At 34.9% G+C, this 288358-nt stretch overlaps 1 protein-coding gene across 3 annotated transcripts; it reads left to right on the forward strand.

Annotated features, from left to right (window-relative positions):
• The first annotated feature begins 2592 nt into the window (after positions 1 to 2592).
• CCDC178 (coiled-coil domain containing 178) lies at positions 2593 to 242543 on the forward strand. 3 transcript variants are annotated; one of them, XM_079943528.1, is made up of 18 exons: positions 2593 to 2667; positions 8330 to 8419; positions 17099 to 17238; positions 36435 to 36457; positions 41992 to 42074; positions 44136 to 44336; positions 52460 to 52680; positions 60380 to 60522; positions 71721 to 71871; positions 92884 to 92979; positions 93194 to 93330; positions 106968 to 107151; positions 128159 to 128221; positions 129370 to 129531; positions 131097 to 131210; positions 135386 to 135531; positions 138531 to 138690; positions 241521 to 242543. In XM_079943528.1, the coding sequence occupies exons 2-18, from the start codon at positions 8404 to 8406 to the stop codon at positions 241806 to 241808; spliced, it is 2328 nt and encodes a 775-aa protein (XP_079799654.1). In that variant the 5' UTR covers positions 2593 to 2667; positions 8330 to 8403; the 3' UTR covers positions 241809 to 242543. The 3 variants fall into 3 exon arrangements, with proteins under 3 accessions (XP_079799654.1, XP_079799656.1, XP_079799655.1); XM_079943529.1 differs by lacking the exons at positions 2593 to 2667; positions 8330 to 8419; positions 17099 to 17238 and adding an exon at positions 33940 to 34088; XM_079943530.1 differs by lacking the exons at positions 71721 to 71871; positions 92884 to 92979; positions 93194 to 93330.
• The last annotated feature ends 45815 nt before the right edge of the window (positions 242544 to 288358 follow it).

Genomic DNA, 288358 nt, shown 5'->3' on the forward strand with positions numbered 1-288358 from the left:
CTCAGGCAACATATTCACTAAAGTGCATTTCATGGCAGCATCACTTATTTACTTGTATTAAGATACTGATAATGCCTTAATTTTTCTATGTATTGTTTTTCATAATGCATCCTTTCCATGTAAAAGGCAGAGACTGCATAATATTGTTTTTTTAGAGAATAGCACCTTTCTATGTTGAAATAGGAAATATTTCATACATGTAAAAATATCTGTAAGGTATATGTAAAGAACAAACACTGACAAAATCGAGTGTCTGTGCACTCATAATGCACATTAAGAAACAGTACAGTGTTCTCTCATCTCTTCCAAATCACATTTAGTTTTATATATTATATGTAAATATGCTAATATACCTTTATTATAGTTTTACATATTTAATCTCATAAGTTTAACTGTCATTAATTCACTAATATTAGACAATCTGAAAATGAATTAATATTTTTACTTTCTTCTATTGTTTAGTCTAGATCCTTTAGTACTCTGTTAAATGTAGGCAATAAAAATGTGCTCACTTATCTCCCTGTTCCTGATTTTTAAGATGAGACTTTTAATGTTTCACCACTAAATATGATTTTTTTAGTATTTTTATAGTTTACTATAAACTGTGAACATGTATTGAATTTTATTTATTTCATTTGGTTAAACTTTACATGTATTGATACAATATTGTTAATAATGTTTTATTTTTATATCCTCTGTATGCAATATTTCTGCTTTACATTCATAAGTTGTATTTGTTTCTTCTGTTTCTTCTCTTTTGTCTTGATCAATTTTGCCAGATGTATTCATTGGTGCTATATTTTTCAAAGTGGTAGTTTCTCACCTTTTAAATAATCTCTAGGGTTGTTTTCTTGTTGTTGTTGGTTTGCTTTCTGTTAATTTCAGATATTATTGCCCCCTTATCTTCCTTCTACTTTCTTTGGGTTTGTTTTCCCATATATTCTTAATTTGGATGCTTAAATCACTAATTTTCAGCCTTTTTTCTTTTCTAATATAAATTTCTTAAAGTTACAAATTTCCCTTCACATATCATAGAGATAATAAAAAGGACTGGATGTCAAATCAGACTCACATGAAAATTGACTCATCATGCAGAGATTCACTCAGCATGTGTAGCTTTATTCAGTGCTGGTATCAATAATACTGTATTTAACTTTAAAAACTTGAATTATAATTCATACGCTACCATAGAAATTCACCTCTTTCAATTGGGTATTTTCAGTATAATCACAAGGTTGTGCAACCATCACCATTATCTAATTCCAGTACACTTTCATAACCCCAAAAAGCAGCCCTATACCATTAGCTGCCACCCCCCCACCCCAGCCCCTGGCAACCACAAAGCTACTTGCCTTTCGGTAACATCGTGGGCCTGGTGGGTGTCGACCAGTTCCTGGTGAAGACAGGCACCATAACGACCTTTGAGCATGCCCACTACACGCACGTGATGAAGTTCAGTGTAAGCCTGGTCTTCAGGCTCGCTGTGGAAGCCAAGAACCCGGCTAACCTGCCCAAACTGGTCAGGTGGAGGGGCTGAAGCTGCAGGCCAAGTCGGATCCCAGGGAGCAGTGCATCATCAAGCAGTCGGGGAGCACATCACTGCAGGTGCCGTTGAGCTGCACCTGGTGATCTGCCTGAAGGACTACACTTGCATCCCCTATCAAGAAATCCAACCATGTCATCTGGTACCGTGAGACCGTCTCCGAAAAGTCGAATGTGCTTTGCCTGTCCAAGACCTGCAACAAGTGCACTCCGTTGCACATGGAAGCGCGGCCCTTCCCCAATGACCTGGCGGTGGACAGCAGGAGCGCGGTGTCCACCCACCAGGAGGTCAAGTATTGGCCTGGCCAACTACCTGGAAGAGAAGTACGAGTGGGATGTGGCCTAGGCCCGCAAGATCTCGTGCGCCGGCACCAGCCCCGATATCCCCACCGACATCACCAGGGGTGTGCAGTCCCTCAACGAGATCAAGTACAGCGTCGTGGCCGGCCTCCAGTGGGCGCGCTGTGCCAAGAGAACACGCGGGGCGTGCGCTTCGAGGTCCTAGATGCGACGCCGCCCGGGATGCCACTCAGATCGCCCCCACCGTCCGCCCGGCGCCGCCTCCACGCCGCAGGCTGACAGCCAGCGCGGGTTCCTGGAGCCCAGTACCTTGCGGAGAGCCGGGGTCAGGAAGAAGTGCTTGGTGGCGTCCTGTACAGAAGCGGGGCCGCGTCTTCGAGGAGTCCCGGGTGGCCCGCACCCCCATGTCGTGAAGGCCTACCTGCCCGTCAGCGAGCCCTTTGGCATCACCGCCAACCTGCGGTCCCACACGCGCGGGCGGCCAGGTCTTCCCCCGTGTGTGTGTGTGTGTGTGACCACTTTCAGTCCTGCCCAGAGGCCCCTTCGCCAACACCAGCGCCCAGCCAGGTCGTGGCGGAGACGCGCAAGAGCAGAGGCCTGAAGCAAGGCAGTCCAGCTGCACAACTTCCTGAACAACTCACGGAGCACCATCTGCTCCGTCGTGAGTGACTGCAGCATCGAGCCGCGAATTCTCCTCAAGATACCGCGAGAACGTCCGGACGCAGTGATGCTCCGCCTACGGGATTTTAGGTTCCACTCGGTGCCACCTCTCAACGTTAACGCCTGATAACACTTTCTGCTGACATTTATATCAGGACTTCCGAGGTAACAGAATTGCCCTCACAGCAGGGATTTATTTGGCAAGTGGAGGGTGTGGGGAGGGGGGATGGGAGACCGTTTTGGACTTTTCATAGAAATGAATTGATAAAATATTTGGCATTGTGTGTCTGCCTTCTTTTAAACTGGAATTCTGTCGAGATTATTTTTTTGTGGTGGAGTAATATTCCATTGGATGTATATTCCACATATTGTGTTTTGTTTTTTTTTTTTTTGCCGTACGTGGGCCTCTCACCGCTGCGTTCTCTCCCGTCGTAGAGCATAGGCTCCGGACGCGCAGGCCCAGCGGCCATGGCCCACGGGCCCAGCCGCTCCGCGGCAGGCGGGATCCTCCCGGACCGGGGCAGGAACCCGCGTCCTTTGCATCGGCAGGCGGACTCTCAACCACTGCGCCACCAGGGAAGCCCCCCACATATTGTTTTATAAATTCATCAGTAGATGGGTGTTTGGGTTGTTTCCACTTTAGGACTATTATGAATAATGTTGTTATGAATATTCAAGTACAAGTTCTTATGTGGACGTCTATTTTCATTTCTGTTGAGTCTACACTTTGGACTGGAATTGCTAGGTCATTTGGTAACTTGATATTTAACTTTCTAATTGCCAATTTTTTTCCAAAGCAGCTGCAGTGTTTTATGTTCCAAATGGCAATGTATGAGGATTCTAGTTTTTCTACCCCCTTGTCAACACTTATTAAATTTTGTTATTTTTTTAAACTTTATTATAGCCATTTTAGTGGGTGTGAAGTGGCATCTTATTGTGGTTTTGATTTGCATTTCCCTAATCACAAATGATGATCAGGATTTTTAAATATGTTTACTGTCACTTGTATGTGTTCTTTGGAGAAATGTCTCTTTAAATCTTTTGCCCATTTTTAAATTGGGTTATTAGTCTTTTTCTGTTCTTGAGTCATAATAATTCTTTATATCTTTTAGAAACTAGACCTTTATTAGATATGTGATTTATGAATGTTTTTGCTCACAGTAGGGGTTGTGTTTTCTCTTTTTGGGGGAGTTTATGTGAGTTTTTAAAAATTGAGCTACAGTTGATGTACAGTGTTTCAGGTGTACAGCAAAGTAATTCAGTTATTTTCACTTTCTTGACAGTGTCCTTTGCAGCACAAAAATTTTTATTTTCATGAAGCCATTTAATTTTTTAAATTGCTTGTTCCTTTGATGTCATATTTACCCCTTCATTTTCTTATAAGAGTTTTATAGTTTTAGCTCTTGCATTTAAGTTTATGATCCATTATGAGTTAATTTTTGTACATGGTTTGAGGTAGAAATCAAAATTCATTCTTTTACATTCATATATTCAGTACTATCTGTTGATAAAAAGACTATTCTTTTCTCATTGAATAGTCTTTGCACCCTTATAAAATTCAACTGACCGTAAATATGGGTTTATATCAGGAATCTCACTTCTATTTCATTGATCTACATGTTTGTCCTTATGCCAGTACCACACCATCTTGATTATTTAGATTTGTAATAATTTTTGAAATCAGGAAGTATGATTCCTCCAACTTTGCTCTTCTTTTTCAATATTATTTCAGCTAATCTGGGTCCCTGGCATTTCCATGTTATTTTTAGGGTCAGTTTGAGAATTTCTGAAAAACAGCAACAACAAAAAGCTGCTGGAATTTGATAGAAATTGCACTGAACCTATAGATCAATTTGAAGAGTTTTGGTGTCTTAACAAAATTGTCTTAGAATCCACTAATACAGGATATTTTTCTATTTATTTAGGTATTTAATTTTTTCAACAGTTTTGTAGATTCTAGTGAAACTTGTTTAACCAAACAAGTCTTGCACTTCTTTTGTTAATTTTATTCCTAAATATTTTATTCTTTTTGATGCCTTTATTAAATTGTATTTTGGCTGCCTTTAATTTTCTTGCCTAATGACTCTGGCTCCAATCTTCAGAACAGTATTGAATAAAAGTGGCAAAGTGTAGCTATGATTATCTTTTTCCTGATCTTAGGGGAAAAACTTCATTCTTTCCTGTAATATCTGATGTTAGCTGTGGCTTTTTCACCTTTGTGAAGGAAGTTTCCTACTGTTCCTATTTTGATGAGTGTTTTTATCATGAATGGGATTGAATTTTGTCAAACACTTTTTCTACATCTATTGAAATGTGTGGTTAGTATTGCATTGATTGACTTTCATACGTTGAAACATTTCTGGAATACATCTCACTTGGACATGATGTATAATTCTTTTTATATGCCACTAGATTTGGTTTGGTAGTATTTTTGAGGATCCATGTGCATAAGGAAATATTTTGTGTATAATTTTATTTTCTTATAATATTTTGTCTGATTTTGCTGTCAGGATAATATGGGGCTCATAGAATGAGTTGGCAAGTGTTCTCTCCTCTTCTGTATAATTTTTGGCAAAGTTAAAGAAGCATCAGTGAGGCATTCTTTAAATATTTGGTGATATTCACCAGTGAAGCCATTTGGCCAAGGCCTTTTCTTTGTGGGAGGATTTATTATTACTGATTTAATTTCTTTACTTGTTATAGTTCTGTTCAGATTTTCTGTTTTTTCTTGAGTCAATTTTGATAGCTAGTAGCTTTCTAAGAATTTGTTCATTTCGTCCAGGTTATCTAATTTATTGGTAGAATCTTGTTTATAGTATTCCCTTATAAACCACTCTGTAAGATAGTAATACCCTTCTTTCATTCTTGGTTTTAGTACTTGGAGTACTGTCTTTTGTTTTGTGTTCCCTTGGTTAGTACTCATGGGAGAAATGGCTACTCAGGTCCTTTGCCCATTTTATAATCAGATTATTTGTTTTACTGCTGGTGAATTGTATGAATTCCTTGTGTATTTTGGATATTAACCCCTTATCAGATATATGGTGTGCAAATATTTTCTCCCATTCTATAGGTTGCCTTTTCATTATGTTGATTGTTTCTTTTGCTGTACAGAAGCTTTTTTATTTATTTATATATATATTTTTAACTTTTTATCATTTATTTATTATTGGTTGTGTTGGGTCTTTGTTGCTGTGTGCAGGCTTTCTCTAGTTGCGTTGAACGGGAGCTACTCTTTGTTGCAGTGCACGGGCTTCTCATTGTGGTGGCTTCTTGTTGTGGAGCACGGGCCCTAGGCACGCGGGCCTCAGTAGTTGTGGCACATGGGCTCAGTAGTTTGTCACACGGGCTTAGTTGCTCTGTGGCATGTGAGATCTTCTCAGACCAGGGATCGAACCCATGTCCCCAGCATTGGCAGGTGGATTCTTAAGCACTGCACCACCAGGGAAGTCCCTGTGCAGAAGCTTTTTAGCTTGATGTAGTCCCATTTGTTGATTTTGTTTTAGTTGGTTGTGTTTTTGGTGTCATAGCCAAAAGGTCCTTACAAGAACAATGTCAAGGAGCTTTTTCCCTGTGCTTTCTTTTAGGAATTTTATGATTTCAGGTCTTACTTTTAAGTCTTTAATCCATTTCAAGTTAATTTCTGTGAGTGATGTAAGATAGGACTCCAGTTTCATTCTTTTGTATGTAAATATCCAGTTTTCCCAGCAACATTTATTGAAGAGATTATCCTTTCCTCATTGAGTAGTTTTGGCTCCCTTGTCAAATATTAATTGATTGTATATGCATGGGTTTATTTCTGGATTCTCTGTTTTGTTCCACTGATCTATGTGTCTGTTTTCATGCCAGTATCATATTGTTTTGACTGTTAGAGCTTTGTAACACAGTTTGAAATAAGGAAGTGTGATGCCTCTAGCTGTATTCTTCTTTGTCAAGATTGCTTTGGCTATTAGGAGTCTTTTGATGTTCCAAATGAATTTTAGGATTTAAAAAAAAATTTCTGTGAGAAATGCTATTGGAATTTTGATAAGAATTGAATTGAATGGACATTTTAACAATATTTACTCTTCTCATCCATGAAGAGTAACTCTTTCCATTTGTTTGTGTTCTTCAATCTCTTTCATCAGTATCTTACAGTTTTTGGTATATAGATGTTTCAATTCTGTGGTGAAATTTATTCCTAAGCATTTTGTTCTTTTCATGCTATTGTAAATGAGACTGTTTTGTCTGATGTAAATATATATGAGGTCATAAGATATATATATATGATCAGCTACCTCTGATATCTTTTGGTTTCCATTTGCATGGAATATCTTTTTTCATCCCTTCACTTTGAGCCTCTATGTGCCCTTAAAGCTGAAATGAGTCTCTTGTAATAGGATATATATATATATATATAGTTGAGTCTTGTTTTTTTTATAATTTGCTCAACTACTCTGTGCCTTTTGATTGGAGAGTTTAATTCATTTACATTCAAAGTGATTATTGATAGGTAAGGATTTCCTAATGGCATCTTGTTGATTGTTTTCTACCTGTTTTGTAGTTCCTTTGTTCATTTCTTCCTCTCGCTATCTTCCTTATCGAATATAGCGGTATACTCTGACTCCCTTCTTTTTTTCTTTTGTGTATCTGTAATACTATAGGTTTTTGCTTTGTGGTTACCTTAAGGCTTAAATGAAACATTTTATAGATATAACAGTCTGTTTGGAGCTGATAGCATCTAAATTTCAATCACATACAAAATCTCTGCCCTTTTATACCCCACCCTCCACATTTTGTGTTTTTGATGTCACAATTTACATCTTTTATATTTGGTATCTATTAATAAATTACTGCAGTTATAGCTATTTTAGTACTTTTGCCCTTTAACTTTTATACTAGGGTTAAGTGATTAATATACCACTGGAGTATTCTACATTTGAATATATACTTACTTTTACTGATGTGTTTTATATTTTTATGTTTGTGTGTTGCTAATTTGTGTTCTTTTAACTTGAAGAATTCCTTTCAGCATTTCTTGTAAAGAAAGTCAAATGATGATGAACTCCCTCAGCTCTTGTTTGGGAAACTCTTTCTCCTTCAATTCTGAAGGACAACTTTGCCAGCAAAGAAGCTGAGGTCCTCTGCAGAGCAGGCCACTGTAAAGCATGATCACTGCTGCTGCATGACTGATACTGGTAGCCTCTGCCATTCTTCCTTGTGCCAAGCCATCTTTATACTTCTCAGCTTTGCTGATCTCTGCGTGGGATGAAACCAAAGATGGTCCTTTGTGCAGTGCCCCAAAAGGATGGGGAAGCTGGTTGCTCACCCTTTCCTAGTGAGAGGAACTATTTCAGACCAGAGAGTTACCTCTTGGCACTGAGCAGTGTGGACCTAGGGGATGGGATAATGCAGACAAAATGAAACTGTCTTCCTTTCTTTTTTGTGTGGTTATTCTCTGTTGTTGTTGTTCCACTGTGTTGCTGAAGTTTTTTAAGTGGACTCTTGAGCTCTCCCAGAGCTATTTTTGTTTGTGGATAGCTGTCTAATTGTTGAAGTTTGTTGGATGGAGCCTAGGGTCTCCTACCCCACCATTTTGGTGATGTCACTCTGGATGATCTCTCTGCTTTTAACAGCTGCATGCTATTTTGAATACCTTCTTGTGAGAGTTAAGCCAAATGAAAATCACGGAAAACATCTAAAGATATTCTACTGTGGGTTTTGTTTAATATCAATATTTTAGTTGCTTTTTCAAGGACAGCACTTTCACAACATAGTTTTGTACATTATTTTGCTTATTTTAAAAATGAATATTAACTGTTCACTGAAATTTTTGTTTTCTTTTAAAAAGATAATGCCACATCACAAGCTTTGGTTTTATTTGGTGCCCCTAAGGAAGCTGTTGAGATTATTCATGAAAATAAAATGACAAATACTGAAGGTAAGGACTGAATCTAAATTGTATAATAACCTATATAAGCTATATTTATATTCACTCATTAGTTTGTAATGTCAGTATTAAATTTTTATTAAGAAATACACTGTAAATATCATTAATAGTTAACAGAGTAATGATATATAAGAATATAATATTTTAATAAATTTTATTAATAGTATATTGCTAATTAAAATTTGGTTCATAAGAATTGTTTACAATTTCAGAAATGTATGAATTTTTGAAATAAACATTTTCTTTATCCTTCATGCCAGGACTGGCAAGTGCTAGAAGCTTTCTAGTTCATTGAGGATATGTTTCTTAGAAGAAAAAGAATAAGGACTAATGTTTTTGGTGTGTGAAATCCAGAATTAAAAATTGTTCATTGAAAATCCATGAAACATTAGCTCAGAAAGTGTTTCTGGTATCTTATGTTGTAAGAAGTAGAAAGAGATGATGAAATGTATACATTTTATGTATAGAGTTTCATATTTGTTTCTTCTCAGATCATTCTGGTGGAGAACTCCATATTTATTAAAATATTTAATCTAAATTTTGGTAAATCTCTGCTCTGCAGGTTGTTAGTTTGACAGGATAAAATTGGTATAAGTTACCCTTCTGATTATTTATCTATTTCTGTTCAATAGAAATCTTGAATAGAATTTTAATGTTCTGGCTTAGAGTTTATTGCCCAATGTTAGGTATGGGCCACAGTTAGTTTTAGACAAATTTTTTAAAATATCAAATTATTGATTTATTAACCAATTAATTCAAGACACTGGAATATACATGTGCTATTAGGGTGCAGAGATATTTAAGAAATGATTCTTATATGGAATGTATAATCTTGCAAGCCAAATAAAATATAATTATACACCAATTAGTACAACACAATAGAAATGGATGGTTGTATAGAGTAACAACAAAGATGACACAAAGTATTTAAAAGGTTTGCAGCCAATTCCAGTTTGTGACCATGGGGTTTCCCCACCACTAAGCCATTCTTGGACACCAGCTGGGTGTCCTACAATTCAGCTCAATCCTAACATCAGCTACCCAGAGATAGTGTCAGATCCCATAGGTTAAGGGCTTAGTCCTACAAGTCTACCCCTTGCCCCACTTCAGATGCCAGTCAAAAGCCCAGTTTGTCACCTGTGCTTCTGACCAACCACTATAGATTGGTGGTTCCAATTACACCCCTCCCTGCCTTGGTTTTGAGTAATCTGCTAGAGTGGCTCACAGAACTCAGAGAAACATTTTATTTAGTAGATCACTGGTTTATTATAAAAGGATATAACTCAGCAACAGCAGATGGAAGAGATGCGTAAGGCGAGATATGGAGGAAGGGCACAGAGCTTACATGTCCTCTCGAAGTGTGCTGGTCTCCCCAAATCTTCATGTGTTCACCAGCCTAGAAGCTCTCCGATGATCCCTGTCCTTTGAGTTTTTATGGAGTCTACGTTACATGGGCAAGATTGATTAAATCATTGGCCATTGGCTATTGATGCACCCTCCAGCCCCTCTCCCCTCCCTAGAGGTCGGGGCGGGACTGAAAGTTCCAACTCTGTAATCACAAGATTGGTTCTCCTGAGTCCCCATCCTTAGGTGGGGTCTGAAAGTCACCTCATTAACATAACAAAGGACACTTTCATTGCTCTCATCAGTTAGGAAATTACAAGGGTTTTAGGAACTCTGTGCTACAAACACATGAAGACCAAATATATATCGCTTATTCTAAATCACAGTATCACAGTAGTGTATGACAAATGAATACTGTGGACAAGAATCTTTAGTGTTTCGAGTAACACCAGTTTGTATGGCCTCTAAGAATTAAGAGGATTGTTAATGGATAAGGACGGATTTGAACTGAATCTTGAAGGATGTATTTGTATATGAAAAGAAACGTGAGGAGGGAAATTAAGCAAGAGCCACAGAATGAGTCAAATAATGTGATGAAATAACACAAAATACGGAAAAAATAGATTACTTTGACTATAGCATAGGAAAGATTCAGAAATTTAAAGATAATTGGTTAAAGTAAAGCTAGAAATGATTGAGGGGCAGTCAAGAAGCATTTTGAATTTCAGGCTCAAAAGTGTGAACTTCATTATTGCTCAGTCTCTGGTCCTATATAGATTCAATTGGAGATATTATGTTACCAAATTCTTTTCTTGAAAGTATGAGTCTGAGTGCACTATGCAGAATTATTTGGTTACAGAAGGAAATATGGAAACTATTCACCTAAACAAATAAGCTGCTGGATAGTTCTCCAGAAAAGATAGGTTTATTTGGGGTCAGCAGATTTGGGGTGTGAAACCACAATGAGCCATGTGCAAGTTCCCCCAAGGCAAGAGAAGGAGAACTCTTTTATATAAGGGAAAAGGAAGTTGGGAGGGCTATAGTAAACAAGGAGCCCATGGCTTTTCATTGGCTGAGTCCTTGCCAGGAAGGAAGAGGAGTCCTCCTTCTTGTTGGGCTCTGTTATCATCGCAGGGTGTGAGAACTCTCCCTGCTGGTCTCTTGACTCTAATTGAGGTTTCTGTTTATTAATTGCTATAAAAATGATTATCTTATTATGGTTTGTGCTTAAGGTAATAAGGGTTTGATCTATGAATGATAAACAGATATGAAAGATAGGAATTAAAGAGATTACAAAGGAATTGTTAAGATTTGGTAAACCGACTGGGTATATTGTTACAGGAACTTGAAAAGGAGGATTCAACAATGGTTTAACTGTTGCAAACTTTGATAACGGGAACAGAGAAGTAAGAAAGGAAAGGAATGGAATGAAGATGAATTTAGTTTTAGGAATACTGGCTTTGCGAATGGGTTTGGTCCTTTTAAGACTACCTCTGGCTTGCTGTCCTTGACAAAGTCCAAATGTTTAATACCAAATATATTGGAGATGGGCCTGAAACCGAAATTTTCATCTTGGTATGTCTTTACTCTCTCATCAGTCTTTTATTTGCCAAATAGTTCCTGATTATTGACTCTGTGCCAGACACCATGCTCACTGCTTGGAATGTATCAGATCCCTGCCACCCTGCCACCTCCCTCTGTACATCTCTGTAATCTTCTCCAGCTCTATATCTGGTCATACAAATGTGCTCATTTTCCTCTGTAGCCTTTCTGACTTTGGCATTTTAGTTTACTGATGTCATGAATTTATTTCCTTGTTTGTGGTATATCAGTTTCTCAAAGAGTACATTCTAATTTTACATTCCCATACTGCATAGGATCTAGCAAGTCCATCCTTCCCTTCCTTACATTCAGTGCTAGGCTTGGGCTCTAGGAAGGACAGGTTTTGGAATACATTTGGCAAGGAGTTCAGTGTAAAGTTAAGTCTAAAGATGTTTACTTAGGAGTCAAGCACTCAGAGGAGATGACTAAGGGAGAGAATATAAAGGGGAAAGATTATTTCTTACCAAGTAGTCATGATTAAGGAATATGAGGAGAAATAGGCAATGAGGAAGTAAAAGAAAGCTATTAAAGAAGAACATTTCAAAGAAGTATTTTCTACTATATTCTGTATAATGAGTTAAAAGAGAAGGAGAGTGGTACAAGGTTATTGAATTCTGTCACTAGGGAATGGCTGGTGGTCTTTGTAATCAAACAAATTTGTTGAGGTAAAATTTAAGTATAATAAAATCTACTCATTTTAAGTATACAGTTCAATGACTTGACAAATGTATACATCCATTTAACCACCGTCTTAAACAGGATATAGATACTCGTTTCAGAAAGTTCATTCATGTTCTTTGTGGTCACTGTCTCTTCACTCCACCCCTCATATCCACTGATATGATTTTAGTTTTAACATTTAAAAATTTTAAATAAGTGGAATCATTCCATTTGTGCTCTTTTGTGTCCAGTTTCTTTCAAAGACTCAGAAAGAGGTCTGTGAGATTCATCCATGTTGTTGAATATATTAGTAGTTTCAATGTTGCATATATTAGTAGTTGTTCATTTTATTACTCGGTATTATTCCCTTGCATGAGTGCTGTATAGTTTATCTATTCAACCATTGATGGAAATTTGGGATTTTCTAATTTGGGGCTATTATAAATAAAGCTGTTATGAATATTTACACACAAGTTTTTTTATAGATGGATTTTTATTTATCTTGGGTAAATACATAGAAGTGGAATGCTGAGTCATATGATAAGTGTATGCATAACTTTTATAAGAAATTGCCAAACTATTTTCCAAAAGTCATTTACAGTTCCACCAGCAATATATGAGTTATAGTTGTTCTATATCCTCACTAATATTGGCTTTGCCAGTCTTTCAAATTTTAGGCATTCTAGTGATTGTGAAGTTGTACTGCACTGTTAATTAAATTTGCATTTTTCTGATGATTAATGAAGCTGAGCATCTTTTTACATGCTTATTAGTCATTTGTGTATTGTCTTTTGGAAGATTCCAAGTCTTATGCCCATTCTTTAGTGGGTTGTCTTCCTATAGAAGTTGTAAATTTTCTCTGCACATTCCAGATATAAATCATTTGTTGGATATATACATGTTTTCTCCCACTCTCTTGCTTGTTGTTTCATTGTTTCATATTGTAGTATCTTTTTGAGGCATGATGAATGTTTTGACTTTGATGAAGTCAAATTTATTTTTTTAATGTTTCTCTCTCCCCTCCCTTCCTTCCTTCTTTCTTGCCTGTATTTTAAAAATACTTTTCTATTATGTCCTGGCCTATATTGTTTCTGATGGCAAATATAGCAGTTATTCATATCCATGTCCCCTATATGTAATGTGTCCTTTTGTTATCTGGCTGCTTTACAGATTTCCTCTTCAATTGGTTTTCAGCAGTTTGGCTATGATGTTCCCAGACATAGTTCTCTTTATATTTTAATTGTATGAGATTTGTTGAGCTTCTTGGATGTGTGAATTGATGTTTTTCATCAAAGTTTGAAAATTTTTTGGCTGTTATTCTGTTATTTTTCACTCCAAATTTCATTCTCCTCTTCTTGCAGAACCTCAACTTCACATGTGTTGGACTGATGGATTTTTTCCTACAATTCCTTGAGGATCTGTTCTTTTTTGTTCATTTTTCTTTCTCTTCTTCAGATTGGATAATTTTTTAAAATTTATTTTATTTGTTTATTTTTGGCTGCATTGGGTCTTCGTTGCTGCACCTGGGCTTTCTCTAGTTGCGGCGAGTGGGGGCTTCTCGTTGTAGGACACAAGCTCTGGGCATGCAGGCTTCAGTAGTTGTGGCACACGGGCTCAGTAGTTGTGGCTCGCGGGCTCTAGAGCACAGGCTCAGTAGTTGTGGTGCACAGGCTTCATTGCTCTGCGGTATGTGAGATCTTCCCGGAGCAGGGCTCGAACCTGTGTCCTCTGCACTGGCAGGCGGACCCTCAACCACTGCGCCACAACAGAAGTCTCTAGATTGGATAATTTTTATCAATTAATCGGCCCATTCATTCTTTACTCAGGGAAAGGTCTCCTTCTCCCTTCCCCCACCCCCAGTGTATAACAAAACTAAAAGGAACTTTGTTTTTCACAAAAAAAGTTAAAGGTACTTTCTGTTTATCACACAGAGGCTTTGCAAGGAGAAGAAATTATTGCTAAACTTAAGAGCACTAGCTTATTCTACATTTTGGGAAGAAAATCAAGATGTTAAAAGGGATAATCAAATGTGGAAAAGAAATCTGTGTTCAGATAAGTTTTTTACTCAGAGTGCTGAAGTCAGATAAAGGAATGATACAGTAACTGGGGTGATGGATGTAAAGGAATTACATATTAAAATCAGAAGAGAAGGAAGGATGGTAGTGATAAAATCTTAAATTATTGGGCCTGTGTGAGTAAATTATGTAAGAATCAAGTTCATCGAGCAAGGAGAGTTGACAGTTAATGAACATAAACTGCCATTTGCCCACACAATCAGGCTGACGGTATTTTTTCTCAAACGAAAGTTTCATGTTGCAGTCTCAACAAACCTCAGCTCTGGCCTAGGTCCAGCAGGATCTTGCCCTTATGCATTGATTCTGAGCGAGGAAATTGGAGTTGGGCAGATTTTTAGAGCGAGTGAGTGTCCTGCCTGAGCTTAATTCTTGAAATACTCACCCTGATCCTTTGTGCACAGGCTTCATGAGGAGGAGCTCTATCCATTTGTGTTTAACTGAAACTGTGGCTTCATTGTATCATGGAATTTTAGGTGAAAATGATCTTATATAACACCCTGCCAACTAGTTCATTTATTCAGTGAGAAATCTGAGGTTAGCAACTGAGTAGTTTTAGCTTAAAAAAGCACAGTTACTTATCAGTCAAGTTGAAAAATGAGTGACCATGGACACCTAGTTTTGTGACCTAAGTGTATCTATAATGTAGGCAAAATTAAAAAGAAGTGGAAAGGAAAGTTTTAACTTACACTGTGCATGTATTAGAATAAAGCAGTAATAAGAACTCCTGAATTCTTGTTCTTTCTTGTGCTGCTTGTGATGCCATGTCTTCTATAGACTTTCAGTGCAAAATTTAACTTCACAGTATTTCATTTTCCCCACTTAACCATATGTAAAATGTTAATCCTAAACCATGGAGTGTGGTGGAAATTAATTAATACTCACCTAGTAGGTTGAGAATGGCACACGTAGAAAAATGTTAAATGAGTCATTGCTATCCTTGTTTTCTCCACATTTAATGAAGCAAAACAATGCTTTTGAGTATAAGGGCAACTGCCTGGTTGCTAAATGTGCTATATTAAAACCTTATTTCTTGGGGAAGGGCAACATGCCCTTATCAGGACGTTTGGATAAGAGATTAATGTGTACTTTTTACCAGCTTATTTTTTGGTCCTTTGTTACAGAGATGAAAAAAACTATATATATATATATATATATATATATATATATATATATATATATATATCTGTATGAACTAAAGAGGTAAAATGGAATATAGCACAAAAAAAGTCATACTGAGTATATGCGTTCACTATGGTCAAAACATAGTAAAATACAGTAGAATATCAGCATTGATATCTTGAAGGAAAATTTGAATTTCAAAAACAAGTGATATGTGAAACTTTTGAGAGGTGCCCTGAAATATATTTTAAGAACTGCTTCTCTTTATTTTGCCACATTTAAAAAAATATAAAAACAACCTTCATGGTATTGCTTACACTCTAAAGCCAGAGAGATATAGTTCAAGTCCCAGCTCTCCCACATCCCAGCTCTGTGGAATAGGGCACTTTATATAACCTCTCTAAGCTTTGATTTCCTCACATGTGAAATCAAGAGAATAATCTCATTTCATAAGATTGTTGTGAGGATTAAATAATATGTGGCATCAAACATACTTAGCACAGGGCTTCCCTGGTGGCGCAGTGGTTGAGAGTCCGCCTGCCGATGCAGGGGACGCAGGTTCGTACCCCGGTCCGGGAAGATCCCACATGCCGCGGAGCGGCTGGGCCCGTGAGCCATGGCCGCTGAGCCTGCGCGTCCGGAGCCTGTGCTCTGCAACAGGAGAGCCCACAACAGCGAGAGGCCCGCGTACCGCAAAAAAAGAAACAAAAAACAAAACTTAAAACAGTTCCATGTTTGACACATATTTTAGTGTTCAAAAATGTTTATATATATATATATTTCTATATGGGCTATTATTTTATATATGGGATAGAGTAAACACTTATAAATTAAACACATGCCATTTTGACAGAGATTGCATTTTTGGAGGAGGATATTATGAGATATCATTTAAAGATATTTAAAAGATTGCAGTTTAAATGAAGCTATCTAAAATATTTACCATCTCTATGTGTTGACATTGAAACAAAAGGCACAGACTGGAGGCAACAGCGTTACTCTGTGTTCCTCAAGGTTAACTGCAATGAGGACATCAGACTGTTCTCGTTGAGGCACTGAGCCTATTCTGTGTCTTGCATTTAAGATCAGTGATTGCAGCTGTAATCCAGACCAGTAGAGTTCTTAGAGGCAGAAGACTGCAAGTAAGCACTTTGGTGGAGTCTTCACGGACAACATTGCTGTGCTTCTGTAACCTTCAGTTGATTCGGAACATGCCAGGATTAGAATCACTGAGGCACATCAGACTGAGTGGATTTTATGATGAGTACAACTTGAATGCCATAGTGAGCACATCAGTCACTCTTCACATAAGACTTCAATTTTTAGAGATGGAAGGTAGAAAATGAGGTTATTGTGAGGACGATAGGGACCTGCTTTTACTTTTTTTTCAGCAAGAGAAACCATGCTGGATTTAAGGAAGAACTTCTTCAATGCCTGAGTGGTTAGATATTATTTACATTGGAACATGTGGGGTCTCTAAGGGGAGAATTTAAAATACATGTCAAAGTCATTTTTTAAGTGATTCAGGATCTATTTAGAAAAATGGATTAACTGGTTTCTACCTTTTTTCTTTATTTTTTCATGATGCTGTGGAACACTTTAACTTTTTAACTTGCTTGAAGTTTTATTCTTGCTTCTTAGATTTATTTTTATTTGTTACCGTTTAAGTTATAAATGATCATTTTATTTTAGCTTTCAGATTATTTGAAGCTTAATTCTATAATTCTCTGACATTTATCAATCTGTTGATTAAAGAAAATTTGAGTGTTAGTACTAGTAAAGCAGAATACTTTTTGTACATTCTGAACATCAGGGTTTACTATTCTGTATATGACTGTGAACTGATGTCCTCTGTCTGCTTTATCTTTAGGGGTGAATGCAGGCATTTACTTTAGCCACCCATGCCGACGTAAAAGCTGTGCTTTAGTAAACATCCCAGCACCATGTGTCAACAAAGTGATTTCACACATTGAAGATGTGGAGTCTAAAATACAGAAGCATCTGAAAAAGGTAAGTGATAATTAACATGCTAACATTTTTGTAAGCTCTATAAGGCCTATAAGTGTCTGTTACTTAAAGAACCCGGGGAATTATTATTTTTTTTAATGATTCTTGGACTACTTTATAGAATCTTGGCTCAGTTACATAATTTACTAATCTAGACATGTTTTTGATAGTGTCATTTCAGAAGGGTGAAATGACCTTATTAAATAGATTTTTTTTTCCCTACGTGTTTGTTCTTTATCCACAGGCAATCATGCTAAGTAGTAATTTCCATAGCCAACTTGACTAGTAAATAAATAGCATTTACATCCTTTTTAGGGACACTAAACTGATTAGATGATTAGCTGAGTACATTGGTGTATAAAAGGACAGAATGCCCTCTTTAATGAGTTATTTTGTTCTAAAGAAATACTCAACAGGTCTGTTAAAAGAGAATATAATGATTCTTCCTTTGTCTTTTTAAACTGATGAAGTTTGCCTTTATTATTCTGAAGGGAGTTCAATCTTGAAATTACTGAAACTTTCAGTTATTTTCAAAGGATGATTTAGGAATGATTAAAAAACCTTCTCATACATTTTATTAATATTATGTTTCTAAGCAATTAATGCACAACTACGCTGCCCAAACAGGAAGATAAGTTTGTCAGAGATTTGTGCTATTTCCCTTCCTTCACCGCTGTTACTGGATCTGGCTCTGAGAGAGTTCTGATGGGCCCTCATCATGCTTGATCTAGGGTGTAGTTTCCTTCCAGAGGCATTAGAGTGCCGTCTTTAAGATCACAGCCCTTAGAGCCATATATTCTGTGAACTTAGATGGGAATCGTGATAATAATTTTGTGTTAGATAAAGTGCTAGCATATGATATTAGCTATGTGTATTGTTATTTCTACAATATTATTTATATCATTCTGTATTAGTATTATATTTATCTCTGTTGCTTTTTTGTTTCCCCAAACCAGAATACCCCTTCACAGAATGCTTCGCAGGTCACAGGTCTAATGGTGGCGTGGGCCTTGAAGAGTATATTAAATAGATAGAAGAGAATTAATATTAATTAATATGATACACATCACATGTGTTTTAATTAACAATTATGCATGTTGTTAAAAATGATGAAAATAGATTAATAGGTATTTTAATAAACAATTATAGTAACTGTACTATAATAGCTATTATAAACCATTGTAATAACTCAAAACTGTTGTTGAATTGTTAATGTTATGTCTAACTGATAGATGGGGAAATAATAATTTAAAGTAGTTGAGAGTCTTGTTCAAGGTCATGACAGAATTGGGATTTGAACACACTCCCTCTTTAACAAAGCCCATGTTCATTACCCAATCCTGCTTGGGATTCTGAGCAGTTAATGAACTGTTAAACACTATGGATAATGCGCCAGCTAAAATATTACCTTAGATAAAAGTAATTCACAAAATAAGCTAAGATATTTTATAGCTTATCTTCAGGAAAACTGAAAAACCAGCCTTTTTGTGTAAATATATTATGTAAATGAGCCAGCTGCTATTAAGTTTGTTCATCCACTCATAGACGTTTAACTGCAATTCTGAATCTTGAAAAGAAAATTTTTCAGAGTAGAGTTACTGTGAACATTTTATCTATACTCCTTTTTGCAAAGAATGAGAAGACATGGAAAAATGATGGAAATAATCACCTGGATAACTTCCTATACAAATAAGAGTTTTGGTTTTATTTTTCTTCCACCTGATTCTCCCAGACTCCTAGAATAGAGATAGTTTTATTTAATTTGGAATGATCTCTACTAAATTGAAAATTTCTTCTGCATTTGATCAATATAAGTCATTAAGATGCTACTATGATTTAAAAGAATGGCTTAGAGAGAAAGTATTTAGAAATCATTCTTTAAAATATAAAGAATATATTGTACAATAATAATAACTGTATCATTAATAACAATGATAATAAAGATAATGTTTATTAAGTGCTTACTGTATATCATAGGCTGTATTAAACAATTAATATGCATGATTTTATTGAATCTTTATGGAAACCTTGTGAGGTAGAAAGTGCCATTATCCCCAATTATGGATGAGGAAAATGATTGCAAAGGTTGATTTCTCCTTTCTCCCAGAGCTAGCATCCACACTACAGATACACACTAGGTGTATCTGAGACCTATGACCACTCTGTTCACCACTGTACTGAGTCACCTCTATGCCTGAAGGTATGTCAGCTATGAGGACCCAATAACATGAATGTTAAAATGCTTATACTTGGAAAACGTTGCTTTGCTTACACCATTTTGTATCCGTTTTTAACTCCGAAACCTAATGTTTGATCATCTGACCTTCTTGACCAAATACTTTGAGTTCTCTCATTCTGTTAATTCTATTTCATTTGAAACTTCAAACCTGACACATCTACCATTTCCCATTCTATCATACCCATTTTCTTTTACTTCCTTGCCTAACCAGTTCATCTCTTAAAACACTCACCAATTGGTATATTTGGTCCTTTACTTCTTTATCCTGCCGTCCTTTCAGTCTGACAAAGTGCCAAATCTAATGAGCTCTCTCTGATGGTCAGCCATCTTCACTCCTACACCCAGGCGGCTGAATAGTGATGGAGAGCATTACACAATAATCCAAATCTGAGATATTATGCACTCATGGTTTCCAGCCTCAATGGGACCTCTCATAGTGCTCTGATATTATTCTATTTGTCAATCAGAACTTTCCCTAGTATTCTTTGGTGGCTACTCTAGTCCTCTCTTTTGTTCAGGTTTCCAAATCCTCCACCTCACTACTCAGTCATCTCTTACTTCCCGAAGAAAATAGGAGATAAAATAACAGAAATGCCTCAAACCCCTGTTATCTCACCTATGCACGTCCTTGAATTCCACAAACATAATTCCCTTTGTCCTTCCATGGAAGATTCCCCCCCCACACACAATGGCTCTCCCTTCACCTGTGTTCTGTCTTGTGCCTTTGCAAGGATCTTGTTCCATCAGGCGTTGTTCCAACCATCCTGTGTTCCAAATCTCCTTTTTTATTAACTCACTCCTGTCAACGTTTAAAATATTGACATTTGTCCTGTTTTCAAGAAATTTTTTCATCCCATACATCCCTTTAAATATATCCCCTTTTCACTTTCTCTTCTCATTCCGTGAGACATCTGAAAAGAGTTGCCTAAATTTACTATTTCTGATCCCTCACCTCTCAGTTACCCATTTATTCATTGCAATCTGTATTTGGTCCTCATTATTCTAATGAAAATATCTTCAGAAAAATAACCACTGTTTTTTCTGTTATCTATTGCTACAAGCGTGTGCACGTGCACACACACACAAACACACACACTCTAAAACTTCCTGGCTAGAAGAAGCATTTATTTGGTTACCATTGAGCAGTTTGTTCTGGGCTCAGCTGGATAATTTTGTTGGTTCTTGCCTGGGGCCGATCATGTGGCTGCACATATCTGCTAAGTCAACTGGAAATAGAGATAAGAATGGCCTCGCTCACATGCCTGGTGGTTGGGAGAGTATTTTAAGAGGACAAATCTCAATGGGTAAGTGCTTAGTAAAGCTTTGCTTGTGTTATGTTTGCTCAAGTCCCACTGGCCAAAGCCAAGCCTATAATCAGTCCCCCTGTTAATCCAGTAGAGTATTAGAGAAAATGTGGATGCCAGGAGACATGATTCTTTGGGAACTATTTATGTAGCAATCTATTAGCTAGTCCATTGGCAACATGATGAACCGTCCATCCAAATGCAAACTATAATCACCAGCTCTCCAAAAGTTTTATTCCATAATGGTATCATGCAGACGTCCATGGTCACACATACTGCAAAAGATCTGACGCAGGCAGTATTTCTTAGGTGCATCTTCTTTTTGACCCAGAAATATATGAATTAAAATGAGAAGTTAAATACTGTTCCTGCATACTTAGCATACAGAATCATCACAAAAAACATTCTCATTTACATAAGGGGAGGAATGAAAGGCACATAGCTTTCACTAATGCATAAAATTTTGAAATTTATCAGAGCACATGATGTTAGGTCTACCACACCTGGAACCAAGGAATGTTTCTTGGTTTAGGACTCAGTTCTGCTTCCTGGGAATAGTTTCTGAATTTGTTGTTCTCCTTGTCTCTTTCATCTACTATCAGAGCTCTTTGCTCTTTGATTTTCATAATAGACCTGAATAGCTATCTCAGGCTTTTTCCTGTATTAGTCTGCTCATGCTGCCATAACAAAATACCATAGACCTGGTGGCTTAAACAACAGAAATTTATTTTCTCACAGTTCTTCTAGAGGCTGGAAGTCCAAGGTCAAGGTGCTGTCAGTGTTGGGTTCTATTGGGGAATCTCTTCCTGGTTTGTAACCAGCCTCCTTCTCATTGTGTCCCCACATGGCCTTTCCTCTGTGTCCATATGTTGAGAGAGAGCTCTGGTGTCTCTTCCCCTTCTTATAAGAACACAGGTGTTATTGTATTAGGACCCCACCCTTGTGACATCATTTAACTTTATCTGCTAATATAGTCACATTGGAGATTAAGGCTTCAACATACGAATTTTGGGGGCAGACAGCTCAGTCCATAACACTGCCATAATAAGCTGGAAGCTCAGAAGCTTTTTTGTATTTTGAACTCTCTCTTGTTTTTTAGGCCAAAATGTTTCAATTCTCCTAAGAACTTCAGGGTTTCATATTAATCTCATTGGGTTTAACCCCACAACTTAAAAGCTGTGGCCATATTCTTTTTTTTTTTTATTTAACATAATTTCTTTTAGTTAGGTAATTTTTTATATTCTCCTAAATAGTATTGGTTTTTTAAAATAAACTTTATTTTAGAACAGATTGAGACATCTAGAAAAATTGGGATGATGATACAGAGATTTCATATATACTTACATTGCATAATCTCTTACATTAGTGCAGTACATTTGTAGTATGGTACATTTGTTGTAATTAATGAACCAATATTTGTACATTATTACTAACTGTAGTTCATACTTTATTTTAATTTCTTTAGGCTTATTTGAGATGAAATTCACGTAACATAAAATTAACCGTTTTAAAGTGAACAACTTGGCAGCATTTAGTACATTTGCAAAGTTGTGCTGTCACCACTTCTATCTAGTTCTAGGACATTTTCACCACTGCAAAATAAAGCCTCACACACATTAAAGATTTAATCCTCATTTAGCTCTCTACTCTGGCCTGGCAACCACACTCTGCTTTCTATTTCTATGTATTTACCTTTTCTGGAGTTTTTGTATAAAGGAAATCATACGTGATCTTTTGTGTCTGGCTTCTCTTGCTTAGCATAACATTTTCAGGTTCATCTGCATTGCACCATGTATCAGTACTTCCTTTTTTATGGCTTAATAATATTCCACTGTATGTATATACGACAATTTCTTTAACTGTTCATCTGTTAATGGACATTTGGGTTGTTTCTACCTTTTGTCTATTGTAAATATGGCTGAAATGACCTTCATATACAAGGATTTATTTGAGCACCTGTTTTCAATTCTTTTGGGTATATACCTAGGGGTAGAATTACTTTGTCATATGGTAGTTGTATGTTTAACTTATTGAGAACCACCAAACTCTTCTTCATAGCTCAAATATTTTTGTTCTTGAGTTGTGAGAGTTCTTTATATATTTTGGATTACTAGACCCTAATCAAATATATGATTTGTGAACATTTTCTCCAGTTACGTAGGTTGTCTCACTTTCTTGATCATGTTCCCTGATGTACAAAAGTTTTTAATTTTGACGAAGTTCAGTTTATCTGTTTTTTCTTTTGTTGCTCATGCTTTTGTTGTCATATCTAAGAATTCATTACCAAATCCCAGGTGATGAAGATTGACCTTTATGTTTTCTTCTTTGAGTTTTATGGTTTTAGCACTTATATTTAAATCTTTGATACATTTTACGTATAGGAGACATGTATATCCTTGGAGTCAATGGTAAGATAATGGTGGATTAAAAATGACTACCCTCCTCCTTTATACCTCCTTCCATTGACAGTCTATTCTCTCAACCTTTAAACATAGACTGGACTTGTGACTTGTTTTGAACAAATATGTCAGAAGAAATGTCATATAACTGCTAAGCAAAGTATCAAGAAGCCTTGAAGCTTCCGCTTTCACTCTCTTGCTGCTGTAAGTTCCCCAGGTAAAGAAGCATAATCTAGCCTCTTTGAGGATGAATGACCAAGTAGAGAGACAGACCCAACTCACAGCAAGCACAAACCATCAGACTTTTGAGTGAAGTTGTTTTGAACAATTCTATCCTAGTCAAGCTGCCAGATGACTGCATTAGTTTGAGGTCACATTAGTGACCATAAAAACCACACAGCTGAGCCCATCTTACATGGTGACTCACAAAATTATGAGCAAATAAAACGGGGAATATTTATAGCCACTAAGTTTAAGAGTGGCTTATTATGCAGCAGTAACTTATGCATTGTTGAATACGACACTGAAATGTACAGGCACCTGTGCGTATACACCACATTAAAGTGAGTAAAATGGAAAATTTTATTCTGTGTAGTGTTGAAAATGAAACTGTTGACCACTTTCTCCTTCTGGAAAAATCCCATTTCTATTTTTTTTTTTAAATGTCTTTTGCTAACTTGACTCTAACAGGCTTTATTCCTATTTTGGTAGATATTCCCTCCAGTCTGTATGGCAGATCATTTTTCCTCTGACCATATTGAAAATACTCGTGCTCCCCAGACATGTCCTCTTCTCATTTTACTCTCCCTTTGGATAATACCATTTGAATGTATGTTATTTTATTTATGTACTGTATGCTTATACCAATTTGAGATTCCCAGCTCAGATTTCACTTTTTTTATAAGACCCGTATACCCAATGCCTACTGAACATCTTTTTATATATATCTTTGAAGCACCTCAAATTCAAAACATATGAAAGTAGTTATTTCTTTCTTCTGTGTTCCCAGGTACAATTAAAGGAACATTATTCACCCAGTAACCTAAGCCAGAAAGTTGATTAATTATAATGACTGTTCACTTTTCCTTTATATACAATTACTAATTTTTTGGTTTTTTAAATTTAATTTTATTTTTTATACAGCAGGCTCTTATTATTATCTATTTTATACATATTAGTGTATATATGTCAATCCCAATCTCCCAATTCATCACACCACCACCACCACCCGCCCTGCTCTCCCCTCCTTGGTGTCCATACATTTGTTCTCTACATCTGTGTCTCTGTTTCTACCTTGAAAACCAGTTCATCTGTAGCATTTTTCTAGATTCCGCATATATGCGTGAATATATGATGTTTGTTTTTCTCTTTCTGACTTACTTCACTCTGTATGACAGACTCTAGGTCCATCCATGTCTCTACAAAGGACCCAATTTTGTTCCTTTCTATGGCTAAGTAATATTCGTTGTATATATGTACCACATCTTCTTTATCCATTCGTCTGTTGATGGGCATTTAGGTTGCTTCCATGACCTGGCTATTGTAAATAGTACTGCAGTGAACATTGGGGTGCATGTGTCTTTTTGAATTACGGTTTTCGCTGGGTATATGCCCAGTAGTGGGATTGCTGGGTCATATGGTAGTTCTTTTTCTAGTTTTTTAAGGAACCTTCATACTGTTCTCCATAGTGGCTGTATCAGTTTACATTCCCACCAACAGTGCAAGAGGGTTCCCTTTTCTCCACACCCTCTCCAGCATTTGTTGTTTGTAGATTTTCTGATGATGCCCATTCTAACTGGTGTGAGGTGATACCTCATTGTAGTTTTGATTTGCATTTCTCTAATAATTAGTGCTGTTGAGCAGCTTTTTATGTGCCTCTTGGCCATCTGAATGTCTTCTTTGGAGTAATGTCTATGTCTTCTGCCCATTTTTTGATTGGTTGTATTTTGTTTAATACTGAGCTGCATGGAGAATGTTTTGTAGTAAGAATCAACCAATTACAGCCCATGGGCCAACTTCAGCCCAAAGCCTGAATTTGTAATGCCAATGAGCTTAGAATGGTGTTAACATTTTTAAGGTTTGTAAAGAAAAACAGAAAAGAGCATGTAGCCTGTTGATCTATAAAGAGTAAATATTATATGCTTTTGAAAAACAATATTGAGCTGCATGAGCTGTTTATATATTTTGGAGATTAATCCTTCGTGCGTTGATTCATTTGCGAATATTTCCTCCCATTCTTAGGGTGTCTTTTCGTCTTGTTTATGGTTTCCTTTGCAGTGCAAAAGCATTTAAGTTTCATTAGGTCCCATTTGTTTATTTTTATTATTATTATTTTTTGCGGTGCGCGGGCCTCTCACTGTTGTGGCCTCTCCCGCTGCGGAGCACAGGCTCCAGACACACAGGCCCAGCGGCCATGGCTCATGGGCCCGTCCGCTCTGTGGCATGTGGGATCCTCCCGGACTGGGGCACGAACCCGTGTCCCCTGCATTGGCAGGTGGACTCTCAACCACTGTGCCACCAGGGAACCCCCCCCCCCATTTTGTTTTTATTTCCATTACTCTGGGAAGTGGATCAAAAAAGATCTTGCTGTCATTTATGTCAAAGAGTGTTCTTCCTATATTTTCCACTAAGAGTTTTATAGTGTCCAGTCTTACATTTAGGTCTCTAATCCATTTTGAGTTTATTTTTGTGTGTGGTGTTAGGGAGTGTTCTAATTTCATTCTTTTAAATGTAGCTGTCCAGTTTTCCAAGCACCACTTATTGAACAGGTTGTCTTTTCTCCATTGGATATTCTTGCCTCCTTTGTCATAGATTAAGTGACCATAGGTGCATGGGTTTACCTCTGAGCTTTCTATCCTGTTCCATTGATCTATGTTTCTGTTTTTGTGCCAGTACCATAGTGTCTTGATTACCGTAGCTTTGTAGTATAGGCTGAAGTTGGGGAGCATGATTCCTCCAGCTCCATTTTTCTTTTTCAAGATTGCTTTGGCTATTCGTAGTCTTCTGTGTTTTCATACAAATTGTAATATTTTTTCTTCTAATTCTGTGAGAATACCATTGGTAATTTGATAGGGATTGCTTTGAATCTGTAGATTACTTTGGGTAGTATAGTCATTTTCACAATGTTGATTCTTCCAATCCAAGAGCGTGGTATATCGCTCCATCAGTTTCTATCATCTTTAATTTCTTTCATCACTGTCTTCTAGCTTTCTGCATACAGGTCTTTTGTCTCCTTAGGAAGGTTTATTCCTAGGTACTTTAATCTTTTTGTTGCAATGGTAAATGGGAGTGTTTCCTTAATTTCTCTTTCAGATTTTTCATTGTTAGTGTATAGGAATGCAAGAGATTTCTGTGCATTAATTTTGTATCCTGCTACTTTGCCAAATTCATTGATTAGCTCTAGTACTTTTCTGGTAGCATATTTAGGATTCTCTATGTATAGGATCATGTCATCTGCAAACAATGACAGCTTTACTTCTTCTTTTCTGATTTGTATTCCTTTTATTTCTTTTTCTTCTCTGACTGCCATGGCTAGGACTTCCAAAGCTATGTTGAATAATAGTGGCGAGAGTGGGCATCTTTGTATTGTTCCTGATCTTAGAGGAAATGCTTTCAGTATTTCACCATTGAGAATGATATTGGCTTTGGGTTTGTCATATATGGCCTTTATTATGTTGAGGTAGGTTCCCTCTATGCCCACTCTCTGGAGAGTTTTTATCATAAATGGGTGTTGAATTTTGTCAAAAGCTATTTCTGCATCTATTGAGATGATCTTATGGTTTTTATTCTTCAGTTTGTTAATAAGTTGTATCACATTGATTGATTTGTGTATATTGAAAAATCCTTGCATTCCTGCGATAAATCCCACTTGATCATGGTCTGTGATCCTTTTAATGTATTGTTGGATTCTGTTTGCTAGTATTTTGTTGAGGATTTTTGCCTCTATATTCATCAATGATACTGGTCTGTAATTTTCTTTTTTTGTAGTATTGTTGTCTGGTTTTGGTATCAGAGTGTTGGTGGCCTCGTAGAATGAGTTTGAGAGTGTTCCTTCCTCTGCAATTTTTTGAAAGAGTTTGAGAAGGATGGGTGTTAGCTCTTCTCTAAATGTTTGGTAGAATTCACCTGTGAAGCCATCTGGTCCTGGACTTGTGTTTGTTGGAAGATTTTTAATTACAGTTTCAATTTCATTACCTGTGATTGTTCTGTTCATATTTTCTAATTCTTCCTGGTTCAGTCTTGGTAGGTTATAATTTTCTAAGAATTTGTCCATTTCTTCCAGGTCGTCCATTTTATTGGCATAGAGTTGCTTGTAGTAGTCTCTTATGATGCTGTGTATTTCTGCGGTGTCCGTTGGAACTTCTCCTTTTTCATTTCTAATTTTATTGATTTGATTCCTCTCCCTCATTTTCTTGATAAGTCTGGCTAAAGGTTTATCAATTTTGTTTATCTTCCCAAAGAACCAGCTTTTAGCTTTATTTATCTTTCTTACTGTTTCCTTTGTTTCTGTTTCATTTATTTCTGCTCTGATTTTTGTGATCTCTTTCCTTCTTGTAACTTTGGGTCTTGTTTGTTTTTCTTTCTCTGGTTCTTTTAAATGTAAGGTTAAATTGTTTATTTGAGATTTTTTTTGATTCTTGAGGTAGGATTGTATTGCTTTAAACCTCACTCTTAGAACTGCTTTTGCTGCATCCCATAGGTTTTGGGTCGCTGTGTTTTCATTGTCATTTGTCTCTAGGTATTTTTCGATTTCCTCTTTGATTTCTTCAGTGATCTCTTGGTTATTTACCAATGTATTGTTTAGCCTCCATGTGTTTATGCTTTTTACATTTCTTTTCCCTTGTAATTTATTTCTAATCTCATATCATTGTTGTTGGAAAAGATGCTTGATATGATTTCAGTTTTCTTCAATTTACCGAGGCTTGATTTGTGACCTAAGATGAGATCTATCCTGGAGAATGGTCCATGTGCACTTGAGAAGAAAGTGTAATCTGCTGTTTTCGGATGGAATCTCCTATAAATATCAATTAAATCTATCTAGTCTATTGTGTCATTTAAAGCTTATGTTTCCTTATTAATTTTAAGTCTGGATGATCTGTCCATTGGTGTAAGTGAGGTGTTAAAGTCCCCCACTATTATTGTGTTACTGTCAATTTCCTCTTCTACAGCTGTTAGCATTTGCCTTATGTATTGAGGTGCTTCTATGTTGGGTGCATATATATTTATAATTCTTATATCTTCTTCTTGGATTGATCCCTTGATCAATATGCAGTGTCCTTCCTTGTCTCCTGTACCGTTCTTTATTTTAAAGTCTATGTTATCTAATACGAGTATTGCTACTCCAGCTTTCTTTTGATGTCCATTTGCATGGAATATCTTTTTACATCCCCTCTTTTGCAGTCTGTATGTGTCCCTAGGTTTGAAGTGGATCTCTTGTCAACAGCATGTATATGGGTGTTGTTTTTGTATCCATTCAGCAAGCCTGTGTCTTTTGGTTGGGGCATTTAATCCAATCCCATTTAAGGTAATTATCGATATGTATGTTCCTATTACCAATTTCTTAAATGTTTGGGGTTTGTTTTTGTAGGTCCTTTTCTTCTCTTGTTTTTCCCACCTAGAGAAGTTCCTTCAGCATTTGTTGTAGAGCCAGTTTGGTGGTCCTGAATTCTCTTAGCTTTTGCTTGTCTGTAAAGCTTTTGATTTCTCTGCCAAATCTGAATGAGGGGCTTCCCTGGTGGCGCAGTGGTTGGGAGTCCGCCTGCCGATGTAGGGGACGCGGGTTCGTGTCCCGGTCCGGGGGGATCCCACGTGCCGCGGAGCGGCTGGGCCCGTGGGCCATGGTCGCTGGGCCTGCGCGTCCGGAGCCTGTGCTCTGCAACAGGAGAGGCCACAACAGTGAGAGGCCCGCGTACCGGAAAAAAAAAAAAAAAAATCTGAATGAGATCCTTGCTGGGTAGAGTAACCTTGGTCGTAGGTTCTTCCCTTTCATCACTTTAAATATATCATGATACTCCCTTCCGGCTTATAGAGTTTCTGCTGAGAAATCAGCTGTTAACCTTATGGGAGTTCCCTTGTATGTTATTTGTCATTTTTCCCTTGCTGCTTTTAATAATTTTCTTTGTCTTTAATTTTTGTCAATTTGATTACTATGTGTCTTGGCATGTCTCTCCTTGGGTTTATCCTGCCTGGGACTCTCTGTGCTCCTGGACTTGGGTGGCTATTTCCTTTCCCATGTTAGGGAAATTTTCAACTATAGTCTCTTCAAATGTTTTCTTGGGTCGCTTCTCTCTATCTTCTCCTTCTGGGACCCCTATAATGCAAATGTTAGTGTGTTTAATGTTGTCCCAGTGGTCTCTTAGGCTGTCTTCATTTCTTTTTTTTTTGTGTGGTATGTGGGCCTCTCACTGTTGTGGCCTCTCCCGTTGCGGAGCACAGGCTCCAGACGTGCAGGCTCAGCAGCCATGGCTCACGGGCCCAGCCGCTCTGTGGCATGTGAGATCTTCCCGGACCGGGGCACGAACCTGCGTCCCCTGCATCGGCAGGCAGACTCTCAACCACTGCACCACCCGGGAAGCCCCATTTCTTTTCATTCTTTTTTCTGTATCCTGTTCCGTGGCAGTGAATTCCACCATTTTGTCTTCCAGGTTACTTACCTGTTCTTCTACCTCAGTTATTCTGCTATTGATTCCTTCTAGTGTATTTTTCATTTTAGTTACTGTATTGTTCATCTCTGTTTGTTTGTTCTTTAATTCGTCTAGGTGTTCTGTAATTCTTCTAGGTCTTCGTTAAACATTTCTTGCGTCTTCTCGATCTTTGCCTCCATTCTTTTTCCGAGGCCCTGGATCATCTTCACTATCATTTTTCTGAATTCTTTTTCTGGAAGGCTGCTTATCTCCACTTCATTTAGTTCAGGTTTTATCTTGTTCCTTCATCTGGTATATAGCCCTCTGCCTTTTCATCTTGTCTATCTTTCTATGAATGTGGTTTTTGTTCCACAGGCTGCAGGATTGTAGTTCTTCTTGCTTCTGCTGTCTGCCCTCTGGTGGATGAGGCTATCTAAGAGGCTTGTGCAAGCTTCCTGATGGGAGGGACTGGTGGTGGGTAGAGCTGGTTGTTGCTCTGTTGGGCAGAGCTCAGTAAAACTTTAATCTGCTTGTCCTCTGATGGGTGGGGCTGAGTTCCCTCCTTGCTGGTTGTTTGGCCCGAGGCAACCCAGCACTGGAGCCTACCAGGCTCTTTGGTGGGGCTAATGGTGGACCCTGGGAGGCTCATGCCAAGGAGTACTTTCCAGAACTTCTGCTGCCAGTGTCCTTGTCCCTGCTGTGAGCCACAGATGCCCCCCGTTTCTGCAGGAGACCCTCCAACACTAGCAGGTGGGTCTGGTTCAGTCTCCTATGGGGTCACTGCTCCTTCCCCCTGGGTCATTATGTGCACACTATTTTGTGTGTGTCCTCCAAGAGTGGAGTCTGTGTTTCTCCCAGTCCTGTTGAAGTCTTGCAATCAAATCCCACTAGTCTTCAATGTCTGATTCTCTGGGAATTCCTCCTCTCGTTGCCGGACCCCCCAATGGTTATGGGATTTGATTTTATTGTCATTGTGCCCCTCCTACCATCTCATATGGCTTCTCCTTTGTCTTTGGATGTGGGGTGTCTTTTTTGGTGAGTTCCAGTGTCTTCCTGTCTATGATTGTTCAGCAGTTAGTTGTGATTCCAGTGCTCTCGCAAGAGGGAATGAGCGCATGTTCTTCTACTCCACCATGTTGAACTAGTCTCCTACTAATTTGTTTTGATTCCACCTCTAGAATGTGTCTCAAATGCAGACAGTTCTTCCCATCCATACTGTAGGATCTTCATTCAGGCCATTCTCATTTTTGCCAGTGTTACTGTAAGAGCCCTTCACTGGTACCTCTGCTTTAGTCATTTCCTCCTCCCTTCCTTCTTCCATAAAATAGGCCATATGCCTTCTCTTTTCTAAATGTATTGTTGCCAGTAATCTACCTAAAACCCTCCTCTGAATGTCTCATGTCACAGTGCTTATTTCATATTCCTTGACATGACATAAATGTCCTTTATAAAATAATATTTACTCTTAAGCTTCATGTCCCTTCATATACTCTATTTTAGCTTTGATTAACTCTCTTAACCCTGGACCTTAACCCATGCATCTTCTCTTATCTCTGTTTAACCCTCATTTCTTCCCACAAACTACCTTTGCCCTCCAAAGCTTTGGATAGCTGTCTTCCCTTGAATCTCATATGACATTTTACTGATCAAATTAGCAGTGTATTTTATTTGTTTCTTCATATCTCTGTCCTATGTGATTGAAAGATCTAGGAAGTTAAAGTCTATTTATAAGTCACCACTAACCATAGTACCTACTAAAACCTGGCAGATTATAGGCATTAAATACTTCTGAATGAGTGGATTCAGGAATGATTTTTTAAAAATTGTGTCAGGTTTTGCACGTGCTTTTAAATGCATGGGAAGGATGTACTTGTTCTTAAGTTTAAAAATAATTTGGTGTGGTGTTTGATAAATATTGCCTGTGCTTTTGAGATGATTTGGACTTTTGAATAGGGTAATTATAGGAAACCCCCTATTGACTGTGAGTTTAAAGGTATGAGTAGTCTTTTCAGATGAAAGTAGGTCACAGTTGTGGGTGATAGTATTCAGCGTTAGTACTCGCATCTACAAATATTTTACAGTAAAAGGGAGATTCCCAACATGAAGTTAATTTTTTCGAGTAGAAAATATTTAGAAGGTTTTATGAATACTTTCTTTGTCTCAAGAACTTAAATAGCATTTAAATATTCAAAATATTTGGTAATAATTTCCAATAAAAATATGGAGTTAAAAAATCAGGGTCAGTTAGAATGTTACATGTATCAAGCAGGAGTTTGTGGGCAATGTGGTTTAGAGCTATAAGTAAATAAAGTATTTTATTTCACCCATAATTTGATGACTCTTAATATCATACATATTTAAAGTATGTCCAATTTGACATTTTTAGTCCCCCCCTTTTGTTTCTCTTTGCTCTTTGAAAGAGACAGAAATAGGAAATGCATAGGATTTTGTGGTTAGTTGGATAAAATTGATTATAAGTCGTAATCAATATTTCTAAATATCTCAAATATTTATGGTGGTAAGTAATATTCTAAGCTTAATAATAACAGAAATTTTATTAAAAATAATTTAAAGTGACTTCGAGAGATTTCTAAGACTTGTCTAAATATTTCAGATAGGAAGCTATACATGGGAAACTCAAATTTTCCTCTGGTATTGTAGGCCTTCCCTATGTGAACCATTTAAGTATCCTGATAATTTGATTACTAGGTACCTGAAATTTTGCCTTCTACCATCAGATCAAAAACCGATTAAAATAATTTTTCTTTATTGCTTTATCACTTACCTCTACAAAAATGTTGTGAGGGTCAAGACTTCCCTGGTGATCCAGTGGTTAAGACTGCCTTCCAATGCAGGGGGTGTGGTTTCGATCCCTGGTCGGGGAGCTAAGATCCCACATGCTTCGTGGCCAAAAAACCAAAACATAAAACAGAAGCAATATTGTAACAAATTCAATAAAGACTTCAAAAAATGGACTATATAAAAAAAAATCTTTAAAAATAAATGTTGCGAGGGTAAGTTTTTCATCTTAATATATTTCTCCGTACCAAATATAACTCTATTTCTAAAAATTTAGGTAGCATGTTTTTATCATTATAAAATACATCATTTTCTATATCATAGAAAATGTGCTATAAAGAGGATCAAACAGAATATTAATTAAGCATTACTCACTCAATTAAGCATTATTCACTTTAAAATTTGGGACAGTTATGTCACAGTACATTAAAATGTCTCTTAACCAATTTCCTTTCTTGTGATACTTCAGCTTCAAATGGCTTCTTAGAACTAGTATCACATAAGTTAGCCTGATTACAGGTATCTGCACTGTGTAGGACTCTTGAGTTTCCATAATCAAGTGATGTCATTTTTCCCAATTATTAATTAGTTTAGCATCTATTAATATACTCATCAAATGTTCATTCTTTTCTCTGCCTGTTTATCATTTGCCATTTTCTTTCTGGTTTATTTGTAATTTCTTATTGACTTGTAGGAATAAATGATTATCTTTAGTTTGTTGTGTAGATTTTAAATATATTCTCTTATTTGACTTGTCCTTTTATGTTATCTTTTATTAAAAAAAGTTCTTAATTTTAATGTACTTAAATTTATCATTTTCCCTTTATTTTAAGTGTTTTGGAACTTGTTTAAGAAATCTTTTCACTATTTCTTACAAAATTTTTCCTTTATTTTAAAATTTTGAAGTTTTTTACTTGAGATTAATTGTTTAACAATGTGAATTTATTTTGTGTGTGAGAGAATGGAATAGGTAGGTATTTTCATTTGTAAAAATATGGAAAATTATTTTTATCAACATCAATTTTATTGCAAAATCCAGTCATTTCTTAGAAATCAGCTATATCACATCAATCATATATCAAGTTTTTATATATGAGTATATTTATTTCTGGCTTCTTTGTTCCACTGGTTAATTTTATCTTTCTATTATAATACCTCATTTTACTAATTTACAATACCTCATTTTACTAATTTACATGCTTTATAATATGTTTTGATACTTGATATGGTAGTTCCCTCTGTTCTTCCTTTTTTAAACTTTGACTATTCTTGGTACATATAAATTTTAGAATAAGCTTGTTATGTTACATGTAAACACCCACTGAGATTTCAAACAATTGCATTCATCGGTTTTTTCTTATGCAGGTGAATTTAGTCTCTCCAGGGTTTTTTTTAAGATTCCATTGAGTCTCTTGTACTGTTGGCCCAAGAAAATTCCGGCAGTATAGCAAATACCAAAATCTGTTTAGAAGAGAGAACTGAGTAGGAGGTAATGGGGAAAATGGACAAATTGACAAAAATTTCATGCTAAAATACTAGTTTTGTAACATATTTGTATATATAGTATTCATTTAATGTATATCTGTGAGTATATAACTGTGTCTATAGACATAGATAAATATATGGATAGATCAAGTGTCACATATAAGTAGAACATCTTATCCTTTCTGCCCATTTGCATTAATTTTTCTGTTATTTGTTGTTCATGTAGTTTTCCCAATTTTTTTCTTGTATTGTTATTTCTTACATATTTATAGAAATATTGATAGATATCTCTTATCTTTTGTATAAGTTGTAAATTGTTATTCTGCCTGTACTATTTTTTTAACTTATTTATGGTAGCTTTTTCATAGAGATATTAGTATGTAGACCAATCTGTTATCTTACAAATTCTGGGACTTTTGTAATGTTTTAAAAATTCTTCCTCATATTAAGATTATTAAGATTTTTAATTATTTCTAATCCTTTCTTTTACATTGTTTCTTTAACCATCTGAAGTTTATTTTTTTTATTGCATGAGGCAGATATACTTTTTTCTTAATTATTTGAATTATCCTAATATTATTCATTGATTGTCCATCTCCATTTTAATTTGAAATGGAAATTTTGTAATAAACTAAACTCATATATGGGTAATAAAATGATTACTTATTTTAGCCTGTTTTATATTTGGATAATGACATTCATGCTAAATTTCATTTTTCTCTTTTTTAGTATTGTGGAGAAAAGATATATATGCCTGGAATTTATTATTATATTCAGTATAAATTTTCTTATTTTTCATACTATAATCTTTCCTCAAATATTTGGATACTCTTTTTTGTCCTTGTATCTATAAATAATGGACCAGACTGATTACTCGTTGCTAGCATAAGTTTTTGTTGTTTTTTGTTGCAGTTATTATTTGTTTGCTTTTTAGAAGTTGTCAGGGTCTGCTTACATTGAGGGTTTTATGCAGTGTATAAAAATTTTACTCAGGCTCTTTGTAAATAGGAGGTAATATGCTTAGGCAAGAAAGTTGTGGGCCTTTTCTTTTGCCTTAATAAGCTTACTTTTGAGTTTGTAGCCCCTTAGAATCTTTTCCCTCATTGATAAATCTGTTTTTATTTTTCCTCACTCACCTGTTTGGGTCTATGTAAGATTCTGCTAGTTATGTAGGCCCTGTTTTGTTTCTCTCTAGAACCATAACTTCTATTCTTAGATAGCCTCTCCATCTTAGGCAGATCTCCAATGTGGTTAGAGAATTCTTCTCATGGCAATGACTAGGAGGTAACTTCTCAGCCATGTATTCTGGATTCTTGGGATAGAAAGTAGTAAGACTGGACTGGCCCATCTCATCACAGGCAGCCCTTTAATTATTTACTTTGCCTATCACCTGGTTATTCTCACATACTGGGAATTTCTCGTGAATTCCACACAGAAGCCTTTTACCTCCCCTGAAATGGTCTCCACTTGTCTCTTCTGAGTTATACTTTTCTGTCCTCTGTTTTGACTATCAGTCTCATCTGATTACTCTGTTTCTGGGAATTCTTCTCAAATATACGTTCCAATGATTTTATTGACATACCTATATATTTTTTCCAAGAAATTTTGGTATGATATGGGAATTGGGGAAAAGTAACCATGTATCTTCAATTTAAATTCTTGAATTGGAGATTGTCTATGAAACGCACAACATTCTGACTGTATATTCCTTGTGTTTTTGTTAATTTGTGCCCCTTAGAGCCCAAGGTAGTGTTAGAATATATCTGTAGAACATGACTCCTACCAAGGAGTTCATAGTCCAGAAGAGGGATATTACTCTGAAAAACTAAATATTTGTGAACTTACATGTAATTATGTGTTTCCAATTTTTGGTAATATATTAAATATCATGCACTTACGATTCTGTGGAAAGTCTTTTAGGAATAAATGGCATTTGAAGTGACCCTTGATGTAAAGGTAAAATTTAGAAACAGATAAAAGGTGAGAACAATTAGGTGGGAGTAATAATAAAAGGACTAGCTAAGGTAAGTATATAGCTGTTGTGGAAACAACACAGTATAATTTGACAAAAATATAATGCGGAATGTGAAGTAGAGTATTTGTAATTTTGTCAGTGAGTTTAGGTGTGAGTTAAATTTACTACTGTCTTTTTTTTTGAATTTTATTTAATTTATTTTTTTATACAGCAGGTTCTTATTAGTTTGGAGGTGGTGGTATGATGAATTGGGAGATTGGGATTGACATATGTACACTAATATGTATAAAATGGATAACTAATAAGAACCTGCTGTACTATTGTTTTTAAGATGTTAAAAATTTGATTTTTTATTGAGATCTTTTATTTTGACAGTTTGAAACGTCTTTGGAAGAATGGTAAGAACCTTTCGTGCTTCTTTTATATTTTTTATGTTCAAATTTTGATGATTAATCTGCTGTAGATGAGTTTATTTCAAAAGAAAAGGGAAATTGAAAGCAAAATTTTTATATTAGACATTAAAACTTATTTTTAAAAATATAAGAATTAGGATGTCTCTAGAAATGGCAGAATAGGGATTTCCAGGGCTCTGTCCTACCACAAAAACAACTGTAAAGTTGGTAAAACTTGATGAGAATCAACTTCTGCAGAAATGCGGGATCTGGTCCAAAACTTACAACAACAAGGGAAAAAGTTAAGGAAGAAAGAGTTACTACATTGCATGAAAGAAGGACTGTGGCTAAATTGCCCACTTGCCATCCTCCAGCCCTCAGATCAGTGGTGGCCATGAAGCAAATAGCCTGACTTGTGGTGAAGATTGCTAGTGCCAGAAGGAACAGTATGGACCTTATTCTCAAAGAATTATGGTTCAGTGTTTTGATAAGTCTGATGACTCCCTGAAGGACCAGCACAAAGGATTGTCTTTGTTTTTTCCTGACTAAGAGCAATCACAGAGCTAGAACCACTTCCAGGCAGTGTTTGCTGAAAGTATTTGAAGTCATATATTTGCCAGCAATGTCTGAGGCTGTGGATTGGTCAGGACAAGCATTAAAAAGATCAAAATGCCTGGGAATAAAGAGTTTGGGAAAAGAGATACATTGGGGAATAGGGTTTTTCAATGCTCTCATATATACTACGGAATTAAAAAGTGCACACATATGAACAGTGTTGGACACATGCTCAGGAAGGACCAAGAAAACTTAATCTTTTACCTCTGGCTAGCCTTTAGTATCTGCACAGGTAAGAATTGAAGGTAGAGGCAGAGTTGTAAGCAGCCTGGATAAACATTAAAGGAGTACTCCAACTCCGAGCCAGTCTGCTAAGATTGGGAGTGTATATTTTTCCTTTTTTCCTTTTTGTTTTTTTGGGCCCCAGGTATTTAAGGTAACTTGGACAAAACTCAAGATCACCAGTAAGCTAATGAAACACTTCAATGGCCACAAATGAAAAGAATATAGATATTACAGTAAGTGTTTAGAAGAATCACTAAGCAAATAAAAACCCACCACAAACAACAAAAATAAACCCAGTAGAGGGAGGGTAATTTTATATCCATATCACATTAAAATACTCAAAATTTCCAGGTTTTTACAGAAATTATGAGGCAGGGAAAGAATAAAAGAAAATTTGCCCCATTAACAAGGGAGAAAAAAATGAAGGAAACTGGCTCTGAGGAAGCCTAGACATTATGCTTATTGGACAAAGACTTTAAGTCAACTGTCTTAAGCATCCTCAAAGAGATAAAGTAAACTATGGACAAAAAACCCCAACAAAACCAGGAGAGTAATGTCTCAACAAATATAGAATATGAATAAAGAAATAGAAATTATGAGAAAGAATCAAATAAGACATTCTGGAGCTAAAAGGTACAATAACTGAAATGAAAAATTAGAGATGTTCCTCAACAGATTTGAGTAGGAAGAAGAGAGAATCACTGAATTTGAATATAGTTCAATTGAGATTATTCAGGCTGAGAAACAGAAGACAAAACAATGAAGAAAAATGAACAGAGCTTGTTAGACCAAGGGACACCATCAAGAATACAAACATACGCATAATGGCAGTCCAAGAGTGACAGGGGAGAGAAGAAGGGCGTGAAAGAATATTTAAAGAAACATTGGTTAAAAACTCCCCAAGTTTGATGGAAGAAATGAATCTGTACTTCCATTAAATTCAGTGAACTCCAAGCAGGTTAAACTCAGAGATCCACACTAAGACATATCGTAGTAAAATTGTTGAAAGCCTGGGACAAAGGTAGTATCTTGAAAGCAGCAAGAGAGAAGTTACTCATCATGTACAAGGGATTTTCAATAAAATTATAAGTGATTTTCTCATCAGAAATTATGGAGGACAGAAGGCAGTGGATTGACATATGTAAAATGCTGGAAGAAAACAACTTGTCAGACAAAAACTCTGAATCCTGCATAAGTGTCCTTCAGAAATAAAGGAGAAATTAATATATTCCCAGATAAACAAAAACTGAGGGGCTCCACACATTATCAGAGCTGTTCTATCAGAAATCCTATAGGTAGTCCCTTCAGGCAGAAGTGAAAGGACACTAGACAGTAACTTGCAGCCATATGAAGGAATACCAAAAGTAAAGGTAGCTATAAAGATAAATACAAAAATTAGTATAATTGCATTTTTATTTATCTATTTTGTTTTTCTATCTAATTATAATTATATAGATAAAACAATAATTATAAATCTATATTAATGGGTACACAATGTATAAATGTCTGGTTTGTGAAAATGACAACATAAAAGGAAGAAGCAGATCTGTAAAGGAACAGAATTTTTAATACTGTTGAAAATACGTTGATTTTAATTCAAACTTAATTTTTGTGAAGTTAAGGTGTTAGTTGTAACATCTAATCTCCAAGGAACCACTAAGAAAAACTCTAATAAAACAAACAAATAAATAAAAAACACAGAAATCCAATAGAGGGAAACTAAAACAATAAAATCAACTAACCACAAAAGAAGGGAGTTATGGAGAAATTAAAGAATAAAAAGATAATATAGAAAACAAGTAGCAGAATGCCAGAAGTAAGTCCTTTCTTATCAGTAATTACTTTTCATGAAAATGGATTAAACTCTCATATCAAAAGGTAGAGAGTGGTGGAATAGATAAGAATACATTCTCCAACTACATGTTGTTTATAAGAGACTCATTTGATGTCCAAAGACACAAGTAGGTTGAAAATGAAAGGATGAAAAATATATTCCAGGAAAATGGTAAACAGAAGAGAGCTTGAGTGGCTATACTAATATAACACAAAATAGACTTTAAGTCAAAACATATTCAAGAGACAAAGAATACTTGATATCTTGATAAAAGGGTAACACCATCAAGAAGACATAAAAATTATAAACCTATACATACCTAAAAACATAACCTCAAAAGCATGCAGTAAACTGACAGACGTGAAAGAAGTAGACAATTCTATAATAAGTTTGAGAATTCAGTACCCCCACTTTCAATAATGGATAAAAGAACCAAAAAGATCAATAAGGAATTAGACTTGCACAGCACTAAAACCATCTAGGCCTAACTGACTTATATAGTACCCTCCACGCAGCAACAGTAGAAATCACATTTTTTTCACATTCACATTGAACATTATTCAGGATAGACTGAACATTATTGAGCCACATTTAAAAATCTCAAAAATTTAAAAAGATTAAATTCATACAAAGTACCTTCTCTGACCCAATTCAATGAAACTAGAAATCAATAACAGAAGGAAACCTGGAAAATTCAGATATGTGTATAAATTAGACAGCATGCTCTAAACTCAGTGAGTCAATTTGTAATCACAGGAGATATTAGAAAATAAGTTGAGATGAATGAAAATGAAAACACGTGGTACCAAAACTTATGAGATGAAGTAAAAGAAGTTCCCAGAGGGAAATGGATAGCCATAAATGATTACATTAAAAAGAAGATTCCAAATCCAATAACCTAACTCTATAGCTTACAGAACTAGAAAAGAATGAGTGTGCTAAAACTAGCAAAAGAAAGGAAATAATAAGGACTAGAACACAGATAAATGAAATACAAGTAAAAAGAAACCAATAAATAGTATAAATGAAAAAAGTTGTTTCTTTGAGAAGATCAAACAAATTAACAGACCTTTTAGACTGACAAAAAAAGAGAAGACTTGAATTAAAAAATTCATTAAAAAATTGGGGACATTACTATGGATCTTGCATGAATAAAGATTATAAGATAATACAATGAACAGTTGATAATACTATGAACAACAAATTAGATAGCCAAGATGAAATAAACACATTCTTTAGAAACAAACTATCAAAGCTGACTCAGGAAGAAGTAGAAAATCTGAACAGGTCGGTAATGAGTAAAGAGATTGAATCAGTAAAATCACCCAACCAAAGAAAAACCCAGGACCAGATGGCTTCACTGGTGAATTCTACTAAACGTTGAAAGAAGAATCAATAGCAATGCTTCTCAAACTCTTTCAAAAATTAGAAGAGAAGGAAAAACTTTGTAACCCATTCTATGAGGTCAGCAGTACCCTGATACTAAAGCCAGATAAAGACATCACAAGAAAAGGAAATGTAGACCAATCACTTTGAATATAGATGCAAAAATTCTCAACAAAATATCAGCAGCATGAATCCAGCAACATATTAATAGAATTATATATCATGACCAAGTAAGATTTATCCCAGGAATGTGAGAGTGGTTCAGAATACAAAAACCAATCAATGTAATGTATCACAGTAATAAAAGGAGGTGGGGGGAACTCGTGTGAACATCTCAATTGATGTGGGAAGCATGTGGCAAAATCCAACACCTTTTCATAATGAAAACACTCAAAAACCAGAATGGGAAGGGAATTTCCAAAACATGGTAAAGGACATTTATGAGAAACTCTTGACTGACATTACACTTAATGGTGTAGACAGAAAGGTTCCAACCTAAGATCAGGAATAAGACAAGGATGCCCATATATTGCCACTTCTGTTGAACATTGGAACTCTCGTGCTGTGCTGGTGGGAATGTAAAATGGTTCAGCCACTATGAAAAACAGTTTGGTGGTTCCTCAAAAAGTTAAATCTAGAATTACCATATGACCCAGTAATTTCACTCTGATGTATATACACAAAAGATTTTAAAACAGGTGTTCAAAAAAAAACTTGTATACAAATATTTGTATCATTAGTATTTACAATAGCCAAAAGGTAGAAACTACCTGAAATCCTTCAGTGGACTCATAGATAAATGAAGAGTGGCATATCTGTACAGTGGAATATTATTCAACCATAAAAAGTAATGAGGTTCTGATACATGCTACAACATGGATAAAATGAAACTTCCTGAAACGTACTTCTTCTTCAGTACAGTGAAAACTAGTCTAGAATTCAAGAATTGGACCAGAAGAATACTGATAATGAGAAATATTTCATTATTGAATATATAGAACTTTAGCTAGAAAGATTCTTTAGAAAAAATACATTTTAATTTGGACATTTTTCTAAAACCTTAATAACATAAAATATGAAATAGTAGTTTTACTCCTTGCATTTTATATTGTCTCCTCAGAAACTGCTAAACTGAAATTAGAGAAATAACTCTCAAATTATTTTCAGTAAACTTTTTTTTTTGATAGCAACACTCTCTAGAAAAGACTATCATTAAAACAGTATTGGTTTACTATCCCCTCAAAAAATTTCAAATCATTTGAAACAAATTTTAAATTTCTCTTAATTTACCATGAAGTATAAAACCCATTTCCTATTAGAATTTTGCTATGTTCATCTCTTAGACAGTACCATTAATATGTATAGTAAGTTTCACCACAAATATTTAAAATTCAATGTTAAAACATCACCTAAAATTTGTTTTACTAACTTTAAGTACAGCCTTCCTTTATTAATTGATTGTTTCTTTCCCGTCATAAAGGAGCAGAACTTCTTTCACAAAAGAGCTGAAAGATCTGAGTGTTGCTACACCAGTGAAAGAGGTCATACCAGAAGAATTGAGAGGTAAAGTTGTACCTCATACTAGAAAAGTATAATTATATTTAAAAGCTCATTGGCTTTTCATTTATACATTTCTCATTTTCACAAGAATCATGTATAAGTGTTTTGTAATCCTTATGAGTGACTAATAGAGGAAAGAGTCTCTGTATTGTTTGATTAAATATTTATTCAACAGATATTTATTCATTACTGTACTGTACCATATACTGCTCTAGGTCCTGAGTATATAATTATCCCTGCCCACTTCTCAAGAATGTAACTGTAATTCAGTGCTGTCCCATAGGACTTTCTGTGATAATAGAAGTGTTCTATGTCTCACTGTCCAATAGGGTAGCTACTAGCCGCATACAGCAGTTGAGCACTTAAAATATGGCTAGTGAGACTGAGAAATTTAATTTTTAAGTTTAACTTTAAGTTACATTTAAATGTAAATTAGTTACATGTGGTTCATGGCTACCATATTGGACATCACAGCTCTTCTATATATATAAATTAAGACTAATATTCTTGTCAAAATTTCCAAATGTAAATGTATAATAATTTATATACTGGTATAAAATTTGTGTTAAAATTACTTCAACATATTTGTCTATATCCTTGACATTAAACACTTCCTCCTACCTTTGCCACAAAAATTTGTTGAACACCTTCCTTTAGAGAAGGATAACCAATAAACTTAGAACTTTTCAGAAGCATGAATATTTTGTCATTTACTGCTGTCATTCATAGTGAGACTCTGTTTTTACTATTTTCCATTTATAATGAAAATGAAAAGCTGATTCATTACTTCTTAATTTTTCAAATGACAGATTCTAGGAGAAAATATCAATGTATTAATGGTCACAGTAACAGTTAAATAAACTACAATTATGTTTATTATAAACATGTATATTTGACTCTAAAATACAAGACAGCATCAGGATGAGGAAGATTTGTGGTAATTAAGTGTTTATGCTAATAAAAAATGCAGGTGGTTGCTCACTCCATATGAAACAGTAAAACTAATTGAGATGGTATTCTGCAAAAAAATTCAGAGAGATATTAAATAGAATGAATTGGAGACACCTTAAGTTATACACAAAACTTTCCATTTTCCAATGGAAAATTAATGTCTTTATTGTCCAAAAGTAATACAAAACAAAATAAAACAAAGATCTGTCAGCCACCTTTCTTCTTGATCCAGTTTCACTGTTTTACCTCCAGCCCCAGCTCTTTGGAGGCTTTGCCTTTTTTGACACTTTGTGTTTGTTTATGTCTTCTTGTCATGTCACATTTTGGCAAAAGCCAATGTTCACAAGTTCACAAGTATAAATCTCACCAGAATGGGACTCATATCCGTCTTTTGTACTGCTCTACCTCCAGGGAGAGAGCATACTGCGTAGAACATAACAGGCTCTCTACCCATTTCTTGCATAAATAGATGAATGAATACCCATGTTAATCATTTTGTTAATATTAAACCATATCATTCCAGAGCTGTGAACCAAGAATCACAAATATCTCTCATAAGGGAGTTAATTTGTATTGTAACTGACTAAATACAATTTGGAAATGATGATGAATTTCTGGCAAGGCTAACTAGGGATGTTGTTATCTGATAAGGTAAAGAACATAAAGTGTCTTGTTTCTAGGAACCTCTGAGGATTTTCAGTATTTGTCTGATAAATATTAGATAAATATTAGATAAAGCATTATGGTTTGCTTTTCTCATAGAATGGGAGGAAACACAAGCATAATTTCAAAATAAAGCTCTATAATACAGCTTGTGAATAGAACATGTGTTTTTCCCTCAGAGAAAAATGTGCATGAAGATATTGTTTGAGACTTAGCTATTTTAATTATTTTATAAAATATTTATTTCAAAATCTGTCTTCAAAGGTTATAATTAATGTTATGATTGTATTATAATAAAACTGTCTTTAAAAGGCTAATTCACTTTTCTACAGTTCTCATAGTAAATATATAAATATTAAAAAGATGGCAACACAGCTAGTACCCCTGTTCCCACCATCCAGCTTATCGGCTGATTCATTAACCAATGTGAATACATATTTCTTTTTTAAGACGAAAAGTGTCCAGAATTAAAGCAGGAAATGGAAAGATTGCTATCAGAGGCCATCCAACTCATTAAAAGTCTAGAAACTGATCGTGCAGAAGCTGAAGAAGCTTTAAAACAACAAAAATCAAGAAAGAAAAGGATTAGCATGCAAATTGATTCTTGGTCAATCTGGAAACGTCAAGAAATCCCGTTAGCTGTACAGAAAGGTAATAATAAGAATTTTTCATATTGCCGTTTACTTTGTTGGAGAGGCGTGGATGATTAATTGAAGCTCTGAATTTAAAAATTACCTCTGTTTAGAGTGACCATATTATTCTGCATGCAAATCAGTGCATATTTGAAAGATACTATTAATAATAATGCTGAGTTTACAGACATAAATTGGGGCTGCACTGAGCAAACCTGGACCTGCTGTCATTTGGTGTTTGTTGGAAATGCCATTGAACTTGTGGTACCCAAGGGTCATGCAAACATTTGGTACATATTTCCCATAATGACTACAATATTTCAGTCACTAGAAATTTAGAAATTTAAAGTGATTGCCAGTTGGTGACATCAGCCACATCTTTAAATCTCGGAAAATTTGAGAATTCTAAGTGATATTTTAGGAACATGCATCTTCTTTTGAGAATTCAATAGTAAATTTGCTCTGGGAACTTCTAGCAGGCAAAGAAACTTAGGATGTTTCCAAGAGTCATGCAGGTAACATGTTTAAAAAGGAAACTGTCTTTTAGATTACAGAATGGAGGGACTTGTGGTCAAGTATTAAATAGTCTAAAGGTGTTGGATTTTTCATTTCCAAATACTGGTTCATCAAGCATGCCAGACTACCTGATCCTACCTGAGGCTGGAAGCTTTTTATGTTATCATAGGGTAACAATTTTAATTCAGGATTCACATGCTTTAGAAATGGGTTATATTAGGGTTCCCATATAACCCATGATTTAAGCCAAGACACCTTTGAGAGAAAAAAGGATGCTATTAATTATTATTCCGGTACAATAGCCATTAATTCAAATTATGTCAGACTCTACCCATATACATACCTTTATTATAATGTTATAAATCTTCTAAAGCTGTAGTCTCCCAAGTATAGTGTACACATTTCAGGGAGCTGCAAGAAAAGATGAGATGGTTCCTCAATTATGGTCTTTTAATAAAAGAAATTAAATGTAGGTTTAATGCCTGCTTCCACCTTTTAAAGTAATATGAAGCTCACAGCTTAAACTCTCCCTTTGTTCACTCCCTTCTGGAGCTCAGAGCTCAAGAAGCAGAAAATGGGCCCAGAGCCTAGGCTGGGACTAAATTTAATTCAACCTTTGTCTATGCTCTCTGTCACCCTTTACTAAAGAGCTCTTTATAAAGAGCTAACTATATAAAAATTATGCAAAACTCAGGTAACAGTAGACCTTTTTCTACCCACATTTAAAGTAATGTATTTTATAAAATATTTGGTGTCAACAGCTGTTTATAAAGATAAATAATTCATTTGGGCTTGGAGTGAGTTTGCTCTGATTCATAAGGGTTTTGAATAGGATTTGTGATGTGCATATGCTACTAATGTAATAGCATAGGTATATAATTTATAAGTGTGTACATACATACATATATATTGGTGTTTTAGAGGCAACTGAGGCTGCAGTAGGGTCAGAATAGTCATCAGGATCCCAGTAGATTGTTGAGTGGATTCATATTCACATCCACAGAGAGCCATCTGCCATTTTCCTAATTGTTTGAGAGGCTCTTCCTTGTCAATAGTAGTAGAAAAGTCGGGGGTAGGGGAGGGATAAATTGGAAGATTGGGATTGACATATACACTACTATATATAAAACAGATAACTAATAAGGACCTACTGTATAGCACGGGGAACTCTACTCAATACCCTGTAATGGCCTATATGGGAAAAGAATCCAAAAAAGAATAGATATATGTATATGTATAACTGATTCACTTTGCTGTATACCTGAAACTAACACAACATTGTAAATAAAAAATTATAAAAAAAATAAAAATAAACATAAATTAACCCCCACCCCAAGAAAATGAAAGTCAATGTTGAGGGCTGATTTTCTTTAATTTTTTGCCAATCAAGTTATATGTAATCTCATATACCCCTTATAAGAGTGCTTAGATATTATAGTTTGGGGTCTATATGGAGTTCTACTTAAGGATTTACCAAAATAAAATTGAGATACATGCCTGCACATTCTAGGAGCCTAATAAATGCATTTTGAACGATGATGTATACCCTTGCCGTTGCTTATAATTTATTGTTTGAGTTGCCTTTTATTCAATATTAGTAAAGATCTACTTAAAAATCTGAAATGTATGTTCATCTGCTTTATTTTATTTAAGTAGCTAACGTATGCAATGAAATTTAGCTTTATTATCACTGTGTGTTTCTTAAATGCCTTCTGTTTGTAACATATTAGTGAAAAGTTTATGTGCTTTCAGGAATATGCTGCAATTATATTGATATATTTAGGATATAATCTCTAAATATTTTGAATTTGTTTACAAACTATAAATTTATTTGTTTTTACAGTCTGTTTAGATTCTCGAAGTCTCTAGCATACGTGACAGGAAAAACTTCTAATTTCCATGACAGCCTTACCATTAAGTACAATGTGTGTAAAGGTTTTGATAATTTGGGGGGGTAACTTTACGGAAATTTACTTCTTTCTAGATGTCTTGTGGTTCCTCCTCCAGATCCATCCACCCCCCTAACTACCTCACCCATGCTTGTGACTTTTGTTTTGTGGCCCATGAGGCTGATTTATAATAGACTGCATAAAAGATATCTTTTGCACTCTGTCCTCCTTCTGGGTTCAGGCAATGGAAATCAGGGGCAAGAGACCATAGGAGATGATGGAGAAGAGTAAGGCTGAGGTATTGTACCTCTGACTTCCTTTCTGCTTGGTCACTGCACCCCTTTCCCAAATGACAGCCCTTGGCACTCGATATGCATCTAATGATAGAGTAAGTGCCTCTTCTTTTCCCTACCAAAAAAGATAACCAGAAATAAGTTTTTCATCATGAATTAGGTGCTGTATGAACCTATAAATTTTAAAATTGGATGTGCATAGCAATGTTTCCTTATAAAATAAGAATACATATATTATACCCAAGCAGCATCTGAAGGCACAAATAAACTAATGACTCAGATTCACCCGGTACTCCCATTGTTCCTGCTTCTGTAAATTCCCTGTCTTTTCCTTAACTTACATGTATGGCTCCATGTACTTCCTTATGACCATCTAATGGGAGAGAAAAACAATCACAGCCCTGGTTTATGAAAGGTTTGAATGGTATGTTGATATAATTTGGGGAGCTACTGTATTACAATCTCAGTATGGAAAAGGTGGAGGCAAAATCACCTTGAAGAAGAAATGGCCTGAGGTATAGATGGGAAGTGGCAAAAGGGATTGCATAGTGGTCAGGGACTTAGAAAGAACATGAATGTAAGATCGGTGGAAGGAAGTCTATGAGAGTTTTGGGGATTAACGTTTCAAAAGGATGGGATGTGAAGATAATTGTGTCCCATATAAATGCTCACAAGAGTGCCTCTGCTATGGAGGAAGATCCGAGTAGTTAACAGAATGTTAAATATTCTGATTTTGGTTTTTTTAGACATTGTTTTGTCATGTGAATTAATCAGCTATTACTACAACAATTATTTGTAACAAGTCACTTTGGAACTCAGTTGCTTACAACAATAATGGTTTTTTTTTTTTCTACTCATGGGTCTGTGTGTTGGCTAGGGAGGATTTCTTCAGGCTGCAGATCTAATGGGCTTGACTCAAGACTGTGTTGGGTTCAGGTGAGCTTCATGTTTCTCTCATCCTCACTGGCTAGCAGCTCTGAGGGCCATGGTTTTCACGTGGCAAGTGAGGAGAGTACAACATAGTGAGTAAAAAGATAGGATGCCCCTCAAGATGTTAGCTCAAAACTGGCATACTCTCACTGTTATTCGCATCGTTTAGTCAAAATAAGTACCGTGTCTGAATCACAAATGAGTGTGACAAGAAACTACCTTTAATCCAAGGGGGAGGTAGTGAGCAACAGTTTGGTCTGTCACAGCTTGCTTCTGATGACTCTCCCTGATACTGAGTTGTTTTTTCTGTGGTTTCTACATATTTTATAGAGAACTCATTTTCCTCTGTTTGTATTATATTTTCTATGGAAGTCAGTAATCCTTTGACTGCTTTTTTGCCTCTGTTAGGATCCTAGAAGTTTTATTGGTTCTTGACTAGTAAATTAGACCATACTAATTTCTTAGCTTGAGTTTGATATCTAAATCTTCATAAGTTTCAAGTTTGGCTTTTTTATTTCTTTGAAGTCATTCTTTTTCTATCCAGGGCCCAGTTAATGAGTATTCTATTCATGGCATCCAAGTCCAAAGTTGTCAACATATTTTTAATAGCTAAATCAATTTATTTAATGGTTTTGGGTCTCTTTTCTCTATCTTCTTGAGTCAGTTTTGATAATTTGTGTCTTCTAAGGAATTTGTCCATTTCGTTTTAGTTGTCTTATTTGCTGGCCTAATCTTGTTCCTAAAATTCTCTTATAATTTTAATTTCTATAATAGCAGTAGAGACAACATTTCTTTCATTCTTGATTTTGGTAATTTGTACTTTCTCTCTGTATTTTTCTTGGTCTACCAAAAGTTACATCAATTTTGTTGATCTTTTAAAAAAGTCAATTTTTGCTTTTCTTGATTTCTCTATTGTTTTTCAGCTTTGATATAATTGATTTCTTCTCTGATTCCCTTTCTCATGCTTGCTTCGGGAATAATTTAACCTACTATTTCTCTTTTCATGAAGTAGAAGCGTTGATTATTTTTTTGATACCTTCTTTTCTAGAATAGGTATTTAAGAACTGAATTTACTTTTAAGAACTGTGTTAGGGCTTCCCTGGTGGTGCAGTGGTTGAGAGTCCGCCTGCCGATGCAGGGGACACGGGTTCGTGCCCTGGTCCGGGAAGATTCCACATGCCGCGGAGTGGCTAGGCCTGTGAGCCATGGCCGCTGAGCCTGTGCGTCTGGAGCCTGTGCTCCGCAATGGGAGAGGCCACAACAGTGAGAGGCCCGCGTACCGCAAAAACAACAACAACAAAACAAAAGCAAAAAAAAAGAACTGTGTTAGTTGCATTTCATAAATGTTCATATGCTGTGAGTTTATTTTTAATTAGGTAAAAAATATTTTTAAAATTCTTTTGTGATTTCTTTTTGGACCTATTATTTATTTAGAAGTTGCTATTTAATTTGCAAATATTTGGGGATTTTTCGAATTTTTTTCCCCAATTTTTTTTGTCGATTTCTAATTTAATTTTTTGTGTTTAGAAACATTTCAATCACATTAAAATTATTTAGAATAAAAATTGCCTAGCATTTTATCTATCTTGGAGAATATTCTGTGTGTGGTTGAAATTAATGTGTATTCTGCTTTTGTTAGGTGCAGTGTCTGTAAATGTGTTAGGTGAAATCCCTGAAACCCTAATATCCTTTGCTTCCCATTTTGATATATCTGTTTGGTATAGGAGACTGGGGAGAAAGCCTAAGGCTCACCCAAATGACAAGTCCAATAAGAAGTCATTACATGAAGCTGAGGATCCAAAGGTTTCCATCCCCAGCATAAATAAGTGTGAATCATGAATAAACCTATTGCTCAGATTGAATAGTAAAGAAAGTTGCTTGTTTCACTTAGCAGAGGAAAGCAAACAGTATTCCAAGAATTCTTAATGTACTGATTCAAATGGATTTGTGACTGAAATTCCTGCTGTCTGTGTATCTGAAAATACACAGTGGAGAATGTCATTTAAATGTTCTGTGGGTTGGTAGTAAAGCTAGGCATCTTCAGGAGCAAAGACAGATTTTTTTCTGGAAGATTGAAAATTCAATCTAGATATCAGGGAACTTTCTCAGATAGGGTTTCAAGATAAAAAATAGCTCAATATCAAATATCATAAAACACAAAGATGCAGATTCAATGAGTGTGAGCTGGTAAAAACAGCAGAATCTTACTCAAAAAGTTTTCAGATATTGAACATGAGATTATAAAATGAGTATGTTTACTATGTTTCAAGAAATAAAAAGAGAAGTTTGAAAGTAAAAACAAGGACTAAGAGACTAATTTTAAAAGAAAGCAAAAGTGGAAATAAAAAAGACTTCCTAGAAATTAAAATATATTATTCAAAATTAATAACACAGTGGTTGGTTAAATGGTTTGTTAGACTAAGGAAGAGAAAAGTAATATCTGTGAACTTGGAAGAATTTGAATGGAATGCATCACAGGTACACAAGGAGAAGGAAAATATAAATAAAATATTTAAAAGCATTGAGTATAAGATGAGAAAGTATGATGAATATCTAATAGAAGATCAGCATGGAGATAATGATGGTAATACTTAACAAGATGGTGACTGACTTTTTAAAACAAAACTGCTACTGTTGGGCTTCCCTGGTGGCGCAGTGGTTGAGAGTCCGCCTGCCGATGCAGGGGACACGGGTTCGTGCCCCGGTCCGGGAAGATCCCACATGCCGCGGAGTGGCTGGGCCCGTGAGCCATGGCCGCTGAGCCTGTGTTTCCGGAGCCTGTGCTCCACAACGGGAGAAGCCACAACAGTGAGAGGCCCGCGTACCACACAAAAAAAACAACAAATGTTACTGTCTAATTAGGATAAACAAAGTAAAAGGGGATGGTGTCAAATATTGCACAAATTCAAGAAATTAGAAAACATTTAGAACTGTATCATTAAATCTTACTAAAATTATCTTCACATGAGTGAAAAAAGCTAAATTATTATTTAAAGGAAAATAAATAGCTTTTATAATATCAGAAAAGAAGATGGATTCATAGTTATTGAAATATATGACTTCAGAATTTAGAAAAATAAAAGTAAAATAAGTACAAAGGAAAAAAACAGAAAACCAATTACAAAATTGTTAAATAATGAAATATATATAATTCCAAAGATATGCAGAACTACATGTTGATAAATAAAAAAAGAATAATAAAAAAAAATGGAAAACCAGTGGCAAAATTAATCAAGAACACAGAGAAAATATATGAATAAATCCAATTAGAAATTAAAATGGTATCTAAAAATGTAGCAGTGATTAATAATAAGGAAGATATTCAGAACAAATCTCTTAGAATATTATTGAAATTTTGAGGAACTAGATAAATTCACAGGAAAAATGGATTGATGAATAAATAGATAACCAAAATATACATATACGCCTTTGACTTAATAACTAAAAATCCTTCCCTGCAAAATGTGTACATATATACATACATACTAGGGCAATAGAACTTTACATGCAATTTCAAACTTCCACAAGATCACAGAGAACAGAAATAAAAGAAACTACAACTGATATAAGAAGCTAGCATAAATAATAAAGCAAATTAGACGAGGACAGTACAAATATGGAAAATTATAAGCCCAAATCACGAGTATATATGCAAAGTATCTTCAGTGAATACAGCAGCAAAACCCACCAATAAGTTTATTTTTAAAAAGATGAAAAGAGCCTCAAGCTAGCCAATGTAATTTTATTCCAAGAGTTCAAGGTTAGGCTAACCTTAGAAATTTAACAGCATAAGGAGGAAATATTTTATATAGTTTCTCTAAAATTGTCCTAGTCTGTTAATTGACATTTAATTTAATTTATAATTTATATTTATTTTATTTGAGGGAAATTTCCATATTTATTACTTCAAATATTTTTATACAAAACAGAAAATTTTTATCCATTTATTCAAATTCTCTTTTCTATTGTTTGATAGCATTTTGTCATTTTCTTCCTATAGGCCTTGCACAACTCAGGTTTATCACTAGATCTGTCCGTTTTAATTTGTTTTAATTTTACTGTTGTGAGATTATTCTGTTTTCAACATAATCTTTATTTTTGTGGATAAACTTTATTTTGTATATTAATTTTATATGAATTATTTTTATAATTTTCGGTGATTTTTATATAGTTTAATCCCTTTGATGGTGAGTGAAGAAAGCAATATATTTTTAGTGCAATACTAAAATAACTTATTTTAGGGACTTACCTGGCGGTCTAGTGACTAAGACTCCATGCTTCCACTGCAGGGGGCACAGGTTCCATTCCTGGTCAGGGAACTAGGATCCTGCATGCCACACGGCATGGCCAAAAAATAAAAATAAAAAAGTAACTTATTTTAGATTTAGTAAGATTCACAGATAAGTAATTTCTGAAACTAAAATATTTCATATTTATTATCAAATAAAGATGTCCTTCTGGAGCTTTTGTTTTAAAATTTGATTTTCTTTTTTATTTTATCATCATATGTCTAGAACACGAGGCCTATTTGAAAGATATTGTAGAACTACGATGGCACCTTGAAGATAAAACTCATCGACTAAAACGTTTGGAGGAGGAAAAGGAGAAATTAGAAGAAGCCAATGCAAAGCTTCAAGCAGACATAGACAACGTGATTAAACATCGCCCTCTACTGCTTGCAAAGCGAGACCAGGAGCTTGTAGCTCTGAAGGAACATTATCAGAAAAAAATTGAGGTAAAGGAATAAATGAATGGATTTGCATTTTACAGATTGTTTCTTAGTTATAAAAATTTCAACTATAAGAAGTTAACATATCTTTCAAGGGTTCATTCTCGTTGAAAATTGACCTGCTATTTATTTTCTAAAGGAATTATCAAGTGACACACAGTACAGTTGATTGATATTCATTTAAACTTTTCCCATACTTTTAAACTTAGGAATATTAATAATATTTAGTAGTCTACTAATACGATTTTGGAGATTTAACACATTATGGTATTATTTGAATCCGTAAATCAAACTTAGAAAGAATGTCATCAATTTCATTGTTGATGAAAATATGTAACTGACATGAGCAGCCATGATCATGTTCCTCTCTATGTACATGTGAATTTTTCTTGGCTGTATATCTAGTGGAGTATCTACTGAGTCATGGGTTATATACATTTTCAACTTCATTAGATAAAATCACATTGCTCTCCAAAGTGTCTCTGACAGCTTATATTCCTAAAGTAGTAGCAGTGCTGGAGACGTCCCATTTCTCCACTGTGGAAAAGAATTCTAGTAGTATCATTTTTTCTTAATAGTAGCCCCCTTATTTAGTTGGATGGCAATGTGTCAGGCTAAAAGTCATCCCCCATATTGCCTTTACTCATGGTATTTCTAATGAGATGTAGGTAGGAGTTATATAGGGGTTTTTTTAGGAAAGCTTCTTGAAATGGACTGACTCACTCAGAAGTAGCACCCTTAGCCATCTCCTGAACTTACAGCAACCCAGATATGACAGCTGCAGCTCTGATTTGATTTTATAGCACAAAGCAACCTTGGGAATGGAACCCAGATCCAGAATGGCTGAATAGAAAGGCAGAAGATACCTTGTATCTATTTCTGGGAGAGAAAAATAAACTATAATCTTGTTTCTTTGACTTATTTCTGCTATAGCCAAACCCAGTCCTAACTGATCCACCTCACATTTTTGTCAACACTTTTATTGTCATACTTTAAAGTTTGTCAATAGGTGTGTGAATTGGTATCCCTTTATTATTTTAGTGTGTTTTTCCCCGATAGTGGACATAGGCATTTCTGAGTCAGGGGTAGCAGGGTTGTTGAGCAGCTGGAAGACCATGCTTGGTAATGGGAGGAAAATATGAAAACACATTCTAGCAGATCAAGAAAATAGCAACCTTTGCGTAGAGCTTATCAGAGTCACTGCGATGATTAATTTTTTGAGTCAACTTGGCTGGGCCAGGATGCCCAGGTATTTGATCAGACGTTATTATAGATGTTTCTGTGAAGCAGTTTTTTGGATGAGATTAACATTTAAATCAATGGACTTTTAATAAAGCAGATAGGCAAGAAAAATAAATAAAAGGCATCCAGATTGTAAAGGAAGAAGTAAAATGATCTCTATTTGCAGAGGACATGATCTTACATATAGAAAATCATGAAGAATTCACAAAACAAACTATTAGAGCTAATAAACAAGTTTAGTAAAGTTGGAGGATGCAAGCTCAACACACAAAACTCAGTTGTATTTTCATATACTAGTTTTGAACAATCCAAAAATGAAATTAAGAAAACAGTTCTACTTAATACCATTAAACATGATAAAGTAGGAATAAATTTAATAAAGTGCAAGACTTTTTCACTAAAAACTATAATATTTTGCTGAAATAAATTAGACCTAAATAAATAGAAAGATAATCCGTGTTCACGGATTTGACTTAATATTGTTAATATGTCAATGGTACCCAAAGCTATCTTCAGATTAAATGCAATATCTGACAAACTCTCAAGATCTTTTTGCAGAAATTGAAAAGCCTGTTCTAATATTGATACGGAATTGCACGGGATCCCAAAAAGCCAAAACAGTCTTGGAAATGAAGGACACCTTAGAGAATTCACACTTTCTGATTTTAAAACTTAGTACAAAGCTGTAGGAAGCAAAAAAAAAAGTGGCATTTGCATAAATACAGAAAAGTAGAGAGTAGAATTGAGATTGCAGAAATAAACCCATTTATCTATGGTTAATTGCTTTTGACAAGGGTGCCAAGACCATTTGTGGGGAAAGAGTAGTCTCTTCAACAAATGGTGCTGGGACATTGGATATCCACATGTATTCAAAAGAGTAAAGTTAAGACCCCTACTTCCCAGCACATACACACGTTAATTAAAAGTGGATCATAATTCTACATGTAAGAGCTAAAACTATAAAACTCTTAAAAGAAAACTTAGGGGTAAATCTTCATCACCTTGAATTTGGAAATGGTTTTTTTAGATATGACACTAAAAGCATAAGCAACATAAGAAAAAATAGAGAAATTGGACTTCATCAAAATTAAAACCTTTTGTCCATTACAGTACACTACCATAAAAGTAAAAAGACAACTTACAGAATGAGAGAAAATGTTGCAAATTATATATTACAAAAGGTGTAGTATGCAGGATATATAAAGAACTTTTATAATTCAACAACCAGAAAAGACAAACAACCCATTTAAAAATGGGCAAAAGACTTGAGCAGACATATCTCCAAAAGACATAGAAATGGGCAGCAAACACATGAAAAGATGGATGCTTAACATCATTAGTCATTAGGAAAATGCAAACCAAACCCACAATGAGATACCACTCATACCCATTAGGATAAAGTTAAAAACAAAGTGTAAGATAACCAGTTTGGGTGAGGATGTGGAGAAACTTGAACCGTTGTACTCTGCTGGTGGGAATGTAAAATGGTAGAGCCACTGTGGAAAACAGTTTGGTGTTTCCTCAGAAAGTAAAACAGAATTACCATATGCTTTAGCAAATCCACTCCAAGGTATATACCCCCAAATAATTGAAAACTGATGTTAAAAAACAAACAAAAAGGGCTGCCCTGGTGGCGCAGTGGTTGAGAGTCCGCCTGCCGATGCAGGGGATGTGGGTTCGTGCCCTGGTCCGGGAGGATCCCACGTGCCGCGGAGCGGCTGGGCCTGTGAGCCATGGCCGCTGAGCCTGCGCGTCCGGAGCCTGTGCTCCGCGGCGGGCAAGGCCACAGCAGTGAGGGGCCCGCGTACCACAAAAATAAATAACTAAATACATAAAAAGCAAAACACAAAACCCTTGTACGTAAATGTTCATAGCAGCACTGTTCAGAACAGACAAAGGTGAAACTGTCCAGTGCCCTTCAACTGATGAATGACTAAACAAAATGTAATACATCCACACGATGGAATATTATTCAGCCATAAAAAGAAATGAAGTACTGATGTATGTCACAACATGGGTAAACCTTGAAGCATTATGCTAAAAGAAGCCAGGTACAAAAGATCACATATTATATGATTTCATTTAGCTGAAATATCCAGAATAGGTAAATCCATAAAGATGGAAAGCAAATTCATGATCGCTGGAGGGTTGGAGACGTGTAAGATAGTGTTTTGTTTGTAATATAGCTTTGTTTTGTTTTGTTTTTTATTCTGCTGTCTTGACTGAGGTCCTGGCTAAAGGCCTGCTGAAGCAACCCAACAGCTTAAATAATGCAAGACCTCTAGCCAATGTGCTTGAGCCTTAATACATTGCTACTTGCAAACTAAGCTCAAAGGCTCAACGTGACCTTCAAATTCTACAAGCAGCTCAGTCTCATAACACTGTTATGAGAGCCACAAAAATATTATTAACATCAACCTAGGAGAGTATCCATGTGGGAAGGTTGTACCAGTCCCACACTGAGCCCGTCCAAGGACTTTCCTTGGAGATGAATTTGCCTCATATGACATCACCAATGCCCCCAACACTGACACCACCACCCCAGCAATACCTACGGGACAAATTGGACACAGGACATTATTTATTGCTTTTCTTCCTTTGATAGTAGAAATTCTATTATGTTTCCTGAGCCTTTGTTTGCTTATCCCATCATCTTGGTATAATCCTGGCTCCCTGCCAAAGTCTCTACCCCTACATTCCTGTGCCTAAAGGAAAATCTTGTAGAGGTTACTAATATCTGTGCTATTCTAGAAATTAATGGGCACGTAGGGACAGTTTTATGTCCTCCCCTTCCAAATCTGTATACATTTTGCTGTATTATATTGCCTCTAGTAAGGCTAGGACCTTTGCTGGCTGAGATCTCCACTACAATGCTAGAGGGAGTAATATTTGGCATCATTGTCACATTCCCAGTTTCAAAGGGGAAGAATTAATAAATTTTTTTCTATTAAGTAAGATGTTACATGGTGCTAGACTTGATTTGCTAATTATTTGTTTAGGGTTTTAAATCTAAATTCATGAGTAAGAAGGTCATATAATTATTTAATAATGTCCTTGTCAGGTTTGGGTTTTAAGGGTTTGCTAGATTTTTAAAGGTAACTTGGGAGTATTTCTTCTTTTCCTATTATCTAGAAGAGTGCGAAAGACTAACATTATTAATTAGCATTTACTATTGAAGCCATCTAGCTAAAGTTTTCCAGTTTTGTTTCTTGTTTGTTTTGGAAAGGTTTTTAATTACAAATTCAATTTCCTCAATAAGATTGTTCAGTTATTCTGTTTCTTCCTGTGTCCATTTTGGTTAGTTGTAGTTTTCTAAGAATATGTCCATTTCATCACAATTTCAAATTTTGTTGGAAGACTTTCTTAGTATCCTTTTATCTTTTCTATAGTCTATAGAATATGTAGTGCTTTCCTTTTTCATTCCTGATATTTACTTGTGCCTTCTCTTAAATGTTATATATTTATATAAGTTTATAACATGATATATCTTCTTCTGTATACACGATAACCATCCATCACCATACAGTTGACCCCCTTTACCCACTTCTCCCTCCCCTTCCCTTCTGGTAACCACTACTCTGTTTTCTGTATCTACATGTTTCTTTGGTTTGGTTTGGTTTGTTCACTTATTTTGGAGTTTTTTATTTGTTTTTTACGTTCCACATATGAGTTAAATCACACGATATTTGTCTTTCTTCATCTGACTTATTTCACTTAGCATAATACCCTCAAGGACCGTCCATGTTGTCACAAATGGCAAGATTTCTTTCTTTTTTTATGGTTGAGTAGTATCCGTTTTATATATATATATACATGTGTGTGTGTGTGTGTGTGTATATATACCACATCTCTTTATCTCTTCATCCATTCATCCCTTGATGGGCCCTTAGGTTGTTCCATATCTTGGCTATTGTAAATAGTGATGCAGTGAACATTGGGGTGCATATATATTTTCAAATTAGTGTATTCATATTCTTTGGATTAATACCCAGAAGCAGAATAGCTGGATCATATGTTAATTCTGTTCTTAATTTTTCTGAGGAATCTGCATACTGTTTTTCATAGTGGCTGCATTCCCACTAACAGTTCACAAGGGTTCCTGTTTCTCCACATCCTCTCAACACTTGTTATTTCTTCCTTTTTTGATAATAACCATTCTAATTGGCATGTGGTAAAATCTCATTGTGGTTTTTATTTTCATTTCCATAATAATTAGTGATGTTGAATACCTTTTCAAGTATGTGCCTGTTGGCCATCTGTATGTCTTCTTTGGAAAAAAGTCTATTGCTGTACACCTGAAACTAACACAACATTGTAAATTAATTATACCCCAATAAAAATTTTAAAAAAAGAAACAGGATGGCAGGACGCCCCCCCCCCCCCAAAAAAAAGGTCTGTTCAGCCCCTTTGCCCATTTTTAAAAATTGAAGTATAGTTGATTTACAGTGTTGTGTTAATTTCTGGTGTATGGCAAAGTGATTAAGTTATACATACATATACATTCTTTTTTATATTCTTTTCCATTATGGCTTATCACAGGATATTGAATATAGTTCCCTGTGCTATACAGTAGGACCTTGTTGTTTATCCCCTTTGCCCATTTTAAAATTGAGTTGTTTGGTTTTTTGTTGTTGTTGAGTTGTATGAGTTCTTTATATATTTTGGATATTAACCCCTTATTGGTTATATGATTTGCAAATATCTTCTATTCGGTAGGTTGTCTTTTTGTTTTGTTGATGGTTTCCTTTGCTGCACAGACTATGTAATTATGTACACATAAAATCTAGACAAGTCCACAGATGAATTACAGTTGCATACAAAGGTAAAATTTTAAAATCCATACATTACTATATACCAGCAACAAATCTGAAAATAAAATTTATTTTAAAATAACATTTGTTAGAGCATAAAATAAAACATATCTAGGAATAAATGTAACAAATGATATGCAAAGCCCCTATTCAGAAAACTATGACTATTACTGAGAGAAATTTAAAAGTGCTACATAGATAAATATGTTAATGTATTAGAAGGCTAAATTTTGTAGCATTCGCTCCAAATTGATCTGTAAATTAAATACAGTCACAAAATCTCAACAGGTCTCTTTGTGGACCTTGACAAGCTAATTCTAAAATGTATGTGGTATATGTATACAATGGAATATAATTCAGCCTTTAAAAAGAAGGAAGCCTTCCATATGTGACAACATGGAGGAACCTGGAGAACATTATTGTGCTAAGTAAATAAGCAGGTCACAGATAAATACTGCATGATTCCACTTACATGAGGTATCTATAATAGTCACGCTCATAGAAGCACAGAGTAGAATGGTGGTTGGTAGGGGCTTGGGGAGGGGAAATGGAGAGTTGTTTTTCAATGGATATAAAGATTTAGTTATGTGAGATGAATAAGTTCTAGAGATCTGCTGTACAGCATAGTGCCTACAGTTTACTGTGTTGTACACTTAAAATTTTGTTAAAAGATAGATAATCATGTTAAATGTTCTTATCACAATAAAATTAATACAATGAAATAAAAATTAATGAAAATTACTGCTGTTTTCGGGAGGCTACTGCCTCATATAGATCCACCACTCGGCCCCTGGGTAAAGGACTGCTCCCTCCTTAGTACCTTGTTCTACTCCTCTCCCTCCAACTTTCCAACAGGACATCCTGAACTGGAGTTCCTTCCAACCATGACCACTACAACCACCCTTTCCCTTTAGTCTGATAGAGAAGAGAGGCCGGGAGAGAGAAGGGAGTATGTTTATGATATCTAATAATTAATGAAAACAATAAAAATGGAATATTTTGGGCCCTTGCATTAAGATAGTAATGGTTATTCATGAGTGAGAAGATTATAGGTAATTTATAAAATTTTCTTTTTTCATCTGTGTTTTCTGATTTTTCTACAATATTTGAACAATAAAAAGTCATAGTTTTTGTAGGTAAAAAAATAATGATTTTATTTTGGTCATGTTAACTGGGATATTAAAGTCATTTTCTTCAGTAACTTTTCTACATCTCTAGTATTGATGCCTCTCAGGGTAAAAGAAACCTGAAACTACTGTGCTAAACAATAGACTAAATATGGAAAGAAAATTGATATAAAGAACGTTTATAATCTAAATCAAAACTACTTTAGGGGCTTCCCTGGTGGCGCAGTGGTTGGGAGTCCGCCTGCCGACGCAGGGGACACGGGTTCGTGCCCCGATTCGGGAGGGTACCACATGCCGCGGAGCAGCTGGGCCCGTGGGACATGGCCGCTGAGCCTGCGCATCTGGAGCCTGTTCTCCACCACGGGAGAGGCCACAGCGGTGCGAAGCCCGCGTACCGCAAAAGAACAGAACAAAACAAAACAAAAAAAAACAACTACTTTAACTCCCTTCTCTGATCTTTCTCTTGTCTGATTATTTTAATTAGCCATTAAGTGCATATATTAGCACACATATTTTTATTTCTAGGTAATGGAACTATACAAACAGGTTCATGGAGAACATGAAGAAGCTGTAGAAAATCTTGAAAAAGTCAAATTCAAAGCTAAACAAAGTAAAATAGACATGGAAAATGATATTCGTGATGATGAAATAACCATAGAAGCCTACAAGTAAGTATTTTTCACAAATGTTACTTATAGCATTTAGAAGTAAAATATTAATTAAAATGTAATATATATTCCTGTATAAGAAATTCAGATAAAGAGAAAGGGAAGAATCTAAATTGCCACATCTATCTTGTTACCAAGTTTATGTATAAATTAACATGTCTTTTACATATGTAAACTAGTTGTGTATAAATTCCTAAAGCAGTATTTTTCGGTGTCATTTTAAAGCTCTTGATACATGTTGCCAAATTGCCTGTGGCTATGCTATAACAGTATATATCCCTGCTAACTATGTGAAAAAGTAACTCTTTGAAAAAAGATTCCAGCATGGGATACTATAAAAAACAAATTATATAGCCTTGTATTAATTATAAGCATAGCATCTAATTAATTAAACTCATTTTTTTGATTTCTAGTAAAATGTAATATTTTAAATATATATAGATTAATTATATTTTGCATATTATTGACTTTTTATTACATTTCTGATGTATTTATATTTTATGATATTCTTCTGCTTCCTCTTGTTGGTTTTAAATTCTTCATGTTTCTGTATGATATAAAATTTTTATTTATTCAAACTGATCAGTGGTTTAGTACAGAAAAAGTCATACTCACTATGGAGCTAGAGTCAAGTAAATATAAGCAAAATGAAGAGCAAAAGTTTGTACCTCATCCTATGATCTGGATAACATGCACTTATTAAGATATTTATATTTCCTCACATCTGATGTCTATTTCAACATGTGCTTAAACATTTTTTTAATTGAGATATAGTATAAGTACAATATTATATGTTATAGTTATACAACATAGTGGTTCACAATTTTAAAGGTTATACTGCATTTGTAGTTACAAAATATTGGTTACATTCCCTGTGTTGTACAGTATATCCTTGTAGCTTATTTATTTTATACATAATAGTTTTTACTTTTAATCCCCTAAACGCTTTCGTGCCCTCCGCACTTCCCTCTCCCCACTAGTAACCACTAGTTTGTTCTCTATATCTGTAGGTCTGTTTCATTTTTGCTGTATTCATCAGTTTGTTTTAGTTTTTAGATTCCACATATAAGTTATATCATACAGTATTTTTCTTTCTCTGTCTGGCTTATTTCACTTAACATAATACCCTCAAAGTCCATCCACATTGTTGCAAATGATAAGATTTTATTCTTTTCTTTTTTATTTTTGAGTTTCATTTATTTTTTTATACAGCAGGTTCTTATTAGTCATTCATTTTATACACATCAGTGTATACATGTTAATCCCAATCTCCCAATTCATCACACCCCCACCCCCCACCACTTTCTTCCCTTGGTGTCCATACGTTCTCTACATCTGTGTCTCTATTTCTGCCCTGCAGACCAGTTCATCTGTACCATTTTTCTAGGTTGCACATATAGGCATTAATATACGATATTCGTTTTTCTCTTTCTGACTTACTTCACTCTGTATGACAGTCTCTAGATCCATCCACGTCTCTACAGATGACCCAATTTCATTCCTTTTTATGGCTGAGTAATATTCCATTGTATATATGTACCACATCTTCTTCATCCATTCATCTGTCAGTGGGCATTTAGGTTGCTTCCGCGACCTGGCTATGTAAATAGAGCTGCAATGAACATTTGGGTGCATGTGTCTTTTTGAATTATGGTGTTCTTTGGGTATATGCCCAGTAGTGGGATTGCTGGGTCATATGGTAATTCTGTTTCTAGTTTTTTAAGGAACTTCCATAGTGTTCTCCATAGTGGCTGTATCAATTTACATTCCCACCAACAGTGCAAGAGGGTGCCCTTTTCTCCACATCCTCTCCAGCACTTGTTGTTCATAGATTTTCTGATGATACCCATTCTAACTGGTGTGAGGTGATGCCTCATTGTAGTTTTGATTTGCATTTCTCTAATAATTAGTGATGTTGAGCATTCTTTCATGTGTTTGTTGGCAGTCTGTATATCTTCTTTGGAGAAATGTCTATTTAGGTCTGCCCATTTTTGGATTGGGTTGTTTGTTTTTATAATACTCAGCAGCATGAGCTGTTTATATATATTGGAGATTAATCCTTTGTCCGCTGATTCATTTACAAATATTTTCTCCCATTCTGAGGGTTGTCTTTTCATCTTGTTTATGGTTTCCTTTGCTGTGCAAAAGCTTTTAAGTTTCATTATATCCCATTTGTTTATTTTTGTTTTTATTTCCATTACTCTAGGAAGAGGATCAAGAAAGATCTTGCTGTGATTTATGTCAAAGAGTGTTCTTCCTATGTTTTCCTCTAAGAGTTTTATAGTGTCCAGTCTTACATTTAGGTCTCTAATACATTTTGTGTTTATTTTTGTGTATGGTGTTAGGGAGTGTTCTAATTTCATTCTTTTACATATCACTGTCCAGTTTTCCCAGCACTACTTATTGAAGAGACTGTCTTTTCTCCATTGTATATCCTTGCCTCCTTTATCATAGATTAGTTGACCTTAGGTGTGTGGGTTTATTTCTGGGCTTTCTATCTTGTTCCATTGATCTATATTTCTGTTTTTGTGCCAGTACCATGTTGTCTTGATTACTGTAGCTTTGTAGTATAGTCTGAAGTCAGGGAGTCTGATTCCTCCGGCTCCATTTTTTTTACCTCAAGACTTCTTTGGCTATTTGGGGTCTTTTGTGTCTCCATACAAATTTTAGGATTTTTTGTTCTAGTTCCGTAAAAATGCCATTGGTAACTTGATAGGGATTGCATTGAATCTGTAGATTGCTCTGGGTAGTATAGTCATTTTCACAATGTTGATTCTTCCAAGCCAAGAACATGGTATATCTCTCCATCTTTTGGTATCGTCTTTAATTTCTTTCATCAGTGTCTTGTAGTTTTCTGCATACAGGTCTTTTGTCTCCCTAGGTAGGCTTATTCCTAGGTATTTTATTCTTTTTGTTGTAATGGTAAATGGGAGTGTTTCCTTAATTTCTCTTTCAGATTTTTCATCATTAGTGTATAGGAATGCAAGAGCTTTCTGTACATTAATTTTGTATCCTGCAACTTTACCAAATTTGATTAGCTCTAGTAGTTTTCTGGTGGCATCTTTAGTATTCTCTCTATATAGTATCGTGTCATCTGCAAACAGTGATGGTTTTACTTCATCTTTTCTGGTGTGCATTCCTTTTATTTCCTTTTCTTCTCTGATTGTTGTGGCTAGGACTTCCAGAACTATGTTGAACAATAGTGGTGAGAGTGGACTTCCTTGTCTTGTTCCTGATGTTAGAGGAAATGCTTTCAGTTTTTCACCATTGAGAATGATGTTTGCTGTGGGTTTGTCATATATGGTCTTTATTATGTTGATGTAGTTTCCCTCTGTGCCCACTTTGTGCATAGTTTTTATCATAAATTGGTGTTGAATTTTGTCAAAAGCATTTTCTGCATCTATTGAGATGATCATATGGTTTTTCTTCTTCAATTTGTTAATATGGTGTATCACATTGATCAATTTCCATTTTTTGAAGAATCCTTGCATCCCTGAGATAAATCCCACTTGATCATGGTGTATGATCCTTTTAATGTGTTGTTGGATTCTGTTTGCTAGTATTTTGTTGAGGATTTTTGCATCTATATTCATCAGTGATATTGGTCTGTAATTTTTTTTTTTGGTAGTATGTTTGTCTAGTTTTGGTATCAGGGTGATGGTGGCCTCATAGAATGAGTTTGGGACTGTTCCTTCCTCTGCAATTTTTTGGAAGAGTTTGAGAAGGATTGGTGTTAGCTCTTTAAATGTTTGATAGAATTCATCTGTGAAGCCATCTGGTCCTGGACTTTTGTTTGTTGGAAGATTTTTAGTCACAGTTTCAATTTCATTACTTGTGCTTGGTGTGTTCATATTTTCTATTTCTTCCTGGTTCGGTCTTGGAAGGTTAGACCTTTCTAAGAATTTGTCCATTTCTTCCAGGTTGTCCATTTTATTGGCATAGAGTTGCTTGTAGTAGTCTCTTAGGATGCGTTGTGTTTCTGTGGTGTCTGTTTTAACTTCTCCTTTTCCATTTCTAATTTTATTGATTTGAGTCCTCTCCCTCTTTTTCTTGATGAGTTTGGCTAATGGTTTATCAATTTTGTTTATCTTCTCAAAGAACCAGCTTTTAGTTTTATTGATCTTTGCTATTGTTTTCTTTGTTTTGATCTCATTTATTTCTGCTCTGATCTTTATGATTTCTTTCCTTCTGCTAATTTTGTGTTTTGTATGTTCTTCTTTCTCTAGTTCCTTTAGTTGTAAGGTTAGATTTTTTTATTTCAAATTTTTCTTGTTTCTTGAGGTAGGCTTGTATAGCTATAAACTTCCCTCTTAGAATTGCTTTTGCCACATCCCATAGTTTTTGGATCGTCGTGTTTTCATTGTCCTTTGTCTCTAGGTATTCTTTGATTTCCTCTTTGATTTCTTCAGTGATCTCTTGGTTTTTTAGTAATGTATTGTTTAGCCTCCATGTGTTTGTGTTTTTTACGTTTTTTTCTCTGTAATTGATTTCTAATCTCATAGCGTTGCGGTCAGAAAAGATGCTTGATATGATTTCAGTTTTCTTAAATTTACTGAGGCTTGATTTGTGACCCAAGATATGATCTATCCTGGAGAATGTTCCATGCACACTTGAGAAGAAAGTGTAATCTGCTGTTTTTGGATGGAATGTCCTATAAATATCAATTAAATCTATCTGATCTATTATGTCACTTAACACTTGTGTTTCCTTATTAATTTTCTGTTTGATCTGTCCATTGATGTAAGTGAGGTGTTAAAATCCCCCACTATTATTGTGTTACTGTTGATTTCCTCTTTTATAGCTGTTACGGTTGCCTTATGTATTGAGGTGCTCCTATGTTGGGTGCATATATATTTATAATTGTTACATCTTCTTCTTGTATTGATCCCTTGATCATTATGTAGTGTCCTCCCTCATCCCTTGTAACGTTGTTTAATTTAAAGTCTGTTTTATCGGATATGAGTATTGCTACTCCAGCTTTCTTTTGATTTCCATTTGCATGGAATATCTTTTTCTATCCCCTCACTTTGAGTCTGTATGTGTCCCTAGGTCTGAAATGGGTCTCTTGTCGACAGCGTATATGTGGGTCTTGTTTTTGTATCCATTCAGCAAGCCTGTGTCTTTTGGTTGGAGCATTTAATCCATTCACGTTTAAGGTAATTATCAATATGTATGTTCCTGTGACCATTTTCTTAATTGTTTTGGGTTTGTTTTTGTAGGTCCTTTTCTTCTCTTGTTTTTCCCACTTAGAGAAGTTCCTTTAGCATTTGTTGTAGAGCCAGTTTGGTGGTGCTGAATTCTCTTAGCTTTTGCTTACCTGTAAAGCTTTTGATTTCTCCATCAAATCTGAATGACACCCTTGCTGGGTAGAGTACTCTTGGTTGTAGGTTCTTCCCTTTCATCACTTTAAGTATATCATGCCACTCCCTTCTGGCTTGTAGAGTTTCGGCTGAGAAATCAGCTGTTAACCTTATGGGAGTTTGCTTGTATGTTATTTGTCGTTTTTCCCTTGCTGCTTTCAATAATTTTTCTTTGTCTTTAATTTTTGCCAATTTGGTTACTATGTGTCTCAGCCTGTTTCTCCTTGGGTTTATCCTGTATGGAACTCTCTGCGCTTCCTGGACTTTGGTCGCTATTTCCTTTCCCATGTTAGGGAATTTTTCTAGTATCCTCTCTTCAAATGTTTTCTCTGGTTCTTTCTCTCTTCTCCTTCTGGCATCCCTATAATGCAAATGTTCTTGCGTTTAATGTTGTCCCAGAGGTGTCTTAGGCTATTTTCATTCTTTTTTCTTTATTCTCCTCTGCAGCAGTGAATTCCACCATTCTGTTATCCAGGTTACTTATCCGTTCTTCTGCCTCAGTTATTCTGCTATTGATTCCTTCTAGTGTATTTTTCATTTTAGTTATTGTTCATCTCTGTTTGTTCTTTAATTCTTCTAGATCTTTGTTAAACACTTCTAGGATCTTCTCGATCTTTGCCTCCATTCTTTTTCTGAGGTCCTGGATCACCATCACTATCATCATTCCGAATTCTTTTTCTGGAAGGCTGCCTATCTCCACTTCATTTAGTTGTTTTTCTGGGGTTTTATCTTGTTCCTTCATCTGGTATATAGCCCTCTGCCTTTTCATCTTGTCTATCTTTATGTAAATGTGGTTTTTGTTCCACAGGCAGAAAGATTGTCATTATTCTTGCTTCTGCTCAAAATTGTATTCTTTTTTATGGCTGAGTAATATTCCATTTTACATATATATATATATATATATATATATGTATATATGTATGTATATATATATATGTATATATATGTATATATATATATACATATATATATATATGCAAGCCATATCTTCTTTATCCATTTATTCTACTGGTGGAACTTAGGTTGCTTCCATATCTTGGTAATTGTAAATAATCCTGCTATGTATATTGGGGTGCATGTATATTTTCCAATGAGAGTTCTTGTATTTTTCAGATATATACCCAGGAGTAGAATTGCTGGGTCATATGGTAATTCTATTTTTAGTTTTCTGCGAAACTGCCATACTGTATTCCACAGCGGCTGCACCAGTTTACATTCCCTCCAACAGTGTAGGAGGGATCCCTTTTCTCCACATCCTTTCCAAAATTTGTTTTTTTTTTGTTCTTTTTGATGATAGCCATTCTGACAGGTGTAACGTGATAGCTCATTGTGGTTTTAATTTACATTTATCTTATGATTAATGTTGTTGAGCATTTTTTAATGTGCCTGTTGGCCTTTTGTACGTCTTCTTTGGAAAAATGTCTGTTCAGGTCTTCTGCCCATTTTATGATTGTGTTACTTGTTTTTTGATGTTGAGTTGTATGAGCTGTTTATATATTTTGCATACTAACCCCTTATCAGTCATGTCATTAACAAATATTTTCTCCCATTCAGTATGTTGTGTTTTTGTTTTGTTGATGGTTTCGTTTGCTGTGCAAAATTTAAGTTCCTTTTTTTTTTTTGATTTTATTTCCCTTGCTTTAGGAGACAGATCCAAAAATATATTGCTATGATTTATGTCACAGAGTGTTCTACCTATGTTTTCTCCTAGGAGTTTTATGGTTTCTGGTCTTACATTTATGTCTTTAAACTGTTTTGAGTTTATTTTTGTATATGGTGTGAGAAAATGTTCTAATATTCTTTTACATGTAACTCTCTAGTTTTCCCAGCACCACTTGTTGAAGAGACTGTCTTTTCTCCATTATACATCTTGCCTCCTTTGTCATATATTAATTAAGTGTGTGAGTTTATGTCTGGGCTCTTTGTTCTATTTCATTGATCTATGTGCCAGTTCTTGTGCCAGTACCATACCGTTTTGATACTGTAGCTTTGCCATATAGTCTGAAATGAAGGAGCGTGAATCCTCCAGGATTCCTCCTCTTCTTTCTCAAGGTTGTTTTAATTATTTGCAGTCTTTTGTATTTCCCTAAAAATTATAAAATTATTTGTTCTTGTTCTGTGAAAAAAGCCATTGGTCTTTTGATAGGGATTTCATTGAATCTGTAGATTGCTTTTGGTAGTATGGTCATTTTTACAATATTAATTTTTACATCCAAGAACACAGTATATCTTTCCATCTATTTGTGTAGTCTTCAATTTCTTTCATCAGCATCTTATAGTTTTCTGAGTACCTGTCTTTTACCTCCTTAGGTAGGTTTATTCCTAGGTATTTTATTCTTTTTGATGAAATAGCAAATGGGACTGTTTCCTTAATTTTACTTTCTGATAGTTTGTTAGTGTAGAGAAATGCAACAGATTTCTGGATATTAATTTTGTATCCTGCAACTTTACTGAATTCATTGATGAGCTCTAGTAGCTTTCTGGTGGTGTCTTTAGTATTTTCTATGACTACTATCATGTTACCTACAAACAGCGACAATATTACTTCTTCCTTTCCAATTTGGATTTTTTTTTTTTTTTTTTGCGGTTCGCGGCCCTCTCACTGTTGTGGCCTCTCCTGTTGCGGAGCACAGGCTCTGGACGTGCAGGCTCAGCAGCCATGGCTCACAGGCCCAGCCGCTCCACGGCATGTGGGATCTTCCCGGACCAGGGCATGAACCCATGTCCCCTGTATCAGCAGGCGGACTCTCAGTCACTGCGCCACCAGGGAAGCCCTCCAATTTGGATTTTTAAAAATTTCTTTTTCTTGTCTGATGCTATGGTTAGGACTTCCAAGACTATGATGAATAAAAGTGACCAGAGTGGGCAACTTTGCTTTGTTCCTATCTTAGAGGAAGTGTTTTCAGCTTTTCACCAATCAGTATGATGTTATCTATGGGTTTGTCATATATGGCCTTTATTATGTTGAGGTATATTCCCTCTATTCCCACTTTAAGAGTTTTTATCAAAAATGGATGTTGAATTTTGTCAAAAGCTTTTTCAACATCTATTGAGATGATCCTATGCTTTTTATTCACATTAACTAATTTGTGGATATTGAAAAATCCTTGTATCCCTGGGATAAATTCCACTTGATCACACTGTATGATACTTTAAATGTTTCTTTGGGTTCCATTTGCTAATATTTTGTTGAGGATTTTTGGATCTGTGTCCATCAGTTATACTGACCTGTAATTTTCTTTTTTTGAGATATTTCAGTCTGGTTTTGGTAACAGGGTGTTTCTGGCCTTGTGGAATGAGTTCAGAAATGTTCCTTCCTCTGCAGTTTTTTGGAATAGTTTGAGGATAGGTGTTAACTCTTCTCTAAATATTTGATAGAATTCACCTGTGAAGCCACCTGGTCCTGGACTTTTGTTCACTGAGAGTTTTAAAATTACTGATTCAATTTCATTACTGGTAATTGGTCTGTTCATATTTTGTATTTCTTCCTGGTTCAGTCTTGTGTGATTGTACATTTCTAAGAATTTGTCCATTTATTCTAGATTGTCCATTTTATTGGAATATAGTTGTTCATAGTAGTCTCTTATGATCTTTTGTATTTCTGTGGTATCAGTTGTAACTTCTCGTCGTTCATTTCTTTTTTTTGGTGGGGGGAAGGGGACCCTCTCTCTTTTTCTTGATGACAGAAGAGAATTTTTTTCATTAATCTATTTGGCACAAACACATGTTTGTCCATATTAATTACAAATACAACATTATCCATCTTGTACCATTTTCTAAAATTTTTCCTTCTCAATTTTGAATTAGCTGGTGATTTTTATAATTAATATTTAGATGGACCCAAAGGCATATTATTATTACTTCCGTTACTCATTATTATTTGTTACACCATATAACTTACTCGTTAATTTTCTTCTCATTTACGTACATTTTCTAGAAGTTCTTTTATAAGCATCAGTGGAGTCATAAATGCTTTATTAAATAAAATTTTAAAGATATGTTTAATTTTCCTTCACTATTTTTTAAGAATTAACAGACATATAGAAACATGATTATGTGTGCTATCAAATGTATACATTTATGATTTTTTATGTATATGTATATACACTCATGTCACCATGCCCCAGGTTAAGATATAAAAAGTTTCCAGCATACTAGAAGTTTTTTCTTGTTCTCCTTCTCAGTCCATACCATTCTCCTAAAAAGTCATCTCCATTCTCACTTCTATCACCATGGTTAGTTTGGGCTGTTCTTGAATTCCATATAAATGGAAACACACAGCATATATTCTTTGGTGTCTTGATTGCTCTACTTTATAGTAATTCTTAACAGGTAAAATGATTCTTCCCATTTTATTCTTCTAAATTTATTCTGATTTAGCAGATACAAGAATGATGAAATCTAAAGTACCAGTGTGGGCAAACCTAGTAATCAAAGTTTTACACTGAAAAATTCTTAGAAGGCTGAGGAATTGGTGGCAGCAGTTGATGCTTCAGGAAATAGGGATGAGGAGATAACTAAAATAATACTTAGCTCCTGCATTCCATGACACTGGGCAATTGCTCACTTCTTAGTCAAAATCTAGTTTATTATCTGGACTGGGGAAATGGATACCACTGAGAGAAGAAAAATTAACTTCATAAGGAGGAAATTTAACCAAACATGTACATTTTAAATGCTCAGGCCCCCAATCTCTCATTATTGATCTGGCTTCTAGAATTCTGATAGGAAGCCTGTACTCTCCAGATATGGAAGGGTAAAGGACAAGCTTCTTGCCTATTTGTTTGTTGCTTTAATTTTCATTTATATTGTGAGATTATATCTTTCAGTTTCAGTTATATCTTTCAGTTCATTTGACCCTACTCCTAAAATCAGGCTTATGCATGATAGCATAGCCTGGGCAAATTCAGTAAACACATCATATATTTATTGGCCATTGGCATTTATTTTCTTGTGAATTCTTGTTTATCTTCTCTGCTCGTTTGTCTCTTGGGTAAGTTTTCCATTCCATATTGCATTGTAGGATTTTATTACACACAAATGATTTAATCTTTGATCTCTTATATGGGTTTCAGATAAATCTCCCACTCTATTATTTTGTTTATGGTGTCTTAAAAAATTGGGCTTATCTGTATTACTTGCTAATATTTTATGCAAGTTATACTTTTGTCATTTTCTCACTGTACTTTTTTCATATATTAAACTCTAAGACCATGCTTTAAAGTGACTTTTATATTTGGAACTTGTTTTCTACCTACCAGATAAGATAAGGGATTATGTAGCTTTACAGATTAGCACTGGTCTTTTCTGTGACATGTCACATAGGAAAAAGATCCCCTTGGCAACTACTTCTCTTAAATAGGCCCCTTGTTTTCCTAAGCTGTAGTTTACCGCTTTTTAGCTCTAACTGTGAGGGAGATAAGATAGTACACCAGAGCTTTAGTAATGTGTGATCTTTCCACTTTTACAGCTTCTTCTCTTCTCTTACTTTTTTCCTCTTTCTTTTTTTCTTTCCTTTCCATCCCTGTACTACCCAACCTCTGAATCAAAGGTGCTTAGGTCTCTCACCTGGAATCAAATCAAAAGGTGGTTTATTTTAAATAATTTACAAATCACTTTTCTCTCAGTTCCTTTCCATCAGAAACAAATTGAAGTTTTTTTCACTACTTACTGTTTATATCTAAGTAGTACTTTTCAGGAGTTTCTTTGGGATGGGAAAAATTTTAGGAATAGATAAATTGCATTAATCTACATGGTTAAGTCAGAAGCTAATTCAGCTATAAGTTAAAATATAATTTCCCCTTCAGTGCGGATAAAATCAACTGTTTTTTCTCTTAGGAAAGAGATAGATAAACTTAACAGTCTGTTTAATCTCCACTGTACATCAATACAAGAAGTTAATATTAATATTGAGAATGAAGAGGCAATGATTAAATTATTGAAGGAAACAAGGTCATCAAGAAAGGAATTAGCTGCTTTATCAAAAACGGTGAGTTTTCATAATTAAAATTTTTAAAAATACTGACATTAGCTTTGTGCCATGGCTATCTGAACTTACTCTCTGTTAATAATTAAATGACAGTTAGCCAGTTTCTTTCTATATTGGTTTTCTATTGCCTATTACCAGAAATTTAGCAGCTTAAAACAGTACCCAGTTATCATGAAGTTTCTCCGGGTCATAGCTCAGCTAGTTCCTCTGCTCCAGATCGTTCCTGATTGAAAGCAAGGTGTCATCAGCCCTGCATTTCTTTCTAAAGACTCCAGGATGAATCTGCTTTCAGGCTCATTCAGTTTTGGCAAAATTCACTTCCTGTGGTTTTAGAACTGAGGTCCTTGTTTCCTTGGTGGCTGTCAGCCTGGGATCATTCTCAGCTTTTAGAAGCTACCTGCATCCCCTGGCTGGTGGTTCCCTTCAGGAATGGTGAGCTGAGTCCTCTCACACTTGGTGTCTCACTGATCTTCCCTTATGACTCATCTTTTCTGCCTTCCTCTCCTGTTGCATCTCATTCACTTTAGTAAAAGGAAGCACTAGTAAAACGAAATAATAAAATGATGAAAAGAAATAATAGTTCAGTAAAAGGCAATAATATACATATTCCTGTACCAATTTGCATTCCTACCTAGAGTTAAGAATGGGTTTTTTGCGAGTTTCTATTATAAGGCTCTTGAATTATGTTTTCATTATGGCTTTTTAAATTAATCTATAATTAAGAGTGAGACTGAGCATATATTTAATGGCTTTTTTGGGGGAGGGTCATTTGTATTTCCTTTTCTGTGAAAAACCTGCTCATGGTTTTTACCCTATACATTGATCGATGTTTTTTTTTTTAATTGATTTATAAGAATTTGTTTTATGTTACAGATTCTAAATATTTTAAAGTTACATATTAAAAATATTTTCACCCAATCTTCTTTCGTTTCTTTATGGTAACTTCTCATAAGAGAAACTTCAGTTTTACTGTAGTAAGATTTAATATTTTCCTTTGAGCTATGTTTTTCTGAACTTTTAAAATAAATTTTTTATGCCTTTGAGTCAAAAAATATTCTTTGGTATTTTATTCTAAATGGCTTGAAATTTTGCTTTTCATGTTTACATAATGCTTTTAGATTAAATATGTTTAAAATATTCAAAAAAATGAATTTTTTCTCATTCTATTACTTACAAGTTTAGAAGAAATAAACTATCTGCAGAATTTTAGGAATGCATATTTTACTTGCCAGATATGAAGCATAATCAATTTGAAATTCATATATTGGTATGGTGTGAAGTGAGGTGCCAATTACATTTTTCCTTATATAGAAAACAAATTGTTATAACTTACTGTATTTACTTATATATTAATATTTAGAATCATCTCTCACATATGGGGCTTCCTTATTTGTTTTGTGTGGATCTCTTTTTCCATTCTCTTTTTAATTTGTTTGGTCTACTTAACATGTTTATCTCCATACCTAATGTCAACATTAATAAACTTCTATTATGAGCTTTGATTATCTATAATGATGAATCCCCCAGTCTTACAGTTCTTTAAGAGTTTTATGCTATTCTTGACCTTTGTGCTTCCATTAAATTTCAGCATTTTCTTGTTCATTTCCTTCATAAATTTTATTGGAATTATGATTGGAATCTCATTCATTTATGTATTATATGATGGAGAAATGAAATCTTTATGATGGGGTCCTTAAACATAAACATGATCTATCTCTCCATTTATTTGGGTAGTTTTACTAAATTGGACCTTAATCAATTTCTTGGAACTTCGTCAAAGGCAGACTCTCTCTGAAAAGTCAGCCTGTGATCAGTCAGACAGATTAACCCTTCTAACTGCACTAAATGTTAAAGTTATTTATTTTGAATTGATTTTTAATGTAATTCTAATTTGTTCATAAAGGTAGTATATATGGTAGATATTATTCATATTTTGTTAAGGCTTAATTTATTTCATACTATATAGGTAAATTGTGTAAATTTTTGATTTTGGAAAAATGCTTTCTCTGATAATGGAGTGCAGTTCTACATAGGTTCATTTTGTGAACTATGATAATTGGGTTATTTAACTCTTTTATATTTCTGATTTATTTTCTGACTAATGCATCAATTGCTATGAAAGCTGTATTAAAATATATCTCAGTATGATAGTGTATTTCTTTATTTTCATTTTTTTCTATCCATATTTTTGCTTTACATAATTTGAAGCCATATTTTAGATGAAACTAAGTTTAGAATGTTTCTAATTGATTATTTTCTTAAGATGTGTTTTATTTATATGTTTTGGGGCTATAAATTTTTAGAATCTTTGGAATGCATATTTGACTTACAGATGTGAAGTCGACATCATTAAATTCTTTTTGAACAGTTTAAGGACCATATGTACTTTCCTGACATATATTCTATTTTCCATCATGTTATGCCTCTTATTTAGTAATTCCTGTATTAAGATAATTTCTTATTAATTTACACACTAAATGTTTGATAATATTCATTCCCAGTTTAACACACGGCTCTTTCTTTTTATCAGACATTTCTAATTGGCATTGTTTTTTTTCTTGTTACTAAAGTGTATCTTTTACAAGCTTCTTTAGCGAGCTGGATTGGAATTTCTCAAAATTTTCTTTCTCAGAAAATTTTTGTATTTTGTTTTTATTTATGCAATGTAGGGGGTATGCACTTGAGTTAAGATGGGAGTGGCTTACACCACTGCATAGGCAATGTAGAAGAATCCAGAAATAGGCAAGGCTGAAAATCACTAAACTAAAACACACTGGGCTGAAGTGTCAGAGGGGATGAGTTGGGATGAGTAAGTGGGAAGAAACTGATCTTAAATAGGTAGTAATACAAGTCTCTTTGGAATCTGCCCTTGTTTTCAACCTCCAACTTCTCTCTTGCTGCCTCTTTCCCTCTAACTATTCTCTAGCTACTGGACAAACTGCAAGACACCAGAATGTGCCATGGGTTTCCTTCTTCCAGCTTTTCATAAATACTGTTCCCTCTGATTATGATGTCAGTGTTTAACTCAGCTCATCTTCTCCATCCTACTGTTGTCTGGCTGAATCCTCTCATTTTAAACTTCAACTTGGAAAATTGAAGGAAAATTCTTGGAGAAACCATTTCTTCACTTTGTTCTGTCTGCTTTGAACTCTCGTACTCTGTGTTTACCTCCATACTTGTACTGTTACTGGCACCAACAGTCTGTTGAAATCAATGATCACTTGTATACTTCTTTTTAGATTATAAGCTTTTTAAAGACAGGAAATGCATTGTGATTTTTGTTTTCTCTGTGTAACTTGCACAGTGCCTGTCCCATATTAGGCACTCGATAAAATGTCATAATAGACATTCAAAAAAAGCCATATTAGGCTTGTCAAATGAGTGAATTAACTAATGAATAAAGGAAGGGAGGGAGGGAGGGAGGTTGGCAGGGAGGGAGGAAGGAAAGAAGGAAGGAAGGAAGGGCAATGGGGGAAAATAACTTCACCTTGTGAGTCTGGAAAGCACTTGATGAGGTGGAATGTAGACTGTAGACATTGAAATAAAATATAATATAATGTTAAATAGTTACAACCTCAATTTTCTAATCATGTTGAAATTTATCATTTATAAAAATATCACTGGTAATAAAATATTTTCAAAGAGGGAAAATTCATTCACTAAACCTAAAATCACTTTTTAATTTTTTTGATCATTTCTAAAATAGCAAGTCTGGCCCTCCATAACAAAATGTTATTTTTGATGAGATACTGTGAATGTATTTATGAAGTTAGTAATATTCTTCAATTATGGAAATCATTTGTGGGCTATCATACTTTATAGAGAAGATGAGAACATGATGAAGTTTAGATACACTTTTTTTCTGTATCTTCCTCATTATAAAAACCTTTAAGCTAGATTTGCAAAGTGGGCATATTAAGCACTCAATTAAAAGCAATGATGTGCATTATTTCCGTGCATTATTTTTTGGTATGCAATCGGCACTTCTAGTTCAAGAGAAAAATAAAAGATTAGTGCTGCCTAAGTGCACACACAACCTAACTGATCCTTTAAAATTTCAAGGCATATCGTGCTTTCAATTTAGAGTCTTTACCTCATTAATGTACACTTTTCTCCAACTAGTGTTGTCATTGTATCTATGAAAATACATTTTTCCTGTCTCATTTATGCAAACAATGGATTTTGTAACCTAGAAAACATCTTGAAATTGGTTAAGTACTTTAAAAATATTGTCAAGATCAAATTTGTTTTAAATGTAGAAGTAAAGCTGCTTTTCTATAATTTTTCCCCATGTTTTCTTTGAAGTCTATTTCTCGCATAGTTCAGGAATTTGTTTTTAGAATATAATTTCATCATCTGCAACTCTTTGTTTCTTGTGATATTAAAGAAACAGCCATCTACGTTTCATTTTATCCAGTCATTTGATAAAATAATACAAATATGATGTTTAAAGATATAGAAATCCTGGGCTTCCCTGGTGGCGCAGTGGTTGAGAGTCCGCCTGCCGATGCAGGGGACACGGGTTCGTGCCCCGGTCTGGCAAGATCCCACATGCTGCGGAGCGGTTGGGCCTGTGAGCCATGGCCGCTGAGCCTGTGCATCCGGAACCTGTGCTCCGCAACAGGAGAGGAGGCCACAACAGTGAGAGGCCCGTGTACCGCAAAAAAAAAAAAAAAAAAAGATATAGAAATCCTTTGTGATTTTCATATTTTATTAAACAATGACAGGCATACAAAATATTTTTCATAATTTAGTTTACAGATAAAGTTTGTAAATAAGCGAATTCCTCTTACATATATGATATTTTCATATTTTTGGATGTTGTCTTTTTTAGTAGACATTTAATATTTATTGCTAACTTATTGCTCTAGACACTGTAAGTATAAATCCAAACACCACAAAACATCTATTAAACTATACCTTTTGATTGATATTCTTATTTCAAAATCTTTCAAATTAAGCAGTTTATTTATTAAAAATAAATAAGCTAATAATTATCATTAATACTATTAATGTACCGAATAGGAAACCAGTCTAAAGAAGCAGAGTGATTTATCTCGTGCACAAAGTTATGAAGTGATACAGCCAAACTGCAATGCAATTTTTGTTATTGTTTTATTATATAATATTTATGTGTTATATGGATAAAATGTGGTAACATATATAAAATTACACATTGCTAGTTTTTTTCACCATAAGGTTTTAATCTCTTATTATGTCTATATTTTGTGTGACGTATAAAATATTAAATAACATCTATGAAATTGGCTTTCTTTATTTCAATTTTTATTTTAAAGAAGTTGTTAATGTTATGTAAATATTGATTTCAAACCTATGCTCATTATCATTTTAAAGATTTTAAAAGTATACTCAGGTTATAAAAACTATCAGGAATAGATGATTACTTTCACAGAATGTAAGCATCTGTAAAGATGATTTTAAATGGTTTCTCATTTGACCTATTGAAATGATGTATTATATTAAAATTAAATCATTTTTAAATTCTTAGGGTGAACTCTGCTTGGTTATGGTTTATTCTTTTAATTTACTGCTGAGTTTGATTTGCAATTATTTTATATAAGATTTTGCATCCATATTCATAAGTTAGTCTGTATTTCAGTGTTCTTAATTTGTGCTATATTTGATAGATTTTCTTATCAGGATTATGCTGGTTTTGTAAATAAATTGTGAAGCTTTTCTCCCTTTCTGTTACCTGGAGAATTAAGATAGATTTAAATAACTTTTTCTTAAAATTTTCATAAAACATCTTGGTGAAAATATGACTGTTGCTTTTAAATTTTTTAGATTGTTTGAATTATTGTTTTATTTTTCATAGACAGTTGTTTTATTTTATGATGATTAGTCTTATCAGGCTATATATTTATCCTTGATATTCATTTATCATTTTTAATGGTCCTAGAAATAATCCAAATGGATTAAAAATTTCAAATGTAATATAATATGATATAGAATTCTCTTTTATACTTTTGCTTATCTCTTATTTCTAATCGTATATGTATTTTTCACTTTTTAAATGAGATTTTTCAAATTTTTAAAAATTGAATTAAAAAATAGATATGGCTCTTGGACTTAGTAATTCTACAATTTTCCAACTTCTGAAATGTTAATGTATGTTTCTATAGTTATAATTTTCTTTTTGTTTCTTTAGGTTTATTCTCTTTCCTTTTACTTTCCACTTTCCTGTTTTGAATGCTTCATGATTTTGGTTTTAAATCTTTCCCTAAGATAAATTGTATTTCTTGTTATACTTTGCAGCAAAACCCCTTGAAAGGATTTTCTGTGTTCATTATTTCTATTTCTCTCCTTGCAATCCCACTTCAAATGATTTCCAGTCAGGCTTTCACCACTATACTACACTGCAGTTGCTACTAATGGATCCTATTTTCTTCCTTATGATCCTTATAAAATTGGTGGGATTCATTACACAAACTGTTATCTAAAATTATTTTAGACACTTTTTGGATGGCACAAATACTTAATTTTATCCCTCAAAGTTTAGAATACACTCATGTGAGTAGAAGAAATTACTGATCTATGATCTCACTATTTAAGTATAGTCACTGTTAATATTTGTTTTATATAGATAGGCTTGTAGTATATTTTAAAAGGATATTATATGCATACAGTAATGATGACATGTTTCTCTTTATATAAAAACATTGCAAAATCATTTTATATTTTACAATATAATTTTAATCATTGAGAGTCTCTTAGTCCCTTGTTACTGGACATTTAGTATGTTTTCATTTTTTAAGTATTATAAACAAAGCTGTTATAAATGTCTCTAAAACTTTAAAATATTAACATAACTACTAATTTTAACAAAAAATATTGTGATGGAAAAATAATGAAAGTTGAATCGTGGTATAGTATTAGAAGTTCAAGTAAAAATCATATGCCTTATATTTCTGATGTCTTAAATAATTTGCCTGCATTTTCACATTTTCCAAAATTCTGAAAACTTTTAACTTTGCCCTTTGCTCAGCTCACTTTTTTAAAGACAATATTTCCATTAATTAAATTTCTTGGCTTTCATATCATTAATCCTATAGAGGTATTATCTACTGGAGCTTGTTATGGCAACAATTTAAGATGTGGGTTATACTATTTTACTCTTTACTTAACTTCAAATGTTGTTGATATTGGCATTGATTCATCACTTAAAACATTAACCAAAACTACATAATGACTCTTGGTGTTTACATTGTTTTAAATCTAGGGGGTTTTCCCCTTGATATCATTTGTGATTTAAGTTACTTATTCTTTGGAATGAAAATTCCTTGATTTTGTCTTTATCAAACATTATCTATATGATAAAACAGATAGATTTTGGAAATGTTATAATTGACGAGTGAAATAGCTAAGAAAAGTTACTGGCATTGCAATAAATAGCACAGACTTAAAATCACTGTTGTATGCATTTGGTGCCTTATGATTAACTTTTAGATGAAACAGTCCATTGTGATTTTGTAAACATTATCTTCATCGTCCAATGGATTTCATGTACTCCACTGTCTGCTCTTAGAGACAATTCCTGTGTATTAACTATTGTAAATATTGGTTGCTTCCAATAGTATTCTTTAAAGGATAACAATGCTGCAATCTTATAAATTCAGTTATTTTCTAATTGTTGTGTTAGTTTTGTATATGTTAGAAAAAAAGCCTATAGTCTATGTCACTGCTAAAATTTTAGTTAATATTTTTGGATATAAGTTAAAAATATTATTCAATTACTTTTCTATTAGAGTATAATTGCTTTACAATGTTGTGTTAGTTTCTGCTGTATGGGGAAGAGAATCAGCTATATGTATACATATATCGCCTCCCTCTTGGACCACCCTCCTGCCCCCTGCATCCCACCTATCTAGGTCATCACAGAGCACTGAGCTGAGCTTCATGTGCTTTATAACAGGTTCCCACTAGCTATCTATTTTACACCTGGTAGTATATATATGTCAGTCCTAATCTCCCAATTCATCACACCCTCCCCTTCCCCCACTGTGTCCACATGTCCATTCGCTACATCTGCATCTCTATTCCTGCCCTGGAAATAGGTTCATCTGTACCATTTTTCTGGATTCCACATGTATGCATTAATATATGGTATTTGTTTTTCTCTTTTTCACTTACTTCACTCTGTATGACAGTCTCTAGGTCCATCCACATCTCTACAAATGACCCAGTTTCATTCCTCTTTATGGCTGAGTAATATTCCATTGTATATATGTACCACATCCTCTTTATCTATTCATCTGTCATTGGACATTTAGGTTGTTTCTATGTCCTGGCTATTGTAAATAGTGCTGCAATGAATATTGGGGTGCATGTGTCCTTTTGAATTATGGTTTTCTCAGGGTATATGCCCAGCAGTGGCATTGCTGGGTCACATAGTAGTTCTATTTTTAGTTTTTTAAGAATCCTCTGTACTATTTTCTACAGTGGCTGTATGAATTTACATTCCCACCAACAGTGCAAGACGGTTCCCTTTTCTTCACACCCTCTCCAGCATTTATTGTGTGTAGATTTTGTAATGATGGCCATTCTGACTGGTGTGAGGTGATACCTCATTGTGGTTTTGATTTACATTTCTCTGATAGTTAGTGATGTTGAGCAGCTTTTCATGTGCCACTTGGCCATCTGTAGGTCTTCTTTGGAGAAATGTCTGTTTAGGTCTTCCACCCATTTTTTGATTGGGTTGTTTGGTTTTTTGATATTGAGCTCCATGAGCTGTTTGTATATTTTGGAGGTTAATACTTTGTCCGTTGCTTCATTTGCAAATATTTTCTCCCATTCTGAGGGTTATCTTTTCATCTTGTTTGTAGTTTCCTTTGCTGTGCAAAAACTTTTAAGTTTCATTAGGTCCCATTTGTTTATTTTTGTTTTTATCTCCATTACTGTAGGAGGTGGATCAAAAAAGATCTTGCTGTCATTTATTTCAAAGAGTGTTCTTCCTATGTTTTCCACTAAGAGCTATAGTGTCCAGTCTTACATTTAGGTCTCTAATCCATTTTGAGTTTATTTTTGTGTGTGGTGTTAGGGAGTGTTCTAATTTCATTCTTTTAAATGTAGCTGTCCAGTTTTCCAAGCACCACTTATTGAACAGGTTGTCTTTTCTCCATTGGATATTCTTGCCTCCTTTGTCATAGATCAAGTAACCATAGGTACGTGGGTTTATCTCTGGGCTTTCTATCCTGTTCCATTGATCTATATTGCTGTTTTTGTGCCAGTACCATAGTGTTTTGATTACCGTAGCTTTGTAGTATAGGCTGAAGTTGGGGAGCATGATTCCTCCAGCTCCATTTTTCTTTTTCAAGATTGCTTTGGCTAGTCGCAGTCTTCTGTGTTTTCATACAAATTGTAATATTTTTTGTTCTAATTCTGTGAGAATACCACTGGTAATTTGATAGGGATTGCTTTGAATCTGTAGATTGCTTTGGATAGTCTAGTCATTTTCACAAGATTGATTCTTCCAATCCAAGAACATTGTATATCTCTCCATCTGTTTGTGTCATCTTTGATTTCTTTCATCAGTGTCTTATAGTTTTCTGAGTACAGGTCTTTTCCTACTTAGGTAGGTTTATTCCTAGGTATTTTATACTTTTTGTTGTGATGGAAGATAGGATTGTTTCCTTAATTTCACTTTCTGATCTTTCATTGTTAGGGTATAGGAATGCAAGAGATTTCTGTGCATTAATTTTGTATCCTGCAACTTTACCACATTCATTGATTAGCTCTAGTAGTTTTCGGGTGGCATCTTTAGGATTTTCTATGTATAGTATCATGTCTTCTGCAAGCAGTGACAGCTTTATTTCTTCTTTTCCAATTCATATTCCTTTTATTTCTTTTTCTTCTCTGGTTGACCTGGGTAAGACTTCCAAAACTACGTTGAATAAGAGTGGCAAGAGTGGACATCCTTGTCTTGTTCCTGATCTTCGAGGAAATGCTTTCAGTTTTTCACCACGGAGATTGATGTTTGCTGTGGGTTTGTCCTATATGACCTTAATTATGTTGAGGTAGGTTGCCTCTGTGTCCACTTTGTGGAGAGTTTTTATCATAAATGGGTGTTTAATTTTATCAAAAGCTTTTTCTGCATTTATTGTGATGATTATATGGTTTTTATTTCTTTATTTGTTAATATCGTGGATCACATTGATTGATTTGTGTATACTGAAGGATCCTTGCTTTGCTGGGATAAACCCCACTTGATCATGGTGTATGATCCTTTTAATGTGTTATTGGATTCTGTTTGCTAGTAGTTTGTTGAGGATTTTTGCATCTATATTCATCAGTGATGTTGGTCTGTAATTTTCTTTTTTTGTAGTATTGTTGTCTGGTTTTAGTATTAGGGTGTTGGTGGCCTCATAGAATGAGTTTGGGAGTGTTCCTTCCTTTGCAATATTTTGGAAGAGTTTGAAAGTGATGGGTGTTAGCTTTTCTCTAAATGTTTGATAGAATTCACCTGTGAGCCATCTGGTCCTAGACTTTTGTTTGTTGGAAGATTTTTAATTACAGTTTCAATTTCATTACTTGTGATTGATCTACTCATATTTTCTAATTCTTCCTGGTTCAGTATTGGAAAGTTGTATCTTTCCAACAATTTGTCCATTTCTTCTAGGTTGTCCATTTTATTGGCATAGAGTTGCTTGTAGTAGTCTTTTATGATCCTTTGTATTTCTGCCGTGTCAGTCATAAGTTCTTCTTTTTCAATTCTAATTTTATTGATTTGAATCCTTTCCTTTTTTTTCTTGATGAGTTTTGCTAAAGGGTCATCAATTTTATCTTCTGAAAGAACCAACTTTTAGTTTTATTGTTCTTTGTTATTGTTTTTTTTATTTTTATTTCATTTATTTCTGCTCTAATCTTTATGATTTCTTTCCTTCTACTGACTTTGTGTTCCTCTTGTTCTTCTTTCCCTAGTTGCTTTAGGCATAAGCTTAGATTGTTTATTTGAGATTTTTCTCGTTTCTTGAGGTGATATTGTATTGCTATAAACTTCCCTCTTAGAACTGCTTTTGCTGCATCCCGTAGGTTTTGTGTCGTTGTATTTTCATTTTCATTTGTTTCTATGCATTTTTTTAATTTCCTCTTTGATTTCTTCAGTGATCTCTTGATTGTTTAGCAGTGCACTGTTTAGCCTCCATGTGTTTGTGTTTTTTACAGTTTTTTTCCTGTATTTGATTCCCAGTCTCATAGCATTGTTGTTGGAAAAGATGATTGATATGATTTCAATTTTCTTAAATTTTCAAAGGCTTGATTTGTGACCCAAGATGTGATCTATCCTGAAGAATGTTTCATGAGCACTTGAGAAGAAAGTGTATTCTGCCACTTTCTGGTGGAATGTCCTATAAATATCAATTAAATCTATCTACTCTATTGTATCATTTAAATCTTGTTTTCTTATTTATTTTCTGTCTGGATGATCTGTCCATTGGTGTAAGTGGTGTGTTAAAGTCCCCCACTATTATTATGTTACTGTTGATTTCCCCTTTTATGGCTATAAGCATTTGCCTTTTATATTGAAGTGCTCCTATGTTGGGTTCATAAATATTTATAATTGTTATATCTTCCTCTTGGATTAATCCCTTGATCATTATGTAGTGTCCTTCCTTATCTCTTGTAACAGTCTTTATTTCAAAGTCTATTTTTCTGATATGAGTATTGCTACTCCAGGTTTCTTTTGATTTCCATTTGCATGGAATATCTTTTTCCATCCCCTCACTTTCAGTCTGTATGTGTCCCTAGGTCTGAAGTGGGTCTCTTTTAGGCAGCATATATATGGATTTTGTTTTTGTATCCATTCAGCTAATCTGTGCCTCAGGCCTAACAACCAGTAAGATAGGAACAGAGTCCCACCCATCAAAAAAAATGAGATGACAAAAAAATATGTTACTGACGAAGGAGCAAGGTAAAAACCTACAAGACCAAATAAATGAAGAGAAATAGGCAACCGACCTGAAAAAAGAATTCAGAGTAATGATGGTAAAGATGATCCAAAATCTCAGAAATAGAATGAAGACACGGATCAAGAAAATACAAGAAATGTTTAACAAAGACCTAGAAGAACTAAAGAACGAAGAAACAGAGATGAACAACACAATAACTGAAATGAAAAATACACTAGAAGGAATCAATAGCAGAGTAACTGAGGCAGAACAATGAATAAGTGAGCTGGAATATAGAATGGTGGAAATAACTGCCAAGGAGCAAAATAAAGAAAAAATAATGAAAAAAATTGAAGACAGTCTCAGAGACCTCTGGGACAACACTAAACACACCAACATTCAAATTATAGTGGTCCCAGTAGAAGAAGAGAAAGAGAAAGGGTCTGAGAAAATTTTGAAGAGAGTGTAGTTGAAAACTTCCCTAACATGGGAAAGGAAATAGCCACCCAAGTCCAGGAAGCACAGAGAATCCGATATAGGATAAACCCCAGGAGAAACACACCAAGATACATATTTATCAAAGTAACAAAAATTAAATTCAAAGAAAAAATATTAAAAGCAGCAAGGGAAAAGCAGAAAATAACATACAAGGGAATCCGCATAAGGTTATCAGCTGATTTTTCAGCAGAAACTCTGCAGGCCAGAAGGGAGTGGTAGGATATATTTAAAGTGATGAAAGGGAAAAACCTATAACCAGGATTAATCTACCCAGCAAGGATCTCATTCAGATTCAACAGAGAAATCAAAAACTTTACAGAAAAGCCAAAGTTAAGAGAATTCAACACCACCAAACCAGTTTTACAACAAATGCTAAAGGAACTTCTCTATGTGGGAAACACAAGAAAAGAAAAAGATCTACAAGACCAAACCCAAAACAATTAAGAAAATGGTAAGAGGAACATACATATCTAAAATTACCTTAAATGTAAATGGATTAAATGCACCAACCAAAAGACACATATTCAATTACTTTTAATTTAAGTTCCTTTTAGAAGGGTGTGATTCACATATCCCTTAAATTAGAAGGAAACTTAAGGATGTTGTCCTCCCAACCACCTCAGTATAGTCAAAATAAGGAAGTGATTATCTAAAAAGATTTTAGATAGACCTGCTCTACCATCTAATGGAAAATATATATATATACGTGTATCATATTATAATAATTTACTGATTTAAAATTTATTTATGGTAGTTTTGTCATTGTTTATCTTGGAATCTTCCAGGGAAGATATTATTTTATCTTCAAAGAGAGATATGGTTATTCCTTCATTATTTTTTATGCCTTTTAATTTTTTGTCTTTTGTTTACATTGGTCAGTACATGAAGTACAGTGTTAAATGATAGTAAAGATCATGGGCATCCTTTTTATGTCCTTCTCTTAATGGGATTGCTCCTAGTTTTTTCCCTTAAGTAAGAGGCCAGCTTTAAGATTCAATATGCATTTTATTATGTTAAAAAGTATTTATCAGTTTCAATTTGACTATTTTTAAAATCAGGAATGGATGTTAATTTTTGCCAAGCCTTTTCTGCGTTTGGGGATATGTTCATGTAATATCTTCTCTATAAATACAGTGAATTATATTGATGGATTTCCTAATGTTGAACCTTGAATTATTAGAATAAATCTCATTTGGTCATAATATCCCATCCTTTCTTAAACACATTCCAGTTTTCTTTTTTGTCTCACCATTCAACCAAAATACCTCTGATTTAGGTCAACAGTGATTTCCACATTGCTAAATCTAATCATTGTTTCTTTGTTCTTATCTTCTTTAACTTACATGTAGCAGTTAACCAAGTTGGTTATACCCTTATCTCTGGAAACTTTTTTCTCTTGGCTCTAAGAACACATACTATTCTTGTTTCTTTATACTTTTCTGGATTCTTGTTCTCAGTTTCCTTTACTGGTTTCTCTTTCTCTCTCCACACTCCAGACATTTGAGAATCCAAGGGCTTATCCTCTTATTATAAGCTTTGTATATGTAACTGCCAACCCAGTCTCCATTTAGATGTCTAGTGGGTTTCTCAAGCTTAACTTTTCGAAAATCAAACTTGATATCCAATTGCATTATACCTTCAGCCTTCCGCATTTGAGTTTATGACAATTCAGTCCTTCCAGTTTTTCAGACCAAGACTGTCAAAATACTCATTAAAATTATGTATTCATTTATGTTGGGAATTACTTGTCCAAATATGCATATGTTCAGTTTTCACAGATCATGCCAAATTTTTTCCCAAAATTGTTATACATTTTTCTATTCAGACCACCATGTATGAGAATTCCAGCCTCAGATTAATAGCATCATCTAATATTATCTTTTATTTATTTTTAACTATTGTGCTTTTGTTGAATTTATCCTACTGTGGTTTTAAATTTGCATTTCTACGATGACTTATGAGGTAGAGAATTTTTAAAGCAATTCATTTAAAGCAACATTTAATGTTTTAATCTATCATAGAGTGTTGGACTCAGATTTCTCCTCCACATTCTGGTTGTGACCTTCACTTTACACCTTTTAGATACTCAGTTATCTCATCTGAACAACTAGATGTGTGTTAATTTAATATGTTAATAATCTACAAGAGAGATTAGGGTTTAAGGTGTTGATTAAGGGGAAGTACTTCATGAAGTTGTTAAAATTATTCACTGAATTAGTTCAAACCACCAAATACACTTACGTGCTCTCAGATTTGTAAATGGGTGATCAGCCATTAATCTTTAATATGGGCTTTTCTGAAAACTTCTCACTCCCTATTAATTCAATTAGAACTTCAAGTCTTCTTGGGTAAAAAATTCATGTTTCTACATGACTTTTATGATTGAGAACTGCATCAAAGATTAGGATATACCACAAAGATGTTTTCTCATTCAAAAACCTAAAATGTCCTAATATAAATTTAAAATAAGTATTGCACATTAGGGGAAAAAAATAAATCCAACAAAACTGAAGCCATAGAATACACCCTTTAATCATGCCAAGTTAGATGTGTCTCATTTTCTTAATGACTTGGTTACAACTTTATCTGAGAAATGCATTCAAAATATGTTGCAGTATCTAAAAAGCTTGATTAATAGCTTTTTCATGATTATTTACTAAGCAATAGTAATGAGTGGGTATGAAAGCTTGAATATCACTTCGCTAAGTAATTTGGTAGTTTATGAAGAAAATTTTTGGAAAATATTTCAAAGGCTTCTTGAAACAAACATTTATGAAAAGTCTATTTTCATTTGGTTTAGAAATTAAGTCTAACGTTCAATTACCTTGTTAATTTATATACAGGTAAATCATCTTATAATTTATTGAACTTCTCACCTTAAAGTTATAGCATCAGCCCAAATATTCCTTTAATTATGGATAGTAATTCTTCTAAAAATTATATTTAGTATTTCTTTTGGTAAATTGAATACATTTAATACTACTTTTTTAATTTTTATATTAGCTGTTTATTTCATGAAATCGTTTTTAATTTTATTTTTAAAGTTACTCTTTATGGTATATAATATTGGATTTTAACTTACAATAACAATAGTTTCTTTTTTAAATAAGTTAGTTGACTTAAGAAAATTGTTAAATGTATAATAGTACAGGTGGTATAGTATGTAAATGTGAATAAAATAATAAAGAGGATTCAGAAATGGTTTGAAAAACAATGTTCTTTTGAATTATTTGCTTTGTCATTAATTTCAGGATTTTGTTGCCTCTTAGAAATATTGGCCTTGTATTTTAATTGTATAATTCAGTGGTTTTTAGTATATTACAAGTTTATGGAACTGTAACCACTATGTAATTTTAGAACATTTTAATTATGCCCAAAAGGGACCCTATACCCATTAGCAGTCATTCTCAATTCCTTCCTCCCCTCAGTCCTTAGCAACCAACAAATTTACTTTCTGTCTCTATGGATTTGCTGCTTCTGGGCATTTCATAGCCATGTTGTAGAATCTATCAGTACTTCATTCCTTTTTTATGTCTGAATAGTATTCCATTGTATGTATATATCACATTTTGTTTATCCATTCATCAGTTGAAGGGTGTTTCGGCTGTTTCTACCTCTTGGCTATTATGAATAATGCTGCTATTAACATTGATGTACAAGTTTTTGCATACATGTTGTCATTTCTCTTGGTTATATACCTAGAAGTGGAATTTCTGGGACTATACATACTATACTATACATACTATACATGTATACTATACATACTATACTATACTAAACATACAATATAATTGTATGTTTAACATTTTAAGGAACTGCCAACTATTTTCAAAGTGACTGCCACATTTTATATTCCCACCAGAAATCTATGAGGGTTCTAATTTCTTCATATCCTCAGCAATAATTGGTATTGTCTATCTTTATTATTAAAACCATCCTATTGGGTGTGAAGTGGTATCTTGTGGTTTCGATTTGCATTTCCCTAATCACTAATGATATAGAAAAAATTTTCATGTGCTTGTTTTCCATTTGTTTATCTCCTTTGGAGAAATGTCTTTTCACATATTTTGACCATTTTAAATTCAGTTGACATTTCATTATTGAGTTGTAAGTATTCTTTATGTAGTCTGGATATTGGACTCTCATCAGATAGGTAGTTTGAAAATATTTTCTCCTACTCTGTAAAGTGTCTTTTCACTTTTGACAATTCTTGAAGCCCAAAAGTTTTTAACTTTGATGAAGTCTTATTTGTCTATTTTATCTTTGGTTACCCATGCTTTAAGTGTCATATCTAAGAAACTGTTGCCTGAACCAAAGTCACAGGATTTATGTCTATCTTTTCTTCTGATATTTTTATCATTTTAATTCTTACATTTAGGTCTTTGATCCAATTTTAGTAATTTTTGTATGAAGTAAGGGGTCCAAACTCGTTCTTTGCATGAGGGTATCCAGTATTCCCAACAGCACTTTTTTAAAACACTATTTTTTCCCCATTGCATTATCTAGTCACCTTTGTTGAATTCAGTCAGTCATTGATTTATTTAGGGACTCTGAATTCTATTCCATTGATTTGTATGTCTTTCCTTGTGCCAGTACTACCATGTTTTGATCACTGTACCTTTGTAGGATGTTTTAAAATCCAAAAGTGTGAGCCCTTCAGTTTTTTTCTTTCAAAGATTGTTTTTGCTATCCTGGGACCTTTGGGTTTTCAAATGTATTTTAGGATATGCTTGTCAATTTCTGAAAAGAAGTAAACTAGCATTTTGAAAGGGGATTGCATGGAATCAGTAGATCAATTAAAGGAGTATTATCATCTTCTAATCCATGAACAAAGGTGTCTTTCCATTTATTTAAGCCTCTTCAACTCTTTTCAACTATGTGTTATAGTTTTCAGTATATAAATTTTGCACTTTTTAGTAAAATTTATTCCTAATAATTTTATTAATTTTGATGCTACTGTAAATGAACTTTTGTTCTTAATTTCATTTTTGGATTGTTAATTGCTATTGTATGGAAATAAAACTACTTTTTCTGTGTTATACCCTGCAAGTTGCTAAACTTATACTAGACTCTAGTAGGGGTTTTTTTTGTAGATTCATTAGGATTTTCTATGTATAAGATCTGAAAATCTGCAAATACAAATGCTTTTATTTCTATCCTCCCAATATGGAAACCAGATTATTTGTTTTTGTTGCGTAAATACTCTGGCTAGAACCTCAAGTACAATGTTAAAAATGATAAGAGCAAACATCCTGATCTCAGATGATAGCATTCATTTTTCATCATTAAGTATAATGTTTGTTTTTCATACACTTTTATATCAGGCTGAGGAAATTTTGTAGGGTTTTTTGTGTTGTTGTTGTTAAGTGGTTTCATCATGAAAGGGTGTGGAATTATGTAAAATAACTTTTCTATATCCATTGAGAGGATCAGGTGAATTTGATTCTGTATTATATGAATACAGTATATTACATTAAGTGATTTTTGCATATTGAAACAATCTTGCATTCCCAACATGAATCCTACTTGGTTGTGGTGTATAATCCCTCATATATTACTAGATTGTTTGCTGCTATTTTGTGGAGGATGTTTGTGTTTATATTCACAAGTGATATTGGTCTATAGTTTTATTTCTTGTGATGTCTTGGGCAGAATTTGGTATTGGGTAATATAGCCTCATAGAATACTTCTTTCCTAATTTTTAAGAATTTTTGAAGAACTCTTGTTAATTCATCTTTTAACATTTAGTAGAATTCACCAGTGAAGCAATCTACTCCTGGCCTTTTTTTGTGTGGGAAGATTTTGATTATGAATCTCTTTACCTGTTATATATGTATTCGGGTTTTCTATTTTTTCTTAGTCAGTTTTGGTAATTCATGTCATTTTAGTAATTTGTCCATTTCATCTTGTTTATCTAATTTGTCGGCATCAAATGATTTATAGTATTCCGTTATAATCATTCTTATTTTTGTGAGGTTAATAGTAATGTCCCCTCTTTAATTTCTGATTTTAGTAATTTGACCTTTTTTTTCTTAGTGTATCTAGTTTTCTTAAATTTCTTGACTTTTTCAAATTACTGTCTTTTGGTTTTATTAGGTTATTGTTGTTGTTTATTTTTTTGTATACTAGGACTCATTTGTTACCACTCTAAACTTTATTGTTTTCTTTCTTCTACTTGCTTTGGGTTTTGTTTGCTCTACTTTTTGTTTCCTTTAGATGTAAAATTAGATTATTGGCTTGAGATCTTCTTTATTACAGGCGTTAACAGGTATACATGTATTGCTCTAACTTTATCCAAAAAGTTTTACTATGTTGTTCTTTAATTCTCATTCATCTCAAAGTATTTTCTAATTCTTGAGATTTCTTCTTTGACCTGTTGGTTATATAGGAGTATATTGTTTAATTTCCACATGTTTTTGTATTTCCAAATTTGATTCTGTTACTGATTTCTAATTTCATTCCTGTGTGGTTAGGGAAGATACTTTATATAATTTTAATCTTTTAAAATCTAATGTGACTTGTTTTATAGTCTAACGGTTAGTTTACCGTTTGTCCCAATCATCGTCTACTGTCTCAGGTGGCCACAAAGTTAATCAATTGCCTGTGCTACTTAAAATTTTGACAATCATGGCTTGGGAGAAAATTTCCTCGTGAGATGTTTTGTACTGGGAGAGCTCTGTATCAAGAAAGTACAGATGTCCTCGCAGATGGAGTCATGCAAAAAACCACCAGACAGGTCAAATAATGACAGTTCTGTGATAATGAGGCTTTGAAAGCATTCCAGATCAGTTCTGCTCCCTCTGGTGGCTGCCCAACTGATGGGTTTCTCCACAAACGTGTGCTGTTCAAGGCTATCATGGACCTGGAGTAGGACAAGTTAAAACACTACAAAGCTCATACCTCTTACTCAGATTAGACTGATCTTGAATAGGTGCTCCCTATTTGCTGGAAACCTTCACTTAATTTCCAAAGTTCTGAAAAACGCTGATTTTGACTCTTTTTTTGGCCAGTTTTCTCATTACCTTTATGGAGAAGAGTTTTCAGATATTCTTAATGCACCATGTCTACTGATACCCTTCATAAGGACTATATGTCAGAAAATTGGGGTTTTATTTTACGTTTTTCTCAGTCTTATTTTCCTTCATTCTTGTTTATGGTATGTTTTTCCACACAACTTTTGTAAAATATGCCATCAGACATGTCAACAAATCTTGGTTTACTTGACAAGGTGACATTATCCTTCAGCCCAAGATTATACAAATAAACTCATATTGATTAATAATTTGTACTGTTTTGTGTTTGCATTTAGGTTTTTATTAATCTGAAATTTATTTTTGTTATAATGTGAGTTAGATGTGAAGTAGAAAGATAACTTTGTTTTTCTTTTTTAAACAGAGGTTCTACATTCTTCCAATCCATTAATTAAAGTAAATGATTTGTCTCTCACTGAATTCAAATACCATTAGATCTATTTCTGGGCTCTTGTTTTTCCTTCTGTTCTTTATTGTAATGCCAAAAATAAATACTCCTTAATGTAATGGTATTATAAGATGTTTTAATATCTGGTAGCGAGTTTCCAACATTATTCTTATTTTTCACATACCTCTTGGCTAGTCTACATACCTTTTCTTCCATATGAATTTCATTTCATGAAGTTTCAAAGAGAATACTCCTTTTTATCATGTCTTATATTAATTTTGAGGTAACTGACAGTATATCCTATTAAACCTTTCTATGAAATATCATTTTTTCTTGATTTAAGCTTTTAAATAAGAATTTTTGTTTGCTGTATTATAGGTCCTCCCTTTTGTGTTGAATTTATTTCCAGATACTTTATATTTTTGACAAAAGCTTTTAAATATTGTCACAATATATTTAACAGATTATTACTCTTATAGATAAAAGCTATTAATTTCCTTATGACTTTTTTCCAAAAATCATTTATTGTAGTTTTAAATAGAATCTTCTGTCTTCCTGGGTATTCAGTCATCTCATCTAAAATTGAAGACATTACATTTTCATATTCAATATTATACTAGTAAAATTTAGTTTCATTATCTACTTGCATTTAGCTAAATTTCACAAAACAGGATTAATAACAATGGTGATGAAAGATAATCTGGTTTCATGTTTTGAGTTCAGTGGACATGGGTTCAGTATTTTATGATTTATTTTGATATTTTATGTTCATTCTTTATATTATATTTGGGTGTGTTGTCCTTGTGCTAGTTTAAAAATTATGGAAACTAGATAGTGAATTTATCAAATGGCTTTTTTGTGGAGTGTTGGCCATATTTATGTTATTTTCTTTTTTAATTTGCTGGTGAGAGCAAAGATTTAAATTTTTGAATTTTTATCAATTCTTATAACTAAAATACATTCTATTTTATCATGATTATGCATTTGTATACTGTTAGACTTGATTTTTGCTATATTTTATTCAGACTCTTGCATCAATTTTCATAAATGAAAACAGCCTATGGTGTTATTTTATAATATTTTAATCAATATTATGTTATAGTTGCATAATTTGAAAGATAATTTCTTACTTTACAGAAGAGTGGAAAGCTCCGTAGTTTACTGTGTGTGTGTGTATGTATTTTTTCCTTAGCTAGAAGATTTGAAAAGAGTTTATGATCAACTAGTCTGGAAGAAAAAAAATTGTGAAAATGAATGTTTGGAAACACTTAATAATTTTTATGCCACAGTAAGTTGATATTTCCCTATTTCCCACTAGAGCTCCATTCTCTATTCCCAAGTATTAACTCATAAAACTAAAAGTAATTTCATTATTACACATTTTTTTCTTTTTCTTTTTCACTCAAAAAGAAAAAACAATGTGTAATAATGAAATTACTTTTAGTAATTTTTATTTTAAATCATTTTTACTTAAACATGTATAAATGATGCTTTTTTTAAAGAAAAGAACATGGGATATTGAGCTTTCTAATATCGCAAAAGATTCTTCAGATGTCTCAAAAGCATATTCTCAATTGATGGAAGAAAATAGAAGACTTGAGATCGATATTGAAACTATACTAGGTTATATCAGTGACAGGTAATATTGCAAATATGATTTTCATTCTTATATAGCATATCTAATATGTTAAATATAATAAATCACTTCATTTTGTGTTCCTGGGGTGGTATGATGGTGTTTGTGTTTGTCCTTATAATTAGCTTAAGTTTTATTTCTATCCCAAATGTTGCTCTTTTATCATTCTGAATCCATTTAGAAAAATCAAAATAATGAAAAGGAATTCATATCACTTCCCTTGAACATATTCTCTTATACTTAAAGATACTTTAAAATGTGTCTAACCAAGCTCGTGATCTCCTTCAGTCAGTACTCAATTCTTCCTTGAAACTACTAAACTAGATTTCTTAGCTCGTAAACTTATGAGTTTTCTTGATTCCCCTTTCTGTTTCAACCCTCATATTCAACATGTTAACAAGAAATGTTCCACATACTAAACAATTTTTTAATTTATCTGTTTCAATACTGCACCAGCACTCTGGTACAAGCTATTATCATGTCTTGCATGAACTTGTGAACTGGTGATTTCCAAAGCTGGTTTTGTGCAGTGTTGGTGGTGTAGTGGTGAGCATAGCTGCCTTCCAAAGCTGGTTTACCTGCAATAACTGCTCCCTTTCTAATCCATTATCTACATTGTGGTAGGTGTGTTCTTTTTTCTTTTAATTTTTTTAACACAAGTATTATCCGTTTCCCTTCATACTTTCATTAATTTTAGCAGGGGTGAGGGAACAAAAGCCCCTCTTTAACGAACCCCACAAGGTTCCTGAGTAGGCAGGAATGCCTGGCTCTGCAGTCTCCTGTCACACCTGGTTCAGCCTTATTATTTGGTTCAAATACAACGGCTTTACTTCAATTTCTCCTATTTGTCACGTTTTTTTCCCAGCCCTTAAGGTGTTTTTATGCTAATTCCTTTTCAATAAATGTTTTTCCTCCACCTTCTACCTAGTTAATTACTACTTATCTTTAAGATTACAGCTGAGAAGTCAGTTCTGGGTAGCTTTCATTGACTGTCTAGTTATATCCAATTCCTCTATTATGTGTGTATATGGCATACATTTTTCCCTTCATATCGCTTGTCATATTTGCAGCTTTGTGTCTGTAAATATTTGACTGGTGTCCATCTTCCTCAACAAATGGGAAGATCCATGAGGGCAGACATAAGCCATGATCATATTTTCTTCATCATTGAATTCTCATCGTCAAGCATAGTTCCTGACATGTACTATGCTATCCATCATTAATTATTGAAAGGAGGGAAAGAGGAAAGAATGGAGAGAGGTGATGATGATACTGGACAATTGTGTAGGAAGTTTGGTAAGATTTCTTAGTGCTTATTTTATCTTTGGATGATAGAATGAAACCATTTGTAAAATTTATCTGTGTGTTAAATACACTTTTTTAAAGAAAGCAAAAGGAACATTATTTTCTAAAGGATAACCTAAAATTGTAGTTGTAAACTTTATTTTATTAAGAAAGAGAACCAGAGGCGAAGAAAAATCTGAAGAGTGGGTAAGCTAATGACGAGACAGCTCTGGAGAAAAGGAAGAGTGTGAGAGTTACATTTTATTACATTATCCAGCACCAATGAGTACCTGCCAAGTCTTAGTGGTATAAAGGTTTATTTCTACTTGGTACTGCAGCTTCGCTGTGTCTGCTGTGTGTGTGATTCATGTAATTTCTACTTCTCAGATGCAGGGTGAAGGATGGAATCTTTCTAGGGCATGTTGCTCTGGTAGCACAAGTGCATTAGTGAGATAACTCAGTGGCTCTGTAGCTTCCACAGGATGATAAATGTTACTCCTGCTCACACTCCACTGAACAAAGCAAGTCATATGGCCAGGCCCAATGTCAACTGGGTGGGAAGTCTAATCCTGTTAAAAAGAGAGATAATGAACAATTGGGAACACTAGTACAGTCTATCACAGGCAACGGGAATGTAGCAACCCTGGTTGTAGAGGATTTCCATAGTATGCATTATGCTTGTTCAGATAACATCTTAAGATGTCACTTATTTTTTTTTCTCAATTTGTACTTGAAACTAAAAATTAAATGGATGATTTTAGCAGCAGATTACACAGTGCTGAACAGAGAATTAGTGAAAAGTTTGTAACATGAAGGAGAGATTAAGAGATGTGCAGGCAAGAGTCACATCTGCCACATACCTACGTGATGTTCCAAAGGAAGAGAAAACAAAGGACAGAGGCAATATGTGAGCACATAATCAGCCATTCATCTTGTTTTTTCAAGTCTCTTACTAGGGTGGATGGATGGATAGATAGAGAGAGAGAGAGAGAGAAAGAAAATAGACAGATAGATGCAAAAATAATTACTCATTTCCAAATTTCATTTGTTTTTCTTCCAAATCTTCTAAGTCATTTTATGATTCCCTGTTTGATGCAAATACTTAAAGCTTATCTTTTACTGCTTAAACATAGTATGAATATTTTATAATCTGTATCCAATAATGTAAATACCTGTAGTCTTTGTAATCTACTTCTGTATATAATTCTTCTAGCTGATGCTTTTGCTGTCTCTTTTCCCTGTGCTCTTGGCTATCTTTACTGTGTGTTGTCCATTTTCTTCTGGAAACCATTTGTGGAAAATCTTTGAGTCCTAGGATAAAGTTGAGTTAATCATTTGCATCCTCATATTTTTGAAAGCGGTTCTATTTTGCAATTTGTGTCCTTGGATATGCCCAGACTTTTTTTTTCGTTTCCCAAACCATGATATTCAAGCTCCATTTTATCAAATTTCCAGGGCATTCAGAGCAAAAGTATCTTGTATGATCTTTTTATCCCTTTGATTATAATGCATATTTAGTGTAGAAAAGAAAGTGTAAAATGTTCAAAAACAGATTGAAAACCTAACATCATGTCAATAGATAGAGGTGATACTGTTAATATATTACTGATTTTTTCATTCTTGATGAACGTGTGTTCTGATTTTATTCCCATAATTTTTTGTCACATTGTTATACAAATTTCAAATACATCATTTAAATATCTGTACAAAAGTCTGTTATATTAGTGAACCTTGATTTTTGCCAGGATTACTCTAATTTTTATATTCAGGTTTTTATTTTTATGACTTACTGTAAGTACATATATTATGTTCAGAAATCTTAGCATCATTGCTGTTTAAAATTTTTAAGTAGATTTATAGAAGTAGATTGGCTATAATATTTTAAAATTTCTAACCCCTCTCTAAAACTGCTTTCCAGAAATATACCACTTATTGAAGCTGAGCAGTTCATGAGCTTGTTTTGTGATGCACTTATGCTAACATTAAGTACTACTATTGTTTTAAAAAAAATCTATTGCAATACAGTAAATGAAAAAATATATTCTCAATACTGTTTCAAACTCCATTTCTCTGATCACTAAGGAGGTGGAATATTTATACATCCTCTCTTGAATTCTACTTTCTCTAAACAATTATTGTGTGCTTCCAAGGAAGAAATAAAGAATTTAGGATTCAGAGAGGCAAAATAGCTAACCTAATTCCCACAGCTAGCACAGCTGGCATTTGAAACCTGATTTTCTATATTTTGATTCAGGATTTTTCTTATGTCATCTTTTAGAATTTAATTTGACTTCAGTTTAAATGGCCTTTAGTGGACACTCAAATATGCTTATTAACATGTTAGTCTAATAATAATAATCGTTAATAGTAGATCTAACATTAAAACTGAAATTATCTTAGGGCACAGGTAAGAGTGTGGTGAGTTCACAGAGCTGTACTTTTGACTGTGTAGCTGGAGCTCAGAGCAAGTGCTTTACCTAACTTGTGTTTGTGTATATGTGTGTGTGTGCACGCACCCACGTGCATAAATTCGTACACATGTGTTTTTGTGTGGCAGGCAGGCAGGGACAGATATTGAAGGTAGGGAACTAAATGTCAGGTAATGAATCATTTTAAGGGGTTTGGAATCTGCTGAAGAGTATGGAAATCCACTAAAAATCTCGTATGGTCAGATTTCTCTTTTAAAGACATCATTTTAGTGGTAGTTGGATGAGGTAAGGTTTGGGACCTCCCTTCCTAAGGGAGGATATTTTTTAGTCTTGTTGCATGGCTTTTTTTTTCTTTATGTGACCCAAGCATTTGTGGCTATCTCTTTTTGAGGTTCAAAATCCCACGCTCTTGATTCTTCTTTTAACTTTCTGAAGCTGTTCTTTCTAGGAACCCTCGTTTATCTCTGCTGGTCCCCTGATAGATTAGCTCAGAATTCTAAACACAGCCCATTTGCATTCTTGATCTACTCCCTATCACAGGAATGTTACCTACTCTCATTATTTTAACATGTATCATATTTTTACTTTACTTTTTAATTTCTACCCACATCCTTTATTTCTCCTGATAGTATCATTTTGAATATCTACCCTCTCCCCCAACATCACATCTTGACACCATTATCTATCAAGTAGGTTGTTTCAGGCATCATCCTATTATCCCTCTCTACCATCTTACAGCCAACATCTTACCAACTTCTGTTAAGTCTGTCTTTTAGATGTTGGTCTCCAGTAGGTGCTTTCCTTTCTGTCTGTTTCAATTACCAATGAAATGAACCAGGTCCTAGTTGTCTCTTAATTGGAATATTAAATAGGCTTCCAACTGGTCTACCTCATTCCAAGTGTGAGCCCTCAGATTCAGCATATAGAGCATCACTGGTACAATTTATCTACAAAGGATGAATTATTATTTACTTTCAAAAGCTTTAAAAATTTTCAGAGGCTCCCTACCAGCTATAGGATAAAGCTTCCAGACTGATAAATTAGAAACAGTAATCTGTCACCTTCACAGCTCCAGACATCTCTTACTACTCCCTTCCATGATTTTTTAATGTTCTAGCCTATTAAAATGGTTACATATTCAAACTCATATTGTTTTAAGCTTCAGTCTTTGCAGTCTTTGTCTCTAGTTTCCTCTGCTTCCCTTCTTTTCCTTCCCCCGCCCCCTCCTTCTCCTCCTCCTCCTCTTCTTTTTTTTTTGGCTTCGTTTTTTAAATATGGTTAATTGAACATTCATACAATAGCTCAGACATTAACTCTTCCCAGATGCTTCTCCTCGTGGTAACTTATTTTCCCCTCTCTACAAACCAAGGTGGTATTAACTGCTTTTTCTGCTTCTTCCATTATTGTACTTAGGATTGCAGAGGAATATCTTTTTCATGTCTCTTTTTTTTTTCTTTCATGAGAATATAAACTGGCAACCTTTGTTTTAATTCATCTTTGTACCCCAATCACTTAGGGTAGCACTTGACATGTAATCAGTGCTCAACAAGTATCCATTAAGTAACTCTCCCTGGTTAACTCTCTCCTAGCACTTATCACACTAGGCACAGTTACTGTTGGCTTGCTTATTTGTTGTCTCCTCTCAGCTGAGCTCCTTGCTGGCAGGCATTGTGTGTGTCTGCATGTGCGTGGGTGTCTGTGTCTTTCTCAATACGTGTTAAATAAATATCTTAATGAACAAATGAGAGCTGAATATAAACATTTTTTAACCTTGTGTCTTTTTTTGCTTCAGTGTCTGCGCTTCTATTCTCTCTGCTATATGTTCTGATAGCACATCTATCTGTGCTTTTTCTGCTCCACAGCAATATTAATGGTTATTTACCTTTTCTTATATTTGTATTTTTTTCTCTCATCGTCTTTCATCTCATTTAACCAGATAGCACTATAATGAAGATCCATACTGTTAAACACTTTTTAATTAAAAAAAAACACTATTAAATCACTTGTTTTTTAAATCATTCATACAATAACTCAGACATTAACTCTTCCCAGGTGCTTCTCGTCATGGTAACTTATTTTCCCCTCTCTACAAACAAGGGTCGTATTGATTATTACTACCTTACTCAATGTATGCAAGCACAGTGTATATTATCCTCAATACCCCCCTATTACATAAGGAGCAATCAGGATTTGAATGTAGGTCTGTCTGACTCCAAAATTTATGTTCTTCTTAGTAACATTGCCTCTCCTCTTCCACTGGCAAGTCTTGGTTCCTATTTCTGACGTGTTACAGCAGGCTCTGGACACATTTACTAACTACTTCAAAAAAAAAGTCAAGCTTATTGCTTTATTCAATTCTGCATCTCTTTATTTGGCTATAGCCATTGCTTTTCTCAAAAGAGCTCTGTTGTTTTTACACTCTTCTTTGATTTTTCTTTTTTATTCGACCATTTATGTGAATCACCTTCCCCTTAGTCCCAGCTTCCTTTTATTTCCTTAAGTTCAAAAATAATAGTAAGAAAGTTCTTAATGCAAATCATTGGCACTCATACATCTAGTGAATACGCGCATGAAACTTCCCCCAGTTTGTACTGTTGTATCCACCGTCTCACCATTTGATGCCATTCCCAACTCTTATACTATTTGAATAAATTACATAATTAATTCAGTATATGATCTATTGTTCATATATAGTTCATTTTAAAAATGGCAACGTTAAAAAAAAGATGCCATACTTAACAAAATTTGTTCAGTACTATGTGCATAACAAATATTTGCAGGACCTTTGGGTGATGGTGATGATATATGATTACTTACCTTGCAGTAGCAGTGTATAATTTAATAATTTTGTCTTTTAAATAAGCATCCATTTGCAATGGACCTTTTACATTTGGGACATTTGACTTGAGCACATAATTTCACTTGATTGCTTATTCACATGATAGGCAGGCTTAAGCGACCTAAGTCAGGGAAAATGAACTTGTTTAAGATGATTTGAAACTGATTAGTTTGAATTTAGTTTGCTGAAGTTAACTGTGTGGTATGAATTTCTATATAGCCATTTTCTTAACATTTAAGCTCTGTAAAATATTCTGAATATCTACTTCTAATGCTCTGCTGTACCTCAAGCAAGACCATGCCATTGTAACTGCAGTGATCCAAAGATGGGGTTGATAATCGAGGGAAATGAGCAAAAAACCTATTGAACACCATAAAGACATACTGGTATATTTTATGAAATGTGTTTATCAAGAGTTAACAGGATGGTGATTTATTTGTAGAGATGGCAATTAGAATATTATTGAAGTTGTTAAATACCCTGGAATCCTTAGATTGAATCCATAGGGTACTGTATTTTTATATTTATTTAGCTATATCTTACCAGCCTGTTAATTTGAGTTACTTCATAGGAGTATAGATATAGACTATGATTTAAAAAAAAAAAAAATACAGTAAACCTTTGACAGCAAACCTTTGAATGAAAATTCTTAAACTATTTTGCTTTTATTTTTTAATTTTGCAGATATTAAAAGAGACAATGGTATATGCACCATTCAAAATAGCTACTCAGCAATGTGTTAGTCTAGTTTAGACTTTTCTTAAAAAGGAATTAAAATCTTGCAAATAAATCTCCCTTCCTGTTTCTATTCTCTCCCTCTTCAGAAGCGATCAAAACCTGAATTTGGTGTGTATTCAGTACATGCAAGAAATTGGATTCTTAGTTCTTAGACCTATACATTCCTAATAATCTTGTCTTCCACCTCACACCAACCACCCTCTATGACAGTTTTACCTATATCTTGTCATTTCCAATATTGGAGTTACCTGCTGATCTCAGTTTTAAGAGTCTACTCTCTGACAACCAACACCTCTCTCTCCAGCTTACTTACTCTCCTAGTACTGTCACTCTAACAATTATTTGACCCTTTAAGATGACCAATCTATCATGCCTACTATATTTGTATATTCCCCTTCTTGTCCTTCCTTCCTTTCTTACAGAACCTACTTATATTTGATCAAAATAAGCATTCATTTAAATAACTTTCAAAACCTTGTTTTTATGACTTGAAAAGCCCTATCATTGAATTAAGCGACTATCCTAACCTCTGATTGTGGCTAAAGGAAAACATGAGTGCGCTAATTTCTGTCATCATGGGGGGATCCTGGTTTGATGGGCCTTAAAGGTTATAGAATGTGAGGTCTTTTTATGAAAAAAAGAACATAAGATCATGAATACAGAATGCCCACAGCCATTTTAATGTCACTTGACAGAAGATACATTATATTAGAAAAAGAAAATAGTCGTTGTGGTTAAAATATCTCATTTTTGCAAACTTTACAAAAACATATGGCCATGTGAAAACTGTTAGGAACACTCAAAGGACTGTATAAGGGCTGGGGATCAGTTAGAGGCCCTAATATTTAAGTTTCTTTAGCATTGGAATACATTTGCCCCTGAGTAGAACTTAAATTTTATGGCTATAAGTCTCAAGTGACATTCAGCACTACCAAGAAATGTCTAGACAGTTCAGTTTTTCTGACAACTGTTTCATATCTTCTTACTCTCTTCAATCCTAATGCCCACATCACCCTCACTTTAATAATCTTCCCATATAATTCATAGAGAACACAGATGCAATAAATGAGAATTACCTTTTTCTCTTACCAGTCTATTTGCATCTGTCTTCACACATTCTGATATAATAATGGAAGGCCCTTCTGCTCATTACCCATGCACTTGCCAAGTAGATGCTGTTGTCTCTTACACAGGGGCTTTGCACCTACAATTTTCTCCTCTTTCCCATGAATCATTATTATTTCTCTTTTAATAGTGTATGAACATTGCCTAATATTGCTCAGCTTGGAAAGAAGCAAACACAAGATAAAACGCAGACCTGCATCCCAGCTCTGTCCTTCTGTTCTTTATAACAAATCTTATGCAAATAAGCGCTCCTGTTCCCCTGAACTCATACTTCATTTTCTATTCAACCCATTCAAACAAGAATTTTCTCAAAGTATCATATTCTAGATCCAAAGTTATTTTTTCTCATTAATTTGAAGATTTTTTCAGTTTTTCTTTCATTTAGTTTTTAAACTATTGTACATATTTAAGGTGTACATCATGATGATTTGAATATTCATAGTGAAATGATTACCTCAAGCTAATTAACATATCTCATGCAGTTACCTTTTATGTGGGTGTGTGATGAGAGCACCTGAAATATACTATCTTAGCAAATTTCCAGTATTTAATTATTATTAATTACTATTATTAATTATAGTCATCATGTTGTACATTAAATCTCTAAACTTATCCATATTTCATTTAGTTTTGCTTGATACGACATCTGACGACATTTGGATATCATTTCTTTGTTGGTAATCTATTTTTTCTCTCTGGGAACTTGGGAATTTTCTCTTCCTATTTCAGAGTTCTGAAATTTCACAATTCCATGTCTAGGGGTGTGTGTGTTTCTGTGTGTGTAATATATCCAGTTTACCACTAAGTGGGACTTTTCAATTTAATGACCCATGTTGGTTTTCAGTACTGGAAATTTTTCAGGTATAATTTTGTTATATACACCCCCATCTGTTATTTTCTTCAAAAAATTTTCAGTTTTATTGAGGTACAATTGTCAAAATTGTATATATTAAAACTGTGAAATGTAATGATTTGACAAACTTTGTGAAATACCACACATCAGTAACCTCACAGAGTTACTTTTTTTTAAAAATTTTGTGCTGAGGTCTTAAGGTCTACACTCGGCAAATTTCAAGTAAGCGATACAGTATTATTAACTACAGTCATCATACTGTACATTAGATCCTCAGAGCTTATTCATCTTATAACTGAAGGCTTGTACCTTTGACCCTATCTCCCCCATTTTCACCACCTGTCAGCCCTTGGTAACCACCATTCTGCTCTGTATTTCTTTGACTTCTGTTTTTTTCTTCTTTAGATTCCTCATATAAATGAAATCATGACAGCATTTGTCTTTCTTTGTCTGGCTTATTTCACTTGGCATAATGCCCTCTAGATTCATCCATCTTATTGCAAATGGCAGGATTCCCTTATTTCTCATGCTTGAATAATATTTCACTATATATCAATATGTATAGTGATCTCACAACTTCTTTGTTCATTCATCCATTGACAGACACTTAAGTAGTTTCCATATCTTACTATTGTGAATGATGCTGCAGTGAACATGGGACAGATGCTGCAGACATCTCTTTGAGAAACTGAAACTTTGTTTCCTTGTATATATAACCAGAAGTGGGATTGCTGGATCGTATGGTAGTTGTGGGATTTTTTTTTTTTTTTTTTTTTTGAGGAACCTTTATACTGTGCTTCGTAATGGCTGTATCAATTTACATTCCCATGAACAGTATACAAGGATTCCCTTTTCTCCACTTCCCTTGTGAGCATTTTCTGTCTCTTGTCTTTTTGATAAAAGCCATCTTAACTGGTGAGAAGTGATACCTCACTGTGTCATTGATTTGCATTTCCTTGGTGAGTACTAATGTTGAGCACCTTTTCATGTACTTGTTAGCCATTTTTATGTCTTCTTTGGAAAAACGTCTACTCAGGTCATTTCCCCATTTTTATAATTGGGTTATTTTGTTTTTACCTATTGAGTTATATAAATTCCTTACACATTTTGTACATGAACCCCTTATTACATAAATGGTTTGCAAATATTTTCTCTCATTCTGTAGGTTACCTTTTCAATTTATTAATTATTTCTTTTGCTGTGCAGAAGATTTTTAGTTTGATATAGTTCTACTTGTTGATTTTTGCATTTGTTTCCTGTGCTTTTGGTGTCATATGCCAAATATAATTGCCAAAACCAATGTCAAGGAGATTTTTCTCTGTGTTTCCTTCTAGGAGTTTTATAGTTTTAATTCTTGCATTTAAGTCTTTAATCCATTTCAAGTTAATTTTTATGAGTGGTGCAAGATAGGAGCACAGTTTTTGTTTTTGCATGTGACTACCCAGTTTTCCCTGGATATTTATGTATTGACGAGATAATCTTTTCCCCACTGTGTGTTGTTGGCACCCTTGTCAAAGATTAGTTGACTCTATATACTTGGGTTTATTTCTGGGCCATTGATTCTGTTGCATTGGCCTATGTGTCTGTTTTTATGCCAGTACCATAGTGTTTTGATTACTAAGCTTTGTAATATAGTTTGAAATAAGAAGTGTTATACCTCCAGTTTTGTCCTTCTTTCTCAAGATTACTTTAGCTACTTTGGACCCTTTTTGGTTCCATATGAATTAGGATTTTTTTTCCTGTATCTGTGAAAAATGTGATTAGAATTTTGATAGAGATTGCATTGAATCTCTAGATTACTTTGTGTAGTATGACCTTTTTAACATTATTAATTATTCTAATCCATGAACACAGGATATCTTACCATTTATTTTTCTTCCTTAATTTCTTTCAACAGTGTCTTATAGCTGTCAATATACAGAATTTTCACCTCCTTGGTTAAATTTATTCTTGAGTACTTTATTATTTTTGATACTATTATAAATTGGATTGTTTTCTTTATGTCTTTTCAAGTAGTTCATTGTTAGTTTATAGAAATGCAACAGATTTTTATGTATTGATTTTGTATCTTGCAAGTTTACTGAATTCATTTAATTATACATTTTTTGGTGGAGTTTTAAGGATTTTCTATATAAGACCATGTCATCTGCCAACAGAAAATTTTAATTATTCCTTTCTTATTTGCATACTTCTTTTTCTTACCTAAATTCTCTGGCTAAAACTTCCAGTACTATGTTGAATAGAAGTGGTAAGAGTTGGCACACTTAATCTTGTTGCTGATCTTAGAGAAAAAGCTTTCAGCTTTTCACCATTGAGTATGATTATAGCTGTGGGCTCATCATATATGGCCTTGATTATGTTGAGGTAGATTCCCTCTATATTCACCTTGTGGAGAGTTTTGCTCATAAATGGATGTAGAATTTTGTCAGATGCTTTTTCTGCACCTATTGAGATGATCATATGGTTTTTATCCTTAATTCTGTTAAAGTGGTGTATTGCATTTATTTATTTACATATGTGAACCATCTTAGCATCCCAGGAATGAATCCCACTTGATCATGGTATATGGTCTTTTTAATGTGCTGTTGAATTCTGATTGAAGGTTTTTGCATCTGTGTTCATCAGAGTTATTGGCCTATAATTTTCTTTTCTTGTAGTTTGTTTTTCTGGCTTCAGTATCAAGGTAATGCTGGCCTCATTAAATAAGTCTGTAAGTGTTCTCTCCTCTACAATTTGTGGAAAGCGTTTGAAAAGGTTCGTGTTAATTCTTCTTCAAATGTTTGGTAGAATTCACCAGTAAAGCCATCAGGTCATAGCTTTTTTTCATTGGAAGTTTTTAATTACTGATTCAATTTTCTTATTATTGGTCTGTTCATATTTTCTATTTCTTCATGATTCAGCAGATTATACATTTCTAGGAGTGTATACATTTCTTCTAGGTTACCCAAATTTTGGCATACAATTGCTCATAAGTCTCTTTGATTCTTTCTATATTTATGGTATAGGTTGTAGTGTGACCCCTTTCATTTCTGATTTTGTTTGAGTTCTCTATATTTTTCTTAGTGTAGCTAAAGATTTACCAATTTTTATATATTTTAAAAAACACACCTCTTTCCGTTGATGATCTTTTCTTTTGTTTTTGGCTTATTTCACTTGTTTTGCTCTGATTGTTGTTTTTTCTTTTCTTCTCCTAACATTAGGCTTAGTTTCTTCTTATTTTTCTAGTTCTTGAGGTATAAAGTTAGGTGGTTTATTTGAGATCTTTATTTCTTAATGTAAGCATTTATCATTATAAACTTCTATCTTAAAACTCTTTTTGCTGTATCCTGTAAGTTTTAGTATTTAGTATTTTAGTATTTTCATTTTTATTTGTTTCAAGATATTTTTTGATTTCCCTTCTGATTCCTTCTTTACCCATTGGTTGAGTTCTTGATCTTTGGGTCTTCTCTTCCCAATGCCCTAGCTCTGTATGAACCTATAGCCTCTGTCAGTGAGTTGGTTCTTTCACAAACGAGTGCAACTCACACAAACCCCTGCTGTGATGTAGTGAACCTTGACCTGGTAACCCATCTGGTGGAATACCTTCAGCTAGTTTCTTCCTGCTTCTCCTCAACTCCTGCTTTGCTTTCCAGTTCCATTTCTATTCTACAGGCATGGTTACCTCATTTTTGACTGTAGCTATGTCTTTTTAGTATTTTATTCTTATATCGTATGCCTCGATCTGTATTTGGAACAAAGGTGTTACACAATCTGGACAAGAAACAACTAATTTGCCATAGAGTTTAGTAAATATTTCTCGGTGGTTTTGTAAATTTTATAATGATAATAATGCCTTACTTTTTTTCCTCTATTAACTCTTTTCCCTTAGCTATTGGTTCTCTTTTTGAGAGTTTTGTTTTAGTTATTAGTTTTCCTTTGTTGAGTTTTGTTTCTCTTTTTCATGGGCTGAGTGTTTCTTATATTTTATTTTATATATATATATAAATATATATAAAATATATAAAAATATTTATGTTTTCTTATATTTTATTATTCTTAGTAGCAATGTTATATAAGATTAGAAAAGATGGGTTGCTGTAGAAGGAAATGAGTGCTCCGAAATTTGAGCCTCTTGGCTCCCCAGGCCTTTCTTATTAGTACACTTATTCTCCTAAGATTGGGCACAGCCTGATGATTAGAGGTAGCCATCAGGAGAAGAAGAAAAATAAATGGAATTTTGGGATATATTTTCTCTAATCAAGTTTTGATTAAGTATCTGTTTATTTTGCATTTTTGGTAACATAAAATATGACCTTGTTCCTTTTTTACTATTATTAAATGTATACTGTTTTGGAATAATCATATCAGTGTTTTTGCTTTATTTTTTTAACAGTATAAGGAAAAAATCAGAGCTCAAGTCTGAAATCCAATCTTTGTTGCAACTGAGGTCAAAAAATGAAGATTTTCTTAAACAGCTATACAAGGAAGCTTATAACATTGGTGCCGTTTTCCACCTAACCAGATTTAAAACAGAGGAATTAGAACAGAAAACAGCAGAAGTGAGAAGAAGATTCAAGGTTTGTATCTCTGTGTTCTTCTTAGTTATGAAAAGGGTAATGAGCCTGAATTTCATCGATTTAATATTGATAGAGTTTAATTTAAGCTATATTAGTCTTTTCAAAAAAGTCACTCCTTCTGATAAATCAGAAGAAAATCCCTTTTCTTCAGAGGTCCAGCCTGAATAGAAGAGAAATGGGGCTCAATGTAGCTAACTAACACTCATGTCTACTTTTTTCTATCACCAACCTTAAACTACCTGGATCACCAGAAGAGAGTGGTGCTTGGTTCAGTCTCATCCTACATATCTAACGTATAATAGTTCTGTCTCTGGTAGGAAGAAGGGATGCTGGGAAGTGCCCTTGCACAGTTACCAATGTAAGAAAAGGCTGTACCTACATTAGGCCTGCAAGTTATTAGATTCCAGGGTACCAAGCAATTAGTAGACCACAGAGCTGCAAAAACAACTGCTCATATGCGTCTAATCCATTCCTATGTGAGAGAGATGACAAATAGCCACTCCCTGCCACTTGGCATAGGGACTATCAAAGTCAACTCCGTTTTACCGCAAACCAGGGGACCACTTTAACAGGCTACTTCTGTCCATCACACATCACATCCGCACCTCTTCCATCTTTGGCGTTTTTTTTATTAAAGACTTTTGGTCATACAAGTATCTGTAAAATACAGAGTCTGTATTCTCTGTTTAAGCCCTGTAGTAGCACTATCTTCACTGAAGACTTTGTCTTGTGCTATTTAAATTTAGGACATGTAGATTGTCTGCCAGTAAATGTTTCTGTACTGTGACACCAGGATTTTCTTCCCATACTGAGTCCAGCTCTCCGACTGACTTGGTATATTGTGCCTATGTCCCTTCCCATGGGTTATTCAGTGGGATGTTCATATTTTATATGTTTCAAAATCAGTATAATAAAAGTTATGTATAGTAAAAATTAACCTCAAAATTATTTTAGAAATATAAGGAATGTGATTATATACATGGTTTAGCATATATAACAATATTATAGATGTCATTTATAATTTGCTTTGATTTTTCATTAACATGTGTTGCTCTATGGCCATCAATTAATTTTTTTTCATTGAGACTATCAGTGAAGACATCATGCACAGATGTGGCCACTTAATGTTTTTATTTATTCAGTTGACAGGAAACCCTTGGTATCATTCATGTATTTGTCCCATAGCTGTCACAACCTACTTTAATTCTTCAGACATATTGCTTCACTAACCTGAGGCACTAGTTTATTAAGAAGGATATTGCATTGAACTGTTTATTCTAAATTTTCCTGATGCCATAAACTACAATATGTAGGTTAAGTGCAAATTTGATGTGACTCCACTATACTTGCTTTGCCAACCCAAATTGCCAGCCGAAAGCGAAGTGTCTTTCTAGCTAGATCAAGCCGAATTGAAGAAATTGTTCATCAGGTCCTTTAACTACTGTATGGCTGAGAGATAACTAGAAGGAAGCAACAGAAAGAAATTACTCCATCTAGGAAATATTCCCCTTTGCTACGCATGTCTGCTAATCTCTGAGTTGAATATATAGGACATTAAATTTCTAGATGTATACATGTGTATCTGCGTCAGAGTGGTAATGAATTAAAAATAAATTTCTAGATAGTCCTTAGACAATTCAGGTTTGTAGTAATTCATGTTTGTAGTTTCTACCTTTGCAATGACCCACTGTCTTTCATTGTCTAATTAATTAAAATCTATATAATTTTCTCAGTCAGGGCATCATGTTTTACTTGCAGAAAATTTTGTGTATTTGTTGATACTGAAATTAGTCCTTAATACATGTCTTCCAGAAATTAATTAGAGCCATACCACCTATAAGCTAGATCTGAAAAATAACCTTTTATAGCCTTAGAAGTAGACTTTCAGAATTATGTTTTTTTCAAATGCCTCTATAAAATGCCCAATAAGTTTTTGGCAGTCTTAAACTAGAAGCAACCCTGAACAATCAAAATATCTAGCAGTTTATGGAATATTCCAGCTATTACAGATAATTTGCCCCAATATTTCCATACCTTCAATCCCAATAACTGTTCTATTCAGAAAAGACATGATTAGCCAAGTCTTAGGATAAAATTAGCTGATAGTGATGGGAGATAAATCAATAAAAGGGTAATATGTGTTCAATTATGGTGTGAACAGAAAATCATCCAGTATTGTCTGGAGAATGTGATATTGTAACAAAAAAAATTCTTGAAAGCTTTCATCAGATGTTAAGTACTTCTTAACATTCAGTAGAAGATTTCTGTTCAAGCTGCAGGAATTTGGAGGATTTTTGCTTGAACATATCAGAATTCTGGTAGAAAAGTAAAATATCAAACCACTCTGGTTCCAGGTTAAAATGATGGTATTAGAACTAAGTGAAAACTTAGTAGAAAAGAAGGAAGGCAGTAGAAAGGAAGACATAGTTTTCTGCAAGCCTACTATATGCTGGACTCTATACATGTTAATTAATTTAGTGTTCATGATTCTGTGTGGTTGTTATTAATACACTCATTTTGGGGTGAAGTGATTTGCCCAAAGTAGCCTAGCTTTTAGGTAGCTGTGTAGACTTTGGGGACAAGGTCTTCTGATGCTGGCCTTGGAATAAACTAGTCAGTCAGATACTAACTACACATATACTCTGACAAACAAAGATTGAGTCAGGTTCAAAAATTCAAAATAACCATATTAGGGATGATTTTTAAGACTTTATTTTTTTAGGGCAGTATTAGGGTCACAGCAAAATTGAGTTGAAGGACACAGATTTCCCATATCCCCATGCTTCCACACATGCATAGCCTCACCCATTATCAACATACCCCAGCAGAGTGGTACATTTGATACAATCAATGAACATACATTGCCACATCATAATCACTCAAGGTCTATACTTTACATTATGGTTCACTCTTGATGTTGTGTACATGCCTTTATTTTGAACAAATGTATAATGGCATATGTCCATCATTATGGTATCATACAGAGTATTTTAACTTCCCTAAAACTCCTCTATACTCTGCCTATTCATTCCTCTCCCCACTCCCCAAACCATGGCAACAACTGATCTTTTACTCCATAGTTTTGCCTTTTCCAGAATGTCATATAGTTGGAATCATACAATATGTAGCCTTTTCAGATTGGTTTTTCTCACTTACTAATATACATTTAAGGTTCCTCTATGTGTTTCCATGACTTGATAGCTCATTTCTTTTTAGCACTGAAAAATATTCTGTTGTCTGGATGTACCACAGTTTATCCATTCACGTACGGATAAGTATCTAGATAGCTTCCAAATATTGGCAAACCCTCCAGAAAGTAGGCATAGAGAGAACTTACCTCCATATAATAAAGGCCATATATGACAAACCTACAGCCAACATCGTTCTCAATGGTGAAAAACTGAAACCATTTCCACTAAGATCAGGAACACAAGGTTGCCCACTATCACCACTATTATTCAACATAGTTTTGGAAGTTTTAGCCACAGCAATCAGAGAAGAAAAAGAAATAAAAGGAATCCAAATTGGAAAAGCAGAAGTAAAGCTGTCACTGTTTGCAGATGACATGATACTATGCATAGAGAATCCTAAAGACTCTACTATAAAACTACTAGAGCTAATCAATGAATTTGGTAAAGTTGCAGGATACAAAATTAATGCACAGAAATCTCTTGCATTCCTATACACTAATGATGAAAAATCTGAAAGAGAAATTAAGGAAACACTCCCATTTACCATTGCAACAAAAAGAATAAAATACCTAGGAATAAACCTACCTAAGGAGACAAATGACCTGTATGAAGAAAATTATAAGACACTGATGCAAGAAATTAAAGATGATACAAACAGATGGAGAGATATACCATGTTCTTGGATTGGAAGAATCAACATTGTGAAAATGACTATACTACCCAAAGCAATCTACAGATTCAATGCAATCCCTATCAAACTACCAATGGCATTTTTCACAGAACTGGAACAAAAAATTTCACAACTTGTATGGAAACACAAAAGACACCAAATAGCCAAAGCAACCTTGAGAAAGAAAAATGGAGCTGCAGGAATCAGGCTCCCTGACTTCAGTCTATAATACAAAGCTACAGTAATCAAGACAGTATGGTACTGGCACAAAAACAGAAATGTAGATCAATGGAACATGGTAGAAAGCCCAGAGATAAACCCACGCACATATGGTCACCTTATTTTTGATAAAGGAGACAAGAATATACAATGGAGAAAAGACAGCCTCTTCAGTAACTGGTCCTGGGAAAACTGGACAGCTATATGTAAAAGAATGAAACTAGAACACTCTGTAACACTATACACAAAAATAAACTCAAAATGAATTAAAGACCTAACTGTAAAGCCAGACACTACAAAACTCTTAGAGGAAAACATAGGCAGAACACTCTATGACATAAATCACAGCAAGATCTTTTTGACCCACCTCTTAGAGAAATGGAAATAAAAAATAAACTAATGGGACCTAATGAAACTTAAAAGCTTTTGCAGAGCAAAGGAAACCATAAACAAGACAAAAAGACAGCCCTCAGAATGGGAGAAAATATTTGCAAATGAAGCAACTGACAAAGGATTAATCTCCAAAATTTACAATCAGCTCATGCAGCTCAATAACAAAAAACAAACAACCCAATCCAAAAATGGGCAGAAGACCTAAATAGACATTTCTCCAAAGAGTATATACAGATTTCCAACAAACACATGAAAGAATGCTCAACATCAATAATCATTAGAGAGATGCAGATCAAAACTACAATGTGGTATTACCTCACACCAGTCAGAATAGCCATCATGGAAAAATCTACAAACGATAAATGCTGGAGAGGGTGTGGAGAAAAGGGAACCCTCTTGCACTGTTGGTGGGAATGTAAATTGATGCAGCCACTATGGAGAACAGTATGGAGGTTCCTTAAAAAGCTAAAAATAGAACTGCCAGACGACACAGCAATCCCACTACTGGGCATATACCCTGAGAAGACCATAATTCAAAAAGAGTCATGTACCACAATGTCATCGCAGCTCTATTTACAATAACCAGGACATGGAAGCAACCTAAGTGTCCGTCGACAGATGAATGGATAAAGAAGATGTGACACATATATACAGTGGAATATTACTCAGCCATGAAAAGAAAAAAACTGAGTTATTTGTAGTGAGGTGGATGGACCTAGAGTCTGTCGTACAGAGTGAAGTAAGTCAGAAAGAGAAAAACAAATACCGTATGCTAACACATATATATTGAATCTAAAAACAAACAAAAAAGGGTCATGAAGAACGTAGGGGCAAGACAGGAATAAAAACGCAGACCTACTAGAGAATGGACTTGAGGATACGGGGAGGGGGAAGGGTAAGCTGGGACGAAGTGAGGGAGTGTAATGTACTTATATATACTACCAAATGTAAAATAGAAAGCTAGTGGGAAGCAGCCACATAACACAGGGAGATCAGCTCGGAGCTTTGTGACCTCCTAGAGGGATGGGATAGGGAGGATGAGAGGGAGATGCAAGAGGGAGGAGGTGTGAGGCTATATGTATATGTATAGCTGATTCACTTTGTTATAAAGCAGAAACTAACACACCATTGTAAAGCAATTATCTTCCAATAAAGATGTTAAAAATAAATAAAAATAAAGCCACTATAAACATCCATGTGCAGGTTTTTGTGTGGATATAAGTTTTCAAGTCCTTTGGGTAAATACCAAGAAATGTGATTGCTGGATCTTTTAATAAGAATATATTTAATTTTGTAAGAAACTACCAAACTGGATTCCAGAGTGGCTGTACTGTTTTGCATTCGTACCAGCAATGCATGAGAGTTCCTGTTACTTCACATCCTCGCCAATAGTTGTTGTTGTCAGTGGTCACGATTTTGGCCATTGAAATAGGTCTGTAGAACTAGCTTACTGTTGTTTTAATTTACATTTCTCTGATGACACGTGATGAGGAGCATCTTTCATATGCTTATTTGCCATTGTATATCTTCTTTGGTGAGATGTCCATTAAGGTCTGTGATATATTTTAAATCAGGTTTATTTTCTTACTATTGAGTTTTCAGGTTTTTTCAATAATATTTTAGATAACAGCCCTTTATCAGGTGTGTCTTTTGCAAAACCTTCTCCTGCTCTGTGTCTTGTCTTCTCACTTTTGACATTGTCTTTCACAGAGCAGAAGTTTTAATTTTAATGAAGTCCAGCTTATCAATTCTTTCTTTCATGGATCATGCCTTTGGTGTTATATCTAAAAAGTCATTGCCATACCCAAGGTCATCTAGGTTTTCTCCTATGTTATTATCTTCTGAGAGTTTTGTAGTTTTGCATTTTACAATTAGGTCTGTGATTCTTTTTGAATTAATTTTTGGGAAAGGTGTAAAGTCTGTGACTAGCTTCAGTTTTTTTGCATGTAGATGTCTAGTTGTTCCAGCCTCATTTGTTGAAAAGACTTTCTTTGCTCCATTAGGTACTCATTGTTCCTTTGTCAGAGATCAGTTGACTGTATTTCTGTGGGTCTATTTCTGGACTCTTTGTTTTGTTCCATTGATCTATTTGTCTGTTCTTTTGCCAATACCACACTGTTTTAAATACTGTAGCTTAGTAGTATGTCTTGATATTGAGTGTTGTCAGCTCTCCATCTTTGTTTTTCTTCAATATGGTGTTGCCTCTTCTGGGTCTTTTGCCTCTCCTTTGGAATTAGTTTGTCAGTATTCCCAAAATAACTTGCTGGGATATTGATAGGGGATAAATTGAACTTATAGATCAAGTTGGGGTGAACTGACTTCTTAACATTGTTGAGTCTGCCTATGCATTAACATGGAATATCTCTACATTTATTTAGTTTTTTAATTTCATCAGAGTTTTTTAGTTTTTTTGTATGGCTCTTGTACATATTTTGTTAGATTTATATCTAAGTATTTCATTAAGGGGAGTACTAATTTAAATGATGTTGTGTTTTTAATTTACAATTACACTTGTTTATTTTTATTATATAGGAAAACAATTGATATTTGTGTATTAACCTTGTGTTAATTGCTATAATTGCTTATTTAGTTCCAGAAGTATTTTTGATAATTGTTTCAAATTTTTACATAGACAGTCGTGTCATTCACAAACAAAGACAGTTTTTCTTCCTTCCCAATCTGTATATCTTTAATTTGCTTTTCTTGTCAATGCATTTTCAAGGATTTCCAGTACAATACTGAAAAGGATTGTTGAGGTGGGACATCTTTGCTTGTTTGTACCTGACCCTAGTGGTAAATTTTGAGTTTTTCACCATTGACTATAACGGTAGCTGTAGATTTTTTGTAGATATTCTTTATCAAGTAGAGGAAGTTCCTCTTTATTTTAACTTATTGAGAGTTTTTACCACGAATGAATGTTGGATATTGTCTAATGTTTTTTCTGTACTTATTGTTACAAACGTGTGATTATTTCCTCATTAGCCTGTTGATATAATTGATTACATTAATTGATTTTCAAATGTTGTACTAGCCTTGCATACCTGGGATAAATCCTGCATAGTCATGGTGTATAATTCTTTTTACACATTGTTGAATTTGATTTGCTAATATTTTGTTGAGGACTTTTACATCTATTTTCATGAGTGATATTGGTCTGTAGTTTTCTCTTGTAATGTCTTTGTCAGGTTTTGGTATTACAGTAATGCTGCCTTCATAGAGTGAGTTAGGAAGTAGTCCCTCTGCTTCTATCCTCCAAAGGAAATTGTAGAGAATTAGTATAATTTCTTCCTAAATGTTTGGTAGAATTCACTAATAAACCCCTCTGGGCTTGATGCCTTTATTTTGGAAGGTTATTAAGTATTGATCCCATTTCTTTAACAGACCTATTTAGATCATCTGTTTCTTCTTGTATGAGTTTTGGCAGATTGTGTCTTTCAAGGAATTGGTCCATTTCATCTCGGTTATCTAATTTTTCAGCAAAGAGTTTTTCACAGTGTTCCTTTATTATCCTTACAATATCCATGGGACCTGTAATTATGTCTCCTGTTTCTTTTCTTCTGCTGACTTTGGATTTAATTTGCTCTTCTTTTTATAGTTTCCTAAGGTGGAAACTTAGATTTTTGATGTTAAATCTTTCTTTTCTAACATATGCATTCAATGCTTTGAATTTCCTTCTAAGCTCTGCTTTTGCTGCATATCACAATTTTGATAAATTACGTCCCCATTTTTATTTAGTCAAAAATATTTTAAAATTCTCTTGAGATTGATTCCTTGACCATGTATTATTTAAAAGTATGCTTTTTAGTCTTTAAATATTTAGGGACTTTCCAGTTATCTTTCTGTTATGGATTTCTAGTTTAATTCCCTTGTTGTCTGATCACAGACATTGTATGATTCCTTTTTTATAACTTTTTATTTTATATTGGAGTATAGTTGATTAACAATGCTGTGTTAGTTTCAGGTGTACAGCAAAGTGATTCTGTTATACATATATGTGTATGATTCCTTTTTTAAAAGTTTGTTTAGATGTTTAAGGGTCATTTTTTCTCTTTTTTTAAATTGAAGTATAGTTGATTTACAATGTTGTGCTAGTTTCTTGTACAGAAATGTAGTTCATTTATACATAAATACATTTGTATTTTTTCATATTCTTTTCCATTATGATTTATTACAGGATATTGACTGTATCAATAGTTCCCTGTGCTATATAGTAGTAGGACCTTGAGGTTTATCTACTTTATATAGAGTAGTTTGTATCTGCTAATCCCAAACTCCTAATTTATCCCTCCCCACCTCCTTTCCCCTTTGGTAACCATAAGTTTGTTTTCTATGTCTGTGAGTCTGTTTCTGTTTCATCACTTGTGTCATGGTTTAGATTCCACATATAAGTGATATCATATGATATTTGCCTTTCTCTGTCTGACTTACTTCACTTAGTATGATAATCTCTAGGTCCATCTGTGTTGCTGCAAATGGAATTATTTCATTCTTTTTTATGGCTGAGTAGTATTTTTAATGCTAGGAAAAGACAATGTGTTGTCCTTAGAATGTTCTTGGCCACGGTAATATGGTCTATAACTTTACAGTTTAGAAGTTTGTGACTTTGCTTGAGTTCTTTTTCAAATATTTCAACCAACCCTTAACTCCTTTTTAGAGAAAAATCTTGGCCCTGCCTTCAAATACTATTTGTTCGTCTCTGAATCAAAGTTTATAGGGCCTTTATTTGAGCAAAGTAAAAATCAAAACCTTCTAAAAAGCTTTCTTGAAGAGCATAATTTCTGCCACTCCAGGCCTCTTTAGAGCAAGTCCATCTTGTTCAATGGACAGAACAAAACAACCTTAATAAGCCACAATTTGATTTGTGCACTATGCAACTTCTATCACAATTCCAGGTGAAACTGGTGGTATTTTTAAAATGGTTATAAAATGGACATTCTGATAATTTATTCATTTTGATTCTTGAGAATTTATGCTTCCTAGTCAAATCTAGAGGATATTACTTTTGACCCATGTGCAATAGCCTTTATTGAGTTATGAGCTGATATTACATCCTTGGCCTTTAACAAAGGTTGGTAAAAGTAATGGTCAAAATTGACCATTGCTGCTTGTTTTTTCATACTAATGAGAGATATGGTCATACTGCTCAAGATGGTCAAAAATCTATGCACCTAGTTTACTTTAGATTTCAGAACTAAGAGAAAACTTTTCTTGATAAAATTGTATTCCTTCTCTTATTAATAATTAGGCATTCTCCAAAGTTTCATGTTTCCCTCTGGTTTAAGCAGCCTAGAAGCTCAGAGTCATTTATGCTTTTAATTGCTAGCATAATCACTCTTCTTTAGCCCTTTCTATGAAACATATTTACAACTTAGATCTTGTACTCTTTTACGTTTGTTCCATTTGATTTTAGTTTACTAAGATTCTTCCCTACTACATTCAGAGGCAGAATACTTTGTCAAAGTTGAGTGAAAGGAAGCCATTAACTGTAATATTGGGAGCATCCAATTAGTGGTACATGTTTGCTGGGAAAAAGCATTAAGGCACAGATAAAACAGAAGTAGTGTGAAGGTATATTAAGATGTAAGTCCTTCAGATGGCAGCTGGGTATCCCCTTAGTTAAGTATCAGAAAAGTTTATTTTCCTGACACATGTATGAGGGAGTAAATAAACCTGAAAAATATGATAGAAATAAAGCATGTTGATGGTGCAAACATTTGAGGACAGAAAAAAACTTTATTTGACTTGGTGCAAAAACTACATGAAAACATAACTTCCATTTCCATTCTACTGGATTACAGATTTGTTTGGCAGAAAAGAGGTGATGAATTAGCTCTTCAGCATTTCCATTTCAATCTGTGAATTTTGTTTTTTTTTTTTCTCCCTTTTCAAAGAGAAATGTGATTTTGTTGATCAAGTATAGGTTTTGGAGTCAAATGTTTCATTAATTTAAATCCTGGTTCTGCTAATTATTTATTTTGAGAATATTACTTACCCATACTGAGCCTAGGTTTCTCATCTCTTAAATGAGTGTAACAATACTTCTGTTGTACCTTTGTGTGATAAATAAATAATATTGTATATAAAACATTTAACTTGGAGCCTGACAGATAATATATTTTCAAAAGTATTAGGAATAAACAACGTAAAGAACACTTCATAGAAGGAGGCTGGCTACCTTAACTTTTTTGGACAGTCTTTAATAACTGACACATTTAACTCATGTCTGTCTCCTGATAAATGTGTAGATTCTGAAAAACACACTGAAAGTAATAGTTGTTTGTTGAATGCTTAATGCGAATACTGCCTTGGGTGAACTCCTTTGTATGTGTTATGTTCAACTCTCACAGTAATTTTGTAGAAAAGAGTATGTCATCCCAATTTTACATCTATGAAAACTAATATTTGATAAAGGCAAAGACATTGATATATCGACTCTCATAAGCTGCTGGAGTTTCCAACTCACTGTAAATTAGTATTGACAGAACCTTTCTGGAAAGTAATTTATCAGTGTAAGTAAAGAATTTTAAATACATTCATAATCTATAATTCATCAACATTATTTCTAAAAATATGACTTAAAGTCACCAGATAACAAAGATGGACAAAAACTTTAAAGATGCATATTTAAAGGTTTATAATTAATTACATAATAACTGCCAGAAAGTATGCTACAGGAGGACAAGAATTATTGTCTGTTTTGTACACTGCTGCATCGCTAGACCTAACAGTGCTTAGAACAAAGTAGGTACTCTATAAATGTTTATGGAAAGCATGAATACATAGTTAGTGGGAAAATTTAAATACACAGATTTCTAGGAAATAGAGTAGTAGTTAAATATATGAGTACAAGGATAAATTGCAAATTCATTTAATTTAGAATTTAAAAAATTAATGGAAGTTCTGTTTTTTTAGTGGCTGAAAAAGACCTTATTAGGCTGACTCTACCAAAGATAATATTTAATCCGTGGACCTAAAAAGGAATACACCAAAAAGTCAAAATGTGTATCTCTGGGTTTGGGGGTTCACTTTAATTTTTTTTTAATTTAAAAATATTTCTACAAAAAAAGACACATATACCTTCATTAAAAAAAAAAGATAAAATAGCATCGTTGTGTTTATGTTTGGATATTACCAAGTTGGGCTGCCACCTGTATTGTCTATTAGGGTTCTGACCACCAAAAACTGCCCTGGCAGTGCCCAGCCAGAGCTGTCCTGCCCCACTAATTCAGCCCAGCACAGTTATTTGCACAAATCCCAAATTTTCCTTTATGATTTTAATTCTTAATTTTAAAGTCTGTTTCTCTCTGTTCGTGGTCTCATGCCTTATGTAATGAATTCTACAGCTTTTTTCTTAGTGCCCCTTCTGTCACTGGAAATCAAACTGATGCTACATCCGTGATTCTGAGCTTAGATCTATTTATGTTTAGTGTCTCCTCCCATTTTCTCTTTAAACGTGGGTCTCTGGACACATAGCATTGACTGTTCCATGCTTTGCTCTTCAGCTGTCCTTTCTTGTAGCACAGGAGTCTCTTCCACTAGAATAGCTCTCTGCTGCCACCTTCTGGTATCTGGCTGCTAAAGCCAGGCAGCAGGTCAAAGGTGACTTTCAGTGTGGGCTCTTCCCAACCTCTTGAGATGCTGTCACCCCCTTTCCCTCGGCTTCTTTCAAACTCTTCAAAGTGATCTTTTTATACATTTTTATTTATTTTCTCCAAAACCAGAATTGAGTAGTTGAAACAGAGACCTTACAGACCCAAAGTCTAAATTATTTACTATCTAGCCCTTTACAGGGAAAGCTTGCAGACCCCTGCTCTAAAGAATGTAGGAATAGCAGACGTAGGGAGCAGCCACAGCCTTTAGGGATGCAGGAAAGTATCCACATAAGGATCAATTGTGGAAGAAGCTGCCTCCTGCAAAGCAGAATAAGGCCTCATAGGAAAGGGTGTTCAGTGTTCAGTGGATGGTCCGTAAGCAGAGAAACTTGGTGAAGGTTGACTGGAGTTTGAATGGAATTTCTGGGTAGAGCACCTGGCTGGAAGGCGAGCACTATTGGTTCCTCACAGACCAGCTGACAGCAGTTCTGCAAGTGGAAGGAGAAATCAATCGAAACCAAAACAAGGCTGGGAAGCCCCTTGCTGCTGCCTCGTAAGCCCCTCCACGCCCTCTACTGATAAAGCCTCATTTACTCCAGTTGGCAAAAGAAAACTGTTTACATTACTAGATCCAGCTCCGGTATCTCAAATTAGAGTTAAAAATTTGAGCTAAGGATTTAGAGCTGAGGCAGAAATATATAGTCCACATGCAAACTTCTCTGATTCAGTTGGGTGCTACATGTGGTCGAGCACCATGTATTGCATTTATCTGTTATAACTTTGAGGCCCCTTTAATTTTACAGTGTCCCCTACATTTTTGTTAAATTTGTCTTCCATTGCGTAGACATTTTTTAAAGAGTCTAGGCCAGTTACTTTGCAGAATTTCTCTCAGTGTGGACTTATCTTTCTGTTTACTCATGATTACATTCAGGTAAAACACTTTTGGCAGGAATGTTACATAAGTTATAATATTGTATCAATTAGACATATCACAAAACACACTGTATAAGTTTTTCTCATAACTAGTGATAGTAAGTTTGATTATTTGGTTAAAGTTGTGGTCAACAGGTTTATCCATCTCCCTATTATGATTAATAAGTACTCAACTGAGTGATATTGCAAGAATATGCAACTATCTTTGTTTCCAAAAAGTCTTCATCCAGTGGACTTAGCACTCATTGGTAATTCTTGGTTGAATCCATTATTGTAACAGGTGTGAAATGGTGATGTTACTGGGCTTTCATTCTCTTTACCACGCATTGGCAATTTGAAAAACCTAAAAGCCTGGCACTGGTTGGGCTGCAGGCCGTGTTCCTGAAAAAGGCACTCTTCTTGCAGTTCTTATTCAGTTACTTATCTCCCTGCCTTTCCTACCACCTCAAGTATTTCCCTAGGTCTCAGGGAAAACATCCTATAGGCCTTGTTTTACTCTCCTCAAGATGCTCTTTATGAATGAGAATATGATTATGATATTTTAATGAATCGCAAGTTTCTCATATAAAAAGATTTCTAAAAAACATATTTTTGAATTTGAAAAACCCTGAAATTTTAGCAATTTTTGCTATTTGTTAATGCATTTGTTCAATAAATTGTTCATTCAGCAAATATTGTGTACCAGACAGAGTACTGGAAACTGAGGGTAGAGTAGGGGGCTTACTTCAAAGTGCTAACGAGTGTGCCCAAGCTGTAGTATCAGCAGTTTTGAGTATTGATACTTGTTGAGTGTTAGTCATGGGGCAAGTGCCATGACATCTATGATCTTAGTTTTCTCATCTTTGAATGTGGACAACTGTAGCTAGGTCACTAAATGGATATGATGATTCACTTACATACAGATGCGTGCATGTGCAAGCACACACACACACACACACACACACACACACACACACACAGGCAGCTCTCACTTTGCACAGCATCAAGTTAGCTGAAACTTGTGCATATCTGAGCCATGTTCCTATTTTGCATGGTCCCCACATGCACAAGTTTCAGTAAGCATGGCATCCTACAAGACGAGGGCTGCCTGTATATATAAAACATTCTAGGAAATTGCCTGGGATACAGCAAATTCTCAAAAGTGGTACTTATATGATTAAATCCAGAAATCTTTTTACAACTACTGTAGCTCTTTGTCATTGTCCAGCCTCTCTTTTTGAACGTTTTCAATGATAGTGCAATCAGTGTTTTACCAAGAAGACCACACTTTTTTCTTTTTTAGCATCTTTATTGGAGTATAATTGTTTTACAGTGGTGTGTTAGTTTCTGTTTATAACAAAGTGAGTCAGCTATATGTATACATATATCCCCATATCTCCTCCCTCTTGGGTCTCCCTCCCACCCTCCGTATTCCACGCCTCTAGGTGGTCACAAAGTACCAAGCTGATCTCCCTGTGCTATGCAGCGGATACCGCTAGCTATCTATTTTACATTTGGTAGTGTGTATATGTCCATGCCACTCTCTCACTTTGTCCCAGCTTACCCTTCCCCCTCCTCATGTCATCTACGTCTGCGTCTTTATTCCTGTCCTGCCCCTAGGTTCTTCATAACCATTTTTTTTCTTAGATTCCATATATATGTGTTAGCATACGGTATTTATTTTTCTCTTTCTGACTTACTTCACTCTGTATGACAGACTCTATGTCCATCCACGTCACTACAAATAACTCAGTTTCGTTTCTTTTTATGGCTGAGTAATATTCCATTGTATATATGTGCCACTTCTTCTTTATCCATTCATCTGTTGATGGACACTTAGGTTGCTTCCATGTCATGGCTATTGTAAATAGAGCTGCGATGAACATTGTGGTACATGACTCTTTTTGAATTATGGTTTTCTCAGGGTATATGCCCAGTAGTGGGATTGCTGGGTCGTATGGTAGTTATTATTTTTTTTTAACATCTTTATTGTAGTATAATTGCTTTACAATGGTGTGTTAGTTTCTGCTTTATAACAAAGTGAATCAGTTATACATATACATATGTTCGCATGTCTCTTCCCTCTTGCGTCTCCCTCCCTCCCACCCACCCTATCCCACCCCTCCAGGCGGTCACAAACCACCTAGCTGATCCTCCTGCGCTTTGTGGCTGCTTCCCACTAGCTAGCTATTTTACGTTTGGTAGTGTATATATGTCCATGCCACTCTCTCACTCTGTCACAGCTTACCCTTCCCCCTCCCCATATCGTCAAGTCCATTCTCTAGTAGATCTGTGTCTTTGTTCCCGTTTTACCCCTAGGTTCTTCATGACATTTTTTTTTCTTAGATTTCATATATATGTGTTAGCATACGGTATTTATCTTTCTCTTTCTGACTTACTTCACTCTCTATGACAGACTCTAGGTCCATCCACCTTACTACAAATAACAATTTCGTTTCTTTTTATGGCTGAGTAATATTCCATTGTATATATGTGCCACATCTTCTTTATCCATTCATCTGATGATGGACACTTACGTTGCTTCCATGTTCTGGCTATTGTAAATAGAGCTGCAATGAACATTTTGGTACATGACTCTTTTTGAATTATGGTTTTCTCAGGGTATATGCCCAGTAGTGGGATGGCTGGGTCATATGGTAGTTCTATTTGTAGTTTTTTAAGGAACCTCCATACTGTTCTCCATAGTGGCTGCACCAATTCACACTCCCACCAGCACTGCAAGAGGGTTCCCTTTTCTCCATACCCTCTCCAGCATTTATTGTTTGTAGATTTTTTTGATGATGGCCATTCTGACCGGTGTGAGATGATATCTCATTGTAGTTTCGATTTGCATTTCTCTAATGATTAATGATGTTGAGCATTCTTTCATGTGTTTGTTGGCAATCTGTATATCTTCTTTGGAGAAATGTCTATTTAGGTCTTCTGCCCATTTTTGGATTGGGTTGTTTGTTTTTTGTTATTGAGCTGCATGAACTGCTTGTAAATTTTGGAGATTTATCCTTTGTCTGTTGCTTCATTTGCAAATATTTTCTCCCATTCTGAGGGTTGTCTTTTCATCTTGTTTATGGTTTCCTTTGCTGTGCAAAAGCTTTTAAGTTTCATTAGATCCCATTTATTTATTTTTGATTTTATTTCCATTTCTCTAGGAGATGGTTCAAAGAGGATCTTGCTGTGATTTATGTCATAGAGTTGCAGAATTAAAAAAGCAACATATCCCCAGTGTTCATAACCTTCTTAGCAGATTCTGTTTGAGAACCAGCTATGGCATCACTGGCAGATTGGCACCTCTTGAACACAAAGTCTCTGTTCCGTTCCTCTCTCTGTGGAATAGGCGGCTGAGTTACAGAATCTAACAATCCTGTTGCCTGGAAAGTCTCATGGAAAGGCAGACTTTGCAAGGACATGAGAGTCAGAAGGCTCTACACTAAATATTCCACTCATGTTGAAGGGTCCTAGGTATCCAGGTGTCACTGAGATCCTAAGTCAATGAGATAAAGTCCCTGGGCTCTCAGTGTGGATTAGCATCCTGCTTCCAATGTGTGCTAGCTTTTTGCTTTTTGGCAATTTATATAATCTGTCCCAGTTTTCCCATTTGCAAAAGGGGACAATAATAGCGATTTCATGGATTTCATTATGAAGTTGAAACAAGGTAACTCTACATAGTAGGCAGGTATAATACTTTAGTCATAAGTCTTAGTAGCACTAATAGTAGTTCTATCAAGGGGATTCATGACGTATATATGTATTGTTTAGTGGACATAACTGCCCAGATTCTACTTCAGGAATCAGTTAAGTCACTTTGCTTAAGGTCATTCCCCTTCCTGGGACAGCTCATATCCAACGACTGATAAATAGAGGAGTAGCCTTGCCACCTTGGTCTGACTTGGGGCAAAGCTGAAGGCCCCTTCTTGCTCCAGGACTCCCCATGGAGCTGACTGAGGTTGTTGTTGGGCTGCTTTGCAGCTCAGCCTATGTTTCTGCCCAGTCCTTGATCTTCTCCCTGTCTTCCCACTGTTCCCCGCTCCAGTCCAACAGGAGTTGATTCCAGGTGCACTCCTTAATAAGAATCCTGCATACCAAACCCCACCTCAGAGTCAGCTTTACAGAGAATGCTGCCTGTGACAACAGAACAGGAAGACAAATAAGTCACCTCGCTCAGATATTTCACTGTGTGGCCTGAGACTTGTGACCATCAGAGATCACCTTATATCACTCTTTGGCGTGTTCTAGGATGTTTTGAAGGTCATGGTAAGTCAGTAGTTCTCCTAGGAACTGGCAAACTTCCCAGCATCTTGCCAGTGCACCAATCAGACTTCCAGGAAGTGGGAGGGAGGCGATAGTCCTGAGGGAAGGCCTTGAGCATCTGGCTGGAAATGCTCCCTGTGGCTGGTGGAAGTTGAAATTGGCAGCCCAAGCAGTAAGTAACAGCTATTTTTCCGTTTTGGTGACCAGTCATTTGACCTTGCTCTCTGAGTCACAGAGGTTTGGGGCATGGCAGAAAACAGAGCTTGAAAGAGTTCCCTGAGAGGAAAGAGTGAAACTCCAGATGTTTTTCTGATGGAGAGTGCAGATTTGTCCACTGGTAATAGGTTGAGTTGGTTTTGTGTAGAAATACAGGTTTCAAAATTTCAAGGGACTCTTTCCCTTCTTTTCAAAGAAATGCAGTTGTTTTACTCTTGCACCTTTGGACTTCTGGTCTATTTTATTATAATGTCTCGTATACTGCCTACAGTTTTTATTGGCCTTATATTCACAAGTTCTTCTTGAACGATGTTAATTTATATAAGTTCAAGGACTTGAATTCACTTAAACAATAGATTTCTCTCTTACTGACAATTATAAAAACAAAACTTCAAAGGATGAATGAATGAATTTTAAGGAAACACAAACTAATCCCCATTGCAATCAGAGTGACCTTTTTGCAACAGACACCTTGCTTAACATTCTTCATTAATTTTCTTACTATGGCTTTAAAGATTATGTATAAGCTGATAGTTTATCATTTCATCTTCATGCCTTACTATTTCCCAACTCATCTCCTTAACACACACACACACACACACAAACACACACACACACACATTTTTCAGTTACTTTCAGACAAAGTTCAAATGTAACACTCTATTCTGGAATACAGTGTATTTTTTTCCAGTCTGTAGAGGCATTTTTAATTTGGCTCCATTATTACATGTTTATTTGATAAAACCACTGTATCTGTTGTCATGTTAGAAGAGGCAACTACCAAAGCAATCTACAGATTCAGTGCAGTCCCTATTCATCTACCAATGGCATTCATCACAGAATTAGAACAAAAAATTTTACAATTCATATGGAAACACAAAAAACCCCGAATAGCCAAAGCAATCTTGAGAAAGAAAAATGGAGCTGGAGGAAACAGGCTCCCAGACTTCAAAGTATACTACAAAGCTACAGTAATCAACACAGTGTGGTACTGGCACAAAAACAGAAATATACATCAATGGAACAGGATAGAAAGCCCAGAGATAAACCCACGCACATATGGTCACCTAATTTACGACAAATGAAGCAAGAACATACAATGGAGAAAAGACAGCCTCTTCAATAAGTGGTGCTTGGAAAACTGGACAGCTACATATAAAAGAATGAAATTAGAACACTACCTAACACCATACACAGAAATAAACTTAAAATGGATTAAAGACCTAAATGTAAGGCCAGACACTATAAAACTCTTAGAGGGAAACATAGGAAAAACACTCTGACATAAACCACAGCAAGATCTTTTTTGACCCGCCTCCTAGAGTAATGGAAATAAAAACAAAAATAAACAAATGGGACCTAATGAAACTTCAAAGCTTTTGCACAGCAAAGGAAACCATAAACAAGATGAAAAGACAACCTTCAGAATGGGAGAAAATATTTGCAAATGAAGCAACAGACAAAGGATTAATCTCCAAAATATACAAACAGCTCGTGCAGCTCAATATCACAAAAACAAACAAGCCAATTAAAAAATGGGCAGAAGACCTAAGTAGACATTTCACCAAAGAAGACATACAGATGGCCAAGAGGCACATGAAAAGCTGCTCAACATCACTAATTATTAGAGAAATACAAATCAAAGCTGCAATGAGATAGCATCTCACACCGGTCAGAATGGGCATCATCAAAAAATCTAGAAACAATAAATGCTGGAGAGGGTGTGGAGAACAGGGAACCCTCTTGCATTTTTGGTGGGAATGTAAATTGATACAACCACTATGGAGAACAGTATGCAGGTTTCTTAAGAAACTACAAATAGAACTACCATATGACCCAGCAATGCTACTACTGGGCCTATATACCCTGAGAAAACCATAATTCAAAAAGAGACATGTACCCCAATGTTCATTGCAGCACTATTTACAATAGCCAGGACATGGAAGCAACCTAAATGACCATTGACAGATGAATGAATAAAGGAGATGTGGCACATATATGCAGTGGAATATTACTCAGCCATAAAAAGCAAAATTGAGTTATTTATAGTGAGGTGGATGGACCTAGAGTCTGTCATACAGAATGAAGTAAGTCAGAAAGAGAAAAACAAATACCATATTCTAACACATATATATGGAATCTAAGAAAAAAAAATTGGTACTGATGAACCTAGTGCCAGGGCAGGAATAAAGACATAGACCTAGAGAATGGACTTGAGGACACAGGATGGGAGGGGGAAGCTGGGGTGAAGTGAAAGTAGCATCGACATATATTCACTACCAAATGTAGAATAGTTATCTAGTGGGAAGCAGCAGCATAGCACAGGGAGATCAGCTCGGTGCTTTGTGACCACCTAGATGGATGGGATAGGGAAGGTGGGAGGGAGGCTTGAGGGGGGGGACATGGGGGTATATGTATGCATATGGCTGATTCACTTTTTTGTACAATGGAAACTAACACAGTATTGTGAAGCAATTATACTCCTTTAAAAATCTATTTTTTTTTAAAAGGCAACTAATTTCTTTTAAATTATCAAAATACATCATTGTATAAATTGGTTTTAGGTTTAGGTATGTCCTTAGGTGAAGTAATATTTAAAGATAATAGTTTCTTTATCTCCTCTTTCCTTCTTTGAAGTTACTTTTTTTACTTTAGGAGAGTAACTTTTTTTAATTTAGGAGAGTGTAATTTTGATGGGTTGCTATACTAAGAAAAGGAAGGGCTGTAGGAGAGACTTACTGACTTGTTTCTTTATAATGTCTGTGTAGACTCTGTGATATGATGAGGGGTTCAGTAATGAAGTAGGAATTTTAGAGACATTTCTCAACCTCCACTGTTCTTCTTTACAAAGCTATACATCTCTTTTGAATATGGAGGACAGCTTAAATCCAAGACAGCTCCTCCCTCACTAAGAGGTTCCAAGATGTAATTCTAAAAGCAGAAGGAAATTTTTGAGTTATTTCCAAATCTGGTTTTGTGATGATATAAAGTACAACTATGAAGAATTTAAGACTCTCTATCCAAGTAGCAAAAGAGAAGATTTTTCCACATATTTTTTGCCCACTAACTTTCAAGAAATGATTTTTTTTAAATAAGAAAGGAAAAAAAAGAAATTTTTCTAGCCAAATGGCTAGAATCTGATCATATTTTGCAAACTTTAAACTTGAATTTACCTTGCCTTCAAAATTGAATATGTTCATTCTGGAAAATAGTATTAAAAACAAACAGTTTTTTAAAAGAGGGATTGAAGACTATCTAGTTTTTCCTGTTTTATTTTCCTACTTCGGTATTTCAGTTCAGGATTATAAAATACAAACTAAATTGAACGGAAATTCTGTATTCTATTTCCTGGTCTTGTAGCACTTACTAATTTTGCCTCAGATAACATCAGGTTTATTTATAAAAAATTATAACACTCAATTTGTAATGAGCAGTTTACTCTTCGTTTTAACCTAAGTAAAATGCATTTTATGTTAGCAGTTGTTTTAAAATGTTTTTTGATATTCTATAAATAAAACCTCCTTTTTAAAAAATTTGATAATATATAGAGCAGAGAAGAATTCTTGAAAAAACTCACTCGAAGTGAAGTGGCTAATGGAATGATGATTCAGGTAATCCCAATTTGGTTTCAATATTTTATTCTTCCTTTAATTTTCATTTTACGTAGCATTTTAAATTTGCCTGTAATGAGGCATCTTTTCACTACTTGGTTTGCAAGCCAGCAGTTTTCTCTCCTTAGTTGATGACAGTTGCCCTCTGTGTACGACTAGCAGTGTCTGATCATGCATAAAGAAACTGACCTCTCATATACATATCTTATTTTGTGGTTTAATGGGAATTTCTGCCAGCCTAGTAAAAGGGCAGTGGGATCTTATTCGTAAGTGTCTCTTTAGTTTGCTTTGTGATGATGTCATGTTTTCTTTACTTTTAATGTCTTTCAATTGGACTCTTTTATTTAAGACTGAAAAGAAAACATGCTATGATATTTCTATATAAAGATTTTGAAACTAAAGCATTATAACTAGCAAAATCAATTTTACTTTTTAAAAAATCTTTATCTACCACCTGCATATCCTTTGGGACCTAGATTGGGTGTTCTGAACACTGGCATGTTTATAGACTGCCTCCCCTTCAGAAATACATAAATATTTGAAACCATTACTATAAAAAGAATAAAATCAAGAGGCAAAACAGTCTAAGACAGTGTTAATTTTAAAAATTATTTGAGATTATCTGCACCTCTGTTCCTTTTTGAGGCAAACACAAATTTTGTGATTTTTTTCTATTGGGAAATTTGATATTTTCAAACATATAAAAGCAGTGTCTCTCTAATTCTATATGCTTGAAAATGCCAAATTCCCTAATTTATTTCTCTCTGTAGATAAGCCCAATAATTCCATAATCTTCCAATCCTTTTTGCTTAATAGTTTGTTATTAACTTCTTGTTTATTAGTTTTATTTGGTCTTAGAATGCAGGAATTACATATATTTCAATATTTGTCATTAACGTGCCATCTAACCTTATTATCCTCCAGTACTTAAGGATATCTGATTTTTATTGTCTATTAAATTTTTTCCTCTCATTTTTTGTAATATTACCTCTGTTCTTTTTAAATATGCTATATTCGTACCTATTGCTTTTTTATGGTGGCATTTATTGTTTTCATTTTTAGACATTACTGACCAGCACAGGATAGAGTCTCAATAAATGTTTAGGTAATTAATAACAATGAATCATTTTAAAAATCTTTGCTGGCAGAAAAGACTCTTTTCCCTTCAAGAAGAGCAGGCACTTGAGAAGCAGGATCTTACGAGAAAGAAAGCAATATATGCCTTAGCACTGGCAAAAACGAAGATACCACTGCTTAAACTAGAAGAAGAAGCTGTAAAACTCAGAACTTGCCACGAAGAACATTCTGATGTAAGCATTTATAATTAATCCAGAAACTAATTTGCAGGAATATTCAGGTCAATAAATCATCTATGCGATTTTACATTATCATGTGGAAAATTATGATTTCACATAGGAAGACACAAAAGCATGGACAAAATAAGTAACTATTTTATGACCACACAACTGATCTACAGTGGAATTATATAGCAAGGTTATTAACGCTATTACCTAGAACTCGACACTTTATCTTAGAAAGTACTTAGGAAAAGCAGTTTTCAAATGGGTGAGTAGTGATTTATCTGGTATGATTACCCACTGTAGTAAATTTAATTCAAAGTCTTCACTGCTTGTTAATAAAATTCCAAAGCTACGTTTGCTCAAATATAGAATATAATGCATCTTGACATTTTCGTGGTAAATTTTTGATGTATGTAAATGAAGTTAAGACAGCTAGGATGAAAAATAAAGCAAATGTTAATAAAATATTTTCAAAACAACAAGTTTATGGCAGTAACTGATATTACTAGCCCTTCCCAAAGAAAAATATGCATACATCATATCATTAGTCTTTTGGAGAATTAGAAGGTGTGGTAGGAATTATACATTCTTGTCCTTGGCTGCAGGGAGGATGTACGTATATTCATTTGGGCCATTTTGGCAACAGGGTTTTTTTTTTTTTCTTTGCAAATGATGATGTAACTTTATATTCTTAGTCTTTAATAATTTTTAAAATTTCATTATTTTAAAAACTTTGTGATTTTCAAAGTTTTCCTATTACGAATGTTTATTTTGGTCTTCAAAGCATCTCTCTGAAGTAGGCAAGAGAGAGTTTATCTGTAACATAGACATGAGAAAATTTGGGCCTACCTGCATGAAGCCACTTGTACAATGCCATAAACCATGGAAACAGCAAATTCTGAGTGTACTTCTCGGGGCTTGTAAATGCTTATCCTAGAGCTCGTGTAATGAATATATAACCAGTACTAACACCTAGTGATATAAATGATTTTAATAATGGCTCCTCCTTACATTAATGATAGGAGTTTATTAATTGCATCAAAGCCTTGGTGTAATCATCTGAGTATGATAATGAATTCCAGAAAAGATTAATAACTTCTATCTTTTCCTATTTTATAATAGCCATTGTTTTATACCTTCTTGTAGTGCAGTAATCATTTTTGTTTTATTATTCTTTAATAGTGTATAAATCATAAGAACTATTAATTTAACATAAACTCCTTGAAAGAGTAAGTTTTCATACACTTTCTATAATGATTGCTGAAAATTTGGAGTTTTAATTTTGGTTAAAATATTTTAAATATTGTGAGGAAAATTTATTTCTATGTGAGTTTATTAGTTTTTGTTACTTAGTTAAAATTGATTAGACTTTTATTTTCTTGGGTAATTCAAATTGAATATTGGGATTATGGATATCCTAGTATGTTTTTGTAATTCATGTGTGGTGAATTCCTTTCCTTTTATACCAAAATATATGTTGTTGTTATTAAAATAGTTGCTTGGGAACTATCTGGTCTAAACCAAGATAATTGGATGGTAAATGTTGCACATCTTAATTTCTAAATGTCCTATAGTTACTAGGTGAAATAATTGAGAGGAAAGAATATGTTAAAAGAAATGTAGAGAAAACAAAGAAAAAATTACAAAGAAAGGGGAAGAAAACCCGGGATGCATTAATGAAAACTGAGGTAAGAAATTTAATGTCAAAAAATAATTTTGAATTTACAACCTTTTCATCTCAATGAAAACTATGCCAGCAAATTTAATTTTAGGTGGATGTCTCTCATTTCTAATTGGTAGCACTAAGTTGATTCTGCATGCATGCATGCACATGGGCGCGTGTGCACGTGCGCGCGCACACACACACACACACACACACACACAGTCTCTGTGTCTTCTTTTTCTCTCTTACAGTGTCTTTCCCACTGGTATAGTGTATCCTCCTGTTACCTTTCCTACAAAGTAGAGATAGGGATTTGTAGTGTCTGAGATAGTACCATGATTCTGAAGATGAGACCAATGTACAGATTGAAACATTTGTTAATATCTGACATCTAAATGTTACCCTCAAGCTGGTATGTAGGCGGCATGAACAAATGGCTATTTATCAAAGGACTTCAGGGCTTTTTCCAACTTAGAAATATTTACTCCCTTAAAATCCTCACATCTAACATTCTAACTTTAGAGAATCATTGGATATGGGAAAGTAGAGATAGTCCATTTTCTTTAACTTGCTATCCTCTGGATATATTTTAAAGGTAACACCAATATGATTTGTTAGTGGACAGCTTGTGGGCCGTGAGATGGAGGTGTAATCATATCCTTTAAATAAAGTTGACCCTGTACAGGGCCACAAAAGAAATATTTTTTAAAATTACCAAGGAAAATAATATGTATAATAATAACAGATACTAATATTTTGCATGTTTTTATATGTCAGGCATTGTTCTAAGTGCTCAGACCTATTAACTAATTTCATCTTCATGATAACCCTATGAAGAGTGTACTATTATTATCTGCATTCTACAGTTGAAGAATCTGATGCATTGTTTTTTAATTAACTTGTTCAGTTTCACCCAGCTTGTTAATTCAATGTATCTGTCACTAGAAGCTCTGCTCCTGACCATTACATTATACTGGTCAAATCATACAGGTTACTTTTATTGACCTCAGTGAAGTAAAATCAGAACTCAATAACAAAAAATATAGCAGAAAGAAAAAATATGTAGACCACTGGAAATGTTTTTTAAATCACATTTTCTTTATTTACTTCTGGGTTAAGGAATATTTAAAATTACAAATTACCATTTATTACAAGTGACTGATGATAAACTATAAAGCAAAATTTATGGACTGGGCCAACATTATAATTTGGTATTACCAATAAATTATTTTGGTAAGAAGAACTAAAAATACTTGGCATATCTATGAAAGGCAAAAAGAACGTGCCATGATAAAAATTAAAAGAGACATAATTATATACGAAATTGCATAGCAATTTGTTTTAAAATCTTGATGAAGTATATAATTTATTTTTGAAATACGAATGATGAAAACTGGGTGAAGAGAAAAAAATAACAAAAATGGATCAATAACAATAAAACTGGTCTAAACTCTACCAGTAACGGCAAGAACAAGCACAGATGCTTTATAGGCCTCCCCACAAAACCAGGCAGAGAGCATAAGACAGCATGGAAAGCTTCTAAATTTATTCTATAAAAGTATAACCCTGAAATCATAACTGAAGAATATTAGCATAAGTAAGAAATCTGTAGGTGATCTCACTTATGAACATAGATGACAAAATCTTAAATATATCAGTGAATTGAATTTTACAATGTGCTAAAAATACTGTACTTTACAAAATAAGATTCCTTTGAAGAATGTGAAGATGATTGAGCATAAACAAGTGTACTAATATAATTCACTGCATTTACACAAGTGAAAGACAGTTAGCCTAAAATATTTGATAAAATTTGAAAGCCACTGATTTATTTTAAGAAACCTCTTAACTGTCTAGATATATAATGAAAACATCCATACCTTAATAACATGTGTTATAGTGTCTACCAGTATTTTCCAGCAAACATGATACTTAATTATGAAACATTAAAAATAAATCCATTAATATCAGGAACAAAACATTCAGGCCAGCTCTTACAACCCAGCACACTGCTGTTATTGATGGCAAATTACTTGTAACGTGTCACAAAAGATAAAACATATGTGTTCAAGACTGCAGTGGAATGCCACCACAGTTCTTATATCCACATCTGAATATTTGCTAAAATAGTAACTAAAATTTTCCAAAGGTTAACAAATATAAATAAATTCCAATGAAAAACATGGCTGAATACTTTGTGTGTATGCTCAGTATTAGAGAAGTTACTAAGAGTTTGAGGGTTAGAGAAGAAGGGTTCATTTTCTTTTGTTTGTCCTTCAAATTGATGTCTTTCCAATTACTACTGAGTACTTAAAATGTCTTAAACATTGTTGGAATTTCCTGGAGTTGGAGAAGTAAAAGAAGAAGTTGGTTCACTCAAGAAACACATCATCTTGCTGGGGATCAGACAAGGAAACAGACAGCCTTAATACATTGTGAGCAGAGCCACGACAATGGTGTAATGGTGTGGGAAGAGTCAAGAAGGAGGAAACGCAGCTGAATCAAGGGCATCCAGGAAGATTTTTCAGAGGAGGTGATGTCTAAGAATGATAATTACTAATGGAGAAATTGAAGGTTGAATATTTGCCTTGCCGTGATGTTTAGAGAACAGAGATGATATACGCAAAAAGACTAAAAGAGTAATTGGCACTGGAAGCATTCAACAAATGGTTGAATTCAACAAATGGTTTCCAATTATTGAAATTATTGGTTTCAATAATTGTTAGCATTATTATTATTATTATTATATAAATTTTAACTTGAAGAAATGAAGTAAGGGCTTTTTAGAAACAGACTTTGTGTTTGCAAAGCAAGGAGATCATGTGAGAATGCTATGTGTTTGTGGAATTGCAAGCACTTTGGTATGACCAGAGTTATAAGAGTGCAAATATATGAAGCTAGTGAGACAGGCAATGCCTTGTGTGTCATGCTATGGAACCCCATCCTGAAGAAACTTGCAAACATCATTAATAGCATTTATTAAGTCCTCATTATGTTGACTGGTATATAAACAACACTACACCAGCATTTCTACCTTCTAAGAACCTAAGTTAGACAAATAATTTTATCTTTTACTGTGTGTAAGCATTTCAGTCATGGGCCAAGCTAAACAGTATTACTGAATGCGTTATGGAATCTGAATGAAAAGTCAGGTTTCGTGATAGCATGCTGTACCCACAATTGCCCATCCTCTCTGACTTGTTCCTACTTATTTTTACCCATACTTGTGCCTTCTCACACTTTTTGTTTGCTTGAATTTTCTCCCAGAAATAACATAATATCCTAGTAGGCCCACTGAAGAATCCTTGTCAGCCATCTCAACTACCTTCTGGTACCAAACAAACAAACCAACCAAAAAAAACCCATTTATTAGTAGAAGAGTTCCAGAAGTTCCAGAAAAAAAAAGAAAAGAAAGGATGATATGAAAATTCAAATACAGTACTCAATTTTCCAAATCTTGGACAAACAGAAGATTTTTATAGGAAAATAAGTATAAAAGATTACCAATTCTTTCTTCTTGAAATCTGTAAGAATAGAGAAAGAATTAGAAAGCACATGGGGAAAACTGGAGGAAAACAGGAGCAACGGGCGCAATTGAGACTGTGAAATCCACTGGGAGAGCAGCACCAGCTAGAAGCAGTGCGAGACGTGGGGAAAAACAACCTTCAGTGAGTCAGTCACCCAGTCAGTGAATCAGTCCGTCAACATAAACACCAACAGTTACGAAGGGATCATGCAAAAATTGATACAAAATCAAATCTCCAATCTGGAATTGGACTGGCCAGCCTTGGGGAATTGTGCTGGTATTAAACATTGACTCCTTTTTCTTAAACATCAGAACAATATATATCCTTGCCTGCCTTTAGTGTACATGTTTGATAACCCATGACCACATGCTGGCATCTTAAGAGACATGCCTTTCGGTTGTGCATGTATGTGTGTGGGAGGGGAGACAAGTTAGTGCAGGGTAGAGAGGGAGGGAGAGGAAGGGCGGGGAGAGAGACTAGGTAGTTATAACCCATCTTTTAGAAAACCTCATCAGATGTAAGAGAAGAGAACACAAACCTAAGTTGTTACTTATATTGATAAGAGATTACTATTTGCTTTTAATTGTTCACATGGCCAAAAGTATTTGTGTTTCTAAATTGCAAGGATTTGAAAATCCTAGCACTTAAAATATTCCTGAATTTTTTTTTTCAGGATAAATGCTCAATAACTTTCAAAGAAATAGAGACCACTAAAAGTAAAACAAGTATTTATCATGCAAAAATAAATCAATTGAATAAAGACTTAGAAGAAAAACAAAAGGAAAAGAATGTTTTGGACCACACACTTGACTGTTTAAAGTAAGTACTTAAAATTTATCAAAATATTAAATGCTTAATATATCATTTATAAAAGAGGTGTGATCAAATTTCCATGTTTAAAATTTATTCTTCAAATGATCCATATTTTCTATCATCATTTGATATGAAATATACATGTGATATTTGATAATTTTGGTTTAAAAACGTAATCATAAATTGCTGTCATTTTTCATTGCTCCTCTGGGTTTATTCTTATTGTAATAACTGCTAATGTTTCTCTTTTTCCAAGCATAAGAACTTTTATTCATTATGAAATTCATAACCTCTCCCACTAATTTCAGCATTTTTCACTTATATGACATGGTTAATAATATATATTTTTTCACCCAACCTTTTTTGATAACAGTTTTGAGGTAAGAGTTTAGAAATTCTATAAAACCTCATGTAGTTTATTCACATTAATTGTCTTCAAAAGCCTCTTATACAGTCCCCTCATTCGTCTGGGGCATACCTGACAAAGGCCTTTCACTTTGAGAATAATCATGCTTTAAGACTCTTACTGTATCCATAGACCCCCACTTAGAACTTACATACTCTTCCTATTGAGTATTTCCTATTTTATAATACATTGAGAACAGGATTTGGAGGACTACTGGAGGAATATGCATTGGTCACATTTAGGAATGATGGTCTGATTTAAATATAGAAGGCTAATACAGTATTAGCAAAATCATGACACTTGAGGGATAAAGTGTCAGAAAAATAGTTATGCACAATCTAATACCATGTATCTTAATGGAGTCAAGTCAATGAACTCAACAAGGATTTGTTTAGCTATTACAACAGGATTTTATTTTTTATTTAAGTTTATTACAAAATTTACTTTCAAAATGATCATACAGCTTTACCTGAAAATTACTATACCATATACAGAATATCAGGGAAGATATTACCTGATATTACTTTGAAAGATATGTATCCATATTGTTTAATATCTGTAAGAATATTTGGGGACTCAAAGGGATAAGCCTGAAATTATATAATTTACACTAAACTTATATTTTGTTCAGGAGCTGATGAATTTTTTTTTTCCAGGATTCTTACCATTTCAATTCTTACATTTTCTTCCATCCTGTGCCTAGACTATATTGCTTTTCAGGCAAGAACAGTCACCATGTCCCAGTGAATCAATTCCATCCCTAAACTTGACCAAACTCTGCCTTTGCCCTGGAAGAGGAGAAAAAGAATAGCTGACACTGTGTATCATTTACAAATCTATTAACAGTGATGATGGACAGTGTCAAGTAAGATTTAAAGCTAAGATTGATTGACTTCCTAGTGTGCCAGGCATTTTGTGGGCAGTCTAAGCACCTATCTCATCCAGTTCTCACAGTGAATTCTTAAATCCTGTCATAACATTCCCACATGAATGCCAGAGAAACAGAGGCTCAGGGAAATTAAATGATTAAGATTGCACTGCTAATTAGTGGTAGAGCTACTCCAGCTTAGGTTTGTCCTCTTCCAAAGTGTGTGCTCTTTTGACTGTGCATATTGACTCCCTAAACTAGGACTGGAACGGAAGATTACTGAAGATTAACTGTACTAGGAATAATCTACTGATACTTTCACCTAGTGTCAATGTTGATATTAGTGAGTGCTTACATAGGACATCTCATAAGAATTATGGATGTTGTTAGTACGAGTGATGAAGTGGAAAAAACAGAGGCAAGACAGATGAAAGGGAAGGACTTTATTCCATTTAAAAGGAGAGACACCCATCTAAAAATGTGGCTAGAGTCATGTTTTCAAATTTCCTGATAACGGCCATAGTAGAGAGAGAGGAAAAAAATGAGTACTTTGTGTTGAGCTGCTGAATCAAATAGAGGTAGTCAGAACTGGATTTGAATTCTGGTTCTGTCATTTACTAATTAGCTTACACAAGCTAATAATACCGAAGTTGAGCTTTTTCATCTGTTAGATGGCTGAAATAATTATTCTTTAATAGGGTGGTTGTTGTATTAAATGAGATATTATATTCAAAGCACTTTAACATTTTAGCCCCCCAAAAATTTTAGTCCTGCTGCCTTTATAACTAACTGTGCAAATGATTCAATTTTCCATACCAGTAGAGATGAAAATGAATGTGGGTAACATAAGACTGCTGAGCTTTTGCAGCTCCGCTTATTCTAGATTCTGGGTTACTGATCAAGTCTGGAAGTTATTTCTAAAGCGTATTTATTTTTGCAGTATTGTTTTAACCACTTTTTGATGCTTTTTCTACTAGTATAGTTCCTAATATAACCACTGATTTCACCATAAAAATAATTTTACTTCTGTGTCTGGAAGTACTTAGTTGCAAATGACAAAATACACAAGGGCACATATACACACGCTAGGGCACACACAAACACACACACACACACATACACACACACACACTCAAACACCAGCTTAAACAATAGTGAAACGTATTATCTTATGTAACAGGAGGCCTCTAGGTAGGGTAGGCTGCAGGGTTTGTTGATTCAGCAGCTCAGCACATGGTACTCATTTTTTGTTTCTTTCTCTCCACTATGGCTGTTGTCAGCAAATTTGAAAACAGGACTCCTTGTTCACATTTAGTGAATTGAGCCCCTTCTACATGGAATTTGGCTCTTGCCTTTCATCTTACTGCACTGTCTTAATATATGTTTAGTGGTGAATAATTAGCCTCTTGCTGGTTGGCTTAATCTAATCAGAATGTACCCTTGGAGTTATATGCTGCATGGAGGGGGAATTCTTCTGGAATGACAACAAAACAGAGGCACACTGGGTAGGCAGCCAAGAGAATCCGCTAAATCTCCAGAGATTGTCTTCCACCTGGATCATTTAGATGTAGCTCATGGAGACAGGCCTGTGAAAAGAACTAGGGAATTTTTGCACAGCCATTCAGTCTAAGATTTTTCAATGTTGGGTATTTTAAAATGTATCATAAATGCACATTAGAAAATTAAATGTGAATTGATTAATGGCAAATGCAATTCTTTATTTTGTCATAGGGACCAGTTTATAGCCATGAGAGAGAAAAAGGAACATGCACAAGCTGTGTTTGATCATCTCATAAATGAGAAAGAAGCCTGTGAAGAGAGAATCTATGAGGAAGAACAGAGATACAGAGCACTCTTTACCATGAGGCAAAGAAATCTATCAAATGTTAAGGTGAGTATTATTTTTGGACTGTTTTAGGATGAAGGAAATATAGTGATAGTCAAATTAACAGCTAGTTTGATGCACTCATTTTTCATACTGAAGTAGCAAAGATGTTTAGATTTTTTAAATAAATATGTTAGCATAATAAACATGCAATGTTTCTTTTTTTTATTTCCTATAATTATATTCATACAGCATATGAATGCTGTATGCATTCTTTTCAGTGCATTTTATGTGCACTCTCATTTTGTCACTGTACTTTTATTTCGAAGTCTACTGATGGCAGGTTATTCAGAGCCATTTTTACGTTTTTAACAGGAAATGTGAAAATAGTTAGTTTTTTTTCTGAATAAACATAATTTGAATGTTTACCAGCCACTTCTTTTTGAAAAATGAGGATATTTTACACTTGCGTATGTTTTAATTGAACAGTAGCTAGTCAGAAACAAGGAGATCATATGGTAAAATGTGTCTTTTTAGATCTGAAGTTTTATTAAGTTTTATAAAGTTATACATATTAAATTTTTTGATATATGACTAAATGATATACATTTAGCTAAGTGATTCACATCCCATTTTACATTTCATGAGTTGTTGTTACATTTAATTGACATAATAAATACCATAGTTTTTAAAAATATATTTATAAATATTACTATTACTTGAGATGCAACAGAAATTACTTCTCAAAAATAAACAACCCCTAGGAATGATGGAAACAAATTAGCAAGAAAGTTATAGGAAGTATAAAATTAAGTCAAAGTACTGCAGAATGTTGTTTTGATATGAAATTAAAAAATTCTAAAGAGTATGGCATAGAAAACAAATTTATGGTTACCAAAGGGGAAAGGGGGGGAGATAAATTAGGAGTTTGAGATGAACATATACACACTACTATATATAACATAGATAACCAACAAGGACCTACTGTATAGCACAGGGAACGATACTCAATATTTTGTAATAATCTATAAGGAAAAAGAATCTGAAAAAAAATATATATATATATATACATAGATATATATACATATATCTGAATCACTTTGCTATACACCTGAAACTAACACAACATTGTAAATCAACTGTACTTCAATAAAAAAATTAAAATGAAGTAAAAATAATAAAAAATAAACAACTCTACTGTATTTTATTAAAACTATTTCCTACAAAACTTTAAAAATTATATATTATCATAATATACTTTTATCAGATATTTTTGATCCTGATATTTATATATTCAATTATGATATGTATTCAATAAATTCAATTCCCTTTTTTCCTTTTAACATTTCAAAGACATTGCTAATACATTTTCAAAAAGATTATTTGGAACAAATATACATCGAATAGACATGTATGTGAGTGAATGAACATACCATCTATAATGCTATTGCTGTGATCCCTCCTATAAGAAAATTATTAATAAAAGAACAATACTTTTATTAATAATAGTGCCAAGTAACATTTTTCCCTGTTAAATGTGGCTTTTACATAGAAAAAGGTATGTTGGGTTTTTGTGTTTTTCGTCTTAAAAATATGAAATTAACTGGTGCCATCTAGTGGCAACAAATGTTGCCTCTCCTCTTGGAGGAGTTCCTGGAGGCTTGATGGACTGGGGAGGCTTAAAGTCAAAGGCAGCTCTCAAAACAAGACGCTTTAGGTTACTCACTGAGTTAAGCATCATTCCCCACCTCATATTTTATCACAGCAGTGGAATTATTTGTTTGAATTCTACCACATTTTCCAATTGTACTGGTGCTGAGGACACTGGGATTTCAGGAATTATTTACTGAGCGGCATTTCAACACTTTAATGGAACCATAATAATTAGTGAAATGACAAAATATGGTCGTCAGGAGAGAGATGAAGGGAAAAAATCCTGTATAACTAGCCTCTCAGTAATTGAGAGCTGTATTTCTTTTCATCCCGAAGCTGTCTCTGCTTTCCCATCCCAAAGTGTACCTACATCCAGCCATTCGAACACATCACACAGTCTCGGGTTTTTTTCTTAGCACCAATCTCTATTTGAACTTGCTTTGTTCATTCGTTTTTACTTCTTTGCTGTCTGACTAATCCTGCTATAATAATGTATTCTTTACGAAGACAGGAAATTTTCTGCCACATTCCCCTCTGTATCCTAAAAGCTCAGAACTATGCCTGGCACAAGGGAGGGTCTCAATAAAAAATCATTGAATGACTGAATGAATGATTAAATGGATGAATGTATGCTTTTTTGGGTGTAATTTTTCTGTCCACATGCATGATAGTGGCTAAAAGCAGTAGCATTTCAAAGATTCTTTCCATACCGCATCAGACTGATACTTTAGCAAATATTCATGCTGTACTCAGAAGCTGAATCTCTCTCTCTCTCTCTCTCATCCTCTCTCCTTGATAATACATAAGAAATTTGCCATCTATTCTCTTCCATCTAGGTGAAAATTGTCTGTTGCTTTCCTACAATTAAGGATTCTGCTAAATATCTCAATAATGCTTTTCAAATAACCTTTTAATTTATATGAAATTGTCTTGAATAGGTCTTTGTTGTGCATTCACCTTATATGATCAGCAGAGTAGAGATCGAACATGAAAAGTTTAGAGATTGATATAGCTCATCATTAGTGACACTATCTATGATTATGATCAGTTCTTGATATGAAGGAGTGGAAAGACAATGAAATTCCTCATGGAAAACCTATTCTCATCCCTGTTTAGAAATTGGATGAGATAAAATATTGTAACTATGTATATAATGTAAAGCATCCCCAGAAAGAAACAAGGATTATTAGGCATCATTATAAATGTGGTGTTATTAATCTGGGTTGTCCCTGCTGGACAAAAGAATTGATCACAATTATGGATCATCTAAAGAAATTGCTTATTAAAAAACTTTACAAAAGCCACAATGGAATTAATTGAGGATGCGAGAAAACACACCATAGAATTAGAAATACGAACAGCTAATAAAATACTTTAAGAAAAATATACATAAACGTCAGAGAGCAGACCAGTGTGGTGCTAGAGTTAAATTCAGTCTTTTTCAGTAAGCAATTCCATATGAGATGTCTTTAAATGATAGATTTCTTGAATGTCATTCAGTTTACTAACTGCCTATAATTTGCAAATGCAAATTGCTTAAGATTAAAATTTCTGTATTGCATGTTCATTAGAGTACTATGGCTGTAGCTACTAATCTCCCTCTTTGCTTCTGGGAAGGTCCAAACAAAACTGGAGTTTAAAGCATTTTAACCTATCATGAGCCATCCTCAGAAGTCCCACTTGCCTTTTCTACATCAGTGCCTTTCTCTAGTGTTCTTTTGGTAGTCTTGCTCTCCTCCCTATAACTTAGGGTATGATATGAGAGGAGTACAGTGAACTACTGATACAGTGAATCTGTGGCAGACACAAGCAATTTCCAGATTGAGTTCTAGCAGAGACAGTCTCCCAATACTTTGTATTGTTTATTAGTTTTTATTTTGCTTCATATTTCCCACTCTCAGGAAATACCTCTTCCCTTGTCTATTGCTATTTCAAGTTTGGCTATTGAATCATTTCTTGACTCTTTCATGTGATAAATTCTTAGCTTAATATACAGGCAGTGATTCACTAATTTATCGGACAGCCAGATACAGACATAGTAAAAATCAGAAACAAATTTAATCTGAGATCATTTTAAAGATTACATAATTTAAAAAATTATTCTCCTATTGGCCACTCATCATTTCTTCGTTCACGTGACTAGTTTATGAGTACTGCTGTTTTGGGGACACTTAATATTGGATGACCAAAACCCTAGCCTCAATTTAAAAATGTAATCAGCAGGAAAATGGAAGATGTGAAAAACAGACTTGAATATAGTGACAACATTCAAATTACAAACAGTAAATTGTGTTCCTGGCTCACTGACTTGCTATATTAGGTATTATTATAAATAAAAAACATGTATTCTTTGTTCTTAATAGTGGGAAATAAGTGCATTTTCATTGGAAACATTTAGAAGACTGACCAATGAATCTCCTAGGCAAGAATAGTTTGCCTTGATGATTTTCTTACCACCAGAAGATTTTCATATAGCGTGAAATTTTTAAAACTTAAGAATGTATTTTGCATAATTAATAACTCTTTTAAAAATGATTCTGATAGGATTAAACATTAATTAATCACATGCAGTAACATTCATTAGGTTCATCGTTTTGCTTTTTTAAAGCAACTTGTTCAAATCTACAGCTCTTTGAGGAATGAACATTTTGATCTGAGGACTGGTAGCAAAGCAGTACTAATTTTGTCTCTGGGACCCTTCAGGTTTTTGCACAAACCCACCCAGTCCTGCAATGACCATAAGGAGTTAGAAATCAAGAGAGGGTCACACTAGAATATAAAGGAAAAATGTAGCATGAATATGAGTCATTCCCAAATAAAAATTTAATATATTTTGAATGTTTGCTTAGAGCATGATTCATTAAACAAGGAAGAAACGTCCCTTCTTTCTGCACCTCTCTCTAACAGCATGTTACGTCTTACAGATATGTTCATGAATTACTGCTAATATTATGGGTTAAAGCACTATATATAAAGTTTAAATAGAATTTTTATTGTTTGAACTGGCAATCAACTACGTTTTCAGCTTTTTTTCCCCAACTATCTAGCGGCATCTATTACAACTACTTGGCTATAGTCCATTTCATTTTTTCTGTATATTGGTATTTTTTTCTACATTTTTGTGATAATACTCTATGATCACACTTTGGAATTATGATTTTTCCAAGTAACATTAATTTCCTAGTGGGTCTGCCACTTTTGAAATGCCTTCTCCTACTGCAGTGTAATATCATAAATATGTGATTTTCTCTTTTGATCAATTAAAATAATTATGTTTCCAAATATCAAATTTCATTGTTAAGTATACCTTACTTGATAATGCTTTATTAAAATTGTAATGCATTACTAGATTCAATTTCCAATCATTTAATGCTGAACATCTATTGGTCTACAGTTCTTCTGTTTTGTACTTCATTCAAGATATTGGTATCAGAAATTTCTTGGAGTTTTAAAAATGAAATAATAAGCTTTTGTTCTTTTTTCTGTGCTAAATAGCATGAGGCATTTCAGTTCCTTAAAAGTTTGAGAAATTCTCCCATGATACTATCAAGATATGTGAAAAGTCAGAGGTTTTACCTTACTTACAAGCTAACAAGTTAGCTGCCACTGCTTTACAAGAGCTGACAGAAGACTTGAAACTCCTGGGTGAGAGACAGAGGACTATTACTCAGTACACATGGCTGTGTGAGCTTCATGTTTGTAGGTTCCCCTTGGCTCCAAGTGTCATGGGAGTAACGTGAACGTGGTCCAGGCAGATGCTCCATACACAGGGGGTTTTTATCACAGCTAATGAACCTGGAATGTAGAAAACCCCCAATTTTATAAGTGAGCTTCTAGCAAACTTGCCCAGCCTTTGCCCCAGAGGAAGGCATTACATTGTCTATGCAGTAAATTTTGAAAAGATAGTTCCGGATAAAAGCTGTCACAGAAGTGTATAAACATCATGGTGAATTGCCTCCCAAAAGATATTATCTGAGCTTGGTTCTTTTGTGAAGAAAAACATTTCAAAATTTATTCTATATCTTCTTTGGTTTTTACATAATTAATATTTTCTACTTTTTGTGTCAGTATTTTAAATTTATTTTGTCTAGAAAAGGTCATTTTAATGAGATTTTCAAATTTATCATTAAGTTGTATGAAATAGGAATAGTTTCATCTTTTCTGCTTCTGTAGTTATAATTTTCTCATGTATTAGCCTCTTATTTTTCCTTTTCCTTGATTAGCCTTAATTTTTTACCTTCTAGTTGTTTTTTCCACAAACTCCAAATTTTCATTTATTTATAAAGATAAATTATTTTTGTTTTTAATTCATTAATTTCAGCTTTTTTCTTTATCATTCCGTTTGATTTTCATAATTCTATTTTCTATTTCTGTTTCTATTGTTTAGAAACTTGAGTTGAATACTTTTTTGTTTTTCACTCATAATATTCATGTATTCTCTGAGTACAATTTTAATATGTAGCATTCTCATTTAATATTTTTACTTGCACATTGACTTAGTCAAAAATTAGGGAATTTAACTTCCTTGAGACTTTTTGAGGGGGAAAAAAGGACAATAAATAAATAAAATAATTATTTATAAGATTTTTTTATTCCACAGGTTGGGAGCAGAGGGTAGTGGGTATTGTTTAAATTTATGTTAAGGAGTGATGCCAGCAAGATAGTGTAATAGGAATTTTCTACTGTCTTTCTCCAAAGAAACCAATTTTGACAGTCACTAATGGGCAAGTGTACCTTTGTAGAAGTCCAGAGTCCAGGGGAGCATTTCTTGCACAACATTGAGCAAAAACTTCTGAGATAGGGTGAATTGGACAGGGTAAAGGAAGAGTTTCATTTTGCCTACGTCACCTCTCCCCCAAGGTGGCATAGCTCAGTGCCGAAGGAGATCCCTTTGGCCTGCAACTTCTGAGATTGCTCTCACTGGGGGAAAGTGAGGGCATATTAGTGAGTGCTTAGCTTCCCCAATGTGCTTAACTTCTTGGCTGTAGGATGCAGCCAAGAGGCCCACTTCTTTCTCACCCCATCCAGAATACTGATGTGAGCAGCGTGACTGAGGGGCAGGGAGAGACAGGTACACAATAGGCAGTGCTTGTAACACATCGCAGGGACGTGTATCCAACTATATAGATTCCATCATGGATCCTGCCCATTAGACCTGGGGATGCTTTACCAGTGGACACTTCTTACTGGTCCATGGGCATCCCTAATGCTCTGAGCACCTCACTCACAGACCCTTCCCCCATGGGCAGTAAATGTGAACCTTTGCAGATGGCTATTGAGCATGCACAGAAAGGCAGCCCAGCTCCGTGGGATTGAGAGAAAGCACACAAACTTGAGTATTTAGCATTGCCCTAGGAAAAGCAGATAGGAAGCTGTCAGCACTCCGCTGGCTTTGCAGACTTAAAAGAAGGCACACAATCTTAAGAATTCTAGTGCTCACTGCATACACAGGAAGTGGGCTCTGGGCTGAGCATGCAAATAGGAGACCCCAATTCATGCCTTTCACATGCACTCAAAGAAGGTAAAAGAATTCCACCCCAAGAGGAAATAAGAAGTGTGGAGCAGATATATCCATAGAAAAGGTCTGAGAAAGTCACGGCATCCTTCACTGGGCTAATAAATGAAGTTATCTCTCTCCCTAAGCAAGTCAGTAAAGACTAGAAAAGGTGACTGTTTTTTCAAATGTAAATAGAACAACAAAAGCCTTCAAGGAACATAAAAAATTAAGGAAACAAGACACTAGTAAAGGAACACAATAATTTTCCAGTAACCTACCCCAAAGAAATGGAGATTTACAATTTGCCTGATACAGAATTTAATACAGTTGTTTTGAGGAGGCTCAGTGAGCTACAAGAAAGCACAGAAGGACAGTTCAATGAAATCAGGCAAATAATACACAAATGAAACAAGAAGTTTAACAGAGAAATAGTAATTGTAAAAAAAAAAAGATAATCTGAAACTGAAGAATACAGTGAGTGAAATGAAAAAAAAAAGCAACGGAGAGCATCAGTAGCAGACTTGATTAAGCAAAAGAAAGAATCTGTGAAGTAGAAGACAGGTTATTTGAAACTATTCAGTCAGAGAAGAACAAAGAAAAAGAATGACAGAGAATAAAGAAAGCTTATGTGAAATATGAGGTACCATCAAGAGAAACAATCTATGCATTATTGGAGTCTGGCAGGAAAGGGAGAAAGGGGCAGAAAGTTTATTAAAAGAAAGGATAAAGAGCAAGACCCAATTATATGCTGTCTACAAGGATTCATTTCACATTTGAACACACACAGACTGAATGGGAAGAGAATTTAAAAAAATATATTCCATGCAAATGTAAACCAAAGAGAGAGCAGGGCTCTCTCTACTTGTATAGCTCTACTTGTGTAAGACCAAGTAGACTTTAAGTAAAAACGTAACAAGAGTTTTACTTACCTGTAAACAGGTCATTACATAATAATAATGGGGACAATTCATGAAAAGGATATAACAATTATAAATATATATATGCATATAATATCAAAGCACCTAAATATATTGAGCAAATATACTAACAGACATAAAGGGAGAAATAGACAACAATACAATGATAGTAGGGGACTTTAATACCTCACTTTCAACAATGGATAAATTATTTAGACAGAAAATCAATAATGAAACATTAGACTTGAACTACACTTTAGGCCAAAACAGACATGTATAGAACATTACATCAAACAGCAACAGATGACACTGTCTTCTTAAGCAAACACAGCACATGCTCTGGAGTAGATCATAAATTAGGTCATAAAACAAGTCATAACAAATTTTAAAAGGCTGAAATTATACCAAGTATCTTTTCCAAACACAGTTGTATGAAGCTGGAAATTAACAACAAGAGGAAACTAGAAAATTCACAAATATGTAGAACTTATACTCCAAACCAAAGTCAAAGAATAAATCAAATGGGAAATAAAAAATATCTTGAAACAAAAATGGAAACATAATATACCAAATTTATGGGATGTAGCAAAAGCAGTTTTAAGAGGGAAGTTTATAGTAATAAATGTCTACAAGGTAAAAGAAAGATCTTTCAACCAGCCTAACTTCATACTTCAAGGACCCAGAAAAAGAAGAACAAACTGAACCCAAAATTAGGAGAAGGAAGAAAATAACAGACATAATAGCAGAAGTAAATGAAATAGAGGCTGGAAAACAATAGAAAACACCAATGACACTAAAAACTGTTTTTTTGAAAAGATAAACAAGAGTTTAGTTAGACTAAGAAAAAATAAATAAAAAATAAAAGGAACCATTACAACTGATACCACAGAAACACAAAGAATTATAAGAGATTACTATGAAATATTATGTGTCAACAAATTGGATAACCTTGAAGAAAGAATACATTTCTAGAAATATATAACCTACCAAGACTGAATTGTGAAGAAATAGGAACTCTGAACAGATGGATTACTAGTAAGGAGATTGAATTAATAATCAAAACCTCCCCAACAAAGAAAACCCCAGGACCTTTACTGGTGAGTCCAACCAAACATTTAAGAATTAATACCAATGCTTCTCAAACTTTTCCAAAAAATATTGAAGAAGAGGGAACACTTCCAAACTCATTTCATGAAGCCAGCATTACCCTGATACCAAAGCCAGACAAGGACACTACAAGAAAAAAGCCTACAGGCCAATATCCTTAGTAAACACATGTGCAAAAATCCTCAACAAAATGCTAGCAAACCCAATTTAACAGCACATTAAAAGGACCAAACACATAACCAAGTCATATTTATCCCTGGGATGCAAGGCTAGTTCAACATACACAAATCAATAAATGAATAAAGGCAGTACAACACATTAACAGAATGAAGGGTAAATATTATATAATAATCTCAACAGATGTAGAAAAAGCATTTGACAAAGTTCAACATCCATTCATAATTTTAAAAAACCAGTTAGGTGTAGAAGGAATGTACCTCAACGTAGTAAAGGCTGACAAGCCCACAGCTAACATCATTCTTCATCATCAGAAGCTTTCAGCTTTTCCTCTAAGGTCAAGAAGAAGGCAAGGATGTTCACATCACTTGTGTTCAACACAGTACTGAAAGTCCTAGGCAGAGTAATTAGGAAGGGAAAAGAAAAATCATCCAACAGGAAAGGAAGAAATAAAATAGTCTCTGATAGCCACATAGAAAAGAATGAAACTGGACCCCTATTTTACACCACTCAAAAAAATTAACTTGAAATGAATTAAAGTCCTAAATTTGAGACTTGAAGCTATAAAACTCCTGGAAAATAAACATAGGAAAAAAATCTCCTTGACACTGGTCTTGGGAACAGTTTTTTTGCATATAATACCATAAGCATATGAAACAAATGCACAAGTTAAAAAGTAGGACTGCATCAAACTAAAAAGCTTCTGCGCAGCAAAAGAAATAATCAATACATTGAAAGGGCAGCCTACCAAATGGGAGAAAATATTTGCAAACCATATATCTGATAAGGGGTTAATAGCCAACATATAAGTAACTCATACAACTCAGTAGCAAAATAACAGAAATAATCCAGTTAACAATGGGTGGAGGCTGAGGCAAGATTAAAGGGACCAGAGAAGCTCATCAAGATGAGGAGATCAACCACCTGAGAGGAGATTAAAGGAGTGCAGGCCCCCCACACACACCCTAATCTTTTCAGAGACCCCACCCTTGAGCGATTGTTAGAAAACCCTCATCAGATCCTCTGGGGGTGGGTGAGACACACAGTTTTTCGAGGTAGGAGCCCACTGTGTTCCCCTTTGCCTGGCACAGTAATAAAGCTGTCCTTTTCTACTTCACACCCCCTCAAAATGGTGGAGGACCTGAAAAGACATTTTTCCAAAGAAGACATACAAATGGCCAGTAGATAAATGAAAAGGTAAAAGTATTCAACATTACTAATCAGGGCAATGCAAATCAAAACCACACTGGGATATCACCTCACATCTGTCAGAATGGCTTTTATCAAAAATGCAAGAAATAAGTTTTGGCCAGGTTGTAGAAAAAAGGGAACCTTTGTACACTGTTGGTGGGAGTCTAAATTGGCATAGCCATTATTGGAAACAGCATGGAGATTCCTCAGAAAGTTAAAAGTAGAAATATACAGAAATCCCACTTCTCTGTATATATTAGAAGGAAACAAAATTAGTATTTTGAAGAGCTATATGCACCCCCATGTTCATGGTAGCATTATTATTTCCTCAACAGTAGCCAAGTTGAGGAAACAGCCTAAGTGTCTGTTAATGGATGAATGGATAAAGAAAATGTGAGAAGTAAATGAGAAAGAAGGAAATCCTGCCATTTACAACAAGGTGGATAAGCTTAGAGGACACTCTGCTAAGTGAAATAAGCCAGACAGAGAAAGATAAATGATCTTACTATTTGTGGGATATTAAAAAATAGAAAAGTTGAACTCATAGGAACAGAGTACAGTAGAGTGATGGTTAGCAGAGGTAAGGGGGTGGGTGAAATGGGGGAGATGCTGGTCAAAGGATACAAGCCTTCAGTTATAAGATCAATAAGTTCTGAGGATCTAATTGTAGAATGGTGACTATAATTAACACTCTACTGTATACTTGGAATTTATTGAGACAGTAAATCTTAAGAATTCTTACCATATACACAGAAAAATATATAGCTACGAGGTGATTGATGTGTTAGTTAACCTGATTGTAGTAATCGTTTCACAATATACGTATATCAAATCATAACATTGTACATCTTAAGTGTATATAATTTTATCAATTATACTTCAGTAAAGCAAGAGAAAAATAAATTTCTGTTAAATAGTTTTTGTTTAATTTGTACAGGGTTATCAAATATGATCAATGCAGCTTTTGCTCCATAGATAATGTGTGAGCAAATAAATTAATGAAATGTTCAGTTCAACCTAATTGTACTTTTCATGACATAAAAGTTCCTATATTTCAGTCTACTTGAATGTTGCAGTCTATTGGTAGTATGTTGAAATTTTCTACATGAATTAATTTGTGGGTTTTACTTTATATATTTGTATATATAGCAGGTCAAAGGATACAAGCCTTCAGTTATAAGATCAATAAGTTCTGAGGATCTAATGTATAGAATAGCTGTTAAATGATCAGTTTGGTCATAATATTTTTTTTATATAATCATAATTCTCTCCTGTGTATTGTTCTAAAGTTAATATTATCAACCCCTGCTCTTCTTTTTTTTTTTTAGATGTTGGGGGTAGGAGTTTATTAATTTATTTATTTTTGCTGTGTTGGGTCTTCGTTTCTGTTCGAGGGCTTTCTCTAGTTGTGGCAAGCGGGGACCACTCTTCATTGCAGTGCACGGGCCTCTCGCTATCACGGCCTCTCTTGTTTCGGAGCACAGGCTGCAGACGCACAGGCTCAGTAGTTGTGGCTCACGGGCCTAGTTGCTCCGCGGCATGTGGGATCTTCCCAGACCAGGGCTCGAACCCGTGTCCCCTGCATTAGCAGGCAGATTCTCAACCACTGCACCACCAGGGAAGCCCCCTGCTCTTCTTGTTAGACTAATCTAATTTTGCGTTTTATTATCAACGATTGTGGCTTATTTTTTAGATGTGCATTTGTAACCTTTATAGAGCAATATTTAGGATGATTTTGCTTTTTCAATCTATTCGGATTTAGTAATTTAATTAATTTACATGATAGCTTTATTGATTCTTCTATCATCTTGCTTAATGCTTTCCATGTTGACACTACCTTTCTACTTTTGTCATTATTACTTTTTTGGTATATTGATGGTTGTGGTTTGATTTTATTGCTTTTAATAATATAATGTGGAGACATTCTACTCTTAATTATATTACTGTTTCAAATTTCCATCTAAATGTGTTCTTATATGACTAATGCAGGTAAACAATGAGAGATAAAGCTGAGAATGTAGGTCTGGGATATATCACAAAGACCCAGTTGAAAAGTTTACACTTAATTTGTAAAGCAGTGAGAGATGTGAAGAATTTTCGTGGAGTGCAGTGTGCTCAGAGATAGGCTGTAGCAAGACCAATTCGACAGCATTTTGTAGGATGACGTGACATGAAATGAAATGAAAGCACAAGTTGCAGATATTAGTTACCAAAAAAGTGTGTTTGTCATCAGAGGGAAGTGATGAGACACTGATAGAACTGGAAGACTGATGTCAAAATGGTTGTGATATGCAAATAAAAGAACCAGAATTTATAGGAGGTAGTACGATATTGGTTGACTTGAAAAAAATATGGTAACATTTATGGTAAAAAGAACTTTTGATGATTGGCTTACTGAGAAGATGATCTGTTTTGGACAAGTAGAGGAAACTGGGGAAGGAGTTGAAATGGAGAAGTGGAAACTGGGGAAGGAGTTGAAATGGAGAAGATTGGTGAGTCAGCTCCCGTGTTGATGGTTAAAGACATGGGAGCTTATGAAAACTTTGAAGAGAAGTGTTAGAGAGTATCTGAAGACAGAACCTGGGTGAGCAGGTTGTTTCCTTCTTTCTCATTGCTGTCTGCAGCTCTGCAGGCCAACTAGAGCCCACTCCTCAGAAGTTTGTATCCCATGCTCACAGAGCCTGTCTTCCAGCCCAAAGACACTAGCCTCAGTCAAGAGGTCTGAATTTCATCTCCACAGGGATCAGCAGTGCCAAACATTGCCAGAGTGTTGAGTCACACATTCTTAATTTGGCCATTAGGAGAGCATCAGTGGTAGAAAGAGTGGTATCAGTAGATTGATAAGGCCAGAAGATTAAATATAAAGGTGAAAGTAGCCAGAATACTGAGAGAAATTAGAGAAGTCAGCTTTAGAATACTCTTTCAAGAGCTTTGGTAATAAAGGAACTTAGGTATTTCTATTTATTTGTTGGCAAATTTCAGATCCCAGGTAAGTTTTCCAGCAAAGGGGAAAGAGACAAGATTGAGGGAGAGATTGTATTATATGTCATATAATGCATTTTTGCTTAAATATTTGGTTCCCATTCCAATTTGTGATGCATTTGAGGAAGAGAATGATGCCTCACTCATGTGAGTACTTCCAGAGTCCATCACAATGTCTAGGACAGTATAAGAATTCAGTATTTGCTGAACTGAAGTCCAAATGAAGTGATGTGACTCCTAAAAGAATCAGTGAAAGAGTGAGATTTGTATTTCAATTTACTTTGGCAGGAACAGAGAATATTGCTATTCATTCATTCATTCATCCATCCGTTTATTCATTTTGAAGTCATGTCTTGAGAGTCAGAATCTGGGTGAGATTCTGAACATGGTTAAGTATAGAGTAACACCTGCTCTCATTTAGCTTCACTGAGCAGTGATGAAGAAACAGGTACAAGTAAGTTAAAATAAGGTGCAACAACTACTTTTCTTGAAGTAAGCACAGAATTCTCTGGAAGCCACGAAGAAGACCTTGAAAGAAATCTGAGAAAGCTTGCTATGAGAATAGCAGAACTAAGTCTTGGAGGGTGGGAGCAAGTTAGCCAAGGAAAGAATACTTGAAGTAGTGAAAACAATAGGAGGAAAGGCATATCGGTGTCAAAAACGAGCAGACATTTAGGGAATTTGAGGTAGTGTATTATGTTTGGTAAATAATTGATCAAAGGGTAACAAAGCTACCATAGCACCTGAGGAAAATCCCACTAAAATTAGCAGAGATTTCCACTGGTCTGTTGTGGCACATCATTATGGGGCTAATGGGCCACGGGTGGACTGAGACATTGATTCCCATCAGCAGTTAGCGTTGGGAAGGGCCTGAGGTGGCTGAGACTGGGCTCTGAAGACTGTCATCAAAGAGCCTTGTCCCTTTACCCCAGTGTGGTGAGGTGAATATTGCTTCTTCTTTGTATTCCATGACATATATCAACGGTTGGCAATCATTGATCACATGTAATCAGTTGGAGAGGAATGAAGGATTTGGATACAGTGGTACCAACTAAGAATTCATTGGTGAAGTGGTATGGTTCTAGCAAGACAAAAAGGTGAATTTCAGATTCTTTTTTAGGTTAATATAGACAGAACTTGATGGTTATTTGGCCAGATAGTGAGAAAAATTACCCAAATATATATCAAGTTTTTGACTAACAACAGAATGGTTAGTGGTACCAACATCTTTTAAAAAAAAATGTAGAGTATGGACTGAAGAATAGGTTTGAAACTGGATTCAATCAAGTTTGAGATACATTTGGAGGAGCTACTTGGAGTCCAGTGCCCAAGTGCATGTAAGAATCTGGAACCGAAGGAACAAGAGTTTCATTGGTGATATTATTGTGAAAACTATAAGCATATATATCATCAGAAACTTCAGGAAATCTTTAATAATACAGGGAAGATTGAGAAGAAAATGAATCTTGAATCTTGGGTTGGGTGATTTCAGGTACGGAAAAGGTAGCAAGAATAGAGGAAGCAAAAGGCTCAGAGACTGTAGTCAGAAAAGAAAGTATCAGAGTTTAAAACTCCAGCCATGGTACCATTCTACATGATGCAAAGTCAGAAGGGTGTCCATGGGTATGCATTGTTAATGGGTCATGGAATTGAAGTTAACTAGATTTGAGTAAGTCCATAAACTCTTAAGATTAAAATGTTGGATAGGTCATCCAGATAGATATCAATGTAAAAGAGAATGATGGGAGAACAAGGGATAGACAGAAGAGAAGGTTGAGTCCCACGGGCCGGAGTTTTCTCTTAGTGTGGGAAAATGACCAGCAAATCATTAAATGACAGTGAAATAGGGTTAGAGAAGGTAGAGTATTATATTCTTTACTCAATATAAAATTGAAAACAAGGAGTATTTTCACATAAGCATGGGGGAATAATGATGTGGAAGTAATAATGGAGAGCTAGAATTATTCTAACTGCAACTAGACCCTCTAGTATGTGGGGCCTTGAGAAAGTAACATTCTTTCATTCAGACTCAGATTAAGTTAATGTGAACACTTGTTTCCAGAATTGTGTAATGAGAATGAAATGTGATAGGAACTTGTGTGACAATGAATAGTACTTCCAAAGTTCACATTGGAAACGTTTAGACTGGAATAATGGTTTAGTTCAGTAGTTGGTAAATATTGAGTTCCTACTACATAAAATACACTATTCTAGAGTCTGAGGATTATTCAAATAAAGCACAGATCTTAACTCTGAGAAGCATACCAGCCTCATAAAGGAGAGAGAATCACGACAGCATTTTAATAGGTTTTTTGTTAACTAGAGGCAGAATCAAAGGAAGAGAGTCTTAATATACAACTTTTAAATATTGGCAACTTTCCTCTACTTATCAAAAAATGTTTCGAAAACAGAAAGTGAATTACTGAGAACACCAAGACTTTATATCTTTTTGCTTCACCTATACCATTAATAAAGGCATCAACAAAATTACATTGTATTTTATGTTATAAATACATACTTATATATCAGAATCTGTAATCAAAAATTTTAAAAAGATATCACTTATAAAATAGCTAAGCAGTGCTGAATAACATAGCACGTTATTACTTTTATTGTGGTTATACATATAATTAAAAGAACCTCCAATTGTTCTGTCCATCTTCTTTTAAATTTTATGGATTTTAGTTGAGTTGTTACCTTCAGGAAGTTCACCTCATCCTGCTTTCAGAAAAAATAAATAAATTTAATGTTGCATAAATGAGATATCTACAGTATTATAATGGTCATAAACATAGATCTTATCCTAAAGTGCTCCAGCACAGCCAGGAAACTGTTTTCATTTACTAAGAGTAGATTGCTTTGGGTGGTATAGTCACTGTTTGCAGATGACATATTACTTTATATAGAAAATCTTAAAAATGCCACCAGAAAACTACTAGAACTAACCAATGAATTTGGTAAGGTTGCAGGATACAAAATTAATGCACAGAAATCTCTTGCATTCCTATACACTTACAATAAAAGATCAGAAAGAGAAATTAAAGAAGCAATCTCATTTAACATCGCAGCAAAAACAATAAAATACCTAGGAATAAACATACCTAAGGAGGCTAAAGACTTGTACTCAGAAAACTATAAAACACTGATGAAAGAAATCAAAGACGGCATAAACAGAGGGAGAGGTATACCAGGCTCCTGGACTGGAAGAATCAATATTGTGAAAATGACTATACTACCCAGAAAAGGTTTTATTTTTCAAATTTCCTCCTTGCAGTTGGGGAACTTAAACTTACAGACATTAAACCAAACTTTCCCATAGTCCCTCAGCTTTTAAGTTGCACATCTGGGATTAAAATAGGTGCCCTTTCTGGTACCCCTCCCCAAGTATATTGAAAGCCCTCAGTAAATAGTAAAGCAGTTATCATATCATTACTGCTTGTCACCAGTCCTGGTGGCCTTACAGTGGCCATTGTTCTTTGGGTACTAGGATCAGTCAAGGGAAATGAAAGCACAATTGGGTTTACAGTAACTTGATAATTAAGTGTCCTTCTGAAGTTAAAAGTAGACAGAATACTAACAATGTATCAAGGCTTTCTAAAATGTCCATTAGTAAATGAGGTTTATGGTCACCAAGAACTCTTTACTCAGGCATACAGAACAAGAGTCTCTCCCAATTTCAGCTCATTCTTGTTGCAAGACCATACCCACCATCTGTGCGATGGGAGACAGGCAGGTTGTGTATATTGGGGAGGGGATACTATGAGGAGTGATGAGGTAAGTAAACGTAGTACCATAGTTGGCACTTCTAACGTTTGTATGCTTGGCTTTTGACATCTTGGCATGTGGTGGCATTTACCTTTAATACCAGGCGTTAGGAAAAAAACTGCACAGAGGGCACAGTCCCGGCAGACTGCCCTCTCTTCATACATCAGCCACAAGTTTGAGGGTCCTCAGGACCACTCTTACTTCAAACCAGCTGGCTACAAATTCAGGGGGTCCCCACAACCACCAACAGGTTCAGTGATTTGCTAGAAAGCTCACGGAATTCAGGAAAGCTCTTGTCTTAGTTCCTCCATGCTGCTATAACAAAATGCCACAGACTGAGTAGCTTTATAAAGAACAGAAGTTTATTTCTCACAGTTCTGGAGGCTGGAAGTCCAAGATCAAGGTGAGACCTCTCTTCCGAGTCCCAGACTTCTCGTTTTTAACTTCACCTGGTAGGAGGGGGCTCGGGGTCTCCTTAGAGCCTCTTTTTAGAAGGCACTAATCCCATTCCTGAGGATCTCACCCTCATGACTTAAGCTCCTCCCAAACGCCCCACATGGCCCACCAAGCAAATAGTTTTCTCCACCTGATCAAGCTAACACTTTGAATTCAGAACCTTTCCTTAGTGCAATCATATGAATAGATTTGGCCCAGTCCAACCTTATTTTCTTCCATTCTGATCAAACACCTTTAGAATACATTCACATATATATAATTCATATATATAATATACATATATATGAATGTATATTATATATACGTATTCCCCAGACTTTTATTTATACAAATTGGTAAAAATCTTGCAATTCTTCTGATGTATGTGGTGCATACTCACAAGGTCACAGGTCACACTTTGTTTCTGACCCCTGAGTCATCCCAGAACTTGCGTCTGGTTGTAAGTCTAGAAGCAATGAGGTATGTTGGGGGTGGGACTTAGGAGGTCAGCGTTCCTGTGAAAGGCATGGATATTAAGAGAGGTCATTGGGTTCTTCATACGAGAGGAGAGTAACCTTCTTTTGACAGGGGAGGCTGCTAGTGAAGATAAATGGATGTGGAGCAGTAGGGAGTAATGACAAGCTGTGTCTGCCCATCGCTGTGTGTTCCCATCACTGTGTCTGGTTGCAATAGCCTTCTAAAAGTTACAGCCAGGGCTTCACCTCCACCTTCCCAATCTGTCACCCATTCTTCTTTTGGTCACTTCTAACATGAAGTTATGCAGGGAAAGGGGTTCTGGGGAACAGTTTCCAATTTAACAAAGTTGAAAATAACATAGTACAGCAGAAGTTTCAAATATTCAGCTCTGAGCAATTTTTCTCCTTCATAGATGAAGTAGATTAACTTTTCCTCTTGAGAATTTGTAAAAAGAAAAAAATAATCTCAAAACTCCAAAGTGAAGCTAAGCAAGGAAACTCAGGGAGAGGTTTTCTACTGATGAAGCAACATATGGATCAGTAGACTTTAATCTCCACTGTTATGTTTCTGTTTTATTTTTAAAGCAGAATTAGAACATTGCCATTAAAAAATAAAATCTTCAACAGTGTTTCAGTCACTACACAGGTGAGAAAATACTTTCTCAGATTGCTAACACACATGCTGTGGTCAGTGTGTTTATCTACATCTGGACTACCAACAGAAGAGGTGGTCTAGGATTGGCTGTCACCATATATGACAAGTAGGTTGAAATTAAGAGAAATTAAGTGAGTGAAAGTAGTTGCCATTTAGGATTAAATAGCCCGCCAAAAATGTACGTCTACTCTTTCACTTTGTCTAAAGCAACTCTTTGGATTGAAAATGAAGATAATTTCCTATTAGAAAGATACGGTGATATGTAATTCTAAACATTTTGAATGACAAACCAAGTTTTATTGTGTACATATGAATGTGAGAGTACTAAGCAGTTGGAAACAGACCTTATCAACTACAACAGATGTATTTAACTTGAACTTAGTATAGTGCTTGGCATATATTAGGCAATCAATAAATTCTTATTAGAGGCCTGACTGAATAGATGAAAGATGGAATCATTGTGGAAGGTCAAAGATGAACGCTATAAACCTGGATTTTGTTGTTGTTATTGTTATTATTTTTGTTGTTGGCTAGTGGTAATGGCTTTATTATTTTAGACTCTACTTACTTTCTCTGTTCAGGGGTAGTTATTCTGGTGAACCATCAGGGCAGGAAAATAAAGTTGGGAACTACTGATCCATAGATATTTTAAGATGATAATTTCTATAATTTCTTCCTTAAAATTCATGATATAAAGCCCTCTCACTTCTCTCTCTTCTTGAGGGTATTTAAGATTTCCTTAAATTAAGTGGTTACCAATTATAGAGCTTATCCTTGTACTAAATGTATCTTAATTTCTCTTTGTTGGAAAAATTTATAATGACTCTTTCCTGTATTTGTTTACTGTGATCTCCCTTTGTGACAACTTTCCACTTTTGGCTTTATTATTATTTTCAAAAGTTGTTTTTTTTTTTTTTTTTTTTTTTAAATTTCTAAAGGAGGTGATTTATTTCCCCACAGACTGTGGTTTAATACTATAGCTAATCTAAACCAGATAGTAGAAGAGATAACATATTCTGGAGTATAATATTTGGGGATGCTTTTTTTTAATGCTTGCAAAGATTCAAAGATTGCTTGAATTGTACTCACAATGTACTCTTATCCCTTTCACCCTTATCTCTTTTCTCCATTCCCTCATTTGTCATGGAAAGTTCTTTACTTATTTGTTCTTTTAAGCAAGACTTTTCCTGTCACACTCCTTACTCTGGAAGAGATTGGGGTTTTCTCTGCTCGTTCATCCTTGCAAATTTCCTTTTGTATTTCCCACTCTCCCCTTCCCTGCAGTAATTGTGATGGAGGATGAGCACATCACTTTTTCTCAGCCCCCTCTCAGATGATTTCTTCAAGCTGCAGTGCACCTTTCTAGCAAGGAGGGGGCTAGGGAGTCACACATCCTGCATATTTAGCCCAGGAGATTTGGTGGGTATCTTTACAAGGTTGCTGTTGTCTTACTTCAGGGAGTAAAGACTGTGTCCAGCTCTCTGCTTGGGTCTTTGCAGTCCGGTATAGATGCAAATCAACCTTTCTATTCTGTCTCACTTGAGTGCAGCTAGTTACAAGAGGCAGTAACACCACAGCGACCTGATTTCATTACGTAACTGTGAGCAGGTTAAGTAAACCTGAATGATGACCACTCTGCTCCTTGAAAGAATATTTTTTTAGTTTGTAATACTTGATGTTAGTAACTATATGTATTTTCCATCATTTGTTTAGTAAACTAGAAAATAATTCAATATTACATAATAAACTCTGCTTATATCTAATTCATCTCTACTGGAAACCTAACTGCAGGCCACTGATCATAAGACAGAATCCTTTATGATCCTGAGTCTGTGAAATGCTCCCCGCCAAAAAAACTAGAGACTATCTTTTAGAGAAGGACACAATTGAACTCCTTCGGCTACAGCAACTTTCTTTTTAACACTTACCAGGTTCTTCACTTTCTGATTAGTGTGTAACAATATTGATGAAGGTAATGCATATATATTCAGCTGACTTCTTGTCCAGTCTTTTGTTCTGTCTTCACTGCTTGCATAGAATTGTTGATTTCATTGATAATTCTTCATATTTGAAATAGTCATAGCTTTTGGTTCCTTCTAAGTAGTTACTTTTGTTTGTGTTTTGAGTAACACTTTTCCTTTTCCTTTGTGAAACAACATTTTGCTGTATTTCATAGTTAGATGACAGTGATGTTCCAAAGTAAATATATCATTGGTACTCTTCAAATTGATATCTACTAATATTATCTACTATGAACAAAAGAGAATAAATAACTCTTGATATATTCCATGCTTGTGCACAAGTCATTGACATTTGTGAGAGATGGAAAAAAATATATACACTGAAAACAAATCTAAACATATTACCTTTTCTTCTTGTTTGAAATCCAAACCTACAAATCAAACTTAAGCTGAGAATAACTTACTTCTGCAAGTTATAATTCAAGCTATAGAAATATTAATAGGCAGAGCGGTTCTGGGTTAGAATAAAAATAGAGAACAGAAGTCTTTTAACATAAATGGGATCACTTTAATAAAAAGTTAAATATCACATGCTAATCCCCCAAAAGTAATTTTTCATTAAAAACTCATAACAAGTTCTGTTGCTTCCTAAAGGCTACCTGAACACATCATGGAACTTCTATAGATCAGAGTGAAATAAAGTAGGAGTGAGTAATAACCACTGACTAGAGGAACTTGTAGAATATTTAATTGCATATTTAAGATGAGTTTCGCTCCTGTGTTGGGGGAGCAGAGCAGAATGCCCTATCACAAAGCCAACAGTGCCAGTGTCAGTGAGCTGTGTGAGTTGTCTCTATGGGTTGTAAATTGGATCCCCTCAGTGACCAGTTAATGTTTTCTGTATTTATGGCAGTATTTCTGTTTTTCACAGCCACCAGGGCACTTTGGCAACATAAAAATTTAAAAATAATTTTTAGCAATCATACCGTGCCAATTTTTTATAGTTAAAGGGGCTCATTTAAATTGGAAAACCTGCTAGTCTGAAATTTTCATCTGAAGGATTACCACCAGCCAGAACTACTTGTCTGATGAGGGTTTCACATGGCTTATCTAATGTGAAATCTCCATGTGGTATATAGTTTCATTAAACGGTGATCAAGAATACATTAGTTCAAAACAAGAAAAGGCAATGGAGCTTAATCCGCCAGGCATCTTGGCGTAACAACTTTAAAAGAGTTATTGAAGTGAAACAATTTGAGAATTAAAAGTCTTCCACTTATACAAGACTCCTGTCAAAAGCCTGAAAGTCAGCCTTTCCGTTTTCTGTTTTCTGTTTGTATACCGAAAAAAAATGCCCCTGAAACAACATTCTGAATGTTGTAGAGGCAATAAAATGCACATATCAGTGAAATAACCTAATCCATTGCAAAATAGATTTATCAAGATAGAAAAAATAAAGTAACTGGTAGATAATGCAGAAATAACTGGAGAGATGAATTCTTTAGAGAAAAAACATGAGAAACAAGTGTCTATATGATGTAATGAAAACCGGGAATTACACGGTTTATATATGAGTTTTAAAAACAATAGCATTAGCTCCTGCTATTTGAGAATTGATCATTAAACCAAATGCTCACATTGCAAATATACTATTTGAATAGATGTTAGTATATACTTGTGGTTCATGTATGTATCTGCCGTGAATGTTAATAATTTTACATTTTAATGTACAGAAATTAAAAATCATATTAAATGATTTTATAATTACACTCTTTCTGTACACCATAGTAATATATAATAGAGCAATAAGTATTTAAACAAATATTTGATAAATTAATTTGATATGTAGTGTTGACACAGATAGTGAGAGACTTTACACATACATTCCTGTGATCCAACTAGTCATTTTCATCCATTAGCACTTGATGAAAAATGTATTAGCTTATGCCAGGAAATCTCAACTCCCAGCTTCAAAGACTTGAAAGATTTCTAGTGTGCTTCAGCACAAGGTATAAAGAGTGATATTTTGAAAGTGTTATTTCAAATATATTTATAATAAAGATTTTGAAATTTTTTATATTGGACTACAGTTAAAAAGACAAGTTTATAATTTAATTTCTCAAAATTTAATTTTATTGTAGTACTTTATAAATATAATAACTTGAATTTAAAAGATTGGCTTCTGGAAACATCTACCACTAAATACTTATTTTTCTACTTGTTATTCAGCTTGGATTTAAAGATACTATAAAGTGCATACTTCCCTACATTTCTCCACCGGAGTATTTCAACCTTAATCTTGAAGGGACTGTGTCTAATGGTGTAAAGGTATTTCAGGTTATGTGCTATTTAATCTGAGTTCTCTTGTGAAAAGTGATATATTCCATGATAAAACCAAGAGTTATAAACATTTTTTAAAATCTCAGACAATATGTGTCAGCTGTTTTTGCTTTTTTTCTTGCGAGTCACAGTGACACAAACCCCCAAATTTTGTGACTTCTTATGCTTCTTTTACAGGTAAGCTTCAAATTTTGAACAATTTTATTGTAGTATAAGGTGCTGTAATTATAATGCTGTCTTCTCATCTGGTGTGGTATTTGCCACTAAAGAATGTTATAGCTTAGGAATTTCATGAGCAGTCATGTCTTCTTCCTGATACATCATTTGCATTTCATGTTTTCCTATTTTATTGTTGCATAGCTTTTCAAAGAAATTAATAAAGTTCATATAGTTGGCAGCAAGTATAGCAACATAGAATTTAGGCACTCCCTAAATTCAATCAGAGTTTAGATAAAGCACAGACTACATTAATGTATGGGCACTGTTATAACCTCTATTAATATAGTTGAAAGCCGTCAAGCACCAGTGATTCTCAGAAACATAAAAAAGTTTGTATTAAAAATCACTGAACAGTACAAAAATGGGAACAATACATATAAATTAAATTTAGCACTCAACTTTATAAAACACCTTTCTTTATAAAAGATGGCATATGTTTGCATGCATTCCATGTTGCAGTAAATACAAGGTTTTTAACCGTGAGTATTCAGATGCTTAGTGCTTATTCAATGATTTTTCTCCTTAGGTTAGAAGAATAAGAATTTTTATCCCAAGCACTAATCTACTTTTATTTTCATAGTGTTAGGGGGCCCTTTTAAAGGAAGTTAGTAATAAGAATGGCAGTATTTACTGTTGTCTGCATTTGAGCGGTTCACAGCTGAGCACTCCTCTTATGTATTCAGTGACAAATGGCAATCACTTTATCATTTATCTTATGACAAATAGCAGATTCAGCCACAAACTGCTGGCCGTAGCAAACTTACAGGATGAAGTTCTTTATTGTTTATGGTTTGTGGGTTGATGTATTCATGCCTTGTTTATTTGTGAAATGAACAAAAATCAGTAAGCAGGCATGAACAGAAATTTGGCCACGCAATCAGTTGTACTTTTTTTCCTCCAGTCTTCCAAGGACCTTACAAGGAAATTCGCTGAACTAGGTCTAAGCTGTAAGCTGCCTTTAGAAAAAAAAAAAAAAGTCATTAGAGGATGCACCAAATTGTGACATTATGCCCTTAAGCCAAAATAACACTGAATGGAGTTCCTACCTCACATTAACCTCCCAGAATAAGGGTCTTAAATTTGATAGCAAGCTATTGTCGTAGACAAGAGGCATTGGCCAACAATAGAAGGAAATTACCCCACTGTGCTCTTAAAATTTAAGCAATATGTTAAAGTTTTTACTCTTTGTTTCATAGAGTTAAGGGAAATTTGCAAATTAACAATGTGCATTACTGTAAATTGTACCTGAATTTCATATACTGACTTTTGTGATTGCACATATGCTTAAGCATGTTATTAATTTAATTCTTGTAATTGATATATAAGGAAATATTGAAGTAGGTCACATTCTGTGACATATGTTTGAGATTGAAATGCATGATACTGGATCATGACAATTGTGCATTAAAAAATTTTAACAGCACAATAGACAAAAGAAGATGTAATTTCTAATTTTAAATTTGCTTTTTTCCACACTGTCTTTGAGAAACTTAATATGACTCTCAATGGATTATATTTTATTATTAGCATACTTTTTGAGTCATGATGCATTATACTAGATCTAATTAAATGTATAAAAATTACTGATTTATTGTATTAGGGGAAAATCACTGATAATCATAATCCAGTTAATAGAAGAATATTAGTATAAGATTCTCTTCTTTCTTTTCTTTAAGGATAAAGGGAAATAAAGAAGGCCTTTGTATATATAAATAGGAAAATTATGTACCTATGTATGATATGCAATACAGTTTTTATATCTAAACTGTTAATAGCAAATCAACAAAATAAAGTAGTACATAAAAGGTTATACTAATTTTCAAAACTCAATAGGAAAAGGTGATGTTTTAAGGTGAAATAAATGGTGGACTCACTTAATGAAATTTTAATGTACATGTATTTTTCAAGTCATATTCTGACATGTTTTGTGTAAAGGTCATTTGATACATAGTCTAAAACAAAAAAATAACTGCCTACTTTAATTTGAATAGCCTCTAAGCAAATATGTAAGTTCCATAATTTGCTGTTATAAAAAATAGGTATTTGCATGTAATATATTTGTTATCATTTATATACTGAAAAACTCTCTGCCAGAAAAACTAACCAAAAAACAAAACCAAAAACCCAACAAAACAAAACAAAATCTGGCCAGTTAATGTCCATGAAGTTTGTAGGCTGGTGGTGTTAAAACTAATATTCTGAAAGGAAACCGAAGTTAGAGGTCCAGAAAAAGCTATTATGCAGCTCTGAGATTTGCATATGCTATCTGCTTGGCTCATCAGAGGTGAATGATAGTTTCCACTGCACTTAGTTACAAGCCAATCTAGATGCAGTTATTTGCATAAGCAATTTGATTGGTAAACATTGCTCTATACCTCTGTGTTGAAAACTTTTGAGGGAAAAGAGACTCTTTTTGGATTTTATAAATCCATACTTGGGGTATCTTTCCTTTGTGTTATGACAGAAAATAGAAAGAAGACAAAGAGGAATGATATACAGGTGAAATTTTATCAAGTAGATAATGCCAACCAGAAGACAAAGCATAGTTTGTTATTATTTGAATTAAGACTATTTAATAAAAGTATTTATTGAAATTACTCTGAAAAAAAGAAGTCATCAGTGAACTCAGATCCATAGTTCAGCCACTAACGAATGAGTTTTCATGTTCTTTTCCCACTACATCTAATATATTTTACAAAGCTGTAATGATTGTATACTTAGAATTTAATACATTTTTTTCACTTAGCAGAAGTAGATTTTCCATGCTTCTATATGTTTCTCAAAACAATATTTTTCACTGAGTGCTTTAGTATTCCAGCAAGTAATATATTCATTAAACATCTCTTGAATGACTAACATGTGCCAGACTTTGTGCTGAAACATGGATGTAAAATTGTTACCACTGTGTCTCTGCCTTGAACAGACTGGACAGAAAAGTGGAATGAGGAAAATCAACAAGTACAAGGTGATAAATGAGAGAATTGAACGGTTCAAGAAGAGGCATCTATATCAAAATAGAGGCCGTGGAGGGTTTCCTCAAGAAGATGACTTTGAGCTCAATTGAGCTCAATTTTCACCTACGTTTCTAAGAATAGGTAGAAGCTACTTACGTAGAAACATTGTATGACAGAAAGTTGGGTAGTATTTTTGGCAGAAAGAAACAGCACTGTTGAAAACATGATATATTCCTGAATAGATCCAGTTGGCAAAAGTGGCAGTGGGGAGGGCAGAGATGTAAACGGCACCCTGAACTATGTTTGATATCAAACTATGTTTGATAAAGGGAACTATGTTCCCTTTATCCTTAAAGGAAAGGGAAGCCAGTGAAAGGTTTTAAGGTGCAGTAGTTTTGGGTACAGTAGTTTTGACTCTTTATAAAGTGGGTAACTTGGGCAGCAGCTTGAAGACTGATTTGTGGCACGAACAAGTTTAGAGGCAGAAATGCAAGGAAGGAGGTTCTTAAACGGATCCAAATCTAATCTTGAAGCAATACAGATTGCGAGGGAGGAACTGAAAATGGGCATGAATGAGAGAAGGAGAAATTTTGGAGGAAAAATTAATGGGACGTGGTGAAACCTTAGTCAGTAATTGAATGTAGGAACCAGTGAGAAAGAGGAGTTGAGAATAAATCTCAGGTTTCTGGCTTGTGAAACTGGGTAAGCGGCAGTGCGTTTTACTGGCAGCAAAGAATAAGGAAAAGCAAGTATGAGAAAAGCTGGATCATGGTTCTGTTTTGAAAATACTGAGCTCGTGTTGCCTGTGCCATCCAAACGCAGATGGAAGATCTTGATACACATCTCTAGATTCTAGCAGCGAGAATTGTTCTGGATTCTTGGGAAGCATCTATGAATGGGAAAATGCAGTGAGAGCTAAGAGCAGGTAGCTAAGGATATGGAGTAATTTGGGGAACACTCATATTTCATGAGAACAGGAGAATTTCATGAACATGAATATTTAGAGAATCATATGAGGAGTCGCGATCAGACATAAGAAAAACTAAGAATCAATAGAAAAGTAAAGAGCTTCAACAAATGATTTCAAAAGAAAGAGGTAGTCAAACATGTCATATGTTGCATAACTAGAGTAAATGAATATATTACAGCTGTTTTAATAAGTTCAGTGGAATGGAGGGGGCAGGAGCCATATTTTAGTGGGCTTAGAGTAAGTAGAAGTGAGAAAGTAGAAACATTCTGTACAGATTATTCTTTCAAAAGCACAGTATGTGTCAGAAAATGCTAAATTAGGAAATAGGCAAACAGAATAAAGGGAAGAATTGTTTTTAAGCTGGGGACTTTTGAACATGTTAATTTGCTGAGAAGAGAAATCCAGTAGAAGAAGAAATGTTAATGCTTTTCATTAGAGCAAAACCCAAGGCTCCGAGGATGTGGAATGCACTTGGAACACAGAGCCCTGGGGCCAGCGCTAGCCGTGGGTGGAAGGGCTGTCTTCCATGAGAGAGGAAGACGGCTGTGAAAGCAGATAAGTTTTCAGATGGGTGAGTTTGATTCTTAAATAAAAAAGGAAATATTGTAGTGAGGCCAGAGGTTTATGAAGAGGTTTGGAGTTGAAAAAGTTGAAGCAGAAATGTAGCTGGCTAAGGATACTGAGAAATTATTGAGGGAGCAGATTCAAGTAGAGACCTTGCGTTTGTAATGGTAGCAGCAGGTGACTCTCTTCTGTGTCACTTAACAGCTCAAATTTGTGGGGAAATTCTCTTATTTTTTTTTTTTTAATTCAGAGCTGGAGTTTTGTAGGTTGCACGAGACCTAAACACACAAGAGAGACAAAACATATATTGAAGACAGAAAATAACTGAAATGATATCTTTGGAATAGAAGGAGGATAAAAAGGAAAAGAAAACAAAGTTTGCTAGTGAATGGAAAATGCAAGTGTAAAAAGCATTAGAGAACTTGTAGTCAGAGGAGAGAGACACCTCCTCCAGTAGGAGAAAATGGAAAAGGGCTGTAAAAACACTAGTATGTAACTCATGGGCCCAAAACATTAAGACAGTTCTCACCTTAAAGTTTTTATTTACACATCAAAGTATAGAAGGCAGTTGTCTTGATTGAGAGCAGAGAATAGATCACAAAATAAAGTAGTAAAAGAAAAAAATGGTAGTTACAAAATAGGATAATGTGATTTAAAATTTTAGAAGTGGAACATTTTTGGGTGACCAGAGTTTAGGTGTGCCAAAGAGTTTGTATAATAACATGGCAATGGATATGTTCTTCCAGGAACTTGGAGATGTCTAAGGTAAAATTTTGGATGGATGTTGAAGTCATGGAAGATAATTCCAGTATTTGAGTTGTAAGGAAGATGATGAGCCAGCTGCTGAAGTCTTCAGCAAAAATAGGAAAGTGACAATAAGTAAGAGTAAGGAGAAAGGGGTAAAAGGTGTTGTAGCTGGATGGCATGAACCTTAAATGCAGTGACTCATTGGAGGCTAGATGAAGGATGGGGTGGAAAGGACAAGACAGGACCACAAAAAATGCCATCAGAAAGTGTAAGAGGTATGAATCCTTAATGAAAAGCAAACAAATAAAAACCTCAGCAATTTGGAAAGAACCAAGATATACATGAGCAAGCAAAATGTGTTCTGTTAAATAGATTTCAAGATAGAAATAACTTTGACCTCTCCCCCCGGGAAGACATAGATCTTCTAGAAGACAAAATCATAAACAAACTGCAGTTGACTATGAGGATAATAAAGTAAAAGAACACCTAAGAGCACCAGGATTATATGAAATTCTCTTAGTAAAGAAAGGCCATGAGATTTGTTCAAGGAAGAATAGCCCTAGTAAGGTTTTAATGGTTAGGAAGTAGCATGCCTATATATTCAAAATATATAAATATATAAATATATAAATATATATATAAACAATCATGATTATTCAGTTTTGACTCAAACCACATTTAAATGTTTTAATTTACATATTAATTTATTTGTATTTATATTATATAGTTATATATAATATAAATACATAATAAATATATTTTATGCAATTTGAATCAAAACTGAGTGATCATGAATTTTCCAGGGACGAGAAATTTTTGTTAGCTAATTTGAATAAACATGGACAGCTTGGAGGTCAAGGAGAGGCATATTTAGAAAAATATCAGTTGTATTAAAGAATTATGCTCTACTGCTTTAAGAGAGGATCATTTCATGGGTAACTAGAGGTAGTTTGAAAATCACAAATAAAATTGATAGTATAACAAATTCAGTGCATTGCCAGCCATTATCCTAGGCATGTGGGATACAGGACCCTAAGGAAGACCTAAGCCCTCAGTTCCACTGTATTCAGAGACAGGTTATTCTCTCAGCAGTTTCCCCTGAGCCTGTCAGCTATAAGCCCAGCACAGCCAGGTGCTGAGGTATTTGGTACCTCTGTCATTAGCAGCAGGCAACTGCAGATATTGTCAGGAACACAGACTATAGCAGCCAAACCTCGACTGAAAGCAATAGTCTTTAACCAGAATTGCTATTCAGTAATCCATTCTTTTAGATATTATAAAATCTCTTTTTGAATTAAACCAGCAGAGAGCTGTTCCTGACCATGTATTACCTCTTCTCTATAGAATTACTACCTTGAGGGTCACTGTAAGAAATGGCTCCGACGAAACTCATTGTTGTGTTCACTATAAAAAGGATGTTGTCCATTGAATTCACAATATCTACTTTAAGACCAGAAATTTCTGTCAGGTGTTAAGTATCAGGAATAGTGAATACTATTTATCCTACAGATTCTGTTTGTTTGATCTTCAGGGCATTGAATTGACCAGGTTTCCCTTTTAATAATGTCTGTTAGAAAGCTTAGTGGACATATATATGTGACTTGCTTGCAGGAAGTATATAGGTTCTATTTTATGCACCACGCTTGCTTATTCCTTTATGTTTGTTCTTTTTTTCTCAGCTAGTTTCAGTATATGTTTTTCTGTGGTGATTGTGCTTATAAATAGAGGGGAATCCTGTGTTAGGATGGAGTAGGAAACAGAAAGGAGAGAAAGGGAGATCTACTATATGCAAAATTCTGTAATACAGAGGTGAGTGAAAAAGGAACCTGCCTTCTGTTCACTTACAGTCTAGTATGGATAAGCGATTCATAGACAAACTATAATATAGAGGAGAAATAGTATTTTTTCTAGAAAATAATATACTATGATAAGATGAAGTTATAGTAAGAATGGTCAGAGTAATGCAATGCTTTATAAATACACTAAAAATATTCATTTAATTGGTTCTTTTGCTAAGATACACACATCTACTTCCAAGATAGAAAAACCTGAGCTATATTAAGCACAGAATGTATATGACATAAATCAATATCAATTTTGTAGCAATATGAATATTTTATTCATTTCCATCATTCTATATTTATATAGCTTAAAATTCTACTTGTAATTTTAACATGTAGTTATTTATCACAGTGCTTATCATTTTATGTTAACAAATATTTTGCACAGTCTGTAGAGAGTACTAGAATTTCTTCCATAGCTGATATCATTGTTTTTATGTTGTATATATGACCCAAATATTTCAAAAGCTATAGTTATAGATTTTAAATTGCACTTTCAAGAGTCATTATTTCATCTTGTGATTATTAAAACGGTGTAACTAAAAAGAACCCTAAAAGAGCTATACTCCTCTGGAATCAGAGCAAGAAACATGTATACTTGTTTATTTCCCAGATTTTCTTGTTAGCCTTTTTCAATATTTTATAAACAGGGGTTTAGCACAGGTGACCATGGGTTGAGGGAGCCCTCAAACTCCATGAAATCATATGTTTCACATACATGGGTTGTGAGAGTTCCTGAAGCAGGGCACTTTCCTGAGGAATCGCTTCATGGCCTGCCTCACCATCTACAAAGTAGAGGAGCCTCTTCAGGAAACAAATGCCGGGGATGCCCCCAAAACAAAACATCTTCGAACTCAGCGAATCTAATAGCAGGGAATTTTTTGGGGGGAAGAGAGATCAACTGATATACATGGCTGCAGACTGAGGAAGGTCTTGACAGTTATTTAAAGGTGGTGATGAATACACAATAATGCATAGAGGTGGTGTTCCCTAAACTAGCTCCCAAAGGAAACTAGATAGTATTTAACAATTGAATTAAAGTGATAATATTGGCATTTTTCCCTCCACAAAGTAAAATGCTTACCTCATTATGCATTCCCATACTATGGGGACAAAGCATTGTTCAGCTGTTCTGAAGCTTAAAATCTGACATGTGTAGACAGGAAACAGCACACTGCTATCCAGCCTCTCAAACAAATGTCTTTTTTTTTTTTTTTTTGCTATACGCGGGCCTCTCACTGTTGTGGCCTCTCCCGTTGCGGAGCACAGGCTCCGGACACGCACGCCCAGCGGCCATGGCTCTCGGGCCCAGCCACTCCGCGGCATGTGGGATCTTCCCGGACCGGGGCACGAACCCGTGTACCCTGCAACGGCAGGCAGACTCTCAACCACTGCGCCACCAGGGAAGCCCCAAATGTCATTTTTGTAAGAATTTTAAGCTAATGGTTGGAATCTTGACAGGAAGAATATAAAAGCTGGTTCTATTCAACCACCCCTCTGCATTATATTTCAGTGTAACCATGAATTTATTATTTTTGTCAACTTTCTAATTCTTGTGTTTGGGTAATAGACCGAGGATAGGTAGGTAAAGAATGACACTTGAAGTCAGTGACATGAGACTGCGACCTTTGTCTCCTGGTTATAGAAGCAGAATTCTTTCTAGTGACCCACCCACATTCTGCACTTCCACAGACTATAAGCATTTCCAACCAGCCAAATTTTTCTATTATCAAAAATCAGTTAACCGCATGATTTACTCAGGCTGCTCTCACTAGCTTAAATCTCCAAGTAAAATGTATCCCTAGGAGGAATGAATTCTTAAATTAGCTGAAATTGAACTTTTGAGAAACTGAAACAGGTGTGATTTGAATGAACATTTTACTTAGGTTTTCATGCCTGATAGAAAAAGAAAGTTGAATAGCTTAAAAAGAGTGTATTCTCTTTGCAAATTTTCTTAATTTACTACACAGTTTTAGATATGTGAACCTAATAGTCTGACTGTTGTGGTGCAGAGATTTAAATAAAAGCCTTGACAACAGCAATGGCCTCTGTCTTGTCTATCCAGACATAGGTAGCCAGTTTACCATTAACATGTAAGATAACCAAGTACACTCTAAATACATCAGGAAACACTTGTCAAAAGCTACAGCTTCATGATGGGCTGAGAAATCTGATAAACACCCACTTAAACATGTGAATAACTGAATATCATGCAGAATTTTTAACTGGGCTTATTTTATTTTCTGCATTCATCAAAATATTTTGGGTCCAAATAACTTACAATAGGTTAACTGTTAGAACTTCATGTTTGTGGGGTTTTCTAATATTTATTTTTAATAACTATGTTTTATTAGATCTTGTATAAACACATTCAGAAAGCACTGGATTTTTTTCAGTTTTGAAAAAATATTTTTAACGTGTGAGCAAGTGTTTCCTCTACATATTCAATTTCCTTCTTTGTCTAGAACTGCAGTTATCAAAGTGTGGTCTGCGAGACTCTTGGGGAGTGAGGCAGGTTCTATAAGAACAGAACTATTTTCAAATAATACTAAGAGATTTGTCTTTTGGACCGAGTGGGTAAAAGTGCTGGTGCTTTAGTGTGAATGAAGGTAATAGCACAGACAGTAGTCCTAATACTTGTGGTAGTCCTCACTGTAAGACACTTGCATGGCCAACTTTGATTAAGAAATTACTTGATGATGTAGTAAATTTTAATTGTATTAAATCTCAACACTGGAGAGCATGTCTTTTTAATAGTCTCTGATGAAATGTGAACTACACATAAAACACTTCTGCAAAGGAAAGAAATCATAAAGATCAGATCAGAAATAAATGAAAAATAAATGAAGGAAACGATAGCAAAGATCAAAAAAACTAAAAGCTGGTTCTTTGAGAAGATAAACAAAGTTGATAAAAAATTAGCAAAAATTGATAAACAGGGGCTTCCCTGGTGGCACAGTGTTTGAGAGTCTGCCTGCCGATGCAGGGGACACGGGTTCGTGCCCCGGTCCGGGAAGATCCCACATGCCACGGAGCAGCTGGGCCCGTGAGCCATGGCTGCTGGGCCTGCACGTCCGGAGCCTGTGTTCCGCAATGGGAGAGGCCACAGCAGTGGGAGGCCCGCGTACCGCAAAAAAAAAAAAAAAATTGCTAAACCATAAACTTATCAAGAAAAAAGAGAGAGGAGACTCAAATAAATAGAATTAGAAATGAAAAAGGAGAAGTAACAACTGACACTGCAGAAATACAAAGGATCATGAGAGATTACTACAAGCAACTATATGCCAGTAAAATGGACAACCTGGAAGAAATGGACAAATTCTTAGAAAAGCACAACCTTCTGAGACTGAACCAGGAAGAAATAGAAAATATAAACAGACCAATCACAAGCACTGAAATTGAAACTGTGATTAAACATCGTCCAACAAACGAACGCCCAGGACCAGGTGGCTTCACAGGCGAATTCTATCAAACATTTAGAGAAGAGCTAACACCTATCCTCAAACTCTTCCAAAATATAGCAGAGGGAGGAACACTCCCAAACTCATTCTATGAGGCCACCATCACCTTGATGCCAAAACCAGACAAAAATGTCACAAAGAAAGAAAACTACAGGCCTGATGAACATAGATGTTCATCTATGTTCACTGATGAACATAGATGCAAAAATCCTCAACAAAATACTAGCAAACAGAATCCAACAGCACATTAAAAGGATCATACATTATGATCAAGTGGGGTTTATCCCAGGAATGCAAGGATTCTTCAATATACGCAAATCAATCAACATGATGCACCATATTAACAAACTGAAGGAGAAAAACCATATGATCATTTCAATAGATGCAGAGAAAGCTTTCAACAAAATTCAACACCCATTTAAGAAAAACACCTTCCAGAAAGTAGGCATAGAGGGAACTTTCCTTCACATAATAAAGACCATATATGACAAACCCACAGTCAACATTGTCCTCAATGGTGAAAAACTGAAAGCATTTCCACTAAGATCAGGAGTAAGACAAGGTTGCCCACTCTCACCACTATTGTTCAACATAGTTTTGGAAGTTTTAGCCACAGCAATCAGAGAAGAAAAAGAAATAAAAGGAATCCAAATCGGAAAAGAAGAAGTAAAGCTGTCACTGTGTGCAGATGACATGATACTATACATAGAGAATCCTAAAGACTCTACCAGAAAACTACTAGAGCTAATCAATGAATTTGGTAAAGTTGCAGGATACAAAATTAATGCACAGAAATCTCTTGCATTCCTATACACTAATGATGAAAAATCTGAAAGAGAAGTTAAGGGAACACTCCCATTTACCATTGCAACAAAAAGAATAAAATACCTAGGAATAAACCTACCTAAGGAGACAAATGACCTGTATGCAGAAAATTATAAGACACTGATGAAAGAAATTAAAGATGATACCAACAGATGGAGAGATATACCACGTTCTTGGGTTGGAAGAATCAACATTGTAAAAATGACTATACTACCCAAAGCAATCTACAGATTCAATGCAATCCCTATCAAACTACCACTGGCATTTTTCACAGAACTAGAACAAAAAATTGCACAATTTGTATGGAAACACAAATGACCCCAAATAGCCAAAGCAATCTTGAGAAAGAAAAATGGAGCTGGATGAAACAGGCTCCCTGACTTCGGACTATAATACAAAGCTACAGTAATCAAGACAGTATGGTACTGGCACAAAAACAGAAATATAGACCAATGGAACAGGACAGAAAACCCAGAGATAAACCCACGCACATATGGTCACCTTATCTTTGATAAAGGAAGCAAGAATATACAGTGGAGAAAAGACAGCCTCTTCAATAAGCGGTGCTGGGAAAACTGGACAGCTACCTGTAAAAGAATGAAAACACTCCCTAACACCATACACAAAAATATACTCAAAATGGGTTAAAGACCTAAATGTAAGGCCAGACACCATCAAACTCTTAGAGGAAAACATAGGCAGAACACTCTGTGATATAAATCACAGCAAGATCCTTTTTGATCCACCTCCTAGAGAAGTGGAAATAAAAACAAAAATAAACAAATGGGACCTAATGAAACTTAAAAGCTTTTGCACAGCAAAGGAAACCATAAATAAGACGAAAAGACAACCCTCAGAATGGGAGAAAATGTCTGTAACTGAAGCAACTGACAAAGGATTAATCTCCAAAACATACAAGCAACTCATGCAGCTCAATATCAAAAAAACAAACAACCCAATCCAAAAATGGGCACAAGACCTAAATAGACATTTCTCCAAAGAGTATATACAGATTGTCAACAAACACATGAAAGAATGCTCAACATCATTAATCACTAGAGAAATGCAAATCAAAACTACAATGAGATATCATCTCACACCAGTCAGAATGGCCATCATCAAAAAATCTACAAACAATAAATGCTGGAGAGGGTGTGGAGAAAAGGGAACCCTCTTGCACTGTTGGTGGGAATGTAAATTGATACAGCCACTATGGAGAACAGTATGGAGGTTCCTTAAAAAACTAAAAATGGAACTACCATATGACCCAGCAATCCCACTACTGGGTATATACCCTGAGAAAACCATAATTCAAAAAGAGTCATGTACCACAGTGTTCATTGCAGCTCTATTTACAATAGCCAGGACGTCGAAGCAACCTAAGTGTCCATCAACAGATGAATGGATAAAGAAGATGTAGCACTTATATACAATGGAATATTACTCAGCCATAAAAGAAACAAAATTGAGTTATTTGTAGTGAGGTGGATAGACCTAGAGACTGTCATACAGAGTGAAGTAAGTCAGAAAGAGAAAAACAAATACCATATGCTAACACATATATATTGAATCTAAAAAAAAAAAGAAAGAAAATGGTCAGAAGAACCTAGGCACAAGACGGGAATAAAGATGCAGACCTACCAGAGAATGGACTTGAGTATATCGGAGGGGGAAGGGTAAGGTGGGACAAAGTGAGAGAGTGGCATGGACATATATACACTACCAAACATAAAATAGATAGCTAGTGGGAAGCAGCCACATAGCACAGGGAGATCAGCTTGGTGCTTTGTGACCACCTAGAGGGGTGGGATAGGGAGGGTGGGAGGGAGGGAGACTCAAGAGGGAAGAGATATGGAAACATATGTATATGTATAACTAATTCACTTTGTTATAAAGCAGAAACTGACACACCACTGTAAAGCAATTATACTCTAATAAAGATGTTGAAAAAAAAAAAACAAAACACTTCTGCTGAACACCAAAGTAGGGTGTCCAGGAAAAACACCTGTGTGATTTTGGAGTTGTGAGTTGAACTAGTCAGATTTTTATGGAACATCATTTTCACTTAAAAGAACAGTTGACAGGCAAACCGTGGTTATTCAGACTCAACTACTTGGCATACCTTTTCTTGAAAATGAGCACGATGAGCCTGCCACTTCAAAGAAAGCAAGGCATGGAATTTGTTGCCAATGAAAAAATTTGAGCTTTCAAATGAAAATTAGAGTTTTGGAAGGCTTATACATGCGACTGTGATCTTGAAAGCTTCCCCAAACGTAGAGTTTTCTATTGGTATAAGTGGTGATATTAACAAAGAAGCTTTTCCTGTATTGCACAAGAAACATGTCAGTATGTGGGAGATGTGCATAACTCAGTGAACTAATATTTTCAAAATGGCCAATGCATGATGTTACCAATGGATCTTAATTTAACAAAGTATGAAAAATTCCTTGATATAGCTTCAGAGTTCAAATTGCAAATAATATTTAAGAATTGACCACTTTCTGAGTTTTAGTGTAGTATCAAAAGAAAATATTCACAATTATCTGAAACGTCTATGAAAATACCACTCCCATTTCCAACAACATATCTATATGAAGCTGGATTTTTCTTCATTTACTATAACCAAAACAACATTTGGCAATATACTCACTGTGGAACCAGATATGGAAATCCATATCTTTTTTTTATTAAGCCAGATATTAAAGAGGTTTGAAAAAAATGTAAAATAGCACCATCCTTGTCACCAATTTTATATTATGGAAAGTAGTCATTTTTCATGAATATATTTATCATAGCTATTTTAATGGATTAATATATTTTTTCTAATTTTTTGTATTTATTCCCGAATGGTAAAAATAAATATAACCTACATAATCAAAGCCCTTTGGGTTTCTTAATAATTTTTAAGAGTACAAATGGATTTTGAGAACAATAAGTTTTGAGAACGGATGATCTAGACAAATTTCACTCATGTAGGATCTTTCTATCAACTGATACAGATAAGGTTTTGATGGTGTGGGGCAACGATGAGATATGTATTCAGTTGCAGTTATACAAGAGCATGTTCTGATATTCAGTTACTTCCTTATTATTTCTAAGAGATTCACACTTGACTCTCTGCAGATGCAATTGGTTTCATGCAGTGAGATTGGGAAAATCACTGCTGCATAGTAACATACTTTTAACCTGGACAAGACTCAACTGACACTTGTTGAAACACAATTGTAAGACCAAAGAGATATTTTATTTATTTAGTACTGCTTAACTCAAGTGGTCAGTTTTGACGACCAAACTTCCATGACTAGTCAATTTTATTATTTCCATATCAAATGCAAATTATTTTGTTATAGAATAACTATTAGCAAATCAAGTAAGTCAGAATTATTGAAAGAAGAGTGCTGAATAGATTCATAGCATCTGAAGTTTTATCATCCAAAGCAGTTGACTCTTTTCTCCTTTTTATTAAGTACTTGACTTTTTAGGGATAACTGATAAGCAATCATATAGATCATAATTTAATAAGAAAAGTGAATGCTGATTCCATCTTGTATACTAGGGTAGTGGTTCTCTACTTTCTATATTCTCGTTATCATATGGCTTTTAAGATAGTACCAACCATATATTGACATGAAACCAGTATTCTAAGATTTGAGACTTTATGTATGGATCCCATTGAGAACCCTTGACTGCTGAAAGTTTAACATTGAAAAGGTTTTATAAAAATTATGTTGATAATATTATTTGAACTATTTTCATAGTTCATACTGATTGATAGTTATTATGAATCAGGTTTCACAAATTCTTATATAGTAAATATCTAGAAAATCTGAAGGTAACTGTGAATAAAACCTTATTTTTTTGTAAGATCAAGATATGATTTCTGCCAACTCCTACCCACAGAAACATTTCAAGGCAATCCAAGGGCAGCTCAATGAGAACTCAATGTTATATTTACATCATATGAGTAGGAAGGATATTACTAAAGGAGAGGTCATAAGCCTTGTAAAAAAGTTGGAAAATTATAACACAGGGAATAGGCTTTTAGTTTATTGTGTAGAGTTCAGTCCTAATAGAATGTGTCACCAGTATTCTCTATGTCTCTGCACATGTAATTTTCAATCTTCCCGGTGCCCATGTGATAGCTTAAGTATGAAGTGGAAGTTGGGAAAAGGAAATGGGTAGAATGTTTTGTATACTTTTAATAAATAGGCTTTCCATGTTCTAAGGACTTTCCTTAGTAGAACTTTGCTTCTCCGGGGTCTATATTTGTTGGTTATTTTAACTCCACTACTTTTTTCTGTAATTCCATTCTTCTTTCCATTCCCTATTCTCATAAACCTCTCAGTACCTTGTGGTTGAAAGACTGCTCTTCTAGATCATAAATCCAACCAAGACCAGAATAGTTGATAATTTTTTGGTTTTAGAAATAATTTTAGGAGGGTTACATATGTAGGAAGTAAAATACTTTTTTCCCAAGTTATGTATCTTGGGGACACTGTGACTATTCTTTTTCCTTTGGGACATGTAGCAATCCAGGAAATAGTAGGATTACTCAGGGTAATTTTGTGGAAGGTATGGTGATGAATCAAGGAAATGGGAATTTAGAAAGCATGAGGTATATGGAAAGGAAAAATTGTAGTTGTTTTCAGAAGTCTGGGAAATAGCAGTCAAGTCCCTAAAACCCAGAATAATAACCGAGGACTTAAGTTCCTTATAAAAGAGAAACGATTGATCCAATATGCTTCTATAACCGGAACCACATTCAAGAAGAGGGAGGTAGTAAATCAAGATTTTGTTCCGTGAGCAAGTGATGCTGATTATCAACTAGGTAATGAATCCTGAGTCCAGAATCAAAGCATCTTACTTTCTTGATGGGCAGGGAGCTGAGAGAAGTAATCTTGTTATTGACCAGAGTCCTATGATTAAAGGAGGCTATCAAGAAAAGATAATATTAACTAATGATTTAGACTATGAAAGTTCTACTTGTCTAAAGCAAGATTGAGAGTCAGATCATTTATATCTCATATATATGTGTCTATATATATATATATATAAATACTTATAATGGTTTACAGTATAGGCATTTTTTAATTGAATGGTATATATTATCAACAAGGTGGCTGAGAAAGCATATAGGTCATGAGAAATAATAAGGGACATCTATGAACACAAATTCAAGAATTTATTTCAATTCAAGAAAATATAATTCAGTATCTTATATGTGCCATGCACTGTGCTAGGGATGGGATATAAAGATGAGTAAGGAATTTTAATCTGATATAAGTGATATGTCAGGATTAGATTTTTGGAAGAGGATGTTTCCCTCCCCGTTATTTTGAGTCATTGAAGCAGAAACTCACTTGTACAGGAAAATAGGGATGGGTAGCTTTCCTGCAGACTATATTCCAAGGCTTTCCTCTCTTGAATCATTTCTTTGGACTGTAACTCGCCTTTAAGGAACTCTAAATCCTGACATCTTTCAAAAGAGAGAGTTAAAGGCATTTATTGTCATATAGCCACTGTCATATTCTGATGATAGAAATGTTATCACTATTTCTAGTAGATTTCTTTCCTTAATCAAGGATCATCTGTTAGAAGTATTTTAGATAGGTTAGAGTTAAAAAAAAAAAAAAAACCCAAAATATAAGTATTTAAAATCCTGCTTATTCTCACTTCCAGATAGATGATACTGTTTAAATGAGACTGTGTCTTAAAATTAACATTAATTGTGATAGGCTAAATAATGACCCCCCCCAAAGATAGTCACAACCTCATCACCAGAACCTGTGAATGTACTCTTACATGGTAAAAAGGGCTTTGCAGATATGATTAAATTAAGGGCTTTGAGATGGAAAGATTATTCTGGATTATCTGGGTGGGCCCTAAATGTATTCACAGGTGTTCTTATAAGAAAGAGGCAGAGGGAGAATCAACAATGGAAAGAAAAAGGTGATGTGACAACAGAAGCAGAGGGAGAAAATGTGGTGTGATGCTGGACCACGAACCAAGGAATGCAGGTGGCCTCTAGGAGCTAGAAAAGGCAAAGAAAGGAATTCTTTTCCATCTAGAAGGAACCACTTCTGCCAACATCTTGATTTTAACTACATACGACTCATTTCTGATTTCTGACCTTTAGAACTATAAAACATTAAATTTGTATTGTTTTGAAGCACTAGGTTGTTATAACTAATTGTTATAGCAGCTTTAACAAACTAATACAATAATTTCCAATAAAATGCATTGGGCAGTGCTGAAGATTTTATATTTTTCCTCCCAGCAATTTTCTAAACAGAGGAATTAGATGACACCATCTTCTACAACACAAATGCACACACCTGGCGAATTATTTATTATAACCATCAGTTTCTATACTTTTGCTCTTCATTACACAGACCAGAGAGTGCTTGTGGCTCACAGATGTATAACTGTGACCCATCACAGATCAGTCATCTGACCTCTGTCATTTCATGTTGCAGAATCTGTTGTTTGTTCAGAAGAACTTTGTACTTATGAAAAGATGAGTTACTTTTATTATGCATACTGATTATTAAACATTATCATATGATAATTAGCTGTCATCATGTAGTTACAAAAAGGGAAATACTGTCAGGTTGCCAGTCCATAAACCTACTGCATTCGAATAATTCACTTTCAGTAATTAAATTAGCTTTTAAATTGGAGGTAAGCCTGGGGCTTCCATAAATACGTTTTATATTAGAACTTTTCTTCCAATGTTTGGGTTTTTCTTTTTTAGTTTTATTGAGATATGATTGACTTATAACATTGTATAAATTTAAGGTGTACAACATAATGATCTGATATATGTTTATTTTGGGAAATGATTACCATAATAAGTTTCGTTAATATCCATCACCCCGCATAGTCTCAAAAATTTTTCCCTTGTGATAAGAACTTTTCAGATCTATTCTTTTTAGCAACTTTCAAATATACAATACAGTGTTATTAACTGTAGTCATCTCCAATTTCTTGCCTTTATTCTGATAATGATTTGGAAAAAATTCTGGCACAGACACTTTAGTACAGAGTAAATTCACTAGTCTTCAAATAAGAAAAATAGTATTCAAGTTCTTACTGCTTTCACTAAATAACTTGACCTTAAAAAAATCATTGTCTGTCTTTTAAATAAACAGTTTGAACTAGATGATCTTGAAAGGCCATGAAGATCCCACATTGTGTAGTTCTGTGAAATACCCTTTAATTTACGGGAATAATAATATTTGGTACTAAAATATCATAAGGTTCAATATTTTTCTTTCCTTAAGTTGTAATGCTTACCATTTATGAAAATATTAGTCCTTTTAAAGATCCCTAAATTAAAACTCACTTTAAAATGCCATTAGCTCTCCACATGCAGAAGGTTCTGTGTACATGCATTTCTTTTTTGTGCACTCTGTTAGTCTGGTTGTGGCTAAAATCAGCTTAACTTTCTGTATTAGATTATTTCACCAAATGCTACAGTCAAAATGATCAAACCTGTGCACCATAGAAAATTATTCACATTTTATTTTTCTACTGACATTTCTAATTCTGTTATAAATGTTTACCAATAAAGAATTACTTTCAAAATTTTTTTAAAAATCAAATGTTATTTGGAATACATGAAGTTTAAATTTCAATTGTCTTAGGTCCTTTTATGGAACTAAAGTACAAAATATCAAATTCACAATTAACAACTAGTTCTGTACCACTGTGGATTGAAGGTGATTCTGGGACTACCAACATTTTCGTAGTTTTCTTAGGGAAGAAGTAAAACATACCATTATTTGCAAGTCAGACTGCATCATGAAAATATAGTCACCCACTTTGGAAAATGTACACAAATAATATTAGAAAAGTCTTGAGATCAGTGATGAGAAAATAATTTAAGCAGCTATTGAATTACATAAAATGTGTCTGCTTGTTTGACATACTTTCAGGGAAGGGAAGTAGATAAAAGCAGCACTATTATCAAAAAGCAAATACAACCAGTGTTTACAAAGCCTTCTCTAGAATCATTTCACTTAGTCTAAGAACAAACCCTCAGATAAGTGAGCATTTCAAATCCAGTGGTAAAAATGTTACACCTGTGTTTTATAAAGCTGTAAGACGCTCAGAATTACTTACTTCAAGAAGTAGCAATTTGTGTTGGCAAGATGCATGAAAAGTGTTAACCTCATGGGAATCCATTTGTGACAACAGAGCAGAAAGCAGCCCCTGCTCTGACAATAAAAAGAGTGACAGATAATATAGAAGTAATCAATCTGAAAGGTATAGAATATTTAAACCATGAAATGCCTAAAATGCCATAAGCGAGATCTTAAAATCAATATAGGATGCTACAGAAAGTCAGAGTAATGACTCAAGAATAGGAATACTATACTGGTCCCATAAAGGTTTTGTAAAATAACTATGTGTATTTTTTAAAAGGGAACATGATTGCTAGGTTGTTTTTATAAGAAGAAGAGGAATTATGCTAATATTTTATAATATTGAAAGTGATTTAAAAAACTCAATATTTTTTTTTAGCATTTTAGTCTGTATTTAAGATCATTCTAAGCTACTTTGATGAGAACAAAACCATATTAGTCCTTAAAAAAGTAAGGTTGCAGAAAGCATACAACCTAATACCTGCTTAGGCCTGGGGAGATTTAATTGGTTTATTAGTACTTCACTTAAAATAGTCCTAGATGCAAGGAATGTGATTGCATTAAATTACAGAGTCAGTAAATCACATGTGTCAATGTGTCTGACTTGAAGTCAAAGGCAGAAATATTTTTTGGCTTGAATTAGAAGATCAACCACAAAAATTAAAAGTATATCTGAGAGTAAAGAAAGAATACTGTATTCTGGTACTCTTAGAACATCTTTTTTCAGTAAAGAAAGGAGCATTTCTAGACGTGTTTAAAACCAAGGCAGGTACCTGACCATCATACTGATTTCTCAAACCAACCTTTTTTTTTTTTTAAGGCTATGTAGACTGCTGTGAATCCAATGTATTTGGGATAGAAAGGTGTAATCCATCTTCCTCATTTCTAGGATAAATATAGGGATAAGATGTTTACAGTTTTTTCCTGGAATTAGATTTTATGAGCTAAGACTAGATAATTTTGTTGCCAGCTTGTTTCCCAGGTATTATGGTAGGAGCAGGGATTCTGGGAAATCTTGTCCAGCCTCTTCCTGTCTCTAGTACTTCTTTTAGAAAGCAAGGTCACAAAGTCCTATTGTGGAGACCTTCACCTCTGCCCACAACTCCAGCTCCTGCCAGAATCTTTCAATTCTAATTATACCATTATAAACAATTCACTACTTTGAGGGGTTTTTTTGTTTGTTTGGTGGGGGCAGAAGGGGACAAAAATTATAGAAAAATTAAGGAAATAAGAGATCTTGTTTAAAAAAAAAAAGAGCTGCCTTTAGGAACACTTTGGAACAGCCCAGAAGTGGTGAAGCAGAATAAAAATCACAAACAGGAGAGTCAACACTACTTCTTTTCCTTTACATGCCCAGTAGTTTTGCTACCTGAGATTATTTTCCCTTTATGGGTGATATCTCCACATATATTACAGGTTATTTAAAAGAAAGAGGTTCTCTAGATGACCAAACATCACCAATATTTCCAGGAGCTCTGTATCCCAGTGATAACCATTGTCACTTTCTTCTTTTACTAAAGATTTCTTTTGAAATATGGAGCATTTTAAAGTAAAACTTCCCCATCTTACATAGAAATAGTCCCCGAGAAAATGTATTTTAAATGCCTCACTGTATCCACAACTAACTTCTCCAATCAGTTAACCGCATGAAATCCCCCCCCATACCACCCCAGTGCTTGGGGAACTTTATGCTTCTACATCCTTCCAGGTCTGGGTCTGCTGGTCTCTGCTCTTGGCCTTCATGCAAACACTACTCTGTCCACAGGCCCTATCTTTTCATTTTTAATCCAGGATACAGACTATCCTCTTGTCTCTGGCTCTTGTAAGAGAAGTCATCCATCAAGTATCTCCCAGGAAGTATTTGACAAAACCTTGCTTGAGAGAATCAGTTTAAAGAACACTAGATATTTGTTACTCTGGTTTTCTTAATATATATATGTTCATTTTAAATTAGACCACCAGAAAGCAATGCCCTTGGATTACTGTTTTCAATTTGATTGATTTCTGCTCTTATTATATCCTTCCTTCTACTTTCGTTGGGTTAAACTTTTCTGTGTGAGGGCTTCTCTGGTGGCGCAGTGGTTGAGAGTCCGCCTGCCGATGATGCAGGGGACAGGAGACATGGGTTTGTGCCCCGATCCGGGAAGATCCCACATACCGCGGAGCGGCTAGGCCCGTGAGCCATGGCCGCTGAGCCTGCGCGTCCGGAGCCTGTGCTCTGCAACGGGAGAGGCCACAGCAGTGAGAGGCCCGTGTACCGCAAAAAAAAAAAAAAAAAAAAAAAAAAAAAAAAAAAAAAACTTCTCTGTGTTACTCTAGCTTCCTAAAATGAAAACTTAGGTCATTAATTTTAAACCTTTCTCTTTTTTTTCTGATACAAGTATACAGTGCTTTAAGGTTTATATGTAAGCATAGCTTTAGTTAGTTTCATCGCATGAATTTTGATATTTTATCGTTTTATTTTTATTCTTACCTAAAAATTTTCAAATTTCTCATGTGATTTTTTTTTTTTTTTTTGGCCCAGAGGATAGGCCAAAAAGTGTTGGAAGTGTGTTGTTTAATTTACAAATGTTTGAGGATTTTCTAGATATCTTAGTGTTGTTCGTTTATATTTAAGTCTATGATGATCAGAACATATTCTGTACAAATTCATTTTTTTAAAAATTACTGAGACACATTATGCTATAGCACATTTTCTGTTTTGGTGGAAGTTTCTTATGCATTTGAAGATAATGTCTGTTCTGCAGTGGTTAGAGGTAGCATTTTATAAATCTCAATTCTGGTGTTCAACACTTCTATAAACAGTAAGCTTTTTGTCTGGTTAATTCTATCAATTACTGATAGAAGGGTGTTAAAATCTCCAGTTGTGACTGTAGATTTTTCTAAGTCTCTTTTTAGTTCTATCAGCTTCTGTTTCATGTACTTTAAAGCTCTAATAGAGATTCATACACATTTATGGTGGTTATATCTTCCTAATGAATTGACCATTTTATCTTTATGAAATGTCCTTCTTTGTCACTGGTAATTCCATATCTCAATCTACACTTTGTCTGATATTAGTATAGCCATACTGACGTACATCTGCATGGTATATTTTCTTCTATTCTTTTACTTTGTCTGTCTGTATCTTTGTAAAGTTCATCTCATGCACACAATGTGTAGCTGAGTGTAACAAAATCTACTTCTTAATTATTTACTTCATTTAGGTTATTCATATTTTTAATATTCCCGTATTTTTTTTCTCTTCTACTGAAGTTTACCATTTATTTTACTTATTATTTCCATCTTTCCCTTAATTCCTTGAATACATTGATAACAGCTGCCTTGAAGTCTTCTTCTGAAATTTCATCACCCAGCTCATCTTAGGGTCTGTTTCTATAGGCTAATTTTTGTCTTCTTGATCAGACACAATTTTTGATTGTTTGTTGGACTTTGTACAGACCCTGGATACTCCTAATTTTTAAGTGTGTTAATTTTTGTTTCACCTGACTGCACAGTGTCCTCCAAGAAAAACCCGTGTCAACAAGAATCTCTTTTAATCTCCTCTAGTTGCTGCCTACTTTTGGTCACCCTTTACTACCTTCAGATATTTGATTTTCATATTGTGTCTACAGATTATAATCGCTATCTACAGGAAGCTATGCTACCATTACCAGGAACAGAAAACCTATATTTTTAGGTTTTTCCATGGAATGTTAATAGAGTTTCATTACAACATAAAAAATAAAATAAAAAATAAAATTTAATAAATAAATAAACGTTTATTTATAAGTTGAATGTTAAATTAAATATTACATATTTACTTATCATATATGGTGATGCAAATATCATTGCAGATCATTTGGACAGTATAGACAAATAAAAGAGAACAATAAAACCATCTTTCCATCTAACGTTTTACATACACACATCACACATATATTATTTATATATAATGCACAATACAGGATATTATTCTTTTTTTTTTTTTTGCGGCACGCGGGCCTCTCACTGTTGTGGCCTCTCCGTTGCGGAGCACAGGCTCTGGACGTGCAGGCTCAGCGGCCATGGCTCACAGGCCCAGCCGCTCTGCGGCATGTGGGATCTTCCTGGACCGGGGCACGAACCCGTGTCCCCTGCATCGGCAGGCGGACTCTCAACCACTGTGCCACCGGGGAAGCCCCAGGATATTATTCTTAATTTTGCACTTTTGTGGTTTAAACTCGCCTATCATGTCATTAATCTTCAAAAGTATGGTTTTTTAAATTGCATAAATATATATATAATTTCCTCTTTCCTCATTCCTGGATTTTTATGTGACTTCCAAACTGTTTTGTTCTTAAAAATATACCATGATAAAAGTTTTATCTATTTTGCTATTTATTTCCTCATTTTTTTATTACTAGCAAGTAAATTATAGGTTCAAAATATATAAATCTTTACAGTTTATTGATAAACATTTGGCCAGAATTTTTTAAAGAAATAAGTATAGACATAATATATAAGATTTATAGACATAAGATATGAGACACAGATAAGTTTAGTTAGAGGTTTTTCCTTAGTATATATTTCTTTGACTCTTAACCTATTTTTAAATGTAATTTTCTTTTTCTAAAGTAATATATTTACAGAAGTCAAAATTTTTAATTGTACTCCAGGAGCAAAGGTCTCCTTCCCCACTCTTCCATATACTTCATTGCCCCTACCTAGAGGTGGGTAATTAAAGATCTTTTCTAGTACTTACTGTCATATCTCTAAATAAGAGCCATCCACTGTACTTTCTTATTTTTGTTTCTGTATTAAACTGCCGTGCCTATGTAATTCTTGCCCACACCTGATTCAAAGTATTTAGCATGAAAACTTTCCCTTTCTTGTATAACTTTCTGTTTTCCTTGGAGTTAATAATTGCCTTTTTTTTTTTTGCCTACTTTTTTGTACACCTAAAACAAATTTTTTCTTTGACAATGCCTTCCTGCGGCTCCTCTCCAGCACATATGACTTGCCCCCTGTTTTTGCTTCTTACCTATTGTCCTGTGTCTGCTTTTCAAAGTCACCCTGGGAATTCTCTTTGCCACTCTTTTGTGTTGGATCTACTACTTCCTGGAACCAACTGTATCTGCTTTTTAAAATTTTGTTTAGTAGTGTACATTCTCTAGAGGCTTCCTGAGAAAATGAGAGGGTATATTCATTAGCTTTGTTGTGTAACGATCCACCCCAAAACTTAGTGGCTTAAAACAACAATTGTTTGTTAGTTCAGTTCTTTGGAGTCAGCTGTTTTGGTTCTTCAGGTCTGCTAGCTTGGCTGGGGCCGGAGAAGTCAAGATGGCCTCACTCCCATATTTGGAACTTCAGCTGGGATGGCTGAGATGGCTGGGGCCTTATTCCACTCAAGTGGTCTCTCATCCTTGGAGGCCAGCTTTGGCTTCTTCATGGTGATCTCTGGGTTTGCAGTGACATGAGAGAGCAAGCCCCAGCCTGCAGCAACTTTTTGAGCCTCTGCTTGTGTGGTGTTTGCTTCTGTCCCATACAAGCTAGTCACATGTCCAAACCCAGATTCAAGGGGTGGAGAAAGAGATGCCGTATCTTGATTGGAGAAACTGCAAAATATTGTGACCATTTTTAAAATGAATTTATTTATTTATTTATTTATTTATTGGCTGCATTGGGTCTTTGTTGCTGTATGCAGGCTTTCTCTAATTACGAGTGGGGGCTACTCTTCGTTGTGATACGTGGGCTTCTCATTGCAGTGGCTTCTCTTTGTTGCAGAGCACAGGCTCTAGGTGCATGGGCTTCAGTAGTTGTGGCACACAGGCTCAGTTGTTGTGGCTCATGGGCTCTAGAGTGCAGGCTCAGTGGTTTTGGCACACGGGCTTAATTGCTCTGCGGCATGTGGGATCTTCCCAGACCTATGTCCCCTGCATTGGCAGTCAGATTCTTAACCACTGCACCACCAGGGAAGCCCCCAATTTTTTTTAGAGCTACCCACTTTGCATATTTGAAAATGATCTTAGTTTATCCTCCATCTTGATTGATAATTACCTGCATATGGAGTTCTAGATCAGTAAGCATTTCCTGTCATAACTTTGAGCCATTATTTTCTGGCTTCTGTTGTCTTCTGGCCACTAAGAATTCTGACACCATTCCAGTTACTGATCCTTTGTATGTCCTTATTACTTCCCTCCTTCACTCCTCGTCTCTGGAAACATTTAGATTTCCTCTTTACCCCTAGTGTAGTGAAATTTCACAATGTTCTGTTTTGGCATAGGTCTGTTTTCATTATTTGTGTCAAATACCAGGTGGGCATTTTAAGTCTCAGAAACATGCCCTTAGTTTGGAGACATTTTCTCGTATTTTTATAGATAATTTCCTTTTACCCTGTACCCCCATCCCTTTTACTTTTTCTCTTGTTTTAGGAACACATATTTTTTACCTTAATGGTAATATAGCTATTGATAATAATTGTGATATTTATTGAGTGCTTACTTTGTGCCAGGCGTGGTTCTAAGTATTTGTACCAACTCATTTAACTAATTTCCGTACTATAACCGTGTGAGCTGGGTAATGACTGTAGGGTGTTTAATGGGGCATTATTATTATTACTATTATTATCCAAATCTTACAGTTGTGGAAATAAAAAAGGTTTTTTTAGTATGTTAACTTTCCTTGATTATTTTCTTTGCTATTTTCTACAAACTTTTTGTTCTTCTTTTTGAGTGATGCCTTCAACTTTGTCTTTAAGCTCTTTTTTTAATTGAAAGAAATGTTCTCATTTAAATTTCTAGAAGAACTGTCTTTTTTTAGAGAACTTCTCTTATCTCTCTGAGAATATTAACTATAAATGTGTTTGCTTCTTTCTATTTTGTGAAAAATCTCTTATATTTATGAGGTCTTTTTTTCCCCTATTTGTTTTAGTTCTCTCTTTTGTGTTAGAAGTATTTCTCAAGTATCTGGTAATCTCAAACAGTCTGTTGGTGAGAGATACTAAAAAAAATCTTTAAAGGCTGTAGGTGTGGCTTGTTGATTGGTAGTCCTTAGTGTACAGTTTTTAATGTGGGCCCTTTCATTGTGGGAATGTTCAAATATGAAGTCTCTTTTCTTGGTCAGTTTCTTTAGATAATTCAGTCTCCTGCATGTTTGTGGGGAGTAGGGAGGAGGGAGAGCTGTATAATCTGTATAATTGGAGGCTGCTGAGTCGGGGAGGAAAGGGAGATGGAGACTGCATTATACAGGATATAGCCCTTCATTATTTCTCTGTTTTTAGTGTGGCCCTCTGGTATGCCTGGTGTCTATTCCCAAGACCAAAGTCTCTCTGATAGTCTCTATAGATGACAGGCTTCCAAACTTGTGCTAGAGAGAAATAGCCTTCTGAAAACATGGATGAGGAAAGCACACTGGGGTCTTCAGAGCTTATTTTGAAGACTTCAAACTAATACTCTTGTTTTTTTCTTTACATATCCTTCCATTCTGAGGTTTGTGGTACCTCCAATTTTTGAACATTTCTGGAATTTTGGGTACAAACTGACTGTTCTTGTCAATCTTCTCACTGCTAAAGGTGCCTAGCTTCCAACTTTCTAAGAACCCTAAATCTGTTAATATTTAACCATTTGCTTCTGGCTTGTGATATGCATTGATATTTTTCATAGGGTATTGTTGTCATGTCCACTGCAGATCCAGATTACTCTCCTGGGCAGATTTCCTCCATGTGAAGATCCAGGTTGCTTCCATCTTGGGGGTCCTCCATCTCAGCATTAGGTCTATGTAACTACCTTACCAGGGAGGAGAGCAGAAGTATATACTCTGGCTCTTACCCATTTTAGCCTAGAAGTTATAAACATCAGTTCCATTTGCAGCACATTTGCCAGCACTAGATATGTGGCTTCCAGCAAAAGGGCTTGGAAATAGCATGTGTGGGGGTTGGGGAGAGGGGATCACACATGGCTATTCGGTGAGCACAGTTGTCACTGTCACAGTTAACCCTTCTGGTTACAAAATGCCCCTCTGCTCCATTATTGTGACATGTCCCAATGAAAACAAACTGAAGTCCCACCTAGTCACTGCATCAAGCTCAGAGTCCAAGATTTCTGAATACTGTGGCATAGTCTCTAAATTCAAGTTAAATAAGACAAGTTGTCTACACCTCCTCAGCCCCATGACTCTATTGTGGTAATGGGATAGAATACAAGCAGTAAACAGAGTCCAGAAATGGAATGAAAGGGAGCTATCCAGTAGTCTGGATTCACAGCAATTCTGAAATAATGAACCCTTGCTGGGCAGACATTGTGAAAACCCTCCAAGTCCTGGGTGGCAGTCTGCTACTTAATAAGACCTGATGTGCTCTCTGGGAGGAGTGTCTTGTTCACTGTTCTTTGAGGCTCTAAGAGTTTCTTCTATGTTTTTTAAGCTGTTTCTTAACCATGTCTTAAGTGGCTGTTGTATAATATGCCCTCTAAAGGGCTATACAGCTTTCTTTCTTTCTTTTTTTAATTAATTAATTTATTTATTTAATTTGACTGCACTGGGTCTTACCTGCAGCATGCAAGATCTAGTTCCCTGACCAGGGTTCGAACCCAGGACCCCCGCCTTGGGAGCATGGAGTCTTAACCACTGGACCACCAGGGAAGTCTGCACAGCTTTCTTAATTAAAGTCTTGTCTTAATTAAGGGTGGAATTCCAAGGAGTGGTAAGGCTCATACATCACATACTTGGTCAGTATTTATTTTCCGTGTGACTCTCAAAAGCCCAATAGGCTTTCTGTCTATTGCTCCTGGTCAGATCCATTGTCAGGAATCACACCCGTGGTTCGGTTTGAGCCATTCTCGAATATTTATTTCTTTGTTTTCACATCCCATGCCCCTTTAGATTTAAGGAGGGCTATCTTGAGGCGGTCACATTCAGGACAGAAAATTTCATTCTTAGTTTCACTTTCTCCCTGATATGCTTAATCTGATTTTTGCACTCAGGGCTAAATTTTAACAGACCTTTGTCTCTCAAGGGGTGTTTCCATTCTATCTCTTACTGTTTGGGATCTAAGATCCCAAGACTTTTCCCCAATTTCTGCTTTCAGGCGGAGATATTCTCTGCTAAATCATCTCTTTCTTGTATTCCTTGCCAGTAGCAACCAGCACACACTCCTGAGGTTCCATTTTCCAATGTTTAGCGCTCCCTGCAGCGCATGGCCTACAAGGTCAGCACTGCAAGTTATCAGAGGCAACAGCATCACATAGTGTGCCACTTCCTAAGTCAAGGTCTTTGCAGCCTCCACCAGCCTACTTATCAAATGTCACATACTTTGCTTTAGTTTAGTTTTTTGGTTTTTTGGTTTGCTTTAACAGCCCTCACCTACTGCTTATATCCCAGTATTGATCAGGATAGATTAAACTATCCTCCAGTAACAGTTTCCAAATCTCACTGGTTTATGACTACAAATGTTGATTTCTAACTTACAGAAGTTAATTGAAGCTCTGTGACTCTCCAGGGTAGTTCACTTCCACAAAGTAACAAAGGGCTCCAGTTCATTTCCATCTTCTGGCTCCACCATCTCAACCGAAGGCCTCTGTGGTCTCCTTGCAGAAGAGAAAACTGGAGGGTCACTCCTCAAACTGATTCATGTTTCTTCTATTTATGGTCAGAACTAGACTCATTCCAAATTGCAGCAGGACTGAGAAATGTGAGGCAGCCCACGGATAGTTGGTAAGCAGTCAGTATCTCCTACAGATATTATTAAAATTCTCAGAAGTATCTAGAGTGCTAGGTCAACATTATGCTTTTTGATAGACAAAGTGAGATTTCAAATGTGTTATACACAGTAAATCATACTTAAAATTGAAGAGGACAGGCATATTCTCGGCAAGAGGACTGTATCACAATAAGGCACAAAATGGGTCTCAGCAGAGATATTGTGTAATCATGAAGTTTCTTGTTCAAGCCTGTGAGATAGTATGAGGTCAAACTCTTTTAAAGACATACTTTAAAAAAACAGGTATTTGAGGAAAAATGAGTAACGCCAATTTGGAAATAATAGATTTGTAAACGGAGCCTCAAGAAATATTTTTGGGTTGGTAGAAAAGAGCCAGATGGCAGAGACTATGAAACTGACTCATTCAAGCTAATCCTTGAAACAGTTGGTTCAAACCTTTATAAAAATAATTCACATCAAGAATAGTTAGACACCTGGAAGTTAGGTGCAAGATTGTCAAAGATTAAGTGTAATCTGGGCATCAAAATAAGGAGATTCTTTGAACAGCTAGGCTGAAGAGTGTGGATGCTATTCAAAGAGAAAATAATGACAGGCAGTAGTTCGGTGTGTGACTTTTGATGTCAGACTGATTCCACTCAGATTTGGATTTAACTTCTACTGGTTATTTAACATCCTTTCCTTCAAAAATGGAGATAAAAATAGTATTTAACTCAAGGGGTTGCTGTGAGTATATGTAAAATAATGCATGCACAGTGCCTGACACCTAACATCTCAATAAATTATTAATAGCCTTGAAGGAAATTTAGTAGGAAGTGACAAGAACATGGTGGTCTTTGTCAGCAGGCCAGCAGGCTGTTCATGGCAGTGTTATTCTAGGAGAAAGTACCCCTCCTTCATTGGGTTCTAATTTTTTTCCTTGAGTCTTTTCGTTACATTTCTTCAGGCATTCCTTTTACTCTGCTGACTTTTATGTTATTTAAACATCTTGAAACTTGATATGGGGCTTCCCTGGTAGCGCAGTGGTTGAGAGTCCGCCTGCCAATACAGGGGACATGGGTTCGTGCCCCGGTCCGGGAAGATCCCACATGCAGCGGAGCGGCTGGGCCCGTGAGCCATGGCCGCTGAGCCTGCACGTCTAGAGCCTGTGCTCCTCAACGGTAGAGGCCACAACAGTGAGAGGCCAGCGTACAGAAAAAAAAAAAAAACAAAAAACAAAAAAAAAACACCTGATATGATTTTAGATTTGATTTTGTCCTAAAATAACTCTATGATTACTTCCCCAACCTTTTCAACATTAGACATTTGACAATATGAGTGAAAGTAGGGCATAAGGAACTGAGATTATGGAGGAAATAAAGCATATAGTTTTGGGGCTTTAGCTATGCACTTAGTTATGCCTTTTCAGACATAACGACAACAGCCTTGAAAAAGTAGCCAGTGACCTAGTCCTTAAATCAAGCTACTTCTACTAGCTTCATAGTATTATAATATTTTTCTTACTTGTTTTGTAATTTGTAAATAGCTTAATATTAATTTAAGTGTGACCCATTAGACTGTCACTGACTTCCAATATTAAAATATATCCAATATTAAAATATAATAATATATTAAAATATTAAGGATAAATCTTGAAAGAGCAGGCATGTAAAATAAGACAACTTTAAGGAAAGCAAAATAAAATCACAAATGACATCTAGTGAAAAAACCTTGAAAGGGAATTGTCTTTAATTAGTTCACAGTTGGAGATTGCTCATACCACTTATTTTAGTTAAGTCTTTAATTTGGAGAGAAACAAGCTATTTAACTTTCAGCATGCTTGCGGGTAGTTGGGGAACAACTTGAATCCCCTTGAATACCCTATTTTACAGAATAAAACTCTGTAAAAATATTATCCATAAAATGTTGGAATCTGTTACACATCAGCAACAGCAACAAGAAAACAGCGGTGACTTAGTAAACTCTAAACTCACTAATATTTATGTTAGCCAACAAAATTACCTCAGGAACATTCCTAAGGGAACACCCTTTATGCTGGGCTCTAATATAAGACCTAACGTATGCATTTTGGGAAAGAATCCCCTGGTTAAAAATACGTGGTACCTTTTTCTTTGTGTAGAATGTACAGAATGAGAGAAATTCTGATAAACAGGTTAAGTACTTTGGATTTATAAACTTTTATGAACAAATATGGCGCATTCAGAAAAGAACGAAACTTTCACAACAATAGTTCATAAGGGTGCTACTTTTTGTAATATGGTTTTGTAATATGTTTATAACCATTACCTTTTCTGTAGTTCACATACGGTATACACATTTCAGGTATCTTTATATACTAATATTGGGGAGTACTATTTAATTAGGGACTTCATGAAAACAAAGGAATTTTATCAGAGTTGACTGGAGCATGTCTGAATCTGCACTATGCATTATAGCTCTATGTATTTTTCTTAATATTTATTTAAACCATAATCCATTTACAATAAAAATATATAGATAGAGGGTATTCAGTGAGTACATTTATAAACTTCCATTTCCTCTTGACTAAAAGATGTAGTGAGAATACACAGCCAAGTATAACCATGAAAATAGTCTTTGGTTTTCATTTTTTTTCTTCTGCCTTTAAGCTCTGTGATGCTTGTGTGTGTGTGTTCAAGACAATTCTTGCTTCATACTCATCTGTACTGCAAAGATACTTTCTCAAGTATAATTTCATAGTCTCAAACTCTGTATTCATCCTCATCCTCAAAATTCAGTTAAAACATATTGTGAAGAGTGTTTTTCCCTATAATCTGCACAATGCTAGCTATCAGCTTTGCGTCTTAACTTAGGAAAAGGGTTTCTATATCCCTACTTGATTCTTTCAGTACCTCTGCTTGTCCCTTTCCAGCCTCAATAATGTGTCCTTTTCTCTGGGCTAGGTTTTCTTTAACCTGGAAGAATACAGTGATGCTTGAATAGGGAGAATAACTACGGCTTCAAGTTAAGCCTTATTAGGCTTTAAGTAGAAAATGTATCACACCTGCGTTCTAAACATGGCTACCTTGATACTTCATGTGTAATGCTAACACTTCCAACCTGCTCAGGGGACAAGGGGAAAAGAAGATCTTTTATTTGGATCTTCTGCTCTCACTGTTTCAGGAGGGTTGCATGTTTACAAAAGTTAACGTAAAATAAATGGTTAAACATTCAATTTTTCCATAGAAGTGTTCAATATCATGCTACGAGTCCAGTACACACTTGAAATATTTGCTTCCAGTACCCACTTGAAACATTTGCTTCAACTCTCTGTTACACATTTCTGTTGTTCTGTCACCAAACTCTTCTTTCCTAATCAGTCGAGAGTTTGCTCGTTCCTATTTCTCCACCACCAACACCCAGGTTCTAGTAACCAGTCTCTTAGCTGGGCTTCTGAACTCCTTTTCCCAGTAACCCCAGGTTACTCTTCCCTCTCCCCATTTTATTCACGTTACTCTCTTGTTCAAGACCCTGCAGTGGCAAATGATTATCTATAAAGAGGTACCTACACCTTTCAGTGCCACCGAGGAGCTTTCCCTGTTCTAACACAGAGTGTCTCAACCTCAGCACTATTGATGTTTGGACTGAGTAATCCTTTGTTGTGGCCGGCTACACTGTGCATGGAAGGCCTCTATCCATTAGATACCAGTAACATTCTCCACTTGAGACCACCAAAAATGTCTCCAGACACGTGGGAACATTATGGCTGGTACAAACTCAGGTATCACAGCCTCTCTCACACAAAAGAAGGGGTTTAGGGAAATGGAGAAGAAACACTCATGACACTTACATTTACATCTCATCGATCAGAATGGTGTCTCATGTTCCGCATTAACTCCAAGGGAACCTGGATCTGTAGTAGATTCAGGAAAAGGAGGAGAGCATTGGAAACAGATGTTGGACAAGTCAGTCTACAGAGTCTAATGTACCCCAGCTTCACATCTTCACCAGATAAACTTTCCGCTATGTATTATTTGGGATACATAATTCTAGAAGTTAAAACAAAATGCCACAATGCTTAATAGCTTAATCTAAGAAATATTTATTTCTTGCTTAAAACATCTGACATGAATAACCTTGATCAGTGAGCAACCTTGTGGAGGATTTTTCAGAGACCCAGGCTCCTTTAAGCTTTATGGATTTGCCATTCCCGGGGGGTGGGGGTGGGGTGTCCCAGACCCCCTGCCGGCTCCTCTGCCTCTGACCCAAAGATGGAAGAAGAAAGGGAATGTAAAGCATTTTGTCTTACAGGGGTCTTGTGGGCCAGGCTGGGAATTTACTTATTTTTAAAAAATTTTTATTGGAGTATAGTTGCTTTACAGTGTTGTTAGTTTCTACTGCACAGCAAAGTGAATCAGCTATATGTATACATATATCCCCTCTTTTTTGGATTTCCTTCCCATTTAAGTCATCACAGAGCATTGAGTAGAGTTCTCTGTGCTATACAGTAGGTTCTCATTAGTTATATATTTTATACATAGTATCAGTAGTGTATGTATGTCAATCCCATGGGATTGACTTATACCATTTCCACTAACATCTTAATGGCCAGAACATAGCTAAAATGGTAATACCTAATTGCAGGTAGCCAGTCTCTCCCACTTGCCCTGAAGAAAATATTTTTTCTATGCCTGCCCCTGGATATGCTTTCGTATCTTTCTATCACTCATACCTTTCTCTTTTCGGAAATGCCTTGCATTTGTTTTCTTGTCTCTGAATTCATAACTCTTCACTGTCCCTAGTGAAGCCTTGTTTACTATAAAACCTCAAAGCAACTACTCCTACCTTTAAAAACTGATGTAATAAAGTGACTGAAAGAGGGCCTTTGGGTTCAGACACAACTGGGTTTGAATCACGACACTCACTAGTTTTGTAAACTTGCCCAAGTTATTTGACTTCTGTGAATCTTAGGTTTCTCATGTTTCAGATTGGGACAATATTAAGAGGTAAATCAAATGAAATAATGACCTTAACACAGTACTTAACATATAATAAACACTAAATAAAGCTCATTTTTATAATTTTCTAGTGCAGTTACTGCTTGTGCTGCTCATTGGGTAACTCGTTGCACAGCACATTTTTCATTTGCGCTTAATTCACCGTTTCCCTAAGCAGCCAAAGCACCCCTTCAGGCAGCGCATCTGTCTTACTGGTATTGTTGGAGGGGCCACTGAGGAAAGGACTGGGAAGCTAGGCCTCTCTGTCCCCTCCTCCCTGGGTGCCAGCTGATGACCATCTGGGCGATCCCCATGCCTCAGGAGGCTGAGATGCCCTTCTCTAACTCAGAAGTTGAAAAGCTCTAACATGAGAATGTCTGCATTTTTATTACCTATTGATTAAAGTAAAACCCACGAAAGGACAGAGTTATTAAAAATCTATGTGTTTTAAGGAAATTAACATTTTCCGAATTACAGTAGGTGTCCACTACCACATTTCATTCATCAAAGCTGCCCTCCTCTACCGCCACTCTAGACCCTGTTTTCACTGGTACCTGCCTCTGTAATCAGTTCTCCTCAGAGCTCTTTAGAAATGTAAATCAGGTCATGCCTCTGCTTTCATCCTCTAATGGCTTCTGTGACCCTTAAAATAAAATCCAAATGTATGGCCTTGGCATGCAGAGTCACACTTGATCTTTTCTAACCTCTCTGATTTGATCCCACATCGTCTACCACTTACCCACCTAGCTCAGCCGCATTGCCCTTCTCTCTGTGTGGTGAACTCTTCAATTTCCAAGTTGTCTAACAGTCTTCACTTTTTTAAGTTGAAGCATAGTTGATGTACAATATTATGTTAGTTTCAGGTGTTTAACATAGTGATTCAACATTTAAATGTATTGCAAAATGATCACCATGATATGTGTGGTAACCATCTGCCCCAAAGTTATCACAGTATTATTGACCCTGTTCCTTAGGCCGTACATTATTACATCCCCATGACTTATGTATTTAGGTTTTTAGAAGAGACTGAACCCAATGTTATTTCTTGCTTTATCTATAGCATAGAAATGATAATTCTCAGAGAATGAAGGTTTTATATTTATCCTCTTTTGAATACTATTAATTATATGAATAGAAAATAGAAAATACTTTATGAGTTTGGGTTTTGCTTAAGCAATTTGTCATTTTGCAGATGGCTAATTAAAAGCAATTAATTTGCCTGGTTTTGGCGTTCATAAATAAGTCAAAAATGGGTTTTTGTTATCTTTCATGGAACTTTACAAATTCCATCTAGAAATATTTGATGATTTCTCTTTTTTTATGTTGCTTTACTTAAAATACAATAATTTGAAACTTTCTACTATAAGATGTTATTAAATACTAAGAGAACCATTAACCATTATTACTAGGATGAGTTTTTTATAAAACCTCAGAGCTGAAATTTATTTTTATACATACCGTATAAATTCCAGGATGTTCTCCAGAGTTCCCTTTTCTTAGACTTATACATATTTACCAATTTTAACTTTTATTTGACATATTTTACATTTTTATGTAATTTCAGTAATATTTTGAAAAATTATTGAAGAAAAGTTACCATGTATTGATATTATTTTCTTTAAATTCGCCATTAAATATCTCTATATATGTATACATTACATGAAGACCAGTGAGAGAAAACAATTTATTACAAATGAGTTTGTGAATATTAAATATGAAAATTTTGTTTTATCAGAAAAATAGTGACACTTATTTCTGAAACACGAGTCATTCATATATATGGGTGATCAGACAGGTAATTAGCTGTAAAGAGAGTATCTCCAGAGTCATGTGATGTTTAATAAATCAATTATTTGGTTTGTAAACAAATCATATAGTTCTATATAAACCTTTTGGACAGTTTGCATAAAACATGCCATTTTTAATTTAATTTTTTTCTATATTTTGGTGTTATAATGAAAAAAGTGAGTTGAGACTAGTCTGAATGGCTTCATCCAAAGCTTTGATTTTCTTTCAATATAATAACTAAATACTGAATATTTTATATACATACATATACATATATAGACACATACACATAAATACACTTACACAGCTTTATGTACATATATACGTATATATGAATACCATTTTCAGTAAGTTACCTTTGAGGCTTTTTATGTTGCTTTACTGCTAGTATGGTAAGGACACCTCTGTCAAACTTTTCATATAATACTCTTATTAAGTGTAAAATAAATCCCCAAGTCTTCCAATGCAGAGCAAACATGGATGCTGTTTGTACTTTGCAAAACAAATAAGCATTTTTTGCTTTATTTTCTCATGTAGATGGAAAACACATTCTTAAGTAGTTGATACCCAAAGAACTGAATAGCTGATCTTTAGTAACCGGGTGTCTCCTGGAAGTGTAGAATGTTAGCGTAGCATGACACTCATACAGCAAGGTTTCATAATGTTTGGTTGATATACATGATGATACCTTTATACTTTTTACATAAATTTCCCCATTTGAACTCATGTGAGATCAGGCTAGGTATTATTATTTCCATGTAGATGTTAAACTACAAATACCTTAAGATTAACTGACTTGTTCAAAAAAGCAAATGGCTGAAGAATAGATTCTAAGTGTACACCTTGTCCACTTTCCATTACTCTATTGAATTACAGAGCTGTTGGGCTGTAGCCTTCTGTAAGGGGAAGAGCCTTGGAGCGAAATGCTCTGGACATGGCTTCCACTAATTGCCCATGTGATTGTGACTCCCAAGTTTTATACCTTCTATTTGGCCAGTAGCTAGATTTATGATGACAACATTCTTAATTTAGCTTATGTATAAACAGGGATGCGGAAACTAAATCACCCGATTTGCTATGGAAATTGGTTGTCTAAAGTAGAAACCACATATCCATTGAGAAGGAAGTCTAGTAAATTAGTTGATGCCTAGAAATAATTGCTTTTCCAGATGGGCTTATAATGGATTTATGAAGTATAAATAGACATAAAACAAAGTTACCTAGTCAAAAGGAAAGGTTTTGAATCTTTGTATTCATAGAACAAGCATCAGTTCAAATACTGTAGATGAGGTTCTCTTCAAGAAATAGAATTAATAGTAGGAATTTATAATGATGTGGATTATACAAATGCTAAAATAACAAAGTTTACATTAATATTAGTATTAACCCACATAAGGGTAGTTTTTTGTTTTTTTTTTTTTTTTTTTACTTAATTCCTTATAAAATCATTTGTTGGGCTTCCCTGGTGGCGCAGCGGTTGGGAGTCTGCCTGCCGATGCAGGGGACACGGGTTCATGCCCCGTTCCGGGAGGATCCCGCATGCCGCGGAGCGGCTGGGCCCGTGAGCCATGGCCGCTGAGCCTGCGCGTCCGGAGCCTGTGCTCCTCAGCAGGAGAGGCCACAACAGTGAGAGGCCTGCGTACCGCAAAAAAAAAAAAAAAAATCATTTGTTTTACCTAAGACTGTATTTAATGAAAACACTGAAGTTGCAGAAACTTGATACATTATTTGCTTTAAAAAAAAAAAGGGCTCTACATGATAATGGCACCGCATAATAAGACACTCGGTGAATGCTCCTGTGTGAACTGAATGAGTGCAAAAAAATTTTAATAACTCTATCTTCAAGTTTATTGAGGGTAGATTATTTTTAGAAAAGTAAGATAGCACTAAAGTAAAAACACAAAATAAAATTTTCCTGAACTTTGAATTTTACAGTTGAATTAAACAATGTGTCTTGTTTCCAAAGTGAGGTTCTCTTTCTTTAACAGTCAAATTCAGTGACCCCTGACCCCAGCCTTGATCCTGTAAGCCACACATACATTATTTTTCTGTCCCTAATGTCCTTCTTACTCCATTGCTGAATCCACTACTGACCACCCTCAGCTCCCAACCACGGGCTTATTCCTCAGGCTAAGGTATCAACTCTAGTTATTCTCATCCTGGAGAGAGAATATAAGAAATCCGCTTGTTCTCTTGGAGAACTTTTCTGTGCTTCTGCTGTCTCGTAGAGTCATTATGGGCAAGAAGTGCCCCTGAAGCCAGGGTAGATATTTTCCACCTCTGTATTGATCAAGGCAGTCATCATTACTCCTGGTCAGATGCTCTGCTAGTCTTGTAGTAGTTTACCAAGGTGTATGGGGAGAAAGAGGACATGTCTCTTCACAGTATTAATCCCAGTTACGTTTGTGCCATAACACAGGAGGCAGGGGTGGCCAGTGGCTCAGTTCTCTGGCCTCAGTTCTTTTACTTTAAGCTCCGCACAGTCATCTCCCCTCTGCCTGCTCACTGGCCCGTGGAGGCTGAGACAGGCTTGGCCCTAAACTTGTTCTCCAGCATGACAGACAAGGCTCATGCTTTCCCCTTCCTCATGGTGAGTTTTCTGAATGTGTATGGGTACTGTTTGCTAGATATTTTTTCAATCATTTGTACAGACTGATAAGGTCTTTCAAAATTCATTTTTAATTTTTCTATAAAATAGGCAACTGAAATCAGTTGCATTTGGTCACAAATCTACCTCTTGACAAAAGTCAAGATCTATTACTGGAAGAGGGGTGTCGGAAAGCTAGTAGGGCAAGTCAAAAGCCAATCTGTCTTAGAAGATATACAGATTGCCAACAAACACATGAAAGAATGCTCAACATCATTAATCATTAGAGAAATGCAAATCAAAACTACAGTGAGATATCATCTCACACTGGTCATTATGGCCATCATCAAAAAATCTACAAAGAATAAATGCTGGAGAGGGGTGTGGAGAAAAGGGAACCCTCTTGCACTGTTGGTGGGAATGTAAATTGATACAGCCACTATGGAGAACAGTATGGAGGTTCCTTAGAAAACTAAAAATAGAACTATCATATGACCCAGTAATCCCACTACTGGGCGTATACCCTGAGAAAACCATAATTCAAAAAGAGTCATGTACCAAAATGTTCATTGCAGCTCTATTTACAATAGCCAGGACATGGAAGCAACCTAAGTGTCCATCAACAGATGAATGGATAAAGAAGATGTGGCACATATATACAATGGAATATTACTCAGCCATAAAAGAAACAAAATTGAGTTATTTGTAGTGAGGTGGATGGACCTAGAGTCTGTCATACAGAGTGAAGTAAGTCAGAAAGAGAAAGATAAATACCGTATGCTAACACATATATATGGAATCTAAAAAGCGTCATGAAGAACCTAGGCACAAGACAGGAATAAAGATGCAGACCTACTAGAGAATGGACTTGAGGATATGGGCAGGGGGAAGGGTAAGGTGGGACAAAGTGAGAGAGTGACATGGACATATATACACTACCAAATGTAAAATAGATAGCTAGTGGGGAGCAGCCGCATAGCACAGGGAGATCAGCTGGGTGCTTTGTGACCACCTAGAGGGGTGGGATAGGGAGGGTGGGAGGGAGGGAGACGCAAGAGGGAAGAGATATGGGAACATATGTATATGTATAACTGATTCACTTTGTTATAAAGCAGAAACTAACACACCATTGTAAAGCAATTATACTCTAATAAAGATGTTAAAAAAAAAAAAGCCAATCTGTCACATGAGGTAAATGTTACGATCAGTGCTCTACTCCTCCCTAGCTAGATGAAATCTTCAAATATGGTCAGAACTAGACAGATTCAAAAAGTGAATCATGCAAAGTTCAAAACAGGTTCATTTGATAACATTGGTGAGATTGCCCAGACCATCAAAGAAATGCACATCCAAAAAGATAACCACATATCTGAAAGATGAATGGTATCCCATTAAAGAAACAGGCTAGGACATGTACAGAGTGTTGTCACTTTTTGATTTCTTTTTTAAACTGTATATATCTCTATGTAATTCTATATAATTCTAGGATGAAAATTATTTCTCTATCAGCAAAATTTAGAATAGATTTTTTTTAAATGTACTACTAGAACAGCTAGATTTTTAAAAATTTAACCATTTTTTAAATTGAAGTATAGTTAGTTTACAGTGTTGTTAGTTTCAGGTGTACAGCAAAGTGATTCAGTTATACATACATACACACACATATATATGTGTATATATATATTCATTTTCAGATTCTTTTCCCTTATAGGTTATTACAAGATATTGAATATAGTTCCCTGTTCTATACAGTAGGTTCTTGTTCTTTATCTATTTTATATATAGTAGTGTGTATCTGTTAATCCCATACTCCTAATTTATCCTTCCCCCCTTTCCCCTTTGGTAAGTGTAAGTTTTTTCCATGTCCATGGGTCTGTTTTTGTTTTGTAAATAAGTTCATTCATATCGTTTTTTTAGATTCCATATATAAGTGATATCATATGATATTTGCCTTTCTCTGACTGATTTACTTCACTTAATATGCTAATCTCTAGGTCCATCCATGCTGCTGCAAATGGTATTATTTCTTTCTTTTTAATGGCTGAGTAATTTTATATATATATATATACATATATATATATATATATATGTATGTATGTATATATCACATCTTCTTTATCCATTCATCTGTTAATGGGCACTTAGGTTGTTTCCATGCCTTGAGTATTGTAAATAGTGCTGTTATGAACATTGGGGTGCATACATCTCTTTGAATTGGAGTTTTCTCTTGGTATATGGCCCTTGAGTATTGTAAATAGTGCTGCTATGAACATTGGGGTACATACATCTCTTTGAATTGGAGTTTTCTCTTGGTATATGGCCCAGGAGTGGGATTGTAAGATCATGTGGTAGTTCTATTTTTAGTTTTTTAAGGAACCTCCATACTGTTCTCCATAGTGGCAGCACCAATTTACATTCCCACCAACAGTGTACAAGGTTCCTTCTCCTCCACACCCTCTCCAACATTTATTATTTGTAGACTTTTAATGATGGCCATTCTGACAGATGTAAGGTGATACCTCATAGTAGTTTTGATTTGCATTTCTCTAATAATTAGCGATGCTGATCATCTTTTCATGTGCTTGTTGGTCATCTGTATGTCTTCTTTGGAGAAGTTTCTGTTTATGTCTTCTGCCCATTTTTTAATTGGCTGTTTGGTTTTTTTCTTTTTTTTTTTTGATATTAAGTTGTATGAGCTGTGTATATATTTTGGAGATTAATCCCTTGTTGGTAGCATCATTTGCAAATATTTTCTCCCAGTCCGTGGGTTGTCTTTTCATTTCATTTATGGTTTCCTTTGCTGTGCAAAAGTTTTTAAGTTTAATTAGGTCCCATTTGTTTATTTTTGTTTTTATTTACATTACTCTAGGAGACAGATCAAAAAATATATATATATTGCTACAATTTGTGTCAAAGAGTGTTCTGCCTATGTTTTCCCCTAGGAGTTTTATGGCATCCAGTCTTACCTTTATATCTTTAATCCATTTTGAGTTTATTCTTGTATATGGTGTTAGAGAATGTTCTAATATCATTCTTTTACATGTAGCTGTCCAATTCCCCAGTACCACTTATTGAAGAGACTGTCTTTTCTCCATTGTCTATTCTTGCCTCCTTTGTCATAGAACATTGAACTGTAAGTGCGTGGGTTTACTTCCAGGCTTTTATCCTGTTCCATTGATCTATATGCTGTTTTTGTGACAGTACCATACTGTTTTGATGATTGTAGCTTTGTAGTATAGTCTGAAGTCAGAGAGTGTGATACCTCAAGCTTTGTTCTTCTTCCCAAGAATGCTTTGGCAATTTGGGGTCTTTTGTGGTTACATATAAATTTTAGGATTATTTGTTCTAGTTCTGTGAAGAATGTCATGCATATTTTGATAGGGATTGCGTTATATATGTAGGTCGCTTTGGGTAGTATGGACATTTTAACAATGTTAATTTTTCCAGTCCAAGAACACGGATCTCTCATTTCTTTGTATCATTTTCAAATTCCCTCATCAATGTTTTACAGTTTTCAGAGTATAGGTCTTTCACCTCCTTGGTTTTTGCCTGAAATATCACTCCATTTTTTAATATTCCATTTTAATGGAATGACAATTCAGTTTTGGATCTTATGAAATGCTGGGTTTGAAATCTAGAAATTATGAACTGCAAAAGTGTATAATATCTTTTGTTCATTTTTGAAAATTAGCACTTGCTCTTTGGCTTGACACCAAGAAGATTTCACTGATCTGACCATGCTAGTATCTTCTCTCTGTCAATGAAAGAGAACAGGTGTGAAAACTCACTGTTTCACACGTATACTATATTAGAAGAAAGTTTTTGTCCTGAGTATTAGCATAGACACTTATTAGCTGCTTAATAAATATAGGAAGAAGGGAATAAGAAAGGAAGGAAGGAAGGGAGAAAAGGAGGGAGGGAGGGGAGAAAAGTGTGGGGGAGGGGGAAAGAAGGGATGTGTTGATTCTATCTAATATAGTGTTCAAAAACAGAAATCTTGTTTAAAGTCAGTGGCCATTTTCTTAAAATCCAGCTATGAAAATATAACCCTTATATGTGGAAGAATAAATCACATGTTTCAGTAGCTAGTAGCTAATGTTTTGTAGCTGCCATTAATATTTCTCAATTGCATTAAAATTTTCTGATCGTTATTAGAAAATTTCTCAAAACATTTGAGATAATTAAGCATGAAGGCTTGTAATCACTGTTTTAAAAACTGCCAGTTGTCAATAGGCACACGCTGAAACAGGCCTGAGATCCAAGCAGATGTCGGACACAATCTCTTGGTAAAGCCTTTTTTCAATTATCCTAACTGCAGACTATGAACGTTTATAAAATGTACAAAAGGCACTCCCTAAGTGTATTAGGAATATTCTCCTAAAACCAAAAATTTATGTAGAATGTGAATAAATTTAAAAAGTAGATTTACATGTTCCAAAAAGACTATTCCTAGAGACCTAAAATTATTGTAAAATCTTTCAGATACAAACGTCTAATCATGAGTTTCTAGCACTTTGTACATATGAAGTACTCTTTTTCTGAAGTATATCTCAGAATTTTGGAGCTGTTTATGTATTTCATTATATATCTACTTATTTTTAATTCAAATAGTATTGAATTAGTATCTTCTGATCATGATAAAAACTTCTCAAAAATATGAGATAGCTAAGGATGTAGACTTTTAGTCATTGTTTTTTAAATTGCCATTCATAAACAGGCACATATTGAAATAGACTATATACAAAGGACCCTATGAAGTGTGACTTCTCACACCCTAGGATTAAGGATCCAGAGACTTAGAGAGACATCTGCAGAGCTCACATGAGCAATCTGGGCATGTTATCCATAGACTCTCCAATCACTGAAATATTTAAAATTTGTAAAATAATGACAGATACCTCACCTGCTTACTGTGGAAATTGGTTAAAAAAGATTTTCCATTTATAAAAAAGTTAAAGCATATATTACAATGGGCTCTAAGAAAGGGCATGTTTACAGTAGTCAGAAAAGTTACTTCCTTTCTGCATAACCTAGAGGGCACTTAGAGTTCCGGGTAATCAAATTTACATATTTTCTCTTAAACCTAGCCTCATTCCTCAATTCAAACTAGAATCAGAAAAACTGTATAAACTTCTTTAAAAGTTCTATTAAAAGGTTGATAGTTTTCCATATATTTAATTCTGTAATAACATACAAATTCATTGTATCAAAATTTAAAATATTTTTCTGCCTATTGACCAATTTGCACAGATGTTTTCAATGACATTTCAGCAATCTGCAGGAAATCATATCTAGGCTTTCTCTGAATTCCCTATAATAGCAAAACTCCTTTCTTCTCAATGCTTTTGAGATTTATTCATGTATCTCCCATTAGAGTTAATTGGAGTTACTAACATAAATTCCACTTGCTCCAAATGGAGAATAGGTTTCTTTAACGTTGTTTTTATTTTTTAGTAAGGTTAGACTTAAAATAGAATCTTGTATACAATTGTCTCTTTTGCTTTGGGAAATTAAAATGCCTTTAAGGACTTTTAGGGTTAGGGAATTGAAATCTGTCGCAAACTTTTCTTTCTTATTTTAATTCTGCTGCATTACTACATCATCATTACAAATTACAATTGGTAATGAAAGAAATAGGACAGTAAACTATAAAAGCATTTTTTCCAGCAAGCCACCACTGTTTACATTGTATTTGTAGTTTTATTTGTGGAATTACTCTGTTAATGGTATATTGTTAACACTAGAAAAATTCTGTTTGCTGTTCCTAACAACAAAGAGAAAGAAATATTATTTGTTGGGAGGAAAGTACAGTTTTCAAAATGGAAGACAAGCTCACACTTCTTTTTTCATTAATACTGCTTTTAAATAAATAAATTACATATCTTTTATTATCGTTTTAGATTTGATAATAAATTATAGTCATTTTAACCATGGATAATTGTGTATTTGCAATAATCTTGAATTGTTTCAAATATTTGAAACCAGTCATTTTTTAAATACCCGATATATGTTTAATTTGCTAAAAGACACCTTGAGAAATAGATGCTTTTCAATTTTAAAAAAAGGACTAATTAATAACCAATGAACTTGCTTTCAACAGTGCATCCTCTACCCCATTTTATAGGAAGACATTTGTCGAACACAGAGCTTGAAAAGCTGCCTATAATTTGGACATTTGAAATAGGATATATAGCAAATTAATTTCACCTTAAATTTTTTCTCTTTTAGTTTTGGAGATGTTTCCACAGAAAACAACTTAGAATAGTTCAATAAAAATCACACCTGATTTACTTGTTTATAACCACCGCCAACATTTTCATTAACCCATCTGAGACAATTTACATAATTAAAGCATAGATGAGATCTAGTCAATTAAAATAGTCTTTCAAAAAGTGAGACCAGAAGCAAATCCAAAAAGGAGAAAAATGTCCTAGTTAACATAAGTAGCGCAAAAAAACAAATTGAGTTTTGGATTTTGTGGCAACCTGAACACAAAAGGAAAAATGAAGAATTGTATCATTTTCTTTTGATCAAAAAAGGAAGCACAGAATATATCTAGAAATACAGAGAGAGAAAGGTAGTATTTGTAAAGGGCCTGACTTGAGCCACACACTATATTTAGTGGTTTGTCATGGCTAAATCACTCAATCCAACGTGGTTTTAATTTATATTCTCATTTACAGTTAAGGAAACTGAAGCTCAATGAAGTAATTCCTCCAAATTTATATAACTAGTATAAGTCTACCAAGTTCATATGCATTTCTTTAAAACAATCATACAATGCAACAAATATTTTCCTAATGTTTAAATTCCATAAGAAGTACATCATGTGGGTGAATTAGTATATCATTTAAGGTAAAGAACCATGCCTTTAATTATTATTTGGAAATTATGATGTTTATAATTCTAAGATATTTATATTAGTCTATATGATAGTCAAGGCTATACTTCTAATAAATTTTTTCCTATGAAAGAATAATACCCCCACTTTAATTTTGAAATTACTTTCATTGCTCTGAATTTTGTAACTTTTCTTTGGACATGAATTTTTTCTCCTATTGTTTCTTTTGATGGCTTCAAAACTAACAAGTCTTCAAATATTTTTAAATAGACCTTTTTTCTAGTTAGTGAAGCTGTGTTTCAAGAAATTATGTTAATATAATTTAACTGTGCTGCATTACAGAAAACTGATTTAATATAGGAACAAAGTTGAGAGAACCTATAGTAATCGATAGTTTAAAGGACCTTTATAACTTTCTGTTGAACATTTTCGGATAGAAAATTAATCATCATGAATTCAATCATTAAAATGCCATTCAATATAACATCAATGGAATAATTTGGAAATGTGGCTCCCATTAGCTCAACTCCATATTCAATATGAGCTCCATATTCAACTCCTAACGTAAAAGGCAAATTTTAATTTCATCTATCAAAGGATATAGCATGCTGAAGTGGAAGTAAAACAACCTGCCCTGCTGCCGATGCATTCCTCATCCCACCTAAATCAATGGTGAATAAATATTTAAATAAATTTAGCTTCAAATTTGCTGGCAGCCAGCATAAGGGAAAATTTTGATGAATTATATATATATAATTCCTTTTCGTCCAATGAAAAGAAGCACATGATTCATCTAGAAAATGGATTGAAAGGGAACAAAATAGTAACCTGCTCAAAGCACCCATCTGTCCAATGTGAAGACCCTAAGAGGAAGTTAATATATTTCTTGCAAGTAGAATTTTTCAGAAATGATCCAGCTAAAATATTTGCATTAATCTCTGCCACGGTTATTAATTAACATGTTTATTTTTATTAGTCTTAATTTCTTTTTGTTCTGTGCAAAGAGAGTACTTGTTGCGGCCATACAACCAGTGGGTATAAACCTGGGCTTTGTTTTTTAATCCCGAGAATTCAATCCTGGGAATTTGATTTACCTCTCTAAGGCTCAGTTTCCTCATCTGTGAAATGGTTATAACAATACTACATATTTATGGATTTTTGTGAGGATTAAATGAAACTGTATTTATAATGATTTAGCACAGTGCCTAGCACATAATAAGGTTGCAATAAAATGATGGCAAATTTCTTTTAATGTTTCCTTATAACAGTCATCTGAAAAGCTTCATTTTGTAGTATTCTAAGAAAACTAAAATATTACAATGGTTAAATGATATAGTATATTCCAAAAATTACAGTCTGTTATATTTTTACAGAAATTTTAATTTATTTAGTTTCATAAACCTCACCAAAACTATTTTAACTTTTTCTTTTAATTCACCTGTCCTCATTCTTCAACAATAACTCTACATTTCAGTTTACAACTATCTTAACGTTAATTCTAAAAAGAAATTTGGCTATACTGTAGACTTAACTATGACATTGCCAAGAGAGTATTAAATGTGAAAGCATTTCTCTGTCAGTTGTAAAGTCTCTATTTAATCCAGAATTGAAATTCTTCATGTACATGCAAATAGATGAAACATTGAAAAAGGACATTGCTATGAATTTTATACTGTGATTTATTTTATAAAATTATTTATATTATCATGTTTCCTGTGAAAATAATCTCTAATGCAATGTAATGAATGAAATAATGAGCAGAAATTGGCTAAAATTTCTGAAATTCATGGAGAAAGACTTTAAAATTTATTATTGCATTTCAATTTTGGTTTCACCTGTTAAGATCATAGCAACTACCCATAAGAAAAATGCATCAAATAGATCACGTAATGGTATATTTGCAGAAAATCAGCATATAAGTCTATAGGCAAAATTGATGAAATGAAATCTAAATTCTTCACTATTTTATGCTGGAACATTATTATATGGAATTTTTCTAATGGGACCATATCCCAAGTTGTAGCATTAACAGATGGGATCCTGTTGGGGTTGCACATTTTTAGTTATTTAGGACTTTAGTAAACAGTGATTTTATCCAGTATGTGATTGGAACAGATGTGATCTTATCAGGGTTCCACTTTTTTTCAAGGGCATAAAATTGCCATGATTTGCTGTACAGTGCTGGAGTTTCCTTTCCGTGGTTTTAGAACCAGTCCTTTTTAGCCAGAATTTGCCCTTGGGTTCTAAAACATCATAATAGGGAGTTAATGTCTTATTCTCTATTAATCCCATTAAATCCTTTTAATATTAGAGCATGTGTTGCTTTACAGCATTAACTAGTGTCTTGCACTCAACAGTATTTTCACAGTTTATGACACTGCTTAGGGCATTAACAAACAGCTGTTTGAATTAAATGAGCAGTTAAGGACCCTGTTCATTAACCCAAAAGTTTCATGTATTTTTAATTCCTTAAATCTAATGGTATCATCACCCTCCAGGAAATCTATCTTTGATTATAATTTGCTCTGGCCACTATTGGTTATGGGAGAAAGTATTATTGTTTTTGAATATGAGTCATATCAGGTTGGGTATCTCTAATGAATCTTGACTATCTCATAACGGTTTCATTCTTATGGGATATAAAACTTTAAAAGTTGTTTATGGCAGTAGTGTTAAGATTTTCTCCAATTTTGGTTACTGATGACTTCATTTAGCTAATGTAAAGAGGCAGTTGGAACAGAATTATTTGCATTTGAAATGGCGCAATCAGAGGTTTGTGACTGACTCATTTACAAAAAAAGAAAATTGTATTTGGACAGTAACAGATTATGTGATGCAGTCCGTGGCGCAGAGCAAAATGTTAGTCACTGATTTTCTCCATGTAAAGAGGTCATGGCTTCCAAGGCTTCATTTGGGACTTTACCTTCTTTGCGATTACGGTCAGGAACATCTTGATTCAATAGTTTGAAGTGAAGTAATTAAATAAGAGGGAAATTTAAAATTAATATGTCTAGTAGTCTAAATAAGCTAGACTACTAGACATATTAAGGATGGGATTCTTGATTCATTTCTACACCTTGATGCCCTAGTGACACCCCACTTAGTTCAGGGCCTTAGCAGGAGCTCAGTGTTTGGGGGAGAATTATTGGATGTGTCATTAAGAAATTTTTACCTGTTGGGTAAAACTCTTCTAGGTTTCCCACAAATCGTCATATAAATTGACCTTCAATTCCTTAAGTTTTCTCTATGGGATCTGTGGATCTTAGATAAATGAATTCAGTTCACAGATGTTTACTAATTAATTAGAAAGCATTATAAAAATTATATAGTGGGACATGATTTTACTATTTTAATAATCATATTTATTTTTTTCTCACTTCAAATGCCAAGGATCAACAGTTTCAAAGTCTAGATGAGATGCTATTTGTGTAAGAACTGAAAGGAATGGGGTAAATGAATGAGTGGTTTGTTAAGATAAATAGAAACTCTCTTTTCCTATTAACCACCAGCCACTGAATCCACATTCCTCTCACATTAAGTGTGGGACAGACTTAACAAGGAGCTGGATTCCAGGCCTGGAAGTTTTTTCTAAATTAGTCTGTGTAGGCTTGGAATTCATAACTGCCCTATTTTCATCCATGTTGGACGCTGTAGGGCATCTCTTAAAAATGCCCCGTAGCTCCTCCGCTTTGCCTCAGGATATCTCTGTGGGCCTCAGCCCCTCTCCTCCAGGCCCTTCCTCCAGAGCCCATGGCTGAGGGTAGTTCAGATAACATTCGAAGCAGATAGGGTGGTTTGAGGTGTCCTCCACAACCCTGACTACTCAATTTGCAGACTGCATCAGAGATTTCAATTTTCTCTCTACTGTGAAAAATGCAAAGTAATCAGTTAAAAAGATCATGCTGTTGTGGGGATTTGGTCTTTAAGAATAAAATCTAGATATACTTCTGAACTCTAACAGGCAGCATAATTTTAACTAAACCAGCATCTCTAACACTGCTTAGATATGCTGCCATCTGTACTGTCACTATAAGAGGGATGTCCACTAATATTTAAGGAGTTCACAGAGAATCCATCATTTCAGATAAATGAATGCCAGAAAAATTATTTTTTAAATAACTGAAAAGGAAGATTTCAACATGTAGAGGTAAAGAAGTTTAAAATAAAAACAACTTTACTATATACATATAGTAAATGTATTATATATTTTATAAATATTAGTATATGTTAAATTAAATATGCATTTAGTATATGTATAGTAAACATTTTATACATCATATATATTTTATATATATATATATATATATGTATGTATGTATATGATAAACAGTGCTTAGAAGGAGAGTTTATTAGTCGATATTCTGGTTTCCTGTCAGCACTATCAGGGCTCCATCCATCTCTACAGCCATCATCCAAACCGAGCCACCATTATCATTTGCTTGAACTATTGCATTAGCCCCCAGTTGGTTGCTGCATTCATGTTTGTCCCCTGTTGACCTGGAACTGTTTCTTATAAAGCAATCTGCATGAACTTAAGCCAAAAAAAAACCCCAAAATCAAAAAAATTCCTCTCTCGTCTTTCAGTGCTGAACTTATTTCATTGGCTTTCTTGGGCTTTTAGCAACATTTTAATAGAATTTTAATCTAAAATTCTTTTTATTCTTATAATTTTCTTTTCTTTCTTTTTTTCTTTCTTTCTTTCTCTTTCTTTCTTTCTTTTGTATATACAGCAGGTTCTTATTAGTTTTCTATTTTATACATATTGATATATATATGTCAATTGGGAGATTGGGATTAACATAATCTAAAACTCTTAATGTGGCCTTTCTGACCCAGCCGCTCTCCACCTCCCCATCCATATCGTAGGCTGTTATCCATCTAGTTCAGTGGAATCCAGGCACGTTAAGCTTCTTTTAGCTATTCAGTTGTGTCAGGCTGTCACCTCAGAGCATTGACACAGGCTTGCTGCTCCCTCTCCTGGGGACCTCCTCCCAGCTTCAGGTCTCTGCTTTAATGTCACATGCTCAGAGAAGCCATCCCAGACTTGGTCTAAAGCAGGTGCCTCTTTTCAGATTTCTGTTCCTCCTTTTACCTTTCCTCCATAGTGCTCATTGCAATACCGACCATACAGTTATTTGAGTAATTTATTTTTATATTTTTCCCCATTGGAGGTAAGATCTTATCTTCTTCACCACTGGATAACAAGCACCTAGCAGCCAGAGGAGGCACTCAATAAATAGTTTCAAATAAATGGATGAACTCTGCAGTTTTTAACTTGACATAAAATGACATTTTTAAGGAAAGATTTTGCACCACTTAATTTTTTGATAAACGATCAAGAATATGTGGGGTAATTTAGGTATTTGCTAAGATTATAGTCAGTATTCTATTATTATTGTTGAGCTATCCTTTAAAACCAATTAAGTAGTAATGATTGTGCTGCCTCTTGCTAGAAATGTAGTATTCGTTAAAAAATTTTGCTTGATTGGTGTCAACTGTGGTTTTATCATTTAAGTATCCCTTATATGTTGTCACAGCTAGTTTTATTCTGGTCTGAAGTACATTATATTATGCAAGATCTAGGACAAAATGAGAGATTGCAGCGATTCTGTAGATTACACATACAGGATGAAAAATTGAGGCCTGCCAGCTTCGGAGTGTAAACTGTGAAGTAGATGCCGATTGTTGTCTTAGGCATTGCCAAGAACAGGAAAAATATCCTGACAACAGGTGTTGAACGTTAGTGTCGACACCAGCAACAAGCAAATATGTGCAGTTGGAGGCAAGAGGGCCCAGCTGACTATAAGGTATGAACCAAGGTAACCCTGAGCATTTACATCAGACTTTGGCAGATCCTGAACCCAATGCAGATGCTCACTGATATCCTATTTTATTGTTTTACCTGTATGCATGAAGCTTTGAATACGTAAACATTTTGTACACTGTGTCGATGTTTTGATGATAAAATAGCAAATTCTGACACAGCCTTTGTGGAGAAAAGCAAATAATAGGTTGATTGGGTAACTGCCCACTTAAGGGAAATGTTCTTTTGCAAGTATTATTATCAATTGTTTCAGAAATATCATTCACTAAATCACTACTTGCAAAAAGTTGAATTAAGTTGAATGAAAAAAGGTACAATTTGTATATCTGAAAAGAGAGAGGGAAAAAGGAAAAGCTAGAAAGCAATTAACCTAAAGTTAGGTATAATTACTCACAAATGTTCTTGAAAAACTAATATTGGAAACCAGAAATGATAATTTAAAAGCCCTTTGGGAAAGACTGTGCAGTACTGGCTATTTACTGGCACCATCATAAAGCACAGTGTAAAAACTTATCTTTCCATTCCTTTATACATCAGGACCTGTGGGAAGAGATCCCCATGGCCCGAGAGTCAGGACTTGCAGGTCCTGGGCTGTAGGGCTCACCAGCAGCCATCAGACTGACATTTGTTATCAATGAGATGCTGCTGTAAAACCATAGTGCATTGTAGTTTGTTGGAGGTTAGTAGCACTTGTTAATTTGATCAAGGCTGAAGTTTACGGAGGATAAAGTAAACAATGCAAACTGCAGACACCATCAGTTTCCTATGGGCAGTGAAGTGTAGTCTGTTCCATTTACACTTCACAACAACATCTGATGGGCTTTGTCAGTGCTGCACAGAGTAATTAAACCTGAAATCAATAGCAGGCATTTGTCATGTTTACAGCCGCTCTTTCTGCTGGGTTAAACTCATCAGTTTAGTGCCGTTCTGTTTTACTGCAGAGACACGCTCCATTATTTCTTCAGGTACAGTTGAGATATTCAGTTACATGCCCAATAGTTTGAATACGACATTAAGATTAAAAGGGACAGGCAAATGGACAGTTTTTGTAATTTATTTCCTGATTTTCTTAACCAATGTTGGATTTCCGTTTCCTTCAACATTTTCATGAAAACCTTTGTGGCCCAGTATATTCCCTTAGCTCCCAAACTGGCAAAGTCTCATCTCAAATTTGATAGAATTTGACACCAGCTATAACTATACGCAAGGATTGCTGACAGGTTCTTATTTGAAAAGAGTGAAGAACGTCTAAGATTCAAAGTTGTTGCCCTATTGGAAGTAAATTTTTCTTTTCCATTTTTAATTAAGGATTCTTCAGAAATTTTCTTTTAGGTCAGTTTTTAAAGTCTTCATCTTTCATATTTTTGTCACTTTTGCTGGGTTTTTTTTTTTGATTTCTTAATCTTTCAAATAACGTAGTTAGAGCATGCTGGTTTTACAGTAAGAGAATTTGCAGTTAAATGGTAAACTTGAATTCGACATGTATATTTGAAGGAAGCTGAAAAAGGCGCCTTGTTTAGAGTGTTTCAGTCACTTACTGAAGATGCTTATAAACCACATTTTATGCAAATAAACTTAATTATCTTACCTCTTCATAGAATATTACTGTCTTGGTACATCCAAACAAGTAGGATTATTGTAAGAATGAATCTTACTGTCAATTAGTTGTATATGAAACCATTGTACTTTTATGCTTTTTACATTAACTTTTTAAAACTATTTCAATATACCACTTTCCCTCTTAAATGTATTTATTGAAATTATATCCAAGTGGACTGATTACATATTTTGTGCTAAATTTTATTTTATTTATTTATTTATTTATTTTTAATTTTTTTGCGGTACGCGGGCCTCTCACTGTTGTGGCCTTTCCTGTTGCGGAGCACAGGCTCCGGACGTGCAGGCTCAGTGGCCATGGCTCACGGGCCCAGCCTCTCCGCAGCATATGGGATCTTCCTGGACCGGGACACGAACCCGTGTCCCCTGCATCAGCAGGCGGACTCTCAACCACTGCGCCACCAGGGAAACCCTATTTTTTATTTTAAATTTTTGTGTGTGTGCTAACTTTTAAAAAAAAATCATGGAACTAATTTGACTAAGCTCATCTTGATCTCTAGACAGGATAAACATAACTAATTGATATTTGGATTGGAAGTGACTTAAATATGGTAATTCATTTCTATATGCCAAATTGTCATTAGAATTCTAGTCATTTAATTTAAGTGGCACTCCAAATCCTTATAGGAATCCACATTTTTGGTAAACATAATAACTAAAAACAGTGAATGTATCACTCACAGAAGTATAACATTTAGAGAGTTTTTACATAAATTATTTTCAAACAAAATTGTTAAAATGGGATGTTTGTGGCTTTCTGCAAGCTGTGTAGCAGTCATTCAAGAGTTGTGTACCTGGGGCAGAATTTAGAGAGTCTATACTTTTTTGTCTTTTAGGTAGGACATAGAATGTCCTCAAGACCCTGTTAATCTCCTTTTGAGCGAGGTCTTGGCTTTTTTTTATCATATATATCAGAAATTGGAAATATCGTGGGCATCACCCTCTATCTCCCATGTAGGCTCCTATAGTGTGTCATAACTCAACAATTTCAAAATCATTTACACGCCTCAAAAGAGGGAGTGAACTTGCTAAGATCTCATCCTAGTCAGTGATTTCCTAATACCTTTAAGAAATTAATGTACTTTTTCTAAGCATATTAGTGCAAATTTTTGAAAAAAAAATTATTTTTCCTGAGCATTCTGTTCCCAAAGATTTTGACTGAGAATTGAATTAAAATTCCACAACAATGTAGCAATTAAAAGGATAATAATTCTCAGACATAATTCTGATAATTATTTGGAAAGTTTTGTTCTAGTAATCAAAATAAAATTTTAATGTAGATTACAGTAAATTTGCTTAGTTAAGCCTTCTAAGTGTCAACTATGATGAAAGTGAAACTTAAGAACTATACTCAAAATAATGCTTAAAATCCAAAATGATACTCTCTGCTACCCTGTGCATTTGCAGCTAAGTTTTTAGAGACTGGGATACTTATTTTAGCTCACAGATCATCTGGTTTTGCTGAACTCAAACTTTAACAGGGGATTTTAGTTCTCTGTGTTCCGATAAACCTAAAATGGATGTTATTCCCACAATGTCTATGAGATAGATATCTAATTAAGAATGTGATAGATTGTTTGAAGGACTGTTTCATAGTACATTGAAACTCAACTGAAAGAAGACAGTAAAGTCACCTAAAAGTCACCTCAGAATAGTAACATAATCAGGTTTGTTGAAGAGCTAAGCATATGCCATTCATTAGCTGTAGTCCCTCAGAGGCGGTCCACTCAACTTCTCTAGCTCAATAACAGACTCTAGAAATGAGTTAAGTCTAAAAAATAGAATTCAACACCAGCTGCATTGTTGCTCACTTATTGTCCATGGCTGTTAGTTTTTAATTCCTCAGAAAAATATGATCTCACATATGAAGGAATGAAAAGTTGTCTTTGTGTAGCTTCTCTGGACAGTGGGGTTACCTTTACATAAATCATCTCATTTTGCTAACACAGCATTTTGCATGTTATGAAGGCAAAATAAATATGAAATGTGATGAGAATCCTGCACCCATAATTTCAAGTTTGTCGTACCTTTTTTCTTCCCCCAAGATCAGATATCAGTGTTTCTGGTCTTATATTCCAAACCCCAGGGCAGCAGTTAATCAATAAAATACTTTTGAGAAGCCCACGTCCATGCCACAGACTTCCTCCAAATTCAGATCAACTTCCGTTTTAGTCATCCCCAGGGAGCAGAGTAACATGAATAATTCTTAGCCAAAATAGCAAAATCTGTACTGTCGTACCTCTTATACAAGGGGGATTGGTTCCAGGACCTGCCACATATACCAAACTCCAGGGATGCTCAAGTCCTGTCATAGGTCCTCTACATCTGCAGGTTCCACATCTGCATATTCAACCCACCATGCATCTTGTAGAACTATAGTATTTATTGAAAAAAATCTGCATATAAGTGGACCTGAGCACTTCAAACCCCTGTTGTTCAAGAGTCCACTGTATAGTACTTTAAAGTATACAAGATACTTTCATATTTATTTTTCTCATCTGATGCTCAAAATTTGCAATGTAGGTTCCTGAACTATAGAAGAGATGAGATAAGTGATGCTTAGAGAGGTTAAGTGATTTTCCCAGGAATATGATGCTTCTAGTGGCAGCACCTAGTCTCAAGCTTGGGTCTTCCAATTCTGATTCTGGTGATTGCTGCAGTATCGTGCTACATTCCAAAACAGCCTACGGTAGGCAGAATTCTAAGTTGGCCCCTATAGTAGTTGGGGATCAACCAGAAAAGCAGAACCAGTAGGATATCTATATGTATGTCTGTGTCTGAATCCATATATCTATATCTATATATCATCTATCTATGTATATGTATTTATTTATTCATTTATTACAAGGAACTGGCTTTTGCTTTTATGGGGACTAGCTAAGTAAATCCAAAATCTGTAGGGTGGTAATCAGGAAAGACTAATTGTGGGCCAGCTGGAGCCCTAGGGCACAAGCTAAAGCTTTCTTCTCTCTGTCTGTCTGTCTCTGTATGTCTATCTGCCTTCTGCCAGTCACTTCCCACCCCCTCCCCGCCGTTTCCAAGTCCTTTCAAATGAATAAATCAAACTCACCCAGATTATCTAGGATTACTGCCTTACTCAAGGTCAACTGATTAAAGGATTTAATCACATTTGCAAAATCCCTTCATAGCAACACCTAGATTAGTGTCTGATTGAATAACTGGAGAATGAAGCCTAGCCAAGTTGACAAATCAAAAAAGCTATCACAGTCCAACCTTTGTCAGTTAGGCACACAACATATCTCTCCGTACTGTACTTAATCTCCAAAGAAAACAACAAATCATCTTCCCACCTATAATGATACAACTATCCTGCCTACATCTGAAGATATGCCCTTTCCCCAGAAGAGGATACAAAGGGTTATATTTACTCTTCTTTGATATCCTATAACTGAAATCCTGGGATAATACAGTTATCTATCATCTTAAATGCTTAGAGGATAAGAGAGAAAAGAAACCAGAAATATTTGGGCAATATATATGCAAACATAATTCGCATCCAAATAAGGAGGACACGCTCATAGCTATTGAAGTCTTCGTTTCTGCAACTGGTCACTTGGTCATAGATGGGGTTTATAGCTATTTTCTTTCACTACTCATTTCATATTCCTTTGTTCTTAGCAAGCACCTCGGCAAGTCATGGTTCTTTGCCTGCTGGGTTGACCCAAACCTTCGTTTCTAAAGAATTTGGGCCATTGCAGTCCTGCCTGAATTGAATTGTGATAATTTTCAATTGACTTTAATCATAGGACATGGGAGTAATAAGAGATGCCTCCAGCTTCTAGCCAGCAATGAAGAGTCTCTTGTCAAAACCCGTGTTACACTTCAAATCTCCCAGGAAAAGCCCAGTGTCTTTTACAGAATCACTTAATAAGGTCAGATTCACCCAGGATAATACTGCCCTAGTCTCGAGATGAGAACTCAGTCCAACCACATCTTGAATGTGGAACACTGAGCAGAAAACCCAGCTAGACCATGCCTGGACTTCTGGCCTACAGAACTGTGAGGTGACAAATGTGTGTGGTTTTAAGCTGCTAAATTTGTGGCAGTTTGTTGTGCAGCAATACAAAACTAATCCAGAGCTACTCTCTTAACCACCCACAATGTAAGTCTACAAGATTAATTGAGATCAGATCTACCTTAGACTTTTCAACTAGTCTTTGGATTCTTGATTTTTCCTTCCAAAGCAGAGGATCTTGACAGCATCGGATTGGAGTATGTTTGGCCACCAGAGTTATGACCCGAATCTCCCAAATTTCCCAGGAGCCCCTAGAGGGAATTTGAGGTGTAAAAAGGTAAAGCCACCTCTGAGGTAGCTTAGCTTTGCAGACACCCCCCTGGCTTTGGAATCTGCCTGGCAGAACCTAGGGTAATGATTCACAAATCCTAATAAGTCACAGTGATGACTAACTTAAATGGGAAAATTCTTTGAATACTAACTATGAGAAAACATTAGGAAAATTGTGTGGTAACATTTTCTATTTAAAAACTTTTGAGCTGAAAACTATCTCAGATTTCATTTGGCATTAATTTAATCAAACTAAACTAAGAGTTTTAGAATTCATCTCATTTGCAATTTATCATCTATGCTGTGGCTACTTAGAATGCACTTGTCCTAAAGGATAGCTGTTAGCAGAAATCGAAAGGATTTCCTCTGAAAGGAAATGTACCTGGACCGGTGTGGAACCACTGATCCTTTGAAAGTATATAAAAGTGCAGCAGGAACCCACCTGGGGTCTACAATGAACTGTGAACTGATCAGCAATGGGGTGCTGTTGTGGAAAAAAAAAGTACACAAATGTAGCCTTATAGAGATATGCGTAGAGAGAAATACAGTCTCTGTCCAATGACTACTAAAATTTTAGTCAGAATTCTATTGTAGGCTCCGCAGCTGAAGACAAATTCAAGATTTTGAAAGTTTTTCACAGATTATGGTGATCAGAGTTTGAGAAATGGGAGCTTTAAAACTTAGTATTGTTTCTACTGGAAAAAAGATGTTGAAAACTGACTTTCTCGTAGGCTTCTCTTGCAATAAAGCTGTAATAAATTCTGGATATAGTACATTGCAATAAAGCAAATTATAAAAATAGTTAGGACTATATTGACACATGATACTTATTACTAGTATTTGTAAACATGAACGCTTTTGCATTTTCCAGATATGAAGACACTGGGATGAAGTCATTCAGTAGTATCAGGGACTAGGATGAATTGGAAAGATACTATCCTAAAGGCATTTGAATTAAATTTAAATATTTTAAACAGTAACTGCATCTCTATTTCATTTAGCCCACATATTGCCAAGTTTGTGATTCAGGAGTTTGACAAAAGGTAGTTGAACATGATAAAGAGCTATTTGCCTCAGATTCTGCTTTTGGATTTTCTGAGGACTCCTTTAACTTAGAGACACATTAGTAAGTATAGTTATGAACCATTAATTAGTAAATGATTAATAACCATTCACTGGTTATTAACCATTAGTAACCATTTCCAGATTCACAGCGTCTAATCTCCATTGCATATTCTCCTTCTCACTTACTGGACCCTCTTCCTTCCAGTCCCCAGACTACCTTTTTCTGTATTCTTGGGCTTCTGTTTGGTGGTTTGGATCACCAGGGTCCTTCCTGGACAGCATTCCCAGGACAGAGGCAGAACACTGTGCTGCAGACATTCTCTGACATTTGGACTTTTCCTCCCTCTTCCTCCTTCTCACCTCACCTACAAAAGAGAGAAGGGATCCTCCAGTCCTTTCCTCATGCAGGTTTACATCTTTTTGGTCTGAAAGTAAACCAGCCTCTTCTTCATTTGAGTAGCAAAGACGAGGGTGGGAGGGGAGCTGTCATAGAACATTTGCTGCACTCATTTCTCTTCTGTGTCAATCTCCCGTGATAGTTAAAAGTCCATGGCCATTCTCTTTCCTCCATGCCCCCACCCCGTGGAAACTACTAAATATTGCCTATAACGATCTTGGCTCAGTTTTATGACAAAGGGACTAACACCAAAATTTGAACCCTTCTGAATTTTTCATGTTCTACCTGACATCGCTAATGACCTTTGATCACCAGCCTGGGAAGAATTTGAATCAATGACATTAACATGAAGAATTCAGCATTCCTTTAGTGAGGCCTTGAATTTTAATTTTTATATATACGTACGTATATGGAACCATGCAATTTCTGTAACTTAGTCAAGGAGTATCCCTGTGTTCAGTCCAAAGGGCTCTCAGATAGTAGCCTGTGCCAGATGTTTCTGAGGGAGTAAAACATATAAATGTACCTAATTTTGCACAACTACACAATAGGTAGACATTTCTTTCTCACCCAGCTGGTGATCAGTTTATGCCCTGAAGCTTGGAGATTTATAGCCCTTGTAATTTTATCCTAAACAGAGTAATTGCAGATGTTCTTCCATTGCTATTATTTTAATTAGTGATGAAGACTTTACCAAGATGTTGAATTTCAAGGTAATGAATTTCATCTGGGTAAGATCCTAGTAGGTAGTTGTGACCATTTTAAGATCTCTAGTATCCTCACAAATTATTTTCTTATTAATTTCAGAGTTTTTATTTATTGGGGATTATTATTATCTCAGCTTATTCTAAATTTATTTAAGGAATGTCATGCCACTGACAAGTCACTAAGCCTCTTTCCAACAACATCAAAGTCCCACAAAAGAAATATACACATTATTACTTCAAAAATAAATGCTTTTAACATATGAAGGATTATTGATTTTTAACAGATAATTTGCACAAAATGACCCAGTGTACACAAGTGTATAAAATAATTTTCTTAAAGTTTTAGTATTCAGGGAAGATAAATTATAATTGCATTGTGGTTTCCTTTCAGCAGACTTTTAATCTTGTTGAATGTGGGATTTCTTTTGTTATTTGATATTCCATGGGGAATTAAAAAAAGAAATGCTTAGGTAGAGTTGGGTTTTAAGGGGTTTTTTGTACAAACAGAAGTCTCATCAAAGAGCATGACCTTATTTTTGTAAAAGAAAAAAAAAATTTTAATACCCTTGGTTTTTATAAATAAAAATCGTGTTTATTTATCTCAGTCAGTTAACACCATGAGTCATTTCATTTATAGGTGTGCCTTTTAATCACTATGGGTTTCCTTTGATGTTCATGTTTTCCCTCTGTGGAAAATGCAGGAATCCCTCCACCATCCTCTGTTTGTCCTGGCCATAAGTACGCGTGGAGGGTATAGAATAATCACCAAAACAAATGGAGCGATAATAATTAGGAAGATTTTGGGAGCCCAAGTGCTGATCTTGTCCCCCCAATTCATATGATGAACCCGGCATTAAAGCTAACTGGCTATGAAAGCTAAAAGTGAAACTTGCAGTAGATAGCCAGTGCCTCTGTGCTGCTGTGTACTCTCCTACTGCTGAGTGCTTCACTTCCTCTTTCAGGAAAACATAATCTATCCCAGAGTTCCATCACCATGCTACCTAGTAAATGAATAAGAAGTTCTATAGCTGGAAAATGAAGGAGAAAGAAAACTCCAAAAGGAAATTAAGTTTTTCAGATGACATCTAACTTATGAATATAATTAGCAGGCTTAAATAGGACACCATCATCTAGCTTCTATTCTGAATTGTATTTCACTCATTCTTTCTTCTTTGGTAGCATAAAGGTTGAAAATAAGAAATTTAATATACAACATTATCTAACAAAGTTGGGCAGAGAATCTGGTTAGCAGTCCATTTTCCCTCTTTGGAAAACTGGAAAGAGACCGACTGTGCTTGTATTGATCTGAGTGTGTTTAGTTCACTATAAGAAGCTATATTTAGATGAAACCCATATAAAAATTGTGATTCTGTTTCTTATCAAAGCATTGATATAAGGAAGACCAGGCTTATTAAATTTTGATATGTAATTTATGAATTTATGAATGCAGAATAAATAATTTGTTATTATTTAACACAGCAGTTGGATAAAGACTCATCAACTTGTAACTTTCTCATTTGTCAGTTTTGGTAAATTTGGATAGCTTTGGGGAAGAAAATCAGTAGACAAAGCTTGCTTTAATATTCAAGAAAAATAAAAGTACTAGGGAAGAAGATTGTTACGTATCTCATTATTACTTTATTAAATAGAATTATAGTGAACTGTATAATAGTAATTGACAATTTGCCCTTTATATTAATAGTCCTTCTTTGTAGTTTACCATGCATTTTCACTTCTACCAGTTATTTAATCTTTATAGCCATCATGTTAGGCAGGCAGAGCAAATTTTATTATTCTCATAAATGAAGGGTAATAGTAATACACAGCTAGTACACAATAGATTCTGACCTGTTATTCCCATTATATCTTACTGCTGTTCTCTTATTAATTGTGTTTCAATAAATGGTTATTTTTAAAAAATAATCCATGGAGGAAAATAGAATGTGAAAAAGTAATTAAAAATGTGCAAAATTGGGTAGGGGAATATTTGACCTACCCAAAATCAAAATAAACAATTTCCAGCCTTAAAAAAATTAATATACTTTATCACATTAACAATAAAAGGAAGAAATGAATCAAATAATAATATCAGTAGATACAGAAAAAGCCTTTTGTGAAATTCAAAAGCCGTTCATGATACCTTTCAGAAAACTAGAAATAGAAAATAACTTTCTTAACATGATAAAAGACGGCTTTAGAAGCTGCAATCATTGGAAAACATTATTTGTTCATAGAAAGTTCAAATGACTCTACAGATAAACTGCTAAATTTTTGAATTTGAGGGAGTCAGTGGATATAGAATAAATAAAAATTCATAGTATTTCTATAAACTGGCCCCAAATAACTAGAAAATAAAATCTTAAAATGGATACTATTTATAATTGAACAACTAAACATCAAATGCCTAGGTATATATCCACCATAAGAAGTATAAGCATTCTCCATAGAAAACTACAAAACATTTTTGAGAAAAATCAAAGAAATTCTAAATATATGGAGTGATCTACTAAGTTTATGAATTATGAATCTACTAAATTTATGAAATTCAATATTTTGAAGAATGTGAATTCTCTCCAAGCCAACTTATACATGTAATGGAATCAAAATTAAAAACTTAATTGGAATTTCTGGAAGTTGATGCATGAGAATTCTGAAATGTATAAGGAAATGCAAAGAGTCAAGTATAGTGAATACAGACTTGAAGAGGGCCAAAGTTGGGAAATTATCCTACCTGTTATCCAGATTTACAATAAGTTCACAGTATAAGAAAGTGTGCTATTAGTAGATATATAAGTGAACAACAAGACAGAATAGAGGTTCCAGAAACAGACTTAGAATGTAAACATGGCCTCTTGATTTATAAGAAGCTGACACCAAAAGAGTGTAAAAAAGAATGTATTGGAAAATAATTGGTGCTGAATCAAAATTAAATGATGCATGATAGATTCGATATCTATACTTAAAAGAAGAACCTTGACCTTTTATTTCACAACATATACACAAATCAATTCCACCTATACTACAGATGTAAATGTGGAAGTTATATAAAGCTTTCAGAGAAAAACATATGAGAACATCTGAGTTATTCTAGTATTGCCAGAGATGCTTTAAATAGGACACAAGAACAAACCATGAAAGAAAAAGTTCATAAACTCTTAAAATTAAGAACTTCCATTCATCAAAGGACACCATTAAAGAATGAAAAGACAAGCCACAGCTTAGAAAAAAATACTTGACGATACATATATCCAGCAAAGTACTCTCATCCGCAATAAATGAGGAACCCCTAACAAAACAATAAACTCAGGCAACGTAATTGAGAAAAACTGGTGAAAGACTTGAAAATCACTTCACAAAAGGAACTATACAAGTGGGCAATAAATACGAAAAGACATTCAATAGAATAATCATAGAAATGCAAATTAAAACCACCATGACTTGTCTCTACACACTTTTCTATAGGGCTAAAATTTAAAAGTATAGATAAAAATGTAGACCAATAGGAACTCTCATATCTCAGCTGGGAAGGTAAATTTGTAAAGGTAAATTTTAAAAGTAAATATTTTAAAAATATTGACACTATCAACTAGAGTTGGACATATGCATATATGATTCCACTTACAGATGTCACGAATTAGTGCACCTGTGCACCAAAATACGTTAATATTTTGTAAAATATGTTAATAACAGCTTTATTCATAGTAGTTTCCCCACAGAAATTCATCAACAGTAGAATGGATAAATTGCAGCTTATTCATAGAATGGAGTAATATATAGCAAAATGAAGTGTTGCCACACAAAAAATATGAATAAATCCAACAAAATTAATATTAAGAAAAATATGACAGACTGAAGAGAATACGTAGCTTGGAATTATAATTATATGAAGATCAAAACAAGCAAAACGTGTGTGTTGGGAGTGTTTGTTATTGACTGGGAATGGATGTGAGTGAATCTTCTGGTGTGAGGGTATTTTTTTCTATATTTCCATCTAGGTGGTGGTTATGTAGGGGTATTCATGTATAAAAATTTATCAATTCTTATATAATTATGTATGTTGTACCTCAAATAAAAAGTGTAAAGCAAACCAATGTAATGAATATAGACCTTAATGAATAGAAAACACACTTACCACAACCATTTTATAAAGGATATACACCAACTGCAAAAATTTTGCATTTTTTTAACAAAATTCGATTAATGTGAATATTGAATGTATATTCTGGATTTAAAAGAGTACAATAAAATTTCTTTAAACATTTTATCATTCAGATGTTTCAGCAATTTTGAAAAGTTTATTCTCTTTGTATCGTGTATGTAGGTATAAAATTGTACATTTATCTCAGAAACCCAGCAATCTTTATATTTGCAATAGTTGGTTAATATTCCTGAAAGTTTAAAAAATTATTCACCCACCAATGTCTCAGCCTATCAAAAGTTATAATGTGGGTATTATATCAATCGCCGTATTTGAATCATTTGTAACTACATGTGACACGGAAAGAGGGGATAGACTGGACCCGGCTGCCACTGTAATGAAGAACAAACCCATGACTGTGCCATTACCACACTGACTTACAGCTCAGAAATTAACGTGCAGAAGTAGCCCAGAACAGCTTCTGTTGTTCAACACAAGTCCTTGATAACAGGCAGGGATGTCTTTTTTATATGCTGTGTTTTGTTCTTATTTTTTATAATTTTCCCTAGCACAAATAATGTCTCTTAACAGAAGGGTTTATATATATATATATATATATATATATATATATATATATATATATATATACACACACACACACATAAACGTATATATGTGTATATATATAATTCTTAATAATTCAACCAGAATTTTTCAAAACATACAAACATTTTTTCAAAACCATTCGCATGATCAGCTATCAGCAGACAAGTTAGTCATTTAAAAATGATTAACTAGAGAGACTTTTTTACTTAACAGAATAAGACTTTCATAATATAATCAAGTTTATATTTAATCTTGAGGAAGAAACAAAGAACTATCAAAATTTTCTTACTAATATAATAATAGACCTTTAAAATATAATCGAAAAATGATCAAGTGAATTAATAAACTTGTTTCAAAATAGAGATGATAGTTTATCTGTTACAGTTAACATATGCAGAAATTTAGTTGGGAGCTCGTGGCATAGTCTATCTAATGTTTAGAATTAATTTTTCAGTTGTTATTGACATGCTATGTTACTTTACATACTGATAGAGAGCAAATGTTTTATACAAAATACATGATTTAATTAATAGTTTCTAAGATTTATTTGTTAATGAACTTGTTGCAAAGAAACTGCAGTGTTTGATTTTCCATCATTAAACTGTTAGTTTTTATGCAACATATTATTACTTTTGATAAACCTAACATAATTCTTGTCACCATATTAGTTTTATGTTGCTGCCATAATAAATAACTGCAAACTTAGAAGCTTGAAAGAACACTACGTTATCATCTTACAGTTCTGTATGTCAGAAGTCTTTCGTGAATCTCACCTGATTAAAATCCAGTTGTCGGCAGGGCTGCGTTCTCTTCTGGAGGCTGGAAAGAGGCACCTGTTTTAGATTGTCGGCAGAACTCAGTTCCTTGGGGCTGTGGGAACTAGGCCCTATTTGCTTTCTGGCCGAGGGCAGAGGGCCATTTCTGCCTTCTTGAGGTTGTCTGCATTTCTTCGCTTGTAGCCTCCTTCTTCCATCTTCAAAGGGGAAAAGGAGATGGGTCTCAAGTCTCTCTCTCTCACTTCAAATTTCTCCTGCTTCTTCCTTCACGTCCTCTGAACTTCAGTCAGGAAAAGATTTTCCACTTGGAAGAATTCATGTGATTAGAGAGTCACACCTATATAATCCAGAATAATCTTTTCATCTCAAGATCTGTATCTTTACTCACATCTGCAAAGTCCCCTCTGCTACGAGGAGTAGCATATTCATAAATTCCCGGAATTGGAGCTGTAATAGTTATCCATGAACCCCCAAGGAGACGCCTTCTGAAGGGCTGATTTGATCACAGATGCCTGGAAGAATGGAGCCCTGCGTGGACTTCAGATAGCTTCCATGAGTATCATTTTATTCAAAATCACGTTCATGAGCTTCTCCATTTGAGTGGTTCTAAATTTCAGTACGTAACTGCATATGAACAGGTTTCCACATAAGGGCTATCCTCAGGTCAGTCATTACTCTGAGATCAAAGAAAGGTAACAACTGAAGATTTACCACTGAAGATTTCTGGAGTGGATGTAGCATCTGATTCCAGGAGGCTTGCTCTTCCTTCCTTCTTTCCTTCCTTCCATTTTTCCTTTTCTCCTTTTTGGAAAAAAAAAAAAATTGAAAGAAACTTTCATGAGGAAGAAAAGTTGATCTTGCATTGGCAAGCGTATAGGGTTAGGGAATGGCACTTGTTATGACCTGGGACAAAGTAAGGATGAATCCTACGAAACTGAGTAGCCTTGCCTATCTCATCTGAAGAGAGTGAGGTATATAAAGTGTTGTATCGATTTAAAACATGTTTCACTCTTTCATATTTAAGTAATTGAAATACACAGGACATTTTTTTTTTTTTTTTTTTTTTGCGGTACGCGGGCCTCTCTCTATTGTGGCCTCTCCCGTTGCGGAGCACAGGCTCCAGACGCGCAGGCTCAGTGGCCACGGCTCACGGGCCCAGCCGCTCCACGGCATGTGGAATCTTCCCGGACCGGGGCACGAACCCATGTCCCCTGCATCGGCAGGCGGACTCTCAACCACTGCGCCACCAGGGAAGCCCAACACAGGAAATTTATTATTGCTTTGTTCAAAACAGTTTGGGATAAGGTAATGTGAATGCTGCTTTTGTTCTTTTTCAGTTCTTGTAAATTGCTCATCTCAGTTTGCAACCATGAAGATCCTCTCTGTAGTTATTTCGTGTGAAACTGTTTTACTACTTTTTTAATTTTAATCTCCTGAGTTGTGAGAACACAGCTTAACAAAGTGTATAAAGGCAGCAAAGCAGGTAGTTTAGATTTCTGTTAGTCTTCCAAGGAAAACCTACAAGTAAACTGGAATACAACACTGAGAGATTATACAGTGAAATGCTTTTGCAAACTAGGATTAAAAGAACTGGAAACCTTATTATTTTTCTCAGTCAATATGTAAATGGGTAAATTCCTTTGTTTTTATGTTGTAAAAATTAATTGTGAATGTTCATCTACAGAATAAAAAACACATAAAATGCCATCCATGTATAATACTCTGAAAAGCCCACTCATGAAGGAATAGTTGGCAGAAGTAGATACTTCAGTAAAAATAAAAGCCATCAATGTTCAGTCCACCCATTTTTTTCTGTGTCGGTACCTCTTGTGTGCAACAAGACATGAGTATTATGCAATTTCACTCATTTATTCATTCATTCAATAATGTTGACTGAGAGACTACTATGTACCAAAAGCACTGGGGCAAAAATTAATAAGGCATTGGGACTTCCCTGGCAGTCCAGTGGTTCAGACTCCGAGCTTCCACTACAGGAGGCACCGGTTCCATCCCTGGTCAGGGAACGAAAATCCCACAAGCTGTGCGGCGCAGCCAAAAAAAAAATTAATAAGGCATAGAAAGTTCATAGAAGTGATGAAATTAATACAAATATAATAACTATAATAAAACATGGTGATTGCAGTGACAGAGATATACATGGTATATAATATACTATATAGTACTGACTGTGCCTTACCTGTGCCAGTTTTCCAAGAAAAGTTGCAAATGCTAATCTTCACACATTTCACCACATAACAGTACATATATACAGTATTTACTATTAATGAACTAGGAATTACTTCCCAATAACAAATACTTTATTACAAATGCCTGGTTTATTGTTTCTGTGTCCTGCGTTGCTTCTAAAGAGATTTCAGCTTGTTCTACATTTTTTTCATTCTCTGGCTTTTTAATATCTGTCAAAAGATTAAAACTATAAAACTATGTGTATCTCTGTGTGTGTATAAGTATACAATTGTATTTGTCATATACTTTACTTACTTATGCAAAATTATCACATTGATGCTCTTGTACCTTCCTGCTAGGCTGACGTGGCATATTGATACAAAAACCTAAAATATCTCTAACCAACCTTTCCAGATAGACCAACAGTTTTAAGTTTCATTCACTTTTTCACCACCACTATCCAAATTAGTATCTAGACAAATCAAAGATAAAAAGGCAGCCATAAAATGAATTACACATATACATCTCACTCTCTTCTATTGTATTGGATTTTCATAAACTGTCTTACTTTGTGGGAAAAAATAAGTAAGTCACTCAGAATTTCCCAAACATTTTTCTTCGAGACACTTCTGTTTCCATACCATAATGCAGAAAGAAAGAAGTGGCTTTGAAAGAATAGTAAGTTGAGGAAAGGATGGGAAAGGAAGATGGTGTCTTCAGAAGGGAAGTGTGATAACAAGAAGACCTTAGACAGTTGAACGATTTCATGCTTCACAAAGATAACAAGGAGGAAGCAGAAAGAAGAAAAGAGGAATAAATACGTTGAGGAAAAGCAAAAATGAAAAGAGAAAAAGAAGGCATAGAGAGAAACCATGAATTTGGTACATAATTATAATGACATATTTCTTTATGCCTTCATTTACTTTGGCCATGACTAGATGATGTACAGAATAAATCTTAGGGTTGTGGCCCCTGGGGAACCTATTGTTGCAGAGATATATTTCCAGAGTTGTTTGATGTTTGATTTATCTTATTTTAAGGGTTTTTCATTAACCCCCTGGAAAAACCTGGAAGATCTAAGAACCCAACCACTTAATTATTTTAAGAGTGTCATTCCTGACTATATAGAATTTACATATCCTCAAGGTGTTAACTCTTAATTTATTTTTTCCCTCCACCCTTAATTCCAAATTCCTGTTTCTCTCTGACTCCCATTGGTACTTTCCCTCATGAGCTGAGTTATGCAATATTTATCATTCTGCGTCTTCTCCACTGAGCACCATATTTTAAAGATCACTGTGTTGCTATGTTGTATATCTAGTGTATTTCTTTTAATCACTTTACAGTCTTTCATGGTAGGTGACTACCACATTTTACGTAGCCATTGTGCAAAAGAATGTCCCCTACAAAATTAAACTTCCACTTGGCAACATAAAGTTAATCCCAGACCCCCAAAACAGAAGTTGCAGGAGTGGAAAAATTAACAGACCTCTAGCTTCCTATAATGCAAGAGCTGAATGAACCACATTTAATTAAAGAAAGTGTAGGGTAAATAAATCTGGGCATTGTTTATGGTGTCTTAATAGATCTGACAACTCTCTGCAAAGTTACTCTGTTTTGAGAGTACTTAAAAAGCTTACGAGCATCTCATTATTTTTTTAAGGTCTTGGAGATGGTATTAATATTGGCTGTCTCCTTAGTGCGTGCCTCTGCTGGAAAAATAAAGAAAATGCTTTCCAGCAGTCTTTCTTTATGCGGGATCATAAGTACAGCCCAAGTAGATGTTTTTTGTTTGTTTGTTTGTTTTTTTGCGGTACGCGGGCCTCTCTCTGTTGTGGCCTCTCCCGTTGCGGAGCACAGGCTCCAGACGCGCAGGCTCAGCGGCCACGGCTCATGAGCCCAGCCGCTCCGCGGCATGTGGGATCTTCCCGGACCGGGGCACGAACCCGTGTCCCCTGCATCGGCAGGCGGACTCTCAACCACTGCGCCGTCAGGGAAGCGCCCAAGTAGATCTTAAATGAGAGGTCTAAATTGGAACTTTGTTTTGCATGATACTTATATATTAATTTAGGGTCTAAAGCAGGGGTCAGCAAACATTTTGTGTAAAGGGAAAGACAATAAAGAGTTTAGGCTTTGGGGTCCACTTAGCCTGTATTGCAGCTATTTAACTCTGCCACTGCAGTGCAGAAACAACCTTAGACAGTGTATAAACTAATGGGTGTGACGGTGCTCCAGTAACTTTTATTTACAAAAGCAGGTAGTGGGCTAGATTCAGCCAGACAGCCATGATCCCTGTTCTATATGATTTTTCCCATACTGGGATGTAGTTATCTGGGGAATTAGATATGTCTAAAGATGAGCCTCTATAGAAAATTGCCTTAGGTATTTTAAATCCTATTTCTACTTGAGAATCTTTACAAGGTTTAGACAGCGCCCCAGTGTGGACCACATCAGGTGGTTAGAGATGCTCATGATCTTTTATTTCTCAGTAAGAGGAATATCTGAGAGGAACAAAAGAGAAAAAAACATTGGTGATAATTCTATCCATAGGATATTTTATTAGACTGCAAATTATTTGCTGTACGTTTCATATCTGGCACCTCTGGGTCAATGAGTCTAATGTTTTCGGACTCTGTATTCCCAAGGAAAAGACACTGAGGCGCATTTTTCTTATTTTAAAGGATGCTTTTTCTATGAGAATACAGTTTCTTTTGAAAGACTGATGTAATTCTATAGAGTATTCAGAAATGAAAGCATTTACACATATCAATCTGGAATCTTAAGGGCCCTGTAATTCACATTCACGATTAGGAAGTGATGTAGTCCCAAGATGGTAGTTAGGCTGAAATCAGATTGGGCCCTCACCTTATTGCTGCTTTCTTCTTAAGCAGCCTTGGACAAGAAATTGACTTTCCTGGCCTCCATTTTCTCATTGTCCATGTAAGAATTTTTAAAAATTTTCTATTCCTTAAGGACTTGCACCAAATTGTTAATACTGTCTCTGGGGTATAAAACTGACTGTGGTTACTGCAATGAGGGGCTTTAATTTTCTACTTCATGTACCTCTCTTTTATTTGCATGTACTATAATCAGCATGCATCATTTTATAACAAATAGATTTTTTAAAGAAATATTTAAATTCTACCAGAATTTATGCCATAACATGAGTGTGGCAAAGAAATTGGCATTAAATATAAAAAGGAATTTTCAAGATTAAACATTTTCTACAAATATCAGGTGAGATCAGGTTACCTGACTACACCAATAAGAAATTATGAAATAGCATGTATTTTAGTTTCTCAATGAGCTTACTCAATTTATGCCATAATATACGTCCTTCAACCTCTTAGATCAGTCTTCCTCTCATTTATAATAAAGTTTCAAGGTACTGTTCTTATAGTTTCTGCATTTATGTAGTACATTATCACTTTATGATAAAGTTAGCTGATAATTCCTTGACTCTTTTTGCTGATGACCTTTTAAAGCTGCATAATTAGAATAAGTTGTGGTTACTGTATTGGAATCTCTATCCCATGGGCCAACAAGGCAGCACATTAATTCTCTGCATCACCCACTCCACGTGCAGTGCCCTCAGCACAAAGATATTATTCTTTGTAATTACATAAAGAAAGAGTCTATTTAGTGTTAACTGACCTTTCTGTGACTGATCAGCCTTTTCCACCAGTGAAGTAGAAATGTATATCATTAAAATGTGAGTAAATAGGAAACCTTTCTAAACTTAAACCATTCACATCAGGAGGTGCCCACGTAGAGGAGGTTGTTCAGTCTTTCATATGAAATGGTGAAAAGAGTAGCAGATGTGAAAAATGTATTTTAAAATATTGACAATTGAAATAGAGTTAAATTATAATAATGTGTAGGGATGTTTAAAAAGGAAATAGTATGCAAATATGTTTCTGTTTAACAATCTTAAACAATATTAGAAGACACATTATTAAATTCATATATATTCAGGATTAAATTTTTAAAGTTTATTTAATCAAGTAAAAAGAAAGTTTAGGGTAATTATTAGTACTGTGACTGTCACTTACTGAGGACATACATGTATTTGTTTAAATCGTGTATTTTAACTTGGAAAAATATATTGGGGATATAGATTACATTACACCGATTTTTACTCTCTTTTTCTCATTATATAATTTGTTTCTCTAATCACTTATACCAAATACTTTGAGGGGACTTTGAATTATATTGAAGAAAATTGGATCAAATAAAAATTTAATAGCTAATGTAAGTGGCATCCATCTTTAGCGATCCCTAAAGCCATTGAGTAGCTGTAGGAGAAAAGCTACAGGCAACATGGAGGTAAATCTTCCTTTAGAAAAAAACAAACAAAAAACCCCCCACAAACCCATATTAATCAAGTGCTTTTTAATATTTAACAAGCATCTATGTTTCCAAGCCAGATTTTTCCCTGCCAAGAACATATACAACACTTTGTGTATGAAATATCTTTAGAATCTATTCAAAAACTGACTCTTCCTTGAAGCTTTGCCCCTCACTTTCACTGGGCTGCTCTCTCATGGAGCTAGTCTCATAGTTTGGATATGTCTTCCATCCTTCTTCATGTTTAATGTAATCTAATGTAGTTAGCTTTGGGAATGCCTCAAGTCCCCTATCTGATTGCAAGCTCCTTTGGCCCTGAAATTGTGTCGTTTTTCATGCTGGTGTCAATAATTCCTGGTCAAATATATACATTGGACAGAGTCAAAACATAATAAGGAAAAGCAGGGCTAATACCAAGTACTCATAAATTCCCAATGGATGTTTTCTGAGTTCTGAGAGGCAATGCTGTAGTGTCCATTAGTAAACTGTTGAGTAAACCAGCCATAGCCAAATGTGTAAGCCCGTCAGGGAGCTCAGACAAGGGGTCCTGTGTGTGGTCGCTTACGTGGGCGCTGAGGTGGAGGACCTAAGCAGAGCATCCGCTGGTGTCTGTCTAGCAGTGACAAGGTGGCAGGTTTTTATCAATGTCCTAAAGGTGCTCTTTGAACTCTCACAGTGTCCCCCACAGTGCTTTGTGTATACCAGTTGCTAATAAATTAGTGAATAGAGAGCATTTTGTCAAACATGATAATATGTAGAGTTTGAGGCATGTTACAACCTTGATGCAGAGGACTGATTTATGCATTTAAAAATCAAGAATGTTCAAGACTAATTATCGGAGAACTCGAGTTGGACAAGAGACTGGTTTCCATGGCAGCACAGACAAGGAAGTGGGTCCTGGGAGAGTTAAAACAGTTATGTGCTCCTTTGAGACTCCAGGGTATCGACACATATCATTCTCACAGACTTACTCCTTGGAAACACTGGGAGAGCTCTCGTTTTCTGTAGTAATTGGTGTATAGATTTTAAGGGAGCAGCAATACAGTAATGCCTCCATGCACACAGTAGGTGATGCATCTGAAAAGTATGCGTTTTCTCCGTGTCTGTTATATTGTTAGAGAATTAGCATGTATTTTAAGCATTTGTGTTCACCACCCTAATTCCCGCAAATCAAAGAGAATGCTTTTGAAGCAGTAGTGTTCACAAAGAGACTTGGAACCTCCATGTCTCATTTATTCTAAAGTCTGTCCCCTGCACGTTCTGTGAATCAGTCTCAGTACTGATGCCTGCTTTAATAACATCAAAACATCACTGCATACAACACTACCAATCCAGTGCCCTTAACTGGCAGAGATGTACCAAAAGCAAATGTGGGGACTGTGGAGATTGGGTGGTATGATATCAATGGTGTAAGGCATGAGCATCTGTACAGGATCACATGCTACTGAAACACTGGTGCTTGGAGTGTTATGTATGATGCTGTGCATCAGTGAGATACTAAATATATGGGCACATTTCACTATTTACATTGTATCATTTTAAAGTCAAGAGATAACAGAACCCTTAACATGATCTATGAAAGTCTAATTCACAAGTCATAGGAAACAATAATCTAATAGTCCTAAAGGGGCCAACAAAACATTGTTCTCAATTGACTCATCCAGTTTTCTCAAATATATGCTGACCCAAATGGCAGGACAGCTTATATCACCAGCCAAATAAAATGGTTCTTCTAAGATTCAGGTCACCGTTTATTTCTTCTATGAAGCCTTTTCTGACCCCGTTTTCCCCACCTGGTAGAATCAATTCAGGGTACTTCAAGAAATACCTCGAGGGGCTTCCCTGGTGGCGCAGTGGTTGAGAGTCCGCCTGCCGATGCAGGGGACACGGGTTCGTGCCCCGGTCCGGGAAGATCCCACATGCCGCGGAGCGGCTGGGCCCGTGAGCCATGGCCGCTGAGCCTGTGCGTCCGGAGCCTGTGCTGCGAAACAGGAGAGGCCACAAGAGTGAGAGGCCCACGTACCGCAAAAAAAAAAAAAAAAAAGAAAGAAAAGAAATACCTGGAATGGACTTGGTTCCACTCTGCCTCCTCCCGGTCTAGCCTGTAATCCCTGGTGAAAAAAGTTCACATCCAGCCTTCTCTTTAATCCCTGGAGTAATTATAGAGTTGGACATACATGGTAAACCTACTAACGGTTTGCTAAACAAATGATTGAGCAAATGAATAAATGAATGAAAGCTAGAAGTGAGGATGCTCTAGAGTACATTGATCAATAAATATCAGCAATACAACTTTTGCTTTCGGTAGTTCTGGTAGCAAGTCAATTCTTTCGAACCGTGGGACTAGAGTGAGTGTGGTGCAGTCGGTGTAAGGACACAGACACGGCAGCAACAGCCAGCAGAGCCCTGGCAAGATGCAAGAAAGCAAGGAGCTGTCTGCAGAAGACTATTAACAACCAAGAATCAGGAGATGACAGACAGATCATCAGAAAAGATCATCTGAGTCTGCCACACATAATCACATTAGGATCAGACAGTTAGAATTAGAACTGGGTCAGAAGATGACAACTCTCTTATGATGAATGCATAATTGAGAGAAGGACCTAGCCCATCTGCCCAGTGAACTGGATCCAAATGCCTGTATTAAGAGTAACTGAGGGTATAGATGACATTATAAATTTAGTCATAGGCACTAGGACTATTTTTTGTTTTTTTGTTGTTGTTGTTGTTGTTTGCGGTACGCGGGCCTCTCACTGTTGTGGCCTCTCCCATTGCGGAGCACAGGCTCCAGACGCGCAGGCTCAGTGGCCATGGCTCACGGGCCCAGCCGCTCCGCGGCACGTGGAATCCTCCTGGACCGGGGCACGAACCCGTGTTCCCTGCATCGGCAGGCGGACTCTCAACCACTGCGCCACCAGGGAAGCCCGGCACTAGGACTATTTTAATAACACTAAAACATTTGTAAATAGCTGTGTAGGTTTTCTACACCTACATGTACCATGCAAATATTTTGATCATAACCATCTCTCTAGAATGTTTAGATCAAGTTTTTTTCTTGTACTCTCCTTTGCCATTAGTCCTTAAATTAAAAACAAATGATCCCCTCCACCCTTCGCTCAAAAAAAAAAAAAAAAAAGTTCAAATGGATTTAGGCTTTCTCCAAAGTAAGTGTATCTGGCTGGACCTCCAGAGGTCTCAACATGTAGCATTACTCTGTTGCAATCAACTGTAGTCCAGAGTTGTGCAGGCCTCAGCTGTAAAGGTCTATGCACTTGACACACGGTCTTGCCAGTGAATATATCAGGCCTAATCAAATCACGGAATATGGAATTATGTAGATCAAAAACCCAAGACTGGTTATAGGTAACCAGCATACCCATATTGACTTACAATGAAAAGTAGCTACCAAGGGGACCAAGTTCTAATTTCCTTCAGCAGTCCAATGTATCTATGTCAACAAGCTATGTGTTAGCCAGATTTATGAAAAGAGGTTGGTGGAAATAGGCTCAGAACAAGGTAATTGTGTTATTTGATCTGATTGTTTAATGTCGTTAGGTTTTATAAAGATGGCATTGTGTAGAGTTAGAGAATGCTGGCTTATGTTTATGAAGGAGGTATACTGGATGGTGCAGAGTATGGGATCTGGAGCCAGTCGGCCTGGGTACAAAGCCAGGTCCTCCACTTAATAAGTTTGTAACCTTGCACAAGATGCCTGGTGTTTCGGTTGCTATGGGTGCATAACAAATACCCCAAAACTTCATGGCACAGGATCCTATGTGTCAGAAATTTGGACAGGACATAGCAGGGCCAGCTTGTCTCTTCTCACACACTCTAAACCATCATCTGGATGACTTGAAAACTAAGCATTGGAATCATCTTCAGATGACTCATTTACTCACAGTTGATGCTGTTATCTGAGACCTGAGCTAGGGTTGTTTACTGGAACAGCTACAACACCAATAACCTCTCCATGTGGCCTGAATTCCTCACAACATAGTGGCTGGTCCAAGTGTAAATGTCCCCAAGGAGAGAGCCAGGCAGAAACTGTATGCTTTTTTTTTTTTTTAATAAACTAGCTTTTTCAATAAATTAGTCCTTTTAAATAAACTAGCCTGGGAAATCACACAGCAATATTTCCACCATACTCTATTGGCTGGAGAAGCCACAAGTCTCTCCACGTTCAAGGGAAGGAGATATAGACTGTTCTTGATAGGCAGTGACAGGTTCTGGAAGAACATGTGGGAATGAAAATATTTCTGTGGCCATTTTTGGAAAATACAAGTTGCCTCACCTGACTTCTCATTGACTTTCCTTCCCTGTCTGTAATTATAATAACTAGGACAGTAGCCATTCCATTATGTGTGGAATGCATAAGTTAACATTCAAATTCAGCCTTATTTCTAAGTTCTTGTCTATATATCACAAGGTGAAACATAAATAGATGATATATGGTCTATATTTGTCCAAAAAGAACTCATTTCTCATTATAATTCCCTATTCCCCACTGACCCAGTGGGAGAGGGAAAGGAGAAGGGGAAGAGTGAGAAAAAGAAGCTGAAAATAGAGAAAGTGGAGGGAATATCCTAGATGAAATATATGGCTTAAAGAATAATAAAGGTCAAGTGGAAAAAAAAGGGAAAACTACTATTTTGATATCTTGGGGTCGCAATCTGCCTTCATCTTTCAGCATTTTTGGTGACAGAAGAGGCCAGGTCTTGCTTTAGCAATGGTTTCTCATTACTTTTAGGATCATGGGCTAATTAGGTAATTCAAAAAGAAACCCACTGTGTACAGTTTCAAGGGAGTCATGTGCCTTGTGAAAATCAACGATGCACCCAGAGAAAGAACTCTTGCTCAGTCTGGACAATGTGGTATATCCTTAGAATAATGTCCAAATACTCAATTGAAAAACATATTGTATGAATTCTTTTTATATACATCCTTAAAATTTTCACCTCTGAAGTAGTATAGTATCAAATAATACAAATAAATGTGCGTCATTGTAATATCATCAGTAAGTTGTTCCACGGAAGTGGGCCAATAAAATGTGTAGTTCTAAAGCGATAACTGCATACATTTCCTAACTGTTTATTCTGTGTATTCATTCATTCATTTACTAAAAACTTGGATCCCCACTAATCTCAGCTCTGCTTTGTACAATATATCTTACAGGTAAACAAAATGATGGTGTCAGCCCTCATGGAATTTATAAGTAATTTTTGTTCACCCTTTATAAACATAATCTTTATTTCCTAATAAAATATTGGGGTGATAAGCTGAATATACCCCCAAACATCAAAGTTTAACTAATAATTTGAGATAACAGAGAACAAACCCTCCTCAAGCTAAGTATTTTCTTTACTAAATTCTAGGCAACATGGAAACTATTAACAGACATTCAACCTCTCTTCTCTTTATCAATCCATATTCCCAATGTTTCATCTTAATAATCATTAATAATGGGAATTGAATACATACCAATAAATCTGACTTTGAGAAAGTGTTTATTCAGACCTTTGGAATGAGTTTAATGCATATGGAAAACAGAAAAAAATGCAAAAGATTGTAAATTCTATACTCTGATTATATATTTCTATGATTTTTAAATGTAAATCTTTCCCATAAGACCACAAATTCTTGAGTTTCACCATTACATCTTAAATCTTGGCATACAGTAGTTACTAAATTAAAAGTTTTGAATAAGCAACTGAATGAAAATGAGAATGAATGAATGAATAAAATAATATTGTAAATCAACTCAGAGTGCAGTTATTTTAACCTATAGAGATTACAGTCAAATTTTTCTTTAATGGTTTTAGAAACAAACTTTTTGTGTAAGTTTGCGTTTAGTCAAGACCTTAAGTAGGAAGACTCTACTGATAAGATTTAGCTGGATTGAATTTAAAAGCATGTAAAAGCCATCTACTTCTGTTATTAGTTCCTTCTTTCTTCTCACCCTTTTATTATTTTGCCAACTCCAACTTTTGTGCCTTTATTTAATATCTTCTACTGCTTGCTGTTCAACTCCAGTAGTGGTAGCATTATTTCACCTGGACACATATCCACCAATAATTATCATTCACTGTTTGCTTCATTTGCATGTTATAATACCATTGGTTAAAATTAAACCAGTCAGAGTTGTGAGGTGGAACCACAGTTAAACATAAAAAAACATTTTCAGTGTCAGCAGAATACATTATTTAAAATTAAAAAACTTAAACTTCGTTGCACATCTGAAGGTCACTGACTTTCAGGAATAGGTAGTGAATTGGTAAATCCTTCTATACATTCATTACTGAGAAATGATAATGTAAAGTATCATGACTGATGTAACAATGTTTTGAAGATTCATTGGCCTAAATACACAGTTTAGTTTCTTAGTATCTACTCTAATTATGGCATATAAAACAGTAACAACTGGTGTCATACAGAAATTGAAAATACAATTGTTTGGAAATAAAACTGTACATTACACAATGAGCAACGCATAAAGTACCAAATATATCCCCAATTAAGTACCATTAAATAAGTTTTAAACAAATTCCACAACTTTTGTAGCACTCCTCTCAAATTCAACATTTATAATAGTCATCTGGGTCTTGAAAGAAATGTAATAGAGAAGTAGACTATCTCAGGTATCAGAATGTGCTTAAGTCAAACAACAAACAAAAAACTCAAAATGATTTCTTCTCATGCCTCCTTTAGAACATGTATCAAACTTCAAATTAATCACTTGAGGATTAGATTTTCCTATTAGTGTTAAGATATCAAAAAGAATTGTAACCATCTTTTCAAAGGTATCTCCACCAAAGAAAAATATTCATAGACACTTTGTCCTCCTACCAAAAGATAATTCTGTGATTTTAAGCAAGTTTATTAGATAGAAGTTTCTAAAGTTTTAAATTATTGTGCCAGAATTAGGACAAGGACACTTAAAATGGTTCTCAGTTCATCATTTTGGCTTTTTGAAGAACACCTATGACATAGTATTAATCATTAGAGATCAATATGGATACCAGGCTTTCATGAGAAAAATGTTTGTTGACCTTAATAAATCTTCTTCAAGTGTGTAAATAGAGAAATATTTGTACAGGCAATTTTCTGCTGAATTACATTTCCTCCATGCGCATTCTCATACTGCGATATATTTTTTAACAACTTATACTAAAGGTTTGATGTGATAGCAGTTTTCCCAAAGAGACATTTTTAATTGCTTCACAATGGTTATTTTTATATCTTGTTATTTAATCATCATTATCATTGTCATGATTAATCTGCATTTGTATGTTTTGAAAACTTTCTGCTTCTATAAATAATGTTGTAACAAATAAAGCTTTTTGATTAGGATAAATTTCCATAAGATGAGTTACTAGATTAACAGGTTTGAAAATATTTAAGGCTGTTGATAAATTCCATATTTTTTGAAGCAGCCAAAGAAAATTTTCTGTGCTAGAAATGTAAAAAGAATCAACAGCTAAACTGAATCACACCTCTAACTTAAAATGAAAGGCAGCCCCTAATTTGCGAGTGGGTAATGTTAGTAAAAGTTACATTCTGAGGGTTTTGTATTAGATTTGACATATATATATTTAGTCATGGGGAGTGCTGTAAAGTTCTCAGCTGCTCACAGAGCAGATTTAGCTTTGAATATAGCTAATGTATACTAGTAACAAATAATGGCTTTCTCTGGGTGCTTCTAAACGTTGAGTTCCTTGCTCCTCGTCTTTTTTACTCTTTACTTCTCTGCGTTTTGAATGTTTTCTGTGAGTGCCACCACTCTGAACCTCTTGGAAATAGGATTCTAAGCTTCCAGATGTCTTCTATCTACTTGAGCACTGGGGCTTGAGAAAACGAAAAGGGGTGGGACATTGGAGGAAGTCTTCTGGGATGCTGAGTGAAGCCTCCAGGACTGGGTACTTCCCAAGGCATTGTGGAGGGAGATCTGGGAAAGAAGGAGAACAAAAGTCAGACAGACTCTGATGAATCAATGTTCAAAAATAAATAAATAAATAAAAAGACCATTTGCATCAAGAAAGAAAATTATTAAATCCAAGGAGGATATTAGTGTCAAGGGAAGCATCTTTTTGGTTTTATTTTTCTACAATATATAATGTAATACTTTTAGATAATTCAAATGTAAAAATTCAAACATAAATTACAATGATTTAATTAAGTACATGTATATATTTATCTTCTAGAAAATACAAGATGTTTCACTAGAAGAAAATCTACATTTAGCTCGAGAGTATCAGAAATTACAGAATATATTCTTAACAGTAAAGGACAACTATTTCAACCTATATGAAAAACAGCTATCACTTGATGGTTTGATTCGAGATAAGAAACAGGTAAGTTTTTCATATTTTTCTAAAATAATGATTTACTTGACGTATGTATCACAAAAAGTAACAAGTAGTCAGTCATGGGGTCTCCAATCTTATGGTGGTCTTTTATATGCCACCAAATGGCATGTTTTCTTTTTGTAAAGTTTTGTTTTATATTTTTATCAACATTTTGAAGTTGAATTTTGAAAAAATATTTGAGAAATGAAAAAGCATACTTTCTAATCCACAATGTTATACTAATTTGCTTTTAATTATTGTGCCCTGAACTACCAAATATTTGTAATGCATAGATTTAAATATATCATCATATATTTCAAATTTCAGTTCCATATGTAGGTAACTTTCCATGATATACCTTTAATTCTTCCTCATGATGTATGGGCTCCATATTTTGGTTCCTGTTTTCTTATTAAATATGAGGCTTAATTAGAAACTTGGAGAAACTTGACCTCTCTGGTTTCTGGAAATCACCAGAAATTCTAAAATATTTTGTAAAATCTTCTATAATACTAAAAGTGGAAAAGGAAAACACACGATATGCCCACAAATCCAAAAGCAAAGAGAAAGGTCCATTCTTAGAGTGTTAAGATACAGCCACTTCCTCTATATTCTTCTCCAGTTACTCATTGACAAGAAAAGTTATTTTCCTTTGAATCTTTGTTTCTTCCCAGAATTTAAATTTCAAAAACTAGAGGCATGATTAATTTTTAACAATTCACCTAGCTGTAAAAACCAGTAGATTGCTAATGAATCCTTTCTCCTGTTGTCACCGAGATTACTACACTATCAATTAGTAGCTTAAAACTTCAGTACTATATTTACTATTATGGAATATAGGGAGGACAGGCCAGGATTTGAGTGTAAGCTCTACCAATTACTAGCTCAGTGATCTTGGCAAATTATTTACCCTTTAAGACCTCAGTTTTCTTATCAGTAAAGTGAAATTTACCTCAGAGGAAAATTTTGATTAGGAATAAAAAAGAGACCAACTGCCATAGTTACTTTGAAAATAAAATTACTATGCAACTGTGAGTAACTATTACATTACATTCATCTACTATGCTGCTTATAAACAGCCTTTGTTTCCCATCCATCTACTCTCACGCAAGTTAAAGCTTCCAAATATAATGGGAGAGAGAGTGTGTATTTTTCTCTTAAAACATTTGTATTGAAGTAGTAGCAAGATGAAGGTAGATCAAGAAATAAGTGTGTTTGGAAAAGAATTAAGAATACAACTATATGCCAAAATTTTAGTGTCCTCAAACCATTGTGCAGGATTCAAAGAAAGGATATCAGTGTATCCATGGAGGTTTTGCCAATCACTTCATGCATTTGACATTGTTATTGAGTTTAAACATATTTCATTTGTTGCTGATAATTTAGGAGGATAAAAGAATCAATGGCTATACTGTATTCCCTTTTCTAACCAGGAGGGGAAAAAAATAAATTTTTATCTATAGTTGTTATCAGTTTGTATAGAATCCTTTGGTGGCAAATGACAAATAAATTAGATACCTGCATAACTAGTGAAGAATTCATGCCTTTAAGAAAGATCCTTAAACATAGTATTTCCATAGTAAGAACCAAGTTGTCTTCATGTCATTTTTGGAATTAAAGCACATCCTGATTCAAGATCCAAGGAGTGAGACCCTGGTATAAACAGACAGTGGAGCATGCCTAGAGATTGGGTTTATGTTTGTGATGATCCCTCAAACGAATCATTTTTAGCACACCTGTTTCGGGGAAACTTTCAAAGATTTATTTGTACTTCCAATCATTTTTCATTTCCATTCTTCAGCGATGGAGGTCATTAAGTGCAGGCTGCCCTTGTCGGTGTCATGTAGGATCAATTTGCTGCAATGGACAGAAAGGCCTTATTGATGCTGTTAAATCTGTCAGTGAGAAATCATATGTCATTAGCGTCTAATGCACTGCTTACAGGATGGAATTCGGCCATCAAAACCGAGAAAACCCTTTAATATTTTAGACCATTCTCTTGATAGTGCAGCATTTCCCTTGACCAGTTTAGTTTTGGGTATACAGAAGCGCTGCTCAACCTCTGATTCCCTTGTTGAATTTCCTTGTCAGATAAAATGGAATTTTTTTGTATCTCTTTCCTGTTTTAGAATAATTTCATTGATTTTCATTGATGAACGTATTTCATTGATGAACATTCATCATTGATGATGAACGTATTTCATTGATGAACGTATGCCAAACATACGTTCCGTTTGGCAGAGTAAATAATTATATTTTACTTACCATGCTTCTTAGGGAGTATTATTCTTTTTATACACATTATGCACTTTCCTACCTCTCAGTATTTTTAGACCGAGAATAGCAAAGAAAGCCTAATGGAAGAGTAAAACAATTTAAGTACAAAAAATAATGTACCCTTCCTTACCACAAATTTATATACAGGTGTGGCTCAAATTTTAGAATGTTATAGTATTACTTTTGATGATAGAATTATGTCTGCTTCTTTTGCACATGTTTCTTGACACTTTCCTGTATTCTTTTTGTAATTTTACCCTTTAAAAATCAGAAACAAACAAAAACAATTATGCAAAATTCTTATTAGCCATGTTCATGGGTAATGATAGAACAGAATTTAGTCTAAAGCTTCGCAGATCTCGAAATTTAAAATCACACTAAAGAGGAATGAAGGAAAAATAACCAAAAAACAGGTTGTATTTCTATGTGAAAATGGACATTTTCATCATTTTCGTTGAAAGATTTCAGATATATTTTTCATATATTCTTTTTTTAAAAAAACATGAATATGTTGATAAAATTACCATGTGTTTGTTTTCATTGCTATCTCAAGTTCTTCAGGCCTGCAAAGAAAGGTAAGCTAAGCAAGCGTGCAAATGTTAATGGTTCTGTTGGCTGAAAACAAGATCTCTTCCAAAACTGGTTAAAATATATTTTAGTTCTTTTATAAACCACTTATAAAGCTTAACCTTTGCCCTACTCCAATTCTCAGTGCTTTCACACTAAGGGAATACAGATTATTATAGAATCAGTCAGTGCTTAACAAGCGCTTATGTGGACAGGTATCTGTGCCATGCAATTTGCAAACATTATCTTTGAAATGTCCCTCAGTAATCCTAGAAATTTTTCTATTATCATTATTCTCATCATCTCCTATATAAGATATAGAACTGAGATTGAGTGTGTCACATGGTAACCCGAGTAGAGGAAGACTTACTGAGATGGAAATAAAACTCAGGATTTTCCTACATCCAACCATTTCATAACCATGACACTACCACTCTACTATAACATTACTGAACAATTCTATACATGTCTCATTGGGTTTAAAAGCATGTAAAAGCCACATAAAATAAGCATTATGTCTCTAGTGTCCAACTGAAAGAGATTATTTGATTCACTAATTGCTTTTGTAATTTCATCCCATTGAAGGTACTTTTTCAATGATGATTTTCCAATGAGGAAAGGACTACCTCCTTAATTAGAAGCTATTTAATTTCCATAAGTATTATAGATAGGTTTCACAACTCTTAAATTGTAAAACCTTTGGACTAGGAGTGCCTTTAGAAATTTTACCCATCTCTTTTGAAGACTGTGTTACAGATGAGGAACCTTAGGGCCTGAATGGCTCAGGGATTTAATACATATACAGTTAATTAGAAGAAAAGTTGGTCTAAGACACAGTTGCCTTAACTTAGGTTCAAATGTTGTCTCCAAGAGACTATAGATGAGCATGTGTTGTGATATTTTTCCAAGGTTTGAAGGGACCAATAGCTGAGAAGTAATGAGTAACTGCCATGGATATGCTCAGATTGGAGCATCACCTTTTAGTGACCTGATCTTGTGAAGGAGTCATCTAGGGACATGAATCAGAGGACTACTCTGGAGCACTAAGGGGTGCTTCTGGACCTCACAGAATTCAAACACTTCATTCATTCAATTATTCAAAATAAATGATTAATCATCCACTGTACTGACAAAGATACAATAAAGGGCACAGGAATACGCCACCTCATCTCAGCTTCCATGCTGACCGCTGTGATCCCCAGAGTCCAGGGGATTCTTTCCTAGAATAGTCCATAGAATCAAAGCCCAACAGCATCCTCTCTTCACCCAGCCAAAGGACAAATCATGAATCTTTGCTCTTTAATCTATATCACCTCAGCCTCAATGGACAGTTTCCATCATAAATTCTCAAAAATATTGTATCATTCAGAGATCTCATTAGCATGTTTTCTCTTTCCTCTTTCAGTTTTCAAACGTGAGTTTCCTCTAAAACTCACTTTACATTGATTGGGTGAGAGGTCAAAGTCAATTCTAGCAGTGAAAAAAATTATTTTCCTATAGAAAATGTGAAAGCTGTTTTAGTTCTCATTTTTATATTTCATATTGCTTATTATCTTGCATGTATTAAAAATAGGCTTTGAGTGATGATTTTTATGTGCTTATTTCAAAGTCGATAGAAATTCATTTCTGTGAAAGGAAAACCATAATTTTTAAATAATTTTTGCCTACAACAGGTATGTGATGACTTTGTCAGTATTCCTTCCTCTCTTAGGACACTGGTATATGAGCATGTGCGCGCACACACACACACACACACACACACACACACTTGTTCTAAAGGAGTTACCACACTTCATAGACTAATGAGCTTGAATAAAATTCCTACTGTCCCTTTCTCTAAAGAACTCTCAAGAGACCTCTGATCCCTGAGAATGGAATAGACAACTCGTCATTTTTGTTTTATCCTAATGAATCTTCCTTTTGCTGTCCAAACCCCATGAGAGAAACACCAAAAACTAAGTATATATTTCTGGATAATACTTTAGAAAAGTCAGCTTGGCTTAAATCAATCTAATTCTTCAGTCTAATGCCAATTTTCAGTGAATTGTAGATTTATGTATCTTTTATGCAATTTTGAGAAGATAATCTTCTGGTAAAGTTATATGACAATAAGTAGCTTTTTAATGATAGCAACACCTTGAATGTGATTTATTGAGTATAATGGGATCCCTGATATACCAAAGACACTCAAGGTAAAATTTTGTATATATATATATATATATAAAATTTTGTATACATATATAGATATATAGATATATATAGATATATAGATATATATATAGATATATATAAATGAGATCCCTCCCCTTGGAACACTGACAGGTTTTGGCACACCGCCAACAGTGGGGACCTATCAAGAATAAATCAGGCTGCTTAGAAAATCACAAAGGTTTGAGAGACAACCAGGAGCCTAGGGCAAGTTTTAATGATAAGTTTCAACTACAAAAGGCCACTCCTTCAAGACTGGGAGAGGTAATACATAGAAAGTGTTTTGCCTAATACATAGGAAAAAACACAGAGTCAAGCACAGTAAGAAAGGAAAGGAATATGTTCCAAATCAAAAAACAAGATAAAGCCTTAGGAAAGACCTTAATGAAACAGAAGTAATTTTCTTTTCCTGATAAAGAATTCAAAATAATGGTCATAAAGGTACTCACCAAACTCATGAGAAGAATGGATGAACACAGTGAGAACTGCAACAAGGGAAAATATAAGAAAGTACTGAAGAGAAGTCACAGAGGGACTTCTGTAGAAGTAGAATATGACAAATGAACTGAAAAATACTCTAAAGGGGTTTAACAGCAGACCAGAAGAAGCAACAGAAAAGATCAGGATCTGAAAGACAGGGCACTGGACCTCACCCAAACAGAGCAGCGAAAAGAAAAGAGTTTTAAAAAGTGAGACTAGTTTAAGGGACCTATGGGACAACATCAAGCACAATAACATTCACATTAGAAAGGTTCCAGAAGGAGAAAAAAGAGAAAGGGGCAGACAATATATTTGAAGCAATAGTGGCTGAAAGCTTTTCTAACCTGCAAAAGGAAATAGACATCCAGGTTCAGGAATCCCAGAGAGTTCAAAATAAGATGAACTCAAAGAGACCAAGACACATTATAATTAAAATGTCAGATGTTAAAGAGAGAATTTTAAAAGCAACGAGAGAAAAACAACTTGTTGCCTACAAAGAAAAACCCCTAAAACTATCAGCAGATTTTTCAGCAGAAACTTTGCAGGCCAGAAGGGAGTGAAACAATATATTCAAAGTCCTGAAAGGAAAAAACTTCCAAAGAAGAATATACTACCCCAGCAAAACTATCATGAAGGAGAGATAAAGAGGTTTCCAGACAAGTAAAAGCTAAAGGAGTGCATCACCACTAAATCAGCCTTACAAGAAATGTTAAAAGGTACTTCATAAGCTGAAAATAAATGGCACTAATTAATAACAAGAAAACATGAAAGCAAAAATTTCACTGGTAAAGGTAAATATATAGTAAAGGTAGTGAATTAATCATTAATAAAGCTAGCATAAAGGTTTAAAGACAAAATTAGTAAAATTAACTAAAACTACAATAATTAGTTAAGGGATATATAAAATAAAAGATGTAAAATGTGTCATCAAAACCATAAAACTAGGGGAAGTAAAAATGTAGAGTTTTGGAATGAATTCAATTTTAACTTGCTACCGGCTTAAAATACACTATTATATACATAGTATGTTAAATGTGAACTCATGGTAACCACAAAGCATAAACGCATAGCAGATACCCAAAAGAAATGAGAAAGGAATCTAAACATAAGACTAAAGAAAGTCATTAACCACCAGGAAACAGAGCAGCAGAAGAAACGGAACAGAGGGGAACTACAAAAACAGCCAGAGAACAGTTAACAAAATGGCAAAGTGCAAACCTATCAATAATTGCTCTAAATGTAAATGGACTAAATTCTCCAATCAAAAGACATAGAGTAGCTAAATGATTACAAAAATAAAAACAAGACTCATCTTTATGCTACCTAGAAGAAACTCGCTTCAGATATAAGGACACACACAGACTGAAAGTGAAGAGATGGAGAAAGATTTTCTGTGCAAATAGAAATGAAAGGAAAGCTGGTGTAGTTATACTCATATCAGACAAAATAAACTTTAAAACAAAGACTGTAATAAAAGACAAAAAAAGGCATTACATAATGATAAAAGGGTCAACCCAACAAGAAGACGTAACATTTGTAAAGACATATGCGCTCAACATAGAAGGACCAAAATATATAAAGCAAATATTAACAGACCTAAAGGAAGAAGTGGACAGCAATACAATAATGATAGAAGACTTTAACACCACACTTACATCAATGGACAGATCATCAGACAGAAAATCTGTTAAGAAAACATCAGACTTAAATGACACATTAGACAAGATAGACTTAATAGATATATAAAGAACATTCCAGGGGCTTCCCTGGTGGTGCAGTGGTTGAGAGTCTGCCTGCTGATGCAGGGGACACGGGTTTGTGCCCCGGTCCAGGAAGATCCCACATGCCGCGGAGCGGCAGGGCCCGTGAGCCATGGCCGCTGAGCCTGCACGTCAGGAGCCTGTGCTCTGTAATGGGAGAGGCCACAACAGTGAGAGGCAAACATACTGCAAAAAAAAAAAAAAAAAAAATTCCATCCAAAAGTACCAGAATACACATTCTTCTCAAGTGCACATGTAACATTCTCTAGGATAGATCATATGTTAGGCCACAAAATAAGTCTCAATAAATTTAAGGCTGAAATCATATGAAGCATCTCTTCCAACCACAATGGTATAAAACTAGAAATCAATTACAAGAAAAAAGTGGAAAATACCAATATGCTATTGAACAACCATTGGGTCAACAAAGAAATAAAAGGAAAAATTTTTAAAAATACTTAGAGACAAATGAAAATGGAAATATAACATACCAAAATATGGGATGTAGCAAAAGTGGTTCTAAGAGGGAAATTCATAGCAATACAAGCCAACCTCAAGAAATAAGAAAAATTTTAAGTAAACAGTCTAACTTTACACTTAAAGGAATAGAAAAAGAAGAACAAATGAAGCCCAACGTTAGTAGAAGGAAGGAAATAATAAAGATTGGAGTGGAAATAAATAAAATAGGGACTAAAATGACAGTAGAAAAATCAATGAAACTAAGAGCTGGTTCTTTGAAAAGGTTAAATAAATTGACAAACCTTTAGCTAGACTCATGAAATAAAAAAGAGAGAGGCTCAAATAAATAAAATCAGAAATAAAACAGTACAAGTTACAATTGATACCACAGAAATATAAAGGATCACAAGAGACTACTATGAACAATTTTACATCAACAAATTGGACAACATAGAAGAAATGGATAAATTCTTAGAATCATAAAATTTTCCAAGACTGAATCAGGAAGAAATAGAAAAATCTAAATAGACCAATTTTGAATAAGGAGATTGAATCAGTAATCAAAACCCTCCCAACAACAACAAAAAAAATCCAGGACCAGACAGTTTCACTAGTGCATTCTACCAAACACTCAAAGAAGATTTAATACCTATTCTCAAACTCTTCCCAAAGGAGGGAATGCTACCATACTCATTTTATGAGGCCAGGCACCCTGATACCAAAATCACACAGAAAAGAAATTTACAGGCCAATATCTCTGATGATCATAGATGCAAATATCTTCAACAAAATATTAGCAAACTGAATTCAGTAATACATTAAAAGGATTATGCACCATATTCACATGTAATTTGTTCCAGGGATGCAGGATAGTTCAGCATCCAAAATCAATCAACATGATATGCCACATTAACAAAATGAAGGACAAAAATTATATGATCATCTCAATAGATGCAAAAAAAGCATTTGACAAAATTCAACATACATTTATGATAAAAAATATTCAACAAAGTGGGTATAGAAAGAATGTATCTCAACATAATAAAAGCCATGCATGGCAGTCTCACAGCTAACATCATACTCAATAGTGAAAAGCTGAAAACTTTCCCTCTAAGATTGGCAACAAGACAAGGATGCCCACTCTCACCACTTTTATTCAACATAGTTTTGGAAGTCCTTGCTGGAACAATTAGTCAAGAATGAATGAGTGAATGAATACATGAATGAATAGATAGATAGATAGGATCAAATTAGAAATGTAGATGTAAAACTGTCATTATTTATGGGTGACATGTTTTTGTATATAGAAAGCGCTCACAACTCCACCAAAAAATATGTTAAAACTACTAAACAAATTCAGTAAAGTGGCAGAGTATAAAATAAGAAAGAGAAATTAAGAAAATCCCATTTACAGTTGTATCAAAAAGAATAAAATATCTAGGAATAAATTTAATCAAGGAGATGAAAGACCTATACACTGAAAACTGTGTCATTGATGAAAGAAATTGAAGAAGACGCAAAGAAATGTAAAGATATTCCATGCTCATGGATTGGAAGAATTAATATTGTTAAAATGTTCGTATTACCCAAAGCAATATACAGATTCAAAGCGATCCCTATCAAAATTCTAATGGCATTTTTCACAGAAATAGAACAAGCAATCCTAAAATTTGTATGGAAACACAAAAGACACTGTGTAGCCACAACAATCTGGAGTAAGGAAAACAAATTTGGAGGCATCATATTCTGTGACTTCAAACTCTATTACAAAGCTATATTAATCAAAACAGTATGGCATTTGCATAAAATAGACACATTGGTCAACAGAACAGAATAGAGAACCCAGAAATTAACCCACTCACATATATTCAAGGAGTCAAGAATGTACAATGGGGGAAGGATGGTCTTTTAAATAAGTGGTGCTGGGAAAACTGGACAGCCACATGCCAAAGAACGAAACTAGACCACTGTCTTACATTTACACAAAAATTAACTTGGAGTGAGTTAGACTTGAATGTATGACCTGACACCATAATACTCCTACAAGAAAACATTGGCAGTAAGCTATGTGACATTGGTCTTGGTGATGAAGTTTTGGCTCTGACTCCAAAAGCAAAGGCAACAAAAGCAAAAATAAGCAATGGGGCTACATCAAACTAAAACTCTTCTGCACAACAAAGGAAACCATCAACAAAATGAAAAGACAACCTACTGAATGAGAGAAAATATTTGCAAATCATATATCCTGTAAGGGATTAATATCTAAATTATATAAAGAATTCATAAGACAAACAATTTGATTTAAAAATGGGCAGAGGATCTGAATGAACATTTTTCCAAAGAAGACATACCGATGCCCAACAGGCACATGAAACGATGCTTATCATCACTAATATCAGGAAAATGCAGATCAAAACCACAATGAGGTATCACCTCACACCTGTTAGATTGGCTTTTATTGAAAAGATAAGTAGCAAGTGTTGGCAAAGATGTGGAGAAAAGGGAACCCTCATGCACTGTTGATAGGAATGTAAATTGGTGCATCCACTATGGAAAACACTATGGAGGTTTCTCAAAAAATTAAAAATAGAGCTGCTGTATGATCCAGAAATTCCACTTCTGGGTATTTATCCAAAGAAAATGAAAACACTAATTTGAAACGATACATGCACCCCTATCTGCATAGCAGCATTATTTACAATAGCCAACATATGGAAACAACCTAAGTGTCCATCGATGGATGAATGGATAAACTCAGCCATAGAAGAGAATGAAATCTTGCCATTTGTAACAACATGTATGGACCTTGAGGGAATTACTCTAACTGAAAGAAGTCAGACAGAGAAATATAAATACCACATGATTTCACTTATATTTGAAACCTAAAAAACAAAACAAACTAAACAAAACCAAAATCATAGATACAGAAAATAGAATGTTTGTTGCCAGAGGGGAGGGGATTTGGTGAGTTGGTGAAACAAGTGAAAGGTCTCAAGAGGTACAAACATCCAGTTACAAATAAGTCATGGGGCTCATAATGTACAGCATAGTGACTATAATCAATAATATTGTAGAGCATATTTGAAAGTTGCATGAGAGTAAATCCTAAAAGCTAACTTTGTATGGTGCTAGATGGCAACTAGACTTATTGTGCTGATCATTTTGCAATGTATGCAAATATCAAATTTTGTACACCTGAAGTGAATATGATATTATACATCAGTTATACCTCAAATTTTTAAAAAGAGTAACTATTGAAAACTATTGTGGACAGATAGACATTAAAAATATTTTCCTTTGTCAGCTGAAGGGTAACCCTCACAGCTTTTCTATGAAAGTTATCCTGAATATTACAGATGTCCCTTTTTAAATTTTGTACTATTCCATCATAGTAAATCACTGATTAAAAAAAAAAAAACTATAACCACAGCTAACACATTACCTGAGAAAAGGAAAGATAATACCATGGTGAATAATATAGCTTTAGAATTTTTGAAGTTGTGTCAGATATAAAATCATTCTCAAATTATTTCCTTTGGTGCTGGTAATCAGAATTGTGTTGTCTTTCAAGGAAAAAATCCTCATTTTAAAGAAATATATATGCAATGTACTCATAGGTTATTGAGAAAAGTATATAAAACAAAGCTACTATCTGCATGATGTACATAGAAAAAGAGCAAAAATGTTATCTGTAAAAGCAGAAAAGAATTTGGCTTGCTTGACTTTTTGTATCAAGCATGCTACAGCAATCTTTTGATTCTAATATGAAACTATAGTAAGGATCATTGCACTAATGCATGAGGATTTGTGATAATGTTGCAGAAATTTTACTGTCAAAACTGAACTGCAGTGTAATGACTTTTGTTATCATGGTTTCTAATAACTCTTCAGCATGAATTGACCCTACATATGTTTTGCTGCAATAATGTGTCAGTAACTCAAAAAGCTAAAAAGGAAATAAAAAATAGTCAATACAGTACTATGTATGACTTCATGATAACCTTTCTCCATTCTTACTATTAATATTGTTAAAACCATTACAACACAATACTATGTAAACTATAGGATCACATGGAAATAAAAGCTTAGACACATTGTGACAGTTCTAACTAAATATACCTAAAAAGTACTCTACAAGAAAACGTGTTCTCCTGTGTTCACCCTGAGAACTAGTTGCTGATTGGTTCCTTGCCACTGAGGAGTCTATTACTCTCTGGTGTAGGGAACCTTTGATAGGTTTCTCTTCTCCCTACAATGTGTTAGTTTCTTCTTCTTTTTATGAGATACCTCTCTTTTCTTTCTTCCTTTATCTTTGCATCTTTCCTTCTTCATTGCAGTATATTTTCACTTCAGTATCTCTTTATTGTATTAAATAAGAGAAAATAAACACAGTGTCTGTTACACACCTCCAATGTGGCAGTCACCAAGCTACTCATTTACAGCCTGTTTGAAGCATTGAATGCTGCACCTACACTATCATAAATAGTCACTTACGGATAACATTATCATTAGTATTCTTTTCTTATTTAATTTACAAAAACTCTATGAAACAACTGGACATATTCTCATTTTTCCTCAGGAAACTAAAGTCTGCTGTAACAAAGTACCATAGACTGGGTAGCAGAAACAACAGAAATATATTTTCTCAGTTCTGGAGACTAGAAGTCCAAGACCATGGTGTTAGCAGGGTTGGTTCCCTGAGGGCTGTGAAGGAAGGATCTCTTCCAGGACTCTGTCTCTGGCTTGTAGATGACTGTCTTCTCCCTTTGTATTTACACTGTCTTCCCTCTTACACATCTGTCTAAATTTCTCCTTCTGATAATGACACCAGTAACATTGAATTAGGGACCACTCTTATGACCCCATTTTAACTTAATTATCTCTGTAAAGAGCTTATTTCCAATTACAGTCACATTCTGAGATCCTGGGGTTTAGGATTTCAACATATGAATTTGGGGGAGGGGATACAATAAAACCCATAACATGCGCTTTCTTGTAACTTAAGGCCACACTGCTTTTAAGCGGGAAGCAGTGCTAGAATTCAAACCTAGGCCAATTGGACTCAAGCCCACAGAGTTTCTGCTACTCCACAGCTTCTCTTACAGTTTTTTTCTCTACCCTGCTCAGCCTATTATTCATATACCATATATCATTGCCTCTCTTCAAATGCAAAAGTATTTCAATTATAAATACTTTGTAACACCATTGTATTGGACAAGAGTATGACTAAGCAGTGCCTAGTAATGAAATACTTTTTGATGGAGAGATTTTATGCTTTTACACAGGAAGTGGCAGTTCACTTATGTTTCTGAAAAATGGTCAGAGGTCCAAGCAAAAAAGTTCCTTTCTCACTAAAGAAACTTTAAAATGCCCTTCCCATTGCCTCAGACTGGAGAACATGTATTTGCCAAAATGGATGATCCTAATCCCATAGGAACTGCAACAGAAATTAAGATGAAGACATAGGATACACATGTTAAAAAAGAGAGACAGCAGCTCCAAGCAGCTGCTAGTATTTGCAAAGAATACAGAGGGAAGCAAAGCCTTCTGTGGAAATTTGATGATAGAGCACCAAGCTTGGGAAACATGGTAGCATCACTAGAGTTAGACACACACACACACACACACACACACACACACACACACACACACACCCCACAGCCTAAAGTGCCAGGAAATAATATCATAAAGAACATTATAATAATTCTGAAAAGACAGACTGATAACAAACATATTGTACAAATAGAATTTCTGCCAAGCACAACAGAGATTTGGGGAAAAAATAAAGATACTGAGGGCTGATAAATAGAAACTCCCATCCCTAAAAGAGCATTGGAATGTGACAACACAGAAAGGGAGAAACTGTGGTAACTCTCCTCCCTAAATCCCCAAATATCCTGCTATATTGGAAGTGTGTGGGCTGAGGTAAGGGCTACCACAGTGAATCCCCTCTCAGACTTGAAGATCCAGCTTTTTTTTTTAAATTTTTGTGGTAAGTGGGCCTCTCACTGTTGTGGCCTCTCCCGTTGCGGAGCACAGGCTCCGGACGTGCAGGCTCAGCGGCCATGGCTCACGGGCCCAGCCGCGGACCGGAGCACGAACCCGCGTCCCCTGCATCGGCAGGCGGACTCCCAACCACTGCACCACCAGGGAAGCCCGATCCAGCTTCTTAAAGCTGTATTCACTAACTTGGATGGGATCTTTCTTACGTGGGGATTCGAGGACTGAAGGTACCCATCCTGGGCACCTGTGGACAGTCCATCTGAAGTCGCTGTAGTGATTGTGCACAAGTAGCAGTCCTGAATGCCTGTGTGAGAGAAAGGCCTGGGCTGCCCCAAATAAAGAGCCAGCTGCTCTTGGACTTGTCTCTAGTGATGCCTCACCCAGTTTTCAGTTTCAAGGATACAGAAATAATACCAGAATGGATCCATTTAAAAGAAATGTAGTGCCTACAAAGGAAAATAATATCACACTAACTTCAGACTTCATATCCTCAGTGTTTTATGACAGAAGACAGAAAAATATCTACATAAATTTATAGAACAAATTAAGGCACTCAAGAATGCTGAATCTGGGCAAATTATTGTTTATGTGATGGAAACAAAGGTATTTTTGAATGAGCAAACAAACAACAAATACAGCAAGTTTTAAAAATCCAGATGGCCAATAAACATAAGAAAAATGTTTCTACCTCTCTAAATATTGAATACATACAAATTAAAATGACGTACACATTTTCAACTCTTCTTTTAAACAGAACATCAGTGAGATTGATTATACACAATGATGGTAGGGGAGAGTGTGGGAAGAGACATTCATAAAAGATGAGAATATTTGTCCCTAACCAAATTCACCATCTGACCTGCATCTACTCCACAGTTGCAGTCATTCTTCCTATTAAAATGGTAGTACTCCAGCTCCTAACACAGATAAAGCCCTTCACATGTGCTCTGAATTCCATCCCCTTTCACCTTCTCACAGCCTTCATTCATATAATTTTCCATCCTCTGTATCCTCAGATTTTTCCTCTTCACTGGATTATTCCCATCATTGTACAGACATGATCTAGTATTTACCATCTCAAAAACCCTCTTTTGATTCCACATTCCATAGAGCCCTTCATTTTTTAATAAAACTTTTGGAATAAATTATCTGCATTTACAGTCTTTACATTCTCTTTGCCTTTGAAGTACCACCTCAATGACTTCCATGATGTCAAATCCAATAGTATATATCTGACCTCATCTTACTCAATCGCTCACCAGTATTCAGTCACTTTTAGTCATTCGCCTTCTTGAAGCATCTTTTGCTGTTGTCAGGACACCATGGTCTCCTCATTTTCCTCCCAGCTCACTGGACACTCTGTATCTCTTGTACTAGCAACTCTTACTTTGCTCAGCCTCCAAATATTGGGGGTACTCCAGTGCTCAGCAGTAGGATCCATTCACTTTTTTATTGACGTCCTCACTTTAGGTGGTTGCCTAAATATGGATGAAGTGCACAAACATAATTTTAAGCAAAAGACGCCAAAGAGAGCACAAACTGTATGGTGTTTTGATTTTGTTTTGTTTTGCTCTGTTTTGTCTATATAAACAGACCAAATTAAGCTTGCTCTTAGAAGCTAGGAGAGTAGTTATCCTGGTGGTAAGTAGGGACAGGAAAAGGACATAAAGGGGGTTTGGGGGATACCAGTAATGTTTTCTTTCCTGATCTGAGAGATGGTTCAACTTGTGAATAATTCGTTGAGCTATATACTTACGGTGTATATGCTTTCATGTAAGTGTACCATAATTAAATTAAAACTTAAAATCATCCAGTGACTTACTACTATATTCAGAGTCAAATCCAACTTATTGCCCTGGCCTCCCAGGCTGCATAACGTACTCTCTCCCTCCCTCACATCACTCTCTCACTCACCCCACTCTGCTCTAGCCACAAGCTATTTTTTGATCCTTGACCCTCGGATTCATTCTCAGTATAAGGTCCTTGAAATTTCAGATCCTTCCAGATGTACATTTCTCTCCACATTTCCTATACTTGTCTCCTTCTTACCATTTAGCTATCACATTAAAAGTCCCCTCTGAAAGCAGCTCTCGCAGAGCCCCCTAAAGTTGTTCCTCGCCTACCCACTCTCATGTCACCTTATTTTATTTTCTTCATAACGCTTAACACGCTACTATTTTATTTTATATTCATTTGTTCATGGTCTGTTTCTGCCAACTGAATGTAACCTCAGTGAGGGCGAGAAACTTATTATCTTATTCATGGCCATAACTCTAGCACCTAGAAAAGTGCCTGGCAAATATTTTTTCAATTACTGGATGATCGTTCCCAGTGGGTTGTCTAACAAGATATTTATGCATACCCACTGAGACAGCATTTCTACTTCTGGGGCTGTATAAGAAATAATCTGCAAAAGTCTGCAAAGATACGTATAATGATGTTGATTATAGCACTGTTTCTAAAAAGGAAAAATGTCAGCATATTCAATGCACGGCCATGTAGAGTTGTCTAAGTATATAATAGAATGGTATACAATGGAGTATTATACAGTCTTTAAAAGGAGTAAATAGCCATGGTACATATTTAATTAAAACACCAAGCTATAATTCAGCATGTACTGTATGATTCCTGCTTTGTATTCCCATATGTATTAGATTTTACTACATTTATTTCTAATGGTCTATCTAGAAAGCTATCTTCCAAAAGTTAGCAGTACTGAGGCTATGGAAGAGTTTCACTCTCTTCCTAATTTCTTTATTTGTTTATTTTGTTTTTATAATGAGCATTTATTATTTCATGACATAAAAATGTAAAGCAATTTTATGCTATAAAATAAAGGATAAAAATTAATAAGGGCCTTGGAACAAGAAGTGGGCATTCCAAAGTAAATATGAGACTTTGAAAAATGTAGGACAGCCAGAGAAAATCTAGAAAAATCCAGACCATCTAAAATCCCAAATATCCCCAGCTCCCACTGTAAATTCTTTTTACTATAGTTCATTTGCTTTGCTTATTTAAAATAAGTATAATTCTCATTAGAGAATATGGATTCAGTTATTGTCGGAGGGTTTGTAAACTTCACAGTCTGAAGTAATTACACCTTTTATAGGAATTATTCTATCTTTATACAAGGATAAAAACAGATCCTTGCATGTCTTACTCCTTTTAAGACTTTCCTGTGGAGTGCTGGTAATTTTTATAGTAGCACCACATTGTTGATTAATATTCTAATAAGACAGATTTCTTCAAGGTACCTGTTTTGTGTGTTTATTTTATTCCATCCTTTCAATTTTTATCTCCTATTTATACTGATTAAGTAAATTTATAATTATCTAGAGATTGGTAAGAACACTCTAAATCACTTAATTCAGGTCATCTAGTAGCAGTTGACAAAATGGTCCCCAGGACCAGTTCCTGGGAGCTGCATCAAAATATTAGTGCAACTTGAAATTGAAATTTCAATTATCCTTTAATTGAACATTCAAGCATGCTGTGCATCCACCCACCTAAAACTAATGTGGTTAAAGTCATATTTTCTCAAGTTTGTCAATGCAAATGTGACAAAGAGCAGATCCCAAGACCTCCAGAAAATAAAATGGATTGTCACTATCATTTTTCCTTGTCTCTGCGGCCTGTAATGCTATCACAGAACAAGATTAAATGGGTCTGGCATGATTTGCTATTCAGAAAACCATGTTGGTGTTTCATGCAGCCCATCCTTTTCCAGGTGATTAGTATTTGATTGATTACTTCTTCTGGTGTCTTCCCAGGTAACCTGGTAACCAAGTTCAAGTCTTTTACCTCTTTAATAATACATAAATATTTTGTCTTTTCCAGATTATTTTAATTAAAAATTTTAAAAGCCCTTAAGATATTGCAAAGATTTCTATTATCCTAATTTTCATACAGACAGCTTATTTTCCTATTCTTGTGATTTTTATAGACAGCTCTTTTTGCTTTTCTGTTAAATGACTACATGGCTAACTTATTCTCCTCAGGTGTCCATCCTTTCATCATAGCTATTTCACTCTGATCAACAGTTTACAACTAAATACTTTCTCCTAAAAGGCAGTGATGAACAAGTCATTTAATGCCAGCCTGTTTGCTGCTCACTGTATAAACCTCTTCATTCAATAATTCACTATAATTAAACAAATACTGATGGAGCACATACTATTTTCCTTCTCCATCTTTCAGTATAGCAGTTTATTTTCTAATGCTCTTCCCTAATTGATTTGAATTTATTTCCATATTTATGGTTCTTTGTTGATAATAACTCCTGTTCCATCTTTGTAATGTGTCTCTAAGAATCTGTGCCGTATTTTCTTTAGCATTTGTCTTTATTAATCAGAATTAATTTAAATTTGAAGCACTTTCCCTTTGTCTTTAATGCCATATAGATTTCTGAGTTTAACCAATTTTGTCTGTTGCTGTTTTCATTGCCCTTTCAGTACATAGCCAGATTACATTTCTTACGTGGTTTCTTGCCAGTATCCTAACCTAGCTAATATGTACATTCCTAAAGGCCTTTGTCTTAATCTTCTTTACTTCATTTTAGAGCATCTGCTGTGCTAAATGGAGGGATAAGACAGATGGAAGATATGCATGGTGTCCACACATAAGGGACTGGCTAGTAGACTTCTTTTTAATCTTCCTTTACCTTTGAATTTATTTCATTAAGTCATTATCATATGATTCAAGATTTACATCTACAGTCATTTCCTCAACTATTTCATAGAACAAACACTAAAAATGTTTACAAAGTGATAATGTCTCTGAATTACTTTTCCAGAGATCTGGGTAAAATCCCCCACTGATATGTGATTTGAATCAGAAATTTCCAGTAAACCAAGGCGTAATATTCTGGTATAGTCATCTGTAGATGTCCATCTTGGCAAATCTTGAATATCTGTAAAGAAACACATCAGCAGTATCGATGATCTACAATTTATAGATTATCTAAAATATCACTTTTATCTGGTTATGCATTTGAACAGCTATGTGTATTATCTAGGAACTTACTTTAAACAAAAATAACACCACTTTGTGAAGACCTGGCTGAGCTCCATTTTCTCATTCTAATCCCCACTTGCCTCATCTCCAGTATAATCCATACCAAGATTTGGTATTTAAAAGTTTTCATTTAGAGAGTTTCTCTACAGAAGTAGAATGAATGGTTAAATAGAGAGTATATGCTATCATGAAGCCTTCTGAAATTATTTAAGAAAATACCAGAAATAGATTTTCAGATACTCTCCTTTCTGTCCAATATCAAAATAAGTGATCAAGCAGAGTATTTAGACCTATTGGTAAATTTAAAGTAACATTTGTAGATTATATATTATTCAGAAAAAAAACTTGGCAGTGTATTTACTTTAATTTACTATTTCTATTTGCATTTCATTGAGAGGAGAATATTATATTATTTTAAGATAATGAGTTAAACAAGTAAGCACTAAATTGATCCACTTACATATTTTCTTAATGTCCATGTTTTAGCAATTAAAAATTTACAATTCCAGAATCTATCTAGTTTGGGGTTAAAAAGGAAATGGGTAAGATATTAGAAGTAATGTCATAAAACTTAATTATAAAAATGTAGATTAAAAAGGTAACCATGTCATTCAAATTGAACTAAGCCTGATAACATAGCTGAAATATTTCCATGTTTTAACAGACTGGAAAACATGTTAAATAAACATGTAACTGTTCTAGATTTTAGGACATATAATTTTCTAAATGTAAGCAAAGTATAAGGTTTTTCTTTGGCATAAAAATATGCAAAAATGTGGATATGTAATAGAATAGGCCATTTTTTTATATCACTTGGTTATGGGTTTAATAAATGTTTGCTTTTTGTTACTCATTGATTTTTGCTTTGTTTTTGGTGTTTGGTGGCATTGCCAATTAAATTTTCTGCATTTTTCCAGTTTGTGTAAAAATCAGAGTAAACCCATATTGAGAGAAATATTCTATTTTTATAAAACTTTCCATACATGTGCAATCCACCACAGATTTTCTCAAAGAGACTTCAAATTAACAAGCTTTGTACAGTGAGAAAGTTTGGAGTCCACTTCAACATAACTGTTTTTCCTTAAGCATCAGGTTGTGTCTCCACCAATGGTAGGAAAGTTATGGCTGAGCCCAGATTTCAAAGCTCAGCAAGAATGTGCTGCTTCAGAAAACTAAAAGGAAAAAAAAGAAAAAAATTGCAAACCTTTTGTGGGGTAGGTAGAGGACATACAATTGCTTATTCATTTATTCCAAAATCATGTTTGAGGAAACTCAAACTCTGCTGGCAGTGAAATTCAAAGACAAGACAATGCCTGTATCTTGGAGGAAATTGCCTAGCACCATTAGCAATGGAGTTTCCTCAAAAGATGTTATAAAATCTGAGTATTTTTAATATAGGATTAAATGGACATTCAATAATGGCTAAATTTATTTGATACAGTAAAATAAATCTCCATAAAATGTCATTGATCAATCAGAAACTCACATTAGTTGGCTCCTTTTGAGTGATGCTATAAAGACTTATGTTGATAAATAATTTACGAAGTTGTTTAAGAAACTAAAAGAAACTTGAGACTCCTTAGAACTCATCCCAGACTTCACAGAGAAGTAATAGACCCGTACTGGGTGAACATGGTAGAAGAGGCACATACTTCAGAGAAAGGTATGCATAGGCTTAGACCAAAATATGGGGGACATTGAATCAACAGGGAGCTTCAAATAATTATTAGGTAGAAGGGGTGCAGATGGCATCCTAGAGAGCTGGACAATAGAGAAAGGTGGATCAAAGACCTGGAGAGTTAAATGAGGCAAATCAGGAAGAATCTTACAAGCTGGGTCTGATAGCTTTGGAACTTATCCCTCAGGCATTGGAAAGCCATTGAAACATTTTAAGCCTGGCTTGGGCATGGCATGACCAAATATACGTTTTAGAAAAATCACCCTTGAAATAATATGTAGATAGACCTGCAAGATTTGAACTGGAGGCAGGAAAGCCCACTTAGGAAGTCGTAAAATATTCCAGGTAAAAGGTAGTGACAGACTATACTGACACAATGGCAACGTGAGGAAAGTGAATGATACAAATTGGGAAAATTTTTAGGAGGTAACAACAGAAAGACTGAGGGTGAGAAGTAAGAGAGTAAAATGAATCTGACATTCATTAAGCAAATTTGTATGACTTCTTTCTGTATGTAAGGCATTGTGCCAGTCACCAGAAGCATAAAAATATCTTTGGTTTGGGTGATTCTGTAAATCCCGGGGCAAATTACTGGGATGGCTCATATAGTTGAGGAGTAGGTTTCAGATAGAAAAGAATGTATTCCTGTCTGCATGTGTTGAGTTTGAGAAATTGATGATGCAGAGTAAGCAGCTGTCAATACCAAATTACAATACAAGTAAAATACTGAAGGTAAAGGATAAATCTCGGAGTCTGGAATTGAAATTGTTTGATTCTGCCTTTGTATTATTTTTATCAGAATTTATAAATATCATATTTACGATAAAAATTTTAACACTTATTTATCAAGTCTTTTTAAGTGTTGTACATGTGTTATCACAGTTAATCTCCAAAATTGTGTGTTATAGGAATTATTATACTCATTATACAAATAACTGTGCCAAGCTCAGGATCACTCTGGGCTATGAATATATATTTTATCTGTATATCCTTTTCATTGAATATTATACCAAATCCTTGTTTAAGGATTGTTTAATACTTATTTCCTTCCTTAATAAACATTCAAATTCTTAGTGCTTACAGTTTTAATATGTTCAGTTTCTTCCTAATCTTTCCCTTTCTCTTTCCTCTCCATCCTCTTCCACTTCGCCTCCCTCCCAGTCTCCCTCCCTCCTTCCTTTCCTCCCTCCCTCTTTTCCTTCTTCCTTTTCTTATCTCCATGATAGATATTTAATAGGTTTTTATATCCAAATTGTACAATGATGCTAAAAAGTCAACTTTCTTTTTGGTGTCACACAATATCCTGATTAATATTTTCTCTGTCTTCCCATATCTTTTTTGAAGCCTGTGCTAAGATTTGGGCATGATCTCAGTAGCTCCCCCTTTCAAATAATGGTATCTAGGAACTCAGGCACACTGAACAATGTTATCCAGTTACTGTTCTAAAACAAACAAACAACAACAAAAATCCCTAAATTATCAGGTAATATTCAAAAGTCTAGTATTTTCTCTTAGAAAAAATGTAAAACAAAAGGATAGTAACCAGGAATGAGAACAATCACATGTTGGTGAAGAAGTTGTAAGTTGGTAATTGCTTTCCTTTACTTTTCAAAAAATAGTAGTTAGAACATATTGTATTCAGTTTTTTAATAATTTTTCCAGTTTTATAAAAGAAAATTTTTTCTTTTTTTTTTTTTTTGGTTAGACCAGGTCTATAGCTAAATAACACAGCTTTCTGGGGGAAAAAAAAGTTCTTCTTTTATAAAATAACAGGATGCACTGGACATATGTATACCTGACTGAAACAAAGTCTCACAAAATAACTGTTTTGTTTTTAATAATAGCTTTATGAAGGTATGATTCACATATCCTAAAATTTATCCTTTTGAAGTATATTCAGTGAGTTTTTGTATATTCACAGAGTTGTGTAACCATCACCACTATCTAATTTTAAATCATTTTTATCACCCACCAAAAAAACCCTGTACTCATTGGTAGTATTCCGCATCCCCGCAGCCCAGCCCCTGGCAACCTCCAATCTGCTTTCTGTCTCTGTGGTTTTTCCCTATTCTGGACATCTCATTTAAATGGAATCATATAATATATGATCTTTTGCAACTAGCTTATTTGACTTAGCATAATGTTTTCAAGGATCATCCGAATCATATTTCTCTACTTCATTCCTTTTTATTGCTGAATTATATTTCATTGTACAGATAGATCACATTTTGTTTATCCAGCCATCAGTTGATGGACATTTGGGCTGTTTCCACTTTTCACCTCTTCTGAATAATGCTTTTATCAACATTCGTGGTTTTGTGTAGACATATGTTTTCATTTCTGTGGGATATATAGCTAGGAGTGGAAATTGACAAAAATTATTTACAATACTCTGTATAGCTCACAATTTTTGGTGTTCAGGTACAGCATACCATTTTCTATTCTCCCTGTTCTTTACCATTTCATTTTTAAATGCTAGTTAAGTCCCTCTAAACTGATATACTTTAAATGAGTTACAACCCACAATTTGGAAAACTCTGGGCTGGATGGTTCATGAGGGTTTTTCCAGATTTAACATGACAGCACTTTATATGGCCTTATTGTTCTAGGTGCTTCATAAACAGTTTCCATTTAGTATTTGTAACAACCCTTAGAACCAAGTGTAATTAGCCCCATTTTATGTAGGTGTAAACTGAGAATCAAATAAATAAAATAACTTTGCCTCTAAGGCCCATGCTGTTGTGTGCTTTATTGAAATAACATCCAGCTACGTTCAATTGATCCTTTCAATCTTACTGAGTCATCTCATAGTCCTCCCAGGTTGGGAGGACTAATTCAACCTCCCAGGTTGAATTTGAATGTCCTTGGATCCTTACTTTTATTACCTGGCTGAATGAGAAATGTCTTTTAGCCTACTTGCTTATTTATTTGTTTGTTTATTTATTTACTATAAAGTTTACATTTTTCTTTTTCTGTCTGTACTGTTAATATATATTTATTACACAAAATATGAAAAATAGTGAAAGTAAAAAATCAAAAACAATCTTTTTAAACACCTGCAATCCCAACATGAAAATATTTTTAGCTTCATGGTGTATATACTTACAGTCTCTCTTTTAACAAACTGGACTCATCCTGCACATAATGTTCTACAAATTGGAAGAGTATTCATAATACATGATTGAGTAGATTTGCTTTTTACTTTATACTAGAGTCTATCCTTCGTCAATAATGTACTTCCCTTGACTACTGAGTTTACAGCCTCTTATGCCTGACTCTCTTTTGTTTCCTTCCCCAAATTAGTATGAAATTAGATTTTCCAACTTTTAAACATTGGGAGTTTCTGGATCTCTGCCAGTTTCCTCTCAGGAACAACTCCCAAGATTCCCTAATCTTCTCACTTTTAGCTAATTTATTACTTCTCCCACAATCTATTCTGATTATTTCCAACTTTGCCCCACTTTCTAGGCTTCTGTTTTTCTTCAGAGAGGGATTGTGAATATCATTTTTAACAAGGACAATTTAATGCATCTGCCCATTTTGTGATTTTTTTTTACCAGTGCCAGTTGGTAACTTTCTAGATAATTTGCCAACCCCAATTCATAACTTTGAAACCTCATTTGAGGACCATCTCAGTGACAAACTGATTAAAACTTTAATTATTGGGTCAGGGGGAAGCAGAATCAAAGGATAGCTTGTAGTAATTCTTAAAAGCTAAGGAAATCCCTGCGTGCATTTTGGATTATAACTTCTTGAAAACAGGAATGCCTTTAACTCAGCCTCTTTCCTGGGACACAGGTGGTGTTCTGTAGATCTTTGCTTGCTGATTGTAAGTGAACTGACCCCATCTCATCCCTTCTCCCTCCACTGAGATAAAGGCAGAAGCCTTATAGTGGTAGTATTCACATTTCAATCACAGGTAGTGAGTAGCATGGCCATATGTACCCAAGGAGGCAATTTCTTTTTTCTCTTTATTTAACAAGCATTCTTGAGCTCTTGTGGTAAACCTGTCTCCATAGTAGGTGTTCAGAAATTGCTGGTAGGAGGAATTCAAGATGATTAGAAGTTTGTGTCCTTCCCTCATTGCACGTATAACCTCACTGTGTTAGGCAAAACCTTTCCACAGTAAGCAGTAGAGAGCGACCACAAGGAATAGGAAGTGAAAAATAAGATTGGGGGTTTTTCCACATGATAAATATTCAGTGATTTGTCATATTTATTTGATTTGAAGACATAGGTCATGGGAGTATTCAGTGCAAAGTGGATTCAGCTCAGGATGACTCATCTAAATGCAAAGGGCGGAAATAAGTAATAATCATAGAAAGGACTGTATTTTCGCTGGGATAGAGAATGTGAATAATTACACATAAAGGTCGAGATGATCTGGCTTTAAAGGAGACATTCTGGTAAGATATTTTAAGTTGTAGAACATAAATAGCATATTAAAATCAGTATTTTAATTTAAAATCATATTTTCATGAAGACAGCTCAAAGTTATTTTATAAACCAGTGGACAAAGTATTTTCCTAAAGAAATGAATACAGTTTTAAAACTAAAGGTTGTTGGGACTTCCCTGGAGGTGCAGTGGTTAAGAATCCACCTGCCAATGGGTTCGAGCCCTGGTCCGGGAAGATCCCACATGCCACGAAGCAACTAAGCCCGTGCGCCACATCTACTGAGCTTGTACTCTAGAGCCCTCGAGCCACAACTGCTGAACCCATGTGCCACAACTACTGAAGCCCATGCACCTAGAGCCCATGCTCCTCAACAAGAGAAGCCACCGCGATGAGAAGCCCGTGCACCGCAACGAAGAGTAGCCCCCGCTCGCTGCAACTAGAGAAAGCCCGCATGCAGCAAGGAAGACCCAACGTAGCCAAAAATAAATAAATAAATTTATTTTAAAAACCCAAAAACTAAAGTTTGTTATAAAATGTTATCCAAATAAGTTAAAAAACTAAGTTGTATTTTAAATTATTACATAATTTGAAGTACAAATACTTTTTAGAACAGTAACATTACTTTACTTTTTTTGGCACTGCTTTGACTGTATACACAGATTGTTTCACTTGTGTGTTTTTTCTGTCTTTTTGACTCTTTAATCTCTGAAGGCAGAGATCCTATAACCTATTTTTTGTATCTACTTACATCTTAGATATTCTCATTAAATGTTGATTGAATTGACATCCCCCTCAAATGTTACTTTTATCCCTGAATGTTTATTTTTATCACTTTGGAGGTATTTACCTTTCTTACAAGGCATAGACTGAGTATATTCTTAATTTGCTTTAGGTTTTTCATAAAAAAGAAAGTACGGTTTTAATCACAAAACGTTACCTATATTAGTCTATCATTTCAGTCTGTTCCATTCTCAGAGAATGGAGCCCTCAACCATTTGAATCAGCGTAATAAATGTGCCCCATAAATGAAAGTGTTTCTTTACTATTATCTAGGTGACATTAGACCTTTCCACAGGTTACAGGGACTGATTTGGGATAATGGAACAAATCTGTGGGGAAAGCCATCTCAGTATGTGGACTGTGTGAATGGATTATCTTATGGATCGAAGCCTGTGATTTTCAGGCTGATGTCCAGACACCAGATGGCTTTAAAATCCTTTCATCCAGAACACTAGCAGCCTGCTTTAGTCACATTGCTCTTGCTAATATTTGTAGAGCATCTATTTGGTCCCCAGTGCATGCACTTATTATTCTATTAGGCAGGCATTATTCCTTTTGAATCTAGGTCACATGGCTCCTGAGCTATGTTGCAATCATTGACATTAATCACTATTTGTCCAGCCTGAGGCTGTAAAGTTCCTATATACGATATATGCATCTTCTAGGAAAGGACTTTTCAACAGCCAATTCATAAAAATGAAGAAAAGAAATGACTTAGCACTATCAGGAATTTCAGAATTAAGTGGTACATCTTCCTACCCAAATACATGTTAATAATAGATAGTTAAGGTTGCTAAGAAAAAAGATCCTGCATCCTAAAGATGGATGAAAAAACTAGTTTATGAGGGGCTAGCACAAAAACTTCCTTGTCATTTTCAAAAACACACAGGCTAATTTTGCATAGTAAGAAAAGGTTTTATGAGAGCTATTCATCTCAAGAGTTCCAAATATTCCTTAAACACTACATATGTGTTTTTATCCTCCTCTCAGCTTTTGTCTCCTCTTGATCAATAGGAATAGGAATTTCCCATCTGTATAACAATGTAGTTGGACTCTGAATACTTCTCTTTTGAATACCGATCCATGTAAGGTGTAGGCATAATAAAAAAGGGCCTCCTTGCTTTGGTTGCAAACTTTCTGCAGAAAAATCGTTATCCTGTACCTTAAATTTGTAATTTTGTTACCCTCTTATGTACTAGAGTTCTGAATTTACCTCAGTTGACAAAGAAATGAAATTTTGCAGCTTTTGTCTGACATGCATACTGTTTATGATTTTAGGGATTATATTCATTTTCAGCATTAAATTCACAGACTAAGCAAAATGTCAAACTTTGTTTACTAATTTTATACTTATCTGTTCTTTTAATATCCTGTCTTGGTTCTCTAGTTATAACATAGATGAACCTAAAGTTTACTAGAAACATTTGCCATTAGCTTCTTCTAAAAAAAAAAAAAAAATTAAATTTGAGGATAATCCTACCTCCAGAGCTTATTCTGTTCCTGGCCATTGACTGTGACAGTGGAAGGCTCATCTGAAAGCACCGGAGCGTCCCATCTAAAAGCATAAAACATATTACATTTCATGAAAAAGCTAATTCAGATTGTTTAATTCTGGTAATATTGCCTCTGTCACCTTCAAAATCAAAATGTTCTTTCCTGTTATTATAAGGAAAACAACCAAATTGCTAAAAAAACCCATTTGAATACACAGCTGCCTTATGTTGCATACTAATTTGATTAAAAACGCTCGCGCCTCACCAGCATTTTTACATAAAGCACAATGGTGAATTCAACAAAGACTATTTTTAAAAGATATCTGTGGCAGCGTCGATGACCAGTGTCTTCAGTAGTTGACCACTGGCCCCCCCGGACTGAGCAAAAATCTTTCTGGCGGTCTTGGAAGGCATGAAACAATTGTCGAGCTATATTTGTTTGCTCACTGCTTTGGGCACTGAGCCAACCTCATTGAAATAACTGCATTAGTCAAGTGTATCCAAATTATTACAACACAGCGTCCATCCCAGTTATTGCTGTTGAAGCATTTTCTGAAGCTTCATGTCACTAGAAAACATTTATTTGACGGGTGAGCATCCCATAAATTCAGGTCCACTTGGATTTATAGAAAAGTAGCAAAACTACCTTCACAAGTGGCTTTGTATTTTCCTCTGCACAAGAAGGAGCCTTTGAAGGGCTTGTTGTTAGGATCTTATTAAGTCAGAAGAGCTTCCAACCCTCATCAGGATATTTCCATCCTTTATTTTTTCTTTCATTTCTTTCTTGGGGTGATTTTTATTTAGTGTTAATATTTATCTGCCTTTTCACTGACCAAGTTTGTTTCCAATAATGAATGTGAGGGGTAAAATCATTGGTAATCAGTAAAAGCCAAGCTACCAAAGTCTATGCAATTAAATACACTGAGATTTTAGAAATCTATCCCATATCTGATAGGTGAGCCACAAATTAGGTCTGCATACCTAAAAAGAAATTCCAGGTCTCTCTTGATGACCATTCTGCTGAATTCATACATCAATGAGCATATTCTCCAAAAGCCTCATAAGGCCAACAATAAGCCAACAATAAGATATGTTGTTTCAGGAGACACATTCGCTCCTTCATCCACAAGGTTGTTAATTAGGTAGCATAAAAATTTATCTGACATAACCCATGTTGACTATTTAGTCTTCCAGATTAACTCTGCATTGAATGACGTTTGGGTTTGTTTTCTATTTTGGTTTTGGTTTTTTGAGTTGCCTGCCCTACTTTCCTACTCATTCCCTTTATCATATCTAGAGACTTTTTACTCATGTATAGTCCAGGCTGCTGTGTGCCTCAAGTCGCTTCTTGAAGTCTTGGATTAATAATTTCATTGTCTGTTATATTAAAATAATAACATCTGCCATTTGTCTTTCAAGACTATTCGGAAGACTAATGAAAAAATATATATAAGCTATTTCAAATTCAAGAAAATTTCTATGATAAATTTAATGTTCAGTATCATTTTGCCATTTGGCCTTCAAAATTAAACACACCCTGGAAAAATATTTTAAAACTTATGGGAAGATAAGCCTAGCTAAATTTCTCTGAAAAATTATAATGAATGAAATAGTTATGTTTCCATACAGATTTATTTCATTAAAAGCTATGTGGTATGAAGTATGAATTAAACACAAAATGTAATCTTAGTTTTCTTCTTATAATATATAAAAAAATCGTCCAGGAAAATAATTATGCCAAGAATTAATAGAATTAGGAGTTCTATGATTCTTCTGTTATTGTCCTTTGGTAAAAAGTGTGCTGCACCTATATTTAAGTTAAAAATAATAAGTTTATATCTCAACAGTATTTATCAAGCACTCACCCTGTCAATTACTCTGAGACTTCCAGAGTTTTTAAGAATAAATGCCCAAACAATTGGAAGGTGATTAAATAAAACATAAGGCAACTATGACCTCAATTATACAAACAATGAATTTAAACTATAAATACTAACTTAACAAATGTCATGGAAATTACCTTGATATAATGTAAAGTGATAGAAGTTTATATGTGACAATGTAAAAATATGATAGTAATGGGGTTAAATTATGTACGTATATAGTTATACAGTAGTTTTAAATTATACTAAATCACATATATATATGTTTGATATGTATGTGTATTTGATAGGAAATTTTAAGTTAAGTTTATCATTGAGTTGTAGAGTATTGATGATTTTATTTATGTCTATAATTCCTTCTATTTTTTAAATATTGTTTTAAAACTTTGCATTTCTTAAGTTTAACGCAATGTTAATATTTTAATGATGTTATTATAAAGTTATAAAAGAAGTTAATACACTATCTTTGAAGCAGCTGATTTATCCTGTGATAAACCTTGCATTTAATTAGTCCCCAACGCTTTTTGGTCTGTTTTATAGTAAATTACTATTAAGTTTGTGGTAAGGTGTACTTCCTCAAATACTTATCTTATTGTCACTTTATTAGAAACCAATGTGATTAAAATTTTAAATTTAATCTCTGAAGATTACATTATAGTTACTAAATTTACCTGGACATCATTATGGTGGTAGTGTAGAGATAGGGTAGGAGTCATTTTCTATGTGAAGTTTAGGAATTCTTACAATATTTTAGAAAATGCCTCTGGTGTTAGAGAGTTATACTAGAGATCATATAAAAGATAGGAAGAACATTCCTGAAATTGCAATATATTATTTTTAGGCCTCATTCTTTTTCATTACCTATATTTACTCTTTTCTCCTTGACAAAAATGAAGGTATCTTTAAATCTTTATTTGATGATTTCACCTAGGATACAAAGAGACAAAAGTAACAATTCACAGTTAAGATACAGGACAAACATTTTCTCAGATCTGTTATCACCTGTAAATAAAAACACAGTTATGAAACAAATAAGCTGGAAAATTGCTATTTGCATTATGAATATTTTTATATCATGGTTCATTTCATAATTATGTAAAAACTTTTTTCAAGAATGGCCCTATTTCATAGTACAAAGAAATTATTCTAGTGCAAGAGCCTCTGTTTCTAGAAACTTCTATAATATTCTACTGTTACAATATAGTTATCACAAGTTACTACTACAAAACTGAGTCCAGATGTTTGAAGCATAGTATTTTACTTTCCTAGGGCTCCCATAACAAAGTACCACAAACTCGATGACTTAGAAAAACAAAAATTGATTGTTTTACAGTTCTGGAGAATAGAAATCCAATAGTAAAGTGTCAGCAGAGCCACGTTCTCTCTAAACCCTTTAGAGAAGGATCTGTCTTAGGCCTCTCTCCTAGTTTCCAGTAGCTTCAAGCATTTCCTAACTTGTAGATGGACATCTTCACACCATCTTCCCTCTGTGTGTGTCTGTGGCTGTGTCCAAATTTCCCCTTTTTGAAAGATCACCGATTCTATTGGATTAGGGCCCACAGTAATGACCTAATTTTAACTTGATTACATCTGTAAAGACCCTATTTCCAAACAGGCCACATTCTGAGGTACTGAGGATAGGACTCTAGTATATATGTTTAGGCGGACAGAATTCAGCTGTGAACATCTGTGATCTACCATTCTTACAAATTCTAAGCTTCGATGTTGATCTTTTATATTTAGAATGGTTAAAGTTACTTTTTAATAAAAAGCAAATTGATAGTATTTAAGAAAGTGCTTTTCTTGAGGACAAATCCTTTGACTTAGCACACCCTTGAAGAATTATAAATACTGAAAAACAGCAAAACCCAGCTCATCATCAGGCCTTCACTGCAGAGAGTTAAAGAAGGCTAAGTGTGCATCCAGAGTGCGGTGTTCTTTGCTGCTTAGTCTATAGTCTGTAGAAAGATTTTTGAACTTACAAGGGGACATGAAGATCAAGGCATTTTAGGTTGGAAGTACCTCTTTTCATTTCACAGATGAAGAGACACTTGAAGGCCCTGAGCAATATTTGGCCAGAAAATAAGAGCTTGCTGGCAGATGGATTAAGCAGACAAAGTTTCATCCATAAAGAATATTTTATGCCCTAAAATACACAAAATTAGAGACATCAATCGGGAAGCTGATATTTTCATACATAACAAACATAGCCAGTAAAATGCATACATATCACAGAAATGAAACTCCCAAAATGTAGGCTAATACTTTGTAACATATTGGTTAAATGATGAGATGCAGAAACTATGGAAGGAAAGGAAGGAACTTAGAGAAAGAGCAAGCATTAATATCTGCCCTGTGACATCATAAGCCTGAGGTTTGAATTCACTTTTTCCTTGTTGTGCTGTTTATATTTTTTCTGCTAATTCTGCTCTGATTATTTAGCTGACCATAGCAATTAAAGTAGGATAAGTTGTGACATCTTTGCTTTTTCAGTTGATTTTCTTTTAAGTAACATAAAGACAGAAGACAGTTGCATGTGCCTTCATGCAATGCTTACAAAATTTATGTAGTTCTTGAAATTGCCAAAAGTATCTACGTACAGAAGATAGCACAGTCCCATTTCTAATACAATGTTTTTGCCATACACAATAAATGTGAGAGCTGAGTTAAAGCAAGGAATCATTTACTTTGTGAGAGTCAGTCAAATATTAGTTGTATAAGACATTTCTATATTTCTATACAGAGTCTTTAGTAATAAAAGTTTAAATTATCATTGAATGAGTATATGAAAAAGCTATTCAGTAGCAAACATAGATTGTTTCATCTCTTACTGAATTATGGGTTGTAGCATTTTCATAAAATTGATGACTTATTTTTCTTCTAAAATATTTTAAATATTAAATAGTATCATTATACTCTGAAATTACTGTATCCTTTCTTACTTATAGTTAGCTTTGTCATGTAAAGGTTTTCACTTTTAATAAGTGCATGCTGTACTTATCTTATACTAAAGCAGTAAGATATGAGAAGTTGTCTTTCTCCAGGCCATGAAAAATGAGATCAGGCTACCAAGACACCCAGAATTTGAAAATGGTTTTTAAAGTGGGTGGGGATGGGATTTATGTTTAAATCATACTATGCCAAGTTGTGTGTCCCTGGCCAAAGATTTCTAGGTGTGGGGAGAAAAAGAACTTTAAATGTTTAGACCTAAATGCAAATATAAGATATTAAAATATTTAAAAAGTTCACCCCTTGGACAATCAGCTAGAAATCAAGTCTAATACATCCCGATTCAGTTTATTTTTTAATATATACACATTTATTTCGTGTTTGCTGAAGTCAACATCATCTACCAGCCAACTTCACATTGAAGGCCTTTTATTCAGAAATCTAGTAGCTCCTAGGTCACACCTATGATGCTCTTGTTCTGTAAGTTAAAGTCATGCACGCATTTTTGTTAGAGGAAGTGTTTACACTTCTTTAGACTGAACTATTTCAACTGTATGTAAATATGATAGAATTACTTTATTGAGATACCTTAGAATTCATAGAGAGCAAGGCCAAAGCAAATCAGATTAAATTTTTTGTTGTTGTTGTTGTTGTACGCGGGCCTCTCACTGCTGTGGCCTCTCCCGCTGCGGAGCACAGGCTCCAGACGCGCAGGCTCAGCGGCCATGGCTCACGGGCCCAGCCGCTCCGCAGCATGTGGGATCTTCCCAGACCGGGGCACGAACCCATGTCCCCTGCATCGGCAGGCGGACTCTCAACCACTGCGCCACCAGGGAAGCCCCAGATTAAATTTTGACACAGATTTTCATGAATGTTAAACTCAAAGTTTCTTATGATAAGGGACAAAATTGAATGCATCATTTATTCCCTCAAGCATTCTGCACAGGACCTGGCAAACTCGATTTCAGGAACTCTTGACATTGTTAGTTAACAAAGATTTACTGAGCACCTATTATATGCCCAGGACTATGTTCAATACTAAACAGGGGGCGGAGTCAAGATGGCAGATTAGAAGGACACAGAGATCGTATCTCCTCACAACTAGGGCACCTACCAGGCACTGGCAGGGGACCACGGACACCTAAGGTGATGTGAGGAACCCCCGAGTGACTAGGTAGGATGTGGAGGGAGGGCGGGGGGAAGAGAAGTGGAGGCAGAAAGGGACTGGCGCCCCTGAGGGGCAGCTGGAGGAGGGGAGGGGTTCCCATTCCCGGAGGGACCCACCCACAGTTAGGGGATCAACGGGGATGGGGAGAGACCCTCAGGAAAGCTGAGGATCTGAAGGGAACACAGCCAGCATTTCCCCTGCCCACTTGGGCCCTGAAGAGCCTGCTGAGGTCCTAGCCTAATCCTACGCCCTCTGAGGCTGCCTCCAGCAGTCCTTAGCCTAAGCCCCACCCCCACACCCCCACCCAGGGACTTATCTCTGAATTCCACACTCTGAGGCCCCCTCGGCTGTGCAGACTTTTCCATGCTGCATGGGTCCTGAGCCTAGGCCCCACCCCCACCATAAACCCCACCCTCAACTAAGCTCCACCCCACAGCCAAGGCCTTTTCGGGCCTTTTTTTCTTTCTTAGGTTGTGGTTGTGTTTTATGTCATTGTTTCACTTATATTCTTACATTTTCTAAAAATTTATTTTTCTAATTTTATTTTATTCTTTATTGTTTGTTATTGTACTGCTCCTTTTTTTTTTTTCTTTTGCTGCACCACACAGCTTGCGGGATCTTAGTTCCCAGGCTGAGGATCAGGCCTGAGCTCCTGTGGTGGGAGGGCCGAGTCCAAACCACTAGACAAAGGGAGAACCTCAAACCCTAGGGAATATTCATCGGAGTGAGGTCTCCCGGAGTTCCTCACCTCAGCACCAAAACCTGGCTCTACCCAACTGCCTGCAAACTCCAGTGCTGGACACCTCAGGCCAAACAACCAGTAAGATAGGAACACAGTCCCACCTGTCAAAAAAATGAGATGACAAAAAAATGTTATAGACGAAGGAGCAAAGTAAAAATGTACAAGACCAAATAAATGAAGAAGAAATAGGCAACCTACCTGAAAAATAATGCAGAGTAATGATAGTAAAGATGGTCCAAAATCTTGGAAATAGAATGGAGAGACAGATCGAGAAAATATAAGAAATGTTTAACAAAGACCTAGAAGAACTAAAGAACAAACAAACAATGATGAACAACACAATAAATGAAATTAAAAATACACTAGAAGGAATCAATAGCAGAATAACTGAGGCAGAAGAGCGAATAAGTGAACTGGAAGATAGAATGGTGGAAATAACTGCTAAGGAGCAGAATAAAGAAAAAAGAATGAAAAGAATTGAAGACAGTCTCAGAGACCTCTGGGACAACACTAAGCACATCAACATTCGAATTATAGGGGTCCCAGAAAAAGAGAAAGTGAAAGGGTCTGAGAAAACATTTGAAGAGATTAGTCAAAAACTTCCCTAACATGGGAAAGGAAATAGCCACCCAAGTCCAGGAAGCACAGAGAATCCCATACAGGATAAACCCTAGGAGAAACACACCAAGACACATGTTAATCAAACTAACAAAAGTTAAATTCAAAGAAAAAATATTAAAAGCAGCAAGGAAAAAGCAACAAATAATATATAAGGGAATCCCCATAAGGTTATCAGCTGATTTTTCAGCAGAAACTCTTCAGGTCAGAAAGGAGTGGCAGGATTTATTTAAAGTGATGAAAGGGTAAAATCTACAACCAAGATTACTCTACCAAGCAAGGATTTCATTCAGATTTGATGGAGAAATCAAAAGCTTACAGAGAACAAAAGCTAAGAGAATTCAGCACCACCAAACCAGCTTTATAGCAAATGCTAAAAGAACCTCTCTAGACAGGAAACACAAAAGAAGAAAAGGAGCCACAAAAACAAACCCAAATCAATTAAGAAAATGGTAACAGGAACATACATATCAATAATCACCTGAATGTAATTGGATTAAATGTTCCAAACAAAAGACACAGACTGGCTGGCTGAATACCAAAACAAGACCAATATATATGCTGTCTACAAGAGACCCACTAAAGACCTAGGGACACATACAGACTGAAAGTGAGGGGATGGAAAAAGATACTCCATGCAAATGGAAATCATAAGAAAGCTAGAGTAGCAATATTCATATCATATAAAATAGACTTTAAAATACTGTTACAAGAGATAAGGAAGGACACTACATAATGATCAAGGGATCAATCCAAGAAGATATAACAATTATAAATATTTATGAGCCCAACATAGGAGCACCTCAGTACATAAGGCAAATGCTAATAGCCATAAAAGGGGAAATCGACAGTAACACAATCATAGTAGGGGAATTTAAGACCCCACTTTCACCAATGGACAGATCATCCAGACAGAAAATAAATAAGGAAACACAAGTTTTAAATGACACAATAGAACAGATAGATTTAATTGATATTTATAGGACATTCCACCAGAAAGTGGCAGAATACATTTGATTCTCAAGTGCACACAGAACATTCTCCTGGATACATGACATCTTGGGTCACAAATCAAGCCTTGGAAAATTTAAGAAAATTGAAATCATATCAAGCGTCTTTTCCAACAACAATGCTATGGTACTAGAAATCAATTACAGGAAAAAAACCTAAAAAACACAAAAGCATGGAGGCTAAACAGTGCACTGCTAAGTAACCAAGAGATCACTGAAGATATCAAAGAGGAAATAAAAAAATACCTAGAAACAAATGACAATGAAAACACGATGAGCCAAAACCTATGGGACACAGCAAAAGCAGTTCTAAGATGGAAGTTTATAGAAATTCAATATCACCTCAAGAAACAAGAAAAATCTCAAATAAACTATCTAACCTTATGCCTAAAGCAACTAGAAAAAAGAACAAAGAAAACCCAAAGTTATTAGAAGGAAAGAAATCATAAAGATCAGAGCAGAAAGAAATGAAATAGAAATGAAGAAAACAATACCAAAGATTAATAAAACTAAAAGTTGGTTCTTTGAGGAGATAAACAAAATTGATAAAACTTTAGCTAGACTCATCGAGAAAAAAAGGGAGAGGACTCAAATCAATAAAATTAGAAATGAGAAAGGCGAAATTACATCTGACACTTCAGAAATACAAAGGATCATAAGAGACTACTATGGGCAACTCTATGCCAATAAAATGGACAACGTGGAGTAGATCTATTAAGTGCCGTAGGCATCAGGCATTCTTTATATATTACACAAATTATATAAATACATGACTTAATCCTCATAGTGACTATGCAGAAGTAGTATTTTGGCCATTTTACAGATGAGGAAATTTAGACTTAGATTAAATAATTTATTTTCCCAAGTAATATATGTAATTAAAAGCAGGTCAATCTAGAAAATTCTGAATCCATTCCAAATTTTCAACTGTTATCTGAAACATCTGTAAATATAATTTTTGCTTTCTTCTAGTATGTTGAATAATACCATGATTTTGATTGTTACATGTTTGTAATTAAACCAAAATAATATAATGTTGAGAAACTGAAAGGACAGAATGTGCTGAATGTGACCAGACAGTAATTTGCTTTTAGAAAAATCATATTACATAATTGCTAGAAATCTGAGCGTTGGTATTATGCTGTAATTTCTTTTTTAATTTGATTCCAGGGGTTCAGTTACTCCTCAGAAATCTTTTTCTAGATAAAGAAAATGTATTGGAAAGTGTGGCGACTTTTGAATTATACCCTGGCAATTTAATTTATATGAAATTATTTTGGTTTTAAGATAAAAAATGTTAATTAGCATCCAAATCTGGGGTCTCAATTATATTAAGTTTAATTTTACAAATGCTAAAATAGGACTTTATGCCATACAGGCAATCTAACCACTTAAAGGTCGATTCATTTAATCTTTACAGCAATGTAGTGATATATCTGCCTTTTTCAGAGGCACAGAATAATAAGCCAAAACCCCAGTCTAGGTTTGGCTCCAGACTTCATGCCTTTCACCATTACTCTAGGTAGCCACTTGTTTGTTAGGCTAAATTTATTGTTTATAATAATTCTTGGTAGAATTTTAGTCTCTGTATAATGTTCATATGAGAATGTTTACTTAAATATTTGTAGTTTTTCAGGCAATACAGTTTATTGAAATAGAAGACATCTATTTATTACTTAATCTTCCTTTTTTATAATCTTACGCTATTTACCTTTGTTGATATACCATGTTTTTAACATCTGCACACACATGTTTATAACCTGATTGTAGTGTTCTTCTATTTTACATTGCAGTATTCATTAGGTATTTTCTCCAAATAAAATCTTTATGTTTTAAAAACTAGGCAGTCAGTGCTAGTGCTTTAGTAACTGTCTTTTTTTTTCATTTTTATATCCCTTTTTATAAAGTATGTATCTGTTCTTTCGCTAATGAAACCTGATTCTTTGTAGTCCTTTATAAGCTGATCTTTTTCTGACAATTACTGCTCACTCTTTTTTGAATCTGTGAAACATGTTTTTCATTAACTGTGGAAAATTCTCCACCATTATGGTTCCATTTTTTTCTAACTTTTCAAATGTGCAGAGAAGTAACATGAGCATACAACCTTCACCTTGATTCAAAAATTACTGATAATTTCTTAGGCCAGTTCTTACTGAACCATTTGAAAGTAAGTTGCAGATATAATTTTCAGAGCCTGTCTCTTAAAAATAATGACATTTGCCTAAGTAACCACAATATCACACCAAGGAAAATTGAAACCAATTTCTGGCTAATACTAATATATCCCCATTGTCCACGAATGTCTTCTACAACTGTTTTTTAACTAATATATAATCAAGTTGCATATTATGCATTTTTGTTTCTTAATCTATCTGATGTACTGTAGGCTCCACCCATATTTTATATATATATAAACATTGACTTTTTTTGAAAATGTCAAACCAATATTCTGTAAAATAATTGCCTTCTGAATTTGTCCGATTATTTTCTTGTGACGACTTGCTCCTCTATTTCCTGTATTTTCTGTACTATTCAAATATATATCTAAAAGTTTGAGTATAATCAGATTAAATAATTTTGACAGGAACACCTATAGATGATGCATTCCATTAAGGGCTCATAATTCCACTATTAATGATGCTAACTTTGATCATTTCTTTAAGGTGGTAACTGACAATTTTCTCTATTATTAATATGTATCTTCCCACTGGTAATTAATAAATAATTTACAGGGTGATGTTTGCCATCATATCTTGTACTCTGTCAAAATAGTGATTTTCTAATTCTAATACTCTTTTTATATTTAAAAGCTGGCATTCTTATGTTAAAATAAAAAAAATCCAAACAAACAAACAACGACATCAATAACAACAACATGCCTCATTAAATGGTCATGAACTGTAGTTTCTCCTTAAAAGACAAGGTAAAAGCTTATTTCTTTCTCTTTACAAATTTCAGTATAAGTATTTGGTGGAAATGTTAGGATCTTTTTTTCTTTTATCAATATCACTGTGGACTTATGGATTTCATTGAGTCATTGTTCTTGTTTGACACTTAAATTGTTCCAAATCTGTCGAGTAGAAACCCTTCAAGCCAGCTCCTATGACCTTTTGATATGCCCCTTTTGGTCTCTTGGTAAACTATGTATGGCATAACAGACTTTCTCAGTCTCATGTTACACTTTTCTATCCTTAGACCTTCAACCATACATTTCTCCGAAGTAGCCTAGGTCTTTTTATTCAAAAATGGTATTTAGACATGAAGAACTGGGTGGTGGTAGCTCATGGCTTTTGGAAAGTTATTGACTTTAAGCCCTTACATTGAATATATCTAGGAAATAGATATATATATATTAAAAATTAAAATCTTAGGCCTGTATTGATATGTATAGTTCAAATTTAGCATTAAAAGATTTTATTTAACTTCTTAGATACTGTATTTTTATCTTTTCCTCTTGTACTGCAAATCTTGGTTCCTAATAATATTAATGTAATTACTTATTTGCTTTACCCTACAAATTATTCATCAAATTGTTGAAAACAGCAGTATTACTACTACAAAGAAAACTATTGGCTGAAGTTTATGATTAATTTGTACTTTTTAAAAAAAATCCTCAATTATTTCCTACTAAAATTGATGTACAGTCAAATGTACATACAGACTGTACAAATGCCTCTTGAAGATTTTCTCTGTGTGGTTTATGTTGCCAATTTGATATAGAGTTAAGTTTATGTTTTAATTTGTTTTCAGTTTATTTTTGTTTTGAAAAATCTTCTGATTTTTTGTGTTTTTTTTTTAATATGAAAGATATTACTCTTTTTCCAAAGAGTATAATAAAAGGTATTTTCAGGAAAATCTCACTTCCATTTATATTCCTGTCATTTTCTCCCTGTCCCAGCTAGTAGTCATTTTCATTCATATCTGATTTATTCCCCCAGGATTTGTTTATTTTTTAAAATAAGTTCTTTTTCTTCTTCTCTCATAATGAGATAGCATCCCCAAAACATTGGTTTACACCTTGCTTGTTTCAGTTGCCAACGTCCTGGTAAACACTTCATGTAACTCCATAGCAACCATTTTCATTCTTTGTATTATGGTTTATTCAACTAGCCCTGATTAATGAGCCTGTAGATTGTGTCCAGTCTTTTGCTGTTACTAATAATATCACAGTCATTAACTTTGTTTTGTACTTATTGAGGAACATCTTCAAGGTAGGATCCTAAAATCGGAAATGTATTAACGAGTAAATGCATTTTGCATATAACCTGCAGTTTATTAGAGTATCTCTTTTTTTCTGCAGCCTTGTTAACAGAGTGTGGTATAAATATTTTAAAGTTTTGACAATCTGATAATTAAAAAGTGCTATCTCAGTGCAGCTTTTATTTTTATTTCTTTTATTATGAATACCTTCTCGTATGCTTAAGAAGTATTTTCATAAGTTTAAGGAACATTTTATTTAAAAACCACTTTTTATTTTATTTTTTGGTTTTTTATTGATGTATAGTTGTTTTACAATATTACATTAGTTTCAGTTGTACAACATGGTGATTCAATGTTTTTATAGATTATATTCCATTTATAGTTATTATAAAATATTGGCTATAGTCCCTGTGCTGTACACTATATCCTTATACCTTATTTATTATGTATAGTAGTTTGTACTTCCAAGTCCCCACCCCTACTTTCCCCCTCCCGCCTTCCCTCTCTGCACTGGTAACCACTAGTTTGTTCTCTATATCTGTGAGTCTGTTTCTTTTCTGTTATATAACATGCATTAGGTCACCACCAAGAGCCTGTTTTACTTTTTCATATAGTCACTGCTCAGTGTTTTACTCCAATGCTTGCTCTGATGGTCTTGGGTAATATATTTCCCTTCCTTCACGTAAATTGGGGTTTTGGTCTCTCTGTTTCTTAATTACATTGCAGGCAAGCATCAGCTATACGTGATTTGTTTGCTCACCTTTTGGATGTGTGCGTATGTGGAGAGGTTGAAATTAAGTTGGTCTCCATTACCCTCTTTTTATCTCTTTCTTCCATTCTCATTCTTTTATGCCAATGAGAAATGCCTTAGCCTTTCTTGTAGTCTAACTCCAAGCTTTCCTTATACCTTTATACATTTTTGAGACATGACATTTCTTTCCCGGTTTTGCAATTCTATCCTTATTTCTAAGTTAACCATATTGAATCTTGAGCATTTTTAGATCTTGTCATAAAAATAAAACTCTTTAGAAATAAAACATCTATAATTGTTTGCTCTGGTAATATAACCTACTTTTTCTTTGCTAGCTGTAGGCACCTGAAATGATCACACTTTTCTTCAAAAATTAGAGAGTTGTGTTCTTCTGGTCAATTCTAATTTCTGCATAGATTGCAATAAAGTTAAAATGCTGCTGACTCCTCAGTGAACAGAAAAATAAGAGAAGTTCAAATTATTAAGCTGAGAGCATAGACTCCTATTTAATTTAAAGATTGCATTCCAATAGAAAACGTTTCTACTGTGGCAATAATGCTTCTGCCTCCTGCTCCCATCTCTGGTCTATTTCAGATAATTGTCCTGCATCTTTAAAAAATGAGTAAAACTTATCATTTCTATAAACGCTCACTCATGGTTTAATGAAGGGGCTGACTAGTTTTCTTATTGAATATTTTAAAATCTAATATAAACATTACTAAATAGGCTTAAAATATAGTTGTACTATTGGTCCCAAACGTGGTTCCATGAAGGAGCAAAGAGAATCGAATGCATGATTTATCAGAGAGTTTAAATGTTTTTTCTTTAAGTCAATTTATTTATTAGTTTATTTATTATAAATTTATTTATTTATTTATTTTTGGCTGCGTTGGGCCTTCATTGGTGTATGCGGGCTTTCTCTAGTTGCAGCGAGCGGGAGCTACTCTTCTTTGTGGTGCACAGGCTTCTCATTGCAGTGGCTTCTCTTGTTGAGGACCACGGGCTCGACACACGGGCTTCAGTAGCTTCGGTGCATGGTCTCAGTAGTTGTGGTGCATGGGCTTAGTTGCTCCACGGCATGTGGGATCTTCCCAGACCAGGGGTCGAACCCATGTCCCTTGCATTAGCAGGTGGATTCTTAACCACAGGGAAGTCTGAGAGTGTTAATGTTTTCATAAACTTCATGAGAATGAAGATGGCACCCACATCCCTGGACTGCACCATTGAGAGTTAGTGCAGAATTCTCCATTGTCAGGGAGGCAGAGAAAACATTTTAAAAGAAAGGAACACTTATTAGCCACACATGGTAGGAAAACAAAACACTTTTTAATTCTGTGATTGTTTGCTAATGAAGAAACAAGGAACTTCAGACTCTTTCAGACCTGACCAGTGGACATCTCGAACTAGAAATTTTACAGGCGCCTGAAACACAACATGTCCAACCCTAAATTTTTCTGTTGCTTCTGTGTTTTTTTTCTTTTATTTGGCTGCACCATCATTGACCGTTATCACAGTAGAGAGCTAATTATCATCATTGACTCTTTGCTCTCCCACTATGCCATGTACAATTTCAAGTCCTTATAATTTACATGCTAAACAAAATTTGAATTTTTTGTCTTTCTTCTCTATCACTATGATCATTATCCTAGTTTGTACATTTATCATTTTTCATCGGGATTACCCCCAACAGCTTCCTATTTTGTCTCCCTGTGGCTAGACTTATCTTTTTCAGAACCTCCCTCCTCACAGTTGTTAAATGCCCTTTAGTGACTCTCCAGAGTTCAAACTCTCTCAATGATCTGACCTCTGTCAGACTCCCATCCTTACTTTAAGCTCTTAGCATCTATCTTTACACTATATTCCAGCACCACTAAATTGTGTGTAGTTCTTTGTATGCCATGCTGTCTCTCACTCTGGACATTTGCTTATGCCATCCCTTTCCTAGAAGGCCTCTCCCTAATCAGATTTTTATAGTCCTAATTGTCCTTTGAGTCTCAGTGCAAATATCTCCTCCATAAAGCTTTTCCTGGTTCCTCCCTCTCTCTAACATACACACAGATTATGTCTGGTGCTCTTACCATCATGTGGTATTTTCTTGATGATAGTACATGTCTTGGTCACTGTGCCTAGCACAAGGTCTGGCAAATGGTGGCATATAATAAATAATTTAATGTATTAATTAAAGAAACAATAGATTTAAAACTAAGGCACAAGGTAATTGTAAGTACTTTATCTTTTTTATAAAATATTATTTCTTTTATATGTAACTGTACTTTTGTTACATATTATTATATTTAATAAATGTCAGTTATATAGGAATCATGAAAAATCTGACCAATCATATGGGTATCCCTTTGCTAGATGAGTTTAAGTCTGTTTCTACTGTGTTTGACGTACTTGCACCTGTTTCCAATTGGAATGAAATTTAGTGACTTGGGAAACAAATATAAAATACCACGTAACTATTTATTCAACAAATAGATCTGTAGGTCATGTAAAGATTCTTGGAATCCCCATTGTTGCAGCAGTGCTGCTTGTAAACAAAGTAAACTTCAGTGACTCTTTGAAAATTTTTATTTTTATTCAACTTAGAAAAATGTACAGAATATATATTTTGCCTATTTTTAAAACACTTCCTTTACTTTTTCCTGCAGATGGTGGTCCAGCCTAAATCTTGAGCTTGATCACTCATTTTTTTCTCCTTACTCTCCCTTCTCTTTGGCCAGGCCATTAAACTTACTGTGCTCTAGGATTCATGCTTTCCTGTCCGTTGCCTAAAAAGCTCAGCCTGTTCACATTGACTCAAATGACGTTTCCCTCCACTTCTGTATATCTACCCTGTCATCAAGCCTGAGGTCAGAGTCTACTTCCTCCTCCAGTTTAAACCTTCTCCCCTTAGCTGAAGTGATCTCTCCTCTCTAGGAGTCAGAGGAGACTTCTACCTCTCTTAGGAGTTCTACCTCATTTTCACTGGTATATTCCTGAACAACTAACCTTAAGTAAACACATATTATGGTCCACACCCTCTTTTAGTGACTGCCCTTTTCTTGAGTTTTAGCAAGAATAATATATTTTTCACTTCTATATTCATGTACTCACAACAGAATCCTCTATATATTATAGTTATTATTCAAATAATGTTTAATAAGTAAATGTGTAATGTAAAGATGGCTACATAATAAATAATTATTTATTAGATAAAATGAATTATAATTCAACTTATATGTATTGAGCAGCTGCTATATGCCAGCCACCCTGCCTTGTAAGAGGAATAGAAAAATCCTCAAGATTTCAGGTTAGGGACTTCCCTGGTGGCGCAGTGGTTAAGAAGCTGCCTCAATGCAGGGGACACAGGTTCGAGCCCTGGTCCAGGAAGATCTCACATGCGGCGGAGCAGCTGTGCTCTAGAGCCACAACTACTGAGCCTGCACACCACAACTACTGAAGCCTGCACACCTAGAGCCTGTGCTCCGCAACAAGAGAAGCCACTGCAATAAGAAGCCCGCACACTACAACAAAGAGTAGCCCCTGCTCACCGCAACTAGAGAAAGCCTGTGCGCAGCAATGAAGACCCAACACAGCCAAAAATAAATTTTAAAAAAAAAGAAAAAGATTTCAGGTTAGTAGAGGATCTAGACATATACTGCAACAATTAAAATACTGTGCAATAATTTTATGCACAATGAAGATGCTATGAGAGCAAAGAAGGAGTATCTAAATCAGTCTGAGGAGGCAATGAAGACTGGTTGGGAAAGATGACAGCTTGCCCAAGCCTTGAAGGACTAATCAGGGTTAGCTACGTGCATAAAGTTGGAATAAGTGTTTAAGAAAAAATGAATTGAGTGCATTTAATATTAGTTGCTGTTTTTGAGCCTCCAGGTAGCAGTGGCTTTATTACAGTGACTTTTGTGACACCAGCAGTCTTGGAAGCCAATGTGAGAATTCATAAAATCATTCTTATGCTGTTTGCTTTGCAGTAGAGCCTCACAAACATGTGTTCGACTCCCGTTTCTCCATATGCTGTGCACAGTATTCTGAGTTCACTTGACACTAAGACATACATACAAAGGGTTCATACATACAGTTAGCTAATACAACCTAAAATGCACCTAAGTTAATTAACTTAGAGTTGTTCAAATTAGGAAATAAAGAAAATGATTATTTGTCGTAGGTCACCCAGTAGGCAGGAATGAAGTTGCATTATATCTTACAACTTCACTACTAAAATGCTATAACAGTGGAAAAAACTCAGTATGTGATTTCAGTAGTAAACATTCTCTGATTTATAAAATTGAAAACTTTCCTTACAGTTAAGTTCCCATGGTGGTTCCCAATTGCTTTAAAGAAAAGAAAGACACACCACATACATCCACAATTGTTTTAGACTTTAAAAACAAAAGAAAAACTGGAGTATGAGTGTTACAGATGCAAACCTTGTCTGTATTTAAAGGGAACCAATTATTCCTAGTAGTCACAAGTAGTGCTACCTAAAAAATAAAAATGAAAACAAAAAAGAGGTGTATAATCTCAGTAATTTTTACACCACGGTTAGATTATTTTTATGAAATCTTTTGTCATCTAAGGGAAATGTAAGCAATATTATTATGGTTTCTTTGTATCACTTTAATTTTTTAATGGGATAAAATGGAGACTGGTTGGTTGGAAACACCAGATATTGAGTGTAGTCTCTCAGGTAAGAGGATCATGAAATGCATGATTATCAGTCTTCAGGTCCCTTGATACTGGTTCACAGTATTCAGACATACATTGGACTAATGTTAACCCCAAATTTATTTTATTACAAAGAGTTCTCATGACTTCTGATGTCACACAGAGGAGTAAAATCATGTCTCTTGATTTGTAAGTTTTATAACATTGGGGAAATTAAATCAGCCCTAGTTCTCAGTTTCCTTTACTGTAAGATGGGGTGGGAGTGGGGATGGGTAGTAATACTCCATACAGTTGTTGAGATAATCAGATTAAGTAACGTAAGTGTGGCATCTTTCACAGTGCCTGACACTGTGTCAGTGCTCAATAAATGCTTTGTTTCTTTCACTTATTAATCAGTAGTGGGAAATACTCTCTGTAAAAGTTGAGAAGCAACACATCTCCTGTGCACCATTTGCACAGGTTGGTTCTCCACCAGCTATAGGTTTATCTGGAAACTAAATTAGTAACCACAGGTGTCTTGGACAACCTCAGATGAGAAAAGAGAAATCTGTTCTTCAACTGGGTTTTCTCTGTGGCAACCTGACAGGTTGTCCTTTACTACATTTTAGGGATACTTATATAAAAGTGTTAGGAATGATTCTTTTAATTGATCCTCTTGCTATGTAGGCTAATTATAGAGTATGCTTGACAGTCTTTCCCTCCACCTATCTTTGTCTTAATTTCATGCACACACCAAGCTTCTAATGACATTTGACTTTCAGCTTTCACTCATTCCTTCATTCATTCATTCATGTGTTCATTCACTCATGAACTCAAAAAGTACTTACTAAATGCCTATTTCCAGCACAGTGAAAGCAAGATGAACTATTTCTGCCTTCAACACACTAAAAGATGAGCATGAGAAAGCAGATAATCAAATAAGTAGTAACGTAAGATTGAACATTTCTATTATAACAGCTCCCTAGGGATCCTGTGGAGGACCTGTATATGAACAAGATATTTTATTGGCATAAAAGTATCTTATAAGACCAGAAATGTGGCACTGTATCAGCTCTAGGTATTTGTATTGCAAACGTGGACTTTTTGTAATAGCTTTATTGAGATACAATTTACATATCATAAAATTCATCCTTTTAAAGTGTTCAATTCAGTGGTTTTTCACATATTCAGAGTTGTGCAACCGTCACCACTATCTAATTTTGAACATTTTAACACTCCAAAAGGAAACCTATCCTAATTAGCAGTGACACTACATTCCTTCATATAACCAGACCTACAGCTACTAATCTATTTTGTGTCTCTGTGGATTTGCCTATTCTGCATATTTTATATAAATAAAATTATACAGTATGTGACCTTTATATCACTGGCTTCTTTCACTGAGCATAGTGTTTTAAAGTTCACTGATGTTGTGTCTGATTCAGTAATTCATGCTTTTTATTGCTGGATAATATTCCATTGAATGGATATACCATATTTTGTCTATTCATTCATCAGTTGATTGGTATTTGGGTTGTTTTCACTTTGGGATGTTATTAATACCGCTGCTATGAACATTCATGTACCAGTTTATGTGTGAACGTGTAT

The sequence above is a fragment of the Stenella coeruleoalba genome (assembly GCF_951394435.1).
Source record: "Stenella coeruleoalba genome assembly, chromosome: 14".
NCBI lineage: Eukaryota > Metazoa > Chordata > Mammalia > Artiodactyla > Delphinidae > Stenella > Stenella coeruleoalba.

What these genes read in the sequence shown, in the direction of transcription:
- CCDC178 (XM_079943528.1), top strand. An exon ending in GAAACGTCTTTGGAAGAATG is followed by an intron (nt 36,458 to 41,991) that starts GTAAGAACCTTT and finishes CCCGTCATAAAG; the next exon opens with GAGCAGAACTTCTTTCACAA. An exon ending in CACACACTTGACTGTTTAAA is followed by an intron (nt 135,532 to 138,530) that starts GTAAGTACTTAA and finishes ATTTTGTCATAG; the next exon opens with GGACCAGTTTATAGCCATGA.